The 288358-nt window shown below is 37.8% G+C and overlaps 2 protein-coding genes across 4 annotated transcripts; both read right to left on the reverse strand.

Annotated features, from left to right (window-relative positions):
• Nucleotides 1–10017: 10017 nt before the first annotated feature.
• Nucleotides 10018–29277, reverse strand: LOC146004253 (MAP kinase-interacting serine/threonine-protein kinase 1-like). The gene is made up of 4 exons (XM_083142934.1): nt 28875–29277; nt 22409–22512; nt 13698–14409; nt 10018–10453 (listed from the first exon to the last, which is right to left on the reverse strand). The coding sequence occupies exons 1-4, from the start codon at nt 28877–28879 to the stop codon at nt 10018–10020; spliced, it is 1257 nt and encodes a 418-aa protein (XP_082999060.1). The 5' UTR covers nt 28880–29277.
• An 8763-nt stretch (nt 29278–38040) lies between these two features.
• On the reverse strand, nt 38041–224081 carry LOC146004251 (heat shock 70 kDa protein 12A-like). 3 transcript variants are annotated; one of them, XM_083142931.1, is made up of 14 exons: nt 223333–224081; nt 107632–107893; nt 102129–102958; nt 94562–94737; nt 88923–89144; nt 76356–76560; nt 68434–68487; nt 66425–66550; nt 65582–65793; nt 58180–58302; nt 55782–55922; nt 53918–54050; nt 53221–53396; nt 38041–46849 (listed from the first exon to the last, which is right to left on the reverse strand). In XM_083142931.1, exons 1-14 carry the CDS (start codon nt 224033–224035, stop codon nt 46646–46648), a joined length of 3567 nt encoding a protein of 1188 aa, XP_082999057.1. In that variant the 5' UTR covers nt 224036–224081; the 3' UTR covers nt 38041–46645. The 3 variants fall into 3 exon arrangements, with proteins under 3 accessions (XP_082999057.1, XP_082999059.1, XP_082999058.1); XM_083142933.1 differs by lacking the exon at nt 223333–224081 and adding an exon at nt 155359–155501; XM_083142932.1 differs by lacking the exon at nt 68434–68487.
• Nucleotides 224082–288358: the final 64277 nt, after the last annotated feature.

Genomic DNA, 288358 nt, shown 5'->3' on the forward strand with positions numbered 1-288358 from the left:
TCATTTTCTAATTGTTCTTTGTTGAAAAATGGATATGTGGACAGAAGGTTATTTAATTTAATCACAGGAAAATGTAGTTTATATCCCCCAAAGCTATTTTGGTCTAGCAATTCAACAAATTTTATCTTTTCAAGATCTCCAAAACGTATTACCATTTGTACAGTCAGTGTGTCCCAAGATTTCGTAGGTTAAGCATCTGAGAGCCACGAAGTCTTGTTCACTTACATTTATTTCACTGCAAATCCTCTTAGAGTTTTCAACATATAATTTCACAGTATTATATTTTTATAACATAAATACACTATGTGACACACACACATACACACGCGCGCATGCACTTGAAGTAAATTAACGTTGAACAATGCAGCGCGTGAACGACGCACTTTGCACTAGAAGACTAGAAGCACAACAGGTTGGTTCTGAGGCTAGCCGCTTTCACCCAGCGAATCGGCAGTCCCCTCCCCTTACACTCCCCTTCCACATACGCAGAGCTCACGCTGTAGCTGCCTTTTACCGCGAGGCTTTTCGTCAAAAGCCTCACAGTTTGGACTGAATGCGCTCTCCTCTTTCTGCCCTGACTGACGAGATATCTGGAAGGATCGGCGGAACCAAACGTTCGGATTGCATAGTTTAATTTGTTTAACAAACTTTGATTGTTCCAGGGTACAAGAACATTTTAATTTCAACATTTTTTGGGTAAGCTAAGCCTCAAAAGCCTCATAGGAGCTTCGCCACTGCCCTTCACTAATTCATAATTTATTGAATGGAGATGGAAGTGTACAGAATTCCTTTGCATTACCAATACAAGTGTGATTTTGCTGAACTATCTAGTGAAATGTGCAGAAAAAATACCTCAAAAATGACAAAAATATGCTGTCATACAATGAATTTGCTAAAAACATGCCTTAGGTTTTTTTATGCATTTACATGACAAATAACAGCATCATCATAGCATTCACAGAAGATAGGAAATTTAATTTGGTGTGGAGAAACAAGCTAGGATAAAAACGTGACAAAAATCTGAGGCCTGTAAGGAAAAAAAATCTGAAAATATACTTACTGATTTCATAAAGGTGCTTTGTCAAAAATGAAAATTGTTACTTCTGGAAGTTTATGACAGCCACACAATCTTCATTGTGTACGTCAACCTATCTACTTACCATTCAAGTTAACATTTCTGGAGGTGTGAATATCCTTAGCTAGTTATATGCAACAGCTTATGGCAAGTTGTGAATATGCTTATCTAGATGGCACCTCCATTGCAGGAAGAACACAGTAATTGCATGACAAATTGTATGCTGTAACTTATTAATGCCTAACAACACCAAGAAGTTACAGAACTGGCATTATAAATTTACACAGAGATCCAAGTTGTGGAAATTATGGGAGTGCAATACAGTTTTTTTTGTTTTTTTTTGGAAACTCTGTGAGCATTGGCACATAATACTGAAGACATGTTTTTCATTTCATAAATTTTCAGTAAATTATAATCTCTATAACATGTAAATTTTGCATTCCTAAATGCTATTTAATGATTGGTACAACAACTTTAATTCCTCAAAACTATTTATTCAGTGAAGTGTAATTATCAGTCGTTATAGTACCGAGACAGTGATGTGAAAAGATTTATGAATTATAATGGCAATCTTAGAGTAGGATTTCCCTTACTCTTCGAGTGGAGTTTTAAGTCCACTTTTGTGCACAGATAGGCTAATTGGGACTGGACCTACAGTTTAAAGTAGGATCCGAACCACTATGCCTCACCGGTTCTCAAACTTGGAGCCCCTTGATTGCAAAGCAAATATGTTACAACTATGCCATCGGGGAAGCACCCTTACCATTTGAAGTAGATGATGTAACAAAAATTATTGTGGATGCCGTATGCAAATGGAAATATAGCATCAAAAGGTAAATTAATAATAATAATAAAAAAGTCTCTCTTGAGGCTGAAAATGAAATCTGGAGTCCCCTTGATGTTGAGGTAATTAAGATTTGACAACAACGTTCGTCGAGGTATTTTCTTTCACCGTGGAATATATTTGACCGGGAAATCATGTATTTTACAAGAGAAATATCTCACAGACGCACAATTGCCATTGCTTTCATTTGCTTGCCCTACGACAACCGGATGCTGCGTACGTAAGCCCCTATCAGTGTTACAACCCACCTTTTTTTACTATGCTTGCCTGACATAACCAAACCTAACCTTATCGGAAATGGTACGTTGGGCTATCCGTGTATGGTTCGTGGGGCTATCCGTCAGCTACCCGTGCATAATGTATAATTTCCACCGGTGAGTAACACGATATTAGGTATTTTTCGGTGAAGGTTGAAGCAGTGCATACCCACAACGTGAGTCAAAATGTGCCCACCATATTGTGTGTTCCGGAAGCGAAGAAAGGAATAAAAAAAAAAGCACCGAGAATGTGAAAAATTGAGTTTGTTTTCATGTAAAAAGCATAATGCACCTTGAACTATGTTCCGCAATACACAATTGGTAAGTAAGAACCATGCGAAACACAAAATATGCGATTTTAATGTGTCTCTGATCTATAAAACCAGTACCACAATAGTTATATGATTTTATGAAACATTCACGTAACATTTCTATTAATAAAAATGCTTCCACATAAAATTGCCCCTCGCATGGTCTTCTTGTATACTGGTCGAGTTTCTTCTTCTTCTTCTTATTATTATTACTACTACTTGTATCTAAGAATAAAACGTTTTGTTAACATTTGAAGAACTGAGAAATGTTTAAGTTTAAAATTTACTGATAATGCACATTTTGTAATAATAAAAATGTTGGAAAACAGAATACTAGACTTATTGTAGAATATAGATAATTATGATACAACACTGCACATGTATTCATAATACAGTAATGGTAATAAACGTAGTACTTCACATCTTGAATAATGCAGTGCATATATGAGGAGTGCAATTTAAATACTTCATGGGAAAAATTATTAACAATAATTATTTCAGACTTAGAACATCTACATACCTAACAGCCAAGTGTTCCTTGTACCTGGCTTATTCTTATATTGACAAAAGTATCTGATGTTGGAATTCCACCCTGGATACCAAGAGTAGTCACAATATTTTCATTTTAATCGGCTATCTGCAAAAGAGGAAAAGTACTGTAACTTTTGCACAAATAATTGGGGTTAACAAGTTGAGGTATTGATCGTAATGAGATACTGCACAAACTTAATGAAAAAGAAATTAAAAAGATATATATTCATGTTATTCTGAATGAGAAATACCATCTGATGTTACACATTACTCAGTTGTTTACTTCTGATTTATTTGAAAGTAGCAACTGTTTTGAAAAACACACAAATTCACCTTTTACTGTGTTCCAATAAAAAATAATAAAATATTAACAGAATATCTGGAACTGTTATTGCCATGAGCACCTTTGATTTGGTTTGTCTTAACAATTATAATTGTATTGTTTTGTCTTGCAAATAGGAATACGAGATAAAAGGTGATACAATTTTGTTTGCTAATCCAGAACTATATGGATAGTATTGAAAATAAACAAACATGTTCACTCGCGCAATATAACTACCTACATACCCAGTCAGCCACCCATTTCAGTATTTATGTTTTATTACATTTTATTGTAGAAGCTGTCTAAACTGCACTGTTCATGTAAGAATAGGCTTAACAATATTTATACATACTTAAGCTAGTTACTTACTGGAAAAAATATATCTATAAATACATTGTTCCAGAGAAATTCAATTTTTGTGCAAAACTTTCACATGAGAATGGAAAGAAAGTCAAACCCACCACATGATGGATGTCAATAGGTGTATAATGAAACAAAAATAACATACACTATCATACCTCCTTTTAACATCCAGCTGCTCTGCCTGTATCATTGGGAACTTCATCCATTGTGACGAGCCTTAACCACCATAACAATGCACACTTGCTCTATACACTGGCTGACGACCTATAACCATCTGGCTGGTACCTCCATGTTGTGAAAATAAGAGCTTCTAGCACCTATAAAATTATTTCAGAAAAAATAAATATAAATTATCTTACAAGGAAACTTCTATCAAACAGTTCCCACTGACTCAAAGCTTTTCATGCTTAAAATGAATTCATGCTACCCACTGTATCATCACATGACAAGGTAGTTAAACTGAGTGCATTCATTCTGTTGACAGTTGCAGATAGAAAAAAAATATTCTCCCCTTTCATATGATGGTTATGAATACAGTATACCAAATACCCCCCTCCCATGCACACACACACACACATATACATTACTAAAGACATTTTTGTCGCAAAAAAAGTTTTTCTCTCACCAGTGTGTGGGTAACCGAATGGAGTACTTTCACTTTTACTGGTGCTTAGGTGGTTAGGTTAGATTTTGTAATTACAATAAAAAATATATAATTTTACATTCCCGTTGTGATAAAAAAAATAGTTTTGGAATACATTCTAATGTCCGTAACTATGTAAATATACGTTTCTATGCCCCCAAAATTCTGATATAGTCTTAACAACAGTTAATCTTTTCATGGGGAATTTTTCCTGGAAATTTGAGGGAGTACGTTATTTAGTACACTCGACCTGCAATTAATACAACTTAAAACATAGTTTCGGAATTTCCTTTAAAATCTTTCTATCATCAGTTCACGTACTGTAATCATGCGTACCATTTTCCCCCCCTTTATATAACATATGGTAGTGGTGCCTAATTGAAGTATTTTTATAGTACCGTAATTTCATTCACTGGTTGCAACAGGACAATATGTTGCAGAAAATTAATTGTTCCTATTTTGTGCGGCATCGTTATTTTACATTTTGATGCGACGTGGGTGGAATGTTGGCACACATTTCCAAGGTGTATCAAAACATATTTTGCAGTAGTATTTTATTTCGCGATTGCCAAACTTAAGGAATGTTGCAAAAATATTAGCTCTAATTCTTACGAAGTACGTGGAACAATGTAATCAACAATAAAAAGGAAAATGGCACGAAGTATTCAATTCTTTAGCAATACATCGTAGCAACAATTCACAATACATACGTATTTCACTCTCCCCCAGATTTGTTCCAATTGCCCGTAATGTTCATACACAATAATATTAATAACATACTAACATGACGTACTTACTTGAAATACGACTGAAACGAAGTGGGCTTATAATTCTTCTTTCTTCAAAACCTTCCTCCGCAACAGCTGATAGTGTCCATCTTGAAAATGTGCAGCCGTGAACGAACTCGGTAGGTGTCTGCCTTGCGAGTGGATTCCAGTCGTTTTCCGTTGGTGCATCCGTGACCGCACTCGTTAACGAAGAGTGGAGACTACCATAAATGGCATTTGTTAGCCTTTCTTGACAAAAACATCACCAAATCGTTAGACCTTAATGTGTGGACAGTTCAAGACTAAGGTCCCAGATGATAGAGTAAGAGGGTTTAGGTTCAAGGTCACCCTACAATCTCCTTTAACAACCCCTAGCTAGTGGCGTAGAAGGAACCAAGGGACGTTAAGTGCTCCCCAACTCACTTCTCAGTCAGTCAGTCCGGTGTTGACGTCCGGTTTCAGGCTCGTGGAGTCTACCCTCGTCCGAGATGCCCAAAGTCTTCCAGTTTTGTGGCCTCTGGGAGAAGAAGAGCACCCACAGTTCTTCCGTATACTGTGGTGTTGCCGGTTGACTGGGCGCTGGCCGCCGTGACTTCTGGCGACATATTCGGCCTTCACTTCGTGTCCGAAACAGTTTTAGAAAAACTCGGCGACAGAGACTGGGTGGCAGCGAAAGATGGCCGTCTGGTCAGTGACTGTCCGGGTTCTGTGATGGGCTCCCCACGGGACTCGCTGCGACGAAAATGATGAGCGCCAACCTCGCGATGCGAAATCAGGCTGCTAACCGCGTCAGCCCAAAGAACAAGGATTGCTGCCGTGTGGTGTAAGGTGGAGTGCCGTTTGCCCTCGAGTCGCTGCGTTCCCAAACGGCGGACCTCTTCTGTAACTTCTATTCTTGTTGCTCGCTTCTGTGTTCAACCAATCCCTTCTCCAAATTTGCTGGCCTATTTAGCGCCGATTATTCTGCTACGTTACGGCTGATCAATCATTCTGGGTTGGCGACTGTTTATTTGTTTATTTCAGCCATCTGAATTAGGAATGCTGTATGTTTCCTACGTCACTGCTGATCTTGCAAAGGAATGTTATTTGTTACGACTGACCGGGTTCTGATGGATGTCATAAACTCATAAAACATAAAACATAAAACTCATAATTTGCATGTCTTGCAAATTATGAGTTTTATGTAACTTACTTTTACAGTTACTTTCTGCTGCAAATTTTCTTGCAACCAAATTACATAAATCGATCATTGTAGTAAAATAATTTGTGAAGACTTACATGTGTTTTGCTTATGTTAATGGTACATAAGTACCCCTCCCATATATTTAATTTTACGAGTCATTTAACTTCAAATGAAGCTTTGTACAATTTTGTTTGAATATGGGTCATTATTTTTTTAATAGTTGACGAAAAGTTGCTGATTTAAGTTTGTATCCTCACCAAAAAAGTTTAAGACCACTTTATTATCAGAACAGCTGCATTGACTGGGAGGCCTCTTACTGTTTACGTACTTTCATAATTCATTTTTGTTCTGGAAGTGTAAGTTCTTGAACACTTTCTGAAATTATATTCTAACAAGGGAGATTTGCTGCGCATAAAGAGTGTGACAGACGGAAAAGGAAATGTTGTACAATTTCAAGTGCTTATGAACCAGAAAATTAAAAACAAAAAAGTATAATGTAGTGTAGCCTATAATTGTGCATTACGAGGTTCACTATTTATATTTTGAGCCTAACAATGAAAAAACAGGAATTTGGTATTGAAAACTGCTTTATTGTTTTTCGAAGTATTCTCCTTTATGGTCAATACACTTTTGCATTCGTTCGAACCATTTGTCAAAGCAGTTTTTCCAATCTTCTTGCGAAACCTCCGTAATATGGTTTTTGAACGCATCAACGGCATCTTCCGCCGACGAAAATCGTTGTCCACGCAATTTATTCTTGACATTCGGGAACAAGAAGAAGTCATTATGTGCCAAATCAGGACTGTACGGCGGATGACCCATCAATTCGATTTTTTGACTGTTCATAAAGTCGGTTGTTAGATAAGATGTGTGACAGCTTGCATTGTCTTGATGAAGAATGATCCGACGGTGTTTGTTTGTTTTCCGTATTTGACCGAAGACCTCTTTCAAACAAATTGTTGTGTGCTATTCAGAGTTGACCGTTCTACGTTCCTCTAAAGGCACAGTTGCCACATGACCAGTTTTCCTGAAAAAAAGAGGCGACCATTTGTTTCGATGTGCTTCGAGCACGAACAACTTTTGTTGGATTGGGTTCATCTTGAAACACCCATACAGTCGACTGCTGGTTACGTTCCGGCTCATATGCATATATCCATGATTCGTCACCTGTTACAATCTTATATACGTCTTTTGAAACACCACAATTGTATTTATTGAGCATTTGTTTGCACCAATTGATGCGAGCGTCTTTTTGAGTTTTTGTCAAATTGTGTGGGATCCAACGAGAACATACCTTTCTCACAGCTAAATGATCATGTAATATTTTATATATGCTGGGGAAATAATGCCTATGGTTGCCTCAATCTCACAGTATGTCACGTGACAATCTTGCAGTATTAGGTTTTGCACAGCATCAATGTTTTCTTGAACAACAACTGATTTTGGACGACCTTCGCGAATCTCGTCGGTGAGCGAATGGCGGCCACGCTTAAATTCGTTATACCAGCGTTTCACAGTGTCAAAGGATGGGGCTTCATCGCCAAATGTGGAAGTAAGTTGATCGATGCACTCTTGTCTTGATAATCCACGTCGAAAATCGTAAAAAATCATCGCACAAAAATGTTCACGAGTTAATTCCATTTTATTGTTGTCGCGCAATCTCCAAGGCAACATAAACAACACAAATGAAGCTATTGACAAAACATTTGAAGTACGTTATGGTCAATAATGCCAGACGATTCCGTGCAAACGTCAAATCGCACCTAACTTCAATCAGTGTTGCCAAGGCTCAAAATATAAGTATTGACCCTCGTATCATTGAAGGTGAAAATTGCATTTTAAACTTACCCCTTCAGTTCTCTCTGAGATGATTCCATAAAAAAAGTGAAAATGGTCATCCTGATTCGTTGACTCGCCACATCAGTATTGAAATTCACTGTTGTGTCAATAACAATCATGTTTATTATTATTATTATTATTGCGTACAAAGTAAAGATCTGTCATTTCAGCAAATTGGGTTTTCATTATTAATTAGTCAAAATTTCCAGAAATGCTGAATAATCGTAAATAAGCGAATTCTAAACGGAAATATTTTTGTATTTTTAAATTATCTAGAATTGAGAGATAAATGAAATCACGTAGATTTCAGCTTCCATATGCACATTTGCTTACTCTTGTCTTCTTCAGTTTTGTTCACGGCACTGTACCGTCGAGTTCTTTCGTTAAAACACTGAAATATTGCAGGATGTTACTTTTCATTTTAATCTGGTATTCTAGCAAAGAAAAAAATAACTATTGGATGCTGCTTACACAAAGGGGGAAATTATAAGGCCACAGAGGAACAAACTATGGAAACAAGAGACACTTCACAGCACAGTCATGACAATGGCAAACTGTTAGCAATAGGAAAGAATTCTCCTCCTAGAAGCTTCTCTTCCCGCATTTTGGGAAATGCACCCCTCTTCTGAGGCGTGTACATTGCTTTGGAATTCAGGTCTACCAAACGAAAGATTAAACATGTGATAAACCGTTAACCCTGGCACCTGGAGCCTACCAACTGGCCACCCACAGGAGACAAGTTTAGTACAACTTTCTCTTTTCCTCTTCATCTGTTGTTTGCAAGAATTAATGTAACAAGGGATGGCTTTTGCATCGCAGCAGATATTGAATTCCAGTTCAATTTAAGTCCTAAATCACCAATAATTTATGACATTTATGTAGCAATTTAATTGTCGTAAAGTAACTGTAAAAGTAACTGTTGAAATGTTACTTCTATCAGAAAACAATAACTCTGTTACAGTTACTTATCTTTACAAGTAAATATTTACAGTTACATTTTCTAAAAAAAAAGTAACTGTAACTTGTAACTAGTTACTTCCAAACACTGCTTGATGCTCGTAGTGAGCTTGCTGGTAAGGTGCAAGAGGTAAGATTAAACACTTAACAGAATAGCAATACACAACTCTTGAGTTTAAACCCCTACAGATTGGATCAGCATGGCTAAGAATAATGATATACCTGTCTCTACACTGCAGCTAAAGTTCTGTGAAGTTTGGTTGTGATCGCGACTGTACAAGAGTCTGACTTGCAACTCGCTACTTAATACGTTCTTCCTTCAAACGTACTTCTCCCCTGCTCCATTTCAGGCTTGTTACTGACTGCCTGATGCTCCGTACTCAAATCGACTGCCCGACTGACTGTTCGTTTTGAATTGCTCGTTTAGAACTGACCTCTCTGCTCCCAGACATTTATTCCAACCCAATTTACTCAATATTGCCGACTCAGTAATCTGACGACTCTTCCTTGATCGTGGTTGTTTGCACTTCTTTGCAACAATCGCGATCCAGGAAGCTCGGCAATGTCTGACAAGTGACAAGACATTCCTTAAATGTTTCGAGTTATTTCCTGACTGGAAAGGTGACAGCTAAATGTCTGGGGTTTGGTGGTCTTTGTACTTTACATTTCAACAATTCTACGGATTGTTACGATACCCCTTAAAAGATAGTGTTCAGCCCCCCAAAAGAAATTGCTGGATACGTGCCTGCCATGTATGTCCTATGGATATCCAGGTTGGGATATCCTATGGATGTCCATAATATCCATGGATCTGATCTGGACATTTATGGATATCCCTTAGAGATTTATGTTTTATGGGTAACTTCCAGTCATACACTAAACATTTACATACATATACATATTACAGTTGCATATATTAATTCATTTATTCATGGATCTCATTGCAATGATTATTTTCCTGCAAATATTTCATAATTTTAGATTTTGCGACAATGGATTTATTTTCTTCCCACCAGTCCTTCTGGCACAAGTCTCCTTCAACCTTCAACTCTGGCTGATTTCGAAGCCATGAATGCTGGATAGCTTCTGTTGCAGTTAGTCTTTTCCTGGGATTTCTATTCAACAATCCAGTCACAAATTCTTTCAGCTCTTCAGAAACCTTGCTCCATTTGGGTCCATCCAAGTCTATATCCTTTGATTCAATTTCCTCACACAAAAGTTCAATGCAAGAGGAGCAAAGTTCATCTGACAGGAACCGGCAACTTTCACTCTCACAATCGCCATCAAATGGGGGATGACCACAAACCATGCCATACACCATCACACCCAGGCTCCACATATCTATGGCTTCATCGTAGAATCTGTATTGTATCCGAACAAACAACAACAATAAATAAATAAATAAACTGAACAAATGACAGATTTTCAAATTAAAATGTATATTCTTTATTATATTTATATTGCTTATTATAATATTTATACAGGGTGAGTCAAAATTCAGGAACCATAGGACATATGTGTGACTAATGTTTTTAAGGGAGGTAGATAGGTCGGCGTGTCATTGTTGAGTGGCCGGCAAGGTCTCCTAACCTCACCAATGGATTACTACTTATCGGGTCACCTGAAGGCAATGGTTTATTCCACCCAGATTAACAACCTACACCATCTGCAAGGGAGGATAACAGAATGTGCGGCGCAAATACCACCTGCTACAATCCTCAGTGTCCTGAAGAGCTGGGAGCATGATCTGAACATGTGCCTTGCTGAAGAGGGTCAACATAATGACCATATCATGTAGACAATATAAGCTGCAGTGAATAACACTATGGTTCCTGACTTTTGACTCACCCTGTATTATAATGTTCGTGATTGCAAACAAGGATTTACTATCCTATAATAGGGAGATTATATATTGAAGATAAACCAAATTATACATATTCCAAATTGCATTGCAAATGTGGGAAATTTCAGGTTTGATTACATTTTACAACATAATATAGCAAAAATTTAAAATGATAAACTAATTAACAGTATAATGTGTTAACAAGAAATGTTGAAAAATATTAAGACAGTACTTATCGGAAAAATACTAAAGTAATAGTCATCATTGTATCACACTTTTACTTTACTTTCACCATGAAATTTTCTCATTACATTTTTCAAGGTTGGATTTTGTGTGGGTCATAGGCCACTCTAGCCAACCTTTGGTGCCACTCCTGAAGAACAGAGTAGAAAGGCAAAATTATCCCTGTGCATTGCACCACCCCAGAAGAAAAGCAGATTTCAAACATTAAAGTTCTTAAGAAATACAGGGAGCAGTAATTACTACATTTACATCCTGAAAATAATATATATAATATATCTGTGTCAAATGATCTGATGTCCATTATCAAAAACAATAGAAATGTCAGATTCTTCCATTATATGAACATTCTGTTGATATTTTGATGTCTAGATAATCATGATTATAGATATCTAAACAATCTAGATGATAAATATGTGATTAATCCTAATATCTATATAATTCAAATACCTAGATAATTTACATCTAGATATTACGGTGATGGATAAATTTACAACCCAGAATAGGGTTTTTATCTAGTGGGTCATCCCTAATATGGTAGCAAACCATATTTACTTTACAGAAGGTATGTGTATGGTTACTGTGGTGGTCTAGTCAGTTGGGCATCTCACTATGCAGAAGACCTGGGTTTGATTCCTGGGGTGAGTGATCTAAGGTCGGAATTTTTCTGGCCTTGTCCCCACATAAAGTGGTTCTGGGGCTCACCAAACCTCAAATCAATGGATACCTGGGAGCAGTCCTGGGAGGTAAAGGTGGCTGGAGATGGTGCTGATCATATCCCCATCAAAATGGTCAAGATCGAGAATATGTGGCACCCTAAATGTGCCGTCATGGCATGGTGCAACATGCACGGGGAACTTTACCTTATGTGCATGGTAACAACCAGTGCTTTTTCCCTGAGAAGAAATTTTCCAGTACGCTTCATAAGTTCGTTCTTATTGTGACACAGCTAATGGAAGCTAATCATGGACAAAATGCATGCATGGCCATACATTTGCTTGCATAGGTAAAGGTAAAGTGCTCCCCTGTGCTTAGCACCACACCATGAAGGCGTATAGGGTGTGTGGCGGTAACGCTCCACACTTTCTTGATCCGGTCATGAGTGGGGGTGATGTGATCAGCATCATGCCCCTGACCGTCTTTACCCCCCAGGGTTTCCCCAGGTACCCATGTTATTCAATGCTGGGTGGGTGCTTGGGCCACTTCCAACGTTAGAAAAGTTCCCGGATTTGAACCGCCTCAGGATCGAACCCGGGACCTTGAGCATGGTAGTCAGACACATTACCGACTGAGCCACCGCAGCAGATTTATCTATATTTCTTTTGTTAACTTGAGCAAACGTCGCCTCAGAGACTGAGTGCTGGATGCATGTTCAGGTTCGAATCTTGTTGTGTTAGTGTCCCTTTGAACATTCTTCCTCATCATCACAATTAGCCAAAATAAGCAGGACAACAATGAAGAAAAGTACAACATTGACAATTGTTTGTTTGCATTTTCACATATGATGGAAAACATGCTGCTGGGACACAACATTGTATACTTCCAAAAAAAAAAAAGCACTGGTCATAAAAGAAGGTGGGTTAAATTTAAAAGTATATCCAAAGGTATATTAAATATGTAAGGGGGAAGGGAGAAAACAAAACTTTCTCAGGGTGGAAAGGAATGTATATCAAGAGATGACTAAAAACAAGATTCTTTGAAAGGAAGCTTCTTGATTGATTGATTTAGTTTATTTTACTTCGCGTTTTGTGCCTTTTGGCTAATTTGCGAAGATGGGGATGAGTGATGAAATGATGAAAATGATGAATGGACATTCACAAACAACAAAGCCCGAGTGGGATTCGAACCCGGGACCCTTGGCGTCGCAGCGCAGGAAGCTTCTTGTGTATGTCAAAAAGTTGAAGGGGTAAAATTCGTCCCAAAGAATTTAGCGGGAACAGTGCCCTCTCCAAAAAAATTAGGTGGTATAATGTATCTCATTGTCCCTTGTTCCTGTGCCACTGACTATTAGCATTTCTTTTCTGTCCACACCTTTCACTATTACATCACTGACATTCAAAGGAAGATTTTCTGTAAGTTATGAATTGGGGATGGAATATTTTCTTACATTAATCCATGTTTATTTCCTTCACAGAGAGTCATTTTTAAGCATAGTATAAATTCGTTTCAGTGTATTTTAATATTTTAAATGTATAAAAATGAAAATTGAGTATTTAATGCACCTTCTATTTTCTCTGTACAAATAAGTAAGTAAGTAAGTAAAGGTATCCTTGTGCATGTGCACACATGCTATGAAGGCATATGGGCTGATATGAAGGTATAGAGCTCCACATATTATTGATTTCAGCCACAGTTAGGATGATGTGATCAGCATCAAGCCAGGCTGCCTTTACCCCCAAGGGTTGTCCCCAGGTATCCATTTATATGACCTCAGAGCTGTGCAGAAATAGAGAAATGATTGGAAAACTTCCTAGTGAGTGATAACGTAGTTAAAAACTAAATATTAAAACAAAGAGAATCACCTATAACGGCGTCTGTTGGCAATAACTTCTGGCGACATGAATGGATACGTCCCAATGATACGATCTGCTTGCGGCTTGTGTCTGAGGATCCAAATGGAAGTTCGTCGTTTAAATGCCAATCCAAAGTCACACAGCTGAACCTGTCTTGTGTTGCTGTTGAAAAGAACATTCTCATACTTGAGATCACGATGAATTATTTTCTTGCTATGTATGTGCCTTAGTGCTTTACAGATTCCAAAGGTGATGACCCTTGCAGCTTCCTCGGAGAGATAGCCAACCTGGTTCAAAAGCTTCATCAAACATCCACCAGAGCTTTTCTCTAGCATAATGTAGTATACATTACCGACTACTTTATGCTGATGGAACTTTATAATATTTTCTTGTCCTTGGATCTGTTTCAACAGAGCTATCTCATTCATTGCTGTTTTATGTGTGTCGCTGTCCGTTGCTTCGATGATTTTAACAGCATACTCTTTGCCAGTTCTTGTATTCCTGCACCCATGCACTGTTCCTTCTGATCCAGCTCCCAGTTGTTCTTCAGTCCACTCGTAACGGTTGCCAAATGGAGAACAATCAGTTAAGTTATGTCTTTTACAAGTAGCATCACCTTTCCCATTTGAAGGTGGTGGTTGTGTTACATCGAGCTGAAGTTTGCTTACTTTCCTAGTTTTCGTTAATATCTTGCTAATTTCCATGTACTCACCAGCAAAATCTAAAAAGAAACAATTTTGTAAAAATAATGGACTGAAGTTTCTTTATTTTTACACACCCAAACCTTGAAATAATGGCTACAAAACCATCACTCCTTTTCATATAGTGCTGATAAACCAACATTTTTCATGTATATTGAAATTGCCGCAACATTTGAAGTTGTTGGACTTTTGTTTCTGTTTTACTTGCATGCCTGGTGTTTTATTTCTATTATATTTAATAATATACAATAAATAAGAATTGTTGCAAATTTTCAGAATGCGCCACTGCAGTTTACAGGCAATTTTGGTAAAGACCGTACCAGGTGTTTAAAAAATACTAGAGGGGTTACAAATATTTATTGCAAGTAAATTATTGAACTTTTGTTAATGAAACCAGTCCAGAACAAACAAAGAACTTGGACAGTTTTTTTTTTTAACACCACAAGTTACATGGTTTGTTTTGGACTGGTTTAATTAATGTAAGTTCAATACGCTATACTTGCAATAAATATTTGTAACCCCTCAAGTATTTATGAAACACCCAGTATTACTGTTGCATCAGCTGAATGACTTACACAATATGCATGGCATAGTGAAATAAATTCATATTTGAGGTGTGCGCGACTATACACAATACATGTATACGTATATACGGCTATATATGTGTAGTATATAAAAATATATATATATACTATGAATACTTACGTTTCGTGAGTATCTGTTTTGTGAAAAAAAAACAATGTTTCGGGATCCTACTGGTCCCTTCTTCAGGTTTCCGTCTAGTCCACTATGATCACTACATAGCCACGTTAATTAAGGCAAAACAGGTTTTACCTGCCACCTCAATCCTTGCCTTAATTGACACGGCTATGTAGTGATCATACTGGCCTAGACAGAAACCTGAAGAAGGGAACAGTAGGATCCTGAAATGTTGTTTTTTTAGAAACAGATACTCACGAAACATAAGTATTTCATAGTATATATATATATATATATATATTTATATTGTACTTCTAATATAGTGAAATAAAACTAAGAAAACTTCACTGGACACATTTTGTGGTATGAAGTTAGAACACTTTGGGCAGACCATCTACAGAAGACATTTAGTAGACATTTCTAATTGGAAAGAGAAAGCAAAGAATAGAGATCATTTGGGACAATAGTTCTTCGGATATCGGACCATAAAAGATGAAAAGTAAAATGCTCCCCTGTGTATAGGGGGTGTGGGGGTTAGGGTTGTATAATTTCTTGATCACGGCCGAAGGAGTGTGTGATCAGTAACATGCCCCTGTCTGCCTTTACCCCGCAGAGTTTCCTCCAGGTACCCACTTTATACGATGCTGGGTGGGCACCAGAGCTACTTGAACAGGTGGGAAAAAATCTCGGTTCTCCCCTGCCAGGGATCGAACCTGGGTGTCTCGCATGGTAGTCAGATGCCCTAACTACTAACCATAAAAGATGAAGGTTCAAATTCTATACCTTTCCATCCTGACTGAGGTTTCATTCTATGGTTCGCTCTCCCTCTGTACACTAGGCAAAGCTGACATGGTATCTGAACGAAGGTCACAAACTTTCCCTTTGCTTCCTCATCGTACAGATAAGGAACATCAAATATACTGACTAATCAACCATGAATACCTTTCCTCAAAATAGTGTTTTATGTGTGGTGTGAATGTGCATGTGTGCATTGATTTCCCTATATTCCATTTCATTTCATGTGAGGGACTTCGGGTAGTGCAAATTTCTGCAGTAATTGCAATTTTTGCACCACAAATTTTTCACATTACATTTATGTACGTATATAGCATGATACAATCATTTGAATTGAAGTTTATTATTTGTGTGCAGACAAATTTCTTTTGATTGAGTTGGTGTTTTAAGTCCACTTTATGCACAGTAAAGCTATTCAGGACTGGACCCACCTTTTAAAGTGGGATCCGAACCACTATGTGCTTCCACCAGGTATCAAACCTGGGACCGATTGATTACAAGGCAACAATGCTGCCAGTATACCATTGCCCACAAATTTATTTTATTTTCCACTAAGGAAATAATGAACATTCTCTTTCTTTTTAATTTTTCAAGCATTATCTCTAAATACACTGTGTTTCAAAATGATTTGAGCGATTACAACTCATTAGATTTTATTCATAAATTGTCAAAATAAGATACAATTTCACACATATGTATTGTAGCTGTACAAATTTAAGTGCTAATGGTTATAACGAAGGTAACTCAAAAATGCTTAATGTGAGCACCCTTCGTTACTCAGCACATGTCAATATGGTAATCTAACTCCATCCAGACATGTTTCAGCATGTTCCCATCATGGTTTCTCCTCACCACTGGCAGCAGCCCTTTTGCAACTGGTCAGCCTGGCACCTGGTGACAGAATTTAGAACTACTGGGACCATTAAAAAAAAGAAGAAACTTAAACAGTTTGAATGTATTACATGGAATATTCGATTGGTGATTATGTTGAATTGCTTGTGAAACATGTTTTTATCATTCAAATCATTTTGAAACATGCTGTGTACTAATCTCTTACCCTCAAGTAGGCGACCTAAAAACTACATTTTGATAAGCATAAAAATCAGGGGGGATCATGCAGTCACGGGCACTTATGGGTTGTAACAATCCCATTGGAAGTTAAATGGATCATTACAACCCATAAATGTATGTCACTGTATTTTGTTTTTATTTCAAAATAAGTTCAGTGAAGAAGCATACAAGTGCCAAAATATATATTACCAAGCAAATTACAAAAACCGTGTTTATAAGTTTTCTCACTGTTGTAATTTTTATTTTTGTCATTTCACATCACTTTCTTATTTTTTGAAATTTAATTGTGACAACAAAAATGGCTAATAAACTCATGCGAGTGATGAGAAACAGACATAAGCATTCATGCTCCACTTGGAATTTCAATCCAAGATTTTCTTTTGGAAATGCTTATTGTTTTGAAAGTGCTTATTTAAAAGAAAATCTTTATGTGTCTATGCATGTGTGCCTGAGTGCACAGGAGCAACCAAAATTTTTTTTAGGGGGAATGATCAAGCTGCTGAAAAACTGCTTTGAAATGCATTATGAGTAGGAAAATGAGCAGAATAATCATGACTTTGTTTTTTAAACAAAAAAATAAGTGCAATGGGGGGTGAGAGTTTTGACCACCATAATATTTGTGATGTTTGCATGTGTGTTTGTGTGCTTGTGTACAAGTGTGGCAAATGTGTGAAGAAAATAAAAAAGTACTTCAGTGCAATACAAAGATATTTTTAGTCACTTGAAATATATGCCTAAAGTTTGTATTTGGTTATTTAGCATCTCTTATCTAATTTTCATGATGAGGACTATAATTTACTATACTATATACAGTGGTCAAAAGTAGAGTGCTACTTGTAGCGACACTACTGTAGCTAGCTACAAAATTTGTAGCTGTTGCTGTAGCAGCGCTACATTTTGAAAATTGTAGTTGTAGCGGTAGCAAAGCTACAAAATTCCTGTAGTTGTAGCGAAAATTTTGCTACTGCTACAATTCTTCTCAGCATTTTGAGGTAAATTTTGAATGTGGCAACAGCATTAAAAAAATCGACAATAATGCTTAATTTTGCTGGAGGTTCATAAAGACACAGTATAGGTATCCACATAATTTATTTCATTAGTATCTTAATAATTCTAATATCCAGATAACTAACTGACATATATGAATATATTCCAGCTAACAGCTACTATTTTTGAGATTTTGGGGAAATGCCTCATTTGTGCATCCCTGAAAAAAAAAAAAACTTCGTTTGCGCCACCCCCGGAACATATAGTGTGTATATCCCTAGTATAAGAGGCAGCAAAATGTCATTAATTACTGTGTAAAACACAACTTGCAGTGCAAAAAGGAGCGATCCAATTTCCACTAGAATGACAGCAATACTGCCAGCAATCAATGGCTTAGTATTTTTACAGAACTCTCGGATTTACACATCAGTTTTCTCAATATATTTCCCTTTAGCTTTTCTGTTACTTTTGCTAATCATGACAATGAAGGTCAATGTTTTATTTAGTAATTATCATATCTACAGTCAAGGGGTCCTGGGTTTGATACCCGGGGGAGGCACATAGTGGTTCGGATCCCACTTTAAACTGTAGGTCCAGTCCCGATTAACCTTACTGTGCATAAATTGTACTTAAAACAAAAATCAATCAATCAATCAATCTTATCTAAAGTCGCTTTCTGCCACTTTTGGCTAATTGTGAGAATGAGGAAGAATGATGAAAGACGATGAGCAGCGTTGGGAATGGAGGAGCAGGAGGATCCCATCCTCCAGGCGTCTTTCCTAGTTTTTATTTTGAGTCCACTTTATGCACAGATAAGCTAATCGAGACTGGTTTCGAACCACTATGTGACTTAACAGAATATTTATTAACTCAATATTTATGCTCAAGGAAAATATGTTGAAATATAAATGTAAATAATTCTACCTAATTTTATTTGTGTATAGTTGTAATAAATAATTTTGTGTCATTCAAATTGCAATACTCATATATCAAATTTGAATTGATCTGCCGCTTACATAGGTACATTATTCTCAAACACTATATTGAAAATAAGTAACTGAAGTAACGCTGCTATCAAAATTACCGAATGATGGGAATCATGATAATAAATAACAGAATCTATTTTCCAGTAAGTACAACTATCATACTTGGGTCTTCTTTGGAACATCCATGTGGTTGTTAAGTTGTTTTTTATGCAAAAGTAGCGGGAAAGTAGCAAACAGGAGTAGCATAGTGAGCTCCTTTTTGGAAAAAGTAGCTGTAGCTGTAGCAAAGCTACATTTTGAAAAAACAGCTGTAGCGAAGCTACTTTTAAAATGTAGAGTTCTGATCACTGACTTCATACTCTAAAGTTAGAATAATAATGTGGACTTGTCCCTGCATAAAGTAGCTCTGTAGCTCATCTGGCCTCAAATCAATGAGTACCTGGGGGCAACCCTGGCAGGTAAAGGCAGCCGGAGCATGGTATTGATCACATCACCTCCAAAATAGCTGAGATTGAGAATGTGTGGTGCCCTATCCCCACATCCCCTAAAAGTACCTTCATGGCATGGGGAACTTTACGTTTTTACTTTACTATAAACCTAGATGCAAAATAAGTTTATTTTTTTAAGTGAAGCTTCATACAGGTCTAAGGTATTAACTAGGGGTGATAAATGGATCCAGATCTGAAGTTCTAAAGCCAAGATTTCAGATCTGAACTTCAATGTCAGTCAGTCATCTGAATCTATGGTTCAAGTTCCAAACCCAGAGATGCAGATCCAACTTTTAATGCTTAATCCTTCCAAGCATAGCTCTTACACAAAGTAAGCATTTCAAACATGAATGCAGTATTAGTAGTAGTGTTCTCTGCAAGAGCAGTTTTTCCCATTTGTATTGTAGCAACAGGAGATATCCATCTCTCCTAAACTCTGCGAACCCACCACCATGAAGGGTTTAGGGCATGTGCAGTGAGACATCACTGTTCACTCTGAAGACTGTGCTGAGGGTTTCTCACACTAGATGTCCCTAATGGCTTTGGGTTCAGAATCACACCTCCTTGAATGTATGCAATCATTTACAGAGCAAAATGAATGTCCATTTGTTTCCCATGTATTGGTCAAAGAACTGTAGCAAACAGAAGATAAATGGGGCATTCAGCTTGGGTGCTAAGTCAAGAGAGTGCTGAACAGGCACGGAAGAGAAAAGTTGTAAAGAGAATAAACAATATGGTATGCATTGGTGTACATAAAATAAAATATTGTTGTTCGTTTGTAAAGAAATATATTTGGGAAATATTTTGTTCTTCACTCTGCTTGCAAGTTAAATGTGTCTCTATGACATTATTATCAGTTTATCTTCAGGAAAATCTATACATTTCATTATCAGCAACAAAAGGAAAACAACAAAACCGATTGGAGTTGTGACTTAGTTTCTTCTCCAGTTTACATAAAACATAAAAGTATTCAAGCCAATCTTAACAGTTTCCCAATCTTTCCCCAGACAACTCCCAAAAGTTTTCATAAAGGCACATATTGTCCATTGAGAATGCAAATTTTGTATCTCCAAATTGTAAACAAATCGAGATATTTTTGGCTGTGATTTAGGATGCAATTGTTTCATATCTGCAATTGTCTGATGCCTACATACAACCAATATTGATATATTGAGTCTTTTTTGGTCTATGTGCAGAAGTTGGAAACAGCCACGAGAGTGCAAACTCAAACAGCCAATGAAACCTTACGACAATTTCCTCAACCAACCACAAGCACCATCCGAGTGTAAGATAAACCACTTGCTTTCTAACCTCATTAACTTGTGGGAGATGCTTAGCAATGGTTTCTGTCAATGGTAGTGGTCTTCAGTTCTTACATTTGTCATTAACAGACAAAAAATTTGAATACTGTAATAGTGGAATGAAAGCAGTTGGTGGTTGATTTCCCAAAATATGAAATATTTATTTTACTTTGCTACCAAATGATAAATTTATAATGAAATTGTTTCATCTTCATTTTGTTTCCAGAATTCACTGTTCTATCTGATAGATAGAACACTGACACTCTCAAATCAAAGCTTGTGTTGCGTGCAATTGTTTTGTCTCAAATTTCAATTAATTACAGCATAAGTACCTAACAAAACAACTACTTCTTTTTAGAGAGGCTTCAATATATCAGCCTTTGCAATGATACAAACTTTCAGTGTAATGGTGACAAAGGTTCAATAAATATATGATGTCAAATTTTAAAAGGCTCTCCTGAAAAAATGAAAAATTGGACATAGAACATGAACATTCTCAGTGGACTATACAGGGTCTGTTCTGAAAGTATCCGAACTTATTTTTTTGCAAACAATTTATCGATGACAATTACAACTGCTGTCAATATTCTTCAATGTAGGCACCTTCAGCCTCAATAGAGCGAGTATAGCGACTTTTCCACTGTTCACAGCAGTCCTGGAAGTCCTTGACTGACACCCTCTTTAATGTTGCGGTTGTGGCAGCTTGAACCTCTTCAATTGACGCAAAGCGCTTCCCCTTGAGCACCCTTTTGACCTTGGGAAACAAAAAGAAGTTGGCTGGTGTCAAGTCCGGGCTGTAAGGGGGATGATGCAGCATTGCCACGCATACATTGGCCAAAAACTCACCTACCAACAGCGCTGTGTGAGCCAGCACGTTGTCGTGGTGAAGCACCCACCTGTCGGCGATGTCAGACAGGATGCGCTGGACCCTCTGTCGGAGACGCTGAAGCAATGTTTTGTAGTAATCTGCATTCACGGTGGTCCCAGCAGGTACAAACTCTTTGTGCACGACCACCTTCACGTCGAAAAAGACAAGGAGCATTGTCTTCACCTTTGATTTTGACATCCGGGCCTTCTTTTGACGAGGGGACGCGGGTGTGCCATTCTGAACTTTGTCTCTTGCTTTCGGGGTCATACTTGCCTCCCGAAGCATGGTTAAAGTCTCTGTAAAGTTTTTTTTTTTCAATATAACACAAAATTTCACAGCGTAGCGCTGTTCAAAAGTGCACTCCATTTTCACCAAATCCACCAACTGCAAATTCTCGACACGACGTTTTTTCCATGTACACAACACGAGCGATTGCACCTCAACCACTGCTCGCAGGCAACTGAGCGAGGCCTTGTTTTGAAGGTTAAGGTCCCCACTGCCACCTGGCGCAGCTTACCCGAACCCTTGGCTGATTCTCGCACTGCGCTACAGACAGTTCGGATACTTTCAGAACAGACCCTGTATATTGCCATATTAGCAGTAAATTTACTCTAATGAAACTTTAAGACTCCCAGATTAAATAATTCTGGAAAGAGCTTTAAGTTTTCCTCTCTCACACACACTTGTTTATTTGGCAGAGAAGTTCTATTTGCAGAAACTAAATACGAGACTTCAGAGAAACGCCAGGAAAACAATACATGAGCCATACCTGAATACAGGTATTGAATAGAACTTAAATAACTCATACAATCATTATTTCTGACCTGAAATAAACTGTTGTCTTCCATTTTGTGCTTTTGTTAAAGGAGCAGAGTGGATTTTCAGCCTGCTCTGCACCTTAGCCATTGATTTACGAGGTGTGGTGGCACTGAAATCGGAAAGAAGCCATCTTTTAGAAGATATCATCTCTTCGTCAGCAATCTTGTCTTTGCAGCACATGATTCGCCAAAGATGTCGAAGGCGCTTTCTGCAAGCAACAAACAGTATGGAAAATTTTCTAGATATCACTTATGAATATTCAATGCACAAACATATTTTATTTGTAAAAAAAGAAGTTGCACTCTGTTTCTAGGATTGGTGGATGTTACAATTTTTATTTTGGTTATTTTACATCCCTTTTCTACCTTTTGTGTTAATCATGATGATGAGGATGAATGATGAATAGGTGAAATTGGTGATGCGACAATCACAATGGTACAGCAGGTTTCGAACCTGGGACCTTTGGTTTCACAGCACATGATGCTGATCACTCTGGTGAACTTCCCATTGTATTATAAAGAGACAGTGTTTCTTTATTAACCCTAGAACACTATTGTGTTCCAATATTACAGTGTAATTTTGAAGTCTTACAAGAAAATTGTGAATGCTTCAAACTTTCGTTTTCAAAATCTTACTATCCAAATCGAATTTACGAATGTCAAAATTACGTGAAAGATTTTTCTCGTTTTAGTGCTACGTAAAATTGACGTACAGTGCACAACAAACAAACTAAAGACTTTCAATGCTTACACCCTCCTTACCACAGTGCTGCCTTGCGTCTGACAGAATGCCTGAGGCACTGTTAGGTGGAGGGGTGAGTGGGTGTGAAGTGTGAGGTGGGAGGTGGGAGGTAGGGGAGGAATTTGAGTGCAAAACATACATAAATTTTACGTACGGTAGTGTTCTAGGGTTAAATTTGAACACTTACCTGCTTCTCCAGATTATTTCCTGTACCTAATATATGATGCTGCACCTGGAAATTGTATGTAATGTTGTGCACATTCGTCAATTCTATTTATCAGATTGACATGTTGCTCACCTCTACTGAATAAAATTTAGTGTAGAGGGGGAAATATTCAATTATCATTACACACATATCTACTTTCACTTTCACCAGTAAGGCGAGTGCTTTGGATAGATCAAGATTGTGAGTTTACTGGGTCTGGCAAAAATCTTGAAGCAATAAAATCCTTCTCCAGTAATTTTCACATATAATGTCATGTAAATACAAAGAAGCAACTTGTGGCAACAAGTTCCAATGAGGATGGTGGCAGTGGCCACTGAAATTAATAAAACTATGAAAAACAGAACTGCGTCTCTCATTTCCCAAATTCGAAACTTGCCCATCTTTCTTTGATTTTGAAAGTGGGTATTGTTGTTGTTATGCTAGACCTGTGGGGGAAAAACAGTTTTGGAGAATGGTCCCATGCCCACTTACCTCACACTCCCTCCCTACAGCTACAGGAATTATGATAGCCCACTTGACTTTTCTAGTTGTAATTTGGTATGGAACCCAGACCTAACAATGTGAAGAAGCTAATTCACCCCAATGTTCCAACTGTTCCTGGTTTCTGTGTTGGCTCAAACCTGACTGGCCACACGAGATAGTGGGACATCATCTAAAGGTGTGTTTGTGTTTTCGGGGAGGGGCAGTGTAAGAAGGGGGAGGGCTGTCACCCCTGAGATATCTAAAACTAATGATAAATCATCAGTTAATGCAATGCCTTCTATTCTCTTGCCTAAAATTAAGCAAACAATGGATCTTTAATGAACGTGATGAGTTAATTAAACTCATTGATAGCTAAAAAGTCATCCCATTCCCTGCAAAAAGTTGAACATGCTTCATACTTTGTACCCTGAATGTAGTGACAATGGTTCTTTATTAATATGAAATGTAAATTGGACATTACATATTCCTTATAACAATTCTAACACTATGTTTTGAGAGAGCACCTCTTCTGTAGTCCTCAAGTGAACATATATACGAGGGTCATTCAAGGAAAAAGTTTCCCATTTTTTTTTTTTTTTTTTTTTTGAAGAAAGCACGAGCCCGATAAATGAAATGAAACTAGCAATGTGTTATTTCGCCTTTTTCTCTACATTTACACACCATGCAATGTTCATGCAGGCTACCGTGCATGCGTGGCATGTGATTAGCATGAGTCATGCAGTGAGAAACGTGCCCTGGCCATAAGGAATAGCGAGTCATGGCGAAAAAACGTGCTTTGGCGGTGTGGAGTAAAGAAGAGATTTGTTCTGTGATCCGGTATGAGTGGGCAAATTGTCTTGCTCCTATCGACATCCACAGGAAGCTGGTTGTTGTTTATGGAGACTGTAATGTCAGTGTCAGTCATGTTTCATCGCGTTGGATCCCACGACAACTCACTGCAGATATCTCACGACACGTATGACATGTTGCCTGGATTCTCTGACCCGGTACCACAATGAAGGGAACAACTTTCTCTGCCGTATTATGACTCAGGATGAGAGCTTCGTTCATCACTACACTCCAGAATTCAAACGGACGTCCATGGAATGGAAACAGCAGTGAAAAGTGTTCTTCGTTCCCTGGACCCCGAATTTTTTGCAGATGGCTTTCAAAAACTTGTGCAACGATGGGACAAATGCTTGTGCCGCCTTGGAAATTATGTTGAAAAGTGAGAAAGGACCATGCTACTTGGTGCAACTTAATTTTTGTCTGTAACTTAAGAAATATTTTTTTTGCAACATAGGGAACCTTTTTCCTTGAACGACCCTCGTATATTTATTCCCAGTGGTTGGAATCAAAGCTACAACAGAGGATGTGCTAACCAATTAATCCACAACAAACAAATAATTCGTTCACTCTCTACCGGAATATTTTATTATGAGTTATGATATAATTTTTTCTTGAAATGGATGAGATTAATTATGGCTGTAATTTTAAAAAAAAAAAAGTATTTTTTCATTTACACATTGAATATATTACAGGACATTTTTACATAGGATGGTAAAAGAAAATAATAGATAATAATGTAATTATTCACCTTCAAATTTCATCAAAAAGAAAAATGTTATAAAATGCATACATTTTACAGAAATTTAGTCATTTAATTATATATTTTTAATGTGTATTAGAAATAAATATAGTTAAAAATGACATTCATCAGACAAGTGTATTGTTATCTATCCACTGATTCATGCATTATCTAATGTCATGACTTGGATTATTCTGTTCATTTCTGATCTGTTATCAGGGTGGGAACAAGAAGTTCAAGTATAAAAATATTGCAAAACTATGTCCTGTCTAGGGTCTAGCTGTTTCAGTGGGTTGGAAGGAGATTTTTTTTCCCTAAGAAGTCCATTCCAAATAGAAAACAAGTTATCAAAATGAAGATTTTCATTTGTAATTTGAGCTAATGGCTAAAAAAAGAATCTTAGGCATTAGCTGAAGCTTTCTTTGTAGGAAGCAGCAATAATTAGATACAATAATAGGCAATAATTAATGTGATTTTGAGATAATTTATTCCATAAAGTAGGTTAACAAAGAAAGATGTGTTGAGAAAGCTCATATCATGAAAAGTATATGAAAATCATTTGTGCTGCATAATTTGATTTGATTTGATTTGATTTAGTTTATTTTACTTCGCGTTTTGTGCCTCTTGGCTAATTTGCGAAGATGGGGATGAGTGATGAAATGATGAAATTGATGAATGGACATTCACAAACAACCAAGCCCGACCGGGATTCGAACCCGGGACCCTTGGCGTCGCAGCGCGATGTGCTAACCACTCGGCCACAGGGTCGGGCTTGTGCTGCATAAAAAAATAAAGAAAGCCATGCCAGAAGGAAGAGTTGAAGCCAAGGGTGCCTGCAGGATTTTTTTCAGGGGGGGCAGTAATAGAAACTTTAATTATTATTATTATTGCTATTACTTTTGTGGTTATTATTGGTACCAGCACCACCACTACTACTATTACTTATGTTTTCTTTTAAATTACATACATTTGTAATTTCCATATTCTGTGTATTTATATAGAATTTGCATAACTGGATATTTAACATATTTATTCATGTAGGACAAAAAGCTGTTTTTTATAGTTAGATAATAAGTGTAAAATAGACTGTAAGATTAAATGTAACCCTACTTCAAAAAACAAATAATAATAATAATAATAATAGTTGCTGTAACTTAACTTCCTGTAAGTCACAGAAAACAATATTTTTTGTTACAATTTCACCATTCGAATAACATTAACTCTTTCCAGAAATCTCAGAGTGCCCCCTGGCCCCTCCCTGCAGACACCCTTGGTTGAAGCTAACAACTATCTCATGGGCAAGTGTCCACTCAGTGTATTCAGTGATCAAGTTACAATATCACTAACAAAGCTTTAAGATTCTACTCCCAGTCTGAACATGAGTGACCCTTTGTGTGCGAGTGTTCATTCATCAATTTCATGCAACCCTCATTCAATCATGTCATCATGATTAACCAAGAATGGCAAAAAAGTGAAGCAAAATTACAAAAATACAAATACACATTGGTAGGCCCTGATTGGAGTATATCAAAGTTGCTATGATGAAGAGAAAGTAAGTCAGTACAGTCAATGGCAAAGATAATACTGGTCAAAGTAAAAAATAACAATGGATAATTTGCACACCATTACCTTTGCTGCTAATTGTACCATGACCCACTTTCAATAAATAAGCTATTGTTATGAAAGAAGGTAAGATAAAGGAACGAGAAGAAGGGAAATAGGAAAGTGAACATAAGAATAATTGGGACAACTTTGGCCTCACTTTTCGAAACAAAATAATGCCAGACATATATTTGTACAAGGGAAATGTAATGAAATATGACACTGACTATAATAAAGTAAGTCATAATCACTGTTCTTGTTTTACATCCATTTTATACACAGATAGGCTAATCGGGACCGTACGTACAGTTTAAAGTGGGATGTATTGTACCTCCACCGGGTATCAAACCCAGGACACATTGATTACAAGGTTACGACGAGTAAGTTATAATCCAAACTTTGGATAATTTGTGGGTATGCCAGTGACATGAACATGATAATCATAGATATTTACCTTCAGCCAAAAAATGTTTCCACTAACATGATTTTGAGAAAACAAATGTCTACCAATACTCAAAATTAGTCAGTTTGCACCAATACTATTGATTGAAAATTGTAACAATTAGAAGTTGTTCAAAATATTGATTAATATTAGTGGGGTGATATTTCATTCCTATTGTAAGCATTAATTTAGCAGTTTTCCTTCAAAATATTCAACTATTGTCATGCAGCATTTTTGTGGACCTTGCGAAATACCAAAACATTGGAAAACAAAATCCAACCAACACTGATACCACTGGTATTGGCCGATACTGGTATTGGCTCAGCCCTAGTATGTCATTTCTTGTATCTTATATACTCCGCCTTAATAGTTTACTATTTCCACATTTATATTTTACCAGCTCTAATGTATTATTGTTTGGTCAAATGTCTGGCAGAGTAGGAAAAGGTAAAATGTCCCATGTACTTTGCACCATACCATGATGGAGATGTAGGGTAGGGCCACACACACTCGGCCATGTTGGAGGTGGCATGATCAGCACCATACTCAGGCTGCCTTTACTGCCCCTTCCAGGTTGTCCTCAGGTACCCATTTAACACATTCCTGCCCATAAACGACCATGGTTGTTTTGAAATATGTGCTTGTATTGCCCATAAACGACTAAGGTCATTTAGCTGTCATGCCCATTTTTTTCAGGTAGTATTTTTTTTTTCTCCTCCCATGTTAATTGGCGAACAAAAAAGGGTGCACCATGTGACTTTGTGGGGAGGTCTGATGCGGTATCAGAGAGCATGTCCAGGGTGCCAAATTACAGAGGGTTCCAGGTGGGCCAACACATTCAGATCCTTGGAGAACCAATGGGGGTTCATTGTTAGGGGACACCAGCAGGAAACCTCGAAGAGGTTGGGTTTCTATCCACCGGGCTGAAAAAGTTGATGAGGAAACACCATTTCCAGCCTCCATGGTGTCATTTTGAAAAACTCGAAAATTTAAGATAACTGCATTCTTTTAGGTAAGCTTGGAACCAGAAAATGTTTGGATTGGTCGTTCAAATGTCCCTCCCAGAGCTGGGCGTGAATGTGTTAATTGAAGCTGGGTGAGCACCATAACAGCTTTGTATGGGGACAAGCCCAGAAAAATTACAACCTTAGACCACCCACCCCTGGAATTGAACCGGTGTCTCCTGCATGGCAGTCCGATTCCCTACCGGCTGAACCATCACAGCTTAAGTGACTAAAAGTGCTCTCTTGTAATAAACGTTTCTTTGGTACGGTTCTCAATGAAAAATTCATGTGAATTAAATGTCATAATGTTTCACCTAACAAATAACAATTTATACTAAAGAAAGTGTTAGTTTTTGTTGTTGTAACAAATAATTAAATTATATCTACTAAATATGCAAATACTTACACCATTTTACTGTATAAAATTTAACTTAAAAGTTTTAAAGATGCTATAGATATGTATTTAATACATTGTTGTTTTTTGGTTTCTCTAATTGTTGAGTCATGTTTTCCATAATTTTGAAGTATTACTATCATCCTATACTGAAGACCATGAGGAGGTTTGAAAGCCTGGAAATGTTATGAAGTAATTTGATTCTTTCCATTGTTTTGCCATGCTTATTATAAATTATGTTGTTCATAAGTGCATCACTGATGATTGCACACTGGAATGGAAGTTGGTGCCTTGATGACATGAAATGCACTATGATGAAACTTCTATTTTCATTTACATTGTGGAATGTTATTGATTACGCAGACTGGAACTAAACTGAATTTGATAACTAAGGCATTATATGTTTTTAGAACAGCTTCACTGTACCATGGAAGCAACCTCAACAATTGTAAGGTTTCTTTTGAAGAAACAATGGTATAGTATATCAGAGTCAATGTCTACATTAAACCTTTGTTGCTATGCTGGTGGCAGAATCAACACTCGAAGTTTGCAGGAGGAGAGGGGGTGGGAGGTGGGGCAGGGAGATAAGAAGAGATACCCAGATACAGAATATTCCATCTGGGGGTGCAAGATCGTTTTCAGGGAGTGTAAAAAGTAAATATAGTACCAAAATAGCCACAAACTGAACTTTTGTAAAAAAAAATGTAGGTGGTGTTAGGGGTGTGCCTGGATAAATTACTGGAAACATCACCTCTCCCAGCTAGGAAAATGTACATAAAGTATCCCACCACTTATCTCACAACCAAGATATTAAACTCCCCCAAGCATACACAGTCTGACAATTAAGTAATGGGACTGATTTTATATTGTGAAAAGGAAACAAAATAATTTAACATTCCCAGTGGCCGCGGTGGCTCAGTCAGTAACGCGTCTGACTACCGTGCTAAAGGTCCCGGGTTCAATCCCCGGCCGGTTCAAATCTGGGAACTTTTCTAACATTGGAAGCGGCCCCGGCACCCATCCAGCGTCGAATAATATGGGTACCTGGGGGAAACCCTGGGGGGTAAAGGCAGTCAGGGGCATGATGCTGATCACATCACCCCCACTCATGACCGGATCAAGAAAGTGTGGGGCGTTACCCCCACACCCCCTATATGCCTTCATGGCATGGTGCTATGCACAGTACAAAGTACATCCCTCCTGCATCAATACAGCATTTGGCACAGTTGGCCAACGATCAATACGACATCTGCAAGTCTTCATGTGGTATGACTTGAAGATTTTACATGACAACCTGTTGGATGGTCCTGTGTTCATCAAAAGTGCATAATTTCTCAAGCAGCTTCACTTTCGGGAACAGAAAATAATCACAAAATCTGAAGAGTAGGGAGGAGGATTCAACACATTCACTTGTTTTTGGACCAGGAATACCCAGACAAACGCTGCTCCCTGGCATCGTGCATTATCGTGGAGCAGGAATTAACTGCCCGCATCAGGAAACTGAGTTCAGATAGGGTCAGTTCTCTTTCATAATCATTCAGAGCACTACAATAGCAACAGCCAGTTACAGTTTCATCCTCTGGAACAGATACATTATGAATAATGCCTTTGCTATCATAAAAACCACAATATCGTCTTCACCTTTGATTTTTCAAGATGCATTTTCTTCCTTCTTGATAAATTTAGCGACTTCTATACTGCGATTTATCGGTTTGTACAAGAACCGTAGTGAAAATGCTCTGTTTTGTCCTCCATAACAATATACAAGTAATTCAAGAAATGTTGATTCCCACAAGCAGTTTTCAGAATGTCTTTCATGAAACTTGATGTTCACTCGCTGCTCCATAGCTATTACATGACGACAACTTGCACCTCCTTCACGACATGGCAGCATAATTCCCAGCATGCCCATCGCAAGTTCATGAGGTGTTGACAGGTTGTGGATTATGGACCACACTACATCATGAATGTGCTACATCACAGATAGAATGCACACGTGGGACAATATAAAATCAATCTCATTACTTAATTGTCAGACTGTGTATCCTGAAGGTTCAACTAACAATTTCTATTTCAAGTAATGGAGTGGACGACTGATAATATATAATATTAATATGTGTGTGTATATTATACATGCATCTAGTATGTATACACACCACAATTAGATTTTGAATTTCTATAAAAAACATCTTAAGCTGTTTATGTTGAACTGAAATTGACTTTTGGGATTCTTGTTTCAAATACTTATTGATTGAAATAATATCTAGTGAGAATGCAGATGATGTGTGTGTGAGGGTGAGAGGAGGGGGTTGAGATAGCAAAATATAGAATTGTTCCCTGTAAGAAGAAAAGAACACAAGTTAACAATAAACCAATTTCTTTAGTAGTAAAGTCTCAACAGTTAAAAAATTAAACATACACAGTTATATCTGAATTCCTCTATCAATGGTAATCTAATATTGACTAGTTCATATGTGGAATTAACAGATCAATCCTAAGGTATCCATAATCAACACAATTTCAGTTGAAAATCTCTAATTTCGTGGCAGTTATCATTATTAAAATCAACCCCCTGTGCGCCCTTTTCACTCGGTGCTCCTCAACCATGTACTAAGATTTTTTGCTATCAGATTGTAGTAAAAGTAATGCTCCAAAATTGCTCTATATTTTGTTCATCATAATCCAAAAATGTAGTGTTGAAAGATATAAAAATATCTGAAGGATTTGGAGCCAATGAAACACAACAAAAGTCAGTTCTTCATCCACCATCTTGAAACACATTGACCAATTTATTAGATGCAATACCAGACTAGTCATCACATGTATTTAGATTCTGTAAGTGCGAAGTCCCTGAATTTACAGCACAATTGGTGTCACAATAATGTTGATTCCCCCACCACCCACCCCCTGAAATTTTTCTCTCACCTCTCTTAATCTCTTACCATCTTTCAAAATTTATATTTTAAAAACATAGCTCAGGCGACACCCTAAAATTACTGCAATGTGATTTTCTTCATACTTGAAAATGTCTAGACAGATTGCAATCAAGGGTTGCTGGGTTCAATGCATAGTGGTTAAAATCCCACTTTAAACTGTAGGTTCACTCCTGATTAGCTTATCTGTGCACAAAGTAGACAAATTTTGAAAATATGACCAAAATTTAGAGAGCTTGCAGGATAGGGAAAATTTTCACAAGTTTCAGTGCAGAATTGTAACTTATGTAATGCCGAAAAGAGTTGTCAGGCAAGTTCCATACACACTAATAATGCAGTATAGATAATTTTTTAAGTTTATAGCATTGAATTGCATTCATAACAATGTAAATGGAGTTTTCTTCTAGCATCTTGAAGTGCTATCACCAAACCAACCCTTCAAGCAGGCACGCATTTAGAAATTTGTTTCGGGGTGGGTCCGAACCAAGTGTCTAAGAAATAATAATAATATATAAACGTTTAAATTAAAATAATTATATTATAATTATAATCAATCAAAATAATATTAATTAAAATATATAAATTGAAGGGCTCGGGGGTAAATATGGTAAGTGACATTTTGTTCATTTCTGAGTTCATTAAGAAAAAAGGTTATTAGAAGCTATACTGCAGATAAATTGTTTTCGAGTTGTATTTACCAATTTCACAAGGCTTCACTGAGTCCAATGCAAATTATATGACATAGCAATTTCACTCGAAAATTGAAGGATGACACATAATTCTTTTTAAATCAAAAATTACCAAAATTCACTTACCATGTTTTACACCCGAGCCCTTCAATGAATATTGTATTGCTATTATATGAATATGTAAAATGACTATAAGAAAAGCATATTTTCATTACTTAGCGTAGGTGTAGTTAAGATCGATAAAATTTTTATGAAAGCAACTGTCCTGACAAGGAAACAAGTGCCAAATAGATAAGAAATTGAATATTTATTAAATAACAAGAAAGAAGATCTGGTTGACGAAAATTAAAGTTTCAGAATAATATGTATCCTTGGTACTGTCATTCAAAGTTCAGCAGAAATAAATAACCCTCGATTATACAGCAAATGATAAACAAGAATATACTTTCATTATTTAATTTTAGTACTTGGTTAGTCTTTGGAGGGGAAGGGGGTCTGCCTCTCCCTTAAATATGTCCTTGCCAGTGATGTAGGATAGTGTTGTCTCAAGTCTCTCCTAATAAAATAATTATCTTGTTGTGCAAAAAAGAAGCCATTGTACTGCGTTAGCTTTTGTTTAGACAGACACACATCAAATTTATGTCAAATAGTTATAAAAACTAAATATTTACTGCCTTCAAATAAGTTTGGTGGAAATAAATATCCCTCGATTATACAACAAATGTTATACAAGGTATATTTTCATTATATAATTTTTGGAGGTACGTCTTTCAGGACTTCCCCCCTAAACACATCCTTACCTTCAAGTTATCTATCTGCTACAATAATTACAGCTAAAATGTTCTAAATTTACAGCATTATGATCATAAAACTGATGATTTGTATCTCCTTGCCCTTACTTACCCTAGACACTGTAATACACCACCCACCCAATATTTCAAAGTTTTTATTGGGCCTCCCCAAGGGTATGGTAATGTCATCACCTTGAAATCAAGGGACTGGGTTCAATATGCAGAGGTGGTGGTTCAGATGTAGGGATGGATGATATCGGAAATTTGATATCACGATATATCGTCAAGAATATACCCTGCTCACAAAAAGTTTGGAATTTGTTATATTAGGTAATAAGGCAAGATCTTGGAATTTAACAATGCATGGCATCTGTCTTCTAGACGTTCTCGTGCTTTAGCTGACATATGCCACCCTGGCTATCACGTATCGTCATCGCCTTGTAATCAATGGGTTCCAGGTTCGATTCCCTGTAGAGGCACATAGTGGTTCGGACCCCGCTTTAAACAGCAGGTTCAGTCTCGATTAGCTTTACTGGGCATCAAGTAGACTTAAAACACCAATCAATCCAAATTTTATCACCTAATATAACAATATTCCAAACTATTTTTCCCTATCGTGATATTGGCAATATATTGTCGCCATGATATATATAACCAAAATATCATGATGACATGTCATCTAGTTGATATCGCCTGGACGATATTTTTTTCAATATCACGATATAACGTCTGGACGATATATCACCCAACACTATTCAGATCCCACTTTAAACTGTAGGTGCAGTCTCTATTAGATCCATTAGTTTGTAAGTAATGTGAATTTAAAAGAAACCTCAAAAGTTTTATTGGCAAATTCTAGTGCAAGTGATATTCAAACAATCCTATAAACTCTGTTCTGTTCTATAAGCTCCAGGCTGCACAGTTTTCATGTCAAAAATGGTAAAAGGTGAAAATAAATATGGTGGTATTTGAAAAGCATCCATCCAATGATGAGGGGCAATGGACTGAGAGAAATTCTAATTTCTTCAAATCATGTGTTGTATATAAAACGTCCCTCCTCCAAGGGCTAATGCGACCAAAGGGGAATTTCCTTCACCTACCCTCCTACAAATACCACCTTGTATATGTATCATTATTGAGGACATTTTGGCTTAATGAGAACAGTGAGAAATATTTTCATGGCACTTATCTGCTTGTAGGAATGAGTAACAATTTATTGGTTATTACCTTAACTTCCTACGATTCTTACCTTCAGCACCAAAATCCACATGGAATGACTTACGCCAATGATTGATTGTTTCTGATACTTCTTCTATCTCCTGACTTTTGCTTTCCCTTTTTATATTTGTATTTTTCGCTTTTACCCTCCCCTTTCCACAATCAGACTGTCAGTGCTAATTCATATCAAATTCAAAATAAACTTTACTTTCAAAGTTAACTCTGAATTCAAGTTTGAAAACAACCCTCTCAGTGTAAAGTTGAACAGTGCCTTGTGACTGCAGTATTAGGTTAACCCAGTGTTGGTCGACATGTTAGCACGACGCTAACACCACTATTTGTTTCTTCAAATTTTGTTGATCATCTTTGGATCTCAATATCATTTTTTGTTCATTATGTGAATATACCACATTCTTGTTCCATCACGTCCAGTGTACGTAGCCCATGAACATTTCTTTGAGTTTCATTGTCATCTTCGATAACTGATACTTCATGGTTGCCATCATGATTAGTTATGCCAGGCTGCTTCACATCATTATCTTGTGAATAAAGAATATTGCACTGCTCCTCATGTACACTTTCATAGTCTGTATCGTTCATTAACCATTGCAATATATGAGTACTGTCCATCATATAAAAAGCCACTTAAACACAAGAAGACGAATATAAGTCATGAAAACAAAAAATCAACATATGGAAAAAAAAACAGTCCCGCGATTAGTCGACACGTGAGGATCACACTAAAATCAGACAATGTGTTGTGAGGATCACAGCACAGGTCCTAGTAACAAAAGGTAACACTCCACCTTATTATATTTCCCAACCCAAAACAAATCAAAAGACAGCTAGACTGAGTCTCAAAGAGCTTTCGTATTTTACAACAGATATATAAGCAGAAAAATTTTAATGTTAGCACAGTGCTAACATGTCGACCAATGGCGAGTTAACGTATGAGTAAGACAATTCCTTGAAATTTCTTTGAAAGGTATGACGAGTCTGACTTCCTATCAATGCTAAAAGCACAGATGGGTCCAGACCCTCCAATACCAATAGACTCCCTTCCCTTGTTTGTTATGCCTAACATAGTCACCAGATGAGGACTTTATCATACTTTGGGTGACAACAATTGCTATCATGAAGGGAATATTCAATAAACATTTATCTTGAAGACAATTAACAGGAATCTTGCATCAGTTTATTACATTTTATAAAAAGCAACTGGAACCTGCTTTCCGAAGGGTCCGTGACCGAGGCTGTTGAACTGTTTACAGACGTTATTCTTGCCCTAATTCAGGACTATGTGCCACATAAAACAATGAAAAGTAAAAAGTTTCCCCCGTGGTTCGATAAAGAGTTGCAGCATCTGTTGCACAACAAAAAGAGAGCATGGCAGCTGTGGAAAAGTTTCCCCAATCCCCACACACACAACACTTTCAAAGCACTTCGTAAGCATAGTAAAGACCTTATGAAACAGAAATACACAGAATATGTAAACACAGTCACAAATGAATTCGTTACTAATCCGAAGAAATTCTGGACATCGATAAATTCACGGAGACAAACTAAACGCATCCCTTTGGAAGCAACACACAATGGCATTTCAGCTGTTGGTAATGATAGAGCTGAACTATTCAATCAAACATTTCAAAATAATTTTGTTTCAAATTATGTTTTGGATCACCCGCCTATCAAATCTATCTGTTCTCACTCTCTTTCTACCGTCTTTACAGAACCAGGTGAAGTCTTGCACTTCCTTACCTCCTTTCCTTCTCACCGAGCATCTGGACCAGACAATATTCCTACTATTTTCCTTCAAAAAACAGCTCACTCGCTAGCTACTCCTCTTGCAATGTTATACAATAGGTGCTTCTCTGAAGGCTGCTTTCCCACTCAATGGAAGAAAGCAAATATCATTCCTATTTTAAAATCTGGCAATGCAAATGATACTACATGTTACAGGCCCATTTCTCTCCTTTCCACACTTGCTATTGTCTGTGAAAAGATTCTAAAAAATAGACTTCTGAAATTCACATCCCCTTACATTAACCCAGCACAACACGGCTTTCTTCCAAATTCTTCATGCCTTACCAATCTGTCTTCTATGCAATCCTATGCCATAAAAGCAATTACTAATCGTAATCAGTTGGATGTTGTGTACTTTGATCTGTCCAAAGCTTTTGATTCAGTGGATCACCATTATTTACTTCATAAATTAGCTAACAGATTTAATATAACTGGAAACACGTTAAAAATAGTGAAATACTATCTAAGAAATAGACAGCAACGTGTTATACTTCCTGGAACTAATTCTAGCTGGCTTCCTGTTATATCTGGTGTGCCGCAAGGAAGCGTTCTTGGTCCTCTATTATTTGTATTATATCTGGATGATCTCACAGACCTCTTTAATTCCTCCATCTGAAGCACAATTCTAATGTTCGCTGATGATTGCAAGATTATGAGAGAAATAAAACAGCCATCAGACATGCAACTTCTCCAAAATGACATAAATAGATTCTCTGAATGGTGTAAGCGATGGGAACTGACCACAAACCCTTCAAAATGCTCTTACATAACAATTTCATTGAAGCAAAACATTCTTGAAGGTAATTATACACTAACCGACATCACTCTAACAAAAGAAGCACAACATCGAGATCTAGGTATCCTCATAGATTCTAAACTAACTTTCGATAATCACATATCAACCATCACAAAAAAGGCAATGCGTATGCTAGGCTTACTTTACAGATTCACCGAAATCCATAACCCGAAAGCACTTTCCATTTACTTCAAAACTTTTGTGTCCCCCATTCTAGAATACTGTTCACCCATCTGGAACATGGCTGCCCCTTCTCATACCTCCAAGATCGAGCGTGTTCTAACCTTTTTCCTCTTCATCGTTCGATATAGAGTGCCGGCCCTGAGACACCTACCTAAGAGAAATCTGCTTATAAACTTAAACATAAATACTCCAGAATCACGTAGATACGTTGCAGATATGAAATTACTACATAAGATAATCAATGGAAACCTAAGATGCAGCATCCCACTCCACGAACTCTCCCTCAGAGTGCCTAGACACAAAACACGGAGCAAGGAAACTTTCCACACTGCAACTCCAATACTCTCAATCATTCAACGTTCACTATTTCATAGGTTACCAAATCAGTTCAATGTAATCTCAAACCAAACCGATATATTCAGTTCATATCCATCTTTTATCACCAACATAGAAAAAATTGTATATAAGTAATGCTTTTGTGAAACACATCTGTTTACCTTGGAACTGTCTCGACTTGTTTATGTTTATATTTATATTTTGTTTATTTTATTTTATCTTGTTTTGTGTGTTCATTTTGACACTAGTGTACTGTTTTACTGTTGTTTCTTTCCGGTTTAAAATGGCTTCTGCTATACTGGAAATTTCAATAAATAAATAAATAAATAAATTGTGTTATTTTGATTCAATATTTATTTACACTATTTTTATGAACAATTTTACAAATATTACAACTATGGTAAATTTACAATCTAAACTAGTTACACTTTCATAAAATATTGTTCAAAAATATACTTTGATAAACATTAATACCATACTTCAAAATTACAATTATGAACAGTTGACTACCTCAAATATTACATTTGTGCAGGAACAAAGCTATGATATGCAGGTATGGTTTTAAAATGTGTGAATATATTGTACAAAGTACAATGGCACTTTTTGTTTTGTCTGTGTCTACAACAGTATGGTACATTTTCCTATATACACTACGAGTCATAAATATGATACTACTTCTTATCAATAGAACTCATTTTCAAACCAGCTTATGATATACTCAAAATTATCTGTTATGGATATTAAATGTTTTTATTAGCAAGTAAAATTGCATTTTCAATTTCCTAATTGGAAAGTATGCATAATAACAAGAAACACTATCTAGTAAACAATATTTTTCAAACAACAATCTGTTAGTATTTGCATCTTCAATGTTACAGAAAATTTTTGAACACAATATTTTACATACAACTTTTGACAAACATATTTGAAGTTATTCAAATATTACGTGAAATAAGAACTTTCTTGCAAGTTCCCTAAAACCATGTAAAACCAGAATAAGTTCACAGTGAGATATTTGTATTTTAATACTATTAATTTTAATTATGAAAGTAAATATAATATGAACACTATCCCTGAAAAAGTTTTTAAAAATGGCTCAATAGCCAGTGGAAAAAAATAAAATTTTAATACATTGACTTTCAATGTTTAAATCATACTAGGAACAATAATTACCTGCAGAAGAAATAAGATGGGTAATGTATAATGCATATATTAATTTCAAATAAATTAGTTAGGAATAAAAAAATATAATAAAATCATAATGAAGAAAAGGAATAATAAAAATGTTCAAATTCATTGGATAAATTTTAGAACAAATTATGGAGAATGAATGTAATTTTTAGGAGAAAATCGAGTGATAGAAGTATCATAATATGAAATACGATAGAAGTAATTTACAATTTACAAATTAAGAAAAAATAAATTGATGGTTAACACTAAACATTGATAATTTAAATGTAAATATATATATTCTTTCCAATTCACTGCAAATGTTAGAATATATACACACACAGAATGCCACTCTATAAACCAACAAACTTTCACAGAATGCAGAGGACATCAAGGTGAACAACTCTCCTTGAAAAACATTTTGCTCCTCGAGGGCTCATTCTGACCCCACTAGCCCTAAAAAAATTTACATTTTCTATCCTGTAAGTACGGAACATTCTCATTTCTACCACTAATCTTATTTTTTTTGGTAAAACAATGTACTAAAATCTTTAGTGTGCTGTAGGCAGATTGTTTAACAAAATGCAAAGCTGTGAACAACTCTGGGAAAAGAAAAGTCACAACGGAAAAATCCTGAAGTTTTTCTTTAAGGTTCGGATGGACCTTTGTCTCAACAGCTGAAAACGACTTCTACTTTCTTTGAAACAATCTCCTAACATAAACATTCAATTACTGTGATACTCTGCAAAGCTTTTCTAGAAGGATACACGAATATATGTAATTTTTAAAAATTCAATTTGGGGTTCTGGTTTGGCGTACAAAAAAATATTAAAAATTGCATTAAGTGGAATAAAAAACAGCTCTAAGGTGGGCGTTTGAAGAATTTTAAGATATTACTGAGATAGATTCAATGCTGTGGATCTGAGTGTCATGAAATTATATAGAAAACTCCAATTGTTTTTCCAGTATTTTCCATGGAAATCGCACTATTTTACTGCAAAATAGAAGAGAATTTGCCGAAAGACCTCTTCCTACGAGTTCTGAAATTTCAAGGATCTTCCGGCTATTGCGCTGCTGTTCAATCCTCTTTATGTGCATCCCTCCTATCTGTGGCCATGTGCTGCTCCCAGCGGGGAGGAGGGGACGGGAGGTTTCACCCGGCAACTTGTAACCTTGCTTTTCCATCCGTTTGTGTTTTGCCCAGACAAAGGACGTGGGACAGGGAACTGAATTCCTTCAGTGGCTCCTTTCAAAACAGAAGACACAGTCTTGCAATTCAAAGAAGTGAATTGTCGACAATTATTGTTTATACAAATTACGTCAGTTTACAGTCTGATTCGAAACAAGAAGACTGACTACTTCTTGCACGTATTCTGCGATTTAAAATCTTCGTCACACGTGAACTTTTTTCAGCTCATGTAATTATAATAACTTCAGAAGTCCAGGGCTCATGCAGAGTCTTTTCCGACCATGCGCGCCGACTACGTGGGTGCTCCGGGGCTCGAGCACCCACATAAATAATCTTGTGGGTGCACCGCACCCACAAGATTTTTAGTTCGATAAAAACAAAATAAAATAAATATTTCTCACTTGCCATTATCAAAAAATAATAAGCAATTAAAACATTGAGATGGAAGTTAAAATTTCTAACCTCTAAAACATAATTGTTTCAAATGTGTTTGTGCAAAGGCAACCAAGCAACACATTCCCCCCTTCCTTGCTTGTCTCTGGCCAAGTCAAAGGCAGTCCCCACAATAACAATGGAAGTATATTGTATTGTGAATAGAATCCAGTCTTTTCGACTTGCTTTGATGTTTCCTTACAAGTGACATACTACAATACGCCCACTCCATTCGTCAACAATTGTTTTAAAATAACTACTTGCCGATATTGAGCACTAATAAAGAATAAACCGAAACACAAGGAAGCCGATTGTGACAGACTACCTCAATAGTTGATTTTTTCTTCTTTTGTTTGTTTCAATCAGATAAGAGCAGCGTGGTTTATGATTTCAGTGAAGTTGTTTTCATGTAATCTGCATTGTTATCGTTTTGTTTGTTCTCCGAGAGACGCGGGAGCTTAGATTGTAGACTGGGAAGTTCTCATTTTCAGAAAAAACGGGTGTTACCGTGTTAATAGTTAGTACAAAGAAGAGGGTCTACTGACCGGATGCGTGGAGCAAAAGCTCTTTGCTGGGCAAAAATTTTCACAATTTTCAAACGTGGCACGGGACGCGTGTGGAAAGCTGAAACACAATATTGAGTATTGCTTCTTTACATATTTTCGAATACGTTTGTCGTCGTCATCACAGGTGGATATTACTGACACTGAACATAGCGAAAAGTATGTTCATCTCTTATCTCAACACATAAATTAGGAGATATGAAAAATGCACGCAAGGCGATTTTAAAGATAATAACGTCTCTCCAATTTTTAAGCCAGCAAGGAATAGCACATCGGGGTCACACCGATGAAGCATCAAATATTCATCAGTTGCTGCTGCTTAGAGCAGAAGATGCTCCCGAGTTGAAATCTTGGCTGCAGCGAACTACATATAAGTGGGTTTCTCACGATATATTGAATGAAATTATCTCTTTATTATCCAGCGATGTACAGCAAAATATTGTGAAATCTATTAAGGCGGCACAATATTTTTCTCTTATTGTAGATGAGACTTCCGACATATCAGTGAAGGAACAAATATCCATATGCTTCAGATTTGTCGATGAAAATCTGCAAGTTGAAGAAGTGTTTATGGGCTTCTATGAAGTAGCTTCAACAAGTTCTAGGACATTGTTTGAAGTCATCCAGGATGTCATAAGACGTTTATCTCTCGACATAAAATACTGTCGTGGTCAATGTTATGATGGCGCGAGTAATGTCAGTGGACTTTTAACAGGATTACAAAGTAGGATTACTCAGTTGGAGCCGAGAGTTATATTTGTTCATTGTTCGGCGCATAATTTGAATTTGGTAGTGCAAGACGCGATGCAAGGTATCAGTTATGTGCGAGACTTTCTGGTGATTCTTAATTACAGATCTAACTGCCATTGATATGCACCCACAGAAATTTTGGAAAGTCGGCGCCCTTGTTTCCGACAGGAGGGTGTCAAATATATGTGTCAATTTATTTCCATTTCTTGAGGCTTAAAGTTAATAATGTAATATTTTTTCAATTAACACCAGTATCATTATTATTACAATCAAATGTATAGAACGTGCTATTTTTAGTTTGAACTGAAACATTGAACACGCGTGGGCATGTACACACACACAGAGCCAATGATAGAGATTTCTACACCTGGGGTGGAAATAAAAAGAATTCAGTATCCCCCTGTGTTCATCTCAGATTAATTTTGCCCCTGTAAAAAAGGTAAAGTGTTCCCCTGTGCTTAGCACCACGCCATGAAGGCATAAAGGGGGTGTGGGGGTAATGCCCCACACTTTCTTGATCCGGTCGTGAGTGGGGGTGATGTGATTTTGCCCCTCTAGTGTTTTTGTTTTTTTTGGGACACAAATTTGACCAACAACAACATTCTCAACTGACTATTGTTACATATTTGTATGTTATTACATGTGGATTTTATGAAAAAAATAAAATCTCTACAATTTAGATTTTAATTAGACAACTTAGTTATGTCTACTATGTTAAGAGTATACAGGAACAGGGATTTTTCCCAGAAAGTCGTACTTCCAATTTCATAAAGGGGGAACTCCATAATGGTTATTTTGAGCAGGATGGTGCCACACTTCCAATGCCAGCATACAATAACTTGTGTCCTTCTTTCAAGATCATGTTATTTCCAAAGGACTTTGGCCTGATTTTATCCCACTGGATTACTTCCTATGGTGCATGCTGAAAGGAAAGGTCTATCGCAACAAGCTACGAACTATTATGGAACTGCAAGACAAACAATCAGCAGGAAATTCATGCTGTGACTCCTGATGTGTTGGTGGCTACCTTCTGTAATATAGAGAGGCGTCTGCAGGCATGCATTGATTCTAATGGCGACCACTTCCAACACTCGCTGTGGCATTACCATGCTTCTCATACACCAAGGTATGCCTGTAGCAAATTTCATTACATTATGACCAATAGTTTGATTTTTATAAGTGAAAATCAGGGGCCGAGAGTGAGTGAAGCACCCTGTACAACAATCAACATGTATGCATGCATACATACAAGCAATAGAAGTTCCTTTTAAGTTCACTACTCACTCAGACAGGCTTTATCTACAGTTTAAAGTAGGTCCTGAAGTGCTGTGTGATATGACTTCACTGGGAATAAAAGCCTTAGTGACAGGATTTTGTCCCATATTTCATTACTTGAAATTGTGGGAACAACATAGGCATGAAACACCACTTGAATTTGAAATTATCACATTTCTGCACCCCCCCCCCCCCATTACATAATAATTAATGTAAATTGCTATGACTGAAATCAAATTACACGTGTGAAATATATAATCTTAGGTTGACATTCGTTTTCGAAGGAGAGATGTGGCCATCCTTGACCCCCTTCCAGACATTCCATGCCCCTACATTATTATACTTTCACCTAGAAATTTAGTGTAGAGGAATCTTATTGCTGTTATTAAATGATATTACAGGAGACAATGAAGTATTTTCAAGCCAATGAAAGCTCAAAGCAAAGGAATGGGGTGCACTGGCACAACAACAAGGGGGCAGAGGGGCATTGTGTTTTCCCAATCTTGGATGGAAATCAATTCTAGGGGGTGAACAATGAAGTAAAAGAAAGCAAGACTAGCAGAATCTAAGAGTAGCAGGGCAAAGGATACTCAAGATGGAATTAGTTTTCATGTCTTTCTTGCATTATTTCTTCCAGATGGCCAGGAGCACCTGGAGGGAGGACAGAGGGACAATTGTCATTTTGACTTCAAGTTTTATACAAATAAAAATATATTTTGTAAATTTATCTTGTTTGCTTCGCTTGCAATATGTACCTACTTTTCTTACAGTCTTGTCAAGTTCATAGCCATAGCTATGGGGCAGCGGGAGTTGAATGAGAAAAAATATAGAAGAGAATACCATGGCATTCCATGATTTTCTTGCACCCTATTAAATCAATACTGTTTTCAATATGCAAAAAATTTGACCGAAAAATTTTCTTGATCACTTCTCTCGCAATTTGTTTTCTGTAATCCATTGTAAATTACCAGAGAGAAGTAAGAACAACTAAGTACTTCAGACAGTTGCTGCTACAACAGTTTGGTTTGGAGGAAAAGGAGCACACACGTTTCAGAGACAATTTATATAACTTTTGCTGTTGGTTTGTTATGGGGCGGATGAATTGATTATGTAATGTATTTAAATAATATGTTACATGTACATACATACATACATACACACACGCATATACCCATCAATGTAATATAACTAAAACAGTGACATAAAATGAGGTTTCTCTTTCCTGACTGAACTTTCAAGGCTTTTGCCCCTCTAATCATGCCTATGGGGATCAACCAGACCATATCGTAGAAAACAACTTTGATAATGTTTTCTTCTATCTTCCTACGTAACTGTGATATTACTCTGGTAACTTATCGATCAATATATTCTATAACAAACAACTGCTGAAAGCATTGTGATACAGACAATCTAATTGTTTCAGAAAGTTTTATGACTACATTTTCTGTGCACATAACATCATCTTGAAAAATTTGTTAATTATTTTAGTTAGCCATTTTAAATGAAATAACATGAGTAAGATTAGTTATTTTATTGCTATGAATTTTGTTAATGATCTTGATTTGAATTTTGTTATTTAGTGTCACTTCTCTGCCTGTTTTAGCTAGTCACGATGATAGGGATGAGTGATGAAATTGATGAAGGGACACTCTCAAAGAACACCCATGCTCAGGCTAGGATTTGAACTTAGGACCCTGGTGGCATCATAGTGTGCTCCCTATGGAGGTCAGCTTGAATTTTATTAATTGAACTGAAAATGCTTCCCTGCTTTCTAGTTCCCAATTCCATAGTTTTGATAATTCATTTTTCTTCTCGCATTTCCAGATATGGTAATTGAATTGAGTGGTTTCATGGTAAACACTGATTGTTCCTTTTATAACATTGTATTTTTTGGGATACCCTCAATTACAAGGCAACAGCATTAGAAATTATATTATCAGTGAAGCCTGCATAATTTTCATGAAATGGGCAAGGCCAACAAATTTACACCAAAACTTCTCTGATACAATGCTATTTCAATAGATTACTATAACTTTTTTTTAATATATATTGTCTGTAAATAAAAATAATTATCATGTGCATCAGCATTTTTTGTAGAGGGGTCAAGACATTGGCATAAAAATCTATTGTTTTAATAATAATAATCCAATAGCATATGTATATATTATTTGTATTGGCAATGTTTTACTATTATATCCTTTGGGAGCTTTCTACTCAATTCACCAGTTGAGTGATTATCCATCACAACTGTCTTTCATTATTTTCTTTTTTACATTTTATACAATTAATACACTGAAATACATAATTGTTTAATTTTGTCATTAACTTATACATGACTAATTCAAGAAAATCGTTGAAAATATTTGTCAAAGTTTACATTATGTGACTCACCTAAAAAATCTCAGTTCCAAAAAAACAAATTCACAGAAACATTTATTCTTTGGATTAAGTGACAGAATATGAAGTTTTGATCTGGATCCTCTATATTACACTCAATATTATCATCTAATGCATTTTTTACTTAAGTTATTCTGTTTTGTTTAAGTTCACTTTATGCCCAGATAGGCCAAAAGAGACAGAATTTGGAATCCCTGAGTAATGTGTCTCCACTGGGGATGAAACCTGCAACCCCTTGATTACAAGGTGATAGCATTACCACTATGTCGGAAGGCCCAGTTATTCTGTTGGAACGAGAATTAAGTTAACTTTATTTCAACTATACCACATAATAATGCTCTTTTCCTAATTTTAACTAATTTTAACATGGTAGTGGTGGTAACTGTAAATCTTTGTTACACAGTTGCAAAACATACAGGATAGGAATGCCATTTTTCCAGGTCTTACAACATCAAAATGAAGCCTCAATGAATCAAACATTAGTGAGCATTCACTTTTCTAATACAGAATGGCCATTACCAGCCCAGTTGTGGTGCACTCTTCTGTGGCATTTGAAAAGAATTCCCACAAGTATTGGACTTTGGTGATTGAGCCATTGCATGTGCAAATTACATGCTACTACATGCACCCATGAACCATGATCCCACTAACGTTACTAACTTTGTGTTATGTCGTAATGTTCTTTTACATATTTGTTACTCTGAAGAGCTCTTTCATGCCGTTCTGCGAAAGAAATACACAAATGTAAATGCAAGAAATAAAGATTAAATACTAAGTTCTAATGAAATGCAGATATTTTTATTTCACATGGCCATTCATGCATCAACCATTTATGTGCCCAGTGTACCTTGAAGTTCTCTCTGCACTAAAAACGTTTGTCAGTGTTTTAGAGTGACACCCTCTATTCTCTCTGAAATAATTCAAACATTCTATCGATAAACAATCTGCACTTCATGCTTTCACAAAATCAACAGAATGTAAGACAGACAAGTTATGACAGTTTTGTTTCAAACTGTACGAAGTCAGTACATTGGTTCCAATCTCACATACCCTTAATATATTTCCAAGTAATAAAATAATTTATAGAATTATGTTTACAAAAACTGTTAAGACAGTACTTCAAAGTTGAAAATATTGACAGCATTGTGAAGAATGGTACAACTGCTTTGTTATTTTTTTTTCTAAACGTCACATTTACTACTTGTACAGTGTTAGATTTAGTTTGATTGAAGGTAAATATGGTTAATAACCTTCGTTTCTATTGGTTTAGGAAGTCTATATCTACTCTGACACATTTTCCTGAAGCTACATCAAGTGCACTGGCCTTAATTTCAGTATCCCCAAACACCATCCGTGTTTGAATTTCTCGTTTTGATGATGCTCGGACATCAGCATGGCGATTGTCTTCTGATAAATTCAAATGTAAAGTTCCACACCGTGAAACACCTGGATCTGTGACAAACTTAAGAAAAAAGAAAAAGTGTGTTAACCTTGCATAGAATATTGCTTAAGAATCTATTTTAGATATAATCTTGGTACTGAATGTGTCATGTTGATTCAAGATCATATGAATGTAACCTTGCAGCCTTCAATTAATATAACAATAATTACTTTGAAGCATTTCACCTCTGCTATTTGTACTACATTATGTTAGTAATTATAACACCAAAGTAACATCACTGGGAGGAAATAATAATAATGATAATCCAACAATGTTCTGTAAGGCAAGAATTATCAATTAGTATTCTCTTCAGAGGTGCTAACATGAAATAAATTTTGGGGGAGCAAGGTAAATTTTTGGGGGGCAAGATCGGCATAAACAATACCTTATATATGTCAATATACATAAAATATGTCCTTCTATGTGAATTTAGTGGGGAGGGGGGGGGGGCAGAAAGTGCCCCTGAAAGTCGGCACCTATGATCCTCTTGCAATTCTGCTTAATAAAAAAAGAACTGCATTCCTGCATGTCTAAATATTTACATAATAAACTTTACACAATTAAATCAAGGGCTGAAAACTTTTCTCTTGTTAAAGAATTATGAAATGCACACAAATACTTTCCTTCATTTATAGATAGCACGACTATATGCCATGAAACTTTGTCTTTGCTAGACGAATCATTATGATGAACTGTTTATCTGAAGGTAGAAAGAAAAGGACAATTAACAGACTTTCAGGGTGTAATATAAGGGATGAGATATACTTTTTAGATTACATTATATGTATCCAGAGGCATTGCAATGGGTGGGCGAAGTGGACATGGTACTTAAATTTTTAAAAAATGAACAAATAGAAGTGAAAAAACAGAATATGAGTAATTTTGTGGACGATAAAACTACAACGTTCTGTTTTCACCTGTCTTTAAATTCTAATTAAACATTACAATTTGAAACAATATAACAAACATTTAGTAGCCGTCTGATTTTAGGATGGAGGAAAAAAACCTGATGCAATCCCTTAGAAAGGCTGATAAGTGTAACACAATTTTTGGCTTCTCATAACTTGTCAGTTTGAGGTCAGAGAGAAGTATTGTCCATGGGAGGAACAACAAAAAATTCAGGAAATTTCATAGGTTTGGTGAAATTGCTTTCCTAATATGACCAAACATTTCAGACATATACAACAAAATGATTCATAATTATTATTTAAGTTCTGAAATTAACAAATGAACTGATACAAGTAATGAGCAACGAAGCCAAAAAGCTATATTAAGAAAGTCAAATTAGCTAAGTCCAGAGATTTACCAAGAGCACATTCAGTTCCATATTTACTTTCTTTCAGTTCGTAACTTCTTTTTTTAGATCCTGGATTATTTTGTAAAAGTCAATAAGACTTAGCACCTCTTGTAGTATGGTGGATTCCAGTTCTTGCCTACTTCGTCTCACTTTGGAACAAGATTTACAGTGCCATGTTTGACCCATGGATTTCATGTATTCAACATCTGTTTCTGTGAACATTTTAATGGCATAACTTAAAACACTTGCAACACTACACTTTGACTTCCTGCCCTGACACAGCTTTAACACATTCCACGAAAGAGCTCATCATGATATATCACACTGGTAGCAACTTGCACAGGATTTCATCAAGGGGGTTATTAATAAAACTTTCTCCAAATTCACATCACCATTGTCTTATTATACTTTAGTTTATTAATAATACTTATAATTTATTAGTTTAATTGATACTAATAATACTACTAATGCAGCTGCTGTTACTACTAATATCACTATTATTAAGTAGTAGAGATCTACATAAATATATTTATGAAAGCAATAGAACAAAATTACTTTCTAGTCATTTGATTGTTAACAAATTCTAGGAGCATTTTTGGTTACGAAATAATTGTCTAGTCAACGGTTATTTGTATATGAGGAGCCGCAGTGGTCTATTCTGAAATCCTCGCAGGAGATCCGGGTTCGATTCCTGGAATTGGTTCAATTTTTTTCAGCCTTGTTCCCACACCCAGCCTCATATCAATGGGTACCCGAGATCAACCCTGGGGGATAAAGGCTGTCAGAGTGTTGGTGCTGATCACTACACCCTTAAAATGGCCGAGATTGAGAATGTGTGAGGCCAACCACACTACTACATGTGTCTTCATGGCACGGTGCTATATGCATGGGGAAATTTGCATTACCTTTACCTATGAAACTCACTCAGGATGATGATGAGGTGCTAGAATACATGTTGCAAAATTCCACCGAGTCTATGTTTGCATTCAAAAGTAAGTTTATAGACATTCCAACACATTTATCACTTCTAGGTGATTCACAATGCACTTCTTCAACATAATTTAATGTTTTTTTTATTGATTGAGTTGGTGTTTTTAGTCCACTTTATACATAAGGCTAATAGGGACTGGACCTACAGTTTAAAGTGGGATCCAAACCACTATGTGCCGCCACTGGATACTGAACCCGGGACCCCTTGGTTACAAGGCGACGTCGCAGCCACTGCACCATCAGGGAGCCTGCCCCCCTACCCCTATTTAATGATGTGAATGTAGACTCAGCATCACTTGAGTATTTGCAAGGGGATGCAAAATCTGTACCAAGAAGAATGTTCGCAATAATGTCAGCACACTGCGATGAAGCAAGCAATTTTCACAATTCTCGCAACAGTCACTGCAAGACTTTTTGCAGAGAAAAATTGCGAAATTGAACTTTGTGGCTGCTTAGATTGTTTGGACATATCAATGGATCCCAAACGATACCATAAAGATTTATGAGAAACGTGCCAATCCCACTCTCAAAATCTACTATGCACGGGCATGATAATTCACATCTGGATTGTCTCGCTGTTCTTACCAACAAAACATTTCATAATAATTAAGCTTATTGTAGTTCAAATTCAGAAATTCCAATGTACTGCTTAAACAATGGGAAGGCAGACTGGTGTTTGTGTATTCTTGTTGGCCTAGCATTTGTCTACATTAGCAGCTTACAACTAACCAAGAACTTTATTTATTCATAATTGGGAAAAGAGACACATGGTAGTATATAAATACGGAGGAACTAGTACTCACTTTATCCATGAAACTGTTTTTTCTTCTTCGTTCTATTAATTTCAGTGGCCGCTGCCACCATCCTCGTTGGAACTTGCTGTACTGTTGCTTGGTGTGCGTCTTTTCTTTGTAGTTCTCCGGTTGCAGATGACATAGACCCAGACACACAGTTAATGACAGCACACCTAGCGGCAACCGGAGAACTTCAAAGAAAAGATGCACACCAAGCAACAGTACAGCAGCCGCCACTGAAATTAATAGAACAAAGAAGAAAAAACAGTTTCGTGCATAAAGTGAGTACTAGTTTCTCTGTACTTAACTTTATTTAGTTAATGCTCATTGTTCACAGAAAAAAAATACATGTTCGTTGAAAATTGTTGCAGCTGATATACAAAAAAAAAATCCTTTTAAATCATAGTTGCCTTCATATTTAATTTTCAAGAATTCGTGTTTATTTTCAAGGTAATCACTATTAAAGACGTGTGTGTTTGAAATGATGTGCTTTTGTGGGAATAATAATTCAAATTATTAATATTATCATTATTATTGTTATTATTATTATTATTATTATTAATGTCGCAGATCTTTGACTGTGATAAATTAGCCATTTTTAATTTTCTTCTACAGCATTTTCCATAATACGAGATTTGGCTAGAAAAAACCCGGACTGATGCTATGAAATCTTTTATTCGGCATTTTGTACAACAGGAACTTTATCTCCTTCAAAGTACTCCCCTGCACGATCTGTACACCGCTCCATACGAATTTTCCATTGCTGGAAGCAGTGTTGCCAGTCATTTTCGGAGATCATGTTCATTACATCCGTCGCTTTTCTTTGCACAGCTTCTACTGTCCTTTTAGGGCGGACTTCACTCTGGGGAATAAAAAGAAGTCACAGGGAGCAAGGTCCGGCAAATACGGTGGATGTTCTAACACTGGGATACCATATTTAGCCAAAAATGTCTTCACTGACAGGGCCGTATGGACAGGAGCATTGTCTTGGTGCAGAATCCATGACTTCCGTTGCCACAAATCAGGTCGTCGTCTTCTTATTCGCTCACGAAGGGTTTTCAGCACATTAATGTAATGATGTTGGTTTACAGTTTGACCCTCGGGTACCCAATGAACGTACACAATGCCTCAAATGTCGAAAAAGACAATCATCATGGCTTTGAATTTGGACTTGCTCATGCGAGCTTTCTTGTGACGTGGCGAACTCGGGGTCTTCCAATGCATTGATTGGTGCTTTGTGGCAGGGTCGTACGTGAAAAACCACGATTCATCACAGGTTATCACTCTCTCTAACAATGTAGGGTCTGTTTCAATGTTCTTCAAAGTGTCCGTACACATGTTCACTTGAGCTTCCTTCTGTTCCAATGTCAGGTTCCTTGGCATGAGTTTTGAACACACTTTACTCATGTTCAAATTCTTGTGTAAAATTTGTCGAACACTTTCTTTGTCTATTCCTGTGATTTCAGCAACTGCTCTAATGGTCAATCGACGATATTTTCGAATGACATCACTCACTTTTTGAATGTTTGTTTCCGTTTTCGACGTGCATGGTCGTCCTGAACGTGGGTTATCTTGGATCATTTCCTGTCCTTCTTTAAACCGTTTAAACCACTCAAACACTTGTGTGCGTGATAAACACTCATCCCCGTACACAGATTTTAACATGTCGTACGCTTCTGTTGCGGATTTCCCCAGTTTGTAAAGGAACTTCATATTGACACGCTGTTCCATTTTAATACTCAGCATTTTTTGGACGGAGCACAGACGCACGTTCCGCTTTGTCCAAGTCCCACAGCGAAACTGAGAGGCCTGCACCCAGGGCAATTAGTCATTCTGTAGGCAGGGTGTGGTAGTATAGAATCATGCATTGCTCAACCTTTGCGCATTCGTTGTTTGCCAATAGCAACATCAATCCTTTTTTTTTCTAGCCAAACCTCGTATTTCAAATGCTCAAGGGGGGTGGGTTAAAACCAGTAACCCACCCTTGCGTATGCCACTGACTTGCGCTAAATAACACCTTGTAGTGGGTGGCAATATTGCTTCTTTAATTTCATGTAGATCACTGGAATGAGCTAAATTGATTGAATTTCTGCATCAATGCTACATTTTGGAGAGTAATTTTTATTCTGCATATTGCTACAGTACTTACAGTTTTTCATACATTAGAATAGTCACCGTAACTCACTCAAAACTCTAAATTACACAAAATTACAGAGTACAGTAAACCTACCTCACCCATCCATTTGCCAAGATTGCCAGGTTATCTATTATCTATAGAGAACATTGCCTCATCTGTAGACTATTTAGAAATCGTGATCAAAATCAAGAAACCAGAGAAAGCATTTTTAGTGTGAGTGAAAGTATTGAGTACAATTTTAATCATTAATTTACATTATTACGAGTATTACTTAAATTTTTGCTGACATATGCCTGAAGATTTTGAATCGACTTACATTGAAATTTCAAATATAAAGAACAGATTGGGGCCTGTCATTCTAATCTCGCCCAGAACCCTGTGATATGTTGCTACGTCAATATATGTATCTACATATGGGGCATTTCATTATCACAGGTGGGACAGCGGACTACATTTTTCTTGCAGTTTTTGTGCAATTAAATATGAAACTTAACACTACTAATTAAACATAACTACCCTTAAAATAATTCTAGTGGAGTTGAGGGGGAAATGTAACAGATAAAGAGAAATTAATTGTTTTTTCGGTGTCACGGGTGGGACACAATGGGAAACACAAGTAAGTCAAAAAGTTAAAATAAACGAGTAATATGTAAAATACCTTCTACTTTCAAACTTAATTATGTGTAATACTAAAAAAAAATTATCCAAAAGAACAAATTTAGATTTTTCACTCACAAGATAGGATAAAGTTACAGCATTGCATTTAATTTTAAAACTTGAGGTTCAGGGGCACTTTCACACAGAATGCTTATATATAATGAGAAAATAGGAAAAAAATAGGACACTAACCAGACCATGAAAAAGTTTTAATCTTCACTGCTGCATCTTCAGTTTAAACCTCATCTATATCCTTACCTGCAATATCTGTGGTAGCTTTACCTGGGGAAACATGCACAGCCCTCAACCTTAGGATCAAAAACCATTGCTCCCCAACCCGAAACCTAGGCTAGTGTGTGCTAGTTATTAAAGTAGACCAAGGACACAGGATGACACGTAAACACTAGAAATCTGGTTACAGTCTGATACAAGTGGTCGCAGATTCAGTTCCCAAGACAAGATCACTAACCATTACAACAATAAGATTAATACCTCCAAAAAAAATACATAAATTTACCTTCGCCTCTTCATTATCACAGCTGTAAATGTTGATGACAATGGATGTCTGGGATGAATGAGTTGGTGTGTAACTTCGAACAACCACTTCCCCCAAGCCTACTGATTGATCAGCCATTACGAATTTGTCAAATACATCAGCACACCACTCTGTCCCATCCTTCTCAATTCTCTTATCTGATGAAAGCAAAACACAATTGTCTTAGTTACAATACTAAGGCAATCTAATTGCATCTAGTTTCTAATACATTTACTATGATACGATGACTGCGAGACTTAATGTTTATTATTTGTGCAATGATGTACATATAAAATGTAGCATGATAAAGATTTATGAACATAACTTGCAAAATATGATAAATAGTGAATTTTTGGCACTAAGCAGTTCATGATCAAATTAAGAAAATGATACAAATTGAAGATCTAATACACAAGAAATATTATACAAATTGCCTACTAAACTTGTTCTGTAAATAGCAAGATTTAAAATTCTGTAATGAACATTAGAATATTTTATTTATCTATCCTACAAATGGTAAGTAAATCTCTCATTTCTAAACAAATTGTTGTATAAAGAAAAACTGAACCACAGTAGCCTTTAAGACTCAAAGCAGAGCAAACATTTTTTTCTGGGTAGAATAGTATTTTCTATTAAAAGTATAATTTAGTATATTTCAGTACTAGATCATAGGCATTACCTGAAGGATGGACTCCTTTAATGAAACGCTTGAGAACACCAACACCATAAGTGTATTTTGTGCGTCTCACATTGATAATTCCTGGATCCAATCCGAAGAGAACAGCTCCTCTAAGAATAGTCAAGCTGACACCCTATTTTAGTAAAACATATTATCGAGATTAGAAATACATGGAAGAAATATATTTCAAGCTTGTTTTCTTCTTTTATTTCAAAATTACAAAAACATGCATGTGAAATTTGAAACAAGTAAGCATTGATAATTCTAAGTTTAGACACTAGCAAGAATGAGGTTGATGAATGTTCTGGAAGAGTAAAGATAGCAACCTTCACTTGTTAAAGAACATATTTTACGTTCACAAATTTTACATTTTCCTGCTCGATAATTTGATCAATTTGGTTTATTTCATTTCGCTTTTCTGCCACCTTTGGCTAATTGTGAGAATGAGGATGAGTAATGATATGATGAAATTGATGAAGGGATACTCGTGAAGAACACTCATGTCCAGGCCACGATTCGGACCCAGGACCCCTGGCATCACAACACACTGTTATAACCACTCTGCTCCTTCATTAAACATTCAATCCTCACGAGTTCAATAGAGCACACTGTTATAATATTTTTCAGAACTACTCTTTCCTGAGTTTTTGTCACCATGTTCCCCTAAAAACCTAAAACCAAGATTCCACTGCATTATGCAGTATTTTGTAGTACCTTAAGGTATAGTTCTTATTAAGTACCCACTAGAATAATGTTTCAAAAATATTTCATTTCGCTGAGAAACATTTATAACAAAATATAAAGATGAGATAACAAAATGTTAATTCTTGTTTTTATTCTTAACTAATTTATTTTCAAATAAGACTTTCACGCTGTTTTTATTAACTTTTATTGTTATTTTCTCCTGTTCTCTTTTCTTTGTGTGTGCTTGGAGGATTCTTCCATTGATATTTAGTTAATATTGAATATTACAAACAAGAAAATTATGCTTTTGCATATTTCCTTAATAAGATTATTCTATTTTCTGTTTCTATTTCTTGTATTGTAAGTTGCTTTTCTATCTTTCCAGGTTAAATATAAACAATGACATAGATAATAAGTAGGGTGACCATAATATTTTGGGCCCAAGGAAGTCAATTTACTCCCTTCCCTCTTTTCCTGAAAAGTCGGTTAGGTCAAATTATAATAAATTTAAGTAGTCTTTCTGGTCCCTTTTGACAACCTTTGATGTTACGCTGAAGTTGAAGTATTTATCAGAACAACCAATCTTATGAGAACAACTTTATTTTTCACCAACCAATCGCATATCTAACAGACAACGTTAGAATTTGTCTTTTGAGTTTGCATCAAGATGCAGGAATTATAATTATTCATTTCTCTACAAATAACGGAACATCCACAAGCAATACAACTCACGACGGAAGCTAACTTAAACAGTAAACTGCTATCTGCTCGACCATTTTCGACGACAATGGAACGTTTTGATTGTTATAAAGTGCTTGAAATGCAGTCCAGCTTTTGCCATGGTGTTGCCATGATGCTAGTTTAAAAATTCCATTAACTTTTTTTTTAGCATGAAATTTCTCTCAAATTTAGATTTGGTTTTCAAGCTATAACTGCTAAACTTTTATAAAACGGGACAAATAGTGTCTTAATATTATTGACGGGTTGATTGATTGAGACAGACCTCTGAAACAGGACTGACTCGGTCAAAACGGGATGTATGGTCACCCTAATAAGGCAATCACAATTGCACATCAATTCCTTACTCAGGGTTAAAACCTAGTATACCTGATTTCATAGAACATTATACTAAGCTCTCCAGTATGAAGTATTTGAAAAGTACATAAATATTTGCACTTACCTGTGGAATAATAACTTTAACTTTGTTACTAAACTCCTTTCTGATTTCATATTGAAGAATCTGAGATTCAGCAAACCCTCCTACTAAGAACAGGTACTTCACTCCACTCACTGCAGGGCTGTCAAGAACTTCTGCTATATGCTGGGAATTCAAAACAAAACCACACCACTGTATTTTTTAATTTTTATTGAGAGTAAAAATTGAGAGTATTGCAATGTAAATAATATTCAGTAGAGATGGAAAAGATTAATCAGTACTCTATCGGTATTGGCCAATATAGGCATATCAGTTTATCGGTAAGTAAGTACCATTTTGAAATTCTGCCGTTGCAGCGCTGCGGTCAGTGTCCCGTGCATGCGCACTGTGTACCTACATCTGTTGGCAAGCCACAGACGCCATTGCGGCAACAATCGATCGTGTATACATTTGCTTTTGCGTATTTAAAATGCCTCCGCCGATTGAGAAATATGCCTGTTATTCGTTTTCTTAGTGCTAAAGGCGTGAAAGCAGTTGAAATTCACCGTCAGATTTGTGAAGTGTACGGACAAAACATTATGAGTGATGGAATGGTACGCAAATGGGTAGGAGCTTTCAAAGATGGTCGAAAGAATGTTCATGACGAGGAATGGAGTGGGCCACCCTCAGTGATCACTGTCGATTTGGTGCAGAAAGTCGACGAAAAAGTGAAAGAGAACAGACGCTTCACGATTTCTTCGTTATCAGAGGAGTTGCCTGAAGTTTCAAGAAGTGTTACCTACGAAATTGTTACCGAATGTTTAAACTATCGAAAATTGTGCTCACGATGGGTACCAAAAATGTTAACTGGGGTGCACAAAAGCAAACGTTTAGGTAGCACCTTGACATTTCTTGTCAAGATCTCATCGCATCATTTGGCTGGGAACAATTTGATCATCCTCCATACAGCCCTGATGTAGCGCCCAGTGACTACCACGTGTTTCTGCAACTGAAGAAGCATCTCGGAGGTCAGCACCACGATGACGACGATAGCCTCAAAAATGCCGTGTTGCAGTGGCTGTCAACTCAGGTGGCAAACTTCTATGACGACGGAATACAAAAGCCTGTTGTTCGATATGATAAGTCCCTTAATATTGGTGGCAATTATGTGGAAAAGTACATAAAAGTGTGGTCTTTCATGTAACAATAAAATTGTTACAAAAAGTTTACTTGTTTTTTGTACATATCAAAACGGTACTTACTTAAAAAATACGCCTCGTATCTATAAATATCTTACCTCAAGAAACACATTTATAAAGGAGGTCAAAAAACCATTCAGGTTCTTCAAGGACCATTTGGAATTTTGCATCGGATCAGTAGAATATCAGTTATCAATATAGGTTAAATTTTATATCATTACTTTATTGGTACTGGCCAAAATTTCATATCGGCCCATCCCTAACATTCAGTAATAAAATCTGAAAACATACAATCACCGAAAAAAACATTGAAGCTTTAGTAAAAGAGCAAAAATTATTCTGCATATTTTCCATACATTCTATGTAATTATTCCACTATCTAGAACATAGTATGGTTAAATGAGAATAACATACTTTTTCATGTAATAGAAACATGTTTTGGTTCATGCATGCACTTATACAAGTAATAGTTTTTCTTGTATGTACGCATTGCTTGCATTATAGAATTATTTTCTTGTAGTTTACGGTTATTACAAGCATAAGAAAACAGTTTTTCTTTGTGACGTTTCAGGAGAACACACGCTCCTTTCATCAGACAAAGAAAAACTGTTTTCTTATGCTTGTAATAACCGTAAACTACAAGAAAATAATTTTATACAAGTAATGTTTGGAACATTCTGTTTACCATTTATTATTAGATCATTTAAAATATTTAATTCTTTGATTTTATAGAGGTATATTTAATCGATTGTCTGCACCGTGGCCATGCATCTAAGGCACAAGCTTTGGACTCTGGCTTCAGGACGTACACAGGTTCAAGTCTCCTGGGAAAAGCGCAACAACTTTTCATCTGAGATTTCGGCCTGTGTGTGGGACCAGTGGCCACCCATTATTGTGAGAGAATTTGGGAGCTACGAATGAGTAGCGTAACCTGGTCACAGAAAACCTACAACAACAACTGGGGGTTCGTTGTGCTGACCACATGACACCTTGTAACTGGTTGGCTGATCTCACACATCTGGTGGGAGTGAGACCAGTGAGACTGGCCCTCATTGGCTCTTACACCATTGTTATTATATTTAATCACTTAGGCCTGTCTTTGTAATACGATGCATTGTTAAGTACTCTTGGAGCAACAGAAGTCTGCAATTAGACCATTCATAACCGAAGATGAAAACATGTTCTATTGCTCACTTCTATTCGAGTTATGCAGTAAAAAGCTAAAAAGCATCAGTGGCACCAACCTGCTTTATTTTCTTGATAGTTGGAGTAAACAGTTCCAGCATTACCTCTGGCTGAAGTCTTAACATACCCTGAGTTGACCAAGAGATGTCTTTTCTGGTCAACTTTTTGACAGCATAGTCTACCTGTAATGAAGTACACATTTAATTATCAAATATCTATAAAGCCCCAATCCCACCACTCACTCACTCACTGACATAAATGTTCTCCATGAAGAAAGCCCCGGAGGCGAAAAATGCCCGATTACGACCCCCCATGAAATTATCCCAAAAGGCCGAGAAAATTAAAAAATCCCTTACTTGGCCTTTTCTTAAGGGTGCAAATGCCCTTTTTTTACATCCTTAGCAACCGTTTTCAAGGGCATTTCTTGCAGCACACATTGTTTCCTTCAATTCTTAATTGTCTAGCTACATTATATTTTTCACAGATCACACACAGATGAATGGACTCCTGCTTTTAAAAAGGTGCCTCAAACAAGGATGACATCTACATAAGAAGAAGATTCAGTCCAGATAAAATTACGTATACATTTTTATACGCAATGCGAAAATATCTACATCGTGATTGTTTTAACTAAATGTTTAGGGGTAGAATAACAAACAATTCTTTAGAGCTTGCCGTACTTGTTGTTGTCCATGGAAACGGACGTTGCTAGGGAACTTAAAGAAAGTTTATTTCCAATATATATATAGCCCCAATCCCAGCATCCAATATATATATAGCCCCAATCCCACCATCCAATATATATATAGCACCAATCCCACCACTCACTGACATAAATGTTCTCCATGAAGGAAGCCCCGTAGGCAAAAAACACCCGATTATGACCCCCATGAAATTGTCCCAAAAGACCGAGAAAATTAAAAAATTGCTCAATTGGCCCTTTCTTAAGGGCGAAAATGCCCTTTTTTCACATCCTTAGCAACCGTTTCCACGGGCTTTTTTTTTTGCAGCACACATTGTTACCTTCAATTCTTAATTGTCTATAGTGTAAATCACCAACCCTGAGACCTTCTGTAAACAAACCGTCTCACCAATTCAATGTATCACTGAACATGGAGACCTTCCCGCACGCATAGAACTCGCAACTTTGAAAGTGGCACTACTTCCTTGCTGTTCACATGATTACTTTTAGAAAATAACCAATGTTATAAAATACCATTATGTACACAAATCTTTAACTCATTGAAAGTTACAATGCATATTCTTACAAAATGTTCACACTTATCTTGCCTTGCCATGTCACCAAGTTATTTTACGAAGTGCACTATATTTGGCGGAACATAAATCGTTATTAGGATGCTTGTCAAAGTTTCCAACCACAATAAATTTACAAACTTTCTTTGTCTTGTTTTGATCATCATCATCATCAATATATTTATTGGACTTACAGCATTGCATATGGCTGTTTATGCCAATTATATATTTTATTTACATAAGATACAATTTACATAAAATCTACAAACAAATTTCAAATACACTCCCATCTACGTATATCAAACCTTAGAAATATACATTACCATGTTATATCATTTTGTCTAAAAAAATGCAAGTAAAATATATTCAATTCGCATGCAAGAAAGAAGCCAAATTTATGGGAAATGATTACTGGTGCAAAGAGTTAACCATAAAGGTGAAGCAATAAGTACAAAAGAAAGAGCATTGGGTTTAAAGTGAGGTGCCATTTGCGGCAGTGTATCCCATACTACAAATTGTTTTACCTTACGTAATGAATCTTGTAACAATGCTGGATTTTCGTGTGGATTATTTTACTTCTACGAGTTTGCAATGCTTTCTGCATGCACATGGTTTTGTTTACAGAAGGTCTCAGGGTTGGTGATTTACACTATAGCTACATTATTTTTCTCACAGATCACACATAGATCAATAAACTCCTGGTTTTGAAAAGGTGCCTCAAATGAGGGTGATATCTACATAAGAAGAAGATTTAGTCCAGATACAATTACGTATATATTGTTATACTCAATGCGTAAATATCTACATCGTGCTTGTTTTAACTAAATGTTTATAATTACAAACAATTCTTCAGAGCTTGCTGTGCTTGTTGTTGTCCATGGAAACTGACATTGATAGGGAACTTAAAGAAAGTTTATTTTCACCCTGAAAACTACTGTAAGGGAATTATGCTAGATTTTTCGAATATCAAAACATGAGCATCAGCATTTTTAACAGAGGAGAGGGAGGAGTTTGATGGGAATGGCGGAAAACAATTATTTTTCAATTAGGTCTACGTTTACAAATGTGAAAATAACAAAATACTGCTTTTCCAATATAGTGTCACTATTCAATTTGTTTATATGAAGTATCTAACTATTTTGAAACAGACAATATTTACCCAGTTTATTATTATGAAAATAGACAATAATGTGTTGAATATTTGTACAATATTAGAGTACACACATAGAATTATTTTCTAAACTTTTCAAATTAGCAAACATATACACTTGTTCCCCTTCATACAATACAACATGCAGATATTTTCAAAGTCATTAAGTTCATTGAGGAACCCAATCTGTAATGTAATTGTCATGAGTATAAATGCCCAAGTAACCAAAACCATTGAGCCAACCACAGTTTTTACCTGGGAAACGTTGGGTTTATGTTGGTTGGCAAATTCAAGTTTGTTTTACGTTGGGCCAACGGTTGTTGCCAATGTTTGATCAACCATGGAAAAGTGAGTCAAAATCAGTTTTAAAAACTACTTTCTGCTGTTAAGACAATTTTCAAGAGTATGCTGTAAATTCTAGAGGGTAAAATAAGTGACATGTAACAGTGTTTCATTTTGAACATTTTAGTCGCAGCACAAACGTTAAATATAATATTTTGTTAAAAAAAGTAAAAGATATTTTGAACTTGTACAATGAGTTCTTTGTCAGCTGCCATGGATAAGAGATATCTCTGTGCTGGGAATGGCTTATTGTTTGTGAATGAGAAAGTGCTGTGTATTTTTTTTATTTTACACAAATAATTTGTACTAGAGTTTATATTTGGCCTCATAATAAATGATATATATCAGATCTCAAACCTATCTATACTTTAGTTTTCCGTACGTTGGCCCAACATAAAAACCATACGTTGGACCAACATTGGAACTACAGCCAAAATTACCATTGCCTAACAGTATGTTCTTAGGTTTGGCCAACCATTTTCAGTATGGTTGGCCCAACATTAGGCCAACCACTTTTGGCTACTTGGGTGGTACTGATAAGGTAGGTGATATATTAATATGATACATGTACAAGGCCAGATATAAAGAGTTGCTGTCTCTAGACCAGTGTGAAAATTATGCCCTTGCCAGACTATTTTGTGTGAATGTTCTGTGGATTGTGTGGATGTGGATTTGTGAAGAATTATAGAGCATTAGACATGAGTGTAACAGCATCTACATGACTTATTGGCAACAAGCCAACAAAGTTATGCCTAAGGATATATAGTTCACTGGTTGTTTAAGTAATTAACATAGCTATTTTTATCATAGGGGTAATGATGACTGGGAGATAGGATGATATATATGATGGGGGAAAGGGACAACAAGTTTGAGGAACTGTCTTGCCCTCAATAAAGGTTTGATGGTACCATTTACCTGGAGAGACTGGAGGAAGTCCCCCACCCCCAAAAAACTTGATCCAAGATGGACTCTGATGTATTAGTAAGAGAAATTCATCTTTAGATATAAGTTTTAGGGAACCCAGAATTTCCTTATGCTTTGAAACAAGTGATAGCATATTTAGAGTTACTTAACCCCTCCTGGAATGCATTTTTTAGAACTGGAGAGCAAATGAATGCATGGCTGCTAAAAATTATTAACAAAAACTGAAATCATAAAATGATATTGCAAAAGAAAACATGAAGCTGGGTTTTGTGAAATGTAATTTAAAAAAAGGAAAAACAAATTCCACTGATATTGTTGTCCTTATCCATATCATTTCCACATGAAACAGCATGAAACTCATTGCCACAACTATTCACAAAAATAATTTGAAAAAAAATAAGACAGTATAATTTTGCTACCTCAAATTTGTTGGCAGCCAATAGGCCTGAGTCTACCAGTGCTAAGCTTAAATCTGGCCCTGTACATGTAGTACATTAGCATCACCATAAATGTGGAGAGACAAATTATACTGCCCAATTATCACAGTTTTCTAAGCAGAAAAGTGTGTTAGATTAGTCAAAAGATGACAAAGCAACATTTTCTTAAAATGAAGATAATCCTCAACTGTCATATTTCCTCCTCTCAAATTTTCTATGTTCTTGATACACTGTACTTGCTATAAGTTACAACTTTCTGCATACAAATAAAACTCTTCATGTTCATTTTGATAAATTCACAACACACTATTCATGGTGTGTTATTTCCACAACTGCAAAGCACCTAGACAATCTAGATCATTCTGAAAAGCTTTGAAACTAAGAGAAAGTAATACCAACCTCACTGCTCATGGAAGAGTATAGGAACTCTCTTGAAGAAGATAAAAAATAATAAACTATGGAATCATGGGTCATTCAAATGGGAAGAAAATATAACCCGTGCTTCCTGAGTACACATACACAATGTGTGCATAATGTGTCATATTAATAAATATAGTATTTCAAGTTTGACAAGTAGAATTCAACTCTTGTGCTCTTTTGCAGATCTTAAAAGAAAAAAAAATATTGTATATAAAAAAATATACACTAAACACGTAACGTTTCCACTCTCTAACAGGGTCTTCTTCAGAAGAAGATTAAAAAAAAAAAAAAAATTTGAAAGATCCAACCATCATCTTATATATACACTCCCAGACAGAGGCGTGGCATGCATGTAGCCGGTGTTACCGCAGGTAACAGCAAAATGTAAAGAATTAAAAAGTTGTTTCAATAACAATAATTTCAATAAAATGACAACATTGTTAAATACGTTAATGAACACCGTTGCATCAAGTAGATATTGCCTAGGACATTTTTTCTGCAGCCGACAGAAGCGAAGAGGGAGGCCGTTCCGCTACCCTGAAGAGGTAACAAGGTAGAAGTTGGCGCCAATGCAAGGGAAGAGCGGGGAAGGACTTTGGAGCATAGTGTGCTATGGGGTTATTCATATGCCTGTTAAGGGGCCCTGTTGCCGTTCAGCCCTACCGGAGCAGCCAGTGTTGGCAGAAAAGAGATAAATCCCGCCTAAAATAGGAATACCATTTCTGTGAAGCAACAAGAGGTAGACTGCAGAGCCAAGGCTGGATTGAACTACAACTGAGACCAGTTAGGTAATAGACGAAAATATAGTTCCTTGGTGTGATTCGTGATTTGGACGAACCTTGCTCCAAAATACTAAGTTGGCAACAGTAGTGCGTTGTCTGGTCTTCCTTTCCACAAAGGAGCAGAGTTCTGTCGTCTGCTCAGTGCTCACCACACAAACGTCAAACTGACCCGAGAAAAGTGTAGTTCTTTTTCTTCCTCTTCGCATCTCATTGCAAAGAAACAGAGACAGATGAAGAATTGACAATTCATTGGATTTTCGTAGTAAATGTTTCATGAGTGGTAGTTCTTTCTAGGAGTGTTTGTGGCTAAATCACTGTGCTGGTTGCAAAACAAGAATGAAATGAACAAATATCTAGCTCGAAGATATGTTTTCTTTACCAGGGGAGGGGGGTGATAACGTCTAGCAGGCATAATTGTTGTACTGATAGCCGGTAACACTTTTGAAAAAGTCACGCCATGCCACTGCTCCCAGAACAAGGTCCATACACAAAACAACATGAAGAACCTCATAGATAATCCCTTCCGCTTCCTTTTCTCTGCTTTCTTCCTTCTTCTTGTCAGCTATCCTTAAAAACTTGCGCTAGAAAAAAAAGGGCACGGAAAGGAAGACAGACTTGACGTAAACTGAAGAAGAAGGAAGAAAGAAGCTAAAGAAACAGGAGAGGGAGAAGATAAAGAAAAAGAGAGGTGGTTTGGCATAAGGAGTATGGTTATAGCCACAGAGATGATAAGCAAAGTACTTAGAAAAGTGGGCATAAGAACATACAGAAAGGGAGGGCACAGCATATTAAGGATAGCGGACAAGAAGAAGGAAGAAAGCAGAGAAGAGGAAGCAGAAAGGATTATCTATGAGGTTCAGTGCAAGGAATGTGATACTGTGTACATAGGGGATACAAAAAAGAGACAGAGACAGGTTGAAGCAATGTAAGACTAAAGAGGGAGAAAATTGCTATATTCAGGCACACAAAAGAAATGGGACACGACATAGAATGGGATAGGTTAGGAAGATAGGGAGGCAGAAGAGAGAAATAGTGAGGAAGGGGAAAGAGGCCAAGCAAATAGAGAAAAAAGGAGAGAAAGAAATAATGAACTGGAATGGGGGATTGAAAATCAACAAAGAATGGATAGGGGTGCTAGAAAGAGTGGAAAGGATGAGAGAAAGGAAAGAGGAAAGAAGAAGGAGGAATAACAAAGAAAGAAATTGGATGGAAGGAATCCAGGAAATAAGCAATCTGTCCACATCCAGACTTTGAGGAATTGATAAGGTGCAGACTCTCACCAGGTACCTGTCAGGAGGTTCCACACTCAGGAATTCCTGACAGAAAATATTCTCTGATAAGGACTGGTGAGTTCATGTTGTTTTGTGTATGGACCCTGCTCTGAGAGTGTATGTATGAAGGATAAAGGGAAAGAACAAGGAATGTCACAAAACCAGTTTTTGGAGAAAAGGACATTTTAAAACTAATCTTTCCATGTTCTTTCCCAGTACCCCAAATATTCGATCGTCTCTTACACGCACATTTCTCATTTCATTCCAGTGGTTTTTGTACAGCTGTTTAGTACCAGTTCCAACCAACAGAATGAGCTGTAAACCTCAAAATCGAAAAAATGGACATTTATTGTTTTTTCCCCTTACCCTTCAAATAAGATGATGGTTGGATCTTTCATAAATTTATTTTGAATCTTTGTCTGAAGAAGACCCTGTTAGAGGGTAGAAACGTTACATGTTTAATGTATATTTTTTTATAATACAATAAATTTTGCCTTGGTCAGCATTTTAATGTTTTATTAAGATGAAAACAAGGCTCAACAGTGTTACTTAAAAGACAGTGTCATTGCTTTTTTAACCTTCAAGTTATGCACAAAAATCATCATTTTATTGAATTTATTTGTATGAAAACTCACTTTAAGTATCTTGTAAATAATGTGGTAAATGTAAGCAGCAGTGATGTAATTTAAAATGAAGGAAGCAAGCTATATACATCCTTCTTTTCTGGAAATTTCAATGCTTACAAATACCCAGGAGATGTCTGTTTAAGCCCCTGAATGACAACATTATTGATGCATTTTACAAATTGATTTAAAATTTATCTACATGTAATTTAGAATTAGATTAATGGTAATTCATATTACCATTGCTTGCATGCTTACCTCTTTTCCTTTGAATTTCCTGTAGTAATCTATGAATGCAAATGGAGGAAAAATATTCAAAGGGTTATCTTTGAAGGGGCTGGCGCTTCTTTTTCTGCCTTCGAAGCTTATCATAAGTTCCACATAAGCTGCAGGCCTCTTATATTTAAATTGAGTTAGGAACTCTGTACTAAAAATCTCTTCAAGTAACTTCTCAAACTCTTTATCAACACCTGAAAGTACAAACAAAAATCACTGATATTCTAATTTAGTTATGATTTCATATGAAATAAATGCAAACACTGAATATGTGTCTGTATATTTCACAAAACAATAAGTATTTGCACAAAATCATAAAACTACACAGTATCATTCCTACACACAACAGACAAGAAAACCTAGCATAATTCAATGCAAAAATATGGAAACTCGAATTTAAATTTATGTTAAAATGTTACTGTCATTCCATCTCAACATTGTTGTTTAGAAGGTATATTTTATCCAGGGAATCTGTGAGCAAGGCCATGCATAACTGTAGAGGAGGGAAGAAAGTATGTGGGCAGAGCAAAGCAGTACACATTGCTGCAAACAGCTGGTAGCTGCAGTCGCTTTTCACCCTCCAGGCAAAACCATTCCCTCTCACGTATTCATTGGTCAAGCCATCTCAAGTCCCTGGACTTGTTTTCGTTTGCTCACTCCAGGGATTCCCAGGACAGAGTGTAGTTTAAATACCATAAAAAGTTACAAGTGAAACTGAACTAAATAATATTCAAGTAGGTTACTTATAATGCCGACCACTGAAGGCATGCCTAGGGACGGGGGGTTGTGTAATACTATCACTGTTAACTGTTATATTTTTCTTACCCACAGATCCATATGGTCCCCCAGTTGCTTTGTGCAGCTCTCTCAGTGATCCATTACGATCACTCAATTCATGGACTGTGATGTCTACAGTTCCACCTCCACAGTCTACAACTATATATCTTGTACCTGTGGAAAAACATATCAGTTAAGGTATTTCATCTGAACTGAACCATGAAGAAAGCATACAAGATAAATGTTCTATCTAATTCATAAAATGGGTTCAAAATTTTCCTTTAATCAGAAATGAGAAAGAAAAATTCATGCCACAACAGATCCTGAATACTACAACATTCACTTCATCATTTTCTTTCTGCATGGCTGGTTGGATTTATCAAAATTTTGTTAAAGGACCACTTTTTGCTCATGTAGGTTAATCGGAATGTGAGATCCTAACAACTGTGCATGTGCCTCCACTAGGAATTGAATCTGGGACCCTATGATTTCAAGACAACAGCATTGCCACTATGCCAGTGGGGAGTACTGAACCTGAATGTTAAATTTATTTTCAAGAAATACTTTTATTATGAAAAATGACATTGTGTAGGACTTCTCCATAAGCATATTGTTAATACCTTTTATTAATTGGAGTTTGAAGTAATAATTTATAAGTGTTGATGTTACATATTTGTATGTCCAAATTCTGTTAAAAAATTCTATGAAAGTAGACATGATATGCACACCAAAAAATCACCATGTGTTCTGTGATGATATCTGCACAGATTAAAATTTTCAAAATTTCCGTTTATTATTCAGGGTGAATTGGAAACACATTTGTTTCCAAACCAGTTTCAATTTTTTTGCTTGATAGGAAGGAGGATATGTACAGAGAAAATGTAATGCATGTATCTGACAAGTATTCTCTGACTTAGAACCACCCACACAGAGTTGGCCTTACTGAGGGGCAACTTGGCCACTCATCCCAATATTTTGCATGCTAAGGAGAGAGGAAGCAGGCTCACATATATATATATTAATTGTTTGTTACAAGTTTATAGGGCACCAGTGTTCAGATTGATCTCAGATTTCCCTGGCCTCAAGAATTCATTTGAACAATTTTGTCTGCTGTGGACTTTGTGTAACCAAGGCCCCTTAACTGCCTGGAGCCTATTCTGTTCTCTCTCTCTCTCTCTCTCTCTTTTCTCTTTCTTTTTATCTATGCAGGTAATTGAAGGTGAAATAATGTTTCAAACATTGCAAAGTGCTTGGTCACCATTTTTTTCTATTATTGGTTCATCCATGCAATAGAACTGTTGAAAACAGTAACATGTGAATATTTTATAAATTATGTTTTGTTTTTTGAACAACCTACACACCTAAATATGAACTTACACCTCCCTCTCAGATGGTAAGTTATGGATAAACCACAGCTGCCATTCGAAGCGTATCTTAAAATATTAACAACCCTAATCATTATATTTAACGTAATTCCTCATTTCTGTTTAGATGTGAATTTGACTTGAACTAAAATCATAGTGTTTGAAAACTTAATATTATTCATTCTTATTACTCTACATTACTGTTTATATATTACTTCTTAGTATTTTATATATGACATTTTATAGTGTTTCAAAAAAGTAAATCATATTAATACTTCAGTGGCTATTGGCCTCATGTACATTATTTGTCCCAGGCCACAGTTACCTAGGGCCAACCCTGCACACAGATATTTTCAGAAAATATTATTCTCAAAAGTAATGAAATATGAATATCTTTATGAAGTTTACAGAATATTTTAGAAGTTCATAGCAGTTTGCTTCTTTGAATGATGTAATCTTGCCTACATGTACATATTTTTTTCAAATTCACACATAGAAATTTGCACATCCCATTTATAAACAATAATTATTTATTATTTGAAATAATTTCTATAATGGTTATGTACATGCAAAGTAATTTCAACACAGGAAATATACATTCAGACCAATCAACATGCATTTCACATTTGAATATTCACATTTCCCCAAAGACAGTACTGCATACTCCCATATTAAGTGTTAACAGAATTTTACCTTCACAGAAGTTATCATCCACTAAATCATTGATGTGGGAATTATTTGAGGGATCTGAAACACACAACAGGTAAAACATCAAAGAAAAGACACTGCCATGCTGTTAGTTCAGTGGACACAAAACCAAAGAGAAAAAATAACTAAGGTTTAACTTGAGTTCTATACATGTAATTACATGAACATAGGTGGTATAGAGTTGCATGCAAGAAGAAAAATCATAAAGTTGTATTCATTTCTATCACCAGTGTATGGTTGTGTTCCCAACTTTAGGATTGTGATGGGTATCTAACTTGAAAAGTTATTTGTACAAATAAGTATGCACTTTTCATATTAGACATAACACTGACGTAAACACAGTTACATAGCACTTATGTAAATGAAAGTGGAAGGAAAATGGTAAACACGTAAGACACAATATGAACATTTCTGTATTTTGCATACTGACTGCATGTTCACAGGACAAAAAAAAGGTGGCATAGTGCTGCTGTGTAGCAAGATGATAGAAGATAATAAGAGTTCTTAGACAAAAAAGGAATATTCACACTTAGTCCTTGGATTTTATCTAGCCACTCATTAACCATGCCACCTCTCTGATCCTAGCCACACATTTCTGACATTTCCTATCCCATCCAACAAAAAAGACACTGGCAAATGTGGTTTTCTGTTTGACATCTGTTACTACATTGCATTCAAAAAGTAACTATACACCTATATAAACACGATTATAAGTTGAGGGATTGCATTCCATGTGCTGCGAGTAATGTTTTCCGCAAAGGTTGGTAATCTTGCATTATGTGGAGTTTGCTTCCACGAGCCAGTCAGGCTGGTGCTTTGAGACAGAAAGGTGTGTCGGCTCTTTGTTGTTCATTGTGTGTTCGTCACCTTTGAACGATTGAGACCGTGTCTTTCTGTGTGCACTCAGAATGGTGTTAACTTTAGATCAGTGAATATTTCTCATTCAACACATCTTCTGTAAGCATGGCGAGAACACACAGACAGTGAAAGATCAGTTTTTCATTAGATTTCGTTAGACTGGTTCCTAATCGACATAGTGTAAGAGCGTTAATTGAGAAATTTAGGGAGACGGGATCAGTAAAGGACTATCAGCGAAGTGGTAGACCATCAGTACTCGATGAAGAAAAGCTGCAAGACATGCAGCTGCTATGCAACATAGTTCCAACAAGTATATGCGAAAGTTGTCCCAAGTGTTGCAACTGCACACAAGGCAGTTCATAAGAAGCTCAGTCTCATCCCATATAAAGTGAAAATGGTTCAAAAGTTATTGGACACAAATTGTGGAAAGCGAACTCAATACTGTGAATGGTTTCAACAGTTTCTAGCGGACAATTCTGATGGTATTTTGGACTATGTTTTCTATACCGATGAGGCATGGTTCCATTTATCAGGGTATGTGCACACACAGAACTCATGTTTATGGTCTGCCAACAACCCACATGCCATACATAAAATTCCTCTACATGATCAGATGATTGGGGTGTGGATTGCAATAGCCAATATATATTGCAATATAGTCTGCCCAATATTCTTCTCAGAAACAATAAATTCAGCTCGTTATTGTGAAATCATTCACCAGTTCATGGGAGAGTAAACCAAGGATGAAAATAATAATGCTTCCATTCAACAAGATGCACATACACCCAGGCAGTCCATGAAGTTACTGCAAGAGGTTTTCGGAAATTGAATCATTTCAAAGGGCTTGTGGCCCCTCATTCTCCAGACTTAAGCCTACCAGATTTTTACTTCTGGAGTTATGCAAAAAGGAATGTTTATCGAGGAAACCCCCATAGCTTTAAGGAACATCAAACTGCTATTCATGATTTCACCAAGAACATTCCAAATGAACAACTTGTGAGAGTCTTTGAGAACAAGAAGAAACACATGCATATATGTCTGGATGTTCATGGGAACAATTTCCAACAACTACTGTAAGGTAAGTCGATGTTACGTATTGTTGTACTAGTGCATGACAGGTGTATAGTTACTTTTGAAATGCACTGTATCTTGTCACATTGTTTGGCTACACTGAAGTACAACACCATCTTTATGGTTCAGTGAACATGTAGAAAGATCATAAAATACAAAAAATTTTGTTGTGGTTGTGTACTTTTCCCTTCCATTTTTTGTTATCTGCCCTTCTGATTCTCTTCCTTCCTTTTTCATAATTATTTAAAAATGTATAACTTATTTACAGAAATTCACTAATTTTGAAAACCTTTCATCCCATCTTCATTTACAAGTTTTTGTTACCCTTTCCTCCCACAAATATTTTTCTATTTCTGTCTTGTCTAACATTGTTTTATTCCTTTCATTGCTCACATGCTTTGGTGTTATAGTTTTCTCCCCTGGAAGGTGTATGTATACAGATGCATAGAAACCTTTATATCTTCATGCATATAAAGAATCCTGAGGGTAATATTCCCATTCTATGTGAGTAGTATATGATAGGTATAAGTACAGTATGCATACAAAGAACTGAACATGTCATCACTATACGAGGGCAAATCAAAAAGTCTATGCCCCTGTTCTTTTTCAGCTGAAATATTAGTGTGATTGAGAAACCAAGATATACATTCAATGCAATAGGTTGGAACGGGCCAGCGTTAAATCGTGGCTGCTCCACAGCACGACACTGCTGTCAGTATGTGAAGATGGCTGTAGTACTCAACGCATCCACATTGTATGAGCAGTGAAGTGTTATTCGTTTTCTATGGAGCAAGGGGCGAATGCCTATCGAGATCCATAGGGAAATGCAGCTGACATATGGGGACAAGTGTCTCACTTTGAGAAGTGCACGGTGGTGGTGCTGTGAGTTCAAAAATGGCTGAGAAGATCTTTATGACAATGAGTGGTCAAGGCATCCTCTCTCCTTCCTCACAACGGAAAACATTGTTCATGGTCCTCTGGAATCTCAGAGGACCACTCCTGCTGGATTTCATGCCACGAGGTGACACCATCAACATTGACAGCTATTGTGGCACACTCTCATGCATGCGAGCTGCCATGAGGAAAAAGCACCAATATATACTTGATGTGGACAATTTGGTTATCCTCCACGATAACTTCAGATCTCATGTGCCAAACAGGACCATCGACAGACTTCAGTTATTCGAATGGGAGATTCTGGATCATGCACCGTATAGTCCAGACCTCACCTGCAGTGATTTCCATGTTTTCGGTCCACTGAAGACATTCCTGGCAGGACAGAGGTATTTGCGACGATGAAGCAAAGACTGCTGTCTGGCGGTGGTTCCACGATCAACCGGCCGAATTCTACAACAGCGGCATCTCCAAACTAGTGGTGCGATGGGACAAATGCCTGAGCCACTGTGGTGACTATGTGGAAAAATGGTGCAAGGTACATAGAACAATTCCTATATTTTGATTTCCCTGCATGTTTATTGTTTCAGCTAAAAAAAAATTGGGGCAAAGACTTTTCGATTTGCCCTTCTACATTGACATACCAAATGATTTTACTCCGATACATAGCAAGCTTTTGGATAGAGGAATGGTTATGCTTGTGTTGCCAAAGGCACATAATACAACTTCAGAAGTAAATGTAACTGTTGATACCAATAAGCATCAAACCATTACTTGTGAACGTTTATTCACTGATTATTATTAAAAATAATATTGTAAAATATGTTCAATTAAAATTAAATAATTTAATTTCAAAGAAAAAGCTTCAATTAAAAATCTACTTCAAATTATTAGCAACTTATATAGTTTGCTGTAAATTTCAAGGAAAGTAATGTGCTAAATTTAAAAAAAATATATTTTTGTTATTACTTTTCAGCCAAAGTTTTACTTAGAAGCTGGAAGCTTGATCACCAAAGACAAATTATTCAAGATTATGAAAAATGATTCTTTACATTTTAACAAAATTATTAATCAAGAAATAACATTAATTTTAATAATTCCTTATATTTGCACTCTTTTTATTGTAAAAAAAAATTAAAGCTTTACAATGCAAACTGTGAAAACAACTAACCTGTCCCCTTCTGGTGGTGGCACTGATTGGTAGTTACTTTTAGTTTTGTTGTTTTAAGTTTACTTAGTTATTTGTAGACTTCTAACAAATCATGGTAAATGTCTGTTATATCGGAGACACATTTCTATCGGATATTTTCAGTTTCGAATGGTTCGTACTTACCAATTGCGTATTGCGGAACATAGTTGAAGGTGCCATTATGCTTTTTACAGGAAAATAACTTCGATTTTTCACATTGCGATTAATTCTTTTGGGTCCTTTCTTCCCTTGTGGAACATACAATATGGCACGCACAGCTGTGGATAATCGCACGCCGTGCTTGTGTTTTGTCGATTTGGAGTGGGTATGCAGTGTTTCAACCTTCTTAACCAAAAAATACCTAATTTCGTGTTCATTATGTCATCACAAACCATTGACGGATAGCACCAAAAACCATTCACGATAGCCCCACGAACCATTGATGGATAGCCCCAAAAACATTCACGATAGCCCCAAAAACAATTCACGATAGCCCCACGGACCATTTCAGGCAAGGTTAGGTTAGGTTGGGTTAGGTTAGGTAAGCATAGTTAAAAGAAATTCTCATAAAAAAAGGCACGTTTGGAAACACTGGCAAGACCGCATGACTTTCGACACTCGCACCGTCTGCAGGTACATAATGGAAACAACGGCATAATGTCGCTTTGCACAAAATGCAAGTTCATTATATCAAAAGTTCTTATTTCTTGTTGTGCAGCATTCTACGGTGAGAAAATACCTCCACGAACTTTCAAAATGCTACAGAAACTCATTTCCGTAAGTAGTTTCTTCTGTAAAAATAAAGAAATGTGTCTCCGATATAACAGACATTTACCCAAATCATAATAGTGGAATGTCAAATAACCAGTAACTACTATTAAATAATTAATTTTTGCAATTTCATCCTATTCGAAATTATATTATTAATCTTCATCAAATGTTATGTTAACAATTGATTTTCTCTTCTTTTCTAGGACACTAACCATCAAAGCTGAAGAACCAGTCCTCCTTACACACAAGTTGTGTTCTTTCATATTTTGTGTCCTTGCATCAAATATACAAAATTTGGTGGACTGATAGAAAGATCAAATAAAAGCTCAATGCAAGTCTATTAGTTTGCCTTAATCAATTCCCTTTAATTCTTGATACCTCAAGGATAAAAAGAGTTACATTTGCATAACTGGGTGACTAAAAGACAAAAATAGCAACTTTGTCAACTGCCTCATGGATTTGTCCAAGATTGAGTCATCAATTAAACCATTCAGTACCTATTACTTACTCAGAGAAATGAAATTTACACTACTGAAACACTTACCAAATGCTTCTTTATTGCAATTAAATAATCTGATTGGACAGTGCATTCAAGAGTCACTGACCAATGAACTATTAACATGTCACTTCCTGATTAATGCCTATGGAGCCAATTGAAATTTCACAACCACAGTTCCAACCTTTTCTTAATCCAAGGAATTCCTATCCAATGTTCTATCATAGCACAAGAATTCATTGCAATCCATCAAATTATTTTGGAAATATAAGGCCTGTTCAAAAAGAAATCGAACTCCTTTTATAAAGTTTGTGTACAAATTCATTGAAGAGAACCGACAGTGGTGGTGCCAAATGATGTTCTTAGTAATTAACTAAGCACAGTTTCAATGATGTTGCTAACCACAGTAAACCTGCGTTGAGCGCAAGTGTGTTTAGTGCCTCGGGCGATTTTCAGTTACCCTACCATGAAGGAACTGGAAGAACAGCAAGTATGTATGCCAGATCCTGTGGCCGAGTGGTTAGCACATCATGCTGCGATGCCAAGGGTCCCGGGTTCGAATCCCGCTCGGGCTTGATTGTTTGTGAATGTCCATTCATCACTTTCATAATTTCATCACTCATCCCCATCTTCGCAAATTAGCCAAGAGGCACAAAATCCGAAGTAAAATAAACTAAATCAAATCAAAATCAAATCAAAAAGCAAGTATGTGTGAAATTCTGTGTAATATTGAAGAAAAATTTCAAAGAGACATATGATATGTTACATGAAGCCTATGGCGAATGTTTCATTTGAACTAAGTGTAACAAATGGTACAGGTATTTCAGATCTGGCCAAACCTCCATCAGTGACAATGAATGAGTAGATTCCATGTTAAAGTGATGTTGATCGTGTTCTTCAACTGGCAGGGAATTGTCCATTTTGAGTTTGTGCCTCATGGTTCCACAGTGAATGCAGCATTCTACATTAATGTCATGCAACAATTATGAGAAAAGGTGTGATGCAATAGGCCACAGATGTGCCAGAACAAGTCTTGCATGGTTCATCACGATAATGCATGTGCTCATTCATCACTCAATGTCCAGGAGCTTTGGCAACGTACCAGACATCTGTTGTCCCACAACCGGCCCCTCCCCTGATTTGGCACTAGCAAACTTCTTTCTCTTTCCCAAGTTGAAATCAACCCTCAAAGGTCACAGATTCCAGACAATAGAAGAGATCAAAGAGAATTTACTGCAGAATCTACAGGTCATTCCAAAACTGGAGTTCCAGCAGGTATTCCATGATTGGAAGAAATGCTGGGAGCGATGTGTGTTTAGTGGAGGGGAGTACTTTGAAGGAGACAGGTTCAAATAGCTGGTGAACATTAACATTTTCTCAATTTTGTAAAAGTTCAGTTTCTTTTTGAACAGCCATTGAATAACAAAAATATGGTACTTCCCATATTGAAGAACCATTTAAATTTGTCAACCCTGTTAACAAAAAAATAAATATTTTGAAACGCCTACCCAACATGTTTGTAAAATCATCGAAAAATCAACCAAAGATTCTTAAAAAATGAAAGAGCTAGTCTCTTACTGTCTATTTTAACCCTAACATAACTATGGTTTCTTTCATCCTAAAAATTTGAACTAAACTGAGGAATACATAAAATGCCACCACAACTTTAAATTTTGACATGCTATGACAAAAGTTTTATTAATTATATTAGAATGAGACAACATGAGCTGATATTGAGGTAGAATATTGATTTATTGGTAGAATAAAAATTTCACCAATCTGATGCATGTTGTTTTAACACAAGCCTGGCTCACACCATATGCTAACATCATAATATTATTACCTGGGAATACTGTAAGGTTGTTATCCTGTATTTTACCAAGTACTAACAGGCCACATTTCTGTTGGAACAACACATTTTCAAGTTTATCTTTTACATGTAGTATTACCACCATTTTAACTTTTCTGGTGAGACCTACTTTTTTACTTTTAACACTGCGATTCAGCATGAAAATGCTCCTGTTTCCTAGTCAAAGTGAGCTTTGTGAAACCTTACAATGTACCAAAGTGAAAACCTTTTATAATATTATTTTCATGTTTTGGGGAATGGAAGATATGGTATCAAATTAATACACTGAGATGAAGTACATATCCTCAAAACTGTTTTTTTTTATGTATTAATTTCATGTAAATATAATTCATGTTATGATTTTCTAGAGTAAATGTCTAAATATGAGACTGATTTTTGAAGGAAGAAAAACACTGTAGTCACCTGGTTAGTAGATTAAATATGGAGATTAATGAACCATTCATGTGGACATTTGCAATTTTTAGATCAGACAAGTAAAATGTCTGTTATCGGCATATTTTATATTGGTACTTCATGAATATTTGCAAAAAATTAATATAAGTTCATTTCTAAATTATACGTACAATGAAAAATGTTGCCATTTGTGGTTAGTTATGCTCTTACAAAACTGACTATGGTGATACTTCTAGTTTAATGTACAGATATTCAATTTACATAGCATGGGAATTGATATAATATGATGGATCTAAAATAACAAATAGTCAATAATATACAGTGTGTTTGGTGTAAATAACTTCACACATTAATAATCACATTACCTGCTTCACATTCACTTAGAACAGTTTGGTTCATTTCACCAACTAAGTTATCTTCACCATACATTGAGCAAATAGATGTTCTGCCATCTCCTGGCCTTTCTGGAACTAACTGGTTGAGTCTTAATTTTCTACAATAGATGGATGCTGCTTCAGGTTCCAGAGCAATCAGAAGTTGGTCTGGATTTTCCGATGACCCAATCCCAGCCTGAAAATTTGGAAGCAAGCACGTAATTAGAAAAGACATACACAACATTTAACTTACACTAGTATAAGGGTTGCCCAAATGAAACTAAGACTTTTATCGTAGCTTAACTACGCAGAATTTGTGTTTGCTCTGGTTGGTGGCATTGTATGTAAGAAAGCATACAACATTTGCATACCTGGTATTGTCTGATGGCGCAGTGTGTTGTTTACATGTGCAGAAGCACGTTCACAACGTGGATTTGTCCAAAAGGGCCCAGCAAGCAGTTATTCTGTTGCACGACAATGCACGCCCTCATGTTGCACAGGTGAGCTGTGATCTGCTGCGGCGTTTCCGCTGGGAAGTCCTCGATCATCCACCTTACAGACCTAATCCCTCACCCTGTGACTACCACATCTTTGGGCCACTAAAAAACATCTGAAGGGCTGCCGGTTCACCAACAATGCTGATATGTTTCACATTCAACCACGGATCGCTCAGGGTATCCATACCTTGTGACATGCTGGAACACTTGTGTTGAAGATTGTAAATAGTATATTGCTTTCCGCTCCTCACTTGTTTTTATTTTACTCCCGCTGGGAGCTTCTTGCAAGAACTCGGAATTCTGGGAGCGTGATTTTCGAACGCACGGCATGGTGCATGTCGGCTCGCGGCAGCGGGAGAACATTTCAACTAGCCTATCGGATGTGGGCCCTTTTGTATTTCTTCAGTGTGCAAACATATTTAATTATTATACAATACCAAGTGAATTAAAGGACTTATATCATATGCGAATTTGTCTCTATATCCGTTGTTCCAGCCCTATGGTAAGATAGACAATATGGCGTCATACCCAGAGATGCTAGTTTTCTTTCATGTTGATACGTGGAAGGTATCTTCAAACATTTATGGTCTTCCGCATTCCGGATATAGTGGCAGTTTGTTTCGTGCAGGTCAGTGATCATCAGTTGTGACAGTGCTAATTGTGACAGTGTTACAGAACAAACAGTGTTTTTGGTTTGCACAATTACATGTTTTCCGCGTTTTCGTAACGAATATCGTTACAACGAATTTTGCAGTGACCTTGAACTCGGTTGCGATTACAGTAGCATTAATCGTCACGGTACGGTGGAATCAGCTGTTTCAGGAACTCTCGTTCGCGAACACATAAAGCAATAGCTGACCTTGAACTTTTCTTCCGTTCTACGATTTTCGTCGGAATCAACAATGAAGCTCTGCGGAGAAAAACACAATCAACAATCAACTCCCCGTGAAGTGTGTTAGCTTCAGCAGCGGTGAGTACAAAAGTCTGGTTTCCTATAACATTCCTTTTCCTTCATTGTTTCATAGCCCTTTGTATTCTTGTGTTTATTTCTGCATTCAGTTTCGTTTCTCAGCAAGCATGGCAAACGTAAGAGCATTGATCAAAGAAAGAAGCTCCCACAAAGGGAAACTTATACGCATTCAATCGTATGTCAGTACTTACGACGAATCCTCAGCTAAAATACAACAAATAAAAACCCGCATGGAACATGTAAATGCTATCTGGAGTAAATTGGAAGGCGTTCTAGACACAATAGAATCAGAAACAACCGAGGGTGAGCACGACGCGGAAAGGAATGAAATCGAAGAAATGTATTTCGATTTAAAGTCACAGATGCAAACATTAATTGACAACCATGATAAAGCAACATGTGTAGAAAACAAATGTGTATCTAAAACTTCAAATACGCAAGTGAAACTGCCGGCAATTGCATTACCACATTTTAGCGGTAATTACACACAGTGGGTGTCTTTCAAGGACATGTTCGTATCGCTGATACACAACAATGTAGATATTTCAAATGTTCAGAAGTTTCAGTATTTGCGCGTATCGTTGAAAGGCGAGGCCTTACATCTAATTCAAAATTTGCCAATGACAGAAGCAAATTACGCTATTGCTTGGGAGCAACTCAATGAGCGATACGACAATAAAAGGTTGATTGCAGTCTCACATGTAAATGATATTTTACATATCAATCCAGTTGTAAAGGAGAATTGTCAGGAACTTTGTGCCTTTACAAACACTGCAGTTAGCTCTATTTCAGCGCTCAAAATGATAGCTGACAACATGTCGTTAACTGATATAATTTTAGTTCAGCATCTTGTTTCAAATCTCGACCCTGCAATGAGAAGAGCATTTGAACTAGAAAGTAATGATACTGAATTTAGCACATTAGATCAGCTCTTTAGTTTTCTGGAGCACAGATGCCAGGCTCTTGAAAAGATTAATCCAGTTACGAGTGAAGGTAACAAGATAGCAACAAAATCATCTACAAATATGCACAAACAGTACAGTGCTAAATGTCAACAATCTTCGAAGTCATATGTTACAACAGATTCTTCATTGTGCATGTTTTGTAAAGCAAACAAACATCGCTTATTTTCGTGTGAAGCCTTTAAGAAAGCTTCTATTTCACAAAAGTATAAATTTTTACGTGAGAATCGCGTATGCTTTAACTGTCTTAGCAGCAACAATCACGTTTCGGCACAGTGTAAATATGGAGTGTGCAAGCGATGTAAACAGAAGCATAGTACTTTACTTCATGTAGATGAAGGTACATCCAATGTAAACCAGCAGCGTGAAATGTCATCTGGGGGTCACGTGAACACATCGATGGTAAACAATACAAGCGATTCTTCACAGCATTCAGATCAAGCACCTCAGGTTTCTTATTGTTCAATTAAGCAGAAAAACGCGTCACAGGTGTTACTTGCTATGGCAATTGTTCAAGTACAAGATATAGCGGGCAATTGGGTCAATTGTCGTGCTCTCTTGGACGCGGCGAGTCAGAATAATTTCATTGTTGAAGATTTTGTTCAAAGTCATCGTCTTAGAAAGGTAAAGCATCGAGTTCCCATTCAGGGAATCAACAATTCGTCAGCTGAATCGAGTCATTCAGTAGAGATCCGTCTGAGATCTAATAATAGCAATTTTGCGACAAGTATTTCGTGCTCAGTGTTGCCAACCATTACAGGATTAATGCCTTCAGAAAAGTTTGATGCATCTGAATGGAACATTCCAACAGATATTCGTTTAGCAGACCCAAGCTTTTGTTCGCCTGGCAAAATACAGATTCTGCTTGGTGCAGAGGTTTTCTTTACCGTTATGAAGCCTGAAAAGAGAACAAAACCAGGAAATTTCCCCATTCTTCAAGACACAGAGTTTGGATGGATTATTGCAGGGAAGATTCCAGCAACATCTTCTAGCAACAGTATTACTAGGTCATTTTTCACGAGAAAGGAAGATTCTCTCAGCTCGCAACTCCAACAGTTCTGGATCATAGAGGAGATCCACACGAAACTGCAATCACCAGAAGAAATTGCTTGCGAGCAACATTTTCAGCGAAATGTGACACGAGATGAAAGTGGCCGTTATACGGTCAGGCTGCCATTATGTAAGGATCGTTCAGTGTTAGGTGACTCCTCACACTCTGCATTAACTCGATTTCACCAATTAGAAACGAGGCTTCAACGTCAACCACAATTAAAAGCTGATTATACAGAATTTATGCAAGAATATTACCAGTTGGGACATATGGAACCCATAGGGAATTTAAATGATGTACAAACAAATGACAGCACAAAATTTTTCATTCCGCATCATTGTGTTTTCAAGGATTCCAGTACAACGAAAATACGTGTTGTTTTTGATGGGAGTTCGCCATCAACAAGCGGTGAATCAATAAATAGCATACAAATGGTTGGACCTACCATACAGGAAGATTTATTTTCAATTGTTCTAAGATTTCGAACTCACAAGGTGGCATTGGTTTCTGATGTAACAAAGATGTATAGAATGATACACATACATCCAGATGACAGGCCACTGCAATGCATTCTGTGGAGAAACTCTCCTCAGGAACTCATAACAGTATTTCAATTGAATACGGTCTCGTATGGGCTTACATCAAGTGCCTTTTTAGCAACCAGATGTCTGAAGCAGTTAGCCGAAGATGAAGCAGTTAACTTCCCACACGCATGTCAAGTGTTGCAGCGTGATTTCTATGTTGATGATTACGTTGGAGGAAGCAGTAGCGTGCAAGGTGTGTTACAACTTTACCAAGATCTTTCAGAACTTCTGAAAAGAGGAGGATTCATCTTACGAAAGTGGTGCTCCAACAGCACTGAAGTACTCAACGCTATTCCAGAATCACTGAGAGAGACTCAAAATCTAATTCATTTTCATACCGAAGGTGTTAAAACTCTAGGAATTTCATGGAATCCCTCGGCAGACACTTTCATGATTAACATTGGAGCCAAGTCTGTTAACATGATGTCACACAGACCAACCAAACGTCAAGTAGCCAGTGTTATTGCCCAGATTTTTGATCCAATTGGACTACTTTCACCAGTAACTGTAATGTATAAGTATTTTTTACAACAGTTGTGGCTTCACAACATAAACTGGGATGATCCACTTCCAGAAAGCCTGCAAGTTGAATGGGTTCATCTTCATTCTCAGCTACCAGTCATCAGTGAAATGCAAATACCACGTTTCATCCTAACACCTGGTTGTGTCAAGAATATACAAATCCATGGCTTTTCCGATGCATCGGAGAAAAATTATGGCAGTTGCTTGTATGTTCGCTCAGCAAACGAAGAAGGTTACACCGAAGTTCACTTGCTGTGCTCAAAATCACGGATCGCCCCGATCAAGAAAACCACTCTTCCTAGATTGGAACTGTGCGCTTCAGTCTTATTGGCCAAATTACTCAACAAGACTCTCCCAATTTTGAGACTTAATATTGACAATGTTTATTTGTGGACAGATTCACAAATAGTTCTGGCATGGCTCAGATCGCCAGCAAACAGATGGAAGCCTTTTGTATCCAACAGAGTAGCGCAAATTCAAGAATTTACTCAAACTTATCAATGGAGACATGTTTCGTCCAAGGATAATCCAGCGGATTTAATCTCCCGTGGAGTTAAACCTCAAGATATTCATCATCATTCACTATGGTTTCATGGTCCAGCTTGGTTGCAAGAAGATGAAACGTGCTAGCCATCATCATCATCTGACACAAGTCTTAAGAACAAAGATGTTCCTGAACAACGAAAGCTTCCTGTAACTACACTGGTGTCTCATCTGCAATCAGAGGCAATAATAAACGATTTTTCTACATTTTTCAAATTGTTAAGGATTGTAGCGCTCTGTAAAAGATTCATTCGCAATTGTAAAAATGCAAGTAACAAACAATGCGATCCACTTACTTCAATTGACATTGAAGACGCTACTCAAACGTGTGTCGTTATGACACAAATTTCGTTCTTTCATAGAGAGATAAATGATCTCACTGCCAAAGGGCAAGTATCCAACAAAAGTATCCTTAAAGACTTACACCCCTTTCTGGATAATCAGGGAATTCTTCGTGTCGGAGGTAGGCTAGAAAATAGCAACTTGGAATTCAGCAGCAAGCATCAAATCATTTTGCATCCAAAAAGTCACTTCGCCCGTCTACTAATTGCATCAGAGCATGAACGATTGATGCACGCAGCACCTCAATTGTTAATCTCATCCATTCGAGAAAGGTACTGGATTCCTAGAATACGACAAGTTATTAAGCAAATCATTCATCAGTGTTTAACTTGTTATCGTTTGAAGGCATCTGCAGCACAGCAGCTAATGGGACAGCTCCCATCCATCAGAGTTACACCTAGCAAGGCATTTAATCATGTGGGCATAGACTATGCCGGACCATACGTTATCAAAGTAGGGTCAATCAGGAGTAAAATCACAAAGAAATGCTACATAGCTCTTTTTACGTGCCTAGCCACGAGAGCAATACATCTTGAGCTAGTAACAGACCTTACTTCTGAAGCTTTCATAGCAGCATTGCGACGCTTTACAGCAAGACGAGGCAAGTGTTCCACCATTATCAGCGATAATGCCACAACATTTCAAGGAGGGAAGAACGAACTTCAGAAACTTCAATTGCTATTTCAATCGCAAGGATTCAGTGAAGACATTCAAAGGTATGCAGCACAAGAAAACTTTCAGTGGAAAAATTCACCTCCACGTAGCCCAACATTCGGTGGTGTCTGGGAAAGCGCCATAAAATCCATGAAGTACCATCTTCGTAGAGTCGCCAAGAATGCTGTACTGACATACGAAGAGCTGTCAACTCTTTTGTGCCAAATCGAAGCTTGCTTAAACTCTCGACCTCTTACAACCTTACCTGACTCTCATGAAGAATTTAATTACCTCACTCCAGGCCACTTTCTTATTGGTGGTCCACTAACTTCCTTTCCTCGACCAGACTTAACTGATCTCAAGGAAAATAGACTTTCCAGGTGGCAACGAGTTCAACAGTTTCAACAAAGGATTTGGAGAAACTGGTCCCGAGATTATCTTCATGGTATGCAACAGCGTCAGAAGTGGACAACCACGCAGCCCAACCTGCAACCAGGACTACTTGTGTTTCTGAAAGAAGACAACCTACCCCCATTATCCTGGAAAATGGGCATTATAGAAGAAGTGTTTCCAGGGAAAGACAATTTAGTTCGTGTAGCCGTGGTTCGCACCAAGGATGGAGTGTACCGAAGGGCTCTCTGTAAGATTGTACCTCTTCCAGATGGGAAGATCAATTGAACTTTCATGATTTAATTTGGATGCTGCGCATTCCAACGGGGGGGGGGGGGGGGGGGGGGAGAATGTTGAAGATTGTAAATAGTATATTGATTTCCGCTCCTCACTTGTTTTTATTTTACTCCCGCTGGGAGCTTCTTGCAAGAACTCGGAATTCTGGGAGCGTGATTTTCGAACGCACGGCATGGTGCATGTCGGCTCGCGGCAGCGGGAGAACATTTCAACTAGCCTATCGGATGTGGGCCCTTTTGTATTTCTTCAGTGTGCAAACATATTTAATTATTATACAATACCAAGTGAATTAAAGGACTTATATCATATGCGAATTTGTCTCTATATCCGTTGTTCCAGCCCTATGGTAAGATAGACAATATGGCGTCATACCCAGAGATGCTAGTTTTCTTTCATGTTGATACGTGGAAGGTATCTTCAAACAACTTGCTTGAACAGACAAGGTGACTATGTGTAGAGGATATGTCACCCATGGATCACTTTTACTTCCTGTATGTTCATATATTCCAAACAAAAAGTAATTACAGAAAAAACAAAGCGTCTCACTTTAATTTGGGCAACCCTTATTAGGTATTATGTTCATGCAATTCACATATTTTTATTTTACAAGGCAACCAAAAGAAGAATGTAAAATACAGAATACCTCAGTTAAAAAATCATTATTAAAAAAAAAAATAAAAGTTGTTTGGTTTGATGTCCCTACATGCTGTGAAAGTTTGTTCAAGTTGTATGGAAACAGACATTTGCATTGATTGATTGCATGCACTAAATCTTGCACAATAGGTACAGTAATATGGGTCAAGTTAAAATTCATAATTATAAAAATTTTTAACACTGATTGCTACACATCCTTACATTATTTTTCCATAGCGAAAACATATGAAGCTACAGCAGAGATGTATTCTGAAAATTTGACCTTGTTTTAGTACAACAATTCTTATTTGTTGTATATATTAATTAGATAATAGAAATTAAATACCAATGCAGACAGCAATTAAATCAAAGCAGAAGTCTGACATCTTCAAACTTTCCAGCAATTTCTATGTTAAAAAAGCTGGGTTACTGGAGGTAAATCAGATAATATGTCACTTAGTTAGTTACAGTTATTACATTTATTGAATGGTCGAGGTGGCTCAGTCGATAACGTGTCTGACTACCATGCTAAAGGTCCCGGGTTTTATCTCCGGCCGGTTCAAATCCGGGAACTTTTCTAACGTTGGAAGCGGCCCCAGCACCCACCCAGCGTCGAATGATATGGGTACCTGGGGGAAACCTTGGGGGGTAAAGGTGGTCAGTGGTGTGATGCTGATCATATCACCCCCACTCATGACCAGATCAAGAAAGTGTGGGGCGTTACCCCCACACCACCTATACGCCTTCATGGCATGGTGCTATGCACAGGGGAGCACTTTAATTTTTTTTTTACATTTACTGAATGTATAAAATAATATTATCTTAGTAATTGTTTCTGGACTTGGGTGTGTTATAAAGTTGCTTATATTTAATGACAGCAATAAAAAAAAATGAATATAAAATAAATGCAAATCAAAATAAAAGTCACACTTTATAAACACAAGTTCCATTCCTAAATAGGCCTATTGAACAAAATTTGACCCATGTGTACATTAGAAGAAAGGGTGGATTGTATAATTTTTATTTCTTATGAAATACATGGGTATTGTGAAATACCAAATTTGCCGGCATATAAGCAGCACTTTGTCCTTTAAAAAGTGGTCTGAAAAGTAGGGTGTCTTATATGCCACTACTCAATTTTTGATTACCTTCATTTCTGTAAATTTTCTCGGTTCTGAGTAAGAGGATTTCTTTCTTGCTTCCTTGTGGTATGTGAGAGCATTCCAGTCACAGAGTTCATATGCATGGATGGCATGCACTGTAAATGACAATCACAGCTGTGTTCCTTTAAACTTTTCAATTGTTGTGTTGTTGTTGTTGAGTTGGTGTTTTACATCCACTTTATGCACAGTAAGGCCTGCTTTAGACGAAAGCATAATCCTTAGCATTTTTCTTAACATTTATGCCATGACCAAAAAGCTACCATGTAAAGTAAGAAATCAGCTCTATTTCTGTAGTATTCATTTTTCATAGCATAACCAATAAGAAGCGACCTCATGGTCGTGAGTGCAAATGCAATGGCAGTCGTGTGAGATGTAAACAACATATCACTTCACACTTTTAAAGGATGATAACTATTCAACCAAGAGGAATATCGCTTTGCATTAAATTGTTTTAGGTAGAGAAGAATGGTGCAGATTAAATACATACTTTACAACGTTTACTGTACACGTATGGAAGAATATTTTAGCCTTTTCAATTCTAAACAATGTGCACTGAGCATTGACGGTGTAACTCGACGTGCCTTTCATGCTGTATGTATTGTACGTACATTGTAATTGAAACAGATAACCGAAATGTTCCATAAAATGCTTTCGCATAAAGAACTATCTGTTATAAGATTTTTGGAAGCATTTACATAGCATTTATGCTAGCAAAAATGTTAAAGGAAATGCTTTCACCTAAAGCCAGCTTAAGGCTAGTTGGGACTGGACCTAAAGTATAAAGTAGAATCGGAACCACTATGTGCCTCCACTGGGTATCAAACCCAGGACCCCTTGATTACAAGGCGACGACACAACGACTACAGCCGACATATGCCACCGTGCCTATCACCTATTGCCTAATATAATAATGTTCCAAACTTGTTGTCCTATTGTAACAATATTCCAAACTTCTTGTGAGGAGTGTATTATTTTACTGATAAATTACTACTTATACTATACAACACACAGTCCACACTGTACCCATGTGGCCTAAGGTTCAAGCTTTGGGCTTCGGCTACACGGCACGTGCAAGTTTGAGTCTCTTGGAGAAACGTAACAACTTTTCTCCTGATATTTCAGACTGTATATTGAACCAGTGGCCACCCCCCATCTTGAGGAAGATGTGGAGTTACAAATGAGTAGCGTAACACGGTCATGGAAACCTGCAACAACAACTAGGGGTTCATCATCCTGCCCACACACATAGGCGCAGACTCCATGGGGCTTGGGGGGGGGGGCCTCGAGCCCCCCCAATGTTAATGATGTGGGGGCAGATCCCCTCAAATAATTTTGCTTAAGAGGATCTCATGTATTATTTTGCTTCTCTTGTAAAGTTTACTCTGAATTGTGCAACATGAACTTAACTTTAAATACACATTTGAAATGTTCTAGACCATCAAATTTGGGGGGCTGAGACCGCTAAACCGTCAACTTTGGGGGGGGGGGGTGGCTATGAACAGAGACAGCAAAACACATGACTTATTACTATATACTAAGTATATAATTATGAGTATTGTTAACAGTTTTACTAAAAAGAGTGATATGACAATTATACCAGTATGTTGTTTAGTGAATTCTGAACAATTTGAGGTCGTAAACACGACTTTCAGGCAATATTGATATGCACGATATTTAGTTATCCTCGAAATCTCTTCCTCTAGTCCAAAGAATAAGGGGAAAATAATTCTAAAGTCTTTGAGTTTATTTAACACTGGCTTGCAGTAAAGTACGCAAGGAAAGCTTATGAAAAGTCTGTATTGCGAAAGCGGGAACGGCTATGATCAAAGGCATTATTGCTAAAGCACGGCGTGCTATATGTTTATTTATTATTGCAAAATTAAATTTAAAAAGTAAAATATTGTAGCAAGAACAAAAAAGTAAAACTATTTGCCTGTGATTTGTGTTAGCATTTATGTAAATAATTAAATAAAACTGTTAAATATTGTAAATATTCGCTATTTTTATGGGTACATCAACACTAAGGTCACATGTCCTTTCTTTACAAGTCTGTTGCAGACATTAAAACACACCCATGCCCTCGCCGGGACTCGAACCCGAGACCTCTGGATCAAAGTGAGTTGAGCCGACCACCCAACACGCTCGGCTACCGAGGCCGGCATAAAACTGTTATGTTGGCCTTTTAATGTAAATACATAACCTACTTTTAAATAAAAATGTTAATTGTTATCGAAAAACAAATGAGCAGACACACGTTTTTCATGTTACATTTCATTTGCATGAGGAATATAATAGCTGATTAAAAACTGCTATACGAAGACGTAATTTTTATTTTTAAAAAAGGGAGGGAGGGAGTCATTCATTCATTTATTTCAGTGATCAGAGCCCCCCCAATAATTTTGACAAGTCGGCGCCCCTGCCCACACATCACCCCGTAATTGGTTGTATGATCTCCTACATCTAGTGGAAGTGAGGCCAGCAGTTGATAGATAGGCCCTGACCTTCACGGGCTGTTGCACCATGGGTTATTATTATAACTAGACAACACATGTAAATAAGGGTGTTTTTTTTTAGACAGATGAAGATTAATTGGTTAAATTTGTCATATTCGCAATGTGGAAAAATGAAACTTTATCTGTACGATACTAAAACTGCATGTAACATGCCAACCATGTTCTTGTCTTTGTCCCAATTTTTTTTCAGCCGAAATAATAAACATGCAAGGAAATCAAAATATATTAATTGTTCTATGTACCTTGCACTATTTTTCCACATAGTCACCACAGCAGTTCAGGCATTTGTCCCATCGCACCACTAGTTTGGAGATGCCGCTGTTGTAGAATTCATCAGATTGATCATGGAACCACCGCCGGACAGCGGTCTTTGCTTCGTTGTCGCAAATGAATCTCTGTCCTGCCAGAAGCTTTTTCAGTGGACCGAACACGTGGAAATCACTGGGAGCAAGATCTGGACTATACGGTGCATGCTCCAGAATCTCCCATTCGAATGACTGAAGTCTGTTGATGGTCTTGTGTTTGGCACATGAGGCCTCGTATTATCGTGGAGGATAAGTACATTGTTAACATCGAGAATCTCTTGGCACTTTATCCTGATGGCAGCTAGCTGACATGAGAGTGTGTCACAATAGCTGTCAGCGTTGATGGTGTCACCTCGTGGCATGAAATCCAGTAGGACTGGTCCTCGGCGATTCCAGAAGTCCATGAGAAATGTTTTCCGTTGTGAGCGAGAAGCAAGTAAAAAACGAGTAAAAAAGTAATGGTTTCATCTTCACTTGATTTTTTTCCCTTGCTAATGGTCGGAATTTAATTGTTGATTAATGCAATAACATAACAACATGGGGCAGAACGGAACCCTAGTTCATTCCGCCCTGTCTTACATGGTTACCAATATGAGGTTATGGTAGGAAATGACCGGGAAATATGGAATAGTAAATATGCAACACTGTAGTAAAAACTATGCCTTTGACATGCGCACCAGGGAAGACATGTCTTGCAATTTGTCTTACCTTCAGAGTCAAGATGTGCAAAAAGTTACAAAACAAAACAAAAATCTCACCAAAATGTCATCAACACAACACTGGTTACTCAACATGGCCAGAACTACCTCAACACCTCGCCATGTATAGTTGATTAGTTCCAGAGATCTCATTAATTTCCACCCCCTTATGGAGAAATTAAGAGGGGGTCTATTATACGCCTTGGTTCCATTCCACCCTAAGTTTATCAACCAAGTAATTGAAAAATGTGGAAATTCGCTTTGCATACTTCGAATACCAAAAGACTGAAACCCAGCTAATTGGAGTGTGTTTTTCACAAAGAGAAAAAATCAGGGCTAAAAGAGTCAGAAAGTAAATTTTCAAAGACAGGAAAACATATATACATGTTTAAATACACATTATAATAAACAAACTGAAACTCAAACTAGCTTACCTCATAAGCAGCTTCCCTCATGAACTGTTTTGCTGGTTGGCGCCAAATAGCAGGAACAGTTATCACCCAGCGGACATCCTCATTCAATATCCTGGTCCCAGATTGATCAGACAGCTCCCTAAGTGCATGGTCTTTAAAATATCGAAGTGAATGTGCAAAAACTGTTAATGCTGGAAGACTTTTACCATTTGATGCTTGCAACAAGGAATCTCGACTCAAGTTCTGGAAATAGCATGATATTCTAAATTATAAATGATGCATGAAGAAAAATGTAAGTGCTTATGTAGTCTATATTCACCAGAGTACGTCTGGTTATCTACAAATAAAGCAGAGATTTTAATTTTGATATTAATGAGCACATTGCTATTCTTTCATAAATTCTTGCTTTCTATAATTTCATTATATTGTTTGATATAATTGACTTCTTTAGCATTTCAAATTTAATATATCTTGATAAATATGAAAGTTGATACCACTTTGTTATACTGAAATTTGCCCCAAACTACATGGAATGTAACTTTTTAAATAATGAATATAATATCAAAGAACTTTTTAGGTACCGAATATAAACTGCTCACAAAAAGTTTTGCATCACCCAAGAAATGATAGAAAGAACAATCGCAACATGTCCCACTGGGCCAGCTGTGAGAAAGCACACTGTGCTGTGCAAGATACCCATTCAACCCCGCATAACTCGCTCTTCAGACGACAGCCACGACCAGCTGAGCATATTTGTGTGTTCGAACATCTCAGTACTGTGGGTGGTAATGGTCAAGGCTATATCTCCCACTTACGTAGAGACACTCAAGTAGTGAAGGTGCGTTGTAGACATGCCCAGGCGTACAATATCGCAGTTCGATCGGGCAAGGGTTATCGCCTTCGTGCAGAGTGGGATGTCACAACGGGCGGTAGCCGCGACGATTGGAATCACACAGAGCGATGTCAGCAGAACATGGAGAAGGTACACAGACAGTGGGACAGTAGCAGATAGCCACCGTTCAGGTCGACCACGGGTAACAACACCAGCCCAGGACCGTTTGCTAGGAATCACAGCCCTGCGGCACAATACCAGGACCGCAAATGAGTTGCGAAATGACCTCCAACAAGCCTCAGGCGTACGTGTTTCGACCCAGACTGTTCGTAATAGACTGCGAGCAAGAGGCTTACGTTGCCGAAGACCCATGCGTCGGCAACCTCTAAGTGCAAACCGACAGCGTGATCGTTTGGTGTGGGCACGCGAACATGTGCATTGGGGACCTGCAGATTGGTCGTGTGTACTCTTTGCAGATGAATGTAGGCTTTGTCTGAGGCCTGATTCGAGACGTGCGAGAGTGTGGAGAGGCGTAGGACCGTGGGAGAAACTTCGTCATGTGCAACCTGTTCATCCATTCCAAGGAGGTGGCATTATGGTTTGGGCAGGGATTATGCACGGCTGCCGAACGCCCCTAATTGCAATTGAAGGTACACTGACAGGACCGCGTTACATCAGAGACATCCTACAAACAACTGTGGAACCATACCGTCGGAACATTGGTCCAACTCTTGTGTTCATGGATGATAATGCCCGGCCACATCGTGCAGGGGTGGTGCAAGATTATCTGCAGCAGTCCCAAATTAACAGAATGCCCTGGCCGTCAGGAAGCCCAGACATGAATTGTATCAAGCATGCTTGGGCCATGTTGAGGAATGCAATGGCACACCGTCCTGTGCTCCCAGACTCTCCACGTGAGCTTCTTTTGGCAGCACAGGAGGAATGGGATCGTTTACCACAGGATGACCTTGATCATCTCATTGCGAGCATGCCCCGGCGTGTTGAAGACCTCATTGCAGATTGAGGGGGACATACCAGGTGGTAAACATCCTGTCTGACGTAACAAATAGGCAGATAGCATTGTTGTGCCATTTGTTTCCCTTTGCTACTTCAGCAGTGTGTCATTTTTTCTCTTTTTTGGATTAGTGTGAACGTTCTTTTTCATGCCATTCCCATGTTTTCCACGTTTTCTTCTTTCTTGTACTGATTGAGCAATTGTATGTTTATTTTCTTCCCAGGAATACAGTTTTTGTTGGTGATGCAAAACTTTTTGTGAGCAGTTTATATTCTTTCGTATTTCTAAAAATTTAAAAATACAAAATTACACTGATCAACATGAAATTTGTTACAAGGAATGTGAATGATGTTCTAAGGTAAGTCGATGGTGCTGAATTCGAAAATGAAATCAGTTTTTTCCTATCGGGCTCAGTTTTCTTGTTACACACTAAGCTGTACCTAATGCAATTCGTGAAAATTCTGCCTATTGGGCTGTGGCTTAACCTATATTTACTCTATAGATATTGTTCAATAACAGTTGTTATATGACCATTGAAACACCAGAACGTTCCTAAGGTCAGGGAGGGCCTCCCCGATGGCGCAGTGGTAGCGTCGTCGCCTTGTAATCAAGGGGTCACAGATTCAATACCCGGTGGAGGCACATAGTGGTTCGGATTCCACTTTAAACTGTAGGCCCAGTCCGGATTAGCCTTGCTGTGCATAAAGTGGACTTGAAACAATAAATCAACCATCCAAGCTAAGGCCAGGGACTTTCCTCCAGTTGCAACACACCAAATCGTGATTAAGAGAGATATACTGTTTGACCTGTGTTACACTTCTGACAAGTTGGTTAAAAGGATCACGTCACATGTCGTTTGCTGTTCTCATGAATTGGAGGGAACAGGTCACACAATAGACTCTTATTTCTGCCTGACCAAAATAGTTGGAATCACGTTGAAAACAAGGAACACACTACAGTACCCACATTTACTATCAGCCATGAGACCTGTATGACACAATGAAGAATTGCCACTACCAAAGCCTCCTGAGAATGTGACTGTGAGCGCAGATGATTGTGGTGACCAACACGGGGAGGAAAGTGTAAGAGCTGAAGAAATGGCCGACCCAACATTTAAAGTGTCCGGTTCATCAATGGAGCCACACTAATTGTCACAAGGGGATCTGAACGATCTTACGGGGATTTAAATTTGTCTAAGCAACAGTCTGAACTTTTAGCTTCGCGACTGAAAGGTTGGAATCTCCTCGCTTGCGATACGAAAGTGGTATTTTTTTCTTCCTGACCGCCATACTAGTTTCTCAGAATATTTCTCCCACGAAGGAGACATGGTGTTTTGTAATGACATCTCATCCGTTATGGATTGTCTTGGCCATGAATACAGTTCACACGATTGGCGTCTTTTCATCGATTCCATCAAAGTTAGTATGAAAGCTGTACTTCTCCATAATGGAAATAAATTCCCATCACTACCAATTGCTCATGCTGTTAACATGAAGGAGACGTATGAACTTCAAACAGCTTCTGACAAATATCCAATATGAGAAATACAAATGGAACATATGCGGAGATCTCAAGGAATTGCAATTCTGCTTGGCATGCAGCTTGGGTACACAAAGCACTGCTGCTTCTTATGCGAGTGGGACAGCAGAGACAGAAAAAGTCACTGTTGTTGAAAAAAAATTGCCTCTTCGCAGTGAATTAGTGCCTGGACAGAAAATGTGGTGAACACAACTTGTTGACCACAAATATGTGTATCTCCCTCCTCTGCACATAAAATTGGGACTCATTAAAAACTCTGTGAAGGCCATGGACAGAACGTCACGTGGATTCATGTACTTGCAACAGAAATTCCCAAGGATCAAAAAAAAAAAAAAAAAAAAAAAAGGTAAAGTGTTCCCCTGTGCTTAGCACCACGCCATGAAGGCGTATAGGGGGTGTGGGGGTAACGCCCCACACTTTCTTGATCCGGTCGTGAGTGGGGGTGATGTGATCAGCATCACGCCCCTGACCGCCTTTACCCCCCAGGGTTTCCCCCAGGTACCCATGTTATTCGACGCTGGGTAGGCGCCGGGGCCGCTTCCACCGTTAGAAAAGTTCCCGGATTTGAACCGGCCGGGGATCGAACCCGGGACTTTTAGCATGGTAGTCAGACGCGTTACCGACTGAGCCACCGCGGCCTGATCCCAAGGATCAGCGATGCCAAAATTAAAGAAGGGATATTTGTAGGGACTCAAATAAGGGAATTGATGAATGACGAGAATTACATTCAACAATTAACAGATGTTGAAAAATGGCATGGTTGTCTTTTACAAGTGTATGTAAAAACTTTCTAGGCAACCATAAAGCAGAGAACTCTCGCGATATTGTACATGGACTAATTAGATCATACCAACATATGGGATGCAACACGTCTCTAAAATTACATTTCTTGAATGATCGCCTGGACTTCTTCCCAACTAAGCTTGGTGCCGTTAGTGACTTGAACGGTTTTTACCAAACCATTGCTCTAATGGAAAAACGGTATCAAGGCAAATGGAGTGCCGCAATGCTGTCCTACTTCTGTTGGACCTTACGAAGAGATATTCCTGAGGCAAAGTTTTGTAGGAAATCGGGAAGGAAACATTTTTATGCATGTTTATATACTTTCATGTTACTCATTTACTTCATTCCTTTGTACTGACACAGATTTATTACCTGTTGCATTTGTAGCACTTTTGTGAAAACAAGTCCTTTCGACCAATACATATACGTAGAACTTAAGGCTGAGGTAGGCAAATACAAAAATCATTTTTACAGGAAACCTGAGCCCGATGGAGAAATTCTGAAATTAGATCTGCATTCAGGTGTTCAGTAACTTCTAGAAACAGCTTGTTTTGTTCTTGTAACATTCAAAAATATTTTTTTTGTAGACCAGTGTTATTTACGTAAAATGAGTATCTATTTTGTACACTGACAATATAATTTCAAAATTTTTTATATGCTCCTAAAAATCAACTATGAACTTTAAACATTTTTCCATAAACTGTTATATAAAATAATGGACTCCTTGGACTTAGATATATTGTTTGATTTTTATTCTATTAACACATTAACCATATTAACCATGCAAGTTCTTCCTTTTTAATAGAGGTAGAGTTTGGCAAATATTCTGAATTAACATATGAACATTAAGACAACTAAAACAAATGCAACTGATAAATAACAATATGAAAAATCAAAATACAGTTTCATATTCAGAAGGATTTGATAAATGTTAAATATCTTCTATTGATTCAACTTTCCTGTAAAAAGAAAGCATCTAATAACATGAAAAAACATAAAATATAGTGCAGACCTAACAAATTTTTCCTTCCCTCCTCCAGCTATATCCCAAAACCTTTTTTTTTAAAAAAAAAGTATAGGATATGCTACTGTATACTATTTTATGCAAGAAACCAAAATTATGGATTTCAAAGTCAGTTTAGAGACAAATGAATGCAGATATGTCACAACCAGTGTTTGCATAGTGAATATCTAAATCCAAGTAAAAACTGGAAGTCAGAAAATAAAATGGAAACACTGGATGATATTTTGTTCAATATAAAGCTTTAAAAAATCTTATAATAATCTAAAATGATAATATTACCACATTAATATGGCAGTAATAATAATAATAACAGCAATGAAACAATAAGTAGAGAAATTAATAAATTAGAAAATCAAGGGTTAACTATTTTTCCCTGAACTGATAGTATAATGTCTAATTTATTTAGAGAAATTCTAAAAATTTAAAGGATTAAAAAAACAAAAGAGAAACAAATAAATCACACATACCTTATCATGGTGAAGTGCCATTTTGAATTTGTCAAAATAAAGCCATCTTTTTGCTTCTTGTGGTTCCAAGTCATGAAAATAATCCCTTGCAGAGAACCCAAATGAATGGAAGACTTCATTTGGAGTAAGAAGTAATGTTGTTGGCGTTTTTTGATTGTTGATCCCAGGATCACCTCCTAAAATAAACATATGAAAGCAGCACACATATAGAATAATGATTTACAAACACTTGTAAGCATACTGTACAATGTAACTCAAGCAGAAGATACAATTAACTGCAATTATTTAAATGTATCCAAATTTGTGAATATCTAACAACTTAAGATATGATTGAACTCAAAATTTAAAGAATTTCGAATGAAGAAGACATATCATTTATCATTATGAAGGACTATTTAAAGGGGAGGTCCAGGGGATCTGAATGTCCCTTCCTCCACCAAAAGACTTACAAAATCCAAAAATAAATAAGCAAAATTCTTCTTTAATGTTGCATAATACAAATTTGATCTATTTTCACAGAACTTACATAAATATAAGGATTAGATTCTAATTATACAGCTTTCTGTTGATAGTGGTTATGAAAATTTATGTTTACCACTACTGCTAATAATAATATGCATAAACATAATTATCACGCACTTGACTTTTTACCAGCTGGACCTAACAACTTTTTTGGCATTTGATAAATAATCATTTTTTTAAAAACTGACATTAATTTCTTTGATAGGACAGCTGTTTTTATACAAACCTTAGTGATCTTAACTAGACAAACTAGTTAATTAATATATGCTGTTATAGGTATCTCTATTCTCCTATCACCTTTTTCCTGTTCATGTAAAAATAACACTACTTATTTTTAATAATTGACCTATTTTAATAATATTATTATTCATATACATATTAATCTTAACTTATTATGAACTTTATTATTATTACTATTGATTGATTTTAATTGATTTGTTGTTTTAAGTCCACTTTATGCACAATAAGGCTAATCGGGACTGGACCTACAGTTTAAAGTGGGATCCGAACCACTTGTGCCTCCACCGGGTATCGAACCCGGGACCCCTTGATTACAAGGTGATGACGCTACCACTGCGCCATCGGGGAGGCCTATTATTATTATTATTATTACTACTACTATATGTAAGACATTTTGTTCAGATCCCTCCTGAAATATAGTTCTAGATAAATGCCTGATCATTATCATTCTTAAAGTCATGAAAAATATACAAGGAGTATTGTCTAGATATGTATCTTCTAAATTTTCAAACTAACCTGGGTTCTTCTTCAGGATTAAAACAGGGTAGGAATTAAGGATAAAAGTGAATGATATTTGATGACAAAAGATTGTGGACAACAATTTTATCATCCCATCCCTTGGGTTTGAAAATTTAGAAATATTTAAAAGGCATGTGCCTACTCGGTAGTTCTTGTCGCTGGAACGAAAAGTGAAAGTCAAACGGCATATGTCGGCAACCCTATCTGGATGACGTCAAAAGTATACATTCCCAGCAACTGTCAGTCAGTGCAGAGTTGGGAGGCGTGTCGGTCACATAGACAGCAGGTCTGTAGGAACTACAGTCCTGAAGGGAACATGTCAGTGTCAAAGGAAGTTTTATGGCCGTGTTTACTGTATGAGTTCAAATTGGGCAGCAATGCTGCAGCCGCTGCTCGAAAGATATGCTCCGCGTTTGGAGAGGCATCAGTGAGTGAGCGAACAGTGCAAAAGTGGTTCAGTCACTTTGCATCAGGCGATGAGAGCCTCCAGGACAAACCTTGAGCTGGATGCCCGGCACTATTGACGAAGCCCTGCTGAAGGAGATCATCGAGCACGATTCACAGCAAACGTGCAAAGAACTTGCACAAGGGTTTGGAGTGTCAGAGGAAACCATTCGATTGCATCTGCACAACCACGGGAAGACTTGAAAGCTCAGTAAGTGGGTTCCTCATGCTTTGTCCAAGGAAAACAAATGCCAGCAGCTCAGCATTTGCACATCATTGCTGTCACGCCACAAGAAAACCCATTCCTGGACCAGCTATTGACATGTGACGAGAAATGGGTGTTATACAGTAACCGCAAAAGAAAACATCATTGGTCATCCTCTGGTTCTGTGGCATTGACTCCCAAAGAAAACATTCCTCAACAGAAGGTTCTGCTCTGTGTTTGGTGGACCAGCGCTGGTGTTGTGCACTTTGAATTCCTAGAGCATGGCAAAACCATCACATCCAAGGTGTACTCGTCCCAGTTGCAAAGGGTTGCAGCTGCACTGCGTCCGAAGCAGTCAGCACTAGTCAACAGGAAAGGAGTGAACCTTCTTCAAGACAACTCTAGACCTCATACGGTGAAAGCGACCAAGGAGGTAATCAACACACTTGGTTGGGAAATTTTACCTCATCCTCCTTACTCCCAGGACATTGCCCATCTGACTTTCACTTGTTTTTGGCCATGGATAACCATTTGCGTTAGCAACAGTTCCGAAACCGAGATGATGTCAGGCAGGTCAGAGGACAATTTTTTGCTTCTAGGGACCAGAACTTTTACAAACGCGGGATTTATAAGCTTGTATCTCATTGGGAACATGTAATTGAAGCTGAAGGAGCTTATTTTGCTGAATAAAACACATTTGTCAGAAATTACAGAGTCTTTATTTCTCACTGCAATATACGGCATGAACTTTTTTGGATACCTGGTAATTTATATGATGTTAATGATATGAGTCACAAGTTTTTACTATTTTTATTATCTTTGAGTTATTGCATGTGTAGTGCACTAGGAAATAAAGAGTACGGAGAAATAGGAAATTGAACATCACATGTTGAAATGCAGAATCATGGATAGGCAAGATGTGGTAAGACTGTTAACATAGAGATGTTAATGAAAGAGGGTTTAAGAGAAAGCTAGGAGAGAATTCTGCATATTTCTAATCATAATTGCACAAGAATTTTTTTTTCAACATGTGACTTCTGCCTTAAAATTTTCTGGGTGCACTTACTCTCATGAGAAAATTTTCAATTCCATTATTCTTTATTGAAGGACAGGGGTTCAGCCTGTTGTAGCTCTGCCACCTAATCCCTAAGATGTTTACTGTGCAAATCATATTATGTATTTCTGGAATAAAATTCCAATTTTTCACTACTACTTTCAATTTATAGCTTACACACTGTCCTTATATTTGCCTGGCACAAATTTTAAATTTCACTGTACCTTCTTGTTATAGTCAGGGTGGTATTTGTAGGGGGAATTTCCCCATCTGGATACCTGCTTCCCCCTGTCTACTTGATAAATTTTATCCATGGGGAATGATATGTGAGAGAACACCAAATTATTTGTGATTTTGTTACTTTTCTGCACTTCGCCATTCATTTACAACACTTTCTGTTGGACAATTGGAAGCTGTACTTGGCGAACAGAGATGCAGTAGCCTCAAGATCTCTATTCCTGGAACTGTCCAAACAATTGATGAGGGTCAAGGACAACCTCCTCTCTTTTCCTTTCTCTGCCTATGGAATTTGCCCAGAAAAAGCCACCCCAATTAACATGAAAGTTGCAAATGAGTTGTCATATGACTTGGGTCTACTCATCATCGCAGAACATCTGTATTTGTTTGAGTGGAACAATAGTACGTGGAAAATAGCCTACATTATTTTTTTTTTTTATTTTTTTTGTCATGAGCGTTGATGAAGCAAGAGCGAATTGAGGTGATCCTGATGTCTGGCGAATGAAGCAGTCGAGTCGTTGCAGCAGATTTCAACAGGCGCCACCCAGAGAGACCACTGATTTTGCATAACACTGTTGCGTGTCTCCTATCCAAATTCAAAGAAACTGGAAATGTGTCCAACAGGCGTGGTCGTCCAAAATCTTCCACTGACGAGATAACCTCGACGATGGTCTTGGTTGCCTTTGCGAAGAGCCCACAACACAGCACTCAACGTCTTGCAAGTGAAATTGGTGTTAGTCGTTCCTCCATTATGTGTATTCTTCATAGCAACAAATGGCACCCATTTAATATCCTAATCCTGCAAAAACTTTCTGAGGATGATCCAGACAGATGTGTCGAGTTCTGTATGTGGGCATTATGTCAACATCAGAACAATTCTACATTCCCACAGAGTATCCTATTCAGTGACGAGGCAATGTTTTATGTCAGTGGCGAAGTGAATCGGCAGAATCACCGATATTGATGTGATGAAAATCACCACTGGATTGACCCATCCAATGTTGTTGGAGATGCAGTAACTTCCGTTTCACTTAAGTTGGTAATGTTATTTGTGTGGTGTGGTGTGGTGTGTTGTGGGACATGGGGCACCCATGTGGTTGGACCAATCTTCATCGATGGAACCCTTAATTCCAAGCGGTACTTGGACATGCTGAGAGACAGTCTTTCCTTCCCTTTTAAATGAAGATGGTACATTCCCTTCGTTTTTCCAACAAGATGGTGCTCCGCCACACTATGGGCTAATTGTTCATCAGTGGCTTGATGTCCAGTTGCCTGGGCAATGAATTGGTTGGCATGGCCCAGTGGAATTGCTACTAAGATTACCCAACCTCACACCTATGGACTTTTATTTGTGGGGGCATTTGAAGCAACTCATTTGCGCAGAGAAAATTTGTGATGTTAACCATCTGCAACAAAGAATTACGCTGTGCTGCAGTGAAATCGCACCAGAAGTGCTTCTGCGAGTGTCTGCTGACTGGATTACGCGACTGGAGTTATGCATTCAACAAGATGGTCGGCATATTGAACACATCATTTAGCCCTCCAGTGTCAACTTTGGATGCCAATAACGCCTACACCGTAACAGTTATGTGAAATCTGATTAGTTTAATAAAAACAATGAATTCCTGGCAAAATTTTAATGTGTTTTGATACCCCACATGACCCCTTCCCATTTTTAAAAAATGGACGGCAATTCAAAATGGCGGCCATTGTTGTGTTATGCCCAAAAGGTGGACCCTCATACCCAATTTTCATTGGTGTATTCAAATATTTCATTTTCCTTACAACATCTGAAATAATAGGCTGTACTGCAACTTTTGGACCACCCTGTATATTAAATTCATTATCAGTTCCAAAACAATAATTGCATACACAATTGATTGATTGATTGATTGATTTGCTTCATTTTACTTTGTCCTTTTGTGCTATTTTTGGCTAATTTGCGAAGATGGGGATGAGTGATGATGTGATGAAATTGATGAATAACTCACAAACATCCATACCCAGACCAGGATTCGAACCCAGTACCCCTGGCGTCGTAGCATGATGTGCTAACCACTTTGCAATGGGGGTCGGCCATGGGTCTATTACTATTGAATCTTATTCAAAGGGTCCCGGACTAGATTTCTGGTGGAGGTGTCAAATCGTCCTTTAAACTGAAGCAGTTATGATCGAAAAGAGGACTTGAACTTAATTTTTGTCAAATACAAACTTAAATTGGCATTTTTAAAATTTTTTTGGCATCTATTAAAAAAAATGATGAGCCATATTTTTAAGAAATTGTAGAAAATTATATATATATGTATGTGGAACCGGAAGTTGCAACTATTAGATTTCAGTTGGAAAGTCTGGTTCAGTCTTTCTCCTAACATTGATAATGTAGCGATAGTCTGTGAAAATTCGATTTTTTTCACTGTCTGGTGAGTATTTCCTTTCTCCTTCTTTGCTTTTTATTTAGCCCTTTTGGCCCTCCTTTCTTTTATCCATATACAAGTTAAGTGACACATAAGGTCTCCCTGATGGTGCAGTGGTAGTGTTGTCACCTTGTAATCAAGGGGTCCTGGTTTTGATACCCGGTGGAGGTACATAGTGGTTCGGATCCCACTTTAAACTGTAGGTCCAGTCTCAAATAGCCTTACTGTGCATAAAGTGGTCTTAAAACACAAACTCAATCAATAAGCGACACATAAAATAAACTGTGGTCTGACCCAATTTCCCATTCAAAATTGTAGTGACGCATATGTTAGGTGGTATAAAATCATTATCTCATACTGTCTCTTGACAGTCAGTAGAATTCTCCCACTGGAATTTCTTAACTATCACACTGGTTACAGTTGAACAGTCAAAATTACATGTCTGCAAATACTTTTTATAAAACAAAAATTTGCTTAGTGGCTAGCAGATTCTACAAACCCAACTAATCCTCAGTAAGTTCCATGTTTTTCGTCATCAAGAAATTATAACACCAATCAACAGCTGATCCTTTCCTGATATGTCACTATCTCCATCTGCCAGATTGTTTTAGATTAACTGAAACTACATAGGCTGTCGCAGAGAAGGTGAGACTAATTCCTGTATAGGAAAACGGCGACCTCCATTGGCTAGCAAATGTACTAGGGTGAAAATTTAGTTTATTAGCTGCCGATTGAGACCAAAATGAGCACAATAGGTCAAAAAGTCGTGACTGCGTAGCAGTTAAAAGACAAGCATGTACATGGACCCCTCCAAGAATCATTAAAATGAAACAAAAAATTACAAACCACAAAATTTTTATTCAGAATCAGCCATATTGAGTAGACGTACATCTTTTTCAAAATAGGCACAATTGACAGCTAAGCAAGCGTCCATACGCTCCTACCACTTTGTGAATGTCTTTGAAAATTCGTCGTCAGGTAGCGAACTGAAGAAAACACGCTGCGGTGATCACTTCTTTGTTCGTCATGAAATGACGACCAGATAAAGCGGCCTTTAAAAGTGGAAGTAGCCAAAAGTCGCAGGGTGTAAGGTCCGGGCTGTATGTTGAATGCTGGAAAATTTCATTTTTTCTCTCCGTCGCGTAATCCTGAAAAGCCTGCGCGGTATGCGGGCATGCGTTATCGTGGTGCAATATGAAGGAGTTCTTCAAATGCAGCCTCTTTTTTGCTCAATCACTCCTTGGTAATAATGTGGCTCTACTCAGTCTGTCTTGATCGGCATATACCTGTTGAAACATTGCATATGTTTCTGCAGCACTTTTCCTTAAACGCCAACAAAAGTTTATGGCATGTCGCTGTTCATCTTGAATACTCATCGGGACAAGTAATGTTATGCACAAAAACCTGGAGGGGTAAACGAAACACGTTCCACGTAAATCAACACAGCTGCTCACTAATGTGGTTTCGCAACATGTGACAACTTGCTACGGAAACAGAATGAGTCATCCTACACGACGTGACTAGTGACGAAACCATAGGCAGTGTTGCCAAGCCAGGAAAAAATCTGTCTCACCTTCTCTGCGACAGCCTTTGTATCTAAATGGAATATGTCAAAATTATTGCAGGTAATGAAAGCACTGACATCTGGTGATGAAACATCCACTTTCACTGCATATATCTTTTAATTTGAATTTAATGAAAGGCTTTTTTAGAATGTAATGTATGCATTAATTTCTGTATTTCTATGACTTTTATAATTTAATTGCTCCTTGCCAAATTTATGAATGAAAGTGTTCCCTGCTCCACCCTGGCTACATGCATGATGGAGTTATGACAAGCATTTGATACAATAAAATTGTATTGCAAATGACTAGCATAGAATATTTAATAAATAATGTAATACTATGTAAAATTGTAAGATGAAGTGCTTACCTTCCCATTTCCTCATCATATGAATGCTATCTGGATCACGAATGAAACAAAAAGCATATCCACTGTAAGTTGTTCCAAAGTCAATAGCCACAACCACAAAATGTTGGCCATGATGTTGTGCATCGACACCAGAGTCTGCAGATCCAGTGCTTATGGAGGTCATTCGAAGGGCACTTGAGTTTACATTATCATAGGTTACTTCTACATGCTGAATGTTGTCCATGTGTAAAGCTTTATCTGGTAGCGAATCTAGCGAAGGAGGTGAAAATGAAACATAAGTATTGTCTGTTTTCCCTTGGGTAATTGATGGCGGTAAGACTGGGGTATTTCTTGGACTTGCACTTCCACTATCAGCACCACTGTCATGTAGTTCGTCTTTCAACACTGACCTGTCGGGCTGTGACTCGCATACAAATTTTACACTAGAAACATTATGAAGAACACTGGATTCTGCTTTCGTCTTTTTAAGTTTCTCAGGTTGTTTTTTATTCTTCTTTGACTTTGAACCACCTGACTTCTTCCAACTTGTACGACTTAACCCAAAGCCATTCACAGTTTGACCATTTCCATTACTGTTAGCACTATCACTATCCACCATCTTGGATCCCTTCACATACACTTCTTCAATAAGATTGAAACACTCCGACACCACACTACCCCTATGGCCTGGTTTTGTTAGTGTTGAAGATACGGATGATCTACCTCGCTCTTCAGGTGTAGAAGGAACATAGAATTCACCAACAGCTTCTTCCAGAGACTTGTCCAAATCTTCTATTACTTCCATAACCTCATTTTCTGCATAGCATTCCCTCGAAGGGACTTCAGATGACCTGCAAGATATGAAATAAAGTATTTACATAATTGCAATTACTTTTGACATCATTCTTCAAAAAGTAATTAAATGGACTTCTGTTTTTTCAAACTTTGTTCACCTATTTAAATGTAATGACCGATGAATAATATGGGCATAAATTATATGATAAATGCATACATTTCTAATAGAGAAAGTTACAAAGAAATTAGATACTTTATCATCAATAAATTTTAAGTATAAAATATTTTAGTATCTATTGCAAGAAATTTTGTCAGACTCAATTCATATTATTCTTACTTTCTTTTGGTTATTTTGTGTCGATTTTCCAACACTTTATGCTTTCTCATAGGTAAGATCAATTTGTGTGTGTACCTCGCACAAGTATGTGTTTATGTATAAAAACACCAGCTCCATCTCTGAGAATGGGGAAAATGCCGGTCTTGTTTTAACAACTGAATGACTTTATAGCTAGGATTCTGTCCCAAAACAACCTGCATTTTTGTTTTGTGTACTACACCTATCGTCCCTTTAATTGCCTTGGAGATAAAGCATTTAACAGTGGAGAATGCCTTATCCATTCAGTTCGCTCCACATTCTTTTCTAATTTTGTGATGCAAGCTGGAAGATGGTGGAAATTTACACAGATGTTGACATCCCTTGCTGTTGCATTGCTTATTTTGCTTCTTGGATTCGTTCACTTAAGGTTTCAAGGTTCAAGGGTGTCAAACCTTTGTGGTAGAAATTAAGAGTCCTTCTTAATACAAGTTATTTTAAAAGTTAAGAGAATGGTTGAAAGTAGGGATGTGCCGAACACGATTACAGATGTATGAAAATCGGCAGAAACTGGCATATCGGGAACGGTATAGGCAAAAATCTGATATTTTAACCGGTACAGATAATACTAGAGTTTTACCTTCTAATAAGTTTTATATTCTAATTTTGTAAGATTTATTGAAAATTAGGTTATGGATCTTCATCACTGTGGAGTTTTTAAGAAAATTATTTTAAAAACTCATTCAGAGTAACTCAAAATCAGAATAAAACAGTATATTGCTGAACCGACTATTCTACTTGATCAGGATCCACTGTTGTATTGGAAATTCAAAAATGAGTATCCAAACCTGAAGCAAATGGCAAGAAAATACTTGGGATACCTGCTGCATCAGTATTCAGTGAACTAGTTTTCTGTGTTGCTGGACAGATTTACGATAAGAGAAGAAGTAGGTTACTTCCAGAAGTGCTTCAAAAACTTATGTTTCTGAATTTGAATCTGCCAGCATTAAATTTACAACATTGAGAACAGGAATTCATTTTGCATTTCAAAGAACTGCTTGTGTAAATGTTAAATCTCTTGAGAATCTATGTTCTTCTTAAAGATTCACATAACCACTTTTTGTAGATGCAAATGTACAAGCAAACAGTTATTTTTAGTAGTTTTTTTATTTTATCTGCAATGTTTCATCCTGGTTTCGCAGAACTTTCTCAAGCTTACACTAAGATAAAAGACAAAAGATACAATAATAAAGAAAACAACTCAAAATAACTGTTTTCTTGTACATTTGAATCCCTTGAGAATATATATGTATATACATATGATATGCAATAGAAATGTACATAGCAAATTTATTTTTGCCATGCTGAAAATAATATTCCATTTCTGTTGAATAATCTTATGTATCGGAATGGGTTAAATATCAGCATCAGTATTGTTCCAAAAATTATCGATGAGTACATCGACATTGGTAAATTTTCAGCTTCATCACATCCCTAGTATAAAGGCATTTTTTAAGTCAAAATAGGGCTTTTAGGCATTTATAGGAATTTATAGTTAATTTAGGCATTCATAGCAATGTATAGTTCATTTAGGCATTTATAGTTCATTTAGGCATTTATAGTTCATTTAGGCATAGAATTTCAGTAGAGGGGTACTGTGTACATGAAATGCAAAGATCTCTAAATACCATACGTCTAGGACATAGCGAAAAAATAAAGTATGAACCTAGAAACCCATTCCCTACTCATGACCCTTCATGATCCATAACAAATTTACATTATATTCCATTAATGGATGCACCTCAACGACAGTCAGTGCCCTGTATACAAAAGTTGGTATTGTGGTGAGGAGTGCATTTATTGTTATATCTGCCCTACTTGTAAGGAGGATTAAATTTGAAGACTGCAGGACATAGGTGTGCGCAGACCCTCTGATTAAGGGGGCAAGAGCATTAATGAAAGTTCTGTCGGAGAAAGAAAAACTTTATTCTATCTCACCATTTTATTGTATTGTACATAGTGTGTGTCCGGACCCACCGAAAATCACTATTAGAAGAATCCCCCTTTGTTTTTCTTATCTAACACATCATTTAATAATTTCCAATGTGTGACCATTTTATTCTGTGACCACATAGGTATAACAAAACTAGGCTAATAAATAAAATGCCCGAGTCTTAATAACAAGTAATTTGTTGGACAACGAAGTGAGATAGTCCAATTACATAGGAAATTGATTGGCACTTTCGTCAGTTCGTTTAAAGAGAATAATATGGTTTAATAACGGTAATAAGATTTCCCTACACTAAATTTCTAAGTGAGAGTGTTAGGAGGGGCAACTGCCCATATACATGCCTATGCTTATGATATGTATTCATTCAATACTATCCTGTGACTAATTGTTATGTGTATATGTCCTTAAACGTATCCATGAAACATAACTGTTGGGAATACCCCAACAGTGTGCTCATAATCAGCGGGGTAATGTTTTTTGCAGACTTTTGTTTGTGCACTTTTGTTCCTTTACAGAAAGAGGTTTTAACTCACGTGTACTACTGGATACAGTGCTGATCTTCATTTCACAATATGAAACTTATTTTTATTTCATATTAGCAATTTTGCCTTAAGGTGGTCATATTCCCCCCACTTCCAATATCGTAAATCGGGCCTTTGTGAAGAATTTTATGGGGTGTTGAAGAAATTTGGGTGTTAGGGGGTGTGGAGGGTTTGTTAATAAATCACTGTGTACCTGTCATTCTTTTCTAGCAGCAGAGTCTTGCATGAATGTTACTAGCTGGAGATGTAATTTTAGTTTTATTCTTAGGAAAGCTTAGAAGCTGCATATTATATAAGCAATTGGTGTGCCTTGTTGAAAAAGAAACTCTGTATGTAGAATCATTTCTTTGTTTTATTTTATTGGTTTGTTCAATTTGTGTTCTTTTTCTGGCATCGTTGCTGGCCATGTGTAAACAAAAATAACTAAATGAAGTAATAAATATTCTTGATAAAGAACTGAGGTACAAATGTAGGCTGCAATTGAAGCAATTGGAAATCTAAACTAAAACTGATGATATTTCAAACATGCCAACAAAGAACATAATTTTCAATGCTCTTCATTATTTTTTTGTGAAAATTGAAGCAAAGTGGAATATTGCAACCTTCTATTCTGTGTTCACTATCATATTTAGAAAGTCATTATTAAGATATCATGGTGGAATTTTTAACAAACAGCTGAACTACACCAGTTGTTTTAACATTGATTTGTTCTATCATTTGTTACAATATACATTCCAATGAACTTTCCGAAGAAAAAATTAAATTCACCTTAAATCTAAAAATCTGTCATTCGTTCCTTGAGAGGATAACAAGATATAATATTGAACTTTAATAAGTAACAATAGTAATTAACAATATTGGAGCAGACATAATGAACACTGATTATTTTATTTACAAAAATACAACCAATGATATCAGGTGTATGAATGTGAAACTTTTCTATTCTCAATATAAGTAATACTAGTGTGTGATAAATTGAAAATTGTGATTAACTTAGACTGATAGAAGTATTACTTAAATATGAAATTAAAAATATTTTTGTCCTTCTGAATAGTATACATATACCCAAGCTACCAGTGGCAGAGATTAGGGAGGGGGACGGTTGCTCTCCTGCCCCACTTTTTGGCACTTTTGACCCCACACTATGCTAAACTCTATTTTGGCTACCAAGGGTTTGTAAACTGTCCTTGCCCCCACAGTTTTGGTACCTTGCCACCCAGTTTTGGAACCCAATCATCGCCACTGCAAGCTGCCATTGAATTTGGCACTGTTATATCAATACTTCCTCCCATATAGTGATAATATATGGAACTGGAACTTGGAAAATAGATCAGACAAGAGGAAAATCCATTGGTTTTAGTGGTTCAATTGAAAGTCTGTTGATTAAGCAAAACCTAGAGCTATGCCAAGTTTCACACAAGCACTCTGCATGTTGGAGAGCATTCGTATATGCTCATCACATCACTGAGGAAGGAATCTAAAAAAATAACCATTATTATTGTTTGTTTGTTGTTAAATTTGGAAGAAAAATGTTCCATTGTGTATGTAAGCAAATGGAAGTTAATTGCTTTTATGGGGAAAAGAAATAGCATGCATCCCATAACCAGAGCCCAAAGCATGACGCCTTAGACCTCACGGCAACAGTGCGGTACCCACATAAGAATACATATAGAAAATTCAACAAGTTTTATTCATCTTTATACTGACTCTATTGTTTTCCCATCTTTGGGTTTTTCAAATCTCCAGACAAAAACATTACTGCATATTATGGGATGTACATCACACATATACATACAGGTTCTTTGCTACATGTTAAAGGAAAAAGCAATGGTGAAATAATAGCAAACGGATACTACTAGTTACCTTGGCATTTCCGTAGCACAATGTTCCAGCTGTATTCCAGAATCCAGCGACAGTTCTTTTCGGTGCTTTGGGGCAGAGTTCAGCTCCAGACTGGCCTCGTCTGTGCTGCTGTCCAAGGTCACCCCACTTAGACTCATTGTTGCCCTAGAGGAGTTCCACCCTGAGGGCCAATGGGCGAGTCCGACTTTCTTTTGCAGAGAATGAAGAACTGAAGACTGCACATTATGAATCCCTTCAGAAATTGGTCCATTTTTCTGTGATTCTGAAAAGAGAAAATAATTGATCAGTGTGAATAATGATGAAGTTAGTGGTGTCTACATCTAGATAAAGTAGATACATTTAAAAAATGAAAGGATATGTGAAGAAATGTAGTTTCATAATGTTGAGAAAAACACCTATGGGACCAGGCACGTATCTAGAAATATGTTTTGGGGGGGGGGGGTCCAAACCAAGTGTCTCAGGAATAATAATATTATTAATAATAATAATAATAATGTTTATATTAAAATAATTATAAATCAAATTAATACTAATTACAATACATAAATTAATATTATATTATTACACGATTAGGTAAAAAGACTGTATAAAAATAGAGATATAAGTAGCTTACCTGTAGTTAAGATCGGAATAATTGACATAAAAACAAATGCCCTGGCAAAAGAAATTAATGTCAAATAGATGAATAATTAAATATTTATCGAATAATAAAAATGATGTTACACGTAGTTGGAAAAAAGTAAGTTTCTGATTAAAATTTTATGCATATTATTTTAAATAGTAGTGTAAATAAATCATCTTTGTAATGTCATTCAAAGCCCTATGATCCCAATATAATCCTTGCCTTCTAACATGTAGAGGAAATTAATAACTATCGATTATGCAACAAATGATAATATTTTCATTACTTAATTTTAGTACTTGGCGAGTATTTGGGGGTTCCGGACACCTGGATCTCCCTTAAATACATCCTTCCTGTACTTAAAAGCCGTATGATCCCAATATAATCCTTGTCTTCCAATAAGTTCAGAGGAAATTACAACAAATGCTGAACGAGTATATTTTCATTATTTAATTTTCGTACTTAATAAGTCTTTCGGGTGTGTGTGTGTTTGGGGGGGGGGGGGTCCAGACCCCTAAATACGTCCTTCCTAACCTTCAAAGCCGTATGATCCCAATATAATTCTTGTCTTCCAATAAGTTCAGAGGAAATTACAACAAATGCTGAACGAGTATATTTTCATTATTTAATTTTCGTAACGCCTTCATGGCGTGATGCTAAGCACAGGGGAGCACTTTACTTTTTTTTTTTACTTAATAAGTCTTTCGGGTGTGTGTGTGTTTGGTGGGGGGGGGGGGGTCCGGACCCCTAAATACGTCCTTTCTAACCTTCAAAGCCGTATGATCCCAATATAATCCTTGTCTTATAATAAGTTCAGAGGAAATTATACAACAAATGCTAAACGAGTATATTTTCATTATTTAATTTTCGTTATTCTTTGTTGCTGATCAGTGGTGATTCATTCATTCTTAGTTTTGGACTTTTAACCACTGTGTTATTTTTAAAAAAGAAAATAAATAATAATCATAATTTGTTTGCTATTATAATTTTCGTACTTAATAAGTCTTTTGGGTAGAGTGGGGTCCGGACCCCCTAAATACGTCTTTCGTGTCCTTCAAAGCCCTATGATTCCAATACAATCCTTGTCTTCCAATAAGTTCAGAGGAAATTATACAACAACGGCTAACGAATATATTTTTTATTATTTAATTTTAGTACTTGATAAATCTTTCTGGGAGGGGGGGTCCGGACTTCCTGGATCCCCCTAAATGCGTCATTGTATGGGACATATGTTATTTTACCTTTTTCATATCTACTGATAACAAAAAGCAATGTGGAAATATGTATTCGAAATATAATTAATACAAGGAGATGAAACACAATTTGTAACTTTGTACAGCTTTGGTGTACTAATTTGTTACATTACTCAAAATATAAACAAGTAACAGATTTTGCTTTCATATTTTATAACCTGAGTGGAAATATAAAAAGTAATAAAAGAAATAAAAATAAAATTATTTAATAATGCAAAATATTTAAAGTGCTGTAATAAGTGTCTTTCCCTATTGATTGTTTTCCCCAATATTTTGAAATAGACTAGCGCTGATTTTAATAGTAGTGGATTATTTGTTAAGGAATCTTCACCACTGGGAGCTACACATTGATTGATTTGCTTTATATTTTGCTTCGCTTTTCTGGCACCTTTGGCTAATTGCGAAGATGAGTGATGATATGATGAAATTGATGAATGGACGCTCACAAACATCCATGCCCGAGCTGGGATTCGAACCCGGGACCCCTGGTGTTGTAGCACGATATGCTAACCACTCCGTCAAGAGAGCCGGCGGATCTACACATTGATAATCATGTTATATTATAACCCCCCCCTTTTTGGCCCAATATTCCTAAAAAAGGAACGTCAATGGTAGGAAAATATGACAAAATGATTGCGGACTACCAAGAAAAAGTATAGGTAACCCCTCCCTTACAAAAATTTTGGGCACGCCACTGATTATAGCTAATGTCACTGCAGAAAAATAATTTGTGGCAAGCAGAAAACAAATTTCAAGCTTTCAGGGGTGTATAGCGAAGACAGAAAATTTTCAAATGGAAACTAGGTCTAGTAACACTTTTTGCACAAAACTTTCTATTCTATTCTTGGCCTTCTATTTTTCATACACCACCTACACACATTGCTTCAATTGCATCAACGTCTCAGGAAAATGCAGACATAACTTTTTGACTTTCGATTGGATAAGTAATATGTCTTTGATATATTTTATCCTATTGCTTCTCTGCTCTTCTAAATGTCAATGGCAATTGTTCCTTATTAGCATGAAGTCTTAGTTGGTCGTTATCCATTGCCTAATTTATCTTTTACCTATTCTAACAGTAGGTTTCAGGTGAAATTTTCATGATGATGGAGAACAAGCTTATGATAAACCCATACACATATCTGCAATAGGTATGGATCCCCTTGACAAATGCAATCACCCATTTCAAGTTTGCTTCTTTTATTTTTTGATTCTTTGTGCCAAAAGTAGCCTATATCGACAAGGTGGGCAATAGGTGGACCAAGGATATTAAAAAAAAAAACTGGAAACTATTCTTGTTCCGAAGATCAAGAAAATCACCATGCCACAACCAGTGAAGTCTACAAGACACAAGTCACTTTAGCGGTGGCAGCAATAACAGCAGGGTTGTCATTATTCCTTTACTAACTGTTGATACAACATCTTCCTAAAGTTGTGTGTGCCAGATCAAAGGAGTAAAGTGGATCTAAGTGCGCACAGCTTCAATAGTGAAAAGAAGGCAATGATGAAAATACCACTGATTATAGAGTAATTTAATGTCATGTTTACTCTGAGCATAAAAATATTCAGTTTGATATGTAGAGTAATTTCTGGTAATTCGTATGGAAATTTACACATGCTATTATTGTGGCAGGAAAATAAGATCTGAAATAGTGTGAAGTCTCCTTCAGTACACTTCAAGGCATCACACTTTGACATAACTATTAATCATTATGGATGTTTTTACGTACACATCCATTGATATTCGTCTTTAATTGACTGAGACATGCTGTGGTGGTATCTTGAACGTGAAAATGTGCTTTCGTTGGTTGCAACAGTTCGAGGAAGGCCGAACTCGTGTGCAAACAAACCGAAGGAGCCTCGGACACGAACCAGCAGCCAGTTAAGGCCATCGCTGAGAAAATGATGTTTTGGAACAGCGAAGGCGTTATACTCGCGCATTGTTATTCTAAGGGTACCGCAATGACGGGTACAAGCTGTGAAACTTTTTCGAGGACCAAATTGTTTCCACAATTGCGAGAGAAACGGCTGGAAAAGGCTGCAGCTGTGTTCTTTCATCAGGACAACGCACCTCCTCATCGGGCGGCCATTGTTCACCCGTTTTTCACGGAAAACAAATTAGAAGTGATTCCACATGCTCCGTCCATACTCACCTAACCTCGTACCTAGCGATTTTTGGCCCTTTCCAACGCTCAAGGACAGGCTCCGTGGTCGCACATTTTCAAACTCTTCCGCTTTTGCATCAGCGATTTTACAGTATGCAAAACAGATCCCTAAAGAAGCGTTTGCAGAGACCATGCTATCGTGGCGTCAACGTCGTAAAAAATGTGTACGTCTATACTCGGTCAAGCTATCTCTCGGCCCCATTCACAGTGGAGGACGGCTATTTTGACAAAATCCTGTTTCCGGGCTGGCTGCTTCGGGGAGGAGAGATACTAAGATTGCCGCTTGTTACCCAAACAGGGGCAGCGGTAGGTCTAAATGTCTGTTTGACTGCAAGTTTCTTCGTAGGTAAACGCGGCAACAGCGAGCCACTGCCATAAAGGCGGTCCCCATCCCGGGATTTAGCTTGGCCGGACTCTAGATGATGATTATGTTGAGAAGTGACAGCAGTTTCAGTTTTCTGAGGTGAGGACATTTTTCAAAATAAATTAGGAGGCCTTAGAACGTGAATGCACCTCTTATATTAATTCTTAACTTTACAAGAATGTCATTTTTGGATACTTTGACTTACTACATTAAGAGAATTACGAAACACACATTTATAATCAATTTAGACGAGAAACACTTCACTTCTGTGAAAATAATATTTGAATAGCCAATCCAACGAGCTCCGATATGAAGCTAAGTGCAACCAAATGACGAACGAAATTCTCTAAGAACATAACTATAGCAGAGAAAAGTGACTGTAGTGGCGCCACGACCGGAAGTTTGGCCGTGAACAGCTCCATTTGAACATGAAGAACAAAGAAAAAGTACTTCAGTTGACTGATACGAACTTCGGTTTTATCACGTTTGACAACATTCAAGTTATAAACGATAAATTCACGGAGCGTTTCTCTTACGGAACATCGCTAGATTTTCAATACAACAAACAACACTAATGGTTGACACGTTACTTGACACATACACCACGCCTTCTACAAGTTGAGGTAACCGCATGACTTTTTATTAACGGTTGTATAAGGTAACAACCGCTCTCACGGTTCCAGACAAATACTTTTTTTTTTTTTTTTTTTTTTAAATCCGTGCTTCTTGTGGATTTTCATTTTAATGTATGTGGGAAAGATCGACAATCAAATGCTGGGAAATCGTGTACGTTACATGAGCAAGGCATTATGTGGCTCCTAATTTGCTCGTGTTCATATCTTAAGCCATAACATCTCGCATCTCTCCCACGATTCTGTAACAACGAAAGCCAAAGAGCGAGTTGCACAAATAGCATTGGATTACGAGCCAGCCACGTCTGAGCGTGTGAATCTGCCTCCCTCGGTGTGGAATATTACGGATGGATGAAGGAAAAAAAATTACTTCTATGTACACAACGAAGAAAGTTCTTGTCTTGAGTTTCCTGAATACATGTTTCGTTTTAGCGAAACTCAGCACAGTTTCTTGTTTCCTTCTTTTTTTGAGAAAAGTAAAAGCGATAATCTCGTGCATCATTTCCGGTCTTCCGGCACACACGAAAAATCATGAATTTCCAGGATTTTTGTATAATGTTACTATTCACAGACACGCCTACATGGAACGTGATCTTAAAATCCCACGTTCAACATGGCCCTACAGCCATGAATATTAACACGCTGTGGTCCGAAATTCACATTCTGTTCGAGCCTTGTTCTCACACGAAACCTACGCACGCTCTCTGACGATGCGCGTAAGTTGTCGATTTTCCATCTCATCACCGAAGTTCCAAGATTCGAGTCAAGGCCTGGCTATTAGTGTTCATTCATAAATGTCATCTGTCCACAGTGACGACGCCTGTGGGGGGGGGGAGGCGCCCCCCCAGTCACACACTTCGCGCCTCCCCCTTCCGCCCCCAACTGAAGTTAAAGAAATATCGAATAATGAGAGAGTTCATTTCTAAGAGGATGACGATTTTCACTTTTCTAAGTGGTATATTCTGCATGATATCACTTCACTTTTCCTGTTTATAATACCAACTTGACTACCAAAAAGTAATTTTGTTTTAGTATATATGTGTGTGTGTCACTTTCGTTCAAGATTCTAGCGCTGTCCTGGGCATTCATTAGGTTCTGTAATCGTCGCGATTAACCAGTGAAGAACTGGAAAAGGGCGTTAAATGTGAATGGTTTTAAAACATCACGAGCATTCTGAGGACCACAAAACATCATCTGTAGTACGGGGAAATTATTCTAACGGTGGTTCGTTATTGGCCACGCTAATTAGTGCAAAACATTCAAAGGTGATTCAAGAAAACCGACACTACATATTAGTTTATGTGGATGCATCGCGGTTTCTTACTATTCAGGGACTTGCTTTCGAGATTATGATAAGTCTGAGGCAAGCCTTAACAAAGGGAATTTCTTAAGATAATTTCAAAATGAGGCGATATTATTCGGAAATACATTGATTAAAATACAAATTATACTCAAAAATTTCGATTTAAAACAAATTAATCTGCGTAATGTCCACACTTATTCTTAGCAAAATAAGCCAGGAATTGGAAGAGTTTTGGCACTGATGTCAGAGGTCAGATTGTGAGAAAGGAACGAGACAGATATGTGTATCACGGGCAAGTAAGAAAACGCTTCTTAGGATTTGCTGCCCTTCAATCATTGGCCCGACCCTGTGGCCGAGTGGTTAGCACATCGCGCTGCGACGCCAAGGGTCCCGGGTTCGAATCCCAGTCGGGCTTGGTTGTTTGTGAATGTCCATTCATCAATTTCATCATTTCATCACTCATCCCCATCTTCGCAAATTAGCCAAGAGGCACAAAACGCGAAGTAAAATAAACTAAATCAAATCAAAAATCAAAATCAATCATTAGATGCAGATTCGCTCTTTGCACATAGAACTTATTTCCAAGAACTTCTGTAATTGTGTATCACAAACAAACTTTGGACTTCTAGAGTGAGAGTTGCACCAGGATCAGAAAATTTCTTAAATTATGAGAAAACTATAACCTTTTTTTTTCAGATATAATTTCCTGTGGTATAATTTCCATAAAAGGCGCAAAACTCTTCAGCTTTACGAAGATGGAACGAAAGTTGTCCTAGGAAAGTATAAATTGGCATTTCAAGGTTCACACTCTAGTTGTATTCTCTGTAACAATCTCAGTTTCCAATGTGAAAGAACCTTTTCGTGTTTGAAATCTTTGAAAACCATGGCTCGAAACAGGATGTTGGATGCCAACTGCCTCATCTGGCTGTCCTTGCTATTGAGAAGAAGGAATGTCAAGTCTTGGACGTATCGAAGGTGGCCAATGTGTTCTCCAAAGCACATGTAGCAGAATTATCCTACAAGAGAATTGCACTACAGCAAGTGACTTTCGTTGTTTCTAATACTTAAGAAAATTAATTTCTTACAACGTCATGTTTATTTTGCAAGAAAATTAAAGTCTTCGAACATTTTTTTGTCATTTATATTATTATCTTATAATTTGAATATTTATATCAGTAGTTTCATCTCAAGAAAGACGATGAATTATACATTTGAATGGCTTATTGCAGAAAGGGACCTGAGTCACATTTTTGAGGTATCGGAGTTAATTTTTTCATCTCCACTGTGTCTAGCAGCATACTGCAGGGGGGTGCATTGAGGGTTGCAAAATTAACTATTCATTATGTTGAATATTTGAGCCAACAACGGCACATTTCTTTCTTACACTATTAATATTATACGATTTTTCATTGTTTTTCTCAGAATTGTGCAAAAGTCACTCAGGTCCCTTTCTGCAATAAGCCATTCATTTATAGTAAATGGGGAAACTATTTTAGACAATTTTCCACCTGTCTTCCAACAATGAAATAGGCCACTAAAAACAACGCAACTTACGGCAGTTTCCACGAATAAAAAATAGAACTAATGCCTTTATTAAAGCGAATCATATGGAGATGAACTCGTAATCAAGAACTAAATTTAGACAGTAAACATCCACTCTGAACAAAGGAGAGAGAGACAAACACAAAACACCATACATTAATTTAATAATAATAAGTATTTAAAATTTAAAAAATTTCATTGTGATTTTGAATGAATCGTCTATCTCAAAACTTAATACGATCAACGTACATTAATATGACATATTCTATTCATGATGTTTGTCAGGCTCGAGTTTATAAATTAAAGTACTGGGTAAGTAAATATATGTATATGCAAAAACGGGGGCGGGGGTGTCGGGGATTTCCACCACAAAAAATATCTGTGGAAAAAGAAAAATATTTTTATTCCTGCCTGGGATGTTTTCCTCAAAGAAAATTGAATTGAAAGCATAGGCTATAATATACCAACTGTAACAAGCACAATTGCAAAATCATTCGTGTCCATTAACGGTCCAGTCATCAAAGATTTTCCTGTCGAAAAGTATGCAGCTTTGTAGATTAAAGAAGGGCACCATTCTGCAACTGACCAACCTCGCCGAGACAACAGCACCTGTTTTCCACTTAAATTTTCATGGCTTAGTGCTGCCATTTTACATGTATTAAAGTGTTCACACGAAACTTATTGGTAGATTAGATAGTAAGTTCATTAAATTAGGCACACACAGGAGATGTACGTACTTCGTAGAATTGTTAGCGAAAAATGCAGGCTCGACCAGAACTCGAACCCGGATCTCTGGAATTCCGTGCCATTGCTCTACCACTGAGCTACCGAGCCGGCCTGGCTTCGCCTGATTTTTTGCTTCTGCTGTTTTACCTGTGTGGAATCGTCTCTGCTAGTGTTACCGCAACGGGTTCTGTTGCTTTTGAAACACTGTAGACGTCGACGTTGCCTGGTTCCTTCCAGCGTAGAGATGTTACTTCATTAAATTAGGCACACACAGGTAGAGCAATGGCACGGAATGCCAGAGACCCGGGTTCGAGTCCTGGTCGAGCCTGCATTTCTCGCTAACAGCTCTACGTAGATAGTAAGTGTTTCTAAATTACGCATAAATGTTATCATAACATTTAGTAACCTTGGTTAGAGCCAATGTTTTACGGTACTTATAATCGCAAGGCAATAGTTTAATTTACTGACTGGTAACATATATACAAATTTTCATATGCAAGAAAATCTACGTAACGAAATGAAATCACAAATACGCCACTGAGTGGGCATCCCTCGCTCCCCCTCCACCCCAAAGCAAAAATCTTAATTCGTACAGTGATATGCAAGGATGCCGCCATACATCACCGATAACATTTCAGAGGGCGTACAGAACCTCCCGCATGGTGTAGTACTGAACATGTTGCCTTGTAATCAAAGGGTCCCAGGTTCGATCCACAATGGAGACACATTGCTATGTATTCCACTTTAAACTGTAGGTCCAGTCCCGATTAGTTTACTGAGCATAGAGTGGACTTAAAAAAAAATTCGACTTATAGTTTTGCTCAATTCGATGCTACTATTCGTCCAATAACTGCATTCAATCTTATTTGATTTTTGTTACATAGCGTCGACTTCTGCTACTTTTGGGTAATCGCGACGATGAGGATAAGCCATGATGAAGTGGCACTTACAACGGACACCCATGCCCAGGCCGGGATTCGAACCTTTGACCCTTGGTGTCGTAGCGCGTCGTGATAACCACTCCGCCACCGAGGTCGGCATTTTTAATTCTTATATCAGTGCTCGAAGTGGGGGAATGCCCCAGCAAGGGCACCCGCAGAAGGGGGCCAGAGGGAGCACTTGTCCCCCCCCCTGGGATATCTAGAAAGACTTAATATAATTCAAATTTTGAAATTGTAGCTTGAAAACATGGACAAGGCGTGCCATTAAAGACAGCAGATGAAGTGCCTATGTCAATTATTCTAATGCTGGAAATAATTCATGAGAATTCTATTAACTAGGGAAAAGCATCACCTATCCTTTCCCCCACTTTAAGCACTGTTGCCCCCCTGAGAAAAATCCTGCGGGTGGCTTTGTCCCCCAGTAAAGAAAATTTTCGTAAGCATTTCTCAGCTACAATAATAATAATAACAACAACAATAATAATTCCTTTATTTAGTAAGCGAGGTCCAGCCGTAAGATTCTCTACTACGTAAGCTAATAATTTGAATATCCACCCTCCCAAATATATCCCGAAACTAGACCAAAAATGGCCTTCAGCTAGGAATTTCCACTTCGAATTCTGTCGTAAGTTATTCCTGAGTAAACACAAAAAATATCGATGAGACAATTCGATTATAGAAAGAACTTCCGGTTTGGGCAATTTTCTAATGTAAACAAGTGGAATACAGATCGTCACCGAGCTTATTTTCTTATAAAAGATCGGATACAAGATGGATCACTTGAAATTTTTGAGTGATATAGAGAAATAAAGGTACCTATAAAATATTGGCAACACAGATTGGCAATTTCCCGGATCCTTTGGATGAAGATTTACGGAAAAATAGTAGTATTTTCCAAGACAATGTTGTTCTTCTACCGACAGATTCCTGTTTAGACTTCTGCAGGTTGGAATAAAGCTTACAACAGTAGAATGTATAATTTTCGACATTATGTAGTCAAACACAGCTCCTTTAATTTTATCATACGGCTTAAGAGCGTCGTCAGAAATTTTTGTAGAGGGTAAACGCCAGTAATTAAAGTAGAATAGTAGAAATAATAATTACAACTATTATAAATTTTATACAATAAATAATTACTAAACTAAAGAAATAAAAAGTATTCTAAATTTATTATTATTATTATTATTTATTAATGCTATTCGAGTGCATATCCACTACCCAGCACAACAGTTATAATACTGAAATCCACAGTTATTATTTTATTTTTATTATTAACTTTTGAAAGTGTCGTTCAAGAAAAGACTTTAGAAGTTAGTAAAAATTTTACTAATAAAGTTTACATTGATTACATCAAATTATAAAATTATAATTTTTAGAATTCTGAATGATTATAAACAGTTTCAATTTTTAAATATAGTCAACACATGTGCGTTAGACATTTATGATTTTTCGAAACACGTAAAATATTTTCATTTGAATTACTCTGGTGATGTAGTGTCGACTATGGAGCCTATTCCCTCGTGTTTGTGTCTAGTCTTTTCGCTTTGCTGTCTGAATTCACTGATTTTTCCGTATCGGGCCTGTCTGAAAACTATGCATAGGTACCCGAGAAAAAATATTTGTTCCCAACCTCGTGTTGTAACCAAAAGCCACACAATGATTGTCGCCTTTTCTTAAGACACTGCCTTTACACCTTTCAACTCCATGTTATTCTATTGAATACCGGAAGTGAAGTTCCCGCCCGCGCCAAGGAAGCACAGAAATGTAAACATCCGGTGAATAGCCCCCATAAGTATGCAAGCACGTGACGAAGATTCACGGTTGCCATTAACGTAGACTAGACACGTGGAGTGTAAATATATCTTCCAAATTCTTTCTTTTCTGGAAACGTATCAAATACGATAAACGATGTGTGTGCAGCAGTGACAAATGCATTATCTGAAGTAAAATTGTAAAATCAGTCACTTCCCCCTGGCAGCGCCTCTGCTGGCATGATTTTGTTTCTATAACATACTATCGCTTTTAGAATCTTATCCAAAAGTTAAATGCCAGTTGCAACCACGACTCAAATTGCAAATATTCAGGTTAGAATTTGACATATTTTGGCGGCTCGTAATATCGAAAGGAGGACTCGATAAGTAAACCATTACTATGAAAAGTTGTTCGCTTTGATGTTTAAATTAAAGCTTTGATTCGTCTATCGCATTCCGCCTCAATTTCTCAAGTTAAAATTAAATGTGCATTTTAATATAACAGTTGCCTGTCTCAGCACGATAGTGTTGCCATCTATAAATTGGCTTCAATTAACAGCACGAGCGGCTAGGAACAGCAGTAGCAAATACATGCTAACAACACCAAACCTGACCTGCCCAACCTATCCACGTAGGCACATAATAGCAGAAATAAGCATGTAAATAGATGAGGCACGATAAATTTGGTTTAAGATGCATACATGGATAGATTAGGTAGGTTAGGTTTGGTCAGTAGCGTAACTAACATGCTCTGCGCCCCCCCCCCCCCACCCGCAACTTTCAGATGTGCACCCCTACTCGTTTAAAAATATACAAATATGTTTATTTTCTAAAATATTAATTCACGCCTACATTTATATTAGCCTATATACAAATATGAAAATGCATACATGTAATTTGAATCAATGTAAAAACTGATACGAAAGGTTAAGTCAACAGATAAACTGTATAAAATAATATATTATAATTATATATGAAAATACACTGTTACTACAAGAATTACGATATTGTCAAATGATTATTACCAGTTCTCTGCATTTTTTCATGGAAGCAAATTCTTTGTCTGCTAGTTTGGTCAAGTATAGTTTTCGAGCCAGTACCGTAAGCAGGATTTCATCAAGAGGGGGGGGGGTCTATTTCTAAAACTGTTTATCCAAATTCGCATTACCAATTACTAAATAGTTTATTTATATATTGTTATTATTTTATATTATAGTTTTATTATATTTTATGTTATAGTATTATTTATTATAGTTTAATTATTATTAGTACTACTACTACTACAACTACTACTAACCATTAAGTGGTAGAGATCTACATAAATATAATTATAAAAGCAATGGGACGAAATTACTTTCTAGTCTTACAATTTTTAACAAATCCGACTATCATGTCAACTATTTTACGAAGTAATTGTCTCTCAACGGTTATTTGTATATGATAGGTAAGATATTTGAAATGTGAAGAAAATCCATTAGAACAAGCAAATATATTAAAATAAATTTAAGAAATCAAAGTATGGAACTGACTCTGGATGATGTAGAGGCACAATGTAGAATTCACAATCACCCTATACATGTTGCTCAATTCCACTGAGTCTGTTTTTGAGTTTGAATTTATATTTAAGTCCACTTATATACTGATAGGCTAACCGGAACTGACCTACAGTTTAAAGTGGGATCCGAACCACTGTGCAATGTGCTTCCACTGGGTATCGAACTCGGGACCCTTTTATTACAATGCGACGACGTTACCACTACGCCATCAAGGAGCCCCTCGTTCAAAAGTAAGTTTAAAGAGCAACACTTCTAGGTGTCACGAAGCACCTCTTCAACATTATTTAGTGATGTGGATGTAGATTCAGCATCACTTGAGAGTCAACAAGAGATGCAAAACCAGTATCAGGAAGAATGTTTACAATAATGTCGCTACACTGCGACGAAGCACTTTCCAATTGTATGGAATTTTCACAATTCTCGCGAGATTCACTACGTGACTTTTTGCCAAAAAATTGCAAAATTGAACTTTGCAATCGCTTAGATTGTTTAAACATATTGACGGATCCAAAACGACACTGTAAAGATTTATGTTCAAATGAGAAACGCGGCAATGCTGCTCTCAAAATCTACTATGCACGTGCATGACAATTCACATCTGGATCAGTGGCGGCGATTGGGTGCCAAAACCGGGGGGCAAGGTGCCAAAATTGGGGGGGGGGGCAGACAGTATATTTCCCTTTGAAGATAAGATTTAGCATAGTGCGGGGGCAAAAGTGACGAAAAGTCGGGGGTAACTGCCTCCCCTGCCCCCCTGATGCCGCACTGGTAGCGTCGATGCCTTGTAATCAAGGGGTCCCGGGTTCGATACCCGGTGGAGGCATATAGTGGTTCGGATCCCACTTGAAACTGTAGGTCCAGTCCCGATTAGCCTTACTGTGCATAAGGTGGACTTAAAACACCAAATCAATCAATCAATTACCAACAAAACATTTCCCAATAGTTATGCTTATTGTCGTTCGAATTCAGAAATTCAAACATGCCGCGGTAAACAATGGGAAGGCGGGCTGGTGACTGTGTATTCTTGTCGGCTTAGCTTTTGTGTGCATTAGTCACTTACAATGAACCAAGAAGTTTCTTTAGTTACTGCTCATTATTCACAGGAAAAAAATACATTTTCGTTGAACATTGTTGTAGCCGAGATATAAAACAACTTTTTTTTCTGTTTAAAATCATAGGTGTCCTCATATTTTATTTTCAAGAATTCGTGTTTATTTTTAAGCCATTCACTTTTAAAGACGTGTGTGTTTGGAATGTTGTGCTTTTCTCTCTGCGGCATGGAAATAATTGAAATATTTATTATTATTATTATTCTCGAAAATCTTTGATTGTGTTAAATTGACCATTTAAAAAAAAAAATACACAGGATTTTCCATAATATATCAAGAGCTCAAGGGGGATGGAGTTAAACCCCGTAAATCCACCCCTTGCGTACGCCACTGTTTCGAGCCCGATCGCTCTCACTCCTGACATTGTGCTTCTCAAGTAATTTTTGATGAATTTTAGCTTGGAAAATCGACAAAGCCAATATCTTCTGTCCTTTCGTCGTGGAAGCTATTTTCTTTATTTTTTTCTTAACTTTTTTTTCCGTTTGGTAAAAATTGTAAGTAGGGTGAAACTCAGCGTTGCCAGCGCGTTTTCTTGCCTGTCGTCTACCCTTCGGCTACGTAAACCATTCAGCTAATGAAATTTTCTTTTCTAATCTGGTAATCCACTTTCTACTTGGGATTAACATTTTGTGTTTGCAGTTGTAGTGTCATAAAAATATAATATATTCGGTTGAAAATATATTTTAAAGCTGAAAGTAAGCCTTTTGTGAACTATCGATCTTTTTCAGTTTATCATTCTTACTGCGCCCCCCCCCCCATCCCGCATCTCGGGGGTTGCGGGGATGTTATTTACGCCACTGGTTTTGGTGCTGTTAGCATTTATTTCTAAGTTGCTAATTCTGTCCCTATCCGTTCGTCATGAACAACCCCATTAGTATATTAACAATAATTTCAACTAGGGAGGAAGAAAACTTTTTGTCGCATCCTATGGCAAATTCTCCTCGTATTTTTCCTTGTGGTAAGTTTTTCTACAGTTGCATAAATTTGGCAACAGTGTTCCTGTACGGTAATGAGGAGTGGAAGTGACCTCAGAGGGTCAGCCCCTGGTTTCGTGTGAAGACCAGGTTTTACGACCGCATTTATGTAACAGCGCAGCCGGAAACAATGGGAAGCTCTGTGTGCACCGGAGCGTTGCAAAGACATGGAGCGGTCTACCTGTCGCTACAAAACTTGTCTTGCTCTTTACTTTTCTCGGTTCTCTTTCGCCCGCCGGGTATTCATTCTCTTGATATAACCTACAAGATCTGCATAAAAAAGGAGGTCTCACACGTGCAAGCAATAGTGATCTGTAACACCGAGGAGGCACGATTGGCAAATTATGAAGTCCTGTCCTAGGCATGGGGTTTGAATGGGTGTACCCAGAGTGTGAATTAACGAGGGGGGTGCCGGGATTCTCCCGCCCCCACAAAACCTTTTATCGCCGGAAAAATAAAATTATTTTTCTCCCTGCCAGGGATCATTCTGATACATACATTTGGATTACAATTCATGTTACAATAATTTCTGCAAATCTCTAAAATGCAAAGATTTCAGAGCCTCCTTATTAAAGGATGGGGTTAATCTTCAGTTAATCTTTTACAATAAGCCCGTATGGTAGAATTGATTATGAAATATGAATTTGAGAAATGACCCCCTTTTTTTATAGATCCATCTATGTTGAGACTTTCATTTTTGGCTAGGCTTGGGAAATCTGTACGGTAGCATCTTACGGCAACTTTGACATTTTGGCAACAAATGAATGAATTAAAATTTTTCGGTACATCGGCACACATGGCCATTTTGCACCCTTCAACACAAGGCCACCCGCAGTGTTTAAACTGGGGGAAGAGTGGAATGATGCTTTCCCCCAGTTAAGAGAATTCTCATAAAGCATTCCCAGCATTAGGATAATTTACATAGGCACTTAATCTGCTTAAACGATACCCTCGTCCATATTTTCAAGCTACAATTTCAAAATTAGAATTACATAAAGTCTTTGCAGTGACCTCTGTGGGCGCCCTTTCTTCAATATATCTGAGGAAAAATCCTCTTATATAAAACCCTTACCTTAATGTTTAAAAAGGGGTGTAAAGAGTCTCTTGGGATAGGATAAAAATCCATGGTTGTAAAGGGACATATGCAGCATATTAAAAATGTAAGAGACTAAATCTTCCTCAGGAATAGTGTAAGAGGCCCGCTCTTCTCAAATAGCCAAAAACTCTTGTTAAAATACTGTCAGCATCTTCTAACATAGATGGTAAACTGTTGGGGAAAGTAAATTTACCCCTATACCCTCTAAATCTTCGACGTTTTTCTTATAGTGGGCCATATTTGCATTCTATAAGGAACTGATGAGATTCATAAATGAGGTAATAAATACGGTATGTGCATGTTTTCTGTTGTTCCATATACAGGTACATTCATTTGCTGTATTTTTTCATTTTCTTTTTTAATATACGTACCAGCATGGGTAACTATTGCCAAAAATACTGTCACGTTCTGAATTGAGGTTAGTCAATGTAACGCAACAAATAAGTATACTGAAACAATGGTATATGGCAGGGGCTCCCAAACTTACTCGTTTCAAGGGGCCCTTCGTGTTTGGAGATTTTTCCGCGGCGCCCAAGTGAGAATGTAGGCCTATCTAACACTTGCAACGCTCAGTTAGTGTGGTTAGGTTGCTTGCCTTAAGTTAAAAAAATAAACAAATAAATGTGCTAAATAAGCACATATTTGGACAATCATAACATTTCAGGGAAAATATTGGAACATTTCGCGGCGCCCCTGTAAGCCATCCAGGGCGCCGCGGAGCACACTTTGGGAACCTCTGGATATGGTATTTGTTAAGAAAATAGCACATTTTGACGATGCAAGCACAATAATTTTCATTTACTCCTTCAATGAGAAGGTTTTCTTTTTTCTTCACTAGCATGTTAATATTTGCCTTGAAGTTTGATGAGGCTATTAGCAGACACTTTTGAAGTGTCTGTCAGCCGATTCTTCAACTTTGATTTCACATTCTTCTTTTGACAAAGAGCTGTTCGCAGGCATAGGTGATACCGAATAGAAGGCAATAAAGAGGTCATGATTGTACAGAACAGGGAATTCCAACTTTTTTACATATTTTGAGTTCACTGGATTCCATTGTTTTATGTGTTCTTTTCTTTCATTACGGGCTTTGGCAGGCTCATAAATTACAGCCAGGAGACCGCATGCGGGCTGCGGATAGAAGATCAATGCTCTAAATACTAATTTGCATGTCCCAAACAGAAAATTTCGGATAATCCACTGAATATGAACATGAAACCAATTCATTTTTTAATTTTTTTTTCAGATGCTTAACTAAACAAACCAGTTTATCGACGAGATCGTCTCAATCCCTTGAACACGACGTTGTGTCTTGCGCCATGGGAAGTGCCACTTTCGCACGGATATCAACTTGTCAAGACTGTTTTTATCTGCAGAGATCTGGCTATAAATCACACCATACTGACAAACATTTCGGATTGTAACAACAGACTGTCAAGCGACTTGAACTGCAACCTCTTAGACGGAAAGGCTTCTCCTGTTCTTTATTTTTCTCCTTCAGTCTCCTCCTTTCATTTCCTGTACTTTTGCATTGATTTATACGTTTCTAGCTTCTATAAACGTCACAGTGAACGAAATAGGTTATGCACTCGTATTTCCAACCACGAAAACTATATCTGTTAACACGGTGTTACGAGTTTTCAAAAGCTGTTTTATATCTTCAATACGAGCAAATATTTTGATGCGCCTTAGAGGCTAATCATGTTAAGTCCAAAAGAGGCCAGCTTAGATATTAAACAACAAATAGGGACCAAGCGAAAACACCCAGGCGTAGCCCGGGATTTGAACTCAGGAACTTCGGTGACGAGATCGAAAGTCGCTCGGCTACCGAGTCGGCAATACATTTTACTATATTATTTAAAAAATTCTTATTGTCATAGGAGCAATGATGGACATTGCCAAATTACTATTGAAAATACATTTTGGACCAATATCAATCCATTTTAGTGCATATTCAATAAGTTATATATGTGGCTATTTACAGAAATTTTGCCATTTCCTAGGAAATATTTGATAGTATAATATTTTTTATGTCTCAAGAACAATTTCGAGATGCTCAAACACAATAGTCAATTCCATAAGTAGGATACCGAGAGAAGCATAATATAAAATACTACACAATGGCCATACTCACCATTAATGTCATTACCTAAATGCTCTATCACGACAGAAGTAAACTCGAGGCGCGACAGTCCTTCAAGAACCAAGGCCTTTCAAGTGACTTTTTATTGGATGGCACGTGGTCACCGCATCAAGTCTCACCGTGGTGCACTGGCTTTCGACACCATAGTCCGCTATTATTGCTTTCAAAGGAGTTTTCCAAGTGCCCGCACGGCCTCCACCGGGTATCGAACCCAGTACCATTCGCACCAAAGGCAACAGCGCAAACCAGCAAGAGAGCTCGTATCATGCCAACTTTAACATAAAAAATAGGGTAGGACTGGTTAGTTATTTCTCTTGGTAAACTGTTAACTACAAAATGTGAGGGGAAATCAACTCACAAATATTTTACAGCACTCGCCCTCTTTCCACAATCGGAGAAAACTGGTACGAGACATTCAGATCCCATGTTCATGGGTTACGCATTCATATCGGATAAGGCACAAAGTACTACTTAGTGAGGAATTAGTTTGCTACCTTCTTGACCAAGACTAATTGAAGATTTCTTGCTCTTCATTGACCGAAAAATAAGTTGTCTTATTATTCTATTAGTCGACTAATTGAAGACTGACAAACTTTTTAAGCCGATGAATTAGTTGCCATCAGGGGGATAAAAATCATTATTGTTATTTTTGAAAAATCACTCTTGATGAATTTTTTGATATAAATCGGATTTTTAAATTAAAATCACAGTTTGTGATTAAAAAATAAAACAAATTGCTTGTATGTTTTTTGGCATAGTACATTCAGATTTTTTTTTACGTGAAACGTGTTTTCTGGTCAACCGTTTCTCTCTATAGTCTGTAGATAGAATGCTGGATATCAAAAGAACTGCTTGTGGCAAAAGACTGACTTCATAGTTACACAGATGTTAGAGGTTTTCTGGATCTAATGCTGTGTCAAAACGTGGCCAAGGTTAATAGTCTTGTTCCTGCCCTTCGATTTAGGGCATGCGTTGATTTTCCCGTATATTGGTTTCTCTTTCCCGATTATAATTTGTTATTCCACCTTGATTGGCGATTATAAATTTTTACATGATAGTTTGCAAAGTATTATCAGCTGCCATGTATTTGCTATTTTTACCTGTGAAAATTATTTAGTTATAAAGCACAGAAATTTAGTGCGTATACAGTTTACGTATTATATTTTCCTTTCGTACGAGCTTCAGCCCATAATTTCTTTGTTCCCATATTTTTCCTTTGAAAATGTTAAGAGTATCTAAGAGGCTAATAAACACCATTGAATGATTATGAGATCAATGATATCTACAAATTACTTACACATCATAAAGTGATTTAAAATCACTATTTTTTTTTAAATCACGTGATTTAAATCGAACAACTCTGGTTGCAATCTACTTTAGTGTCGAAGTGTGCCTTGTTTCAGTTCTGATTCCTGCCTAAAGGACATTTAATTTGCCTTCTAGAAAAGGAACAAGCGGACACATATCGTGATTTTAAGATTAGTTCCAGCAATCACTCCCCCAGTAACGGATAACGTGACGCCACATCAAAATCTCCGTTCGGATCACGAACAATCACGAATTCTCTATGAAGCGTTACGATTTTGGCGGAGCTGCAAGACCACTGTTTAACCGCGAGCATAATGAGTTCTTTACGGGAGGAGATTTCCGGTGCTTGAGAGGAAGCTGTCCCCTCCTCCAGGGAAAAGGGCTGGATCCGATTTCACTTCCAAAGAAGAAGAGAATGGCGACATGGACAATTACACTTCCCTATCTCGACAGGTTGAAGGAACCGCGGAGGGTCGACACCAGAACGAATTAAGTTGCACGAAAGATGAAATTATGAATCCGCGGAACAATGACAAGGTGTAATTATTGTAAGGAAAGGGGTTAAGCAAGGGAAAGCATGGGGAGAAAGAAACTTGGTAATGTTTTCAAAAGGTTTTCTTGGACAGATAGTCCAACTCTTCAACCACTGTACAGTACAATGTAAATTAACTGGAAACGTGACGGGTCATCAATTATCTCTATCATTCAAACCGTAAAAAAAAAAATACCATAACCGTTTTTCAAGTAGGTCGGTATTGCTGCTGCAACCATTTTTCGTCGTCTTCTTTTTCTAAGAAAAAACAAACCCAATAAGCCTAACCTAACCACCACAGATTATTATTACCCCAAAAAGCTACCAGCCAATGGCAATGCTTAAAACAGTTGTAGCAGCAATCACTACCTTTCAAGTATTACCGGCCATTATATAGTTAGTTACCTTAGTGTAATTTTAATAATTCACGTATCGCATACAACTGGAGTTTATAATCATTATCTATCTCTATGCAAGTATTCAAATTTTAAAACTTTTGTCCCGTTTTTGTAAATTTACAGACAGACTTGATTTTTAACGTTGAATATTGTAGCTACATTTCTCGGAAATATTACAAACGTAAGCAGTGTGACACAAAGAGATACTTAGTTTTGTATGATTAATGTGAAGTTACACATATTACTTTGAAATTATGGTGTAGACTTATAATACCAGTGTTTGGAAGTAACAGTGACAGTTACTTTTGTGGAGTAACGAATATTGTTATATAAAATAACTTTTCTGAGTCCTTTCGTATGGAAAGAAAATTTCTATTGCTGTGAACTTTTGTTAACTTTATATGTTCATATTTAAACCAATGTTGTTACTTACAATTTAATTGAAACTTATGTATGAAACTACTTATCTAGAATAAAGTAACTTCCAGTTGCTTTCGAAATGCAGCTCAGTTCCTTTTCAAAATGAGTAACTATAAATGAGTTACTTCTTGAGGGGAAAGTACTGAATTTTGCCTGAAAGCTTTTTTGTGATTCTTGGCCCGCAAAAACAACATCGCAATAATCGAAAAGAGGATATATTAAAGATTGGACCAAATTTAATATAATTTTGGGTGAAATAAAGTCAACAAGCGTGTAAAGGCTCTTTAGCACTGAATATCCTTTACCACACCAGACATCTTCTAAAGGTTCGATCCTTAAATCCAATTCATGTGTTTGTTTATTGTTGGTACGCAAAGAAGTAATGGAAACATAAACATATGTGTGAATAATACAGATGATGCACAATTTTTAATGCTTAAAACCTGGTGTACGATTTCATTAGTAAAAAAGATAAATACAGTTTATTGAATCTGCGTACATATTTGGAAATGGCAAGGCTCATCTCTACATCTGTATTTGGAGTTGATCGCCGCCATGACTGAAAATTCAGTTCACTCCCAAAAGGAAGCAGAATGGGCAAGGCTCTCTTTCTTAGCTTGATATATTTTTTATTAATGCATTTTAAACTTTCAGAAAAACTTAATATTTTTCGGAAGTTCCCACGCCTCCCTTGTTAAATTTGAGCACAGTTTGAATGACATTGGCCTAAACCATTCCGCCATTTCACCATCTTTAAAAACTTAATTCTTTAGTTCTTTTGTGTGACAGTAACATAACACTTGTTTCGCTTATAATTTATTTTTATGTTAGAAGGGTATTGGAACTATTTAAGTCAAATGTTACAGTTTTGAAAACTGATTCGAATGATATAGGAAGGGACGCAGCCAGGATTTTTTTCCGGGGAGTGGGTCTAACGTTCAATAAAATACCCGAATGCGTTGAAACAATCGTTAGGGATAAATGAGCACTGTATTTACAACTAACAATCCGTAGCTATGCATATCAATTGAGATTTACTGTATTAATAAAATAATATTTTGGACTAATCATTAATGCAAGTTGCATTTTGATTTTCAATTGTTTTTAATTTACATTCTTGATCCTTCAAAATTACGCCTCTTGCTACGGCATGCGTTTCAGTTTTCTTAAAGACTCATTCATCACATTAGTTCTTGTGATTTCTCTCCTTTTCAAAACTTAAATTTGAGTCCAAATAATGAAAGCATGTTTTTGAAGGTCAGCTGGGTATTGGACAATATCAATACCCTTACAAACATTCTCAATGCACTGATCGATATTTCTAGATTATTTGGCAAATTTTCGAGAGGAGCCATCGCTACGGCAATGGATATAGGCCAGGGTTGTTAAAGATCCAAGACTTTTAAATAAATTCAATTCCGGTCCAGGAAAATCAGCAAGGGTAAATGGGTTCTGGACCGTAAATAATTTTTTTATCAGTAAAGTATTTCGATTAGGCCCAGGATTCTATTATGCGGATTAATTTAAATACGGTCCAGGAACCTTTTTTTCAGGATCAGTTATAAAAGGGTACAAGTTCCATATTGAAATGAAAGATGTGCAACTTGTACCGAATTTAAATTGTGTTAGAAAGAAAGGTTCCGGTCCTCTTGCGGAACCCAAGAGAACCCATTGGCCTGGACCTTTAACAACCCTGGGTCCCGGGTTCGAAACCCGGTCGGGCTTGGTTGTTTGTGAATGTCCATTCATCAATTTCATCATTTCATCACTCATCCCCATCTTCGCAAATTAGCCAAGAGGCACAAAACGCGAAGTAAAATAAACTCAATCAATCAATCAATCTTTAACAACCCTGGTTGTTTTCCTGTTCTAGCGAAAAGTTAGAGCTGTATAAACTGATAATACACATAGGACAGGCATGTTGACTCGTGGAACTTTTCTCTCTTGCTCAGTTTGACCATTTAAGATGTGGTGTATAGTCAAATAGTCACCGCTTGGCGGCGCTAGCGTCAACGTGAAAAACTGATTCGGGCCACTCTAGTGTTTCTATATAGCGCTCGTTGTACGAAAGGGCAAAGTTCTTGCTCGCTAAACAGGAATTCCTCCTTTCTGTTGATGGGAGCGGGTGACAGACCATCACGTTCTGGACTACAGATCGGGAAGTGTAGACTGGGCGCGGTGGAGAGAGAACTTCACTTCTCTCCCGGTTGAAAAGCAGACGGAAGACGATGAAATGGACCGAAACGTGGCGAGGTGTCTCCCGGAGGCTGGTGGAGTCAGCTGACGAAGAAAGGGCAACACCTTCTGAGAGGAAGGGAAAGAAAAGGATCGAACATTCATGCCTCAAATGATCTCAGGCACTGAACGGCTTTCACCAATTAACTTCCCTTGCGGCATATCACGGAAGCGTGCATTAAAGGCACCGTTCCGTGCCCTTCCCTTGCATCTGGTGGGTCAAACTCGCTCATATCAACTCTTCCTTTCCTTGCTTTGAACCTGCTTATACCTGCTCGTATACAGTCACGACAAAATTAACATTGTTGGGAACTTATTGAAAAACACGCTGATATCCTTACAACTTGCACCCTATCCCGAAAAGCAGAATATCATCGTGTATCGCTGTGTGATTTTTTTTACCATTTCCTTAGCTTGTTTGTCAAACAAAAATAAAAATTACGACAGGGTGCGAAATCGTTGAAGTCTAATGGGCAGGAATATATAAAGGAATTCATTTGTTGCTTATATACAGTGTACAAAAAAGAATGGTGCGGTCTCAAAAGCTTATAAAGAAAATATTTCTCAACTTACACGGGCACAACACCGTCAGCACTCTGTAGAGTATTTGTTTTTATTAATAAAAATCAATTAGATTTCATACATATATTTGTCTTGCACTTTTGTTATGCATATATTGTTATTGTTTATTTATTTATTTATTTATTTATTTCGTCTTCTTTTACATGGCGAAGTTAAGGCTGTGGAGCCTTTTCTTCCACTTGACCATGTTTACAAAAAAATTGAATATGAAATAATTAAAATATTGAAAAAAAGAAAGAAAAAATATAAAAATTACAGAGAAATAAAAAATACAAAGAAAAATTACATATAAGAAAGGTAATCTAACCTATAGATACGGGCACACACACTCACACACACACATACATATTTTTGCCCTTACACACCTAAAAGCAAATACATAACACTACACTTACTTAAGCACAGTCCAATATTACACATACTTAAAACACAGTCCAAAACGATATACTGTTGTAGACCTGTTAATGGTATCTTGAAAGAGATAAACAGAGAGAGAGAGAGAGAGAGAGAGAGAGAGAGAGAGAGAGAGAGAGAGAGAGAGAGAGAGAGAGAGAGAGAGAGAGAGAGAGAGAGAGAGATTATCTTAAGTAAAGTATACTTAAAAGTCTAAACTAATGGCTTATCGTAGTTGTTATAACACCACTACGTGATCGCAGAGGCAAGGACCTTCTGATCGTCAGGTGTAGTCAATAAACATATACCGGTATAATATTTTTTACTTTATGTAATAGAAAGTTCAAGTATGCAACTACGGGTTGAATCGGCCATAATTTCAATCTTATATTTGTTATCAAACTTATTCTTGATTCGTATGTGAAGCTTAAACATAAAAATGCTGCATAGTTTCCACAGAATATAATATCAAAATTCTTCTAATACTTTTTATCTTCGAACAAATTATTTCTCCTCTTTATTAAGCTCAGAAAGTATTGTTTGATATTTTATAGGAGGTGAAATGTTATTGTCATAAACTTTTATCTTCTCCTATAATATCCAAGATACAAAAAGTTAAAATATACAAAATAGTAATTTTGCCTGTAGTATTATATGCAGAGAAGGCGCGACGGGTGGGCAAAAATTCCTCTGCCCACCCGAACAAATTCAAGACGTAAGTGTTTCGAAAAATATGAATGCTTCAAGAAGAAAAATTAGCCTATATTCTTGTCTTGACCTCGTGCACATTTTTCTTACGAATATTGTCGATACTAGAAAGTGTCACAAATTATCCTACAAGAAGCTTTGCTTATTCGCTTTTTTTTTATTTACATTAGTTTACTGAGTAAGAAAAAGGAAAATCGTTAGACGATATGTTGATGAATAATACCCGCCATATTTATCTCTTATCTAAAACTTGAATCATGAATCATGATCCAGTTAATACTTCTGTGGCTAGAAGTAGAGCAATATCTGGCTATAGCCAAAGTGCACGTTTTCCGAGGTGAGGAGTAGTACAAAATCATACAGAATAGAGCAAATATCTAAAACAACCCAATACGTAAATAAAAACACATTACTTCCATATGTTATGAAAATGAACTTCGATCCATGACAAGGGTTTCTTATCCTATCGTTTTGGGTAATGGATGTTCTATTTCGATAGTATGATAATAATCATAGCGTGCAACTTCATGTAAACATTTGGGGAGGTGGGGGAGGGTGCAAGATTAACAACAATACTTCTCTTTATGGATAATGTATATACTTCTTGACGAATTTGGAGGGCAGAAAGTGCCTTGCCACTCTAAAGTCAACGCCTATGGTGATAATTGTAAATAAATGAAACTTTTTCCAAGAGTATTAATGCGCTACGAACAAGAAAAGAATTGCTACGTAGCTACCATGATCAAATTTGATTAATTTTTTGGTCTAAATTATACTTTCCACAATATAGTATGTAAAAATGTTGTTTTCCCAAGCGCCATGCATATTTCTATTGAACACTATCGAGCATCTCTTTCCCTGCATTGGCCAATGAATATTTACTTCAGTAAGTGATCGCTTCCGTAATGGAATCGATTTTTCGCAAATTCCTTTTTTATAACCATTTTTCAGTGATATCTTGCGTGAAAATTATCGATTTTATGCTTGGAAAGTTTAATGCAGAATGAACAAAAAATGTGCATTCCTTGTGAGTAGAGTAATCAAGCCGGTTCACCAACCGAAAATGAGGCTCGGTGAGGCTCGGTGAGGCTCGCAGTGTTGCCAACCTCTTACTCGAAAAAATCACCAAGGTTTTTGTTTTTGGGTCTAACCTAACCTCAAACAAGGAGCTGGCAACACTGCTTGAGGCTTTTCTCGAAATGTTGCCAACCGAAAATGAGGCTCGGTGAGGCTCGCAGTGTTGCCAACTCCTCACTCGAAAAAATGACCAAGGTTTTTTTTGGGTCTAATCTAACCTCAAGCAAGGAGCTGGCAACACTGCTTGAGGCTTGCCTTGCAGCGTTGCCAACATCTTACTCGAAAAAATCATCAAGGTTTTTATCTTGGTCTAACCTAACCTCAAGCAAGGAGCTGGCAATACTGCTTGAGGCTTGTCTTGCAGTATTGCCAACATCTTACTCGAAAAGTCACCAAGGTTTTTGTTTTTGGGTCTAACCTAACCTAAAGCAAGGAGCTGGCAACACTGCTTGAGGCTTGCCTTACAGTGCATAAAGCAATTTGCCAACCTACTGGTATTTTTGCCATAGCTTTTTACAAAAAAAAAGAGAGAGGAAAGAGAGGGAAGAGTTAAACAACCGACAGTGTTGCCAACACCTACCTACAGCTTTTTTTCTTACTTGGCAGGGGCTACCCTGCTTGAGGCTTAGCTAATTTATATACTGGCGTAACATACACACTGGGCAAGGAGAACCGGCAACAAATATATACTGCCGTAAAAGAGAAAAAGGGATGGATGGATGACAACACAGTATGTGTGTGCGTGTGTGTGTATAATATGTAGTATTATTAACTAGAGTGTGTTGGCAACCCACCTACAACTAAAAAAATAGAGATGCCAATGTTGCTGTAAGATAAAGAGAGAGACTAAGCTGGCAACAGTGGTGAGCGAATATGCATTATTTCCAAGTCCCGGGCGCCAATGTATCTAACCTAACCTAACCTAACCTAACCTAACCTAACCTAACCTAACCGACAACAAACACACACTGCCGTAAAAGAGAGAGAGATGGATGGATAGCAACACAGTATGTGTGTGCGTGTGTGTGTATAATATGTAGTATTATTAACTAGAGTGTGTTGGCAACCCACCTGCAACTAAAAAAAATAGAGATGCCAATATTGCTGTAAGATAAAGAGAGAGACTAAGCTGGCAACAGTGGTGAGCGAATATGCATTATTTCCAAGTCCCCGGTGCCAATGTATATCGTGATTTTTGTAAACCTCTCTCGCGGGAACGATGTGCTGCACATGCATACGTGTGCACGTATTTTTTATTATTTTTTTATTGTGATGCAAACAAACAAATAATAATTGTTGTTTTTTTTTAGGATGCCTGGCCCCTATAACCTCGCCAGGGTGCGTGGGTGCTCAACACCAGTTCTTATGGTCATGGCTATCAAAAGCCCAATGCCTCTGTAGAGTTTTGTGAGTTATTATTTTTTTTAATTTGTGCATCGAACTAATTTATATTGGATTTTGATCGTAGTGTGCAGTGTTAATTTGATCAGAGGTGCCTTATCGGCTGGATTGTTGTTATTCTGCAGCACCGTCGAGGTGAAATCCAAATTGTACATGTGCTTGTCGAAATGTTTTTGTATGCGTGGAAGGGTGTGCTTGGACCAGTGGGGAAATTTATTTTTTGCACCGAGGTCTGTCGTGGAAGTCTTCGTGCTTGAATTGTGCGAGGGGGTTGTTGTCGAAGATTTGTCCAATAGGAGTTGGCAACACTGACTAGTTGCTTCACAAATTTTTTGTTTTTTAAATATATGATATTTTACAGGCGAGGCTAACCTACAAGTTACAAGTTGACGGCGTAATCTTCTATAAGATGATAAGTATGCAATAAGATGAAGAAGACGCTAACTGGCAATAGCGGTGTTAATGTTTCTAGCTCTCTATTTTCTCTCACTGGGTTTTTTTTTCTATGGTGCAGTGGTATTTAAGGATTCGATATTTGCACAAGTGGTTTTTGAAACTGTAGGTTTGATTTTTTTTTTATTTCTAGTTTGATATGAGATACATACAATTTTTTTTTTTTTTTGAAGTACAGTTAATATTACCTAGTTTGGGTTAAGCTGTAACATACAACTAGCGATCGATACGACCACCTGACACACAGACAGAGAGAGTGTGAGCAAATTCAAAGTGTGATCTATTGTGAACTAAACTAACCTCACTCACCTACCCACATATAGTTTTACAGGTAACTCAAAAAGCAGAAAGTAGTATATAGTATGACAGGTCGATCTATTGTAAACTAAACTAACCTCACTCGCCCACCCACATATAGCCTTACAGGTGACTCAAAAGCAGAAAGGCGGCTATATCACTTGTAAGGGCCAACACACAAGATCTATTGCAAACTAAATTAACCTACGACATAAGCCATGGACATATTTTCCAGATAGGGTATAAGCAACTCACCTCTTGCAATTGTATAATGGGGAAAATTAACCTACAGCTGGCAACACTGTTTGAGTTGTTTTCGACGAGCCAAACTCAAATAGGCTCTACAGCTAGAAGCTTGAAACATATATCTTCGCAGAGTATGCCAACTTACCTTATGTAAAAATATTACCTAGTACAGTTAAGCTGTGACATACAACTAACGATCGACACGACTACCTGACACACATACGGAGAGAGTGAGACAGCTTATATGCAATATATTCCTACACATGTACTGGGTTTAAAAGGTAATTTGCAACAACTATTTCACTCACTCCCTATCAAAATCTTCTAACCATATGTTTTTGATACTTGCTGCCAGAACATGGTGGTTTTAGACTGTAAATTCAACCCCGATTATTCTATTTGTGCATGATGCCTGCATTTGGAATATTTAATTTTTGGCATACGGTATTTTGCGTGCTCAGTAACCTTGCGCTCGATTCACGGAAGCTATGACGTGTATTTCCTGTTTCGCGAACATGCGAGAATTTTTCACAATAGATAATATATTGCAAGAGCGAGTTGTTTGTGTATATAAATCTAGTTTTGGAAATGACATGAATATAATGTCAAAAATTATTGCTTAACTTAAAAATATTGATATTTATTGCACTAGCAAAAGTAAATGTGAATGCCCGGCCCCTCAGCTGTTAGGTTAAACAACATAAATATTTTATTACTGATAGCAAGCATTGTCATATGGACAAAACAGATCTAGTAATGAGCTGTCTTGCAAGTCTCCCGAGTGAAGGAATATGATGCCACTATAAACTGCAAACAAGATATGCAGTCCCTCGCATGAGATGTACGAGGCTTATGAACCTCGACCTATAGAGTTGTACAATGGATGTTTTTTTAAGCATAGCGGTGTGTTTTCGCTTATTTTAATGTCATCGAGCGCGCATGTAAAGAAGGGGAGAGAAAAAAAAAAGAGGAGGGGGGTTATAACGGATAATTTATGTTTTTTGATTTTCAATATTTTTGCTAGTTACGATTCACCTGCTATCTAGAAGGACACTGGACGATGGCTAAAAGCGAGTGAAGGGGAGAAATGTTATTATTTTTATTTTTTGATTGTGTGTGATGAAATAGTTTTAGATAATAATAGTAGGCTAATAGAATTGTAGAAAAACGGTTGTATCGTGATGCGAGGCTGAAAGCAATTTCGAAAGCAGTCTCGGGCATCTTCGCGTTCAGCCAACAAGGAAAATGCGCATGGAGGGGGCAACGGTATTGTCCATGGATGGTTTTTCTGAATAAACATAAATATCAGTTTTTGCAGTCTCCAGATGGGACCGGAGCTTTTGTTTTGGTTGGACAAGGGGGTTCAGATAAATGCATGGACATCAAAATAAAAGAAAAAAATTTACTCTACTGCTCACATGTATTGAGTCTTCTAATAACACATCTTGCGGGGGCGTACCTACATGTATGTAAAATATAGTTAATGTTTTATTTCTCGAACCTGTGGTCTGTAGATTTGCTTTTGTTGGCAACAGAAACAGAAAAAATAGTACCATGTTATTGTATACTGATATGGGTGTACTGTAATCATAACAATTTTCTAGTTAAAAATCTATGTCGAAAAGTAATGTTGGGTGACTTGTTTGTGTTGGGTCTTATTAACAACTTCACAGCTATACCTACACAACTCATCGACTACAAGGCAACAATGTTAGGAAATGTGTGCATAGCTCCGAGAATACAATTTAAAATCACTAATGTGGCATGAACCCCCTCCACTTGCGTGTATTTGAATATGCGAAAATTAGACACTTTGAATAATCGATGAGAACAATCACAAAACAGCTTGCACCGGTATGACGTGTTCAAACTTCAGACGATTTTTGTTAATCTACAAAAGTCAAGTGCGAACAGAGATTACTATGAAAATTGGGGGAAAAAAGAAGCGAGGCTATTTTGGCTAATGGCAACAATGAGATGAATAATGGTTGTTTTTGATAAAATTGACGAAGTCAATATGCCTAGCCTAAAATAAAATTCAACAATTAATGTTAAATATTTGCCACTCTGAAATGGTGATGGCTATCATCATAACATCACTTGTTTCTAACCTGCCCATATTGGCCCTCTCTCTACCCCTCCATAAATTCGATTCGAAAAACACAATAAGACTTGCATATGCTCTCAGAAAAACAAAGAGAAGAAATAAATAAATCAAGTTATGTATATTCTTCATCCCTGAATTTTCTTCTACAACATCGCACGAAGCCTCGAGTTTCGGATATTGTTGTTGTGCGACAGGATAGGATAGATGAACTGTATGTTTACCGAGGACCAGATGTAATCAAATATTTTTTGAAAAGATAGTTGAAGAGGTTGAGACCATTGCAGCTTCTTACGCGAATCGAAACCAAATGCTCCTATTATCCAGCGATGAACTTTAATCTCACAATAACATTGAAATGTGTTTGGTGTGCGATTAAAGGTTTCACCGACGAGAACCGGAAAGTAATTTTATCATAATTATTTCACCGGAAACTACATCGGTGGAATCTGTAACATAATGTATTCATGTATGTGTTTGACAATCATATATCACTTACTAGAACAATTTTCATATTGTTTTCACTACGTGAGATGATATTTTATTTATATTTATGATAAAATAGAGGTTTGGGTGTAATAACAGTTTTTATTAATTAATTTAGAGATGTATTTTTTATTTGTTGAGTTAATGATTAGGTTAATTTGTTATTTCTCGCGGAAAAAAAAGAGGGAACCACAGCTGAAAGAAAATACACAACTTGTATTATTGAGGTCAAGAGTTTGTTTTAACATTATTTTTTGCACACATAGGCTAATCACGACTTGGGATATGTTTAAAATAGAATCTGAAATATTGATTATGCGACCTGACTAGAACTCGGAATAGGACACACTGATTACAAGACGTCAATATATTACCTCTTGGTAAGAAATTGTAGTGTTTCAATTCACACACACACACTCACAATTTAAAAACAACTAAACTGATCGCAGGTGTAACTGGTGGTTGGCATACACAACTATCCATCCACCAGTCGTCTTCTGGGGCGTGTGTCTCGATGAGTGTCAACAACCTCTATTGTGAAGTAAAATCTGTAGGGGTAACATCACTCTCTAATTACAATGTTGCCAAATTTTCCAACTTCATCGTGAACGACGACAAAAGTATCGGCTACCTGATCAAAATTATCAACACGTTGCCTCCGAGATTCTGAAACGTTGCCGAAGGAAAGGGACTTGTGAACGACATCATCAACAAGTTATTTTTCGAGATGCATTTACCTGGCTACCAATACTGCGGACCGGACACCAAACTCGAGAAAAGATTGGAGAGAGGAGACAAGGGTGTGAATCTGTTGGACGCGGCATGCAAAGATCATGATATTGCTTACAACACACACACGAATTTGGATGCACGTCACGAAACAGACAAGAAATTGGAGCATGCTGTTTTCAGGAGAGTCATGAGCAGAGACGTTTCTTTGGGAGAAAAAGTTGCAGCATTGGGCACCACCAATCACCATGAACACGAAACAAAAATTTGGATAGGGAATCCTACCTAGAGTTATTTTTAACTGACAACGAGGTGATCTTGGTCAGCACGACGAACCCTCAGCTGTTATAGAAGATATCTGAAACCAGCTTACACTAGTTACTCATAGCTCCCAATTTTCTCACGATGGTGGGTTGCTACCGGCCCTATAACGTAGGCCGAATAAATTACGACCAGAGCCGGATACGAACCTATGCCGTCTCGCAGCGAACAATCTCAAGACGAGTGAACGCCGTAACTCGTTCAGCTACGGAGGAGAACTCTCTCTCTCTACTCTTTCTCTAATTTTCATTATTATTGTTAAAATTAATCCAAGAAAAAATATATATTTTGTGTTGACATAGGAAATATGCAATAAAAAAATGTATGATCAATAGTTAAGGTCAAAATCTGAATAAACAGTGAGGGTGATACACGCAAGCTTCCAGGCATGTGATTTACACAAAATTAAATATAAAATGAGAGATGGAAGGTTTTTGTTACTATTAGAATTTAAGGACGGAAAATATGTACAGCGAATGAATACTACGTTTGACTAATCGTGAAGATGAGTATTATAGTATGTTTTTATCGTTCTTATATAAACGTTGAAACGTTTAAGAACGTATAAGAACGTTTCAACGTTTATATAAGAACGATAAAAACATACTATAATACTCATCTTCACGATTAGTCAAACGTAGTATTCATTCGCTGTACATATTTTCCGTCCTTAAATTCTAATAGTAACAAAAACCTTCCATCTCTCATTTAATATTTAATTTTGTGTAAATCACATGCCTGGAAGCTTGCGTGTATCACCCTCACTGTTTATTCAGATTTTGACCTTAACTATTGATCATACATTTTTTTATTGCATATTTCCTATGTCAACACAAAATATATATTTTTTCTTGGATTAATTTTAACAATAATAATAAAAATTAGAGAAAGAGTAGAGAGAGAGAGTTCTCCTCCGTAGCTGAACGAGTTACGGCGTTCACTCGTCTTGAGATTGTTCGCTGCGAGACGGCATAGGTTCGTATCCGGCTCTGGTCGTAATTTATTCGGCCTACGTATAGGGCCGGTAGCAACCCACCATCGTGAGAAAATTGGGAGCTATGAGTAACTAGTGTAAGCTGGTTTCAGATATCTTCTATAACAGCTGAGGGTTCGTCGTGCTGACCAAGATCACCTCGTTGTCAGTTAAAAATAACTCTAGGTAGGATTCCCTATCCAAATTTTTGTTTCGTGTTCATGGTGATGGTGGTGCCCAATGCTGCAACTTTTTCTCCCAAAGAAACGTCTCTGCTCATGACTCTCCTGAAAACAGCATGCTCCAATTTCTTGTCTGTTTCGTGACGTGCATCCAAATTCGTGTGTGTGTTGTAAGCAATATCATGATCTTTGCATGCCGCGTCCAACAGATTCACACCCTTGTCTCCTCTCTCCAATCTTTTCTCGAGTTTGGTGTCCGGTCCGCAGTATTGGTAGCCAGGTAAATGCATCTCGAAAAATAACTTGTTGATGATGTCGTTCACAAGTCCCTTTCCTTCGGCAACGTTTCAGAATCTCGGAGGCAACGTGTTGATAATTTTGATCAGGTAGCCGATACTTTTGTCGTCGTTCACGATGAAGTTGGAAAATTTGGCAACATTGTAATTAGAGAGTGATGTTACCCCTACAGATTTTACTTCACAATAGAGGTTGTTGACACTCATCGAGACACACGCCCCAGAAGACGACTGGTGGATGGATAGTTGTGTATGCCAACCACCAGTTACACCTGCGATCAGTTTAGTTGTTTTTAAATTGTGAGTGTGTGTGTGTGAATTGAAACACTACAATTTCTTACCAAGAGGTAATATATTGACGTCTTGTAATCAGTGTGTCCTATTCCGAGTTCTAGTCAGGTCGCATAATCAATATTTCAGATTCTATTTTAAACATATCCCAAGTCGTGATTAGCCTATGTGTGCAAAAAATAATGTTAAAACAAACTCTTGACCTCAATAATACAAGTTGTGTATTTTCTTTCAGCTGTGGTTCCCTCTTTTTTTTCCGCGAGAAATAACAAATTAACCTAATCATTAACTCAACAAATAAAAAATACATCTCTAAATTAATTAATAAAAACTGTTATTACACCCAAACCTCTATTTTATCATAAATATAAATAAAATATCATCTCACGTAGTGAAAACAATATGAAAATTGTTCTAGTAAGTGATATATGATTGTCAAACACATACATGAATACATTATGTTACAGATTCCACCGATGTAGTTTCCGGTGAAATAATTATGATAAAATTACTTTCCGGTTCTCGTCGGTGAAACCTTTAATCGCACACCAAACACATTTCAATGTTATTGTGAGATTAAAGTTCATCGCTGGATAATAGGAGCATTTGGTTTCGATTCGCGTAAGAAGCTGCCAATGGTCTCAACCTCTTCAACTATCTTTTCAAAAAATATTTGATTACATCTGGTCCTCGGTAAACATACAGTTCATCTATCCTATCCTGTCGCACAACAACAATATCCGAAACTCGAGGCTTCGTGCGATGTTGTAGAAGAAAATTCAGGGATGAAGAATATACATAACTTGATTTATTTATTTCTTCTCTTGTTTTTTCTGAGAGCATATGCAAGTCTTATTGTGTTTTTCGAATCGAATTTATGGAGGGGTAGAGAGAGGGCCAATATGGGCAGGTTAGAAACAAGTGATGTTATGATGATAGCCATCACCATTTCAGAGTGGCAAATATTTAACATTAATTGTTGAATTTTATTTTAGGCTAGGCATATTGACTTCGTCAATTTTATCAAAAACAACCATTATTCATCCTCATTGTTGCCATTAGCCAAAATAGCCTCGCTTCTTTTTTCCCCCCAATTTTCATAGTAATCTCTGTTCGCACTTGACTTTTGTAGATTAACAAAAATCGTCTGAAGTTTGAACACGTCATACCGGTGCAAGCTGTTTTTGTGATTGTTCTCATCGATTATTCAAAGTGTCTAATTTTCGCATATTCAAATACACGCAAGTGGAGGGGGTTCATGCCACATTAGTGATTTTAAATTGTATTCTCGGAGCTATGCACACATTTCCTAACATTGTTGCCTTGTAGTCGATGAGTTGTGTAGGTATAGCTGTGAAGTTGTTAATAAGACCCAACACAAACAAGTCACCCAACATTACTTTTCGACATAGATTTTTAACTAGAAAATTGTTATGATTACAGTACACCCATATCAGTATACAATAACATGGTACTATTTTTTCTGTTTCTGTTGCCAACAAAAGCAAATCTACAGACCACAGGTTCGAGAAATAAAACATTAACTATATTTTACATACATGTAGGTACGCCCCCGCAAGATGTGTTATTAGAAGACTCAATACATGTGAGCAGTAGAGTAAATTTTTTTCTTTTATTTTGATGTCCATGCATTTATCTGAACCCCCTTGTCCAACCAAAACAAAAGCTCCGGTCCCATCTGGAGACTGCAAAAACTGATATTTATGTTTATTCAGAAAAACCATCCATGGACAATACCGTTGCCCCCTCCATGCGCATTTTCCTTGTTGGCTGAACGCGAAGATGCCCGAGACTGCTTTCGAAATTGCTTTCAGCCTCGCATCACGATACAACCGTTTTTCTACAATTCTATTAGCCTACTATTATTATCTAAAACTATTTCATCACACACAATCAAAAAATAAAAATAATAACATTTCTCCCCTTCACTCGCTTTTAGCCATCGTCCAGTGTCCTTCTAGATAGCAGGTGAATCGTAACTAGCAAAAATATTGAAATCAAAAAACATAAATTATCCGTTATAACCCCCCTCCTCTTTTTTTTTTCTCTCCCCTTCTTTACATGCGCGCTCGATGACATTAAAATAAGCGAAAACACACCGCTATGCTTAAAAAAACATCCATTGTACAACTCTATAGGTCGAGGTTCATAAGCCTCGTACATCTCATGCGAGGGACTGCATATCTTGTTTGCAGTTTATAGTGGCATCATATTCCTTCACTCGGGAGACTTGCAAGACAGCTCATTACTAGATCTGTTTTGTCCATATGACAATGCTTGCTATCAGTAATAAAATATTTATGTTGTTTAACCTAACAGCTGAGGGGCCGGGGCATTCCACATTTACTTTTGCTAGTGCAATAAATATCAATATTTTTAAGTTAAGCAATAATTTTTGACATTATATTCATGTCCATTTCCAAAACTAGATTTATATACACAAACAACTCGCTCTTGCAATATATTATCTATTGTGAAAAATTCTCGCATGTTCGCGAAACAGGAAATACACGTCATAGCTTCCGTGAATCGAGCGCAAGGTTACTGGAGCACGCAAAATACCGTATGCCAAAAATTAAATATTCCAAATGCAGGCATCATGCACAAATAGAATAATCGGGTTGAATTTACAGTCTAAAACCACCATGTTCTGGCAGCAAGTATCAAAAACATATGGTTAGAAGATTTTGATAGGGAGTGAGTGAAATAGTTGTTGCAAATTACCTTTTAAACCCAGTACATGTGTAGGAATATATTGCATATAAGCTGTCTCACTCTCTCCGTATGTGTGTCAGGTAGTCGTGTCGATCGTTAGTTGTATGTCACAGCTTAACTGTACTAGGTAATATTTTTACATAAAGTAAGTTGGCATACTCTGCGAAGATATATGTTTCAAGCTTCTAGCTGTAGAGCCTATTTGAGTTTGGCTCGTCGAAAACAACTCAAACAGTGTTGCCAGCTGTAGGTTAATTTTCCCCATTATACAATTGCAAGAGGTGAGTTGCTTATACCCTATCTGGAAAATATGTCCATGGCTTATGTCGTAGGTTAATTTAGTTTGCAATAGATCTTGTGTGTTGGCCCTTACAAGTGATATAGCCGCCTTTCTGCTTTTGAGTCACCTGTAAGGCTATATGTGGGTGGGCGAGTGAGGTTAGTTTAGTTTACAATAGATCGACCTGTCATACTATATACTACTTTCTGCTTTTTGAGTTACCTGTAAAACTATATGTGGGTAGGTGAGTGAGGTTAGTTTAGTTCACAATAGATCACACTTTGAATTTGCTCACACTCTCTCTGTCTGTGTGTCAGGTGGTCGTATCGATCGCTAGTTGTATGTTACAGCTTAACCCAAACTAGGTAATATTAACTGTACTTCAAAAAAAAAAAAAATTGTATGTATCTCATATCAAACTAGAAATAAAAAAAAAATCAAACCTACAGTTTCAAAAACCACTTGTGCAAATATCGAATCCTTAAATACCACTGCACCATAGAAAAAAAAACCCAGTGAGAGAAAATAGAGAGCTAGAAACATTAACACCGCTATTGCCAGTTAGCGTCTTCTTCATCTTATTGCATACTTATCATCTTATAGAAGATTACGCCGTCAACTTGTAACTTGTAGGTTAGCCTCGCCTGTAAAATATCATATATTTAAAAAACAAAAAATTTGTGAAGCAACTAGTCAGTGTTGCCAACTCCTATTGGACAAATCTTCGACAACAACCCCCTCGCACAATTCAAGCACGAAGACTTCCACGACAGACCTCGGTGCAAAAAATAAATTTCCCCACTGGTCCAAGCACACCCTTCCACGCATACAAAAACATTTCGACAAGCACATGTACAATTTGGATTTCACCTCGACGGTGCTGCAGAATAACAACAATCCAGCCGATAAGGCACCTCTGATCAAATTAACACTGCACACTACGATCAAAATCCAATATAAATTAGTTCGATGCACAAATTAAAAAAAATAATAACTCACAAAACTCTACAGAGGCATTGGGCTTTTGATAGCCATGACCATTAGAACTGGTGTTGAGCACCCACGCACCCTGGCGAGGTTATAGGGGCCAGGCATCCTAAAAAAAAACAACAATTATTATTTGTTTGTTTGCATCACAATAAAAAAATAATAAAAAATACGTGCACACGTATGCATGTGCAGCACATCGTTCCCGCGAGAGAGGTTTACAAAAATCACGATATACATTGGCACCGGGGACTTGGAAATAATGCATATTCGCTCACCACTGTTGCCAGCTTAGTCTCTCTCTTTATCTTACAGCAATATTGGCATCTCTATTTTTTTTAGTTGCAGGTGGGTTGCCAACACACTCTAGTTAATAATACTACATATTATACACACACACGCACACACATACTGTGTTGCTATCCATCCATCTCTCTCTCTTTTACGGCAGTGTGTGTTTGTTGTCGGTTAGGTTAGGTTAGGTTAGGTTAGGTTAGGTTAGGTTAGGTTAGATACATTGGCGCCCGGGACTTGGAAATAATGCATATTCGCTCACCACTGTTGCCAGCTTAGTCTCTCTCTTTATCTTACAGCAACATTGGCATCTCTATTTTTTTAGTTGTAGGTGGGTTGCCAACACACTCTAGTTAATAATACTACATATTATACACACACACGCACACACATACTGTGTTGTCATCCATCCATCCCTTTTTCTCTTTTACGGCAGTATATATTTGTTGCCGGTTCTCCTTGCCCAGTGTGTATGTTACGCCAGTATATAAATTAGCTAAGCCTCAAGCAGGGTAGCCCCTGCCAAGTAAGAAAAAAAGCTGTAGGTAGGTGTTGGCAACACTGTCGGTTGTTTAACTCTTCCCTCTCTTTCCTCTCTCTTTTTTTTTGTAAAAAGCTATGGCAAAAATACCAGTAGGTTGGCAAATTGCTTTATGCACTGTAAGGCAAGCCTCAAGCAGTGTTGCCAGCTCCTTGCTTTAGGTTAGGTTAGACCCAAAAACAAAAACCTTGGTGACTTTTCGAGTAAGATGTTGGCAATACTGCAAGACAAGCCTCAAGCAGTATTGCCAGCTCCTTGCTTGAGGTTAGGTTAGACCAAGATAAAAACCTTGATGATTTTTTCGAGTAAGATGTTGGCAACGCTGCAAGGCAAGCCTCAAGCAGTGTTGCCAGCTCCTTGCTTGAGGTTAGATTAGACCCAAAAAAAACCTTGGTCATTTTTTCGAGTGAGGAGTTGGCAACACTGCGAGCCTCACCGAGCCTCATTTTCGGTTGGCAACATTTCGAGAAAAGCCTCAAGCAGTGTTGCCAGCTCCTTGTTTGAGGTTAGGTTAGACCCAAAAACAAAAACCTTGGTGATTTTTTCGAGTAAGAGGTTGGCAACACTGCGAGCCTCACCGAGCCTCACCGAGCCTCATTTTCGGTTGGTGAACCGGCTTGATTACTCTACTCTTGTGCGCTTGAAAACTTTCCCAATAAGACATTCATTAAATGCAAAGATTCATATGCACTTATCAATTTGGAAAACAAAACAAAATCTTCACTGTTGTCTGTGTTTACATATCTTCTGTCGCCATCCTTGAATATATAATGTACAGTCACGGACAGTTCTGCGTTGTAGCGATTCCATTGAAAGTAAATTAGGCAATTACAACCCAGAAGTGTTCGTGAGTACAATCAGCATGTGTCTTGTATCGAAAAAAAGAAACAAGCTATTCATTTCGTAAAGGACGTCAATGGTGGCAAATAACGTAGGTTAGTTAAATCTTGCGCAACTGTAAATGTCGAATTTTGGCGTAACTTGCTTTCCGAATATAAAACTCTAGAATTACATTTTGAATTTTTTGAGTTGTTGTTCTAAGTAATGGGGACTGGAACTTCATTTTATTGATTGATTGATTTGGTGTTTTAAGTCCACTTTATGCACAGTGAGGCTAATCGGGACTGGACCTACAGTTTAAAGTGGGATCCGAACCACTTGTGCCTCCACCGGGTATCAGGAACTTCATTTTAAAATAGAATCCAAACCTTTTGCCTCCACCAAGTATGCTAAAAATTACATTTCAAATATTTTTGCTGTTAGGCGGCTTGCCTCCATGTAAGGCGAAGTCTTGTCCTTCTCCTAGGGGTGGCGCTGGTTTCACAAATGTGAATATTTCTTGTAACCTAATAGCTTTCGCTGCCCTTTGCATTGCAAAAGAATTTCTTCGTTTCATAATCCTCTCATGGATTAAACAGTACTTTATTTGCTCCGTTCACCTAATAAAGTAGTATGTGGAAAATTCCTTCAAGACACGAGACAAACCGAAGTACACAGTGAGCAGTTGAAAGCATGGACAGGCAGATACAGTGAAAGGAAGGGGGACTTAAATGAGACAGAAGTAGGAAGATTATATCAAGACTGACACAGGAAAGACAAAATAAAACATAGAGAAGAGAAAACCCTGAGCAGAAGCAGATCTTTGAGGTGTCAAGACGGGCACAGAGCCAGGGGGAGGGATAAGGGGGCTGAATTCCTCCCCAAACTCCTACAAATATGTAATTTAAATAATGTATAGTGGTAATTAATTTTACCTACTTAGCAGGATTAAACTGAGAAATTCATCTTCAGGGCTTTTACCTTCCAAACTTTTTCGACTTTAGATGGCGGCTGCTGATAATGGATGAGCCCCTCCCCACCACCCGAAATAAAATCCTGGCTACGTGCCTGGACCTGCCAAGTGTTTTTTTTTCAATAGGTGACGTATTGAGTTCCTTCGCTACCTTTTTCTAGAGTGGAGTGAATAGAGAGAATTCAGATGAGAAATTTGATTAGAAGAATTTATGAAAGGATTACGTGCACGTGCATGTATGTGTGTGTGTGTGTGTGTGAGAGAGAGAGAGAGAGAGAGAGAGAGAGAGACAGACAGAGAGAGAAAGAGAGAGGGTACACAAACCGAGGAAAATATAAATAAGAAAATGTACACCATTGAAAAGAAATGGGGAAATAAATATAAACGAAGTCGGGAGAGAAGGGGGAGGGGAGAGAATGCATATTTCTGAACCTCATATATATATACTCTATATCTGCCCACCCTATTTCATCAATATATGGATCCTGCCCACCCGGTCAAAATTTTCTGGCGCCGCCCCTGATTATATGGATGTGAAACGTGGTCCCTTACATTAAAAGAGAAACATAAATTAAAGAGTATTTGAACATAAAATTTTGAGGAAAACATTTGGGCCTAAAACGGATGAGGAGAAAGGTGAGTGGAGAAGATTACATAATATAGAACTAACTGCACAATCTGTATTCCTCTCCAGATATTATTAGAATAATTAAGTCAAGAAGACTTAGGCCGGCAGGCATGTGGCACGAATAGGAGAGGAAAGAAGAATTTGCAAGATTCTTGTTGGAAAACCTGATGGTAAGAGACCTGTAGGAAGACGAAGATGGAGGGATAGAGTTGAGATGGACCTAAAGATAATCGGTAAGGATGGAAAAGATTGGATTGGTCTTGCCCAGGATATGGACAGATGGAAGGCTTGTGTTGCTGCAGCCACATACCTTCGGGTTTAAGAATGCTAGAGAGTGAGTTAGATAGTTAGAAATGTTATTGTTAATCGAAAGGTTTCTGAATAAAGGTGGCATATTATAAAATAAAAGAGCACTAGGGAAATTAAATACAAGGAGAAATACACATCCTTATGGTAGAACACAGCTGAAATCAACTTTATAAAATTTTTAATTGGGAAAATAATATATTCAATGGAACAACAACTTATAAACGCACTTTTCTTACATCTTTCTTCGCAATACTGTAACAAGCCTACAGAAAATATGTAAGCTTAAAAAAAAGTTATCATCGTACGAGAAATATTTGGATGAACTCCAAATTACAATCCTCCTTATTACAATGTAGGTTAATTATCACGTTTTTTGTGTCAGGTTAGAGTAATTTCGGTTCACAAAACCTCAAAAGAAACTAACGTGGAATTTTTCCTTCGCAATTTCTCACTCTACCCAATTGTTTGTATTCTAAGAAATTATTCTTAATGAGGCCTACCATGTTACACGTGTTGATAGTTTGGTTACAGTTCGCAAAAGCAATGCTTCACGATTCCAATTGTGTCGATGTCTGTTTTGGATATATAGGCCAGGGTTATGGTTATATATATATATATCCATATGAAGTATTGTACAAGACAGGAAAATAAAGTTTTTTTTCAAGAAGGCTAAACCCTAGATATCCCCGAATCCCAGACGGATAAATGTTATAAGTACGATATATAAGATGGTATTGATAAATGAGTACACACAAGGAACATCCATGCCCAGGCTGGGATTCGAACCCGGGTCTACTGGCGTCGTAGCGCGCTGTTCTAACCACTCCTCCACGGAGTTCGGTGCGAAAGGAAAATGGTTTTTTTTTCCTATAGGGGCCTGAATAGTGGGTCATTGATATTATTTGATTGATCTTTCGATGAACTCGTGCACAGTGTGAGGGATCCTGAAGTTACAGTTCGGAAGGGCGAATTAACTTGGGTGCATCACCTAATGGAGAGTTAATTTTAAGCTACACGTGCACTGTTTCATAAAGCAATATGATATATAGTACTGTAAACAGGAACCGAGTTGATTTCCATGTTTTAGAGATATATAGGCAGTGGCCAAAGTGTGCGCCGTGGCTGGGTTGCAGGGGCGCCGCGAAATGTTAAATTTAAATTTTAAAGGGGGTTTGCATTTACCACTCTGTTATCCTTCGAGTTCTTCACTGCTTTTATTTGAAAATGTTAATTTTCTCAAAATTTCGGAGGGAGCTGTAGCCTCATCAGCCCCCTCCTTCCGCGTACGCCAGTGTCTGCAGACGACAAACAAAGTGGCGCGAACTGTACCACAATACACCTTCTGGCCTATAGTTCATAAAAACACTGGCAACCTTGTCTGGATGCCAAGTGGGCAGAAAGGATGCACGGATGAATGGCCTACGTGACAAACAGAAATGTTACAAAACCATTCCATTGTTGGATGGATCCCATTGATCGCGTGCACTTAGGAGGACATTGTCTCTTGCACGCACGTCCCGCTTTTCACTGTCGGTTTCCACATCGCCAACATGATCGCTGGAAGGGCTTGCGAGGAAACACGAGAGATGGCGCTGCATTGTGCATGAGCGTCATTATCTCGTCACAAGAAACAGGCTGTCACTTGCTGTCGTCGCTCTTCAGCGCCATTAACCTCGTGTTTTTATTCTAAAAACATGTTTCTTGCGTACATTATGCTCGTTTGTACTTCTTGACCACGAGAATCACACAACTCTGTGCTCGCTCTCTCTATTTGCGTGAGGTCGATGGCCACTGTTAATCTTCCTTGTCCAATTCTCCTCAACGTGTTGCTGGGTATCTGGGCTTCCTCAGGGATGGCAGCTGCTCGGAGAATGAGAATTTTAAACTAAAGGTCAGGATTGGTTAAGGTCAAGGAATGTTAAATAAATTCAATTCCGGACCAGAATAGAAAATCAGCAAGCGTAAATGGGTTCTGGACCGTAAAGAACCTTTTTTTTCTGTAAATTTGAATTCGGTCTAGGAACGTATTTTCCGGATGGATTTAAATACGATCCAGAAACCTTTTGCCGGATGGATTTAAATTATGTAAAGAACCTTTTTTACGGATCAATTTAGATACGGTCCAGGATTTTTTTTTTTTTTTTCGGATCAATTTAAATACGGTCCAGGGATCCTCTTTCCGGATCAATGTAAATACGGCCCAAGTTCCGTATTGAAATGAAACAATACGCAACTTGGACCGACTTTAAATTGTGGAAGAGAAAAGGTTCCAGTTTTGTTGCGGAACCCAATAGATCCCATTAGACTAAGAATTTTCGGAATCCCATGTATTCCTTATGGGGAATCAACTTCAACATCAAATTACAGCTAATCAAATTGGAGTTTCGATTTTTCTGCCAGGCAATCACTTCTTCAAACTGGCCTCTTCCGTTTGATATAATTTTCGATTCCATCGGAAGTTTGATATTCCCAAGGTAACAAATCTAATAATACTCCCATATGCCCAATGCATTTCTCCTTGCCTCCTGGCAGTGTTGCCAAACCTGGTCTGCATAAAAAGAGCTAAATTTTACCTTAAATGGAGTTAAAACTGACTTTCAAGGAGCTATATTTACGAAGTGCTTCCTAGAGTAATGTTAGATGTCAAAGGAGTGGGGCGCTGCTATTACCGTTATACCGTTAACTCTAAATTGATGACAATTTATTCTTAGTTTTTACCAACTAGATCCGGTAGCATCACCCATCTCATGGTCGTATGAAATCGAAAATAAAGGATTCCCTGATAACAATATTATGCCAATTTCACGTCAACCCGGCGCTATATATATATATATATATATATAAAAACAGCTGGGGATATAAGAGGGGGTGGGTCGACGCAGCCATTATAACAATATCACGTCATGTGCAAAATGTATAATCGTGACAAAAGTTGAGGCACGGGGGTGGGCGCCCCAGTTCACAGCCAAACGAGTGCACGTAAAAGAGCCAGATCTGGCTCCAAGAGAGCTAAGTTAGCAACACTGACTCGGAGGGAAAATCCGCGCGGAGACTGTCCTGCATGCCTTTAACTGCGGAAGCCCCGTAGCATCATGGCGCCCGTCACAGAGTGTACGAAAGCGCAGATGAGATCAGTGATAAGTTTTCTTCATTTTGAGGGTGTAAACCCGGCTGAAATTTATCGACGAGTGACTATAATTTACGGTGATAAGTGTTTGACTATATGCCAAGTGTACAAGTGGGTGAATAAGTTCAAAAGCGGTGTGACACGTGTGTAAGACAAACCACGTGTTGTCCGATCGGTCACGACTACGACTGAAGGCGTGCGGAACGCCGTTGAAGCAGTTATTCGTAAAGATCGAATAACCAGAGATACGACAGTGAACAGTGAATCATATAGTGCTTTACTGCGGGATCGTTTGAAGCCAGCAATAAGACGAAAACGTCCTGGACTTGTTTCGAAAGGAATTTGCTTTCAACACGTCAACACCCGTCCACATACTGCTGCTGCGACTGTTCAAACCAAACCATTGAGGACTTACGTATGAAAGTTATAGCACATCCCCGTTATTCACCGGACTTAGCACCCAGCGATTATTGGCTGTTTGGATCTCTCAAGTAAGCTCTTTCCGGGAAACACTTTGCATCTGATCAAGAAGTTCAAAGGGCGACACATTCCTGGTTGACAGGTCAACCAAAAGATTTTTTACAAGGTCTTTAACTCGCTGGTGGCCCATTGGCAGAAGCATAGAATTGCAGAAGTGTATCGATAGAGAAGGGGACTACTTCGAAAAATAACATGAATGTAGCAAATCTGTTGAACGGTGAGTGACGCTATTACAAAATTATGGTTATATATTAAATGCACATTGTAATTAAAAGGGTTTTTGGAATAATTTTCTTTTCTTATTATTTTCAAATTGCACAAATACAAATAAGCTGTATTGACAGATCCGGATAGAGTTCTTAAGGGTCGGATTTGCTAACAAATACAAATCGGTTGTCGGATCAACCTCCGCTGCGCGTCAGGTATAATGGAAAAGAGGACACAGACAGAAAGTTATAAATTTTAGCTGTGTCAATTAGTAAGTTGTTTCGAGGCAGAAGAGCCATCTGAGCTTTCAAGCTTTGCCCATCACTTCCAAGTTATCGGTGAGGAACTAGATTTTATCGGTACGTCTTCAAAGTTCGCGACGGTGTCGTAACCTAAAACGACTCCGACAAAAGATCGGCACGTGCCCAACGCTCTTACGGCAACCGGGATAAGCTGTCTCCGAACTAACAAATTTGACTTTTTTTTCCTACTAAAACCAAGGCAACATATTTAGTGTTTACACATTTCTATGGTTGAAACAAATTACATCTTGCGATTTTACAATTTACAAGTTTTCACATAAAATATGTTTCCAAATAATATACCTTGTTCAATAATTTTTCATGCTACTTTGGCATCACAAATCTTTTAATCTGATTTTTTAAAAAAAATAGATAAAAATTTCTCTGGAACATTCTTTTCGCAGGCTGTACGAGGGTTTGCTTCCGCTGTTGTCTACGAATCGGTAATAGTTTCGCTGCCTTGTAAGCCTATTTTACAAGGTTTTATCCACGATTTTCCATTTAGGTGGGTGTAAAGAGGTGTAACACTCAATTTAGCAATTATCTCAAATTTGGTTTTGAAAAAAAAATAAGAGTGTGTTGGGATAAAATTTGATGGATGTTAGAAGGCTGTATGGAAATTACAGATATTTGGATAACAGTGACGGCACACGAAGTCTGAAATTAAGTAATTCTAAACACGCATAATTATAGTCTCAGAATGTTAATGACAATTGCTCTACATTATCATGCAATTTCTTTGGACATTATCTACTGTGTAGTGTGTATAACTATACTTACTCTAACACTAAGTTTCGATAGAGCACCTCTCTCGTCTGCAAGTGGAAAAAAAAATATTTTTGCCAACTCTCGGGACGCTGTGGAGTTGTTGGTTAGCGAAACAGATTCGTAGTAAAATCACAGAAGTTGGATCCCAATCACCGGGAAAAAAATGTACACGTGAAGACGAGGCGCTCCCTCGAAGTGTTAAATTAGGCTAAAGTTCCCCGTGCATATAGCACAGTGCCATGAAGGCACATTTAGGGGGTAGGGGCCCACATATTCTCGATCGCTGTCATTTTGGAGGTGATGTGATCAGCTCCACGCCCCGGCCAAATTTACCCCCAGGGTTGCCCCCAGGTACCCATTGATTTGAGGCTGTACGAGCTCCAGAGCCACTTTTTTATGCGGGGACAGGACGGAAATTCCAACCTTAGATCACCCACTCCGAGAATCGAACCCAGGTCTCCCGCGTTGCAGTCAGACGCCCTACCTACTAGACCACCGCGGCTGAAGTGTTAGCATAACTATAGTTAAAAAAAAAAATAGATAAATGATAATGTCCAGAGACTGCATGCTAACGTATTATTTTATACAATTTGAAATTTTTTGTTGTTTCTAGAAACGAGATACATTTTCGAAGGTAAGTCAGTATCGAAATGGGGTGTGAAGAGGGCACTCAAATTTTACCCCCCTCTTCCACATAGTGCACCATAGTACAGTCAACGGCAAAGATAATGGTAGGCAAATTGTCCACCGCTATTTTCATTACTTTTTAATTCTACATCCTGTGTTGTTTTAAGGAATGCCACTATGTTGGTTCGAAGCAGGCATTGTTCTCTGCTTATTGAAGTCATTATTTCAATTCATTGTCATCATATTGTGTAATTCAGACCGAATGAAAATTGTGGTGGACAATTCGCCTACTGTTTCTTTTGCTGTTGGGTGTACACCCTAAGCTGCACGTTTTGGCGGCTGGAACCACAGACTGGATAATCCTCTGCGAGACTTGTGTCATGTCATTCATGCGAAAGTTTGGTAATTTTACGTCACCTTTCTGCAACTTTTGGCTAATCGCGACGACGTATGCGTTTATGATTGTCCTTTCATCATCACATAACAATTCGTCCCCATCGTGGCGGTTAGCCAGAAGTAGAAGACAAGCGACATAAAATAAATGAAATCAATCCCGATTCTGCAAATGTTTCCACAAGAGCTCAATTTGATATTCGTTATTTAGTATCCCTTTTCTGCAACTTTGGTTAATCGCGATTATAAGGATAAGGATATGATGAAGCTGATGAAGGGACACTCACGAAGAATATCCATGCAGGTCTCCCCGATAGCGCAGTGGTAGCGTCGTCGCCTTGTAATCAAGGGGTCCCGGGTTCGATACCCGGTGGAGGCACATAGTGGTTCGGATCCAACTTTAAACTGTAGGTCCAGTCCCGATTAGCCTAACTGTGCATAAAGTGGACTTGAAACACCAAATCAACCAAATACCCATGCAGGCCGCGATTCGAACCCAGGACCACTGGCGTCGTAGCTCGGTGTGATAAACACTCCGCCACAGAAGTCAACTCCGTTCCGACGCAGAATTCTGGATAAACACCTGGTGTAGTTTAATCAGCACTGTAAATTGGTCAGATAATTAGTGACAAAGCTAAAGCCCTGCTTACCGGTACAATGGGATCCATGATCCACTGTTGGGACGTCCAATCCACCACCGTGTCGTCGCAAGAAATCCTAACATGGAAGTTGCACCCAGATCCGAACACAAACACTCACTCACACACTCACAAGAGCACACGAACCTCTCTCACTGGCGTCTCGCGGTGGACAATGGCGAAGGAGAACGCCACCACGAACAGCGGAGGCAAATTACGGTCTTCTCCGACCTGGTTGCTGGGAGTCGGAGATAAGAAGCAGGTTCGTTCTCAGCGCCTGCTTCTCCTCGCTCAGACATTAGAGAACACAGTTGCCAACTCGTATGCGCAAGAAAACACGAAGAGTTTTTTTTTCCACATTTCGCTTTCTCTCCCGTTTCCGTTACAAAAGAAGAGTCCAGATATCGCGAGACCATGACTTCTGTGAGAAAGTTAAAGATTAACATCACCGAAGATGGTACAGAAGTTTGGACAGGAGTGTACGTTCAACGAATTTATTAGTGTCTCGTAATTTATACAGCTTAATTGATGCACTCATATTAACGTTTTGTAAAAGTAATTAGAAAAGTTTTCACTCTCGCTAAAAGTAATTAAAGAATAACTACATAAACTAATAGAAAATTCTACTTAAAAAAGAATCGAATAATATTGAATTGCCCATCAACATTTTCATTCAGTCTATTCTCCACAATCTATCTATATATATAAAAATGAATGTATGTGTCTGTGTGTGGGTGTGTATATTTATTTCTTCCGGTATAGCTCTCGAACGCCTGGAGCAATTTCAACAAAACTTGGTACACGTATCACTTGCAATCTGGACATAACATTTTGGGGTAAGACACCCCTGGCACCGATAGGGGTTAGGTGGGAAGGGGTGACATGTAAAAATAATCGTGAACCACCGATAATAAATTCCGCACAAACAGACATCCGTGACTCTATGCAATCCGCACAACGATAGTGTTTCTCGGGTTGTCTAACATTCAGGCTGTGTTGCGAATGGAATCTATACTTTTCGTGACACTCCCAATGCGGTTCAACTCCAAGTTCATCACCTATCGGCATGGAGGGGGAGGGTGGTGAGAGGGGGTGAAAAATAAAATGCCACAAATGGCCTAGATTAGTGTCGAATCCATAGTTTTCGGAGTGGCTAAGCTAATTGGTGACATTCACGATCACATTTAAAATTAGTTACATTTTAAACTATAGTAAGAATTCATTATTTTCCTGTCTAATACAAGATTGGGATAAATAAATACCCTGGCAACGCCGGATAATCAGCTACTGTGAAGATAGTGCATTGAAATTAAAATGTCCAAGAAGTAGAGTAGTAGCCTAATGCACACTCATTTAGTACTCTGACAGTTTGTTTCTTTATAAAGCACATTTGTAGAATATACAGGTGTATCAATATACGCTGTATAAAACAAAACTCATTACTAACTTCCTTGAACCTGTACATTTGGTCTCAGTAGGGCGGATCCACGGCTGAGTTTCTAATGGGGGGAAGAGGTTAAATTTTTTTAACGAATTTGATTACCAATCGCAGTTAATAACAAAATTTAAGTGATATTTTTAATTAACATACAGTGCAGAGCGAGAGTTGACATCGTAATGTGACTTACAAACAAAAGCTGTATTCACAGAACTCAATGTAGATGGATTTTTGTTGCATCAACTGACACAGCTAAAGGTGTAATTTTGGTTTGTTTGAAATGGTCGTGTGTGATCTAAATTCATGCACCAAATGTGTACCATTAGCAGTACACACTTCAATCAGTGGCCGCGATTAGGGGAGCAGTTGCCCTCCACTTTTTCCCCCTCCTCCTCCAATTTTAGCATCTTTCCCCCCAGTTCTGGAAACTACCGTCACTGACTTCAATGTATTTTACTGAAGTCAACATTTTTGTGCCAATTGACACATTTTGGCTTCTATGTATACAAATTATATAGACAAATTTCACGACTTTGATATAAAAAAAAACACAGCCGAAAAAAATGTTCAATTTCAGCGTCTTGTTCTTTGAAAATCTCTGTATTATTTTGTCAACACATTGAATTATCAGAATGAATGTTCAATAGAGGCACTGTATCTGTGGGCCACTCTTCGCCCATGCAGTATCCCAAGTTCTGAGATGTCGGAGGTCGGACAGGACCCTTCCACCTGTTGCAAAACTCACAGTAAGTCTTGAAGCTTTCCTGGCGACGAATGATGAAACACCTGGTCGATAGCCCGAGAATCTTTTCATCGCAGGGAGTAGTGTAGCCAGCAGTCGGAGACGGTGGATGCAGATGCAATCGCATTATCTCCCTGCTTCCAGAACTTTATGTTATGTGTTGTGTAGGGAGGAAACAGAGACGAAAAAGATGAGGAATTATGGAAAGAAATTCAACATTTTGGTCGCAATTCTGAAGTCATCAATTAGATCAATGAGAAACACCTTCCCCCGTCCCCTCTGGATTAAAACTACTGATTTTATGCATATATGAATACAGGGCGATTCAGAAAAGAAGACGTGCGAAAAGTAAACAGGGGATACACCACTGAGTAGCTGGCGATAGGAACGTAGGGTCGGAGAAGCCAGCGTACGGAGATACGGAGCACAGTCTCATTTCAGTGTGGAGGTCCGCCAGAATGTAGACTTTACCGTTCCTGCTCTCGTTGGATTGGACGGAGAGGCCCTATTCCTAGCCATGCGAGGTCACCCGACCTGAATGTACTTTCTTTTTTTGTCCGGGAACATCTGAAATAATTTGTGTAAGAGACCACATTGACACGGAAGTGTATTTGTTGTCAGGATTGTCGCCGCCTGTGATGTGATTCGCAAAACGCCAGGGTTATTTCAAAGTGTGCAGCAGAATCTCGTACGCCACTGCCATGTTGGCACTGTGGTTGGCGGCCGTCATTTCGAAAAACTGTCGTGCTGTGCTATGTGATATGGCACTAGTTGAAAAATGTACCAGCATGCAACTCATACGCGTAAATCAATGTCTATAAATGTCGCTACTCATAGTACGTCAGCAGTGTCACTACTTGTCCATACATGTCACTTACGAGTATTTGTCATTCCTTTGGACGACAGTACACGCTAGGGCTCGACATGTTTTAGCCCATATATCGATACGCTGGCTTTTGCGATCATAGGTTTTCCATTTGGAACTGTTCAGTGGCGCATCACCTATTTCCTATTTCCTATTTGAACGCTTTTACTGAATCATCATGTATATGATTTTCCCCCAAACTGACAGCTTTACAGCCAAAATGGCCATAAGTTGGGCATTTTAAAATTATTTTAAGAAAGTGTTGAGGAAATTTGGGGGTTTTCCTTGGTGGGGGGGGGGAGGGTTGGCGTCATATGGCGTCAACTATTTTTATTATCCTAAAGGGATGTAGTACACCCTGGACTGCATTTTGCAGACTAACGAGGCTCTGGCGTTTGGGCCTGCAACCAGTATAATCCTCTATAATAATAGGACATGTATTGAGTCATCACATAGCCATCGTCGCGATTAGCCAAAAGTGACAGAAAAGCGATGTAAAATAACCGAATTCAACCAATTATTATCCTGTGGGTATGATTTGAGAAGCACCAGAGAGCCAATAAGTCAGCGACCCTCGCAGATGCCTGTTAACCCCGTTCTGCTTCCGTCTCTCCGTGTACGTAATTTATCTTCGTTGGGCTAAGGTAGAGTCTCCGGATATTGGACACACCTGGAGTTGTTGCACCGTTCGTTGACTTGAGGAAACACGTGGCCCCGACAATAAACTTTTCCCAAAGCCCTGCCGTACGAACCGCTAATTGATTTTTTGTGTCTTTCCACAAGTTGAGGAGTTGCCCGAAGCCCCAGGGTCAGGCATCCTGAAGAAATCCGAGCCTAGTTTTCTTACCCCGGAGCAGCAGGGAATTTTCCCACGAGCAGGGAATTTTGGAGCTGTAAATTACATGAAAGGGTAAAACGGAGAGCATCTAAAAATGAACAAAAAACTGAGAAAAAAATATACAGTTTATAAATTTACATAATATATTTACAAATATATAAATTTGTGTATGAATGAAACTTGGAACCGACACCGATTATAAAAGATATCTTCGTAAAAAATAATGGTAATAAGTGAATTATCTTGCTTTTATAGAGGTAGAAATGATAGCTTTTGAAGTACGTATCTCTGCAAACTCTCTGTACTGCATTGCAAGGTAAGATAAAGTTATCCATGCACAAAGCACCGTCCCATGAAGGCACATTTAAGGGATGTGGGGGTGGGCCCATACATTCTCGATCTAGTCAACTTTTAGGTGATGTGATCAGCACCACGCCGAGGCAGATTTTACCACCCAGGGTTGCCCCTGGTACCCACTGATTTGAGGCTGTGTGAGCCCCAGAGGCGCTTTATGCAGGGACAAGACAATAACATTACCGACCCTAGATCACCCACCCTGGGAATCGAACCCGGGTCTCACGAGTGACAGTCAGACTGCATTGTAATACACACACAATTATCACACTTTTAACAGATATCTAGTAGTGTAGTCGTAAAGTAAGTAGTATCGAAAGCGCTTTACACACTGCATAAAATACTAATACTAAATAGGTTAAGTTTACACAACATGTCATAATTGTTAACATGATGTTTATCATTGTAATCATCATTATACATTATACTAATTACGCACCTTTAACATATAACCATGACTAATAGATGCCTCAGATACGTACAACAAATTAATGTACTGTAACTTAAACCATATTAAAAAACTAAATATTGATGTCATTTATTTTGTCACGACTATAGCTATACTGAAGATATAAATTGTAACAATTGTAATATTTGTAACTGTCCGCAAAATCTGAAGTCTAGTTTCAGAATTATTATAATCGAGACCACAAATATACTAATCGCTAAACATTGTCAAAGTTCAATGTTTATGAAATTAGGACAAAATTGGAATCAACTGCAGCAAATAGTTTGTGTAAAGATTATTGTAAATTGAATTTTACCAATGATTATTTCTGACACACGTTTGCTTTTGCTTTTCCGCTTCTTTTGGAATATACTTATAAACACCTGACTATCTTTTTTGCTTCAAATCGAACCCATCTGATCGTAATTGAGCTAAACATTCAAGGACTTTCAATTTATAAGTTTAATTAATAATAAAGGCTGAAGATAAAGAACATTTTGTAAGTGTAATGACTAATGTAAAGGAATTAAACAAATTACACAATCAGTGATTTATCCATTCACAACTAAGATGGTCGTTCATAACCGCATACTTTAATGGCCAAGGCACTTTCTGCCCCCAACTCCAAATTCACGTAGGACACCTTTTATGTAAATTTACATATACAGGGTGATTCAGAATTCCTATTACACACTTCTAGGAGTTGTAGAGGGGGTCAAGTTTTGATAAGAAACCCATGTCCGGAAACGTACCGTTTTGGTACTACACATATGACAAGATCACATAATTTTACATCTCCATCATCATCCAATCGGATATGTGATGGAGTGATACGATGCGGAAAACGTTCTGCATACAGACGTTGCGCAGCTCTACCATTACGTCCAGCTTCGCCGTAAATTAACAACATGTCCGTGTTCTCGGCAAACGTGTTTTCAACCATACTGTACTGTCTTCCGCAACGACTGAATACCAACTGACGTGAAGATCGAAGCACACCGGATTGTAAACAGAGGACGTTGGAAGCAGCACACATGACATCAGGTGACTGAAGACGTCGCCCTCCGTCAATGTGGGTTGCCTACAATGAAATTATGTGATCTTGTAATCTGCGTAGTACCAAAACGGTACGATTCCGGACATGAGTTCCTTATCAAAACGTGATCTACTAAGTCCCCTCTACAACCCCTAAAAGTGTGTAATAGGAATTCTGAATCACCCTGTATAAAGTATTGTTTATGCTGATCTTTTGCCCCCCCCCCCCTCCAAAAAATTCTTAAGTTGGCGCCTCAGCTCGTTAGATTTTGCGCAACAATAAAATTACCAATAAAATTATTCACAAATTTTAAATTTACCCTTACAGTGTAAGTCATACACTCACTAAAATCGTGCTTGTACCTTCTAAATAGAAAATTCTGGATAAAACCTGCAACTACTAACCATTTATTTTCTATTCTATTTATTGTACTTCTTGTTTGTGAGCCGGCCTCCGTGGTGGAGTTGTTAGCACATCACTCATCCTCATCTTCATCTTGTTTGTGAAAAACAGTGAAAACAGTCAAAAAGGGAATTGTTTATCTTGCAACAGGGAAATTTCCCTCTGGGTCTGGTAAATCACTGCCCGGAGGAACCCATCTTTTTCCCTTCCTTCTTGCAACAAAAATTGCAGGCAATTTAACGAGAAGCCAGGAGAGAAAGCGGCAGAGAAAACGTTCGATATTCTCACAAGATTACCGCCGAAGACATTGCGAGATCCCCTTTCCCAAGTTATTAAACGCCGGAGATGTTCAGCTGAAGATGAAATATGATGAAACGCAGCGTTCTCGTGTAATGTGCCTCGAAGAAAAATAAGATGGCTCCGTGAGGATAGAAAGTGGTGTACGCTCAAGGGGTCAGTGGAAATGACGGAACGAATCGAAAATCACATCTTTCCGCAATCTTAACTCGTTTACTTATCAGATCGTAACACTCGCGAATCAATGAGAATGCAATTGGGGTTGTAGTCACATGAGGGCATTGTGTCAGGAACGTTTTTGTTTTGCCAGGGGGTGCAAAGTTCAACCTCCATATAGTTTATTGTCACTTGACGCCGAACACAGCAGTTCCAAGCTTCTTCTTCTTCTTCATGCCCCTCGCCGCTTGTGTGGTAGCAGTCCTGGGCAAAGATCTAAAAACATTGATGGCTTGAAAATTCGCGCACTATTATGAACATCACAATATTTTGTTACACTTCACTTCACTGTCACTATAACACTGCAATGTTGAGGGATGATATCAGAAGCGAAGTTCACACTGTCGAGCAAAACCATAGAGGATCCACATAGTAGAGGGGGAAGGGGATGAAAGTAAGGAGGGCAAGGATAGAGGAAAAGGAACCTTTTTTCGACCGAGTCTGTGAAAGAGTGCCTGACGTTGTGTATTCCAGAGCGGGCACAAGATAGAGCACAACGTCCAATATTTCCACAATTACACATATAATCGTTTAAATTATCTGTAAGACTTCTTCTTCTTCTTTATGTTTTTGGCTCACATCGCGTTTGCGATTTCTAGCCAAAGTTGCTGAGTTCAGGTGTTATTTCTATTATATATGATCCAAACTGTTGTTGAATATCGTTCACTTTCTTCGCATCACTAATGACTTATTGAATATTGTAGTCTATTCTGTTCTTATGGTATAACGGTTTCTCGAGGTCTTATTGATTTAAATTGTCGTGCGGATCATCATGGTTGTTTAGATTGTAAACCTATGTTTTCTAGCGAAACTATAAATAATCCAAATAACTGCAGTGCGAGGTTCAGATATTAGTGTAGATAAGGATATCGGAAATGGTACCTGTGCATGTTGTAAGTTTTTATATAGAGTCTCGCTGTTGTTTTCTTAAGGGACATTCAAAAAATAAATGATTAAGGGTTTGATTATTTTCTCCACATTGGCAGGAAGTTGATGGCACAATCTTTAAACGAGCCAAATGTTGATTTACTAATACATGACCTGTTCGCATTCTTAATATAAAAACAACCACTGCCCGAGCTAAATTCATGTTTTGGTACCAAGGTCTATGATTTCTGACTTGAGCGTGCCACTTATACGATGTGGTATTATCTGTAAGAGTTTGTATCAGACCATCATCATTTTTACAGAAATTGTGCGTAGTCCTACGTATATTTAGGAACCTTGTAAGAAATAGCTCTCAAGAAATAGTCACTATCAATCTTTGATGCGAGCATTTTATATACAAATACACACTATTTTTAATTATCGAGTTTATTTCATCAGAAACTAACTACAACTTCAAAAACTTTATGATAATTTATAACAGAATAAATGCAAAAAGTAACAATTTGTCAACAACATTATTGTCAACAATGACGTCAACAGCTTGACGTGCGAGTTTTCATTCTTATGGTGCACTTAAGACGCATACACGTTTCGAGGAAGCCCACTTTGTTTGTACCAGTTTCCTTCTCGACAAGTAATAAAAGCAGTCGTCATAAACAGAATGCAGAAACAGAATGCAATTCCAGAAACCCAACATGAAGACCAATTTCAGAGGTACTTGAGCGGAAGATCAGGTTTATTAGTAGCTCGATAGCCACTGTTAAACGCAACAATAAAGATACCTATAAAATAACGGTAGACGGGAGAAATATTTATGTCAAACATGTAATTGTTACGTATCTGCCAATGCATTTTAAGCAGATTTAAACACGGTTCGGAAGATAAATTTGCATTAAGCAAATTTAATCAAAACGACGATGTGGAAAATTAATTTAGGAGAAAAATATAAAGGATTTTGTTACATCCCTCCTTACAAGGAGCTGTATTATGTCTCAACATTGAATTTACACCCTCTGATAATACCGACTTAATGGTTGGTTGATCTTATTAATGTAGTTTATTTGTACAGTCACGGACACTTCTGAGTTGCAACAACCACATTGACATTCAATACGATCAGAAGTGTCTGTTGATACCAAAACTGGCGGCACATGCTTCGATGCTTGTGTAAGATGTTGCACAACAGTGGTGGCGATTAGGGAGGGGCGTGAGGGGCAGTTGCCCCTGAACACATTTTTCAACTTTTGCCCCCGCACTATGCTAAACCTTATCTACCAGGAGAAAGTAAACTGTTTTTGCCCCACCCCTTCCGTTTTTGCACCTTGACACCCCAGATTTTGGACCCAATCGCCGCCACTGTGCACAAATTAACATGCTTGTGTCGTTATACTTTGGCCTGTTACATAATAATCGATACAGTTTGTGGTATCCAATGAGGATAATGGAAACAAAAGCAAAAGAACCTGCGCAGAAACGCGTGTCGTGTGCATTTTACTCGCGCATGTAGGGGGGGGGGGGTAGAGTAGGACGGAGGCTTCTGGCCGAAGGTTGCTTTGTGTGTGTTCGCTCTATAATAAGATCTAACTAACTAACTAACTCTCTAGCCTTCTTAAACCCGAAGGTTCATGGCTGCAGCAACACAGGCCTTCCATCTGTCCCTATCTTGAGCAAGATCTATATACTCTTTCCCATCCCTACCGATTTCCTTTAGGTCCATCTCAACGTTGTCCCTCCATCTTCGTCTTGGCCTTCCTACAGGTCTCTTACCATCTGGTTTCCCAACAAGAATCCTGTAAACTCCTCTTTCCTCTCCCATTCGTGCCACATGGCCTGCCCACCTAAGTCTTCTTGATTTAATTATTCTAATAATATCTGGACATGAGTACAAATTATGTAGTTCTAAATTATGTAACCTTCTCCACTCACCTGTCTCCTCATCCCTTTTAGGTCCAAAGATTTTCCTAAGGATCTTATTTTCAAATACTCTCAATTTATGTTCCTCTTTCAATGTAAGGGGCCAAGTTTCACATCCATATAATACTACAGGCAAAATTACTGTTTTGTATATTTTAACTTTTAGTTTCTTAGATATTAAACGAGAAGACAAAAGTTTATGAAGAGAGAAGTAACATGCATTTCCTGAATTAAGCCTACTTTTTATTTCCTCTTTAATATAATTTTCATTTGTTAATATTACTCCTAAGTATTTGAATTTGGAAACTGTTTCAAACGAGTTGTTATCAATAATTAGATTCCGATTATTACCTAACACTTGGTTTCGGCCTGTAAGCATATATTTAGTTTTCTCTTTGTTAACTTCCAAACCTATCTCTTTAGCAGTTTTGAAAAATATTTTAGCATTATTCTTAATTGTATTCACATCATCACCCAGTAAGTCTACATCATCTGCATATGCTAACAATTGAGTCACACCATTTAATTTTAGTCCTTCTTTAGATTCACTTACCTTCCTTACAGCATATTCTAAGGCAAAATTAAAGAGCAATGGAGATAATGCATCTCCTTGTTTTAACCCATCATGAATTGTAAATTTGTCAGACATATTATTACCCACACGAATTTTACTTTCTGTTTCACTGGTGCATATTTTTATCATACTAACAAGCTTCTTAGGTATTCCAAACTCTACTAATATATTATATAATTTATCTCTTTTGACCGAATCATATGCTTTTTTGAAATCAATGAATAGCTGATAGACATTTTGATTATATTCCCACTTTTTTTCAAGTGTCTGTCTGATGTGAAAAATTTGATCTGTAGTTGATCGGTTACGTTTAAATCCACATTGATAATCACCTATAATTTCATTAGCATATGGGGTAACTCTTGTTAAAAGAATGTTAGATAATATTTTATATGTTGTTGAGAGTAGAGAAATCCCTCGGTAATTATTGCAGTTCATTTTATCACCTTTTTTAAACACAGGAATAATTATGGATTCTTTCCACTGTTGAGGGATTTCTTCTTTATTCCATACTAAACAAATTAATTTATGAATTTGACATTTTAATGAATTTCCACCATATTTAATTAACTCAGCTGGTATTAAATCAATGCCAGGTGCTTTGTTATTCTTTAGCCTTTTAATAGCATCTTTAACTTCAGTCAAGTTAGGTTCTGGAACTAAAGGTTCTGCTGTGTGGACTTCATTTACTTCTGATTTATCTCCTACATGGACATTTAAAAGGTCATTAAAGTAGTTCTTCCATCTATTTAGAATATCGCTTGGGTCAGCTAGAAAATCACCGTCTTTATCTTTTATCAAGTTTACTTTAGGTTGCCACCCCTTTCTAAATTCATTTACACCTTTATATAAATCTCTGATATTTTTATTTTTGCTGTTTGTTTCAATTTCGTTAATTTTGCTTTTCAAGTAATCTCTTTTCTTACTTCTAAACGTGCGGTTAACTTCTCGCTTTATTCTATTATAATTGCTTAGATTTGTATCATCCGAGTTATTTAACCACCTAAGTCTAGCCTGATTTCTTATTTCTATTAGATTATGACATTCATTATCAAACCATGGCTTACTTTTTCTTGGTTTATGGTATCCTATACTTTCTTTAGCTGCTGATTCTATTGCATTACGTATGTGCTCCCAATTCTTATTTACGTCTGTTTCATTTATATTTTCATCATCATTTAAATCCTGCAAAACATCAAATCTATTTGACAGTTTAATTTGGTAATCTTTCTTAATTCTTTCATCAGCAAACTTTCCTGTATCAAATTTTATAACTTTTAGATTTTGTTGCTTATGATTTATCACTGAGAGTCTTTCTCTTAATTTAGCAATTACTAAATAATGGTCTCTGGCACAGTCAGCACCTCTATGTGTACGAACGTCAATTATACTAGTATGCCTTCTCTTATCAATGAGAATATGATCTATCTGATTATGAGTTTTACCATCTGGAGAAGACCAGGTATATTTATGGATATCTTTATGTTTAAAAGTGGTACTTTTCACAATTAAATTCTTTGAGGTTGCAAAAGTAATCAATCTTATACCATTATCATTACTTAATTCATGACGACTTTCTTTACCAATCGTGGGTTTAAATGTCTCTTCTTTGCCAATCTGTGCATTACAGTAACCTAACAGAATTTTCATATCATACTGAGAAAATTTATCAAAGACCTGTTCTAACTCTGTATAAAAATCATCTTTAGTATTATCATCTTTATCTTCCGTTGGTGCATTTATGTTTATTAAAATAATTTTACACCACCTACCCTGTAAAACTGCATATGATATCCTATCATTAATAAATTCTACTGTTTTAAGAGCCGAGATAATTCTATTATTTATGAAAAAGCCTGTTCCAAAATTATGATTTTCAGTACCACCATAGAAAAAAGTATAATTTTTAGTTTTACAATTCCCTTCTACTGGCCACCTAACTTCCTGGACAGCTACTACATCTAATTTATATTTAACTATCTCATTAACTGTACACTGAAATGCCCCAGGCCGGTAAAGGCTCAGAACATTCCAGGTGCCTAATTTAATATCCTTATTCCTAACGTAGATCTTATCCTTAGTCCAGGGACCTCCCAAAGTAGTCCCCACCCGGAGATCCGAACGGGGGACTATTTTACCTCTGGAATATTTTACCTTGGGAACATCCATGGCCTTATATTTCTGTTTCTTGACATGTCTTTTTACAGTGCAGAGTTGTCAGCTCTACGCCTAACCCCCAATATGAATGGAGGAACTACTACACAAGACAAATACAAACATATTAAACAGCACAATTACTACACAAGACGAACACAAACACATTAGACAGCATAACTACTACACAAGACACACACAAACACATCGCAACTACTACACAAGACACACACAAACACATCACAACTATAACACAATATAAACACAAACACACCACAACTACTACATAATATAAACACACACACACACACACACACCCCACACAGACACACACATACACCCCCCCCACCCACCCACACATACACACACACCCCTGTTTTCCCACCCTCCATTAAGAGGAAGCTGGACTTTTCACGCCAAAGCGAGGAAGTTTTAAAAGTGCTCTGATTGGACTGAGATTTTTACACGTAATAGAGCTACTCCCGAGGATACCGGGAATCTGGGTGTGGCTACTATACACTCCACGGAAGTTGAGATATTGACAAAGAATGTGCGGACAAGCACAGCACCCCCAAGAGAGGAACGTGCAAACTTAAGAATATTGCGAGGAATCGTTATTCATTTGTTCTTTCTTAGGTCACACACTGCGTTGACGAAACGTTATGTAAGAGGAATCTACAAGCACCAAACCCCGAAGCGAGGAACCAACTAAACACAATAGTGTTCGTAAAACGTGAATAGAGAGGAACTACATGATGATTGGCAGTCCTGCATAACGTTATGTGTGTTGCCTAACCCTACGGCGATGGCAGAACTTACCATTGGAAATTTGCTATTAAAATCCACTGTTCGCCGTATCGTGAGGCAACAATCCTTTTTCATGTTATCCACAGTCAAACTCCGCAATTTTGTCTGTGAGGATCATCTTATATGCTGAAAATAATCTTTCAACAAAAACATAGTTAGTGGTGCAAACTTCAATGCTGAAATGTTAGTTTGCAATGCTTGAATGCCACAAAGCATGGAAGTGACGCGAAAGTGAGAAGACCAAACAGATCAAACCACTTTAGACTGTACAGGTAACAGTGGCACCAGACATTGGAGCTTTGAAAAATCACCATGGACTTGGAGGAAGGGAAATCGACATACATTTTGTTCATTCTTTTAATTTTTCAGTGCTCAAAAGGTTGGCCTGTAAAGGGTAGTATACCTCGCGCACATGAAAAAGTGTATGCAATTTTGATAAAAGTAAAGTAAAAAAGTGTTCCCCTGTGCATAGCAGTATGCAATTTTGATAATTCTTTTTATCATATAATGCATTAGAGGTTAGCCTAAAGTTGGTAGTACACCTCGTACAAGAATTAATAATGTGTCTGATAACTCTCGTAGTTATTCATTTTTTTTTGTTGGCCTGTAAATGGTCATACTTTAAATACATTTTAATTATAGTAATGATTTAGATTTCGTTGTTAGGATTTACCTCATGGACTGTGAGATACCTAATAATAAATGCAAACCAATTAGGTACGTAAAGGTCACACTTTAGCAATAATTGTTAGTTGAACTGTATTAACACATAACCTCACGCTTATTTGTCCAATGAACATTTTACTCAAGTTTTAGTTTATAACACCTAGGGAATGGTACCATGAATCCAAATGCTAATTTTAATGTGCAAATTTTGAGTAATTTGATTTCATAAGCTGAATCAAATACTCACAGTATGTTGCAAAAGGTAAGCAAAGAGATCCATGACTTGATCCGAGCTTGTTGCGCATGCTGACATGCCTTAGAGCATGTAAACTTTGGGTTGGTTCACGTAAAGGCAGCAAGTAAGTCCTATAGTGCCACTCAAAAAACTTAATATGAAGAGTGTTGTAATATGTGAGTCGGTTCACGTAAAGGCAATAAGTAAGTCCTATAGTGCCACTCATGAAACTCAATATGAAAAGTGTAGTAATGTGAATTATTTTAAGAGTGTAGTTATATTTTTATTAGCACAGAATTTTGGATGGTACATTTTCCTCACAAGTTGAAACCTTACGAAAGCAATTTCTTTTTGTATACTTTGGGTTAGGTGAGTAAAACATTATTTGTTCTGGGCAGATGAGTAGTACTGGAACGTTAAGATTGACTTCATGAAATGTTTCGCATACTTAATTTTACCTGGCCTTTAGGGGTGTTGATTGCTTAAATTAGTAACATTCACATCTGGTAAATGGTCATGCTACTTGAGATCGCAGTGCATACAGATTTCACATTAAGTAAGCTCTAAAATACTGATTTAAATTTCAATTAAAAGTTTTCTCACGTCCACAGCAGTGTGAATTTCCTCTCAACAAAGTTTTCGTTCAGAATTGTATAGAACTGATGGTTATTTATTTTTGTTTGTCAATGTTATTGAGCAGTAACCATTCTATTATAAGTGGTGAAGATTGACAATAAGTAAATTATACAGTAACCATATTATAAGTGGTGAAGATTGACAATAAGTAAATTTTACAGTAACCATCTATTATAAATGGTGAAGATTGGTAATAATTTTGTACAGTAACCATCTATTATAAATGGTGAAGATTAATAATGAATAATTTTGTACAGTAACCATCTATTTTAAGTGGTGAAGATTAAAAATGAATAACTTTTACAGTAACCATGTATCTTGAATGGTGAAGATTGGTAATAATTTTGTACAGTAGCCATATTATGAGTGGTGAAGTTTGTGAGTATTCTGTCATATAAACGATGGGTTATAATAATTTTATGCTTTGTATTCGTTTAACTAAAATGTTGTTGTATAATTTATAATAATTATAATATATATAATCTATAATAAGATCCCAATGTGTATTCAGGATGTATCCAGTTTGATGAAGAATGTATGTATTCTCTGGCATACTATCTTAAGCTATATCTCGCGCTCACGTAACCACGCATACTTGGTGTTATTTGACAGCCAGTGATGTAACAAGACACCAAACGATTGGTCTCTTCCACTACACTTTGCAGACTAGTGAAACTCTGGCGTCTGAATTTACATCAGCATAATCCTCTGTGGAGTTTGTTGAGTCGTCCATATATGTTTCATGTTAGTGATCGTCACTTCAACCATTTCATCGTATCGCCATTCATACCCATCTTTATTTTACTTCGCTTTTCTGCCACTTTTGGCTAATCGCGAAGATAAGTGATGATAATGTTGAAGGGGCGCTCACAAAGAACACACATTCCGGCCCAGGATTCGAATCCGGGACCTCTGGCGTCGTAGTGAGGTGTGATAACCACTCCGCCATGGAGGCAAGTAGCCTCATCGTTGCGATTAGCCTAAACTAGCACATATGCGACATTAAGTAAACTAAATCGAATCAAACCAAAAGATGGTGTTGAACAACCCTAATTTCTCATTTACACCAACTACGGTTTATATTATGTAATATATGTAACTGTTATATATTTTTAGCATCAGTTTATGGTCTGGAGAAGTAGGGTACAGTTATATCTACTTTATTATTGGATAAGTTTAATTTTTGTGTATGTGTAACAGAACTTGACATAATTAGAAAAGGTAACTAGGATATGTCAAAAATATCTTGTTTGTTCTAATATTATTGTATAATGCGTGTATTTTCCAACATATTTGTTTGTGTCAAGACTTCTCAAAATCAGATATTCTAACAGTGAAACATTTATTATTGCTGCAACTTGTGTAAACTTTGAATAACAATGTTCATCAAACCAAGCCTCAATCCTTTACTTGTAACACTACTCTTGGTGTTACTTTGAACCGAATTTTAGAAAAAAATATATCACTGATCTACCTGCACGTGGATAGGACAGGACACTGAAGTGGTAATTTGCATCTGTGACATTCAGTTATGGTAACCATTCGTACGTAGGGGGCACTGAAAACTGCCAGGATAGTTGGTAGCTAACGTATACCGTGAATTGGATTGGATTGATTTTCTTTATTTTACTTCGCTTTTTGTGCCACTTTTGACTAATTTGCGAAAATGGGGATGAGTGATGACATGATGAATCGACACTCACAAACATCCATGCCCAGCCCGGGATTCTAACAAGGAACCCCTGGCGTCGTAGCACGATGTGCTAACCACTCCGCCAGTATACCGTGACCAATACTCCCCCTCTTTTTTATGGAATTTCCGAGTCTGCTTTAAAAGTTGCAATTAAAAATCTCCAACTGATCGATCACCTTCTCTTTTCCTTGCACTATAAGAGCATTTGATTATCTAATTTTTCTTCTGGTTATGCACTCCATGATTCAGTGTGCGAATTAACGGGGAGATGGTGGGGATTTTTCCCACACAGAATTAAAATTACCCAACTCAGAGCCCTCTGTAGCCTGTTTGAGGCATCGTAGAACTCTGAAATTTGGCGAATCCACTATGCAGACCATGGGAAAGGGGATGGCGATAAAAAAATAGTTTAATTTTCCGCCACCAGGTTGAAATGTGGCGTTGTAATAATGTAATGTACACATTTCTTTATCATCTTTCTGAACCCATGCTTCGTCATGGGCCCCTTTCGAAGTCCTTTCGCATGCCGATAACCTTGCAGTGCAGATGCACTATTACTACCGTTCTGATAAAAGAACTTCACCAGCAATGCACGTTCTTTCTTATTTAATGGCATGGTGATCACTTCAGAACTTATGTTCAGCACTCACGTTAAGTGATTTAGCTGAGTTATTAATTAGAAAGACATTTGTTAATGGCTGGAAGTTGCGAGAAAATAATATCTCGTTTATTGCAAGATTGCATGGTAAAGGCAAATCCATAACCAATTGGAGCAGTTTACGTCATTATTACAACCCAACATGGAAGTACAGCGCCACATTTCAACCTGGTGGCGGAAAATTGAACTATTTTTTATTGCAATCCTCTTCCCCATGGTCTGCATAGTGGATTCACCAAATTTCAGAGTTCTACGATGCTTCAAACAGGCTACAGAGGGCTCTGAGTTAGGTAACTTTAATTCTGGCCACCCGTTATATTGTTTCTAAATTACTTGTAAATGTTATCGTAACTTCGAATGACGTAGGTTAGAACCAATGCTCTAAGGTACTTAAAACCGCAAGGCAATAGTTTAGTGACTGGTAACATATACAGATTTTCGTACCCCTCCCTAAATAAAATACATTCAGAAACGAAAACACATATACGCCACTAAGTGGGCTGAGTAAAAAAATCTTAATTCGCACAGTGCCATGCTGTTACCTTTGCCCGAAGATGTATGTTATTTTGGGGTGTATTCACACCTCTCTCTCAGATTCGCCGATGAATTTCTTCCGTCCTTAGGCGTTCGTTCAGCAGAGAAGATCTTGTAAAACGTGTTGATGGAAGCAATAGCTATCGAGCTCTGCTGTCAATTACTCTTCACTCTTTCCCATGGAGGAAGCGGGGCAGTGCTATCGTCAGACCATATTATCCGGGTCGGTCAAAGTTGGACGAAACGGTTTTCAAGTAGACTTTGCCTCAGTGGACACAGCTACTAAGATACTCTTTCATTCTGTCTCTCTCTCTTTCTCTCTCTCTCTCTCTCTCTCTCTCTCTCTCTCTCTCTATATATATATATATATATATATATATATATATATATATATATATACACACACACACACACACACACACACACACACACCTGTTCTTTCCTTCCTTTGTACTCTCTCTCTCTCTCTCTCTCTCTCTCTCTATCTCTCTCTCTCTCTCTCTCTCTCTCTCTCTCTCTCTCTCTCTCTCTCTTTGTTTCTCCGTCTGTTTATTTCTTCTTGATTTTCCAATCTCTTGCATTCTTTCTACCTTGCTTTTATCTATTTTTGCTGTTTCTTTATTTGTTATGTACCAATCTCTCATTCTTTCTCTTTCTCTCTCACTTTCATCCTTCGTTTTTTCTATCTTCCATTCCATTTCTGTTCTTTCTATCTCTTCTTTTTCTGTTTCTCTATGTCTTTCACTATTTTTATCTTCTCTTTATGATTCTTCTTTCTCTCTCTCGTCCTTTCTTTCTCAATTCCTTTCTGTCTCTTTCTTCTACGTATTCCATCTATCTCTTTTTCATTTTTCTATCTTCTTTCCTCTTTTTCTATATCTCTTTTACTCTTAATATCTTCTCTTTTTCATCTGTTTCTCCTTATATCTCTCAGTCTTTCTCTCTCATTCCCTCCCTGTCATTTCTCTCGCTTTCTTTCTCTCTCTGTTTTTCATCTCTTTCATCTTTGCTTTCACTCCCGTCCTTCCTCTGTAAATCTTTTTACATTATTTTCTTCATCTCTTTCTCCCTATCTTTTTCATTTTTATTTCTCCCCCACCCCCGCTTTCTCTGCTGTATGTATTTAATGCATTACAAATGCTTTAGAAAATTTCTAAAGCAGGGTGTTTAGGTTGGGCTAAAAATTTTCACAGTGAGTTAGAGCGCACCCTCAGCCTCCTGAAAGGCGAAAAAAGTCTTCCGACTATCTGTTTGGCGACAGCGCACATCTCCTCCAATTGCAAAGCAAAGGGCTCTGCCGCCATGCTAGTTGTCACTAACTCTAGTGACAACGCGATGTGGTCAGCATCACTGCTCTCCGAAAAGGAAGTCACGGCCCGCTGAGCATTGTTGCTTGGGGAAACAATGGCCAGGAGAGGTTCCTCATTCTCCTCTCTCCCAGACACGAGAAACAGTGTGTACCGTGGAAGAACCAGAACGGGAGGGGGGAAATTAGATACAATAACAAGTAACACGCCTCCTTGTGGGCCCAGTTTGTACTAGAAGTCGTAAAACAAAACAAAAACGACAGAACAAAGGAATCAGATTAAGACAGCAGAGAATCGAATGCAGAGGCAGTTTTGAAAAGAAGTGGGCTGAGAAACTGGCGCACATGAGTAGCTTAATTGATCCCTCCCTCCTTTCCCCACTCCTACCCAGCCGGAGGCCGTAAACAGTGATACTACTGTGTAATTACATTTTTTTTTGGCACGTCCGTGTAGATTTATCCTCAATGTGAGCTAAGTTATGTGTATTTGGTGTGGATCCCTTAACTTCATTGAAGACTTTTGAAACGTGCTTCTTTTCAATATTTTACTGCTAGAAGACAAGTCTGTAGCTAGTTTCGGGGGGGGGGGGTCTCACGCAAGTTATAACTCGCGGGAGGTTACAATTACACCTACAAAAGTTCGGAGTTGTAGAGTATGGATGTTTGTTCTCATTCTTGTTATTTTGCATCGGTTTTCTACCCTTTCGGATAATCATGCAGGGTTCGAACTCGGGACCTCTAACTTAGAGCGCTATATGCTGACCACTTAACCACGAATGAAGGTAAAGGGGGTGTTTCACATAGTGTGTTGAGGTCATCGAGATCAGATATTTTACCATCATTTTTCATACTAATTGTCGCGATTAACCCATAGAAATCAAAAGGCAATGGAAAATAATGCAAATACTAAAATGTTTTTAGCTCCTTGCGAAAAACTGGACTCTTGCACTGTCTCTGAGAAATTTTCTAGTTTATTCTGACTTTTAATGTGTTGTTTGTCTTGTGCAGGCCCCTTTAGAACCTTGCACCTTTAACATTTCTCAAGAAATTTCTTACAGACTTTCTTTTAACCTTTAAGTAAGAATTTTAGATGAGATATTTCCCCACCTACATTGAAGGGTGCAAAATGGCCTAATGTGTCTACGCATTCAACAATTTTGATTCAATCAATCAGTATCGGTGTTTGCTCATATTTAAGTTATTTTACATCAGTTTCCTACCTCTTATGTTAATCGTGACAATGAAGATGAATGATGAAGTGATGAACCAACGAAAGATTCACCTTATCCTCCGCCCGTTCATTATGCACATTGAGATTAGTTTTTTTATCTTATCATTTTTCATTCTCGTTGCCGTGATTAACCTAAAGAGATGGAAACGCAACGCAAACAAATGCAAATACTAAGAAGAGTTATATTTCCCAGGGAGGGGCAAGAAAGGTAATTTTTCCAGGGGGGTAAACGAGGCACATTTTCCTCCATAATAGTGTTGCCCACTCAAAAAACATTCAGTTTGAAATGATCATGTTTCTGCAACACCCTTCACATAAATTAGAATATAATTTGAAGGTGAAATTCATTCCAGGTGGACTCGGCCCCCTTTGCCCCCCTTTCAGACGTCCATTTCCCAACAAGCCAACCTTGAGCGATTGATTATATGCAACCTTCTTGTAGCTTACCAATCAGCACAGAAGCAACTGAAAGTGTTGGCAGTTAGAGATTTCTCTCTCCCGTGGCTACAGCACAATCACGTGTTGCAGAAAACACAGGCAATCACTACAGGAGCCATAGGAAATACAGTGTTCAAACAAATGTGGGTCATTTCGGACACGAACAACTATGCTGAGAACCAGGAATAAGAAGATAACTCACTGACCTCGAAGCCAGAAGTAGAAAAACAATGGTTAAGAGGAAGGCTTTCTCTACAGCAATTTACTACCACCTTGAAACAAGGTTTCACAGATACGTGCTGGACGCATTTACAATGTAGATTGCAAAGTTAAGACCACGCAAAATGTTCACGTCTGGAGTAGCCGGAATACACCCCTCTTCGTCCGAGAAAAATAACGGAACAACCAAATATTCACAGACAAATGCTAGCACATGCAAAGCTTGCATGATTGGCAGGGGCGGTCGGTGACGTTTACAGGGAGGGAATTTAATGCCGTTAGATTTTTTTAAAAAAAGAAACATTATTATTATTATTATTATTATTATTATTATTAACTAACTAACTCTCTAGCCTTCTTAAACCCGAAGGTTCATGGCTGCAGCAACACAGGTCTTCCATCTGTCCCTATCTTGAGTAAGATCTATATACTCATTTCCATCCCTACCAATTTCCTTAAGGTCTATCTCAACGTTGTCCCTCCATCTTTGTCTTGGTCTTCCTACAGGTCTCTTACCATCAGGTTTCCCAACAAGAATCCTGGAAACTCCTCTTTCCTCTCCCATTCGTGCCTCATGGCCTGCCCGCCTAAGTCTTCTTGATTTAATCATTCTAATAATATCTGGACATGAATACAAATTATGTAGTTCTAAATTATGTAACCTTCTCCACTCACCTGTCTCCTCATCCCTTTTAGGTCCAAAGATTTTCCTAAGGATCTTATTTTCAAATACTCTCAATTTATGTTCCTCTTTCAATGTAAGGGACCAAGTTTCACACCGATATAATAATACAGGCAAAATTACTGTTTTGTATATTTTAACTTTAAGTTTCTTAGATATTAAACGAGAAGACAAAAGTTTATGAAGAGAGAAGTAACATGCATTTCCTGAATTAAGCCTACTTTTTATTTCCTCTTTAATATAATTTTCATTTGTTAATATTACTCCTAAGTATTTGAATTTGGAAACTGTTTCAAACGAGTTGTTATCAATAACACTGATAAACAATGAAATACTCCTTTAAATAAAACTAAGTGACCTTTATGTATTCAGATGTGCTGATAACGAATATCGCATCCGTTTTCCTGTATCACCTAAAGTTTTTGCAGAACACCCACATTTTATAGTTTTATGGTTTCAGTCCTCCGCATCCTGCTCCGCATACGGCTTAACGTTTGGTTCCTATCAAATGGATAAGAACCTTTTAGCGACCTTGTGTGTTTATGACTGGCACTTAATATTTCGTGGAGGAAACATCTAGCAGTAAAATAATTTCCTGTTTCTCTGTTCAAATTTGTTCTTTTGTGGGTTAGTCGAGACTTAACTTCCTTTCCGATAACTTCGCGAATAGCCGTATTTTATGTTTGTGTATGTTCGTGAAATTGTGAACGTAATATTGTGTATAGTGAAGTGAAGTGTAAGTTGTATTTTAACAAAACGATCAGAGCATTCATAATTGTTTTTTTTTTAAAGAAATATATTATAACTCAATTAATGAGATCTTCACGTCACGCAAATGTGTGAATAACCCGAACTTGTTTTGTTATGTTTGTGGGGAATTTACTCCGAAGTCACAGATAAATACTATCATTCCTATAGTAAAAAAAGCATATGAATTGTATTTTGGAAGTAAAGTAGACGAGGGAAAAAGCTGGGCACCAGGTAAAATTTGTTATAATTGTTCGCCAAATTTACGTGGTTGGCTTAATGGCACTCACAAATCAATGCCCTTCGGAAACCCTGTAATGTGGACAGAACAGAACGATCATACTACGGATTGTTACTTCTGTTTAACAAACATAGTGGGATATAGTTCAAAATCAAAACATTCTATATTTTATTCTGATGTTCCTTCAGCCTAGAAACCTATGAGTCATGATTTTATACTAATTCCTAAGCCTCCTAAAGAATGGACAGTGGATGAAACAGAACCAAGCAGTGCTTCTCCAGATGACGAACCTGGACCCTCATATCCAAACACCGATCCAAATTTTCCTGATCCAAATATATCGGAAACGCCAACAATCACTGACACATTTCTTTTTTTCTGTTAGTAATGAGTTAACTTACTGCAATGATGTAGAAGGCCTTCTGCAAGAACTTGGAAGGAGTCACAACCCAAACGAGTGGAGACTATTTTTAGATTAATCTAAGAATATTTTAAAAGTAGTATTGTTGCATAATGGGAATATATACCCATCATTACCCCTTGCCTATTCTTCCACCATGAAGGAAACAGGAAAATATGGATACAATATTAAAGGTGATAAATTATGAAAAATATGGTTGGCAGATATGCGGAGACCTCAAAATGATTGGTATACTGTTAGGCATGCAGTCTGGGTTTACAATATTTTGTTGCTTTCTTTGCGAATGGGACAGCCGGGCAAAAGATAAACATTACAACATTGTGGATTGGCCCATACGAAAAAAACTTAATTCCTGGAGAGAAGAGGGTTAGGAATCACCCTCTACTTGAGAAAGACAAGAGTTTGTTACCACCGCTGCATATAAAGTTAGGGTTGATGAAATATTTTGTTAAGGCTTTGGATAAACACGGTGAGGGTTTTGGGTACTTGAGAAAAACATTTTCTAAACTCAATGATAGTAAGTAGTTAAAAGAAGGCATATTTATTGGCCCGCAAATCCGTGATATCATTCCTGATGACAACTTTGTGGAATTGCTAACAGAAAAAGAGAAATGCGCATGGCTAGCTTTCAGACAAGTATGCTGTAATTTTCTTGGAAATGTGAAATCTGACAAATACAAGGAACTTGTTAAGAACTTGTTGAAGTGTTATCAGCGCATGGGGTGCAATATGTCCTTGAAAATTCACTTTTTACATTCGCATTTGGACTTTCCCCCCCCTGACTTGTGCGCGGTTAGTGACGAATGCGGCGAGAGATTTTACCAGGATATTTCTGTTATGGAGAAACGATATGCAGGAAAATCGGTACAGAACATATTAGCAGACTACTGTTGGAACCTCAAGGAAGAGGTTTTTGGTGGCAGTTACAAACGGCAGAGTTCAAGAAAGACATTTTGAAAATGTGAGTAAAAATGTGTTTTTTTCCTTTTTTTTTGCATGAAATTTCTTAATTGAACAGTCAAAATCGGTCCTAAATATATTTTTAATTTTTTTTTATATTTCATAGTTATTCACTTCAATATTTAAATCTTATTTCATGAGCAAACAAACAAAAATAATTTCAAATTTCGATGTATTATTACAAAAGGAGTTAAATTTTTATTAAAAACAAAATATGAAAATCCAGGGAAAACGGTAGGTGATACAGCATTTCTACTTTCAGATTTGGATTCAGCGGGGTCGAATTATAAATAATCACCTATTTTCGTTCAAAGGAGCAAAAAAAAGTTTGAATTTGTTCATCAGTGTAATTAGATGTAAGCATATATTTAGTTTTCTCTTTGTTAACTTCCAAACCTATCTCTTTAGCTGCTTAAAAAATATTTTAGCATTATTCTTATTTGTATTTATATCATCCCCTAATAAGTCTACATCATCTGCATATGCTAACAACTGAGTCATACCATTTAATTTGAGTCCTTCTTTAGTTTCTTTTACCTTCCTAACAGCATATTCTAATGCAAAATTAAAGAGCAATGGAGATAATGCATCTTCTTGTTTTAACCCATCATGAATTGTAAATTTGTCAGACATATTAATACCCACACGAACTTTACTTTCTGTTTCACTGGTGCATACTTTTATCATACTAACAAGCTTCTTAGGTATTCCAAACTCGACTAATATATTATATAAATTTATCTCTTTTGAGCGAATTATATGCTTTTTTTAAATCAATGAATAGCTGAAGGACATTTTGATTATATTCCCACTTTTTTTTCAAGTGTCTGTCTAATGTGAAAAATTTGATCTGTAGTTGATCGGTTACGTTTAAATCCACATTGATAATCACCTATAATTTCATTAGCATATGGGGTAACTCTTGTTAAAAGAATGTTAGATAATATTTTATATGTTGTTGAGAGTAGAGAAATCCCACGGTAATTATTGCAGTTCATTTTATTACCTTTTTTAAACACAGGAACAATTATGGATTCTTTCCACTGTTGAGGGATTTCTTCTTTATTCCATATTAAAGAAATTAATTTATGAATTTGACATATTAACGAATTTCCACCATATTTAATTAACTCAGCTGGTATTAAATCAATGCCAGGTGCTTTGTTATTCTTTAGCCTTTTAATAGCATCCTTATCTTCAGTCAAGTTAGGATTATTAACTACCAATAGATTCATGAGCGTATTTAGGGAGGGGGGTTATACGGGTCCAAACCCTTCTTTGGTTCGGTAAAATTACCAGATTACCTGTTCTATCCGCTATACGCAGTGGCTTGCTCGTAAAAAATTCTTCGGACTTATTTTGTTCTAAACTAGAGGTGTGTATGAGGGCATATGGATAGGAAAGTTATTAATTCCAAACACCAGATGGGATTGCAGACCAAATGTCTGCAATTTCATGATAGTTTCGGTATTTCTCTGCAAAATACTCAGAAAACTCCGGACATTTCACAAATTCTAGAATGCTACATGTAATTTCTGCCCGAAGCAGCTGTTTGTGAACTTATAGCGCGAATATTGACATTTTATTATCAGTTCCCGATATGCTGTGCTACCATTCAAGAATTAAGTATTCCTCAGATTCTAATTTTTTGACAATTTGAAATTTCCCAATTGTTTGATAATCCCGAAAGTCGATAAATTATTTGCCAAAGTCTAGATCGGAATGGGAAACTTTCTTTCCGATTATTCCCTACTGGAGGGCCTCCCCGATGGCGCAGTGGTAGCGTCGTCGCCTTGTAATGAAGGGGTCCCGGGTTCGATACCCGGTGGAGACACAAGTGGTTCGGATCCCACTTTAAACTGTAGGTCCAGTCCCGATTAGCCTTACTGTGCATAAAGTGGACTTAAAACAACAAATCAACAATTCCGTACTGGAGATTGTACGTAACTGGATGTGGCTTAGCTTCAGCTATTAGTACTTCTACTCTCTCTGGGTTGAGTGGGTGTGTATTTATAGAAAAAAATGTTGGTGAAGGATATGATGGTGTTCATGTAATAGATGGTAGAATTAAGGGAGTGAGATAGATAATTTTAGAGAAGTATCCAAAAGCAAATTTTGAACATTGTTCAGCACATATTTTAACTCTAGTTGTTGCCCATTCCTGTGCGATATTGAGACTGTCAAATCGGTTATAATTTTATGCCTAGAGCTTTCTCAAAGGAATTTGGTTTCAAAAAATGCAGTGCAAGAAAGTCAAGGAAATACTGTAACATTCTCAAGTTGTTTGACACAAGATGGACAGAGAAGTATCAATACTAAGTAGGGTGACTTGAGAAATTGTATTCACTAATAGTAGAAACTTTACAGTTTACCAGTACAAGAGAAACATTTCAGCAAGCTCTTCAGTTTCTTCAGTGTGTAACCTGTGGGGAATTTGAAATATCTCCACTTGTTCTAACCAAATTATTTTCATGCAGTGAAACATTATTTTGGGCACCTCAAAAGGTGGACTGTTCAGTATTGTGAACATTCCAGTATTCTGATAGAGATATTAAAAGAAACTAAGAAAAAGTTCTGAGAACTTTAGTGAAATTTATTCCAAAGCAGAAAAACTTAGAGACTATGATGAAGAAATGAAGAGAACTAGAACACCCAGCCGTCAAACCGCAGAGAATAATGCACCAGCTCAGAGCACAAAAGATTTTACAAGACAAACCTCTGTTGTCCATTTTTGGACCGTTTGTAGTACAAATGAACTCACGTTTCTCTGAACAGAGTCATCAGATTGCAAAATTGCAACAACTTATTCTAAAAATGTGAAATGCCTACTCCTCATTCATTGGAACAGTGTGTCAAAATGTTGGATGACCTGGTTGATATGTTTTTACATTTTCAAATCTGAATGAAAAATGTGGCGAACAGTAATTGGAAAGACATGTCCAGGGCCTGCATTATAGGCAGTAGAAAATTGTGACAAGCTCTTGTACTCAAATATGCACAAATTGTTGGTGGACTTGGCTACACTGCCAGTTTCATCTTCAACACCCGAGAGGATGTGTTCAACATTAAAGAGATTGAAATAATGTCCGCGCAATTCAACGGGAGATCCTCGACTAATGGACCCTGCACTGTTAAGTGTACACACAAATATTAAAATAACACCGATGATGTTATTTTCAATTTTGTAGCACGGAGGAAAAGACGAATTCTTATATTGTTATTCTCTTTTAAAGTGAATCAGGGAATAGCTTTTTCAAAAGCATTTTTTGCTCATTTCAAGTAGAGAAGTTAGAAGTTCGTAGATAGACTTAATTTAATACATTTGTGCCTTTCAGGTGGTGGCAGATGGGATTTTTAGTTATGCTACGAAATGTTACGGAAATAGGACAAATCCTATCCTTGAGAAATGCCATGAAATATGTCATGCCATCTGAAATGCCATAAGATTTTTCAATTTACACGGTATAGCATTTTGATCATGGCGTAAATGTTAAGAAAATGCTTTCGTCTAAAGGGGGCCTAACACTGGCCATGAAGTAAAAGATAGCTAGGTGTAAAATTGTACATGTACAAGAAAGCTTTTGAGTCACTTCTACTGGTACGAACATAATTACCGGTATAATTAAATATTCGTGTACAGTACAGCACCCTGAAGTAGGATGTGTGTGTCCCAGAACACACGACATTTCACTTCACAGCACAAAAATTACAGCTGAGTGCAACAAGTGTTCACAATTGAGGATTTCTTTTTCCGGTTATTGTATCCGCCAAGCGACCGAAACATTACGTAAAACATCGTTTTCCACAAAGAGAGGGAGTGGCTCTGCTCGGACAAAAGAATTTGTAACAACAGTCTGTGTTGATGGCATACACCTATACATACATGTAACAAACGTAACTTTCTCCTGAAACATGAATATCATTACGGCGGTACAGGGTGTCAACTTCTCTTCCGCGTATTATTCTTTGGATTGCAAGCTAATGATGCCCTGGCGACCGAGTTCGAGGTAAAAGATTGTCATGCGTGATGTTTTCTCGTTTTCTAAATCGGTTTCAACTTTGAGACAGGGCGTCACGTGTTCGATATCCACTTTAAACTGTAGGTCCAGTCCCGATTTGGGAGCTGCGGTGGTCTATACCCTGTCCCATGTATTTCTGGAGCAAGCAAACGAAAAAGAGTCTCTGCGCAAGTAGTGACGGCTGCACCAATGAACACGTGAGAGGGAATAGGATTGAATTGAAGGGGGGGGGGGGGGCGACTGCAGTTACCAGCCTTCGAACTTTGTGTATTGCCTCGCTCTGTCCAATGTCCAGTGATCTAAGGTCGGAATTTTTCCGGCTTTGATCAAGTTCTGTGGCTCTCCCAGCCTCGATTAAATGGGTACCTGCGTTTGTCAATCGTGTTAAAAATTGAAAAGCAAAGTGAACGGTTGGAAAGAACATGAAAATAAACTATGAAATCAAATTTTCCAAAATAAAATCGGTAGAGCGTCTGACTGCCACGCCGGAGTCTCAGGTTCAATTACTGGGGTGGACAATTCCTGGAGAAAATTTTTCCAGCAATGTCCAGAGTGGCTCTGGGGTTCACCCAATCTCTAATAAATGGTTACCTGGGGACATCTTGGCGCGAGGGAAGTTAAAGGCAATCGAAACGTGGTGCTGATCACATCACCTCCGCAAATAGCCTTGCAATGTGCCATGTAGCAATGAGCAGGGGGTACCTTTACCTTGAAAATGAGCCACGAATCAGTAGCCCGTCTCCACAATACCACATACCAACGTTTATTAATGACCAAGGCAGTTCCATTATAAACTAATAACACTTTATACGTTACGTTTCTCCAGACAGAGTACTAAACTAAAATCAAAGAAAAGATAGATAACATATAACATCATAGAATCGTAGATTTTAGTTTAGTTTTCCGTCTGTCCCGAGTTCGAATCCCAACCAGGGCATGGATCAATATTGAATCCTCATAGAATGTGAGAAACGAGTGATTCTTATACATATATTAAATAGGCATACAAATAATAGTAATAATAAAAATTCCATAAATTTAAGTTATGCTTTGAAATTTATTGTTCATGACATGACAAAGTTGAAACCACCCATTTAAGGGATACCAGCAAAAAGTTATAGGGAGAGAGTTTAAATATCGTTTTGTGGGTTTTACTGTACATCCTTGTTTTAGTTTGACGTAACAACAAAATACCCTGCATTGATTGTAAAGCGTCATTTTAAGCCAAGGTCATAGATGAATTGGCTACCTTAACAAGGTCTTCAAATTGCTTGAACGAAAAGTTGTGTAATTTATTGTTTTTCACCATACCCAGAGGAATTTTACACATCGCTGAGCAAAAGCGTAAAGCGTGTAAACATGTAAATGCAGTCTGGTAAATTTAATTGCAAGAAGGCGCAGCACACAACTAATCTTCGCCGTTTTTCAACCAAGCTTCCTCTTCGTAGATAAACACTGGCCACCAGGTGTCTCTGCTTGCCCATGCATGCCTGGTTGGCCTGAGTTCGCTTTCCCATTGTACACGCATTATGATTTGCAGTAAATGGTTTGCTTTGTATGTTTGCAAACCATTTACTGTTTGTCACGAACTGTCTTGCATTTGATAATGGGACAGACAGAAAGAGAGGGAATAAGACTTTGGCGTGAGGCGATATCAATCAACAATCTTTAGAATTACAAGGTAAAAATGGCGATATGCACTGATTGTTACGATTTTTTGGGATCCTTTGAATCTACGTGTAATCAATTTCGTTTAACTTCTGATTGATCATCACGACATGGCATTTTTCTGCAGGTTTGCTCGTGTGTATCAAATGTTACTGACGATTTCTTACGTTAATTGCTCAAATTTTATACTTTTTAAATGAAATTATAAATTATCGCTAAATAACCATGTACGTCAATCCTTAAGAAAAATAATTACCGTAAGCGAACTTGCAATAGAAGCATCAGTGGTGCTTTGAAGGAAGAACTAACTGACTTAACCGCCCCCCCCCAATCCACAATATCCTTGACCTTTTTCCATGGGGTTGTCAGAAATTTCTGTAAAAGGTGAGCAGGTCATTGATAAACTTGAATAGTAGAAATGGATTCTGATTATTATTATACAATAATAACTTTTATGAAGCAATAAAAAGCAATTTAGTACAAATTCATTATATTATTATTATTAGGTTATATCCTTAGCTAACTCTCTAGTCTTCTAGAGGTGTAAGGGGTGATGCTTCCACGTAGCGCACCCAATAGTCAACCTCACTTCCACGTAGTACACCTTGGACTGCAGACTAACGAGGCTCTGGCGACTGGCCCCATGGCCAGTATAATTTTGTTTGTGTTGTCCTGTGTTTTGTCCTTATTTGTGCTGAGCGCCCTTCTTAGCCTCAGCTTTTAACCAAGGTAAGGAAATTTCAGTTTTCAGACACGCTCTTATTTTTGTAATGATAAAGGGCTGAACCCCGTATAGCCTGACGGGTCAAAATAGCCTCAGTGCTAACGCACCCCCAAAAAATCAAATTCAAATTCAAAATTCTCTAGTCTTCTTAAACCCGAAGGTTTATGGCTGTAGCAACACAGGCCTTCCATCTGTCCCTGTCCTGAGCAAGATCTATCCACTCTTTTCCATCCCTACCGATTTCCTTCAGGTCCATCTCAACGTTGTCCCTCCATCTTCGTCTTGGCCTTCCTACTGGACTGTTACCATCAGGCCTCCCAACTTGAATCCTGCAAACTCTATTTTCCTCTCCCATTCGTGCCACATGGCCAGCCCACCTAAATCTTCCTGATTCAATTATTCTAATAATATCTGGATATGAATACAAATTATGTAGTTCTAAATTGTGTAACCTTCTCCACTCACCTGTCTCCTTATCCCTTTTAGGTGTAAATATTTTTCTAAGGATTTTATTTTCAAATACTCTTAATTTATGTTCCTCTTTTAATGTACTGGACCAAGTTTCGCATCCATATAATACTACAGGCAAAATTTCTGTTTTGTATATTTTAACTTTTAGTTTCTTAGATATTATACGAGAAGATAAAAGTTTATGAAGAGAAAAGTATGACGCATTTCCTGAATTAAGCCTGCTTTTTATTTCCTCTTTAATATAATTTTCATTTGTTAGTATTATTGTTATTATATTAGGTTATTATATCTCTGGGGAGACTTTTCAACTAGATTTACCAAATAAGTGAAATCTAGCACAACTATTTTTCTCTCTCTTCTATTTTTCTTACTTTCCATACAACTAATGTACTGAAATCCTTATTCATTCTATTTTGTTATTAACTTTTACACACTTCATTCAAGTAAAACCTTTAAAAGCTGTGGGGAAATTTTATTCATATAGTTTATGAAAAAATAATTGATAAATGTGGAACAATTTATTCCTTGGATTAAATGGTAGAATATGAAAATATAACATGTAATTTACACTCAATGATTTGGATCTAACGCAGCTTTTGCTCTGGTTATTCTGTTCGAATACTAACTGAGCTTTATTTGTATTATTAATAATGAAAAGATTAAGAAAAGTACTCCCTCTGTCCCATAATTATTGTCCGGTACACCTTTTTTTGTTGTCCCATAATAATTGTCCGATATTCAAACTGTGACATTGGTGTATACAGAAGAAGAAAATGAAAAACGAGAATGAGTCGCACAACTTTATTACTCAAGGATCAGTACAAATGGGCCGATCAAGTATCCAAAAGCACATAATAAAAATTATCAATCCAGGATCAATACAAAGTGATCAAGAAGTTCGACAAAATAAAACATCAAGACGAGAGAGATTGTTGGTCCAGGAAGGTTGTCATCCCATCATCAGCGAGCTAGATCTAGTGCTGCAGTGCTGCTGTAGCCTCGTCGTAAATGTTCCGAGGACATTCCAAGCGAGATGGCAGGACGTTGCGGCGGTTCAAGTGTACTTTTTGCATATGGGGAATCCTGTAGTTGTTCCCACCTTGGACGCGCATAATTTCAATGAGACAGGACTGCAAAGTGAGAAAGACGTTGTTGAGCTTGTCAGATCAGAGAAAGATGTTTCAACGGTGGCGTTCAACTCATCAAGAGTTTTTGGAGCTGCCTGATACTGGAGACACTGAATTGCCCGGAAGTGCCCCAGATCTAAAACATTCATGTCAGGACTGTTTGGAGGTTGGCATACGAGATCCAATGCCCGCTGCAGCATCCATCCAGGCGCGGTCATTGGGACCGATATGCGGACGCGCATTGTCCTGCTGAACGGACACCTGGATTCTCCCTGCGCGCAGTCCACGAGGCCATTGTGCATCTATTGCTGGGATTAACTTGTTGGTAAACATCTTTGGTAACAGTTAATGGTTTGGTGATCATTGTACCAGCAGGACGATTCCTTCTGTTCCTCTTGGCAGGTTCCTTGCTGACGAACGGCCAAATGCGTAACTTACCATTAAACCACTGCTTGCGACTAGGATCCAACGAGGCCGGGCGACGGTAGCCAGAAACATGATCTTGGGAATAAACTATTTGCTTTACATGTTTGCTGCGGGTCTGGTTCGTTTGGCAGTAAGTACAATTTCTGACGGTCCTTCATCAGGTAGAACCATTTTTCATCCACATGAACTGTCTCCATCATCATGTTGAACTTCTGATTTCCGCTTTCAGGACAATCGACTGTGGTAGGATCCAGCATTGACAAGGCAAATTTTAGACGTTCCGTCTTGTTGCTATCAGTCAATAATGGCTTCAGCGCATTCGTATGCACTCTGATCATTTTATGCCCCATTCTTCAACTATTGCCGCCCCTGTTGCCAAATGCGACGTGCTGTTCTCGTACTTACATAAAATTTCTCGGCCGCACTTGTCATGGCACCTTTCTTCACTACGCTAGCCGTACTGTTTTCCAACAGAAACTCGTACACTGCCTGTCGTTCACTGTCCGTGAGGTTCTTGCTAGCACTGTCGCTTCCTGTCATGGGTTGTGTGTTCATGGCTGTTCTTCTCACACTTACTCACTGAAGGAGTGCTCTACTAACGATTTGCAGCGTGCCTTGCTAGACCGGTTTGCATACAGTGCCACACCGGTGTGTTGCAACCCAACGCTCCCTTTTGGTAATCGTCTGGACGGTGTTTGTTGCTCGTTGCGATAAGGTCACGTTGTTCCCCTTCACAATCTTGAAGACTGATCTACTGTGTCTCTCCTCATGCGTGTGCTTTCCATCTGCCTCTTCGTCTGTAATTTCTGTACTACCATTTTGGCATACCGGACTATAATTATGGGACAGAGGGAGTAACAAGCTTTCTGTTTTTATGTAACTTGAAATGACCGATGCCAATAACGACGGAATGGTTCAACGCCCTTTCCCGATGCCCATGTCCTTGTCGTATACTCAGTGATGGATTAACAACGTTTACTCGTGGTATGCGGGTAACCTTTCTGCCGTTCGTGAAGATTCATTGAAGAATTATTCTTAGTTTTGAGTCGTCTTGAAAGCGATCACTTAATTTTAGAGGTCAAAGAAGGAATGATTGTAATTTATTCTCTGCTGATTGGCGGTTTATTCCTCGTAGTTTTGAGTCATCATTGGAGGTGATTACTTAATTTTAGATGTCAAAAGAGGAGGGATTGTAATTTATTCTATGCAGATTGTCGGTTTATTCGTGGTTTCAGAATTTCTTTAGAGGTGATCACTTAATTATAAAGGGCAAGGGGGAGGAATTGTAATTTATCCTCAGCTGAATGGAGATATTTGTTAGTTTTCAGTTGCCATTTGAGGCGATCACTTAAATATAGAGCTTAACAAAGGACGGATCACAATTGTCTCTCCCTAAATTGGCGATTTGTTGTACGTTTTTGCCACATACAGTAATGAACGCCTACTTTAAAACTTCCCTTTGGAAAATACACGAATAATACTCTAAGATTTCAAGATTTTTGTTTTCTGCTGGTATCCCGTTTTGCCATCAGATCACCTCACATGGTACGAAAGCATCAGCGTCAACAGTTAACCAATTTCCCAGAAGGAGAACACCAGCTACGTGTTTCCATAGCAGGCAAGAATGCCGCAGACGCTCCATTGTTACGCTACAATATCATAATAATTACCTTTGTTTTGAATTTTATGTCCGACCATTTCTCACAGAACTATTTTCCCTGGCCGTACACATGCGCCGGGAAAATCTTGCGGCGTTTTCACGTCATGAAAAATCATCCGACTGCTTCCGGTTTGTGATCTTTAATATGAATACATAATTTACGATTTAATAAAGTTTTTTCTTGGAATAACAAGCCACATCGTTCATTAAATTAACGATGATAACCTTTCATATCACTTTCTCCTGAGTTAGACATCTATACGTAAGAACAGGATTATTAAAATTTTTTGTAATAAAATAAGAAATAGGTGTAGGAGCTTCAGCAAACATTCGCAAGCAATGTGAAAACTGAGGCATTACATATGTGATTAAACTATCATTAAGTCACACGAAGTCAATGTTCGACCGCACTGATTAGCTGTAAATGTTCCAATGTAAAGGTAGATGAGGAACTTGATGTTTGGATATGATTATACAAGGATGTTCTAGACGCGCCTACTCGTAAACCATTTTAAATGCAGTTAGATATATGTAAGTTTTCTACAAGTATATGGCATTACTTTATTTGCTACAAGGTTTAGAAGTTGAAGAAGGTTAATTGTAAGGATGGTATTGGGACGTATAATGATACGAGGCTTACAAACAGTAGCGACGAATCGGCTTTGCCCCTTAAACAAACAAGGATCTTTATGTAAATTGAGTTACACATTTCTTTCTCTGTAATTCCTAGTCAACAATCAGAACGATACCGTTAAATTTCACTTTATGTTCAGATAAAGCTAATCGAGACTGGAACTACAATTTCAAGCGGAATGTAATGAATTGATCCGGGGACCTCTTGATTAAAAGGCGACACCCCAAGAAAAACATAAATGGAATAATAATAAAACCGTTGCATCTTACATACTAAAAATAGTAATGTAGCTTAACCAAATCCCTCTGTATCGTCCCACTACGACTCTAAGGGACCCTGGTTCGAATCCCGGCCTGGGCATGGGTGTTCTTTGTCAGTGTTCCTTCATCACTTTCATCATATCATCACTCATATTCATCTTTGCGATTAGCCAAAAGTGGCAGCAAAGCGAAGTAAAATAAACCAAATCAAGCGCAAGCTAGCGGAGAGAGTGTGGGCGATGCAATCAGCTGTTTACCTGTACTTGTGTTACCAAATATGCGGCAGTGCCAAGTGTAATGAAGGGGAAAACGATACACAGCGAAAGTAATATTTAATATTGTTGAAGTTGTTGACATAAAAGCAAGGGAGAAAAATTGTACATGTGGCAACACGAGAGCACTCGGACACAAACCAAGTTAAAGTGAAAAGAGAAAACAAGTGACTACCACTTTACTTTCCGAGTTTGCAGCGGTTCTTCTTATCTTGGTTGAACTGTAAGTAAGGTAAGTAACCTGCTGGTGATATCCATATTGTGAAACAAAACAGCTCGCATTCTGTTTTGCAAAATATTGAATGCATTGTTAACATCGTTTTAATTTATTTTATTGGTCATAGAAGTTGGTTGACGCTTGACAATAAATGAGGAAAAATGAAAGATTTCTTCCATTATACCGTCAATAACGTTTAATATTACTTTTCACTTCTTGAACATATAATCAAGTTCCATCGAGAAAATGGTCCGCGTTGCTTAAAGGTTAGTACTCTCCTCTTTCGTGCGAGCGGTCCCGTGTTCGATTCCCAGTGAGAACTAAAGAGGAAGCCAACCTTCGTGACAAAGTGGTTAGCACGACTCGCTATGACACCAGTGGCCCCAGGTTCAAATCGTGTGCAAAACATGTGTGTTTGTGTTGTTAATAATGAAAAATTGAAAACAGTAAGAAATTTGAAACTTGTGAAATATCATTGAAAATCAACGAAAAAAAGAAAAAAGTATAATGCTCGACTTCACAAATAATGTATATAAAAATGCGCGTTAAGTGATCAACTTTCAATACTGTCACCGAAGTTTCCGGGTTCGAATTCCTGCTTGGGTTTTTCTCGTTTTCTCCTTTGTGGGCCTTCCTTCAGGCCTCTCCGATAGTGTAATGGTAACGTAATCATCGTAATCAAGGTCCAGTACCCAGTGAAGGCACATAGAGGTTCAGATGCCACTGTAAACGGTAGGTCCAGTCCCGATTACCCTACCTATACACAAAGTGGACTTAAAACATAAACCGAAACTAATGGAGGAAATTTCGAATTGCTGATTATGAGAGCCTTGTTCTTTACTTTTCGAAAACTTCGCAACTTCATCCTTCGAAAAAAAAATGCATTTTCTAAATTATGCAAATTTGGCAGTGGTTAAACAAAATGGTTCTTTAACGATTCTGATAGGAAAATGGGTCAATTTTAGCCTCGATTGTGACATTCGAGTCACTCATTGCAGACTTCCGTGGCGGAGTGATAGAACAACGCACTTCGACGCCAGGGTTGCCGGATTTAAATCCCGGCCTGACCATAGGGGTTTTTGGTGAGTGTCCCTTCATTAATTTCATTATATAGGGTGGAACAAAACTCTACCTACAAACTTTTACAGCTTGTTCAGGGATCTTGACTTAGTGTTATGATATGAGGAACCCAGGGTCCCCCGTACCTTATTACAGAGTAATTGCATTTATTTTGTTTGTTTAAACTCCACTACCTTCGTGTATGTTTGTGTTATGTTATTTTTTATTTGTAATCTATCACGGTCCAAAAGACATAATACAAATACAGGGTGAACCAAAAGTCCCATTACCCCCTGTTTATTTTTCTCATATTGATGAATAATATTCATGGTCCAGTATAGTATAACAGGAGATACATTTGATCAGATGAGGCTATAGACAACAACTTGTTCCAGAGTGTACCTGTGTATGCCATCATTTTTATACCAGAGAGTTATTCGCCTCTAAGTACAATGAGAAATTCTCCTCAGCATTGCTGGAGTGATTGAAGCAAATGCTTTAAGAGTGGCTTCTTTAAGTTCGTCAGTTGTCTCGTAACGTTTGCTAGTCACCTTCTGTTTGATGTAACCCCACAATGCATTATCACACGATGGAAGACAAATTTGAACTTGTGGGTGGCCACTTCAGAGGTGCTGGCAAATTTTCAGAACCTCTTCCAATCCATTTGTTTCCAAACCCTTAACTGAGATATTCTCATACGGCAATAGCATAATGTGCTGGTGCACCATCCTGGTGGAACAAGACTCGACCGAGAAGATCTCGATTTTGCCGTTCAGGAATAAACCAGTCATGGTGAGATTGTTAATTTGGTTCACAGCACCTTCAAAGAAATATGGACCAAACAGGGATGTGGCAGACATTGCAGCCCACTTCATCACATACTTTAAGGCGAATAATTCTCTGCTATGAAAATGATGGCGTACGCACAGACACTCTGGAATAAGTTGTCTATAGCCTCATCTGATCAAATGTGTCTCCTGTTATACTATACTGGACTATGAATATTATACAAAATGAAAAAATAAATAAATAGGGGGTAATGGGAGATTTGGCTCACCCTGTATAATACATCAACATCACATTACTTTGTAATAAGCTTCCGGGGTACATGGGTTCCTCATATCAAAACACTCAGCCAACATCCCTGAACAATCTGTGCAAGTTCTGTTCCATCCTCATCTTCGCGATTATCCAAAAGTGGCAGAAAAGCGAAGTAAAATAAACCAAATCAATCAATGGAGCCCCTCATCGGCTCTACTAATTGACACAATATAATCTCACGAATGAAGAAGCTTCGCTCCAGAAAAAAAACACCCTTCAGATACAAATAATAAAAACATGTGCCTATCATTACGTTGCAAGAAATTTCTGCCACATTACCTGCAAAAAAACTTCCCTTGAGGAGACGAAACGTACAGCCCAGCATCAATGCTCTTGAGAAGAAACCACAACCCACAGCGGTCACTCACAAACCAACACTTCACGAGACGAGATTCTTTGGCAAAATGTGGATTAAGGCAAGAGGCTAACGAAATGCATGTGGAGCTGTTCGAATCAGACCGTAAAATAGAAGCGACGTGTGCATAAAACGCTTTTAATATCTCTCGTCCGCATCTACTTACTGACCAAGGACATCTCGAAATCTGAAGATGATCACGATAGCGGATTTCGCTTCGTGCTTGTTATCAAAACTTTCCATGATTCGGAAATGACTTATAAAAGCTTCAGTCCTTCTTGTTTCCTTAAAGTAAAGTAACATTTGAGATATGGATGGCATCTATAATGAGACTACCCTTTGCATATTCGAGGTAAACAGATATTTAGCATTAGAAACTCTCGCTCTCGTTTGAGACTGTGGTAGCCTATAAATATTCGAAAATTTCACCTAAAGCAAATTTAAGATCCACTTATGTGTGTCTTCTTCAGACAGACAAGTAGATAAGCCATGCATTTATTTACTATAATTGCACGGTGAGTCCATTAGTGGTAATTATTGTGGGACTCAGCTGTCCTATTCCGTTTTTCCGAGTGTTCGTAGCTTCGAAACGAGGCGTCAAACAGAATAAACATTATTAAGAAAAGTTGTTTGCCTTGATCAACTCTATACGTTGTGAAAGTTTGTTTTGGTGGAACGCTGCACATGTATGTACGTATATACATATATACCTATATATACAGGTTGTTTCCGGGCTGATGATACAAACTTTCAGGGATGATGGAGAAGGGCACATGTATCAATTTGAGATAAGGAATCCTGGTCCGGAAACGACTTACTCGAAAGTAATAAGCGAAAATCGGTGTATGAAGATGTAATACTTCTATTACCTGTACAAGTTTCACAAGCTGCTGCATTCACAACAGTTGTTGAAAGTGGCGTCCCCACTTGATTTCTTCTTGTGGGGTCATGTGAAAAGTCTTGCGTACGAGACACCTGTAGTAGATTGAAGAGGATCTCCTGGCAAGAATTCTCGCTGCCTGTGACATTGTTCGAACGACCCCGGGGTTGTTCCAACAGGTACACCAGGACTTTGTGCGACGATGTCATGCCTGCAGCGAAGCTGGGGGACACTACTTTGAACAACTGTTGTGAATGTAGCAGCTTGTGAAAATTGTGCAGGTAATAAAAGTATTACATCTTCATACGCCGATTTTCGCTTATTACTTTCGACTAAGTCGTTTCCGGACAAGGATTCCTTATCTCAAATTGATACATGTGCCCTTCTCCATCATCCCTGAAAGTGTGTATCATCAGACCGGAAACATCCTGTATATGTGTTTGTGTCTATATACATATATTTTCGTATCCATAGTATTCTGCCTGTTTCTATAGCGCATCTCCGTTAGCATAGTGGCAATTCTGTCTGTTTTAAACGAACGAGGTTAGATTCCCGTTCTAGGCACAAGACTTAGGATTCTGCCTCAAAATGCCATATGTAATGTGCACTTCTATAATTTGTATTTTTGAATGAATCGTGTGTGACACTTGTACTAAAGTTTGTCAAAGTTGGTTTTAACCGCACTTTGTGATTAAAAATAATTCTGTGATCTGAATATTTTGCTTTCAAATTATCTTTAAAAACATAGTGAATTTATGTAAACTGTTCCTTCAAAGAAACAATTTAACGTATGGCGTCGCCATAAAATTCTGTTCTGGAAGTTAGGTAGGTGGATGAAATATTGTAAGGTGGGTTACGAAATTTGTTTCTCTTTTTTCCTCTTCTCTTTCTTTTACGTGTGTTGCTCGTTCTCTCTCTCTCTCTCTCTCTCTCTCTCTATACTTAAGTTTCTCTATTGTTTTCTTAATTTATATCCTTATTTATCCTTCTGACTATCTTTTTATTTTTATTTCTTCCCCTCTTTTGGTAACTTTTATTTACCTTTGTAGCAGGCCCGTAGCCAGGATTTTATTTCAGGGGGCTCATCCCTTATGAGCAAAGACGTCGCCAGAAATATTTGTAGGGGGCAGGGTACTGATATACTTGATTAGTAGAAATAATAATGACTAATAATTATTACCACGGTTTTAATTGTCATTTTACAATAATAACTATTATAAGTTATTAAAAATAAACCAATTTTAATTTAAAAATTAACGTTACAATAATAATAATAATTATTATTATTATTATATAAATGGAGACACTTTACTACTCGATCCACCGTATGAGTGAATATCCAACAATGTTGCCCACTCCGTTAAAAACAGGCTTTAAAAGTTAGGGCCAAATTTTACTCACAAAGTTTATATTGTGTGACCTCTCACAAAGAAAACTATACAGTTTGAGAGCTGTGGATGGATCCGTTTATTCTTTGGATTAAATGGTAGAATATAAAAATACTATAACCTGGTTCCTCTATGGAAGTGAAATGAATTACCACTATACACGATTTAAATTAGATATTTGTAGGATTTTGGGGGGCTTCAGCCCACTTAGCCCTCCCCCTCGCTACGTGCCTGCTTTGTAGATTTCTATCTCTCTCCTTGTGCATCTGTTGCTGTATCAATTTCTCTCTTTCTTCCTCCTTCTCTCTGTCTTCCTATATGTTTCTGAGTTTTCTCTTTCTTTCTCCAAACATTTGTCTCTTATCTTTTCCCAATGCTTATCTGCATCTTTCTTTCTCCTTTCCATTTTTCTATATTTCCTCTCTCGTTGTACGATTCTTCTACTATAAATATAGCAGAAATATGAGTAGATTTAGTCAGAACATGAAAAAATCTCATACACAGTGTTTGAAAAGGCTGCAGATTGCGCTGAGACTTTTCACAGTGCGCTAAAACCAATCCTAGCTCACCCAGTAGTTAGGCTTTTGATAATACTTTTCATTTCTGCCTACAAAATATCCGTATACTGAGAGAAGATTTTTTTTTAATTTTCGTTTCTGTTAGTTTTACCTGTTTACATTTAAGTGGTCAATTTCGTTTCGCCACTAAAGTTTCGGAGTTTGAGTCCTGACTTTAGCGTGGAGGTTTTTCTTTTTATGATCGTCTCGGCAGCAATTGCACATAATGAACACTCATCCTCAAGGTCGCGATTAACCAAAAGTGGCTGAGAAGTACTTGAAATCAATACAAATACATCCTCTATTCACATTCTGCTTTTTCAAAAAAACACAATCCAAACTGCAAGTAGACAACATCTCTGCTCGGTTCGAAAAAAAATCCTGTGACTAGGATGGCCGTAGCGGAACGAGGGGGGGCGGGGAGGGAGGAAGTGGCCCAATTGCCCTGCACACAAACACTAATATGTATAGACAATGAAAACATCCAAATAACACATGATATGCCCAGTATGTCCGTAGGCTATCCCTCAGCACTTGTCCAGGAATGCAGAAAGAACCGGTTAGGTCGAACAACTGAGGCAATTATCTGTTTATTCCTGGCATTTCCTATTGTTTGATTTAAGTGGATGTATTGTTTAAATGTCCGCTTGACCTAAAAATATTCCAGTGTACCGTAATATGCAAGATCCTTAGAACAAAAAAGTTGGCAGTATCACATCATATATTTCAATTGCATTCTACAAAAAACAGTTATAATTACCGATTTCCTAATTATGCATTTAATAAGTAGAAGTTCAATCGACCACCACTACGGAAATTAAGTACAGGGTGTCTACAAATAATTGGAGCGGTTTCAAATATTATTTTTTACTATAGTATTAGATGTAATTTGTTATAATGTGATGACAAGTATCTCACAAAAATTTGTTTCCTGTTGCATGTGTTGTACTTTTCCACCTTCTGCCGCTAGAGCGCAGCAGTAGGTAAGATGGCAACAAATAGTGAGAAAGCATACGCCGTCCTCGAATTTCATGCAAGTGACTCCCTGACAACCGTTCAACGACGATTTGGAACAAAGTTAAGTAAAGATCCAACCAGTGCAAACTCCACACGGTGATGGTATAAACAGTTCCCAGCTACAGGATGCCTTTCTAAGGCAAAATCAGCGGGTTGTCCTCTAGTGTCTGAAGAAACAGTCGAGCGTGTACGGGCCAGTTTCGTGCGTAGCCCCAAAAAAGTCAAAGCGGAGAACAAGCAAGGAATTGGATATTCCACGAGAGACGGCTGAAGCAGAAGCCATACCGCTTGCAGTTGTTGCAATCACTAAAACTCGAGGACAAAGTCATTCACTTTGAGTTTTGTGCACGATCTCAAGAGCTTATGGAAGGGCATGATGATGACATTTGTAATAAACTTGTGTTCAGTAATGAAGCGACATTTTGTCTCTGTGGCACAGTGAACAGGTACAATGGGCGAATCTGGGGAACAGAAAACCCCCAAGGCGTCGTTGATTCATACTCCATTGCGTTTGGGAAGAGCTTGATTACAGAGTTGATGTTTGCAGAATCAGAAAGGAGGAACATATCGAACACTTGCAATGTCTCACAAAACTTTGAAGTTACATAAAGTTACTTGATGATTCTTTCAATAATACACGTACAGTAACATCATGAAACCTTTCCAATCATTTGGCCAGTGGTTGCGTCGTAGCCTTGTAATTAAGGGGTCTCGGGTTCAATACCCGATGGAGGCACATAGTGGTTCGGATTCCACTTTAAACTGTAGCTCCAGTCCGGATTAGCCTATCTGCACATAAAGTGGACTTAAAACACCAATTCAATCAATCGTTCCAATCATTTGTAGACACCCTGTAATTTTAATTATGTTTTTTATGTCGCACTCTTGCCACTTTTGACTAATAGCGACCATGAGGATAAATGATGATTTGGAGGAAATTCATGAAGGGACAGTCACAATAACACTCATACACTCTGCCAGAACTCGAACCCGGGAACTTAGGTGCCGAGAGCGACCATCGAGCAGGCTACATATATTGCGAAAGTATTATAGATACCTACACTTAATATATTTTTTACTTATTATGGGTGCATCAAGCAAGATCTTCGTAAGTTGGTAAACTGTAAATGTTCAACAACTCGGAAATCTCGTCATCGGCGAATAAGGTACTGACGCACTCGAAATTTTGATGTGCAAGGGCCTAAGCATTTTCCTTGGCATCTTTCTAAACATTTATACCATGACCAAATGCTACCGTGTAAAGTGAGAAATCTTATGGCATTTCAGATGCCATGGCATATTTCATGACATTTCTCAAGGATAGGATCGATCCTACTTCCGTAACATTTCTCGTAGCATAACCAATCAGAAGCGACCTCTAGGTCACGAGTGCAGCTGGAATGGCGGTCGAGTGAGATGTAAACTGGACCATGGGCGTCCGGAAGGGGGGGAAAGGGGGGCAAAGTCAACCAAAAATTATATATTTCACACATATAATTTCATTTTAGCTACAATAATATGTGTTAATTATTGCATGAACACCACAAATTGAAATTTAAGCAATTTTTTAGGGAACAACACTACTTTTGTGGAAAATATGCCTTGTTTGTCCCCCTTAAAAAAACACCTTCCTTGCTCCTCCCTGGAAAAAATCCTGCGGATGTCCATGAACTGGACCAACACAATACAGGGTCCAGCCCCTTCGTAACAAAAGTTAACATTCTCTGAGTCTGAGGACTAAGATTTCCAAGACTAAAATCTGAGGCTGAGCGCAGATATGAACAAAACACAAGCATACAGAGGATGAAACTGGCAGTAGGTCCCGGCGCCAGAGCCTCGTCGGCCTGCAACATTGCAGTTACCGGGATGGACTGCGACACTGCGAGGAAATAAGGTTAACTTTTGGGTGTCCTACCAGGTCAGGTCACCCCACCCTTGCATACCAGGAGCATCGAAACCGAAAGAATTATTGGAAGTAAAAGGTCTAGCTTACCTTGCAACTTCATGAAAAAATACTAAAACTAAATTTAATTTAGAAATATATTTTTTAAAAAAATGTTTTTAAATTCCCAGACTCTTATGCCGGGAACTCCAAAAAAAAGTATAGTGATTTATGTAAATTGTGAAATCGATTAGTTTAATTGCGACAAAAAATTAAGTTGTCTTTCTTAATACAATATTATTTTAAAACATTAACTGTGAGAAAAATTAATTAGTTTTGGCACCTTCTCTCCATAGTTTTGGCACCCTGTTCCCAGTTTTGGTCCCCAATCGCCGCCACTGTTCTCAGCGATTATTCCTTTTCGTGGGCTTTCCATTTCGCGCGCAATCTCATTAACTTATATTCCTTTCCGTCTGTATTCCTGGCGTTCCATTATGACCCGTATCCGTCGAGCGAACCAAAGTTGCGCCTGTCCTACTTCACGGAGGGGAAAGTAAGAACAGACACCGAAACGAAACCAAATCCAATTCTATCCGGCGAACACACCCCTTTCGTTACGTATTATGTGCCAGGAAGTAAAGATATCGGGGACAAAAGACGATCACAATGCGTGACAAAGAAGAAGGCGGGGTGGAGACAAAACGCTTGTTTCCTTTCTTTCACTTCTTTTTCAATCCACTGCGTAAGTCGCAAGGGAATAAGGATACAGGATGCACAGAAAGAAGTGGGTCCCGAGATCTCTGATTTATTTACTCTGATCTCTTTTTAATCAATTCCTTTCTGCTACGCAACTAGGCTTATTTACATACCGGATTGTGTGTTTCTTACATATTTGAAAATGGTAGAACTATCCCATGCACATTGCAAAATGTCGTCATGGGAGATGTGGAGATAAGGCTCCACACATTCACAATCTCGGTCGTGTGTGGAGGTTTATGTGATCAGCCCCGCGCTCCTGCCTCTTTTAGCCTTCAGTGTTGCTCGTACCACCAGGTGGGAAAATAAATTTCCCACTTGAAATCATCCACCCTAGGCCTCCGTGTGGCAGTCAGACGCCTTACCGACTTATACAAAAATACATATGCATAAATACGTTTGTATGTGTATGTGTGTGTGTGTGTGTGTGTGTGTGTGTGTGTGTGTAAATATATATATATGTGAAGAAAACCCTCTAACTCTAACAGGCAGTTTACCCTGTCATTCTCACGTCAATTTGACTCAGTTCTCTGCTCTTTCGTTCACGACTTATCCAGGAATCGAACCTGGGGTCCCAGGCTTCGTGACGCGTTGCACTAACCACTTCGTCACGGAGATCGAAAACCCACTGGGCTAACCATGGCTTTCTAGAAGAAATTAAACTTACTGTAGTTCGAGTTTTTAAGTTCAATTTATGCACAGTAAGGGTAATCGGTACTGGACCTACAGTTTAAACTGGGATCCGAACCACTATGTGCCTCCACCAGGTATCGAACCCGGTATCCCTTGATTACAAAGCGACGACGCTACCACTGCGCCAATCGGGGAGTCTCACAGGTTATTCGGGACTGGACCTACAGTTTAAAATAAGATTAGCACCAACGGGTATCGAACCCTGGAAATTTTCATTTTAGCGTGGTGTCCAGTGCTATCTCATTGTAATCAAGGATATCCGGATTCGATTTCCGGTGGAGGCAAATGTGTTCGCTAGTGTACCCCATAAAACCATCAATCCACATCCTGAAAATTTGCTTGACAAGTGAAGAATAGTTGCAGCTGGTTCAAGAATATTTCAGTTATATACAATAGGATTTTTTCGCCCACATTATCTTGACAACCAAGAAACCCCACTGTAAAATATTTTCAACCTTTTTTCTTAAAAATAATAATAATAATAAAAATATATCATGCATATTTTCAATCGAATGACTTGAAATTTCCGAAACATTTCAAGCTAGAAAAATACGTTCGGAGCTTATTTGAAATATAAATAAATGGAAAGGTCGAATGAACCGAGAACACTCTCTAATTTGTTCCAAGGCAATACCAGCATTTTGGAAAATTGCAATTTTCAAAATGTTAATAGCGTTTCGCTAGTGGAAGCTTACGAATTTCGCAAATTTCATAAAAATCCAATTCGGTGGCTGATTGAGAACCAACAGTGTGAGATTCTCCATTCTTCCTCTCTCTCTCTCTCTCTCTCTCTCACACACACACACACACAAACACAGAGCAGAGCAGACAGAGAGAGAGAGAGAGAGAGAGGAGATTCTTTGGAGAGAATTTTGAAACTCCCCAAATCAAAATCGTTGCTACCCCACTGGTCACGAACAGGACTTTTAAAAATCTCTCAACGGCTGTGCGATATTATAATATCGAGCCGATTTTTAAAATATCGAAGCGTCAATATCGATATCGATAATATCGATGTCGATATCGTTATTCGATGCGTCGATATTCGATATCGATGCTCACTCGAGATCAGAAGAGGGATCGTTAAGGAAAAAGTCAGCAGCTTCTCTCCCTCATCAGAACCTACAAAGAGGCCATTCAGACTTTTGTAACAATGGATAAAGCGTGGGTACACCACTTTGAACCAGAGCCATAAATGTTAAACATGCAGTGGAAACAACATGGATCCCCAGCACCGAAGAAGTACAAAGTCCGACAGTCCAAAGGCAAGGTCATGGCTTCCGTATTTTGGGATGCAAATGGGATACTGCTGGTCGAATACCTTGAACACGGCACCACAGTCACAGGGAGTTACTATGCCAGCCAAATTGAAAAGGTACGAAATACTATCAAAACGAAGAGGCGCAGAAAGCTTACCCTGTGCTATCCTCTATCAGCATAACAATGCGCCAGTTCACACACCCAAATTGCAGTAGCCGCTACACACAAAGCACAATTTCAATTGGTTGATCACACGCCGTATTCCCTGGACTTAGTCCCTAGTGACTACCACATGTTTCCAAATATCAAAAAACACCTGCGTGGGAAGAGTTTCAGCAAGAATATCGACGTCGATATCTATATTCGATATCGATATTATCGACGTATGATCGTTGATTGGTTTGTTGTTTTAAGTCCACTTTATGCACAGTAAAGCTAATCGGGACTGGACCTATAGTTTATAGTGGAATCCGAATCACTATATGGCTCCACCGGGTATCAAACCCGGGATTCCTTGGTTTCAAGGCGACGAAGGACATATGGAGGTGTTACATTCCTTACGTACAGGTTAAATGAAGCATAAGGATGTTAAGGTAACAAGTAATGCGCTCACGACGCGGGGACAGAACTTGGGAGGTGAATGATGAGAGATGGCCTCTGATTAACATGGAAAGCAAACACGTGCAACAACCGATAAAAAGAAGAAGGTTCCTACTTTATAGAACTTGCTGTGATTACCCTTGTGTGTCCAAGTATGGGGATGATATCGATACGATACGAGACGACGACACTTGGTAAAGACTCGGTCTCAAGTTGTAAACGATTGTCTCGTTCTTGGTCTCGCCTCGATATACAGCATATATACAGCACAAACTATTTTGTAATAACATTTATCTTTTTGATGCATAGTTTCGACGTCACGAACAGTAACAGCTCCAGAAGAGGGCAGGGACGAAACTTCAAATTGAAAGATTTATATGTGTCAATATTGTCGCCATCGTCGATATCGATATTGTCTGGATCATCGATATCGATATGTCGAATCGATATAGATTTTCAATTGATATCGAACTTCGACATCGAAAAATTGATATCGCACATCCCCGCCGCTCAAACATAAATCGTTTCTTTCATGCATCGTGCGTGATATTAATGCACGCCAACAATGCATACTTACACATATTGTTTTAAAAAAGAATTCTGCTGTTTACTGATTTCAACAAGCAATAAATCTACCACGAATCACGATAACAAATCAGGCGCGGCTCGTGCATTATTTTCCTTGGGTGTTCAGCAAAGTCATGTGACACATATTCAATTTCCGCAAATAACTCTTTTCGCCAAACAAAAGAATCGAGGTACGGGAGGGGGGGGGGGGGGCTTAAAAGATTTATACAGATTTTTTTCACTTGGGATATTAAAGTTTCATACTAGGGATGTCCGGATACATTTATGGCTAAAACTAACTGTATGAAAGAAATTTGGAATTTTATTGGAAAATCATGGACCGTCCTCAGGATTTGTTCCAGGGAGGGACAAGCAAGATAATTTGTCCATGGGGGACAAAAGGCACGTTTTCCTTTGTAATAGTGTTGTTGCCTCAAAAAACACTCCTTCACCTGAAATTACCGTATCCCTGCAACACCGTTATAATAATTACCATAAATTATTGTGACTGAAATGAAATTATATGTGTGTAATAATAAATAGTGTTAGGTTTATATTAATTTTCCAGGAGGGGGGTTTGGCCCTTCTTTTTCCCTTCCGAACGTCCTTACCTGCAATTAGAAAACAACTACTTAGATCTGGTCCTACAATTATTATTATTGAAGGGAAATGGCAAAGTTTGGTTACGTTTTTTTAATTATGTTAATTATGTGTATTTTAGCGGCCATTTCTTACCTGCGTTGACAGCAACACCTACACTGTATCAAATGACGTATCATAGTCCATCCCTCGCTTCACTCACAGCATCATTTAATACTTTCCAACAACTATCTAAGCACTTCAAAAACTAACAAACTTGATACATTGACACCGACACGGTTGGTCACGTCTTCCTTTCTTGTCTATGATCGCGAAATTCTTTTACTTTAACATACCCGAAGTGTTTCCACCTTTAAGGAAAAAGTCTGAATGCATGCACGAACAATTTTGGTAATGTGTATCTTTTATTTTAATTCATCGTATCTAATTCCAGCTTTCATTCATTACTACTCATCCTTCTCTGCAACAATTTTGCGTTTATTCCAGGAAGTTCGGCACAAAAGTGATACAAAGAGAAGATTGAATATGTAATGAATGCGCTTCAAACTTGAACCCCACAGGGCAACATTGAATGGGAGGAAGGTGCGAGGGCGTCTCACTTGCAGCGAGGACGGTGTCTCCTGCAGCGGGAGAGCACGAACTGCGCATGTCCGTTTGCCTGATACGAAGGTTCAGCAGTATCCTCTTCCATGTATTTTGCCCATATAGACACCCCGAGCTTCCCCCGGCCGCCAGAGCTTTCACTACGGCAAGAGCTCTCCTGTGGGGGTTCAACTGAGGATCTGCACCAGGCCCGCCGACTCGCGGTTTCTCCTTCTCAGCAAAAGAGTTCGACGTGTTACGGACACAAATATGAGACTTATTGTGTAGAAATAGACATTGTCTATTGTTCACGTTCGAGGTGAATGCCGTACATTACTGGGGGTTCACTGATCCTGTGCGCTATAGGACCAACAGCACCTGTAACAAATATAATAATATACGAAAAATTACTGGGTGTTCTCGGGCCGCCCCACGAGCCTATATGTGTTGGCACCACTGCTCACGAAAACTAAAATAAAGCAATTAGCTTTACCAAGAAACAGTATTTACTGCAGCTAAGAATGGAACTCTCCCGTGCCTTTTCTTCTTCATGGAGTTAGCTCTGAAGAGCCTGGAGAGTCGGCGTCGACCGCATACAAACAAAGTTACCACGGGTCACTCCAGTACAAAGATTTCTTTCTCCCCGTGGCATTCTTCGCAGAGAAAAGAACACATTGTTCGCAGCGGGCGAGAACGCATGGGAAAGTCATCTTCGGCCGAGATTAATAGTAATTGGATCAGCCGCCACGCTCCAAGTGATGTAGTCCAACACAAATTGGCCAATCTTAAGCAGTGTTGCCACTCGCCTTTGTTTCCGACAGGGGATAACGAAGGAGAAAGCATGTGGGATTAAGTGCTTTCATCTCAGGCGGTGGCTTAAATAGGAATTTCATAAGGAGTGAGTGACCTTATGTGACGGGAATATGGCTGTGTTTTCAATCTTTCACAGTCACTGCTGTATTTTGTGATCCTTTCATGTACAATACGTTCATCCTTTATTTGGAAAGACGATGAAGAAGTGGGGCTTAACCTTTCTTTGCATAGACAAAATTCTACTTTCGAAAAAAAAATCATAACTTTCACATAATCAATTTCATCTCGTTGTCGCGATTAGCCACATTAACGGAAAAGACGCAAAAGAAGAAAATACAAAATGCAAATACAAAAAGTGAGGTTTCAAGAAATTTATTTTTAGTTTTCAAAACGAGTATTCAGTTTCAGTTTCCAAAATCGATTTTTGGTTTTCAAGTTCGTTTTCTAGTTAAAAACAATTTTATGGAAACACTGGAACTGTACGTGTAAAATAGTTTGAATATCACCAGTTATAACCATATCAACAGTCTCCAAGACACGTCACTGCTCTGAAAGTAATATTGGCAAAGGTAACATTAGCTTTCTTTGTACTTTCCCAATATATTCACCGATTACAAATTTGTTCATTTCTCCATCGATTTGAACAGTCATTTCTAGTATATTATTATTATTATTATTATTATTATTATTATTATTATTATTATTATTATTATTATTATTATTATCATCATCATCATCATCATCATCATCATTATTATTAAATTCGCAGAGATAAAATAACTAAGGGTTAAGCAGAAAGGTGTAAAAATAGTTTGATGTTACGAGTTAAATGTGAACTCTTGAGTTCCAAGTTAAACGAACTAGATCTTAGATCAGGCCTGGTCACCTCGCTGTAATTGTGGAAGAGCGCTCTCGTATGCACCTGTGGACTGCAGAGCGGATAGGTTGTAAGAGCGGCAGAAAGGATGTTTCGTCGATTGCGTTCGCGCGGTGTACAGACGGGACGTTTACACGCTTGGGAGTTCTCACTGGCCTCCAGAAGTGCAAGCGAGTTGTTCAAGCCTTCATTGCAGGAAGAGAATTCAAAATACGACACTAGATATTCGTTTATTGTATAACATTGAAGGATGTTAATGGCAATGACAATAGTATAATTTGCGTTATTTTAGTAGTAATATATATCATAGCATTTATTGGTTTGTCATCCTCTTTAACCACACGAACGGATATTCTTAAGGGGCAATGACCAGATGAATTTGTTGCGGTATTTATTTTGCCTAAATATAAAGGAATTGGTTGATGATGAACTTTCCAACTTTACCTCTTTTATTTCCGAATTACTTCTGAATTCTTGCAACTGCAGTTTGTACGCGTATACATCAACGTGTATGTGTATTAGAGCTGAACCGACATAGTGGAACCACCAGCAAAAAACCTGCGCAGATCTGCGACTCCTGTGAATCATACTCCCGCGAGGAGGGGAGGGTGAGAGTGGAGCATGCCCGAGCTGAACGGATCGATTGTAAAGTGCGCGAAGGATTTTAGCCCAGAATTCATTTGTCCTCTATACTAGTGTGAACAAATCCTCACACCGATAGTTGGGCATTGTATCAATTAAAGTTATGTTCAGAATATTTACAAATACATGATAAAACATTCACAATAGTATCTGCAAGAAATGTATACACTTCTCTAAAAGTTATCTTACAGTTCTGAAATATTTCTACGTCCATAAGCCATGAGGCAACATACGAGGTTTGATCAGCATGCTCTACCCCTAACACACTTCCAGTTTTTGGAGGGGAAAAAATATTCCATATGCTGCAAGGCTTATCTTAGTCATGAGCACCCAACAAGTTTCTTGGATCTCATGCTTTTTGTTTTAATTTTACGGGTGACTGAAGTGTGCGAGGTGTAAGCATTCCAAAGATGGAGAAAACGGAGATGCGTTCAGTCATGAAATATTTGCTGAAGAAAAATCTGCCACGAACAGACATTTAAAATGATATAAGGAAGACACTAGGGAAGTCTGCCTCCTCATATGACATGGCTAGGAGATGGAATTCAAGTGTGGAAGACGGTCGTGTGAAGATGAACATGCTGGTGGACCCCCAATGACAGTTGTGGCTGAAGAAATGATCAGTGACGTCCATATTGTTATGGGTGACCGTTTTGTGTCTATCCGACATTTAGCAGAGATCTGTAAGATTCCATATGGTAGTGTACGGTCATATTGACAGAACGTTTGCATATTAAAAGAACATTCAGGGCGATGAGTTCCGAAAATGCTCACGCCACATCAGAAGTACTTACTTCTTACCAGCTTCTCTCCCTCATCGAAGCCTAGAAAGAGAAGTTCATTCAAAGATTTGTAACAGTGGATGAAACATAAGTGCATCACTTTGATTTCGAGTCAAAAATGCTAAACATGCAGTGGAAACACCATGGATCTCCAACACCGAAGAAGTTCAAGGTTCAACAGTCCAAAGGCAAGGTCATGGCTTCCGTATTTTGGGATGCAAATGGGATACTGCTGGTGGAATACCTTCAACACAGCACCACAGTCACAGGGAGTTTCTATGACAACCTAATTGAAAAAGTACGAAATGCTATCGAAAGTGAGAGGTGGAGAAAGCTTACCCAAGGTATCCTCTATCAGCATGAAAATTCGCCAAATCACACATCCCAAATTGCAGTGGCAGCTATAAACAAAGCCCAATTTAAATTGGTTGATCGCCCGCTGTATTTCCCGGACTTAACCCATAGTGACTACTACCTGTTTAGCACCGATTTTGAAGTGATGGATTCTGTAAGCGAATGGTTTCAGGAGCAGTCGGAAGATTTTTTCCGTGCCGGAATTGAAGCCCTAGAGCACCGATTGAAAAAGTGCATTGAAGTTGCAGGAGACCAAGTTGAAAAATAAGAGTAGTGAAATGGCCCTCTGGCAAAGTCATCTAGGTCAGGGGCAGAGTATGGTGATCAACCCTTGTAGCTCTTGAGCACCACAGAGAGTAGCCAACTTTTTACAATAGTGAAGGTATTTACGTGTCAGAAACATTCCAGCATGTTAACAGAGAACAAAATAGAAAACTAAATATGAGGAATACTGTTAGAGAATATTTGCGATTGTGCATGTTAAATTACAAGCAGAGAAATTTCTGTGAAGTTTGACACACTGCACTTGGTAGACTTTCATCTGGAGGTAATCGCTGTCTAGTCCAGGGGCGATACCTCCATGTAAGAAGTGAGGAACTTCCTACAGTTCATTTATGCTTGCTTCCAGTTAGGTCTCTACTTTTTAGGAGTTTAATAATAATGCGCGTTATAAAATTATGAGCTCAATGCACGTACAATTAACTACGTCAGCTACTGTCAAGAGTTGACTGTTGTCTATCGCTCCAGCCGCAGCCCAAGACGGTGGACACACACGCGTTGCTGCCCCGCCTGAGGAACTATGCTGGTATCACTACAAACAGATGGTTGGGGAGTGGAAAAGGGGCATCGGGAAGGTTGCCGTTTTAAAGCTTCCAGCGAGGAAGCATCGATGGTTTCCTCGATCACTGATGCCAACTCGAGCAAAATGGTACTAAACCTAGCACAGTTTGATCTTTGTTGGCACGTAGCACACTACTTTTGGCATAATGATAAAATAAAAATATCGCATAATCTTCAAACGTGAGTCTCTGGGAGAGAGAAATCTAATTCAAAGGAATATTTTTGCAGGAAATGAAAGTAAAATTGGGTCCAAATCTTATTTTCTTCACCAGCGGAAATGTTTGAAATAAAAGGGAGTATTCCTACACAAGCTTTTCACAACCATGCCACGATCCATCCTCTATCTTTTATTTATCCTGCCAGATTTTGTTCGTTAGAAAAATGTTATGGCAGGAAATCGGTAGAAAGTTGGGGGACTTTTCTAAAACCGTTTCAAGTTCTATGCTGAACCAATTTCGTTTGTTGAGCCATCGTACACATTTTACAAACCTTCCTTGGTTTACCATAACTTTTTCCTACACCTCAAAAAAGCCACGAGTCGCCACTGGTCTAGTCTGAACACGGAGAGGCACAATTAGGAATAATTTAGGCGAAATATAGCTAACATGAAGTTACAAAGTACTGTACAATATGCAAAAATTTAATATTTATCACAATCTGCAGCGAAAACGTGTTTGTAACATGGGAAACTGTTTGCTTCTGTAATCACCAACACGTTTCAAGGCACTTGCTTTCAGTGATGTAGAGCAGTTGGTACAATGATCAAGATTGGTTCATTTGAAAACAAAAAAGAAAAGAATTAGACATCACGGGTTCAAATCCAAATGAAGGGCAGTAATTAAATTAAATGAATGTTTTTCAGACTTGTTTGTAATAAATAATTTGAGGAAGAATTGGAATTATGTATTTATTTGCTCAGCTTCTTTTATTTTTCTATGACGCTGAAGTTGCAAGGTATGCGATTGAAAAACGATTGATTTGCTTTATTTTACTTCGCTTTTTGTGCCACTGTTCGTTAATTTGCGAAGATGGGGATGAGTGATGATATGATGAAATTGATGAATGGACACCAACAAGCATTCATGCCCAGGCCGGGATTCGAACCCGGGACCCCTAGCTAACCACTAACCACTGCGCCACGGGGGCAGCTGAAACACGATAATTGTCTCACAATCTACTGTTGTTTTAAGGATTTAACGGACAAATTTTCGATTCACTTCAGGTTTGCGCATAGTGACAGAGTGGCTAGCACAGCACGCTACGACGTCAGGGCTACATGAATTCAAAGTAAAGGAAGTTCAGGAAAATACTCCTAAATATAATTTTTCTTCTTTTTGGTGCATATTTCCTTACATGTATTACGAGTATATCCACTGGAGTACGCAGGATTTTATTTCGGGTGGAGCTGGAATTGGAGAGGTGTATAGCTGCTTTCAAGGCGATGGGGGGGGGGGGGGCATAAAGAATAATATATTTCGTATATTAATAACTTTCGTGTATTAAAAACTTTCCACTCTCAAAAAATGGCAATCGGGGGCATTTTAAGGCCAATTTCCATTTACCAACTCTGGTCTTTCCCAGTTTTCAAGGTGAACTTTTCAAAAATTCAAGGGTAAACAGATGTATTTTCTATTTCAGTTTTACATATTACCCTCACACATACACACAGAAATATATTAACAATATAAATGGTCTGTCTGATTCGAATGTATCAAAAAATTCTAATTCAATTAAATTATACGGTATACACAATGTGATAACGCTGCCTCAGCCTTCCTACAATCCAGACCTGGTCCCGCCGAACTTCTTTCTTTTTCTTCGGCTGAAACGGAGCCTGAAAGGACTTCATTGTGGGACGGTGGAAAGAGTGCAAGCAGTTTCGACGCAGTGCCTGAAGGAGATTCCGGTTGCAGACTTCCAGAGGGTGTACCAAGTCTGGCAGGAGCGTTGGCAACGTTGTATTGACGCAGAAGGATCTTATTTTGAAGAATTTTAACCCATTGTACATATATCTGCAATATTTGTTTTTCATGAATGTAGTCCAATACTTTTTGGACAGACCCTGTATATATTTAAAATATTTATTTTAAGGTAGGAAGTTTACAATTTCGAATACTCAGATTCGAAATACGTAAGTCAGAAATTTTACGAGATATAGTTAGGCTACTAATATACGAAAAATTGTTAACTGTATAATAATTTCAAACTCAACTTTACCTAATCAACTTGAAGATATCTTTTCTTGCAAAAACCTTCCGTCTGTCAGATAGATTGTTCTGCAAAGGACACTAACAAAGTAAACAGTCTGAGAGAATTCTGCTTTATTTTCGACGCAGCTTTATTTTTTTTCCTCGATAAAAATTAAACTTAAAGTGTGAAACACTTGCCTCAGGACATTTATAAATATTTATAAATTCAACGGGATTTGGATTAATAAAAGTTGCAAATTTTCACGTCTACGGAGAAAAATTCACGCAGAATTCCTAATTCAGGCATAAATCCCGGAATTAGGTGAGTAGCCACCCTGCAGGGATATAATGTTTTGTGTGTGGGGGGGGGGGTCACCGGCATCCACCCCATTAACTCGCACACTGAGTATATCTTTTCGAGATATTGAATTCACGTCCTGATTGCATTCAACATTTTTGTTCTTTTAGGCTCAAGACCTTTCTAGAGCCGTTTATGCCACCTAAAACGCGCTGATGTTAATTTAATTGTCTCGGTGTTTATTGGAAGCCCCCGTCTTCCCAGTGGAAACTCCCAGTAGACGTATGGCACGACTTGTTCCCGGAAAATACCCAGGTGTGCTGCCTCTCTCTTTCAGTTCTTTTCATTGCTTTTGTCTGAGCAGTTTAGCATTTGACACGATTTTCTTCCATTATTTACAACTTCGCGAGAAATTTTCACAACACATTAACCCTATTGTGTAATTTATTATGTAAGTATTTCAGAAATATTTCTTACAGTACGAATTGCTTCTTCAAACGCGCACATGCGCCAAATAAACTTGGAAGAAGTTCATCACTTTGTAAAAATTAAGCTTAAAAATTCCATATGAAAACATGTGGTTGGAAAAAGTACATATCTCAGCAAAGATTCTCTGGTAAACTAGAAAAATTAATAATGTGAATGCCTTCTATTGGACATGGCAAAGAAAATCGTATCAAGAGCATAGGCATCGGTATGGGGGTGCCAGGGGTGCCCGCGCCCCTAATGCATCCTAAAAAAAATAAAAAATGCAGAAACTGCCATTAAGAATGTAAGGAATTTCGCTTCATTTGAGATGATCCGCTCTCTCCTACGCGGTAATCTGTGGTAATTGTTTTAGTTCGTATAAATTAATGGGTTTTAACGCTATCAGTAAATGTATTTTACACCACATTTTGTTGTAGTTTTATTCCAAAATCTAATCCACCACGACAAAACATGAGAATAACTTACCACACCACACACTAAAGCTAAAGTTTCCTTCACATTGCAATATGCCGTGGAAGCGTGCGGGGATGCGGAGGTAGAGTCCCACACATTCACAATCTCGGTCATTTGTGATGGTGGGTTTGTGACCAGCATCACGCTCCGGCCCCCTTTATCATTCCAGACAGATATCTACTTATTAGAGGCTGGATGGACACCAGAGTCGTTCTTTGCAGGGAAATTGCTGGGAAAGTTCGACCCGAAATCACCACCCCTGGAATAGAACCTGAGTCTCCCGCGTGGCAGCCAGGCGCCCTACTAACTGAACCGGAACACCCCCCTCTCTCTCATATATATATATATATATACGCATATATGAAGGGCTCGGTTGTAAAACATGTTAAGTGACATTTTGGTTATTTTTGAGATACAAAGTAAAATGTGCCATCCTTCAATTTTCGAGTGAAATTGCCATCTCATACAATTTGCATTGGACTCAGTGAAGCCTTCTGAAATTGGTAAACACAACATGAAAACAATTTGTCTACAGTATAGTTTCTAATAACCTTTTTTCTTAATGAACTCAGAAATCAACAAAATGTTACTTACCATGTTTTACACCTGAGCCCTTCATATATGTATGTATGTATATGTGTGTGTGTGTGGGGGGGGGGTAACGGCACAGAAGTCAACTTTCATTGAATTATTATGTAATTATTAGATATAAAATAGAGTTGTTATTTTATATACAGATAAGCGAACAAGGTCAAATTATGGTTATTTTTAAAGTTTGAAGTAGACTTCTATGGGGTATATGTTAGTAAATCAGCAGCATAAAGTAAGTTTAACAATAACAGTTACTATCGAAGAAACTGTAAATGTAATGTACTTACTACACTAAGTAACCCTACCTCTGTTGATCTTCTCAATTAAATATCTATATTACTGTCCTCTGAATGTTTTAAAATTGAGCATACTTCATTGTCAGGGGATGGAACAAGGTGAAGGTTATATAGAGCAAGGTGTGAAGCCGTGACAAGAAAAGCAGCAGAAGTAAACAAAATAAATGTTACGCAAGCAGGCAGCAAGGTCACTGCTGGAGTGAGTCGAACAGGAGGAACGGAATTCAAGCTCAGCATTTTTCTACATGTCCGTTTCCGCTATGCAATCATTTCGCAAACTGGTAACAACAAACAAGTGTTGAGGATCACGATGGTTTAGGTCGCTCTGGGGCACCTTTCGGTCGCTTTCTAGACTAGAGTCTCTACTATATTTTATAATTTACCGTAAAATATACCGTTAAAATTTAAAACTTTTTCTTGCTGGGGTGGAGGAGGGGGCATCTTGTTACCTCTTCTCGTTGTTATTAGAAATAAAAGTAAACATGATGTAAGGAAACGCCTGGAATAATGAACGAAGACACACACACGTATATATATATATATATATATATATATATATATATATATATATATGTGTGTGTGTGTGGCGTAGTGGTAACGTCGTCGCCTTGTAATCAAGGCGTCCTGGATTCGATACCCGGTGGAAGCACATAGTGATTCGGATCCTACTTTATAAACTGTAGGTCCAGCCCCGATTAGCATATTTATGTATAAAATGGACTTAAAGCAACAATTCACTCACATATATATATACAAATATACGAGGTACAATCCAAAAGTTCGGGGACTCGGCTCTTAGTTTCTTACTGTGATGATTTCAAGACACCTTGAATTAATCCCCTTGCGTGACGATGCACTTTTGGCAGCGCTGCTACACCTGCTGGAAGCAATGTTTTGGAACCTCCCATAATGCCTCCCTCCTGCGATGCTGCTTTCACTTCTGTTACTGATGTGAAACGACTCCTCTTTAGAAACTAAATATGCTGACCAAGGCAGAAATTTGTTTTATTATAAAACATAAACTAAGCGTAACGTTTCAACCTTCTAGCAAGTTCTTCTTCAGACTCTGTACATTTGTACTTGGTACAGAGTCTGAAGAAGACCTTGCTAGAAGGTTGAAACGTTACGTTTAGTTTATGTTTTATAATAAAATAAATTTCTGCCTTGGTCAGCATATTTAGTTTTTATATATGGAAACAAGGCTTAATGGTGTTATAATTGGACCCCTCTTTAGATGGGTTTTCATGTGGGGAAAAGATTTGAAGTCGCAGGGGGCGAAGTTCGGTGAATAGATGAGATGTTCCAGTACTGACGTTCCATTTGCGGCCATAAACTTAGCAATCGGTGGGCAGGCGCATTATCATGGAGAAAGTACAGGGTCAATGAAGTTAGTAATAAGTTGTGTTTTATAAAGCGTATATTGATACCCTTGTATGTTGAATTGCATCTTCTGCAAATATGTTGTATAAAGAAACAAGCTGCCGGAGTACTAATTGAGGCGAGTGTACAATTGTCTACTTTGCAAAATCACAGGCCGCTTACGGTGGATGGACTCCCGCACACGACTTAAAACTTTCACATAGAGCTCATTGTTTACTATTCTGCTCTCCGGAATGAATTCCGAACGGACGATCCCTTGAGAATCAAAGAAAACCTTGCATTCACAGGCCGACCAGGGCGCGGTTTCTCGGCCCTCTTTAAACCGCCGATTCCATTCGAACACTTTTGAGAGCGCAAATAGTCCCGTCTACTTCGCTGCACTTTTTGACTCTCTCTGCACTCAGTAATGTCCAATACTACTCAATTATGTCTGACTGCCAGCGGTCCAGTGTTTCGACACAAGTTCCTTGTAATGCCGCTTTAAGTAACGATAACTGCGACTATTCCTTTAGAAACTAAGTAGCTGTAACTGTAACTTGGTTTAGTTTCAAGTAACTAGTAACGAAATTAACAGTTACTTCTCTCTGTTTAAACATTAAAAGAACAAAATGACCAACACGACTCAAAACAGAAAAACTTAATCAACATGCCAATTTCTAGATAATACGGTATAATACCGTATTGGAACAATACTGAACGTAATAAGTGAGTAAAAACGAAGTTTGAGGAAACTAAACATCCTTCCTCCTTTTCTGCACGTAAAACAATATTGATGCTTATCACGAAAATAAAGTCTTCCTTCTTCCTGAAAAGTTCGATTAATCCTGCTACGCATGAATCACGTGATTGAAAAGAATGCATTTCTGTTACCGATACGGATCTAAACAGATTCTTCAATGATAACCAGAATTTCGGCCAGTAATTCTTCCTAATTAAGACTGCAAGTTTCGTGATGTATTATTATCATGCATTACCCTTGCTCAAAAGATAGTGAGAACCACCCTGATGGCTCATCGGTATTGCTGTAGTCCTGAAACACATGTTTCCGGGTTTGATCCCCGTTTGAAGGGTACGGCACAGTGTTTTGGATCACACATCAAAATGTATGTCCAGTTCCGATTAGCCTGTCTGAACATATAAATTGATGATTTGGTGTTTTAAGCCCACTTTATGCACAGGAAGGCTAATTGGGACAGGACCTACAGTTTAAAGTGGGATCCGAACCACTATGTGCCTCCAACTGGTATCGAACCCGGGACTCCTTGATTACAAGGTGACGACGTTACCACTGCGCCATCTGAACATATGAAGTTGAACTGTTTTGATAAGATGGTGAGGTAGGGAGAACAGAGTGTATATAGAAAGACTTAGAGGCCCGGACGTAGCGAGAGACTGATCTGTTTTGGGAGTCAAGCTTGTGTGTGTGTATAAAACATAATATGGCTTATAAATTATATATTTTTACATCACCATATTCATTACATAATTTATTTATTTATTTATTCCAAGTTTCAGATACAGCACTTGTAAGGCCATTTTACACTGAAAACTCTAATAAATCAACAAGAACAAGTCAAGATGGTATTTGTTAAAAACAAAAAAAAAAGTTACATATAAACATGATAGGACAAACAAGAAACAAACAAAAGATTTACATATTCGTTCTTAGAGAAGATCGGAAAATACTATATTAAACACACGCATATAATGTAATATACAATAGCATTTTGAAATAATATATACATACAATTAAATTATTAAAATCGACCTAATATAAATTATACATGAACAACAAGAGGTATTTCAATGATTTCAATAAGATTCAATATGAACAGGGAAGTGACCTACCCGATGATTTAGTGGTAAAGTCTTGGCCTTGGGATGAAGGGGTTCCGGTTTCGATACCAGTTGGAGGGACATAGTGGTTAGGATCCCATTTTTAAACTGTATGTCTAGTCTCGATTATCCTATGTGTGTATAAAGTAAATTTAAAACAAAAACTCGAACAAAATAAACTCAAACAGAAAACAACGTACCCGTTTCGTTAGAGGCTGGTTGAACCCCAGTACAATTGCTCAGATAAATAAAAAATATCAGTTTAGACGATCATTACCGATTAAAGAATATACAGGGTGTCCACAAAGTCCTGCTACCATTACAATGAAACATAGCTCCTAAACTATATGAGATAAAAACATGCGGTTTTTTACAACGTGTTCTACAGCTCTCAAAGTTTTAATAAGTAGTAGTATTTTATTATTATTATTTTAATTTTTATTGTTTTTTTGCAGAATATGTTGTGAGCGACAATGACGACAGCAAAGGGTGATGTTCTCTGATGAAGCCACTTTCCATGTGTCTGGACATGTTAACCTCCATAACGTTCGGATATGGGGTTCTGAAAGTCCTCACGTCATTCGTGAACATGTTTGAGCTATCCCAAAACTGAACATTTGGTGTGCTCTTATGCATGACCATCGGTCCATTTATCTTTGCTGAGGACACGGTTACAGGGGCTAATTAATTACTACGACATGATTCATGAATACCTACTTCCTCAGGTGTTGGAACTGCAGCCAAACATAATCTTCCAGCAAGATGGAGCGCCTCCTCATTGGTCACTAGATATGAGGGACCTTTTGGATAGACATTCCCCTGGGAGATGGATCGGCCGCGATGGACCAATCTCCTGGCCACCGCACTCCCCTGATATCACCCCCTTGATTTTTTTCCTTTGGGGGTATGTCAAGAATCGTGTCTACGAAACCCCTGTTCCAGATCTTGTCACACTTCGTACACGGATTGCAGAAGTTCTCGAACAGGTTGATGCTGCAACGTGTATGGATGGAGATCGAATATCGTCTCGACGTCCTGAGGGCAACTGTGCAAGTGTTGTAATTGTAAATAAAACTCTGAGAGCTGTAGAACACGTTGCAAAAAACTGCATGTCTTTTTCTCATATAGTTTAGGAGTTAAGTTTCATTGTAACGGTAGCAGGACTTTGTGGAAACTTTGTATAATTCCAAGAATATTTAAATCGTGATAACTAAAAAAATAGCGGAGAGATGGTCTTAAGTTTTTATCACTGTACATCGAGCTCGTATACAATTTAGTGCTTTTATATTTGCTAAATAATATTGTACAGTTATATCCAGATCTGGGCTTGTCTCATATTTCTGCAGCTTAACGGTGTAGTGTGTGTTATTAATACAGACGCTTTTATAGTAATGGAAATGTTATATGAAAGTTTATTCTAAAGCTCATTGTTCTAATGCGATAGCTTCGGTAGCAATATTTGTGATGGTTTGCTTCTGATTATAGTCCATATAACTGCTCTTCTCAACTAAACTGTAAATTCTACTACGCTTTTCTTCCACTTTCGGCTAATCGCGAAGATGAGGATGAGTGACGATATGATGAGATTAATGAAGGGACACTCACCAAGAATGCCCAAGCCAGGCTGGATCCGAACCTAGAACTTCCTAGTGTCGTAGCGCGGTGTGTAAACAACTTCGCCACCGAGGTTGGCATCAGTACTGAGAATCGTTGTGCTAATGCCAAACACGAAGTGCTTCAGCAAGATACAAATTAACGGTAAGGGGTAGACACACGTTAGACCCGGCTATTCCTAACACTAAAGATAAAGTAACTGGATTGTTTTTATCCACCATGGCAAAATAACCCTAACAGATTTGTGAAACAAATATTTCTATTAGCTTTTCAAATGTAAACTTGCGCCGGTCCCCGTGGCGGAGCACATCACGCATGGATGTTTGTGAGTGTCCATTCATCAATTTCATTATATCATCACTCATCCCCATCTTCGCAAGTTAGCCAAAAGTGGCACAAAAAGCGAAGTAAAATAAAGCAAATCAATCAATCAATCAATGAAATGTAAACTTGCAACACATGTGCCTCTTGTAAAACTGTCAGTGTGCACCAAGCTTAATATCAAGAAATTGCAATTACTATTTTAAACCTTTGTTACTATTGGCTATAGAACCACGGTGGTCTAGTCGATAAGGCGTCTGACTGCCATTGCCAGGGGCAATCCTGGAGGGCAAAGGCGGCCGGACCGTGGCGCTGATCACATCACCTCCAAATTGGCCTAGATCTAGAATGTGTGAAGCCATCCCCCCACATCCCCTAAATGGGCCTTCCGTGCTATATGCACGGGGAACTTTACCTTTACCTTAATATTGGCTAGAGGAGAAGAAAAGATTCACTAATACAGAGATTTAATGCATGAAGATCATAGAACGCAAAATATATGCGATTGTAAGGCTTCTTCTTTCGTTTTCCTCACAAAAGAACTCTTTTTCAAATGTATAAATAAGCATCTAATCAACTAAATTTGTTGCACAGCTAAAAGACGACTGATCTACATGTTGCAAAATACAATAAAAATCATGAAAAATGAAAAATTAATGGAGCAAACGATATTGTTAATATTGTTTCCCTGTTTTCTTCTAGTTATTTTTAATAATTATATGTAAAGCCAATGATGCATTTTATATGTATACCAAGACCTATAAATGGATGGCACTCCCAAAGCAGAACTTTAATTCAGTGATTGGTAACTAAAAATCGATTGGTTCTTTTCCTAAAATGCACTATGCTATACTGCTGACTTTATAGTTGAAATAAATCTCCATCGACGTTTTGACTTAAAAACTTACAATCCTCCGAAAAATAAATGTATTTGACAATTTTAGAACATCCATAGTTTTATGCTTATCTGAAATTGTATTAATTTATTACCATCTATGGCATAATTTTGTTATCTTGATTTTCGTTTTCTTCCTTTTTTTTTTGATTCGCGTATGAACGTATCGTGTCTTTTAATGTATGTTCTAATTAATGTAGACTCGGACTATATTAATATATTCATTAACAGATGACAAAATTTTTATAAATATTAATTTTGTGTCTAATTTGTTTTGTGTTTCTGCCGCGATTGGTCTAATCTAATCTCTATTTGACCAGATTAATAACAGTCAGAAATTTCAATGTGCATGTTCTTACAAAGTAATGTGTAATCGTATGTCTTTGGCTACAATAATAAAGCATAATATTTCATATAAATGGTGGTGTGTCTTGCATTGTAAGAACAAATGGGAAGCTACTTTGTGAAAAACAACGGCGATGGAACTGACGCGCTGCTCCCCCCCCTCTCCTTCGACACATTATCGTTTTGCAGGCCTTGCCTCTCACCGAGTGCATCGCCGAGAGTTTAGATGATAACGCTGATGCTAGAAATTAGTTGAGAAAACCACCCGATTTCAAGAAAAAATACTTTATTCCTACAACCATTGTAGGTTTCCATACAATTGCAATCTTGTTGAGGTGGGTATGACCCAATTTGAGGACAATTGTGATGACCTCAAATGCGTTTTGGCTCTCTCTTTAATCACGTCACACTTATCTTAATGACACAAATAAGAAGCTGCAAAACCCTTAATGAATTGAAGTTACTGACGTGTGCTGTTCAGTCTATTATATGTCATTACTCTGAGATACATGCATGAAACAATTTTTACCTCTTTGCAAGCGACACAAAGTAATCCCCTTGGCCTGCTGCATTCTTCCTCAAATACAGTAATTCGTATGTAGTTCGTGTACAGTGAAACTCTTGAAAATAAACCATAAGAGTTTCCGATTAATTCCTCATGAAACGAACCCCTGAAATTGGAAATGTAGAAAGCATAGGGAAGGATGAAAGTGTGTTATTTTGCACACGCTTGCAGAAACTGAAAGTTTTGATTCCCGTTGCGTTAAGCCATGCATTGCTGTTACAGCGCATTATCAGTCTCACCGTGTGGTTCATAATACGTAATTGTATTCCTGCAAATGATTAGTTGCTCTTTTGTTTTCACGCAAAGCTGACTTTCTTCCTCTTGAATTTCAATCCCAGTTGAGCTGGGAATTTTGGACTTTGTTGCACGGTTTAATAAAAATTGGCGATGAAGAAGCGAGAAACTCCCAGTTAGCTAGTGTTAAAATTCTACCACTGAAGGAATTAGAAACTATACGTTTATATGCACTAAAAAAGCCAAAATATGCACTTAAAATATGTACTAAGAATTTTCAAAACATCCTATTTTAAGGTTATGTACATGCGAAGTAAATGTACAGTATCAGTAAATCACTGAACACAATTATAGAAATGAAAGTGTGATAAATTATGCTATTTAGTATCACCAAAAAATACTAATTTACAAATGTTTTTAGTTTCATGTAACAAAATGATTATTACATGCAATTTTTGTCTGGAAGCTTGCTCTAAAATTTACAATATTGAAATTGTAATAATGTACGTATCTTGTTGGAAACACTATGCTCTTTTCGTTACATTAATCAATATCTTATTCATTTACATTAGCATTTCAATATACTAGACGTTATTTATCAATGTTTTCAGGTAGCAGACTATTGAAATTATCAGAAAATAAGTCCGTGCATTTCGAAAATGTTCTTTCGATTTCACAAGATGCCAAGATGCCGTTTCATTTCTTGTGTTGATATCCTGATGTAAAATGGATTTTTCTGTATTCAGAATTTTCAAATAAATAAATAAATTTCAGTTGTGGAATACCCAGGCAAATCCTGGACAGGTTTCCCCTGCAACACCGAAATCACTCATCTCGGGAACTGCAAATCAACCTGCTTCTCCAATTCAGCTAATATATATATATATATATATATATATATATATATATATATATATATATATATATCAACTTCTCCTGGTACTATTTCCTTTTGTACAACATCGAAAAGAAATTGGATGGACAAAGAAGGAAAAAATCTATTCTTTGTCCGTTCAAAACTATCAACGAAATTTTACCATGTTTTTAATACTTCATTTAAGATTCAGATTAACTGCATTTTTATTCAAATTAACAACACAATCATAAATTGCACATCGTGCAAGTACAGACATACAACAATGGTCTGGATGGCCTAATGCGGTGATTCAATACTCCGGATGTGAATCCATGACCTTAACCGTCAATTCAAATGAAGCAATGCTGGGTGCGGTTCTGGTGGCGATAGAGTTTGACAAGAGATAAATGTATTATAGGCAGGTACTGAACTCTGGCAGCAAACCATCTGCACTATGAATCCGTAGTTCGCACCTACCGTAACATGGGGGTCAAACAAACCCTATTTGTCTCGTGAGATTTAATGGAAAATAATGCACAACGATAGACCAAAGAATAATAAAAGCATAATTTTTTTAAACATAAATTGTGTTGCAGGTTATATACGAGATATAATAGTGACCATTTCCCGTATCAAAACCAGGTAGGTTAATGTACTATACGCTCATAAAAACGGCATTAAATATATCAATAAGTACACAAATCCCACGGACGCTATCTCAGTTTCTATAGGACTGCCATCATTATCCTTCCAGTTACTTTAATACAGTAAAATTAGCACTTCAAATCACTACTACTTCCGTGGAGAAAATAACCAAAAAAATCATGTTTAAACCGAACCAGTATGTTGTTTGAATATTTAGCTGCCATCCATCGACAGACATAATAATCGCAAAAAATTATTGTATTTTTATTTGGGCCTCCCCGATGGCGCAGTGCCTTGTAATCAAGGGGTCCCGGGTTCGATACCCGGTGGAGGCACAGTGGTTCGGATCCCACTTAAACTGTAGGTCCAGTCCCGATCAGCCTTACTGTGCATAAAGTGGACTTAAAACAATTAATCAATGTATTTTTATTGTGTCTAATTTAAGAATAAAATGAGTTAATAGTGCAAATCTTCATCTGACCATCATTCCCTTAGTTACTACCGTCTTCTTATTTTGTACTAAATAGCAGAATGATCCTTCACTAGGTTATGCAGCAGCATTGTCCGAAAAATTAACATAACTTTATAAAAATCACAGTGTCCAGGCCTACCCAGGCAATAAATGATTTATGTTGCCAAAAATGAGAGCTCTGTTTGAGCAGGTAAATTTTCATTTCGGCAATTTTCCATTTAAGCTGACAAAAACTACTCTAAATGCCTGAAATGTATTACATGTTTAGAGCTGTTCAGCATTTATTGTCACTTCTGCAGTGCACACAGACACACTCGCAGATTTATCAAAATGTCACATTAATAGATAATCCTCAAATAACAGGACCCCAGTGTTGTCGCTGGAATTAGGAAATGTGACTGACATATCTGAAAGGTCGTTGGTTCTCTATCTTCGCAACCAGACCACCTGCAATGGTATGAGATGAGTTTTGGAATGTTCTTGACCCAACTGGTGCCCATGACCAGACGAAGTAGGCTATTTTTAAGTGCTGAAGGGGAAAATGAACCAGACAAACATGAAACGAACGATTACATGAAAATTACTCCCAATATATCCAGATTATATGCACATTAAGTTAAAATATGCACTAACGTCCCAAATATGCATTTATATGCACTATAAAACTTTGCCAGAGTAATCCACATGAAGTGAAATAGATAAATCCGTTGAGAGCATATGAATTTTCCTTAAGGAAAAAAAAATGCAAATATCCAAAAATCTGCCCTCGTTATCATTTATGCATATGTAGGAAGAGGAGGTCAACTTTGACCAGAACTGTTCACTAAGTTACATGATCGAGATTAAAGTTTATTAAGATAATTTGCTGTTCATTTTAAACAGTCCTAGAGGCAAATGCCTATCTTCACCCTCCGATCGGTATGCACAAATTTGGCAAATAATCTAAAGCCCTATCATGAACAAGTAATATTGTAAACTTTACAAACGACATGATTTGAAATTTCTCACACCATGGGGAAACATTTTGCATGTGGTCAACATGGATGTAATGCCCCAAGAAAGACGTATGTGTGTAGTTTTATACGAAATAACTAGTTGAAGACTAAAATTGGTAAACACTGTAAGTGTCACAATAATGCAAACACCGTTTATCACGTTAAACTGTGAAATGTGCCATGCTTTATAATGTGGTAAACGTTAAAAGTGGCTGGTAGCCCTCTAAGTAGTTCAAAGGGCGTGTAAAGATGTCACTAGTGTGCACATTCTTACGGGCTGATATGCGGAACGATGCAATTTCCCAACACTTTTGCTTTTGGCACTTACAACGTTTACCACTTTTAGTCCTCAGTTCTTTATGACATTAGTTCGTTAGATCAGGGATTTATCCACACACACACAACACTCCCTAACAACCTCCTCTCCAACAAAAATCCTCAACACCTATTATTTTTTACAATGGTCCAGTTTATGGTAATTTTGGCTCTAAATTTACCCTTGCCAGCCCCTCACATACCAACTCACACACACGCTACCCCAAATATGGGAAATTCCGGATTACCCTCCTGTGTTAGATGATAACAGAAGTCTGAAAACAGGAAAGATTTGTCATAAATTGCCGGAAAATATTGTCTCAGTGAATGAAGCTTCCAAAAATATAAAACCTGTAAGCGAACAGCTGCCACTGATATGTTAAAGTGAATTGGACACTTAATTTTGTAAAGTACAAGCACGAGTTTCATGTCGAAAACATGGTTTCTATGTAAAAGGAAACTGAATGTACTCACCATTCTCCTGTAAGTTGTTGTCTCTGTCTGAAGGTGGCTCAGTTGTATCCAAAGAATGGAAGTTCCTATATGAAGGACCATCTCTGTCTGTCTCGGAGCGAGTTCTTGTGGAAGGTTTTTCCTCACTTTTTCTTAGCACCCCGCTGACCCTCGGAGGGGTTGCAGAGCAGCGCGGTTCAGGCATGGTCACTGCAGACGGCAACCCCTTCTTCGGTCCCCCATCCGGGTCGACGCTGCTTTCTGGCAAGGCGTCCAGCAAGTCGGGAGGTATACGACGGACCGTCGGCAAAGACGTGACGCTCCGTGGCCTCGCCACCGGCGCAGTATCTGGGCTCGAGACGTCGGAATCAAACCCGGCCTCGCATGGGCGATCATCGGTGACTGCTCCGTGATCTGGCGTAAACGATCGCCTAGGTTTCGGCGGCGGATGCGAGGGATCGAGACGTTTTTCCCAGCGCGACTGGCGTCCCCACGAGTAAGCGACCCAGTTGTCGCTCAGGATGGCCCTCTTGGGTATGGTGGCGGCAATGTCGTCGCCGAGAGTCTTGTACTTGCTGGACTTCCCCCTCGTTGCCTTTTCGCCCTTCTGGTCATCGCCACGCTCCAAGATCGCTATGGTGTGGCGATGTTGATGGCGTTCCTTTACCTTCCGTGGCTGGGCTGTTGGAGCAGACCTTCTGGCTACCGACTTGCTGGAATCCATCCACGACGACTGCAAGAACCCTCGCTGGGTTTTCCGCCCCGTCAACTATCAAATTGTCAGTTCACCCTCCCTTACCGGATGTCCAGTTCCTGCACGATACCAACAGGTGTCTTCGGCCTCCACCCAGAAGGGAGGAAAGACGTTCCTCCTCTTCCACTCGCACGGGTCGTTCCAGGAGGTCCGATGAACCAAAACCAATGAGCTGGAAAAAAGAGGAAGAAGATCAGAGCCAGAACACACAAGCCATCAGTCACGTGACAATCAAACCAAAGAGATGTCGTGCAACAATTTCTCAAAGACTCTCCAAGTTTAAAGTTCAATTAAATATCAATACTATTTATCATGAAGTGTGTGTATTTTCATAATTAATGAAAGTAAATAAAATGGGCAAGATTGCTTTGGTGAAGAGTAAGGATCTGCAACTTTGCTCAAGCTGCTTGAAATCCAATCAGTGATTTTTGCACACACCCAAACACGCCCCTAAAATTTCCTAACAGCCCCTATTTTTTTTTTTAACAAAGGCCAAATTTATAGCGATTTTCACTATACGTTTATCCTTACACGCACTAAATATAAAGTCCCCCTGCATACACACAATGCAACATTCTGGATAAAACATTGTGTATTTAATTCCCTTGGCATGCATTCTTTATTGTTTTCTATCTGGCTATAATAAGTTGTTTTTTATTTAATCTAAAATTTAATGTAAACAGTCATCGATCCTCAAATACTCTCTTCCCTGCAAGGCCTTATGTGTGTTGTCTAACTCTAAAGCGGTGGTACAAGATGCAATTGAAAATTTGCTATCGCCGTAGAGTTAAGCAACACACATAACGCCTTGCAGGGTCCCATTTTTTTGCCGGTGTCTGTACAGAAAGAACAAAAAGAATCAGATTAGCCTATAAGCTACATGGATTTCATGTAACTATAAAATTAAACAAATGTAATACTTTTAGACCACTCATTTGGTCAAAATTTCCTAATCTAACACTCCCTTACGAAATCCCTAATCATGCCACTCCTCCACATGCTAAAGAAATATGCAAACATCATGGAAGATAATTCGTCCTTAAATTGTAAATCCCCTTTGTAAAAATTATGATATCGATATAACTGTTCGTTCATCTCCCCATGTATAACCACAGACAAACTTGTCTGCGGTATAACGATCCATTTAACACTAAACAATAAACTCCCGTGTTATTTGTATTTAGTGACTCATTATAACAAATATTCTTTAAACGAATATTACATTAAATTATTATTGTAATATAATTAAGCCTTGTTTCCATATTAAAAACACAAAGTTAATGACCAAGGTAGTTTATTAAGATATGAAAACACTTAACATGTAACGTTTCAACCCTGTATCAGGGTCTTCCTCAGACGATGAACTAAACTAAACTAAACTAAACTAAACTAAACTAAACTAAAATGATGAAATACACACACAGAAAGAATCTTTGTGTGTGTATGTATTTCATCATTTTAGTTTAGTTCTTCGTCTGAGGAAGACCCTGATACAGGGTTGAAACGTTACATGTTAAGTGTTTTTTATCTTAATAAACTTCCTTGGTCAGCAACTTAGTGTTTATAAATTATTATTTTAATCGCTTAAGGCTCGGCTGGACCTTTGGCACCCGAAAGGGCGAAGTTTAAAAAAAAATCCTCTCCATTTGAAAAACTGCTGTGATATTCCAAAATATGAAGAATTACATCAGCTTAGAATTTCATCTAGAGCATTGACGTGAATTTTCGTCTAGTTTTCTTTCACTGTTATCTAGATATTATCAATAGTTTAATAGACTTTCTTAATCACGAAACTATTGATAATATCTAGACAACAGTGAAAGAAAAGTACACGAAAATTCACGTCAATGCTCTAGAAGCTATTCTAAGCTGATATAATTTTTCATATTTTGGAATATCACAGCAGTTTCTCAAATGGAGAGGATTTTTTTTAAAAAATTAGCCCATTCGGGTGCCAAAGGTTCAGCTGAGCCTTAACTGTACGGACACACCTGCAGTGACTTTAATATCGGCGGGAAATCTTGGCCGGAATTTAACTTTATTATTTTATCATAGTGGTACCGTGTGTTCAAGTTGCAGCAGATCTCGCTGTTTGTGTGTGGTAGTGGAAGTCACAAAAGTAAACTGAGCAGCAGCTACAGTTAATTGCATAAGTAAGAATAATTAATTAAACGAAAGATTAACTGGGGCAGTGAAGGGATCTAATATTATTTTTAACGGTTGAAGTTAAAAAAAAGTTGAATAATATTTATATCATTGCTGTACTTTATGGAACAAGTGAGAAAAGGCGACTGGAAGCTTCGGAAATGTGGTTATGGAGGCGAATGGAACGGGTGAAATGGACAGAAAAAGTGAGAAATGAAACAGTGCTAGAAAGAGTTGGGGAAAAGAGATCAATGCTGGAGATAATCATGAAGAGAGAAATAAATTTGTTGGGCCACTGGATGAGAAGAAACTGCTATTGAAGGAATGATCCGGAGAAGAGGAAGATTCCAAATGATTGACACCAAAACGAATGGGTCCTACGCTGCTACAAAGCGAAGGACTGAAGATCGAACAGCATGGAGGTTGCAAGGAAAGACTTGCCCCTGGGCAGAAAACAATAAATGAATGAATGTGGATCCACCTTAAACATCAGGTACACCCAACGACAAAATATATAGTAGGCGAATTGTCGATCACCATTTTCATTCTGCCTGTTTTCGACAATGAAATACATTAATTGAAATGAAAACGTTAATAAGCAGAAGATAACATCTGTTTCACATCAACAGAATTCCGTGTTTCAAAACAACACAGGAAGTAGAATAAAAAACAAATTAAACTAATGATGGACAATTTGCCCACAATCATCTTTCCCGTTGACTGCAGAGTCCCGCTAAGTCTATGACAATAAAGTACACTTAACAACATTTACAGAAATGTAAATATGTGAAGTATAGAGATATTTACTGTTAGATAATGGCAAAATCTAGTTGGTTTTTCTAAACTGTTTCAATATTGAAATAGACATTCCTTATTGTGGTTTTGTATGACATTACTTACCTATATCGAACAAACTGTGGTATATAACCGCCAAATCAAGCTATAAAACAAGCAAATTGCAATGTTTTGAAACTGTCCAATTCAATCTTTCAACACACCACCATTGTTAAGAGAATTATCCAACAAAAGACGCAAAAATACAGTAATTCCTCTACTGAAATATCTGGAATGAAACTTCAGACAAATTCACACCTTTAGTGTTATCGTTACACTGAAACACAGATTTTTTCTTCTTTCTGAATCATCACAGAATCAACGCAACACCCACAAACACAGAAAGCTCAACACCACTGCAAGGCTCGAGAACACTGCACTCTTTTCGTGTATAGTCTGGCAATTCGGTCATAAATGTGGAATAACAACCGTCCTTAAACGAAACATTTACGGAAGGAGTTGTTTGGTTGATGAAATTCCTTTGTGTTTACGCCGCTCATCCATTGTTTCGAAACCAAGCATTAAACGTGGGAATGGTTTTCAAAAAATAATTTCCATATGTTTACAATTCCAGGGATTCCATTGGCGCGAGCACAAGGTCGCTCATCCGTGCACTTTGCCAAAGTGTGCGATTTGAGTTATTTTGCATGTAAACTATAAAAAAAATTGACTGGAGAAACAATGCTACCGTCCAGCTACCGTAAAAACACTGTTTATGAAACAATATTACATATATACATAATTACATAATTACCCTAATCAGTGGCGGCGATTGGGTTCCAGAACTATGGGGGCAAGGTGCGAAAAGGGGTGGGGGTGGGGTAAGGACAGTTTACTTTCCCATGGTACATCAGGTTTAGCATAGTGCGGGGGATAAAGTGGCAAAAAGTGGGGGGCACTTCCCTTCACACTTTTTGGCACTTTTGACCTTGCACTATGCCAAACCTGATGTACCAAAGGAAAGTAAACTATTCTTGCCCCCCTCCCCAGTTTTGGAAGCCAATCGTCACCACTAATAGTGTATAGTGGTCGGAAATTGATTATTTTTTTTTCTGAGCCTTGAAAACAATGCTAAACCTGATATCAGTCAGTTTCCTTTCAGCTAGAATAATAAAACATTGTATTTATTTTGCATGTTTTGCCTTTTTTTGTTTATTAGGTCATTTCGTAGTATTTTTTGTCGTTTTGTTGCATTTTTCTTCATTTTGGAAGTTTATTTTTTTTGTCCTCTGTTGTTTCGTGAATTTTAAATACATTTGCTAGCACAACTTACATGTTTAAATTTCATGATACGGACATTTTAGCAAGTTCGCCATTAATCAAGAATACTGTCAATGGAAAAGCACAATATTATTTTTAACTGTGCTAATTTTCTTTTTCTATAGCAAACTTAAAAACTTGGTGCGAAGCGTAGTTCGAGGTCCACTTGCTGGAAACTATTATCACTTTAATCTGTGATGTTAAAGTATAATTAGTTACAACATAAAACATACATAATCTGATGCGCACGAAATACAACTGTATTTTCAGATGCTGGCCGACTACTGCATCGTGCAAGGCCTACTTTAAATGGAGGTGAATGACTTGAACACCAAAACTTTAATGTGTATTTTATGTAACCTTGAAATAAATCTAAAGAAAACTAAATCAGCACTTAATTGAATTTTTCCCTTTGCTTTCCCTGGGTGGCTACTCTAAGGCTATGATAAAATTGAAGTATAATTCCCTGTTTTCAAGGTGAATTTTCCAAAAATTCAAGGCTACAAGCATATGTTTATTTCTATTTGAACTTACGTTATTACCGCCTCTCACCACACACACACAAACACACACAAATATATTAATAATATAATAATATAAGGGGTGTGTCTGATTCCGATGCACCCAAAAATTCTAATTCAATTAAATTAAACGGTATATATTGTATATATGTGTGTGTATATATATATATATATATATATATATATATATATATATATATATATATATATATACAGGGTTAGTCAAAAGTATCGTGACAGGCCAGTAATAACGAGACAGGTAGACGGAGGAAAATCACATGTTGCAAGTGGGTATTGGTGCGGAAACTGCAATGAATGGGGGTGTGACCATCATGGCAGCCATCTTGGATTCCGCCATATTGGATATCACGCAGTATTTTCAAATGGAAAGGGGTATGTATGACACATCAATTTAGGCTAGAATCGTCCCACAAACTACAATCCGAACTCATTTTGGACCTATCGCCATTCGTGGAAGAGATAGGGTGTGCTATGTTTGTCTGCAAAAGATGATATTTGTCTGAAATAATTGTTTACTGTATTCCTGTGGGTAACTGTACACTGCAAATTACAGAGAGCATGAACAAGAAAACATGACATTGACTTACAGAGTGCCTCAAAGTAAGTGCTGAAACTGCTTGCCATCGACTGTCTGACAATATGCCAACCGATCGTAAAAACTGCAAAGTGCAAGTTGTAGCATATCCCGAGAAAGTCCTCTTGTTTCGTCCACAGTGGGATTCCGTAGATCATTCAGGATGTGTAGTTGGGTGCGATACACTTTGTCCTTCATGTGTCCCCATAGAAAGAAATCCAGGGGTGATAGATCGGAATATCGGTTTTCCTCAGTTCCCCCAGGTGAATGCTGGGATGGTACCTTACTTCGAGGCCGTAACTTCTACTTCTCTTAGTTTCTTCCTTTCCTGCCCCTAGTTCTTTTCCCGGGTTGTTTTGATAGTTTGTTGGAAACAACATAATATCGCAAATTACCGAATTAAAGAATGCCAGTCTAAACAATCCTTCCTTACAACAGACTAACATACTCTTTTGTAACTAACAATCAGATTCGACGAATTAAGAGCATCAGGTAGGTATTTGTTTTTCTTTCCCTTCCACGGACAGTTGTGTCCGCGTCAGTGGTCAAAATGTAACTCAGTGAACGAGAACGTATTACGTTATTAATGATGCGTGGCTATGGAGATCGCAAGAGATCGTATACAGAGGTGCCACAGTTATTTAATGCTACATTCCCTTAACGTAACCCAATTTTGAAGCCAACCGTCGAAATAACCATTCGACGTTTTGCAGCAAGTGGAAGCGTTAAAGACCGTGTGCGATCAGGAATTCCGAAATCGTGTAGCAACAAAGCAGTTTCTATGGATGTGTTACTATCTTTTGTGGAAAATCCGCATACATCGACAACCAGCGTTACCAACACGCTGGACATTTCCCAGAGTTCAGTACAACGAACTTTAGTGGGCAGTAAGTTTAAAACCTACAAAGTGAGTTTAGTGCACGAACTGACGGAAGATGACTCTGATCGCCGTATTGAATTTTGAGAAGTAATGATGCGAAATATCGATAATCATATTGACATTGTATTCTCTGATGAAGCAAAATTTATGTTAAACGGACAGGTGAACTGACATACCTGACACTATTGGAGCGATGAAAACCCACATTGGATGATGGAACATCATACCCAGTATCCACAAAAACTGAATGTTTGAGTAGAAATGATTGGAGGCATCATTCTTGGCCCTTTCTTCATTGACGGCAATCTGACAGGTGAGAAGTATTTGACAATGCGTCGTGAACAGATTGTCCCTGCCATCCAAGTGTCCACACAGAACTTGAATCGTGTTTGGTTCCCACAGGACGGTGCGTCGCCACACTATGGACGGGATGTTCGACAATACTTACATGAAACCATTCCACAACAATGGATTGAAAGACGAGGTATGATCGAATGGCCTGCAAGATCTCCCGATCTATCACCCCTGGATTTCTTTCTATGGGGACACATGAAGGACAAAGTGTATCGCACCCAACTACACATACTGAATGATCTACGGAATCCCACTGTGGACGAAACAAGAGGACTTTCTCGGGATATGCTACAACTTGCACTTTGCAGTTTTTACGATCGGTTGGCATATTGTCAGACAGTCGATGGCAAGCAGTTTCAGCACTTACTTTGAGGCACTCTGTAAGTCAATGTCATGTTTTCTTGTTCATGCTCTCTGTAATTTGCAGTGTACAGTTACCCACAGGAATACAGTAAACAATTATTTCAGACAAATATCATCTTTTGCAGTCAAATAGCACACCCTATCTCTTTCACGAATGGCGATAGGTCCATAATGAGTTCGGATTGTAGTTTGTGGGACGATTCTAGCCTAAATTGATGTCATACATACACCCCTTTCCACTTGAAAATATTGCGTGATATCCAATATGGCGGAATCCAAGATGGCTGCCATGATGGTCACACCCCCATTCAATGCAGTTTCCGCACCAATACCCACTTGCAGCATGTGATTTTCCTCCGTCGACGCGTCTCGTTATTACTGGCCTGTCCCGATACTTTTGACTAACCCTGTATATACACACACTCAAAATACCGAACACAAGTCACAAATGTTACGGTTTATATTCTAATCTACGAAAATTGTTAATTGTATAAGAATTTCAGACTAAAATTTACCTAATCATCTTCATCATTACCTAATCTTGTCTTCCGTCTGTCAGACATTGTTCTGCAAAGAACAGTAACAAAGTAAACGGATTGAGAGAATCCTGTTTTATTTTTAACGTAACTTTTTTTTCCTTCCCCGATAAATATAAAAGCTAAACTGTGAAAAACTTGCTTCAATGCATTTATAAATACGTATAAATTCAATGGCACTTAGATTAACTAAAGTTGCAATTTTTCACGTCTCCGAAGAAAAAATCAAGCAGAATTCACGCATACTTCAAAGAGCCAATAATTCACGCAGAATTCCAGGAATTCAAGGAATTCCCGGTGAGTAGCCACCCTGTTCCCTTCCCACCATATATTCTCTTTCAATTTATGAAAAATCAAGCTCTATTATTTACTTTATGTAAACTTGAAATAAAAATAAAGGCAACTAAATCAGCACTAAATTGAATTGTTCCCTTTGCTTGCCTTCCCACCATATATTACCATATATTTATTCTCTTGTAATTTATGAAAAAATCAAGCTCTACGATTTATTTTATGTAACCTTGAAATAAAAATAAAGAAAACTAAATCAGCACTTAATTGAATTTTTCCATTTGCTTCCCTTTCCACCATAAATTCTCTTGTAATTTATGAAAAAATCAAGCTTTTATTTTAAGACCAAAATTATTATCAGGTTATTATTTAATAATTTTAAGGTAGGGCATTTTTTTAGATTTTTTAGGTCACCAACTTCCGAGCGTTAATCATTATTTGTCTTTACACATCATAAAATATTAAAATTCAATAAAAACAGTTGGATTTCGTTTTTGAAAATGAACAGGCAGACTGTTAAATTTTAACGGTAAATTTTGTGAATGTAAGTATATTTTAATCGCTATGTTCTAGTATTAGGAAGTAAGGAGTTACTTTCAATGAAACTAAGAAACAGTTACTGCCTCCCCGATGGCGCAGTGGTAGCGCCGTAGCCTTGTAATCAAGGTGTCCCGGGTTCGATACCCGGTGGAAACACATAGTGGTTTGGATCACTTTAAACTGTGGGTGCAGTCCCGATTAGTCTTACTGTGCATAAAGTGTACTTAAAACACTCAATCAAGAAACAGTTACTTTCTTGTAGTAACGATAACTGTAACATAGTTAGGCGTATATTTTTCAGGTGAACAGTAACGAAATTAATACTTACTTTTACAGTTATTTATTTTTTGTATGGTCCTACAGTAAGCGAACAAAATTATTATCCTAAAGTAAGAAATGCAATTTCAGTCTTCAAATATGCCAGCAAATGTTTTGCAGCACGCAATTTTTTGAAGTATAAAGATTTAGTTTCACTTTTCTCAGCTCAACATTTTCATATTTACACATATGATGTTTATTCGAATTTAACGAAAATGAATGTTAAATTTAGATAAACATACACGAACACGCGTCAATAAAGAACAATCCTCTACAGTTCCTTATCAGGAATAAAGTAACTATGGTGGAAGTAGCTTATATCTTGTCCAGGCTCATCTTTATCTTCGCGATTAGCCAAAAGCGGAGGAAAAGCGAAGTAAAATAAACCAAATGGATCAAAGTTCTATGTACGAGTGCATGCAAAAAATGAGTAGCCGCGCAATTTTTTTAAAAAAAATTATGAATAAAAACTTTTGTTAGAAAATTTATGTTCCTCTAATTTATTGATTGATTGATTGAATTGGTGTTTTAAGTCCACTTTATGTACAGTAAGGCTAATTGGGACAAAGTGGGATCGGAGCCACTATGTGCTTATACCGGGTATCGCACCCGGGACCCCTTGATTACAAGGCGACCACTGCGCCATCGGGGGTAGCATTGTCTCTCTAATTCAGTAGATATCCTTAGAGAATGGCATGTTTCTACAATTCGATTCTCTTAATCCAGGAGCCGATACGCAGAATAAAATACTATCGATACTAGAACTACAGTATTTGTCAGCGTATAAGATGCACTTTTTCCTTTCCTCAAACGTCGATACTCAGTCTTTGATTATCTTCCTTCATAACATCAGTAAGAAAGAAAAGGTCCTAGCATTTCACAAGTTTGAGAATGGGTAAAAGCTTCGTGGGATGCTGTGAAAACAAAGACAGTGGTGAAGTCACTTAAGAAGTGTGGCATTAGTAATGCACTGAATGCTACAGAGAATAATTTGTTGCATGAGAGCTCGGAGTCTGATATAGAAGAGGTTTCAATCAGGGTTGTTAAAGGTCCGGGAATTTTAAATAAATTCAATTCCGGTCCAGGGGAGAAAATCAGGAAGCGTAAATGTGTTCTGGACCGTAAAGAACATCTTTATCTGTAAAGTATTTGAATTCGTTCCAGGAACCTTTTTTACCGGATCACTTTAAATACGGTCCAGGAACATTTTTCCCGGCTCAATTTAAATACTGTCCAGGAATATTTTCTTTAGGCTCAATTTCAATACGGTCCAGGAACCTTTTTTTCTGGATCAAGTTAAATATTGTCCAGCAACCTTTTCTAAATAAAACAATACGCAACTTGGACCGAACTTAAATTGTGCTAGAAAAAAGGTTCCGGACCTACAGCGGAACCCAATTGAACCCATTAGAATTTGCGGATTTCTAGACCTTTAACAACTCTAGTTTCAATTGACTCTTCATTTAGCTCTGGAGATGAATGTCTGGGTTTGACGAAGATTTAAATGTATTCTCCCCTTCCCCTAGTTACATTAGGTAAGTTGTTTGTCGAGAGTAGACGTACATGTTACTTGATATTTGGCATAGTGTAAATAAATTATAATATTCAGTGATAATGCTTTTTCCTCAAGAAAAGGGGGTACGTTTAATACGCCGGTGCGTCTTATATGTCTCAGTGTGACATGCATTTCCTGGTAATCGTTGTAAAAGGAGCTAGATATTTCCTCTGAGTTACTTAGGCTGCCTTCAGGGTTTCACGATGTTACGAACTAAGTAAGAGAGCTAACGGTTTGGTCCGGGTCTGAAGGAACCAAATTGGTAGCAGTTTGAAAGTAAAATAGAGAAATGGGTAAATAAAATGAAGGAATTAGACTACAGGGTGTGAAAACTAATGAAGAAAATTACCAAATACTTGAATAGTAATAAAGGAGGTGTGATTTTTCTGTTTAAAAGAGTCAAGTGATATCCTCAGACCCTTTGGATTTGTCTCATCGCCGTTGATTTAGGCAACACACATAACGCATTGCAGTGATCCCAGTATTTCAGGATATAGGTGTTCCATTTATATTGCCTGTGACTGTACATGCATATACAAATGTACATATATTCAATAGCTAACATGGTGGTCAAAAGTTCTAAAGTTCAAAAGTTCTACTACTAGAGGTGTTGAAGGTGAGAAGAATGGACACAGTAACAAACGAAGATACTCTGAGACGGGCACATAACAAGATCGCCCAAGAAGATGCAGGATGCAAGGACGTATTTAGGGAGGGTTCCAGGGGGTCCACCCCCTCCGAAAGACTAACCAAGTCCAAAATTAAATAAGGAAAATATCTATTTCTTTGGAAGGACAGCTGTCTTTATACAAATGTTAGTTATCGTAACACAAAGCTAGATAAAGATTACATGACTTTCTTTATCTGTTCATGCAATAATAACAATAATAATAATTATTATTTTGCCTATTTAAATATCAATTTTATTATTATTTGAATCTTATTAATCTATGATTATAAACGTTATTATTGTTACTTTATTTTTTTATCATTATTATTTTTGACATGTGTGACACTTGGTTCTGACCCGTCCCCCAATTTGAAACTAGATAGCTACGTGCCTGGCAGGATGGTAGGTCATATTGTGAGACATGAGCGAATAATGAAAACGTATTTTGAAGTAAGAATATAAAGGGAAATGGCTCAGGAAGGAGTGTGCGAAAGTAATCGCTGAAGAGGTGAATTGTGAAAGCAACGAAGAAATAAAGAATATATAGAGAGAAATGAAGACTGTTAGAAAGTAAGAACAACATAATACAGGGTGAGCCTATAAGAGATAGACAGATTAAACGCTTTATAAATCGAAGACTGTTTATCAGGAAGTATTTTGTACTGTAGAGGAAGTCTTCAAATTTACGATCTCCACTTTTCGTTTGTTTTCCTGACGTCAGCATCGCGTGAGCGCCCTTGACGTCAGTCGAGCAATATGGCCGATAGACAGGTAGAAAAGACTTTGTGTGTGCTTGCAAAAACATATTATGTTACTTTCGTACAGCGTCGTTTTAGAACACGGTATGGCAAACAACCGCCCACAAGGCAATCCATCTAGGATTGGAGGAATAAATTTGTGGAAACTGATTGTGTGTGAAGGTAAAATTTCGTGTTTGGGGAGAACAGGACTATTAGTGCAGTCACATTAGACGATTTCTTTCGAAATAAAGGAACTAATTCATAACAAGCTGAAATTTGGTATGTAGCGTCTTTATAGCATTAATAACAACATACCAAAAGTCCCCGGCGATCACCCGTACGATAAGTCCGCCATATTGAAAAATGGCAGCCAATAAAATTTTTCACGAAATAAGGAAAGTATAATTGATAACAAGCTGAAATTTAGTATATAACATCTTAGTAACATTAATAACAACATACCCAAAGTCCCCGGCGATCACCCGTACGCTAAGGCCGCCATATTGAAAAATGGCGAACAACGAAAGTTCTCAGGAAATGAGGGAACTATAATTCATAACAAGCTGTAGTTTGGTGCGTAGCTTCCTTATAACATTAATAATAACATATCAAAAGGTTCCGGCGATCACCCAGCCGCTAAGTCCGCCATATTGAAAAATGGCGGATAAATTCAAGTTTTCACTAAATAAAGAACTATTTGACAATAGCTTGCTGTTTGATACATATCTTTCTTATAACACTAGTAACATCAAATACAACATGTTAAGTTTTCTGCAGATCATTGACATGGTAAGTAACGGCCCAATATTGGAAGCACAGCGGATAATTTCAGTATCTCGCATGAGAATGGAATTTACTTGTAACAGAATGGAATTTGGCAAATGTGTTTCGTATGTAAGATATGACAACATTCTGTAATATTTGCCGTCTCATCAGGCGGGCTATTGTTTTCACGTGTCTCGGTCTGTTCACAAACTAAATCAGATATCGTAATTTCTCCTGTAGGCAGTAGCGTACGCAGGATTTCATCAAGGGTGGGTTATTTCGAAAACTTTCTACAAATTCACATTACCATTGTTTTATTATACTTCAATTAATTAATAATACTTACAATTAATTAATTAGTTTAATTACTACTAATAACACTACTAATGCATCTGCTGTTACTACTTATATCACTACTATTATTAAGCAGTAGAGATCTACATAAATATATTTATGAAAGCAATAGAACAAAATTACATTTTTTTTGTTTCTTTGTTACGAAATAATTGTCTATACAACTGTTATTTGTATATGATAGGTGAGACATTCTAAGTGTGAAGAAAATCCATAAAAACAAGCAAATATATTAACTTTATTCGCGGTGGGCTAGTCTGACAACCTCGTGGAAGATCCGGGTTCGATTCCCGGAATTGGTTGGAATTTATCCGCACCCAGCCTCATATCAATGAGTACCTGAGAGCAACCCTGGGGATAAAGGCTGCCGGAGCATGGTGCTGATCACATCCCCTGCAAAATGGCCGAGATCGAGAATGTGTGGGCCCCAGCACACCACTACATGTGCCTTCATGGCACGGTGCTATATGCACGGGGAAATTTACAATACCTTTACCTATGGAATTCACCCAGGATGATGATGAGGCGCGAGAACACATGTTGCTAAATTCCACTGAGTCTATGTTTTCGTTCAAAAGTAAGTGTATAGACATTCCAACACATTTATCAATTCTAGGTGATTCACAAAGCACTTCTTCAACATTATTTAATGATGTGGATGTAGACTCAGCATCACCTGAGAGTTCACAAAGGGATGCAAAATCAGTACCGGGAAGAACGTTTGCAATAAGGTCGGCACACTGCGACGAAGCAAGGAATTTTCACAATTCTCGCGAGAGACTGCGCGACTTTTTGCAAAAGAATTGCAAAATTGAACTTTGTGGCCGCTTACATTGTGTTTGGAATGTTGATTTTCTCCATGCTGCATTGGAATAATAATTCAAATTATTATTATTAGTATTATTATTACTGTCGCAGATCTTTGACTGTGATAATTAGCCATTTTTATTTTTTCTACAACATTTTCCATAATGTTTAAAAAGCTCAAGCGGGGGTTAAACCCGGTAACCCCTCTTGCGTACGCCACTGCCTGTAGGTAACACCTGTATGTAATGCACACCATAAAGACATATCTGAATCAAAGAGTTCGTCGCTTGTATCGTTCTCATGTTGTTCATGGACGTCTTCACCATTGTCTTCTCTGGAAACACTGAAAACAGGAATTCGTACAGGAAACACCTTGGCAAGGGACATCCGAAGCCTGCCTGCATGCAAATACATTCTCCATCACAGGTTTTGGTACATCCTCATGAAATTCAATTCAGAATATAGTTTGGAGTAGGTGGTATTAAATTAGTGACAGCGACTATAACTTGATCTTCTAGTTTCAAGTGCCAGGCGATTTTCTCGCCAGTCAAATTAATTTCTAAGAAATAACAGAAGCAAGTCCAATCGTATTTCTCCCCTTTCTTCATAGTTAGTAGAGGCAAGCGTCTCTCTGTAAAACTTTCCCCTGATGACATTGACACCCTAATCGTTCTATCTGCCACTGGATTAGAGGTTCAAAGGTACCGATTTGCTTTGATATTCTCACTGCCTTCACTCACTCAGAACATAATGTGTTTCTCTCTGTTGTTTTTTTTTTTATATGGAATCTGGGCATTTACAGTTCAGCAGATTTGCAAATCCATCTTTCTCAGTTTAAGAACCACGTTTTATTCCTTCATTCAGCCAGTGGATTCGGAAATAGAAAGTCTTTATAATAAAGAAAGTCAAAACAAATCTTACTTATGGGAACACTTGTCAATTTTCAATGACAATTCGGCAATGCCAGATGCAATTACAAAACCTCTAGAACTCTTCCTCTTAGCCTTTTATGGTGCGTCCGAACAGTTAGTCTCTCAATAACTTCAGATAAAATTTGTAGCAAAAAAGGAGTCAAGATTGAAATCCTATTCCAAACTATATTCTGATTTTAATTTCATGAGGATGTACCAAAAACTGTGATGGAGAATGTATTTTCATGCAGGCAGGCTTCGGATGTCCCTTGCCAAGGTGTTTCCTGTACGAATTCCTGTTTTCAGTGTTTCCAGAGAAGACAATGGTGAAGACATCCATGAACAACATGACAACGATACAAGCGACGAACTCTTTGATTCAGATATATCTTTTATGGTGTGTTACCTACAGGTGTGCATTACGATAGTGACAATCTGATTTAGTTTGTGAACAGAACGAGACACGTGAAAACAATAGCCCACCTGATGAGACGAAATATATTACAGAATGTTGTCATACCTTACATACGAAACACATTTGCCAAATTCCATTCTGTTACAAGTCAATTCCATTCTCATGCAGGGCCGGTGCTAGTCATTCTGCCGCCCTGGGCGGTGGCGGCAGATACCGCTCCCTTTCGAACGGTCCCCCCGTCATTATCCAGCAACGGGAAATTCAAAATCAAACTATAAAATAAATAATGAAACTCGACCACAGTTAAACTTTTAAAAATGCGACACTAATTTTATATTATTATTATATTTTATGAAAACACACACTCTCTCTCTTTCTCTCTCTCTTAAACGTATCTTAAATGTAACAAGTATTAGGAAAGGAATGAAGGCTTGACTTCATATGTTTACCGTTGTAGGTCTGTGATATATGATTGGATTTTTAAAATAATTAGAGTCATTCGGGGTGAAGTCGGTAGTGGGGCGAAGTCGGTAACGCGAAGCGTATGGAGAACTAGCAACATCACAGTGTATTGAGGGACTGAACGAACTCTTGTTTTGGCACCAGTTAGTCATACTCTGTCAGCCAGAGAGGAAACGAGGAACGAAGAACGCACAGCAAGCAAACCACGAGGCTTTCTTGTTTTGAAGGTGTCTCATTCGCGCTCTTTGTCACCTCGCTTATAAATTTCCAACTTGATAACCTAAGGCGTAGAATGTGTTTCGTTAACTATTCTGGTTTGCGTATTATTACAAATGATAAGGTAAGGTTTGTGTGTATAGTGTAGAAAGTAAGTACCGTGTTGCTTGCTAAACTGATAGTAAGTTGGTACAAAACGAAGAACTACACTATATGGGGTGAAGCCGGCACTATTGTGTGGGGTGAAGTCGGTACTTCCTTGCACATGGAAAATATCGAGCTTGCAGCTACTGGTATATTTCCACTGAACAGGCTGGCGATAAGCGATGACAAAATTATTGACGTCTCTTTATCTGAGGCGCGTAATGAAGAAACAAGGACAACGGACTCTGAACAGCCAAGACAGAATTCGGATGTCACGACTGGAGTGAGGGAGATTCTACCTTCACCCGCAAAGAGAGCGTCCCAGCAGAAAGTAACAAGAACCAGACAGGGAACTGAAATACTGACCTGTCCCGATCACATTTCCAAGCTGTCAGGGCGAAGAGGCAGGTCTAAGCCCACACCTACGTCTCTTCGGTGTGCATCGGCAAGTACTGACGACAGGTCGGCAAACACTGTAGATTCAGCTGATACAGGAAATATTTGCGGTTTTTGTGGACGGTCATACAGCAACGAGACGTGCAGCAAATTCTTGGAGTGGATACAATGTCAACGTTGTGCAAAATGGTATCATGAATACTGTGTCGGCGCTTTTCATAAATTGCAGTTTGTGTGCGGAAAATGTTGAACAGAAAATGTGTTGTGAAAATATTGAGCAGTTATGACGTAGCCGATGCATATGATGACGTGATGATAGAGATGCATAATGATAATGTAGGCCCAGTGATAGGGTCAATAGTAGTTTTTAAATATGTGGTGATAGGATCTATACAGGGTAGAATAAAGTATGACTATTAATAAAAGTGCACTTGGTTCACCCATGTACTTTGTGTGTGGAAAATGTTGAGAAGTTATGATGGAATGACTTGTGATGATGTGGTGATGATCGTCTGATGATGTGATGGTGATGATATATTAGATGCCTGATGATGTTCTGATGGTGTTGCCTGAAGAATATGTGATGGTACAAATATGATTATTGATAAACATGTACTACCGACTTCACCCCGCCCACCTACCGACTTCACCCCGTTTGCTGGGATGAAGCCGGTAATGCATCTACTTCTTTATATTTTTTTCCTACAATTTTATTATTTTACACATACACATAAATTTATATTGCGTTTTCTGCAGAAGGTTCAAAGTTTGTACCATGCATTTTCATTTTCAAATAATTATCTATATAAGCAAATACTACTGCATTTTGTCCTTAATATGCCGACTTCACCCCGAATGACTCTACATGTAATATCCCGGATGGGTGATCTAAGGTCTGAATTGTCTCCTGCGTTATCCCCTCGTAAAACCGCTCTGGGGTTCACCCAGCCTCAAATTAATGGGTACCTGGGTGCAACCCTGCGAGATGAAGGCGGCAGGAGAGTGGTGTTGATCACACCACCTCCAAAATGGCCGAGATCGAGAATGTGTGTGACCCTACCCCCCTATCCCCTAAATGTGCCTTCATGACATGGTGCTATATGCACAGGGAACCTTACCTTTACCTTTCCATGTAATATTATTTTTCGTATAATGCTATCTTGCATAAAATTAAAACAAGCGTGCTTTAGACATGCTTGACCGAAGATAGTATTTTTATTAGCTTTAATTTAAAAAAAAAAAAAACTTTGTTCGCCACATGCCACCGTTACCGACAAAGTTAATAAATTCGAAGTTCTACACTCACATTAGGTGCAAAATCATGTCCCTTTATCAGTTTAAGGTCTCCTTTGGTGTAATTGTTCCATTATAGCCGAAAGCACTTTTAGTCCATCTTTAATTCAGTAGCATCATGTGATAATATTCCGGCAATTGTTCTACACTTTTCAGACAAAAGATCAGATGGTATGTCTTTATGCTTGCTAACATCATAAAATAAATTGAAAATTCACTATGATGTTTAAGCTGCTCAAATCTTTCTCTTAGAGCTAAAATAATCGTCTAGGACCTGGTAATAAAAATCAACTTTGTGGACCTTCGACAGTTTCATCATACTGAAACTGCTTCTTCTTTCGATTTCGGCCCTGTACAGTGTTGCCTATCTTTGGATCATCTACGTATATCTAAATTCGATGCCAATTCTCTCTCATCAACCAGGACTCATAGGTGGAGAGAGGAAGATCCTACCAGGCTGTCAAGTGGCGTCTAAAAAAATTTGAATTTTTCATCACTCCTGCTTTTTCCAAAGCGCTGATATGTTTCAAGAAATCATCTAACAGCATCTAACACATAGTAGATCAATGTTTTGAAGACATTTGCTCATTACATTACGTGGAGTAAAAAGTCATACCAGATAACTAGTGAGCAAAGGAATGTAAAGCCACACAACTGGTTTGCAATACACTGAGCCTCATGTATGACCATTTGGTCAGTTTTACTTTCGTCAATTACGTATCTGAAGGAGCGCATCATAGACCTCTCCCACTTGACATGATTTCTTTCTTTATTAGGCGGGCGAGGTTCAGCCAAGATCTGCTATGCCACCTATCTCAACGGAGTTAAGGCATCGATTGATTTATTGATTGATGTGGTGTTTTAAGTCCACTTTATGCACATTAAGGCTAATCGGGACTGGGCCTACAGTTTAAAGTGGAATCCGAACCCGGGACCCCAAGGCTACGACGCTATCACTGCGCCATAGGGTTTCGAATCTGCTTTCCGACCTTGCGGTACTCAGTGGTTTTAAAGTGAGACAACTGATATGTTCCTTCAAAACGGTGGGTTGACATTTATTAACTTCGAAGTTATATAATATAATATAATACTACAACTTCCAAGTTTTCAATAAGCTTATTTCTTTCTTCTCTTCAAATTTTGCCGCCTTGAAAATTTGCCGCTCTGGGCAATGGCACGGTTCGCCCCTCCCCCCTTCCGCCGGCCCTGTTCTCATGCGAGATACTGAAATTATCCGCTGTGCTTCCAATATTGGGCCGTTACCTACCGTGTCAATGATCTGCAGAAAACATAACATGTTGTATTTGATGTTACAAGTGTTATAAGAAAGATATGTATCAAACAGCAAAGCTATTGTCAAATAGTTCCTTATTTAGTGAAAACTTCAATTTATCCGCCATTTTTCAATATGGCGGAATTAGTGGCAGGGTGATCGCCGGGACCTTTTGATATGTTATTATTAATGCTATAAAGACGCTACATACTAAATTTGAGCTTGTTATGAATTAGCTCCTTTATTTTTCCTACTTTGACTTCGACTGCACTATATCGCATTGATGTCTCTCGTGTTACAAATCGGTCACACATAGAACATTTGTCACTTAGACATGTAAACGTCAGGACATTCTCTTTCAACCATGTAAGTATTTCAGCAATGTTATTAAAACTCTTGTTTCTGTAAAACTTTCACACTGTCTATTTCTTTTAGGCTCACCCTGTATAACCCAGTTACACGTTTGAAATACGAAGGCACGAGAAACAAGAGAACAATGAAGAGAGAAGAGAACGAAAATATGAGATAAATCTGGAAGTGATGATAGGAGGGGGAAGTAAAATTTTACAGTGGAAGAACAGCATGAGCAAAGAAACCTCAGGTTTGAGCACTTCGGAAAAAATACAACGCTCTTTCGAAGGATTTTTAAAGAACTGCAGTCGAGGAGATAAAATCAGCAAGTATAAATTGGTTCTACCGTAAATAAGCTTTTTATCTGTAAATATTTCAATTCGGTCCAGGAATCTTTTTTCCAGATCAATTTAGATACGGTTCAGGAACCTTTTTTTTCCGGATCAGTTTAAATAGGGTCCGAGTTCCTTATTGAAATGAAGCAATTCGCAACTTGGTACGAATTTAAATTGTGCGAGAGAAAAGGTTCCGGTCCTGTTACGGAACCTTGTAGAACAAATTAGAATGTATGCGTTTCTTGATCTTTAACAATCCAAGGGTTATTAGAGTTCCAGGAATTGTAAATAAATTCATTTCCCATCCGGGAGAGAAAATCAGCAAGTGTAAATGGGTTCTAGGCCTCAATTCGGCCCAGGAACTTCTTTTTTCCCTATGAATTTAAATACGGTGCAGGAACACTTTGTCCGGTTGAATTTAAATACAGTCCAGGAATCTTGTTTGCGGCTGAATATCAACACTGTCCAGGAACCTTTTTATCACGGATCAATTAAAATTCAGTGCATGAATCTTTTTCCAGATCAACTGAAATACGATCCAGTAACCTTTTTTTAATGGAACAATACACTACATGGACCGAATTTAAATTGAGCGAGAAAAAAGGTTCCGGTCCTGCAGCGGAACCCAATAGAACCCATTAGAACTTATGGGTTTCTGGACCTTTAACAACCATGTTTACAGCAGTCAAAATAACATGATAAGAATCATGCTGACCTACCTCCTTGTTTTCCACAGCCTCGGGCGGTTCGTACGGAAATAAACAAACTCCTTGCAAGTGGAGTGGAAACTGTGCGTGGAACGCAGAACAGCTTCGGGCGGCGATGCAATCGGACACCAACGCTTCAGCCGGTGGGCGTCTGCTGCACGACGAAGAGAAACAACTCGTCCCTGACAGGGGAGATATCAGTTACTTAGTGCCTCTTGTTTGTTATTTCGATTGCCAAATACCCCGCACTGGTGGGATATGTCCGTCCGCCTTACATTCTGTCAGGGCGAGGCATTCTACGTACCTCAAGTATCGCCGGTGGAATCTGTTGTTTGAATTGGGTAAAGGGTTTTACCCAATATATACAGGGTGACCAAAGAGAAACATAACCTTTTTAGATAAGAGGAAGAACCGAATGACATATCAATCTTCACACATGAACTTCAACGATGAGAGTGCATTTTCGAAACTTTCGTTGCAGTAGTTTTAAAGTTCGCACTAATGAAATCGTGCACAGAGGTGCCAACTTCACTTAAATATTGTATGGGGGGCAACATTGATAACAACACTTTAGCCTATGTATAATGTTTATACTTCTTGAGGAATTTTGGGGGATAGAAAGCAGGGTTTTAAAGGTCCAGGAATTTGAAATAAATTCAATTCCGGTCCAGGAGAGAAAATTGTCAAGCGTAAATGGCTTCTGGACCGTACAGAACCTTTTTATCTGTAAATTATTTCAATTCGGTCCAGGAACCTTTTTTCCGGAACAATTTAAATACGGTCCAGGAACCGTTTTTTCAGAATGAATTTAAATACGGTCCAGAAACCTGAAAAAAAACACGCCAGAGCTCGTGGTAAATCAGTAAAGTTAAATTTAAAATTATCTCTCGTATTCTTTCAGAACATGTAGTTTATTTTTACTTTTTAATTGACAAATTTAACTAATAAATAGAACTGAGTACCTGATTAGTGGTTAAAGTGATAATTCAATTTCTTATTAACCAATTTGTAGAGGGGTCTTTAAATGGAGTGAATGGTTTTAAGTTAAAAGGAAACGATAATTTAGATTATTATTAGCTCGATAGAGATTCATCTGATAGCGGACATTTGGTGGAAAATTTAAAAATACATATTTTGTAGCTTTAGAATATGCATGAATATTTCTTAGATATTTGGAAGCATTTATTATGTTAAGGCTCGATTGGTCAAAGTTCTTATTTTGGCCCAAGCACAGTGGTATTCTACATTCAACAATAATTAAATCTATTAAGCATCTCTGCTAGAGAATTTAGGAGGAACTCCACCGTTGTCTTGATATTTGAGATACTTTTCTTACACTGTATACCTATATTTTCTATTTTAGACAACAGCGAATGTTCTAGCAGTAATTCTAAATCGATTTATTTTTTGCAGAATTTAGAATTTAGAATAAGAAATCATTTTTTCCCAAGGCGTTGCGTATGGCATGACAATTTTTTGTAGGACATTTTTATGTACGAGGGACGTTCCGAAAGTAAGTTTTGTTATTTTTTTCACAGGAAAGCTTTACAACAAACAGAAGAATACAATGGCATAACAAAGTACAATCTTTTGTCTATTTTTCCGCATAGTCGCCACCGACATCGATACATTTGTCGTACGGTGAAATCAATTTCAAGAAACCCTCCTGGTAAAAATCGGTGCCCAGCGATTTAAGGAAGATCTTTACAGCCTGTTGCACCTCTTCGTTGCTTCCGAAGTGACGTCCCGATAGTGCTGACTTCAACGCAGGAAAAAGATTCTGATGGGGAAAGATCGGGGCTGTAGGCCGGGTGATTCAATCTCTCCCATCCCAGAGGACAAATGTGTTCTGCAGTCACCATTGCTGTGTGAGGCCTTGCATTGTCGTTCAAGAACAAAACCCCTCGACTCAAGAGCCCTGGTCTCTTACATCGAATGGCGGACTTCAGTTTCCTTAGTGTGTGGCAATAGCGTGCCGCATTGACGGTCCCTGTAGTGAGGTAATCAAACAAAATGATACTCTTCGCGTCCCAGAACACTATCAGCATAATTTTCCCTGCGGACTGCGACACTTTGATTTTTTCGGGACGGGTGAGCTGGGATGTTTCCATGTCATTGAGGTGGACTTGGTCTCTGGTGAGAACTTTACCTTTACAATACTATTAAATTGAAGATATTTTTAATGAATTGAGGATCATATATGGGCCTTAATATACAAAGAAACGTGAAGATATACTTCATTAGAAAATTAACTGGCTTTATGATACAGTTTTAAATCATTATTTTGATTGGGAGAACAGTTTTTTGTGGGTTCCTAAAATGAAAGAAGAAGACAGTGGGTCGAACTTTAATTTTTCGTGTTGCTGCCGTACATGATTGGAAATATAGTTAATAAAAACACAAGTAAGCGACATAATATTTTCTGAACGTTTACTAATTACAAAGTGAGTTTAATTTGATGCCCATATATGACAACAGAATGCTTAAATCAGTACGCGAAATTCTCAATGGACGTGTCATGTGTAATCTTACAATATCAGATACGAATATGACACAAAATAATTTCCCAGACAAAACTAAACCTACAATTTGGAGTGTCAAAGTTTTCTTTCATTTTTGCGCAGATTTTTGTAGGGCATGAGGTACCGAACAGAAATCGCGACAGAGAGTAAGAAACATAAGTAAAGGGTCTGCGATAAAGATGGAAGTAAAGAGGTTGCGATGGAAATAGAGAAAGGTGAAATAGGGAGAGCGGGGGAGATAAACATAGAGTGAAAAAAGGACGGAAGGATCAGGTTAGGAAAAGAGAGAGAAACCGAGAGAGAAACCGAGAGAGAGAGAGAAGTTAAGAGACAGCGAAAAATAGAAAATAGAGTTAACGCGTGAGAAATAGAAAGAGAGAGAAGTAATGAGGACATGAAAAAGAGAAGGATAAGATTAAACTGGTTTGAAAGTGACAGAAAAAGTAAAAATAACCAGCCGAAAAGACATAGCGAACTGGTGAGAAACAGCTGAGAAAAGCTAGGGAAAGGAGTTCACGTGTCAGAAAGAGAGAGAGTCACACACACAGACAGATAGATATAAGAGTAAAGATGCTGAAGAAAAGAAAGAGCAACGAGTTGACCTGTCAGAAAGAGGGATACAGAATTAAAAACAAAGTGAAAAAGAGAGAAGAAAGAGTTATAGGCACTGAAAAAAGAGAAAGAGACAGTGAAAAAAGGAATAACGAAATAGTAAATGTGTCAGAATATGAGAGAGAGAGAGAGAGAATTAAAGATTAAACGGAAAGGAGGTAGAAAACAGTTATCGTGCCAGAAAGACAAACACAAGGAAGGAAGAAGAAAGAAATAATGACGAAGTAAAGAAAGAATCAAAGTGATAAGGTGTAAAAAACAGAAAGAGAGATATAACTAACGAGGCTGAGAAAAAGAACGGAAAAGAATAAAAGAGAGACAGAGAGAGAGAGGAAGGGAAACAGAAAGAGAGAGTAGCAAAGAGCTTGTGAAGGAGATAGAGAAAAAAGAGTTAACGAGTCAGAAACAGTGAAATGTATTGAATACAATTTAAAGTGCCAGAAAGAGAGGGATAGGCGGGGAGAAGTAAAGACAGAACGAAAAAAGGAGGAGAGAGTTAACAATCCAAAATAAGAGAAAGAGAGAGGTGAAGAGACAATGAAAACGAGAGAGGAAAGAGTTGACGGGTCAGAAAGAGAGAGACAATTAAACAGAGAGCGAATAGAGTGACAAATAGTTAATGTGTCAGAAAGTGAAAGTGGGAGAAGTGAAGAGCTTGTGAAGGAGATAGAGAAAGAGAGAAATGCAGAGAGCAGTAACGAGACAGCAAAAAATAGAAAAGAGAGTTAACATGTCAGAAGTTGAGTAAAATAAACAGCCAAAAAGAAAGGTAAAATTTAACAGGTCAGAAAGAGAGAGAGAGATTAGAAGTAAAGAGACAGCAAAATGAAAGTGGAAGAAAAGACGAACAAAGAGAGAAGAAAGAGTTGTAGTGTCAGAAAGAAAGAGAGGAAGGTAAAAGAACAGCGAAAGAGAGTAAAACTACAACAATAAAGAGAGAAGAAAGAATTAACGTGTCAGAAAGGGAAAGAAAGAAAGGTGAGACGACAGGGAGAAAGAGAGAGAGAGAGAGAGAGAGAGAGAGAGAGAGAAGAGCTAATAGATCAGAAAAAGAAAAAGGAGAAAGCAGTAAGGAGAAAGCAAGAAAGAGAGAGAAGATCTAACAGGTCAGAAAGAGAGATTGGAAGAGACAAGTAAAGAGCTAACAAAAAGAGAGGGAAAAGCTAACAGGTCAGAAAGACAGGAGGAAGAGAGCAATAAAGAGACAGCAAAAAAGAGAGGGAAGAGCTTACAGGTCACAATGAGAGAAGGGAGAGAGCAATAAAGAGACAGAAAAAAGACAGAGGAGCTAACAGGTCAGAATGAGAGAGGGGGGAGAGAGAAGTAAAGAGACAGCAAAAAGAGAGATAAGAGAAAAGGCCTGAAGGAGAGAGGAAAAGAGTTAAGTAAAGAGATAACAAAAAAGAGAAAACAAAAAGTGTACGTGTCAGAAATGAAAAGGGAAATAAGTAACGAGTCTGAGAAAAAGAGGGATAAAGGATTAATGGTTCAAAAAAGAGAGAAATAGGTAAAGAAACAGCGAAACAAAGAGAGAGAAAAGAACTACGGAACAGACAATAAGACAGAATAATGGCAATAAAGGAGAGAAGATACTTAATATGCCACTAAGAGAGCGAGAGAGAAATTAGGAGGTTCAGAAGAAAGTAGGAAATTGATTAAAAGTGACAGAAAGAGACACAGGGAGAGAGAAAGAAAGAGTCATCGAATAAAAGAGAAATGGGAGTTAGCGTGTCAAAAAAGATAGAGAAAAATAAAGGTGAAGTTAATTAGAGACAGAAAAGAATTAATAGAAGGATAGGGAAATAGAGGCTGCATTGGAAGAGAGGAAAATACTTAACCGATCAGAAAAAGAGAGAGAGAGGTACAGAGACTTCGATAAAGAGAAGAGTTAACATATCAGATAGGAAGAGAGAGAGAGAGGGCGAAGGAAAGATACAGCGAAGAAGAGAGAGGAAAGAGGTAGGAGGTGAGGAAGAAAAAGAGAAGTAAAGAGACAGCGAGAAAAAACTTGTCACAAAAAGAGAGGAAGTAAAGAGGAAACGAAAAGAGAGAGAATAGAGTTAACTTGTCAGAAAGAGAGTGAGGCAGCGGGAAAAGGAGAACAAATAACAATCCAGAGAGAAATAATATTATAAAAGCAACAATAAAGCTATAGCCACAGCAACGAGAGAGAGGCGGACAGAGAGAGAGAGAGAGAGAGAGAGAGAGAGAGAGAGAGAGAGAGAGAGAGAGAGAAATAGAGATGAGGAGGAAGCACTGAGTTGATATGAAAATTATGTTTCTAGAATAGTTTTTGGTGTTGTATTTTCCTAATTTAGCGAAGCATTTATGCTAATCTTGGTCAATACAGATGACGATGAAGACTGCTGTGATGAAAGTAAAGTTCCAAGGCCGGGACTGGAATGCTGGAACTTCGGTTACGAGTCCGGAAGTTCACCACTTAACGTGCTCGAGACCCTCTCGAAAGATTGATTGATTGATTGACTTGGTGTTTTAAGTCCACCTTGTGCACAGTAAGGCTAATCGGGACTGGGCCTACAGTTTAAAGTGGAATCCTAACCACTATGTGCCTCCACCGGGTATCGAACCCTTGATTACAAGGCGACACCGGCCTCTCGAAAGAGCCTCTATATAAAATTTCAATGATCCCTAAATATTAACATGCATGAACTCAAGGTTAGAAATACCTTACGCATAAAATGAACGTCATATTTCTGCACGGTTAATAACTTTTAAAACACGAACATGTCCACGAAAGCAATATTACAGGGTATTATGATGAAAATTTTAAAAAGTATCCACCAATTTCAATTAACTCTTTTCACAACTTTTATTCACTCTCCAAAGATTGAAAATGTTTTATTCATATAAACCAAGTACTCTGTACAAACACGTCGACATTTGAAATTTGACAGACAGTCTACATTGCATATGCTACACGAAATAAGATTTTATATAGTACGTTATTAAAATCTGTTTTTAGAAAAATAATTTAGTCAACATTTCTTGTATACGAAACATATACTAGAAATATTTTTACAGGTAGAGCGCAATACACAGAATCAAGTATATAATGTGATACAAACAAGTCATCGTTCTCATGACATTCATTAAGAATATCTTATTATAAGCATGCAGAAATCCCTACCCATTCGTTGTATTGAATACTAAATATATTTCACATAAGGCAGTTCATCAGATAACAAATTAGTCAATAAATAAATTTGGTTATAATACCGCTAAGATTATTAATAACAACGAAAACTTAGTAAAAACAAATATTTCTAAAATTCGCATCTATTATGAAGAAGAGGCGCTTGATGTACTCTAGCAATCTTATAAAATATATTAACTCCCTCTATAATTTTACACAACATGTTTTATACACTTGAAAAATTGGTATGTATAAGTGCATAAACTATGGACTTCTTATTATAACAGTTACCTAAAATACTATGAATTCAATGTAAATTTAACCATTAAAGAATTTACTTGCAACTAATTTCACATATTCAGTAGTAAAATTTACTCTGATCCCGACAGAAATTGTTGTTAAATGCCACTATTATGGCATTAAATTTGTACTTGAACAAATAGGCTACAAAATTTCTAAAAATATTCATGCATAATACAAGTATATATATAGTTACCAGGTACCAAAAATGTGCAAGGAATGGTTAATGTCGTTAATGGATAATACGTATAATTTTACCTCTGTAGGGGCATAAAACACAGACGTCCAGTTAGAACCAGTTAGAAGACCGGAAACGTTTATTCTTTCACCAGGATCAACTTGCCGCTTCAAATTCAACATGGCCGCCCAGCTGTTTCATATTTTAAGTTTCCATCTAGGGCTATTGTGTCTTTCACCAAAGTTTTGTTTTCCACAAACGCTCTCCATAGATGCGAACTACGCATAGTCACCATATTTGAATCACTCTTTACTGTGCTCAATAAAACATGAGTGCATACTACAGGGTGGCTCAATAAATCACTTAACACCCCCAGTACAAGGTCACTGCGGCATGGAACGTAAACATGGCGATGACCAATCGTTGCCTGGCCAAGGGGGAACCACATTGACATTACCCGCATGGTCGGCAGCCATCTTGATGACCGCCATCTTGAAATCAACTTAAAAAATTTAAATGGGAAGGGGGTCGTGCGACATATCAAAATGGGCTAGAATTTCACCAGGAAAGCAACTGTGACATTTGTTTTCACCTAACTTTAATTGTTGCAGAGGTAACAATACCACAAAGTTATAGCAAGTCACTCAACACCCCCAGTACAAGCTCACTGCGGCATGGAACGTAAAAATGGCGATGACCAATCGTTGCTGGCCAAGGGGGAACCGCATTGACGTCACCCGCATGGTCAGCAGCCATCTTGATGTCCGCCATCTTGAAATCAACTTCAGAAACTTAATTGGGAATGGGGTCGTGCGACATATCAAAATGTGCTAGAATTTCACCAAGAAAACAACTGTGACATTTGTGTTTACCTAACGTTACATATAAGGGCGATTCCCGCATGGGAGAGTGACACGTCCTTTCCTTTTTGCTTTAATGTTTATTGTTCAAATTATCGTTAGTGTGTGATTATGTGGTATTTATTAATTAGACCAATCACTGAAAATGTCCGGATATTGACTTACCGGTATGTACATATCTTGTAGTATTGGTTGACATGGGAATTACGATTATGTTTTGTCTTTACGTAAAAGTTTAATACAGTGATGATGTGAATTGATCCTTTTTCACTGATCTGAAAGAAAATGCCACTAACACGTGAGGAACGGATTGCCATCATATTGATGTCAGGGGAGAGAAGTACGCGTGACATTGCAGCAGACTTCAATAACCGCAATCCTGCAAGACAACCGGTGTCACATGTGGCCGTCAGCCAGTTACTGGCAAAGTTTCAAGATATTGGATCTGTGGACGACAAGCCGTGATATGGACGTCCGAAAGCAGCCATGGATGAGGGTACTGATGTAGCGGTGTTGGCATCATTTGCAAAGTCCCCAACCCGTAGCACACGGAGACGAAAGCGGTGTCAGCAGGGTCCAATTAAAAGGATTGTACGTGACCACCACTGACATCCGTATAAGATACGGCTGCAGCAGCACCTTAGTGAGGACGATCCAGACAGGCGTTTGCAGTTTTGTGAGTGGGCTATAGCACAACTGCAACTTGACCCTGCCGTCGATAGCAAGATTCTGTTAAGCGATGAGGCTAATTTTTATATGTCGGGGGAGGTGAATAAGCAAAATCTGCGGTACTGGTCATCCGAAAATCCACATTGGACAGATTCCAGCAAGGTGACGGGAGGCTGGAAGCTAATTGTGTGGTGTGGTACTTGGTGTTCCCGACTTTTTGGTCCATTTTTCATTGAGGGTAAACTTAAATGCAGAGGGCTATTTGCTTCTGCTACGGGAGCAGATCTTACCATCCTTACTGTCCGAGGATGGGAGCTATCCTGAATGGATCCAGCAAGATTGTGCTCGACCGCACTATGGGATGATAGTCCGTCAGTACCTGGATCAACAATTCCCTCACCACTGGATTGGTCGCCGAGGGACTGTGGAATGGCCTGCACGCTCACCTGACCTGACACCATTGGACTTTTACCTCTGGGGATACCTGAAAGCCATGGTGTATGCTACGAAAATCAGGGATCTGGCCCATTTGCGCACACGCATTGTGGATGCCTGTACTGCAATAACTCCTGAGGTTCTTCAGAATGTGGTAAGGTCATGGGAGACACGATTACACGTGTGTGTTGTACAAGAGGGACGTCATATTGAGCATGTGTTATAAATTTGTGGTATTGTTAACTCTGCAACAATTAAAGTTAGGTGAAAACAAATGTCACAGTTGTTTTCCTGGTGAAATTCTAGCCCATTTTGATATGTCGCAAGACCCCCTACCTATTTAAATTTCTGAAGTTGATTTCAAGATGGCGGACATCAAGATGGCTGCCGACCATGCGGGTGACGACAATGTGGTTCCCCTTTGGCCAGGCAACGATTGGTCATTGCCATTATCACGTTCCATGCCGCAATGGCCTTGTACTGGCGGTGTTAAGTGACTTATTGAGCCACACTGTACAATGAGCCCGTCATTGCCAGTATATTTGTGACTATAGGCATTATATAAAGTGAGCAAAGATCAAAACGCATGAGAAAAATACCAGGGACTGTTCTTCATTTTAAGTTTCGAACAAATCATTATTTATCACGCCATTATTACTACACCCAAATGTAGAATATCATTGTTGAATACTAATTAGAATATAATATTTCACAATTTATTTTATATCTCAAAATTCCAAGAGATAATACGCGTATTATTAGCTGTAATATTATATTTCAGCATAACACTTAGTTTAATACATATTCCAATAATATGCAAATACAAATAGCCTAATGTTCGGATACTCTTTAATATACCCTAAATTTAAATTTAAAGCTTCTTATACAAGTCATTTATAAAACAAATAAAGTACGCAATATTCAACATTTTTCAACCATTTTCAGAATTCACACCTTTATGTGATTTTCTCTTCATAATTTGAACTTTGTTTGTAAGTGTATAAGTGGATTAAAACTGTACCATCAAATTATGGACACTCTGTATTATTAATTTTATTGATCCAAAGTATGAGCCTATAAGCCTAATGGCGTCTAAAGTCTATTTTATATCTGCAATATAATTTTTTAACAAAAATAATATAAAAAAACAATAAAGTACACAATATTCGACACTTATCACCCACACAGTTGCCACACTCAATTACAGAATGTACATCTGATCTGCATGTAATTTTTTCTTCATTATTTACAGACTGTTTTGTAACTGAGTAAGTTGATTAAAATTGTACCATAAAATTATGGACACTCTGTATTATTAATTCTATTGAGTTTTTATGGGAAAAGTAAAATTTGTCTTGCTGACGGCGACTCAGTGGCCTAGTAGTAAGGGTAGTCGTTAGAGTGCCACACACGTAAATTTGCCGTTGCGTAGAAACGAATTTTCGTTTCGTCTCCCTCTCTCTTAGCATCATGTGTTCTACCCTGCTCGAAAACCTTCGCTATTGTTGCCACATTGTCATTCCATTCCTGGACACACTCGCGCAAACATCATTGAAAACAATTGAATAGCGCTCCAGCTAGCGGTTCCCACCGTTCGGTAGGGACGCTAATGTGGCAATATAGCACGGCGTAGTGCTTGCTTCTTTTATGCAGTGCATGTTCATTGGCTAGCTAGTAACTAGTGTTGCCAACTGTAATAATGAAGCACTATTTCTGTCACGGAAGGGGAAAAGGCAGGTAAAGTGGCGGTGAGTTTTGTTGGATTGGAAGCACCATATTTTTATTTTATACTAAGTATTTGACCGGTTTGACGTTGTGTGCGTGTATTGCGTGTGTTTATGTAAAAGTGTGTGTTTGCTAATGAACGTTAAATTCCATAATGCCTCCAGTTCTGTCGAAGTTGAAATCAAAAACCTTGCATAGCCAAGCTCGGGAAATTCTAAGCAACGTGCACGAGTTCATGAAGGAGGAAGCCAGTCATGGTGTTAGCATCCCAATAAAGCATTTTGGCAAGAGAGCAGCGAACAGCAGCAACAAATTGTTCATATTTCATAATTTTGGAATTATTCAAAATAAATAAATTATGTCCAACATCATTTCAACTCTGGCTCCGGCACGTGTTCTTGTAGAAATTGCATAGAGGAGGCTGTCATTTTTGCTGCTTAATGCGATACATATTGTTTTCTGTGTTAAAATTGCCATGCTTTGATGGGTGACCAAGTTCATAGCAGGGCCGGCGGAAGGGGAGGGATAACCGTCCCATCGCCCAGAGCGGCAAAATTTGAAGAGAAGAAAAAAATAAGCCTATTGAAAACTGTGATCGAGCGAGATATTCTTTTGCGCTGAATAGTATTGAAATAGCATAAGAAGTCTCATTATTTATTTTATATTTTGATGTTTTAGTTAGGAATATATTGATTTTCAATTTTCCGTTGCTGCGTAATGACCGGGGGGGGGGGGGTCGAAATAGAGCGGCATCTGCCGCCACCTCCCAGGGAGGCAAAATGACTAGCGCCGGCCCTGGTTCATAACAAAAGAAAAAGCCGCGCAGCTTATCGTCTAGTGGCAGTATATGTACTTGTTATTGTTGTGGAAGCCGGCATCCTTTGTAAATGTACAACAAAGGCAACCGACTGTCGCCGATCTCAGAGAGGAAATAATAATACTGCTTCAGGAGGAGTGTTATGGTGCAATTGTAGCGGTTTAACACGTTGGCATGTTATTATCTGCCGTTGCAGTTCCATACCAGTGTATACGGGTTTTGGGAGTGAACAGTTAGAACGCCACCAGTGCATTAATGCAATGAAAAATAATAAATATATTTTTTTATTTTGTTTGAAATCACTCAAATAAGGAATCGTATGAAGAAGTCTTCTTTGCAGCATTTTTGGTAATTTTACTTATGTGTTAGTTCATATTAGCGAATTTTTAGTCCATATGTATGTAGCTACATACATAGTCACTTGTTAGTACATATTAATCCTAGTCCTGGTATAATGCATGACGTTTAAAACTCAACGTTAGATAGACCTGAATTCTCTAATTTTATTGTTGTACGTAACAGCTGTGCATCGGCGCACCGCAGCGATTTTTCTATCTGCTCCATTAGCAACACTGCTTCTTTAGTTCTGTCGCGCATTGCACGGCAGAATTATCTGCGCTGGACTCTACTGTAGGCGGACGACTCGGGCACAGGGGGCGCTGGGACCAACACAGGATCATATGGGAGGTCCATTCGACGGTTGTTCCTGTTCATGAAGTTCTTCACAAGACTCAGGGCTCCGAGTACCAGGCCCGCTTTCCCAACTACGAAGCTTAGCACAGAGAACATCTTTATTGCCAGAGGCGCTATGGGGATCATCACGAACTGGTAGAACATCACGAAGGGCAGCCATTTTCTTGCGCCTTTTAGTTTTCCTGCAAGTAGACAATGGGAAGTTGAGAAATGGTTTAACACAACAATTTATACATTTGTAATTTTGTTGTTTGTGAATAGTTTGTGTATTTCGCTAGTCACAGAGGTTTCGGTTGTCCTTATTTATTTATTTCTTGTTTGGGATGGCGAAGTTAAGGCACAAGCCTTTTCTTCCACTTAACCATCTCTATTTTACATTTTATAAATTGATTTTTATAGTTTACTGTTTGTGAAGTATATAAAAAATAAAATTTTTAAGATACCAAAAAAAATATTTAAAAATAAAAAAACCCATTAAGATACCAAAGAAAGAAGAAATCTATGTATAAAAACTAAAAATATTAAGATACCATAAAAAGGAAATACATAAAAACTAAAGACATTAAGATACCAAAAGAAGAAAAACACAAGAACAAAGAAAAGAAAAAACACAAAGAAAACTTAGAAAATAAAAACACAGAAAAATACATATACACTAAGAAAAGTAAAAAATACACGTAAAACATAAACACACACCTAACAAAGATAATCAAATTACAGAAAAAGTCAGTGGGTGTTGGTCCTATAAGTTTACATGAACATTTTCCACAAATGTTGATTTCTGTTATGGTATACTGACATTTCTAATTTGAAGTTTGAAAACAAAGTATTGCTCATTCTTGCGATTTCTGATGATAAAATCTGAGAAACTTCTAATAGGGAACTAGATTGGAATGTAAAGCTTTTCTCTTTGATACCATGCTTCGAAATTCGACGTAAGCAGAAAATAAACTAATGACTGTCATGGATAATAACGTAGATATATGAAGTACGAGAGGATGTCAGTAAATAGGTCACAAACTAATGTGGGAAAGCAGAAAATAGTAGTGAGTAGTTTCTAAAGGTGTCATTAGGTGGCAGCACCATCCAGCTTGATGATACGTAGTTAGATAGCTGACGCACGTTCATTTTAAATATGGCGACCGTACTCGAGGACTATACGTGGAGATGGTACGAGTGAAATGAATGAATGACTTGAACGTTTTACGAAACGTATTATTATTTGCATAAACTTGAAATCGATTTGAATTTTCATTTGATTTGAAATTAAAATTTTGGGAGGGTCAGCACTTAGGCTACTTGGCTCCCGTCACATGATACGGGGGCCAGCCCCTTACCATTACAAATAACAACTCTAATGTTGCAAAAGTAAAAAAATTAAAATGTTCTGACTTGTGTTAAAAGCTGATGCTGTAAAGGGGCACTCAGCACACATAAGGGCAAAAGAACAGGACAATACAAACAAAATTATACTGGCCATGGGGCGAGTCGCCAGAGCCTCGTTAGTCTTCAGTCCAGGGTGCACTAACGTGGAAGTGAGGTTGACATTTGATGTACTACGTGGAAGGTCACTCCTTACACCCCAAACTTGAAATCGAGGAGGGTGAAAATTGCCCCTCTGTGCCCCCTACAGGTGCTCTTGGCCGTCTGGAAGAAGAATGCAAGAAATATATGAAAACTAATTCCATATTGAGTTACATTTTGTCCTGGTTCTCTTAGAGTTTGCTAGCCTTGCTTTTCTTTACTTGAATGTTTGCCCCCTCCCCCTACAATTGGTTTCCGTCCAAGGTTAAGGGGTGCAATGCCCCCTGCATCCCCTGAGGTTGCGCCACTGCTCAGTTCAACATCTGTCTATATTACGTTTATCTGTGCTAATAGTCATTCTGAAGGACTTTGTTAGTTTCCTTTATTATTTTGATAATACTTGTGTCCAAGATTTTCGTAAGGGATGTGGGAGTTTGTGTCTACATTTCATTTACAGACAGTCCTAGTCCTATATTTCACGTTTTTCTCTTACAAAATCCAGAATTTTCCATTGGGGAAACGAGTTTGTGTTTAGGGTGTCTATGAGGATAAATTTAGAGCCAAAATTAAAATAAGGTAATAATAAAAATAATAATAATCTGTGAAAAAATTTAGGGCAATATCGAGGAATTCATGGTAGTCTTAAAGAGGGGGGAGGGTGGGGGTGGATACATCTTGAATCAAAGAATATTTCTTTCTTTCCTTGAACCAGTAGGACTTGAATTTCACACTTCCATTATTCAAACTGTAAAGTGTTTGTGCAAATACAAATACAAATTCGTATATGAATGAACAAATATATGTAACTTTCACAAAACATAACATTTCAAAGAGGTGGCGTTGTAATCAAACAGAACATTTCCGAAAGGTGGTACGGCTTGCTCCCACACATTCGCACACATTACACTGACCTACAATGGTTTCATTGCCGCCATCCTGTATTGTTTTCTAGGATGACTCTCGCATCCTGAATCAGGATCCGACGTTAATTTTTCCACATTACATTTCTTTAAAATCTGATATTACGTTTTTTATGTTAGGAGAAGTGTTGCTTTAAATAAGATTTCCGGATTAATTTATTAATGTGATCTCCTGCAGCCATCTGGCAACCCTGTATAATCACGCTCACAGCCCAGAGCCGACAACACTGTACAACACAGCAGGTTTTGCTGAGTGGCGCTATTCTGTTGCAGTGATTTGTGCGCTACAGGCTGAGTCGTACTTCGCTTGCTAGTGAAGAGATTTTTGTCTTCATAAGTGTCCTATTCGTGAGTGACATACTGTGCTAATTCTTTTATTTAACTTATATCAACATACTACATCGTGGCTGCAAGGACAGTCCAGATATATTCTTCTATGTGTGTGGAAGTTTCGTGCCGATAAAACAGCGGCGGAAAATAACCGAGTTCGTGAGAAAGACCTGCTATGCGTGCTTCGGCATCAAACTGGAAGATCAAGACAAGCCGTGGTCACCACATAAGGCTTGTAGGACCTGTATACGTAGAGCAGTTACGGCAGTGGGTGAATGGTGAGCGAACAGCGTTGCCATTAGGAATTCCAATGGTGTGGCGACAACCTACAGACCACAGTACGAACTGCTACGTCTGTTCTGTCAATGTGAAGGGATTTAACAGCAGAAGATTGTGTATCCAAGCAATATTTCATCCGCAATTTTACCCCTTCCCCATGGCCCTGATGTACCAGTACCGCAGCGTCCGGAACATTTACATGATTGTCAGTGGCGTAGCATGGACATTTCGGGTGGGAACGCCAAGTCCGAAGGAAGGGTCGGCCCTTTCTTGCTTAATAATTTACTTATGGTATTAGTCGCCACAGATATTATTTATTTGCCTGAAGTCAGCTGGGTTTTCAACATCATCCATGCATGTTTTAGCTAGAAAATTAGATGCCTCACTATGCCACAAATGTTTTGAACTCTGGTGTTTTATACCTTCTTTTATACCTTTCTGCATGACGCAAGTCATTAAGAAACCTACCTGAATCACAAGCGCCTCTGCACAACAGTAGACGTCATTGTTGTTTCTGATCCAACTACTGATGGATTTGGTTTATTTTACTTCGCTTTTCTACTACTTTTGGTTAATCGCGAATGTGAATATGAGTGATGATATTGAAGAATGGACACTCACAAAGAACACCCGTGCTCATGCCGGGATTCGAACCAGGGACCTCTGTCGTCTTGGCACACTGTTCAAAGCACTCTGACACAGAGGTGGGTAGATGATCCAAATATCGTACACTCTATTGACGTAACAGTGCCGATTCAGACCACTGTTTATTACATCTTGAGAATGCTGATAAACATTTTAAAATAATTTTCTCCAGAGACAATTCGATGTTAAGAGTTTTCAAATGAATGCTAAACATTTCCATTGACACACTATTAAGCAGTTAGATAATAACGAAAAAATTATAACAATAAAAAAATAATAGTTTTGCGGGTTAAGCGGTAGAGCAGCAACACGCTGAATTTCTACCACGAGGACTTCACCAACTTATTTGACAAAGATTGTGTTTATCTTTTAGTTTCTAATGCACATCGCTGTTCGTGCGATAAATTATACAATGCAGTGGCCTTTAAGAAGCGGTATATTTGAGATTGGTAAAGTTACGTCAGTCAATATTGCGTATTGTAGCATCACATAACACGAGTTGCATGAGCGCGAAGAACAAGGTAGGAATTCTACCGCTGTCGTCTGCTTCAGAAGGCAGGAAGGGTCACATGAACCAATTACGGTCGACCTCTGCTGCTCCGTACGCTGGCGTATGAGAGAGCATTTACGCGCGTGCTGTAGACATCGAAGCTTTCCCTCCAGAAAGGCAGCAAGGAATATAGAGTCTTTTACGCCGAACCTGCTCGGCGTCCGGCCAGGAAAGGCATTGAAGGAAATATGTTAGAACGAGTGTCGAGAGTGGAGCATTGCAGACGGATCGCGAAAAACAGCTATTATAATGTCATGAAGGTCAAACATATATGAAATTAGTCAAGTTTTACTTTACAGTATATTCATAGCATTTACGCATTTTTGAAATTTTAAATGTGAGAACGCCGGGCGTACGGGCGTACTATAACGCTACGCCACTGATGATTGTTCCTCTTCTGAATCTGATGCGGAAATGACCGGCGCTACCCATGACTGCGATTTCTCACCGGAAGGTGTTGAAAATCAATCCAAACTTTTCGAGCAAAGTGCCTTAAATGACTTTGTTCGAGATCTTGGTCTTACAAAGAAATCTGCCGAGATACTTGGGTCTAGACTCCGTGAAGAAGAATTTGCACCTTTCTTTTCTGAAGAGGAAACTTTAGTTTACTGCAACAGCATTCCGGAGGCTATGCTGAAACTAGGAGTACCAAAGTATGACCCTACTCACTGGAGACTTTTTATTGATGGCTCCAAGCGTAGTTTGAAGTGCGTCCTTTTTCACAACGAAAACGAACTTGCATCAGTTCCCGTTGCACATTCGGTTATTATGCGAGAAATATACGGACATCTTGAGATGATGATGTGTAAAATAAAGTACCAGGAACACAAGTGGCAAGTGTGTGGTGACTTTAAAGTGATAGGTATTCTGGTAGGTCTACAAGCAGGTTACACAAAGCACTCCTGCTTTCTTTGTGAGTGGGACAGTCGAGCAAGGCACATCACTGCACGCAAAAGGAATGGCCACATAGACCGTGGATTATAGGCTCGAAAAACATAAAGCAAAAAAGTTTTGTTGACAAGTCCAACATACTGTTACCTCCGCTTCATATTAAACTAGAGCTTATAGAAGCAATTCGTTAATTGTAAACAATGAAGGTGAATGCTTTCAGTACCTGTGTCATCGACTCCCAGGCATCAGTAATGCCAAAATCAAAGAGGGTATCTTCACAGGTTTAGATATCAGAAAACTTCTTTCTGATGCTAATTTTGAAGACGTTATGTGCGCAGCAGAATGATCGGCATTCCGGGATGTAGTCAAAAACTTTCTTGTCAACACAAAGGATCCAGACTACAAACAAATTGTGAACAGAATGCTTGTTTCGTTCCAAGATTTAGGCTGGAATATGAGCTTAAAAGTGCACATGTTACATTCACATCTGAACTATTTCCCCGAGAACCTAGGAATGCTGAGCGAAGAGCAAGGAGGATCCACCAGGATCCAAGGGAAATCGTACCCAGATATCAAGGAAAATGGAATAAGAACATGCTGGCATATTACTGATGGTTACTGAAGAGACACAATCCAACTACATCTCACAAGCGAAAAGCAATGCAAAGAAGTTTCCTAAAAGAAGTCAAGATATCATAAAATTGAAACCGTGGACTTGCTATTCTAGAACATGTTACCACTATCATACCAGTAAAACAGAAAGTCCAAAGTGGTGATTACAGATGCTTTTAATATAGTGTTTTTCTTCAAACCTGTTTACACAATACATTACTAGACGTCGGATTTTAGGTTTTTAACCTATTTTTTCCTTTGCAGATAAATAAGAAATAACAAGTTATGCGGGCGTTTCATTAAAAAACGTAACAAATGATGAAGTTTTATATAGCCTAAAATAACCTATTTTTCTTGTTAGAACTTATTTTAGGTTTATGTGCCTAAATTAAAACTTTTTTTAGGTTTTTATTTATATATTTTTAGGTTTCACAGGATTTTTATATCTCACAGATATTTACTAGGTTTGATGACGAAACAATTCCATAACTGGCGTGTTTGAAACAAGTTTTCTGTCTATCCACTTCCAAGTCTATGCCAAAGCTCTAAACCAAACAAAATGTCTCACATCACTGTTACCTGAACACAGTGGCGGCGATTAGAGGGGGTAGTCCGCCGCCTCCTACTTTTTGCCGCCGCACTATGCACTCTTAATACTAAGCCTTGTCTACTAAGAGAAAATAAACTTTCCTTGCGCCACCGTCCCCTCCCCTTCCCAGTTTTGGCAGCCAAACGCCTCTACCGCCTGCATAGTCCAAAGTGCAAACTACTGATCCACGTTTTCTTGCTCACTTTCGCGTCTGTTCAGTCCTTTTGTGGAATTCACACCTTGAGAAGTAACGTTCCAGCATTCAAATTTGCACCACTGACTACGTTTTCGTTGAAAGATAATTAAATGATAAAATAAAACATCTACTTCTACCTTTTTTTTCATGTTTTACCAAAATTCACGCATCATTTCCAAAGCCAGTAATTTTCGCATAATTCCCAGAATTCAAAGAATTCCAAGTGTAAGCCACCTTGATATTGTGCAGCAAATTTTACATACTAATTAATTTGTCATGCCAACAAATAACATTTGCTAATAGAACAAGTAGCCTATAGTATCGCAATAATTTGTGGATAATTTTGAAAATGATGCGTGCAAATGAAAATGTGGTTAGAAAATTGATATTTAATTGTTACATATACCTACCTAAATTTCTTACGCTTCTTGTGATTGTATCTAATCAGTACTTATCACGAATTTTGTACCATTTAAGTTTTGGAACCTTTTTCAGGATTTTTCGAGCCTAATTTAATATTTTCAGAACATATTCAGAATTTTTAGAACCTATTTTAGGATTTTTAGAACCTATTTTAAGATTTTTAGAACCTATTTTAGGATTTTTAGAACCTATTTTAAGATTTTTAGAGCCTATTTTAGGATCTTTAGAACCTATTTTAAGATTTTTAGAACCTATTTTAAGATTTTTAGAGCCTATTTTAGGATTTTTAGAACCTATTTTAAGATTTTTAGAACCTATTTTAGGATTTTTAGAACCTATTTTAAGATTTTTAGAACCTATTTTAAGATTTTTAGAACCTATTTTAGGATTTTTAGAGCCTATTTTAGGAACCTAAAGGCACACTTTTTAGTGTGAATCCGAGGTCTATACATTACTTATTTTTATATTATTTTCATAAAAATAACAGTGTAATACATGAGTGTTCAGATGAGTAAAAATAACAAGGAAAAACATTCATTACATGTGATAATAGAGTGTATTAATCCTGTATGTTCGTGAATCTTATATGTTCATTTTAAGTTTGCAAAGAAACCTGATGTGATGAAGAAAAACTTACTTTAGTTCCGGATTCAGCATGCCTCAAATATAAAAAAATCACTGTTTGAACATTATGCAATGATCAGAAAGTTTAAGTTCGCAGGACTGTGTTGTTAGCATTTTACCAACTACGACGACGTTTACAAACAATGAAGCCAGTGGCGACTTGTCGTCACTAGGGAGCGGAAGTTAATGAAATGTCATATTTTTTTCTAACATCTCGGACACGATGCCCATTAAATGTACACAATATGACACTTCTTCTAGAACCCAAAAAAGGTAATCTTAAAGTGCATCTTTTTGCATTTTTTGCCAATTTTCAGGTTTTAGGTCATTTTCCCCGATTTTCGGCATTTTTCCGTCATTTTTTCACATATTTTGTAACTTCTTTCATTTTGATAATATTCTTGAGTCTTTTCACCAAGGTGAACATAGGCCTATACATATCTCGCAGGATTGCAAGAGAATTTTTTCTATGTAGCGGAATGTTCTGGCTAACAACTGAGCAAGATTCTCGTTTGAGAACCTCCGAAAGGTGTAGGGTGACTCTGTAAGGTAAGTGGAAAAAATCGTTAAATATTTAGATATTTCAAACAATCTCTGATGTTAAAAATTACTTTTCCAACGTACCTTTTCCTGAAAGGGGGGGGGGGGCTGTCTATGAACCCTTTCCCGGATGCGTCCCTGCTTTTTGGTTTCCCTCTTTTTTATACAATTTGTTAAATTTCTAAACAAATATGACTCTTTAATTAAATTTTTTAAAATTATTCGGTTGTTTCCATTGGAAATCCTCGTTGCATATTTAATTGAATGTGCTTGTAGTATCATTTGGTGCCTTTTTTTGAAAGCAAGATTGCATTTTTTTAATTTCAATTTTCAACCTGAAACTAACAAATTTAATGTAATTTTTGCATTTTTTATGTCATTTTTTCCTCAATTTATAGGGCATTCTATAGGTCATATACCTATATTTTTTAGGTCATCAACTTCCGCTCCCTAGTAATCACACATTCGCGATTATCTCGAAAACGGCTCGTTTGCAGACCCATGTTTACTGAGACTTTTTTGCTTCTATTATAATGTGCTTTCACCTTCGTCAGTTTGCGCTATTACTTTTGAGACACCCTGTATATATATAACAACATTAAAGATGTGTCAATTATTAAATAATCAAATTATATTATAAAATATACAATATATTATCTTGGCTGTTCTTCATTTAAAATTGCAAATTGAAGATTTTAATAGACCAGTAATGCTATGAACATCAACAATGATTAGCGTGACTAAGGGAGGAGGGGAAAAATTTGAGAGACATTAAGCAGAAAATAGTTTCCCACACAAAATTCACATCTAAATGCTATTACGTGTTTTAATAATTTAATATATAATATACTTTGTGGTAGCTGACGAAGGCGATGAGAAATGGAGAAGAAATAACAATTTCATTGTTCTGGGGATTGCTTGGTGCAGTGTCCTTAAGATGGGGGTCTTTGTTGTCCGTTCTTTGTGAATGTTTTTGATATTATTCCAGTAAAGTGTATTTGACTCCCAAACTAATTGCTTATGTTTGTTGTTAGAACAAAAACTCCCCCTACCAGGAAAACTTTGGTGGGGTGGGGGAATTTCAGTACAAGATCGTTGGTGGGGAAGAATTCCCCCCTGTCCCCTCCAGGATTTCGCACCCTCCACAGTTAAACGTATTTGTGTAAAGTGTAATTATCTGGCCATCCAAAGTTACACATTAAAAATACTTAAGTTTGGAGAGGTATATTGTGATTTGCTTAAGCTTTCAAAATGTTGTAATCACTCGTGGTTAGCACATCGCGCCACGACGCCAGGGGTCCCGGATTCGAATCCCGGCCTGGGCATGGATGTTTATGTGTGTCCATTCATCAATTTCACCCTATCATCACTCATCCCCATCTTCGCAAATTAGCCAAAAGTGACACAAAAAGCGAAGTAAAATAAAGCAAATCAATTAATCAATCAATGTTGTAATCACTCAGTTTCACATTTCAGCCAATACAGACAAAACTATTTTTGCTGAACTAAGTTAACCAACAGTTGTTTGCATGAGCGCGACATCACAAGCTTACCACTTCTGCCATCTGTTGGTGTTCAACGGAACCTTTTCCACGAAAGCAGTACCATGTCCATAGACAGGTGACATGTCAGGAACGTCAATTTCAAACTACAGGTTGTGATACATATCTCAGGATGTAGTGAATTAGTAGGGATACAAGACATGCGTGCACGCACCGACCTCCGTGGCTGGATCGTTAGCACAGCGCGCTACGATAGTAACGGTCCCTGGTTCGAATCCCTGCCTGGGCATGGGTGTTCTTTGTGAGTGTTCCTTCATCAATTTCATCATATCATCACTCATCTTCGTCCTCACTGTCCAAAAGTGACAGAAAAGTGAAGTAAATACCGTCAAATGGAGTAATTTCGTCATGAGACTGATAGATGTTTCCTTATGATACATGTGCTGAACTTGTAAGATTTCAATGTTAAAAAAAAGACACACAAGAGGATATATGACGAGTAAATGCTGCAAACAGCGCCAAAGCACAATGCACTTGCACACAACACACTTCCTCCCTTGATGCATAGTTCTGATATTACACGTGTGAGGCATGTGAAGATGATGACTGATTGATTGATTTTGCGTGACGATCTTACCTCTTGATGGGGTTAATTTTGACCTGCTAGGAACGTAAGCAGATATGACGGAGTTACCCCATTTGCTGGGGTAACTTCGTCACGATACTCGACAGATGGGTCCAACCCTTGCAGCGTAAAAACTATTACAATCAAACAACAAAAAATGCCCACTTTGACTCAACAGTTCTTAAGAACAAGGATGGAAGATTATTTCGTACAATTTTGAAAAAATCGAACATGTATCTAATGTAGTTTTAAAAGTGAGGTTTATTTTTCTCCAACTTTTGACTATTAATATTGCTACCAGGTAGTGTACGTTTAGTGGTGGACTTTCGATCTCGCCTCTGAAGTTCCCGAGCTTGAGTCCAGGCCTGAGCATTATTGTTTATTCATCAATTTCATGTAATTGTTAATCTGCAAGGTTAGCCAAAAGTGGCAAAAATGCGACGATAGCTAACAAAAAATAGGAATATGGTGCACGAGTGTTCAGGGAAAACTTGCATTTTTCCTGGAATGATACTAACCCAAACAACAATTCTAGAGTACCTTTTTGTCTTAGAGAAAAAAATAACACTGAAATAAAATTAAATTTGACAGCTTTAAGGAAAAATGCTGTGTCTTAAACCGTTCCTAAAAAATTATTTCTTCTTGTTAACATAAAGTAGTATTGTAGCTCTTTGAAATGAAAAAATGGAAGTGTCTATCACTTTTCGTTTCTGCTTAGCATAACTTCCAAAACAAGTTAATTAAAAAACCTAACCATTTGACTACGTAAAGGCACTTTTTTCCATATTATATATATCAAATATTGGAAAAATCTACGTCATATCTACGTCACAATCATATATATTTTTTCGATATTAACACCGTGTATTTGTATCCTATTCTAAAATGTAAACGCAAATATGCAATTTTCAATTTGATTACCTTATATTAAAAGTGATAAATTTTAGGTGTTTCCATGTTATTTGCAGTCCAAAAATTATAAAATAGACTAACATGAAGACTTTAACATAACCACTCAGCTTATACTTCTGATTTTAACAAGAAAGTCAACAAATGTAGCAAACTTCACACGCATTACAATACAAAATAATTAATTTCCATAGGAACCCATTGCCTTTCCATTATGAAATTTTGCACGCAAATAGTAAATTGATGTTTTCAAAACTTACATTTAAAAAATAATTAAAGGGGTGTTTTTGAGATTTTCAGATTTTTCTAATTTTATAATTTTTACAATAAATAGTACATACACGTTGCATTTCAAACTAAAGCCCATTAAAAGAAGAAGAGAATGACACCAATTTTCTCTCTACGTCAAATAGTGTTTGATCTACAGCTGTTTAAAGATTTCAAAATGTCGTCAAATTTTGGGATTTTTACTTTTTGAAAGTCAATAACTCAAAAACTATGAGCCCAAAATACATGAAATTTGGCAGTTATTGTCAACTTTACTGGTACTACTACTGTACTAAAAAATATCAATTTCTGAGATGTCAAGGTTCAGTCCATTGGTTGATTTGACACTTTCAAGGAAAATTTTAGGTGGAAATGCAAGGAAAATAAATACACTTTATATCGCCCCTTGTTTTGATATTACTAACCAACTCACATCAACTTCTCTGCTCTTTATACAGATCCATATGAAACTTGGCTTGGGAATCTAAACTGTGACAATTACATTCAAATTTTTCGTGAGTATATTAAAGGAACATGAAATTTTATCTTCATTTATTCAACTGTTGTATGTACGGCCGGGAGTAAATTGGCGTTGTTGTGGAATCATTAACACACACCTTAAATTTCTAAAATTTGTTTCCTTTTTATACAACCTACATTATTATCACTAGACTATGAACTTCAGATTCTAAGTGCGTTCAATTTAAAAGCTGTACGTAAGGTATATTTGAGTCTTGTTTTTGCTGTTGTCGTTATTTTTCGTCCGTTCCGTTATGCCCATTGTTACAGGAAAAGTTTATTGTAGCGGAAGAGAGGGAAGGGGCGGGAAGGGGAGGGAAGGGAAGTGACGAGAAGGGAGTGAGGTTACCGGGAGGGAGGGAGGGGACGGAAGCATTGGCAGTTCAGTGTTGCCACATGAAGGGAAATTTCCCTTTCGCAGGGAAATTCGGACCGAAATTTTAGCCAAATGGGAAAAGGGAATTTCGATTAAAAATGCCACAATTTCAGGGAAATTTTAAGACATCTGACCATATTATTACAGTTAATGTTAAGTTCCACTTTCATATTAAACATTTTCATTTTTCTTTCATTTTTCTGCTCCCTTGAATATAGCCTGTATCTATTTATATTTCTGTTAAGTACATCGCTTTTGTGCACCTTCGGATAATAGTAACGATGAAGATTAACGATTAAATGGATTCCTGACCAGGACCCAAACCTGGGACATCTGGTCAGGAAGCGATGAAAGTGACATGTGTGTGTTAAATTTAACAATTTTTATTCACACGGACATGGACCAACGGAAAAACTACTACTACTGCTTCCATCACCATTAATAATAATAATTTCAGCTACTGCTACTAACACTAATAATACTTATTATTATTACTATATGATTTGCTTAGCTGACGGGAAAAATTGGTCCAAAAAGGGAAATTTTACCCCTTGGAAAGGGAAATTGTGCCCTATATTCCGTGAGACAGCGTCTGTATGTAAACGCAAATATCCGTAGGATCAGCCCATACAGCAGTGAGGAAAATGTTGAAATTATGTCCATACCGAATTCAAGTTTTTTCAAGAATTAAAAGGCACCTGAATGGTTACGTGTCTTCGCAAAATTATCGAACATGGAGCTCTGAAAATCCCCATCTTTTCGTGGAGTCCCCCCTCCACCCTCAGAGAGTTGGTGTCTGGTGTGCCATGTCCAGGCGGCGAGTGCTAGGGCCCATTTTTTTAAAAAAAAACACAATAGATAGTGAAATTTACCAAAACATTATAATGCAGTTTGTTGCAATGTTGGAACCAGAGGAACGTCGGTGCTGGTTTCAGCAGGACGGCGCAACTCCGCATACTTCCAATGAGACTACGGCTATGTTAAGAGATTTCTTTGGACACAAGATTATTTTAAAGGGACTGTCCCCCGCCAGATCCCCAGATCTTTCAAGTCCGGACTACTTCTTGTGGGAGGTTTTGAAGCAAGAAGTTTACAAGCAGAATCCACGCAACTTAGAAGAGCTGAGGCACTACATCACTGAGGAAATTAGGAGTATAACTTTAGATGTCCTCCATAATGTTGCAAGAAATATGGAAAAACGTGTTAACATGTGTATTCAAGAACAAGGTCATCATTTTGCTTTAAGAATCTTACTTGTATATTTTGTATATTGTATATTTGTGCTCCATACCGCGTTTAAATTGAATTGAATTGTAATGCTTTACTTGAAGGTGTATATATTACTATAACACTACAAAAAATAAATCTTGCTTACTGTGTGAAGAAATTGGCAAATATTAAATGGAAGAGAATTCACAGAATAAACTCCAGGTACCCACTTTATAGTTTTGTTCGAAATACCACATTGCTAAATTTGACTAAATTAGGCAGTGTCTCGTTCAATTTTGAACGTTGAACGCTTAGACAGCTTGATAAATTTGATTTCAAAATTTTAAAAAATCCTGATTTCCTACTCTTTTTATCTCAGGGTGGCCATTTTTGGACCATGATAAAATTCAAGTATAATTCCCGGTTTTCAAGACGAACTTTCCAAAAAATTCAAGCAGATGTTTTCTCTATTTCAAGCTTAATACACTTACTGCCTCTCACCATTCACACAAAAATTCTAATTCAATTCAATTGAACGGTATATATATTTACGTAATCAACTTCAAGATATCTCTTATCTTGTAATGATCTTCTGTATATCAGATAGTGCTCTGCAAAGGACATTAAACAAACCAAACAGACTGAGAGAATTCTGTTTAATTTTCCACGCAGATATAATTTCTTTTCCTTCCTCGATGTAAATGAAAGTTAAACTGTGAAAAAATTGCCTCAGAGCACACAGGCGGTTTCAGGATTCATGAACAAGGAGTACGATAAGCAAAACAGCGCCCCCTCGTACTTATACAGAATGAAAATCGATTACACAGTTTCTTTTATATGGGGGTTAGCTATTCCTGAGTAAACAAAAAATGATCGATCAGACAATTCGATTATTGATGGCGGGGAAAGAACTTCCGGTTTGGCGAATTTTCCAATGTAAACAAGTGGAATACAAATCGTTACCGAGCTTATTTTCTTATAAAAGATCAGAAACAAAATTATTAACTTTAAATTTTTGAGTGATATAGAGAAACAAAGGCACCAAGAAAAGATTGGCAATTTTCCGGATCGTTTGGATGCAGATATAAGGAACAATACTAATATTTTCCAAGGCAACCTTGATCTTCTATTATCAGTTTCGCTTTTGAAAAGACTTCTCCAGGTTGAAATGAAGCTTACATTAATACATTCAAATACTTCGATCACAACAGTAAATTAAATAATACTAATTACTACGGTTAAATTTTTGTTGTACACTAATAATATATACCTAATTAAATAAATTTTATTCGAATTTTCTTCTTATTGTTGTTGTTTATTATTATCATGCTATTCGATCCACAAACCGAGTGAATATCCAGCACAACTATTTTCCATTAATATTTTTGCATTTCATAGTTACTATACTGAAATGCACAATTATTGTATTTTGTTATTAACTTTTGCACATGTCGTTCAAGAAAGGACTTTAAAATTATAAAAAGATACTCACAAAGTATATATTGTGTGACCTCATCTAAAATTATAATTGTTCGAATTCTGAACACTGTGGAACCATTTATTCTTTGAATTAAATGGTAGAATATAAAAACAATATCCTGTATTTTTCACTCATTTTTTCGATCTAATGCATATTTTACATTGATTACTCTGTACGAATACTAACCAAGTGAACATTATTTGTTATTAAAAATAAAAATAACAAACTTCCTGCTTTTTTGCAACTTGAAATGAAGGATGCCAATTTCCAGAAAAGGGAGGGGGCTGGTCGACTGAACATTATGAACTGACTACCGACGCCCATGGAGAGAGAGCTTATCAACAACCAAATGCAATGCAAATGCGTTGTAATATGATTATAAATAGTTCCAAATTTTAAATTTATTCAACACATGTGCGTTAGACAATTATAATTTTTGAAACCTGTAAGATATTTTCATTTGATTTGATGAAGTGCGGACTGCAGAGCTCACTCCCTCGTGTTTGTGTCCAATCTTTTCTCTTTACTGCCTAAATCCACTGATTTTTCTGTATCGGGTCTGTCTCAAAACGATGCATAGATACCTGAGAACAATTGTTTGTTCCCTATCTCATGTTGAAACCAAAAGCCATACAAATATTGTCGCCTTTTCAGAAGCCACGGCCTTTACACCATTGAATTCAATGTTATTCTTTTCAAAAGCGGAAGTGCAGTCCCCGCCAGCGCCAAGGAAGCACAGAAATGTAAACATCCGGTGAATAGCCCCCATATTACAATACGCTTACCAATTGACGTGACTAATGTACAATTTACTGCAAAAGCGAAGCAAGTGCAAAAGCAAACCCATTCTTGTTTGATGAGCGTTTAAAAATAGGCGATGAACCATGTACAAGGATTTTGGCTTCGTTATTTAAGCATTTGGTTTTATTAATCACATAACAATATTTTACACAATCCGTTCATTCGCCTTCATCCACATTACCGACATCTTACCAATCAACAAAACAGAATATACCCTGGCAACGTGCAAGTTGTCTTCTTCTTCTTGAGAGTGTAATATAAACCTATCATTGTTCACATTGAATTTCAAAAAATTTAAAATTTCCTGCCTTTCCGTTGATTCATTGATAATTTTGTACAATAAAAGTTGCCAATGTACAGTCACGGACACTTCTGTGATGTTCCGAAGCGACGATGTATTTGTGTATGTGTTGAAAAAACACAGTTACTCGTATTTCTTAGCGAAAAACATGCAGCCACGTGATCATTGAGAACGCTTCCTAGTTGTCAGTGCTAATATGGCAGTAGCTACAGTCTGTCAACACACACCAACTTTCACGTTTCCCGTAAAATGATTACCTTTCCACGTTTCAAAATCATGAGTGCTGTCTAAAGCAATACTTTGATACTTGCGTTTGCATGTTCGAATCTAAAGTAATACGAAACTTTTTTTTCCAACAAATGACATTGAAACCATTAATAACTGTTTGCAATGTGATATTGATATCATATATGGAAAGAATAAAAATAGAGAATTTCGCTTAAAACAACTGATAAATAGGGAGCGGAAGTTGATGAAATGTCATCATTTTTCTGACATTTCGGACATGATGCCCATTAAATATACTCAATATTACACTTCATCTAGAACCCAAAAAAGGTAATTTTAAAGTGCATTTTTTTGCATTTGATGCCATTTGTCAGGTTTTAGGTCATTTCCCCCGATTTTCGGCATTTTCCCGTCATTTTTTGCAATATTCGGTATATTGTTTCATCATATTTTGTCACTTCTTTAATTTTGGTAATATTCTTGAATCTTTTCACCAAGGTGAATATATGCCTATATATATCTCGCAGGATTGCAATTTACGAGCAAAAGAAAACTGAACTGGTGACAGTCTTTGTTGTGTCGGGGAAAACCACCAGGTGCCCGTCTGGGGCAAACTCAGATTTAAGATCAGATAAGGAGAGGCTGGAAATACCATAGCTAGACCCTTTTTGAACTGAAAATCCTCGCTGCATATTTTAATTGAATGTGCATGTGCTATCATTTGGTGCCCTTTTTTTAAAAAAAGCAAGATTGCATTTTGTTTAATTTCATTTTCATTTCAATTTTTAAACCGAAACTAATAAATTTAATGGTCATTTTTTGCATTTTACGTCATTTTTTCCCATTTTTTAGGATATTCTGTAGGTCATATACCTATATTTTTTAGGTCATCAACTTCCACTCCCTACTTATAAGTACAGGGTGGGCCAAAAGTCCCTTACCACCCCTTGTAAAAATCGTTTTAGTGGAAATTGATGAATAACAACCACGTGTGACCACATTAGGCCTAGGGGGAAGTCATAAGGTGGGTGCCCTTGACGGCGGCCATCTTGAAAGCCGCCATCTTGGATACAAGTCCAGTTTAGTAATTGGGAAGGTAGGCATGCGATACATGATTATAGGTTAGAATTTGATAAGGAAAACAATGGTGAAGTCGTAATGTTGAAATCTTCATTTGTTAAAAAGTTACAGGCATTCAAATGTTGGAATCACACTTTTACATATGGTGCTCTACGTGCTCTACGTGAGCACCCTCCAGCGCCACGCACGTGTGTAGTCGTTCACCCAAATTGTCCATGAACCTGCTAAGTGTGTCAGGTAAAATATCAGCACAGGCTGCAAATATTCTTTCTTCCAGGTGAGCAACATTCCTGATCTTCTCGGCGTATACCTTGGCCTTTAAATGACCCCACAAATAAAAATCCAATGGAGTCAGATCGGGTGAACGTGCCGGCCACTCAATGGGACCACGACGCCCGATCCACCGTCCAGAAAATTGTTCATGCAGATAATCATTGACGTTTAATCCATAATGGGGAGGTGCACCATCCTGTTGGAAAAATAAGGGAAATGTGCCATCCTCGGACAACACGGACGGCAGGATGTGATCACGCAACACTGCCAAATAATGATCAGCATGAACGTTACCAGGAATGACGAATGGACCAATTAGTTTGGTACCCCATAGGTCGCACCACACCATAACTTTACCATCTCCTAATAATTTACAGGGGTCAACCCTGTGAGGATTGTTAGCGGACCAATAGCGACAGTTTTGTTTGTTGACCTCTCCTTGCACATAAAAATTTGCTTCGTCGGAAAACCGGATTTTTGAGGCGAATGTGGGATCTGCTTCAAGTTGGGCAACTGCCCAGTCACAGAATTCCGGGCTTCGATCTGGGTCGTCTTGTGATAAATAATGTTGAAGTTGCAATTTGTACGGATGCCAATTGTTTTTCTTTAGGATGCGTCTGATGGATGTACGGCTGACACCACATGCCGCTGAGAGGCGACGAGTACTGCGGTGTGGTGATGATGCAACAGATGCCAATACTGCTATGGTTGTGCCTTCGTCTGTTGCAGTAGTGGGTCTTCCAGACCTGGGTTTGTCCGCTACTGAACCAGTATCCATGAATTTCTGGAAGAGGTTGGCAACACTCACATGAGACACAGGATGTCGATCTGGGTGCCGTTCATTAAATTCAGCTGCTACAACCCTTGCACTCCTTGCACCCCATGCCCTTATTAACTCTTTCCTCTTCTCTGTGGTTAGTGGCATGATTTAGGCACCTGCAACAAATAAAAAATGAAGGTGTGATTCCAACATTTGAATGCCTGTAACTTTTTAACAAATGAAGATTTCAACATTACGACTTCACCATTGTTTTCCTTATCAAATTCTAACCTATAATCATGTATCGCATGCCTACCTTCCCTTTTACAAAACTGGACTTGTATCCAAAATGGCGGCTTTCAAGATGGCCGCCGTCAAGGTCACCCCCACCTTATGACTTCCCCTAGGCCTAATGTGGTCACACGTGGTTGTTATTCATCAATTTCCACTAAAACGATTTTTACAAGGGGTGGTAAGGGACTTTTGGCCCACCCTGTATATTAAATTATGTGGATACCTGATGTGAAACGTACGATGCACGATCAGAGAGCCTGAATGTTGTATTGAAAACTGCAGAGAACAATGACTGACTTATGAACAGTGAAAAGTTTTTCCATGCTGAAATGGGATTTTATTTATAGCTATAAATAAACAAGGGAGAAAGACACAGGTTGGTATGATCGGTCAAAAATAGGGCATTCAATTTCAGGCACATTACACTAACTGAAGGAGTATTTTCAAAATTAATAGTATCCTCGTTCTTCACCTTTTTCTCAGTTGTCACACATGTCAATTTCCTCTATATTCTCTGTATTCTCATTGGGACAAACACCCACATCCATGCTCGAACCGAGTATTGGTAATGTCGCACGCTAGCCAACAGTTCCTGAGGAAAAGTTTGATACCCGGTTTAGGCACAAGTGGTTGGAATCCCACTTTAAACTATAGATCCAGTTTTCTTACTGTGCATAAAGTGGACTTAAAAAGAAGGTAAAAATCGAGGAAAAGCGCTTGAAGGTTTCGATGAGTTCCAAGTTCCTTGATGAGGTGAAGCTATTACATGATTTTCAAGTGGTGAAGTGGCCCCGTGGTAGCGGTTACGTTTCGCGTAAAGAAGGCTTTAAGTTCGATTCCCGTTCAATTGCTCTATTTTTTAAAAATAACTCGAGCAACCAATTATTGCATTTTATTTAATAATTTATTGGAGTAAAATTAAATACATTTTTAATTTATTTTTGGGTGGAAATCTTTACTTTACCGTTTTAAATTTTATTTGTGAAAATTATTTTTTACGATAGAATTTTTTTTACATTTCTCATCACTTTACAAACATACTCAATAAAATGTTATGCCTTGCGAAAATTATACATTTCTTTCGAGAAAATGATCCAGAAATACATATAATACTATTCACAAGAAATTATTGTAATCTTATCAGTCTGCTTATCAGTCGATATGACCTTGTGCCTTCAGAACCAGCACACTGAAGTGAACGAAGGTATTTTACGTGATTTGTAAGCTGGAAGAAAACATGCCACGCGTTACAACAGACAGAGGTTTGTCTTCAGCTTTGGTACAGACAAACCATACTAGGCATACAGACAGAGTATAATGTAAGAAAAAAGGAAATTATTTCTCAGTCTCCTCACACTGACAATTTTATTGTCTTTTTTGGATTTATATGACCACAGAAACGGAATTATATTATTGAAGTCGTATCTCGTGTGATGGCTTGGTTCAGTATGCTGATCAGGTTTTCTGACAGAAGCAGGACGAGCTACCCAAGAACAGTAATTATATAAAATAATAATAATCCTTAGCGCGACAGCCCATGAAGGGCCTTGGCTTACCTACCAACTGCCGGTCTCCCTCCCACACTTGCCTTCGTCACCTCTAAACGTGGAGATCTGCAACCAGTATTGGAATAGTCGGGGGGGTCAGCCCGACGTATCCCCAGCCGTTATAATACGTAGTCTCGACCGGATTACGCTCACTCACTCGGAGCTCCCCAACTTCCTCACGATGGTGGGTTGCCATCGGCCCTATACGAAGGCCGAATAAATTCCTACCAGAGCCGGATTCGAACCTACGCCGTCCCACAGCGAACGATCTCAAGACGAGTGAACGCCTTAACCCGCTCGGCTACGGAGGAGGACAAGAACAGTAATTGATCTGCTTCCTTCATCATCCGGTATAAGGCAGACAAGCACATACCACAAATATGTAAGAGAACTATTGCTAATTTGGTAACTTGTCTTGCAATTGAATTTCTGTCATGAACAGCTGCAATGAAACAAAGGCTTTCCTTTTTAAAGATTACACTGAATAATTGTTATTTGATTAGGAAACTAAAATCACTTCAGTATTCCCATGCAGTACACAAGAGATTCTAAACACACGCTAAAACATACTACTGTTCGTTTCAACTAGTGTTGTCCACGGGACGAGACGGGACAGGCTTTTAAAAATTCGAGACGAGATAAACCATGTGTCATGAGACAAACGAATATTTTCGAGACGAGACAGCATTTCCACGAGACTTCCACGAGACGAGACAGGCCAAAGTCTCGTCTCGTGGGCAACACTAGTTTCAACGTATTATTTCAACAATCAAGACACAACATAAAGGGCATGCTCAAGAAAAATTATGTTTCTTTGATTATCAAGTGCATTACATGGTTAACATCAAGTTTGGATTTGCCTGTTATCCAAATATTATTAATTTTGAAAATAGTCTTTCAGTTAGTGTAATGTGCCTGAAATTGAATGCCCTATTTTTAACCGTGAACGTGTTTTGGTTCTTCAATTAAAACTTTTAGTTTACAATTTAGTTCATCATACCAACCTGTGTCTTTCTCCCTTGTTTATTTATAGTTATAAATAAAATCCCATTGGAGCATGGAAAAACTTTTCACTGTTCACAGTCATTGTTCTCTGCAGTTTTCAATGCAACATTCAGGCTCTCTGATCGTGCATCATACGTTTCACATCAGGTATCCACATAATTTAATATATTTATAAGTAGGGAGTGGAAGTTGATGACCTAAAAAGTATAGATATGACCTACAGAATATCCTAAAAAATGGAAAAAAATGACGTAAAATGCAAAAAATGACCATTAAATTTGTTAGTTTCGGTTTAAAAATTGAAATGAAAATGAAATTAAACAAAATGCAATCTTGCTTTTTTTAAAAAAAGGGCACCAAATGATAGCACATGCACATTCAATTAAAATATGCAGCAAGGATTTTCAGTTCAAAAAGGGTCTAGCTATGGTATTTCCAGCCTCTCCTTATCTGATCTTAAATCTGAGTTTGCCCCAGACGGGCACCTGGTGGTTTTCCCCGACACAACAAAGACTGTCACCAGTTCAGTTTTCTTTTGCTCGTAAATTGCAATCCTGCGAGATATATATAGGCATATATTCACCTTGGTGAAAAGATTCAAGAATATTACCAAAATTAAAGAAGTGACAAAATATGATGAAACAATATACCGAATATTGCAAAAAATGACGGGAAAATGCCGAAAATCGGGGGAAATGACCTAAAACCTGACAAATGGCAACAAATGCAAAAAAATGCACTTTAAAATTACCTTTTTTGGGTTCTAGATGAAGTGTAATATTGAGTATATTTAATGGGCATCGTGTCCGAAATGTCAGAAAAATGATGACATTTCATCAACTTCCGCTCCCTATTTATCAGTTGTTTTAAGCGAAATTCTCCATTTTTATTCTTTCCATATATGATATCAATATCACATTGCAAACAGTTATTAATGGTTTCAATGTCATTTGTTGGAAAAAAAAGTTTCGTATTACTTTAGATTCGAACATGCAAAAGCAAGTATCAAAGTATTGCTTTAGACAGCACTCATGATTTTGATACGTGGAAAGGTAATCATTTTATGGGAAACGTGAAAGTTGGTGTGTGTTGACAGACTGTAGCTACTGCCATATTAGCACTGTCAACTAGGAAGCGTTCTCAATGATCACGTGGCTGCATGTTTTTCGCTAGTAAATAACTGCGGTTTTTCAACACATACACAAATACATCGTCGCTTCGGAACATCAAATTTTCATCTTTTCTGCTTTCAGATTACCAACATACGAAGTGGCATGCAATTCAAAATGTTTTGCAGAAACCTCAGTTTTATAAATATGGTTGGATGAAATTAGACAAAAAAATCTTTCCTTCCGCTGGGCTCGAACTCGGGTTGCCCGCATGTTAGTCCGACACGATAACCAACACTCCAAACGAGACAACACGATACTCTTTCGCAAGTAGTCGACTGAAACGCAAGTTAATTTTCAGATTGCTAATTCCCAAGGTATAACATGCCTAGGCAGATGTGTCTTGCATTTTCTGTACTTTTGTTATTTCAGTCGCTTTGGTCTCTGCCTAGGTTAATCACGGCAATAATGAGGAATATTTTTTTTGACAAAGATGATAAACAGACACACAAGAATAATCACCCTCGTAAAAAAAAGAGCCAGAACTCGAGTCTGGAACCTTCGATGCGAGGTGTGTTTCTTGTTCAAAAATATATCTGTGTGTTTTCGTTAGATATGAAATGAAGTAAATAAATAAGACAAGTGGGTGGAAGGGACTTGAGAATCGTAGCTACGTAACCATTGAGAAGATATCCATCGCATAGATAGAGAATCTCTATATCCCCTTGCGATAGAGAACTTATTAGAAGAATGAAAATACAGATTAAACGAACAAATTTGATGCGTATCCTTTCGTCAAAATACCTAGAAAAGAATATTACATACTTCTGCACTAGTAGAAAAGAATAAAAAAATTGTCCTTGGTGGGGATCGAACCTAGACCTTACTGATGAAAGCTCTGTACGCTAACCAACACTCTATCATTAGCACCATGTTTTCTTTTTTCCAGTCAGTCTGTTTCCTTCCTCAACACCTGAAGACGAAAATGCTTGTTAATTTCTCTCATAATTGTTTCATTGTCTATTAATAGAAACCACGTATGTCACAAATAGACGCATTCTTTCTGTGAAAAATCCCATGTTTCGCACATCGTGCTTCTCCATTTACTGTTATTTGGACATTCACTTGGAAGTTAAAACTTAGCTTTGTGTGTTTTTTTTCACGTGCATGTTTGTGGGAAGAATGGTGTGAACGTGTGTTCGATGTTTTTCTGGGCATTATTTTCGTTCAAAGCATTAATATAATTGTAAAATATGGAAATTACTGTAATGCAAGGAGTGAAAATATAAACCCCGTCCGTCAGGTCCGTTCCCAAACAACATTAAATAATGGAACGTAACGTGGACCAAGTATTATTGCATGTCGAGAACACGAGACATTACGATCGACAATCTTCATCTCGTATTTCTCTTTTACCCGTGACTGGTATACAAGCCGCAGAATTGCAATGCTGGTTGGGTTGTCTAGTCACAAGGCGCTTGGTGGTCAGACATGGTTGGCTTGCTTCAGTGCTTCTTCAATAGGGTCGTTACAACCCAGAAGTGTCCGTGACTGTACAATTATTGTCCCATTGAAATTATATTTGATAATCCATATATTCGAGCGAATCAGATTCGATCGAGTATTTTCGAGCGAAAGTTGTCCAATGCAGTACTCTACTGGTGATAGTTTGGCGCAGATATGACTGGCAGTGTTTAACCTCGTCCTGAAAATAGAATTCGGTCAGGGGGATCTTCCCAGAAGGGAAATTTTGTAGGAACGGGAACATTTTCAGGGAGAAGCACCTGTTGTGTTTCAGAGGTTGGGGGGTGTATGTGTGTACACAAAATGGCAGGTATTTTGAGGCAGAAGATGGATTTTTTTTGCATTGCTAGGGAAATATGATGTGTATGATTGTGTTAAAAGGTTTGGGTGTTAACATTGAATAAACATTTTATATTTAGTGGCTGATGAGATGAAATAGTTTTCCAAATGGAAGCAATTTGGTCATTTCTCAAACTTTGTCTCACCAGAACTAAAACAATGTGAAAATCTTAAGCATCAAAGGAACAGCAAAAATGCTTGTAAAAACGACACCGATTTTAAATTAATAACACCGAATTTTGCACTAAACCGCGAAAAATAACACCGAATTCCAGTAAAAATAATAATCCGTTGCGCAACAGCCCTGAAGGGCCTTGGCTTACCTTCCGACTGCCGGTCTCCCTCCCACGCTTTCCTTCGTCACCTCTAAGCGTGGAGATCTTCAACCAGTATTGGAATAGTCGGGGGGTCAGCCCGACGTATCCCCAGCCGTTATAGTAGGTCTCCGTGATCGGATTACGCTCACTCACTCACTCGGAGCTCCCCAATTTCCTCATGATGGTGGGTTGCCACCGGCCCTATACGTAGGTCGAATAAATTCCGACCAGAGCCGGATTCGAACCTACGCCGTCCCGCAGCGAACGATCTCAAGACGAGTGAACGCCTTAACCCGCTCGACTACGGAGGAGGACATTGCAGTAAAAAACAACATCGAAATTTAGGGAAAATAAAACGAAAACTTCACGTCCTTAACCATTGGCCTTAGAGGATTGTCATCCCTGTTTCTGGATACGCCCCTGGTCGCCATGTCTTCCTAAGCCCATGCAGCTTCCTTAGTGCTTATAAGTAGAGTGTTTGTTACTTAAGCCGCAGATAAACGTACATGGAGATATTGAACTCCGTAGCAAACCATACTCTCTCTGATTTTCTGCGCGCAAGAAGTTCTGCCAGTCACCGCTGAGAGCCGCCACAGGTAACTTTTTTCCTTTCACCTCTAGATCAAAACGTTATACAAGAGATCAAGAGATGTCGCTACTAAAATATATTGCAATACGTTTATCTGTGCTTTAACGGTCATTGAAAAATAGTCCTTATGTCATGTAAATAGGAGCAGCCCCGTAGATTTTGATATTTTCTTAAGCCATCGTTTGTGATACATCAAATTTCCTTCAAATTTTGAAATGAGGTAACAAAGGAAAACTCATTTAAAATAATGTAAGTTATATTTATGAAAAATCATATATTTTTCTCAGCTTTGAAAACAATGCTAAACTTGATATCAGCCAGTTTCCCTCCAGTTAGAACCAGAAAACATTGTTTTTATTTTGCATTTTTTCTTTTGCATTTTTTGGTTGAAAAAGGTTACTTACTCTTCCAAGTGTTGCCAGTACTGCCAGGTTATTTTCGAAACATATCGAGGTGACTGATGTAGTCTTAGGAATCTGTGCCTCACATAACGGTAGAGAAAGGAAGCAGAACAGTGCCCGCTGCTGCAAACGGATGGTAGCTGCAGCAGTGTTTTCCCCTCCATGCACTCACTCACCCTCACGCGTTCATTGGTCGAAGCCTCTCGAGCCACTACTTGCGCAGAGGACTTGTTTTCGTTCCCGAGACGCGTATTTCACATGAGCACATTGAAATAGAGATTGGTGGTCGTGGTTTGTAATGGAGAAGTTTCTGGTTGGCTGGAGTCTACATTTTTTACTTTGTTCAGTACTTCTATGGCGTGCCTTACAATTTGACTATAGGCTTGAACTTGCCCAAGGCTGAAAACCACTCACATTTTCATTTCCCATCTATTTTCTACTTTTAATACATTGCTTTCAGCTTTTCTGCATGTTATTATTACAGCTTCGCTTTCACTAAATCGATACTTATCTTCTAACGATTTATTTACATTCTTTCATCATGTGCTGCCATCTACTTTTCTTTTTCGAAACTCCTTTCTTTTACATTTTGTATTGTTATATCTGGTTTGTAACAACTCTTCTTAAAACAAATAGGCCCGCACTTGCACAGTCAAAATTAAGGTTTTTTCACTACTCAAGGGTTTGACAGATTTTTAGTGTAAGAATTCAAAATGTTTCTTGCTTGCATCTGACGATTGTAATTGTATAGTAATTGTATAAGAATTTTCATCAAACGCAACATTTTAATAACTATTTCCTTTATTATTTCCAATAAGAAAGTCTATTCGCTTTCCGAGTATTGATTACTATTCGAGTGCGTTGTCTTCCCCGACCAGATGGTTCTGCTTGTGCTGGGGTATAGAAAGAAGTCTGTGGTTTACAAAAAGTGTTCGCCCAAGTCAATGAAAAATATGTCAGTTTCCTATCCTATAATAGATTATCATTGAAGCAGTCTGCTAGCCAATAGGGATCATTCATGCACAAACCACGCCCCCAATTGCTATTTCAATGTTCACATGTGAAACACGCTCCCCGGACACCTAGCATATCAGTGCATAGTATGATATGACGTCAGTGGGTTGCTAGTTGATTGGATGCCTCTGGACTTATGACTCGCACCCAGACTGTAGCCAGAGATGTTAGGAAAGTTGTCTACGTGTCTATAGCTGTTTGCAAGTTATACGGCAGGAGCCCTCTAAGGGAAGTGGTCAGCGCGGTAAAAAACGCAGCAGCCAGTAGAACGAGGTTCACGTAGTACTTTTTCCGCCATGTCTATCAACGCCACTGCTGTTGTCTGGTTGGTCTGCTGCGTAATCTCCACTTCCCTTGCCAGAACTAGGACCGGCCGCCGTAAGAGTGGAAATGACCTTCAGTAAGGGATGAACACGTGACTCCTCTTGAGGTGTTGATTTCCTTTTCAACCTGAGGGACCTTTACTTTGGTAATACTTCTTTATCTTTAACGTCGGTTTACACATCTTGAATATAATAGAGACTTCTTCGTTTTTAAAGTCTACTTGATCCTCAGATATGTTAATCGGGCCTGGGCCTACAGTTTAAAGTTGCAACCAAACCACTACGGAATAAACATTCACTGGTATCAAACCCATGAAACCCTGATTTCACATGAAGGAATAAGCCCAAATGTCTTCTACAGTTGAAGCATTCCACCGAATAATGCTGTATGGCACTTTTGGGAATGTGCTGAGTTGCCAGTTACCTGCTTCTACAAGCTACAAGTTGGCCAGTCATAAGGTCGAATGTTGCCCAAAGATTGCTACTGTTTTTTCATAAGGTTTTATGTTGTTTCTACTGTAGTACAGTAACATACAACAGGTTTTGCCCGTTGTTCTCGCATTCCCTGAAATGCGCCATACAGCGTAATTCGGTGGAATGCATCATATAAAGCTCTTTTCGATATATTCGACAGTGATGTGAAGGAAGGCAAGGTCTTGCCATAGAGTAACACCCTCTATTATGTACTGTGCTTTCTCTTGTATGGACCACTGCTACGTTAGTGGGGCACCAGAAACAAACAATGTAAATTAGCACTTTGATATTTACAGGATAGAATACCATGAACGTATATAATATAGGGTGTTCTTAATTAATATGCAAAGTTGTAGAGATGATTTGTGGTCACCCGGCATTATCTCCTCGGACATTCTACAATGGACAACCCATACTTTTCGCCCCACTCAAATTGTTAATTAGGCCTTTCTATCAATAAGGGGATGTTTTACATCATTGCACTTTGACCGCCTTATATTCTACATTATGGTACCTGTACAACTGGTTGCGTAGAACTCCATTTTCCCTCGAACGTTACATGTTACAACTGGAGTGAAACTGTATGTTATCTAACTCGTGAAAGATCGTAAAAAATGAATAGGTTGAGTTATATCACGTAAGATCGTAAAAGGTCGTAAAAAAAAGGATATAACCAGAATAAGACAAAAACAATCTTTGTGGGTTAACTTAGCCCCTAAAAGAGTGTAAAAAAAGTAGGTCAAAGTATGTGTCTAGAACATACCGTTACATCTACTGTCAGCTGTTCTCATATAGGTTAGTTTAGTCCGTACAAGATCGTAATAAAAAGTGAATATCTTAAGTTATATCACGTAAGATCGTAAAAGATCGTAAGAAAAAAGGATATAACCAGAATAAAACAAAAACAACACTTGTAGGTTAGTTTAGTCAGTAAAAGGTCGTAAAAATGTAAATAGGTTAATTTATATCGCGTAAGGTCGTAGTATACCTACAAAGTATGAGGTGGAAAAACCGAGTTGCGATGAAAATTGTACTGGAACATAGACCATCGCCACAAAATCCACAAAAGAATCGTCATAATATGATACAACTGAGGCTAAATCCATAGAAATTGGGGATACCTACAAAGTATTGCGTAGAATCGGTAAATTTACATTACTGAGAAATGTAAAATAATGTAAAAGAAAATTTAAATTGTACGAATAGTAAAACCTCGTAAAACCAGTTAATAAACGACACGGATGTGAGGGGAACGCCGATCGTAAAAAAGAATTCACATTTCTGTGAGAATGTACAGTGTCTCTCAAAAGTTTTAGGACAACGACATTTTAAACTAGGCAACCCAATTTACACAAGGCGTTGGTGGGTTGCGTGTAGAGTTAGGCTCAATTTCAGGGTTGCCACATGCACAATTGATATTTTTGAAATAAGCGAAAGAAATGAAAAGAAGTATTTTTGTATAAAATTATTAAAAATGTCAATATTATATCGCAAATGACGAATTTCTTTCTAAAAGAAAAGAAACTAAGTTTTCTAGTATTTCATCGCTGATGAGCCTAAGGAGAAGGATAAGCGGTTAGAGGAAACGAAAGACGACAAAGGAGAGGAGAAAGAGAAAGCGAAAGGAGAAGAGGAAAAGTAGAGGAGAGAAGAAAGAGAGGATAGACGAGGAGAGGAGAAGTAGTGAGAAGAAAGGAAAATCGAGGGGAGATGAGGAAAATGGAGCAAAGAAGAGAGGAGGAAACGGAGAGGAGAGGAGAGAAGAGGAAAGGAGAGGAGGAGACGAGAAGAAGGGAGTGGAGAGTAGAGTAAAAGAGAGTAAAAGGGAAGAATGAAACGAAGAGGAGAAGAGTGCAGTGGAGTCGGAAATCTAAGACAGGAAAGGAGATAAGAGGAGTGGAGAAGAGTGGGATGGAGACAAGATGCGAGAAAAATAGAGAAGGTGATATGAGATAAAAGCAGAGGAGAAGGAGGGGAGAGAAGAATAAGAAGGAGAAGAGAAAATAGAAGAGAATGGAGACGAAAGGAGAGAAGAGGTAGTTGGAGAAAATATCGTCTCGGCGTCAAGAATTGATGCATTGATCAAATTATCGACATGAAACAAAACACTCAATAACGTTTTGAAACATATTGGAGAATGTATTAGATCGGTGCCATATGCCTTTTGGCTGAGTTCAGAGCAAGATGAAATCTTTCACGTAAGATCATTGATTTTACCTGCGATTATACCACTAAAAATATGAATGTAATTTTAATATTTATAAGAATTATCCAATTTTTCTCGGTTCGTTGAAATGAAGATGTTGTAATTTAATATTTCCCCTCCCCCCATCGTTAATTCCAAACTGAATCATTACGTTTCACACAGCGTGGACAATGAACACAATGGGATATGTCTAAAACTTACGAAAAGTTTCTGCCACAGGAGGGGTTTGAACCTACGACCATCAGATTGACAATCCTTAACGGTAACCATTACCCTACAAGCTGTCACTCCTGAAAGCAGGTAGAAGGAGCTGACCAACGTGAAATGTAGATGCAACTCTCCTCCTACATGTAATGTGAAAGAAAACTTTTTTTAACAAAGAAAACGAAGGTAGAACGAATCGGCGAAAACATTTAACGGAGAATTGCACATGTTGAAAACTTTTCATTCGATATTTGCGGAGGTATCCTTGCATTGATCTCGAGTGGGAACAGGGGTAAAATTAGTATATCCTGAATTGCCACAAATATAAAGAGTTATTTCATTAATATTTGTCAATGTCTTTAAACGAGTACAGAATTATCGTTAGAGTATCATAATTCATGGTTTTATACATGAAAATATTCCTTTGAGTTGCTGTTTTAAGTCCACTTTATGCACAGTAAGGCTAATCGGGACTGGACCTACAGTTTAAAGTGGAATCCGAACCACTTGTGCCACCACCGGGTATCGAACCCGGGACCCCTTGATTGGAATGCAATGACGCTACCACTGCGCCATGGGGGAGGCCGCATATATCCCTTTGAACGTGTGTCAAATCATTTATTTGTTTTTTTATATATATACTTACCAGATGCATAACAATGTAGGCACTTTACACTGCTATTACAAATAATGTTACCATGCTCTTGTTTAATAGAAGGGGAAATATGTTTTCTAGTATGGATGATCGAACCTGGGACCGCAATCAATGCTTTCACAAACTCTAACCAATACACTACGCCCTTCGTTTCCCTTGGAGCAACAATTCTTAATCATATTGTAAACATTATCCTGGAAAAGAAAAGTTCAATACTCTGATATAGCTCTGTACTTCTACTTTATACACATGAATTTAACTCTGAATTTCTTTCTGCGTATTAGTATATCTAAGCTTGTGATTAATTTATTTGTAATTTCATAACGGTTACATGAACATTTACGATATAGTTCCTTACAACTTGGAATCTAGTAAATAGATACTTTCAAGTCTTCAAATTAATTTTAGACTACTAGATTTTTGCAAGGGAATTGTATGTGATCCGTTTCCAGTCATTCTTTGCTGAAGCAAACGTTTTAAAACTCTGCGGAATTTTCATTCTGAGATAAGTTCCTTTACTTGCTACATGTATGCGAACTACACTCTGTCCCACATATCTCTGGAGCAGGTGAACGAAAACAAGTATCAGAGCAGCGATGAACCGATGAAAGGAACGGGATTGCGTGGAGGGAGGAAAGCCACTGCAGTTACCAGCCTTCCCAGCAGCGTGCACAGTTTCGCTCTGTCCAGTCGATCCCCCCTTCCCCCCTTCAGCCTTCTCCCCTTCATTTCTGCTATGTGTGGCTTTGCTTCAGAGATGCTGGGACAGGACACAATTAATTGTTTTCGCAGAACGTATCTCTGCGTGCCACACATTTCATTCTTACTCACATGAAAAAATGTCAATTTGCATTCAGGGCTACTTTCACAGTTACAAACTCTTTTGTCCTCGATGAGAAGTTTAGTATAAATAGGCATTTTGTTTATAATATTGAAATTGAGGCCTAAGGTTAAAATCCTCATATTTAGGGCTTGAACTCGTAATCTAAGAGGTTTGAAGATCCGTCCTCTTCTTTGTGAATGACCTTTCTTATTTCTTTCTCTATTCATTATTCATCCTCATCGTCACGACTAGCCAAAAGTAAAATAAGAAAAGTCCCCCTCCTTGACTATGCTGTCTAAGGCGCTGTGCTTTGGACTCCGACTGCGGGACGTCATGGGGTCATGGGTTTGAGTCCGCCTGTGTTCAGTCTTAGGGTTCTCGGCCTGGGTATAGGACCTGTAGCAACCCACCATCGTGAGGAAATTGGGGAGCTACGAGTGAGTAGCGTCATCGGGTCTGGGAAATCTCCTATTACGGCTGGGGTTCGACGTGCTGATCCCACGTCACCCCATTGTCGGTTGAAGAACTCCACACCTCTAGGTAGGACTGTGGGAGGGATACTGGCAGTCGGGAGATAGGTCAAGTCCCTTCGAGGATTGTCGAGCCATGGATTATTATTATTATTATTAAAATAAGAAAATACAAGGGAATGAAGAAAAATATATATTTTTAAATATTTATCTATAATAAAGCAACCATTCAGTTTTATTTTGTTTTTCATGGATCTATTGCCACTACTACACTGTAATCCCGATAAATATCTTACATGTTACAGGATAAAACACGTGTTACTATTCGAATACTTATTTAAAAAGCTTTTTGTTTGTCAGGAATTATGACTTAAACTTACGCATGTTGAGCTAGTGCCCACCTAGCCGCCTCTGATGAAATCTATCATTCTTCAGATTCTTTTTAAAATTCGACTCTGGTCACTTGTAACTTGCTGGGTTCAGACGTTGTGCATTGACGCACAGTGTTATGCGATAACAAGCGGCCTTGAATATAGCGTGAGTCACTTAG

This window comes from Lepisma saccharinum, chromosome 21 (assembly GCF_977018435.1).
Source record: "Lepisma saccharinum chromosome 21, izLepSacc3.1, whole genome shotgun sequence".
Lineage (NCBI taxonomy): Eukaryota > Metazoa > Arthropoda > Insecta > Zygentoma > Lepismatidae > Lepisma > Lepisma saccharinum.

What these genes read in the sequence shown, in the direction of transcription:
- LOC146004253 (XM_083142934.1), bottom strand. An exon ending in AAGACAACAGTTTATTTCAG is followed by an intron (nt 14,410 to 22,408) that starts GTCAGAAATAAT and finishes GTTTCTTTTTAG; the next exon opens with ATTTTGCTGGTGAGTACATG. An exon ending in GCCAACAGACGCCGTTATAG is followed by an intron (nt 10,454 to 13,697) that starts GTGATTCTCTTT and finishes GATACAATACAG; the next exon opens with ATTCTACGATGAAGCCATAG.
- LOC146004251 (XM_083142931.1), bottom strand. Translation starts at nt 224,035, where the DNA reads ATGGATTCCAGCAAGTCGGTAGCCAGAAGGTCTGCTCCAACAGCCCAG. An exon ending in CAACAACTTACAGGAGAATG is followed by an intron (nt 107,894 to 223,332) that starts GTGAGTACATTC and finishes TTCTCTTTTCAG; the next exon opens with AATCACAGAAAAATGGACCA. An exon ending in GGATGATAACTTCTGTGAAG is followed by an intron (nt 66,551 to 68,433) that starts GTAAAATTCTGT and finishes GTTTTTCCACAG; the next exon opens with GTACAAGATATATAGTTGTA.